Below are 237,759 nucleotides of genomic sequence, written 5' to 3'. Positions count from 1 at the left end.
CTATTCTTAGGTCTTTCCAGAGATGTTCGATTGGGTTCAAGTCCAAGCTCTGACTGGGCCACTCAAGGACATTCAGAGACTTGTCCAGAAGCCACTCCTGCGTTGTCTTGGCTGTGTGCTTAGGGTCGTTGTCCAGTTGGAAGATGATCCTTTGCCACAGTCTGAGGTCCTGAGCGCTCTGCAGCAGATTTTCATCAAGGATCTCTCTATACTTTGCTCCGTTCATCTTTCACTCGATCCAGACTAGTCTCCCAGTCCCTGCCGCTGAAAAACATCCCCACAGATGATGCTGCCACCATAGGGATACCAGGTTTCCTCCAGACGTGACGCTTGGCATTCAGGCCAAAGAGTTCAATATTGGTTTCATCAGACTAGAGAATCTTGTTTCTCATGGTCTGAGAGCCTTCAGGTGCCTTTTCGGCAAACTCCAAGCGGGCTGTTATGTGCCTTTTTCTGAGGACTGACTTCCATCTGGCCACTCTACCATAAAAGGCCTGATTGGTGGAGTGCTGCAGAGATGGTTGTCCTTCTGGAAGGTTCTCCCATCTCCACAGAGGAACTCTAGAGCTCTGTCAGAGTAACCATCGGGTTCTTGGTCACCTCCCTGACCAAGGCTCTTCTCTCCGGATTGTTCAGTTTGGCCGGGTTGCCAGCTCTAGGAAGAGTCTTGGTGGTTTCAAACTTCTTCCATTTAAGAACGATGGAGGCCGCTGTGTTCTTGGGGACCTTCAATGCTGCAGACATTTTTTGGTACCCTTCCCCAGATCTGTGCCTTGACACAATCTTGTCTGAGTTCTACGTACAATTCCTTCGACCTCATGGCTTGGTTTTTGCTCTGACATGCACTGTCAACTGTGGGACCTTATTTAGACAGGTGTGTGCCTTTCCAAATCATGTCCAATCAGTTTAATTTATCACAGGTGGACTCCAATCAAGTTGTAGAAACATCTCAAGGATGATCAATGGAAACAGGATGCACCTGAGCTCAATTTTGAGTCTTATGGCAAAGGGTCTTATGTAAATAAGATTTTTCAGATTTTTATACATGTCTAAAAACCTGTTTTCACTTTGTCATCATGGGGTATTGTGTGTAGATTGCTGTGGTTTTGTATTCATGTAATCAATTTTAGAATACAGCTGAAATGTAACAAAATGTGGCAAAAGTCAAGGGGTCTTAATACTTTCGGAAGGCACTGTAGGACAAATCAGTTTGTTAAATATGCACATAAACAGAACATACCGAGAAATAGCCCTTCTTGAACCTTCTTCATGTTGGCCGAGGACATTCTTACGGATGGACATTCAGTATACGCCAATAGAAATAGCCCTTCTTGAACCAGCTTCATGTTGGCCGAGGACATTCTTACGGATGGACATTCAGTATGCGCCAATGGAAATAGCTGATGTTTCCCCAACATTATCATGTCTTTGCAGATTACTCAAGGCCATATCTCTCTCACTCAATGTATAATTTCATTTTCAGAACATTTATTGTTCAAGGCGGTTTTTATACTCTTTCGAAAGAGAAAAATAATATTGACATGATAGAACTCTAGGAAAGGCAATATTAGCCCCTGATTTAGTCAGCATCATATAAAATAATTTCTGTGAGGATTGGTAAAGCACAAGTCATTAATTCATATTACACTAATGAGTCAGTGTATGATGTACTCCTCATCACCAGTGTGTGTGTGAGCAGTTCAGATTATTTTTAATGAATGGGACAACCAAGTTGCTGTTTACATTTCTCTCTGTACACTTGAGTGGAGAACGTCAGAGACTAATAGATATGCAAATAACCCAGGGATCTCCTGTTAATTGCAAAAAAATCTGTTCATGCTGATTTTGGGGGGGGGGGGGGGGAGCAGGCAGCCCTGCATCCAAATCCTCTCATGATTAAATCATTTTGAGACTATTTTACCGTTTGTAAGCAGCAGAGCCATAGTTGGATATGAGTAGGTCTAGATAAGCCTTAATTCCACACCTCTGCCCCCACAATAGCTTGCTTTGTGTCTACACAAAGAGAGTGTTATATTTTCTGACCCGTTTGTTCTAAAACACCTGCACTCTGAAATTCTATCTAATCGTTTATTTGACATTTTGCCTCTTGACGTCTCATACTCCGTCTTCTACATTTAGAGAACTTGTGTCATCAGGTGTTTGGAATGTGACTGCTTATTTAACAGCTCTAGCTCATACACACTGACATTCCAAGACCACACACACATGTAACCACTCCAATTTAGAGTACATAGTCAGTTTGAAAAGAGCCTTTTCATTAAACATCCTAATAACACAGTGCAGTGTATACTAGGTAGTTCTCCTATACCCTCTACTGCAGTCTTCTCTCTCCTTCAGTATGACCCCAGTTAAATATATACTGTGTTAGCCCTCAGGGGCTCATATAGGATAGCATCCATGGAAAACATAGGTGTTTTCCTGGGAAACACATTTAAAGTTCTGTTAACCTTAGTTACGCTGCAAGGTGAGTTCCCCCTACTTACCCTGAGGCCTACAGCAAGGCAATGATGTCTGCAATGGTACCCTATATAGGGCCCTATAGGGCTCTGGGCAAAAGTAGTGCACTTTGTTGGGAATAATGCACCATCTGAGAAAGAAGCAGTCAAAGACAAGCTCTCCATCCGTCAGGCGTAACAGTGACTTCTAGTGGAGAGACAGTGAAGAACCCCCCCATTCCTCATTCAATTGAGTTGGTGTCAGCAGTGAGGTTGACAAGAGGGCAGCCAGCCAAGGATCCTTCTTTGAGCTTTACACAAAAGGTCCTGCAACAGATGGCCAAGATATCACCTGCATCTTCCAGGCTACTTTCCATCAACTTCATTCACATAACTTTTTGACGAGTATTTCTGAAATCATATGCAGTTTCTTTACAATTGTTGGTGCTGACATCTTCAGGACAGGAATACCGGTTTACTTAACGGAGGAATAAACACACATGTTCATCATTGGTGTCTTAACCAGAACGGGGGAAAATGCACTTTATTTATTTTCGCACATGCGCAGTCATACATCTCTCATATGGCATGACTGTACCAGTGTAAGAACACAACTCAACAACATATTAGTCCACATGCCAACACCCCCACTTGCTCTTATACTGTACAAGTCGTATTCAACCTAACTTTATCAACACATTTAGCTTACAGTTATTCATCTCACAAATGTCAGTTTATATTCCAAACATGTAACCCAAGAATTTTTCATTTTTGAACTTCGTTACAGGTTTAGTCAAAACATCTGCAGCCATGTCTGCCGTTGGACAATATTCAATACTTATTTTACCATCACTGAGTGCAGATCGAATGAAATGATATCTGATGTCGACATGTTTACATCTCTGACGACACACTGGGTTCTTTGACAGAGCAATTGCACCTTGGTTATCTTCAAAGATTGTTACTGGTGTATATTGGCACTCACTATCCATCTCGCCCAATAACTGTACAAGGTACAAACTTTCTTGTGTAGTAGCAGCCAGTGCCATGTACTCTGCTTCACATGTAGATAAAGCTACTGTTGGCTGCTTCTTAGACCTCCATGAAATGACAGGTCCACATTTAGTTAAACTAAAACAATACCCTGTTATGCTTCGTCTGTCACTTTGATCTGCTGCCCAATCAGCATCACTATATGCTACGAGGTTGAGTTTTTCCACCCCCTTTTTGTAACACAACTCCTGATTCATTGTTCCCTTCAAGTACCTCAACACATGTTTAGCTGCTATCCAGTGTTGCTCTTTTGGTTCTGATAGGTATTGTGACAGCTTGCTGACAATCCAACTGATATCCGGTCTTGTACATGTCATCACATATATCAAGCTGCCTATCACTTCACGATACCTTTTTGAATCAATAAGTTCACCATCACCATCAAAGTTTAGTTTTTGTTCACATGGTGTTGACCTTGTTTTACAGTCTGACATACCAAACCTTTCCAGTATCTTGGTTATGTACCTTGTTTGGTTCATCGTTATTTTCCCTTCACTTTGTGTAAAATCAATGCCTAGGAAAATGTCCAAGCCTCCCAAGATCTTTCATCTTAAATTTTTCACTTAACATTTCTTTTACACTTGTGAGTGAGTCACTATCACTAGCAGCGATAATTAGATCATCGACCCAAATTATCAAAATGATCCTTTCTGTTGCAGTTTGTTTGTTATAAACACAGTGATCAGCTGGGTTCTGTGTAAAACCATTTTCACTAAGGTGATCATGCAACATTTTGTTCCAGTTCCTTCCTGACTGTTTCAGGCCGTACAGTGACTTGTTCAGTTTGCAGACTAGTTGCTCACCTGTATCTGACCTGACTTCAAAACCCTCTGGTTGCTCCATGTACACTTCACAGTCAATAGGAGCATGTAGATATGCTGTTTTGACATCCATCTGATGTAACTCTAAGTCATACTGAGCTGCTAGCTGCATCAAACAGCGTACTGATGTCATATTTGCAGTTGGAGAAAAAGTCTCCTTATAGTCTATTCCTGCCACTTGACTATACCCCTTTGCAACATATCTTGCCTTGTATGTCTCAGTCTCATCTGAATTGTTTTTGACCGCATAGACCCACCTGCCCCCCACTGCATTTTTACCCTCTGGCAGTGTGGTTAATGTGAATGTATCATTTTCCCTAAGGGAATCCATCTCCTCCTTCATAGCAGTAGCCCAAATCTCTGATTTTGGTGAAATCATTGCTTCTTTGAAGGTTTGTGGTGCATTGCACATTACTCTGTAGCAGTAGTCAACACTAGGTGGTATCTGGTCATCACATTTCACTTTACACTCATAGTCTTTTAAGTACTGGGGTTTCTTCCTTGCTCTGTCTGGATAGCGTGGACTCTGACCATCTGAAGTCTCAATTTGCACATCTTGTGTCTCTTCTGAGTTTTGATCTGCCATCTTGGCTTTCGGCATGGGGTTTTCAAATCTCTCCCCATGAAGATCATCACTGATTTCCAAATCTGTCTGAGTTTGGTGTTCGATTACACCTTTTGTAACACACTTGACTAATCTGTTTTTAAGAACTTTCCCAGTGTCTGGGTAGTAGACTAGGTATGCTGGACTATTTTTATCATACCCGACAAAAATACCCTTTTCACATCTTGAGTCGAACTTTTTCTTGTTCTGTCTATATGCATAGCAAACAGATCCAAATTCTTTCATCTTTGAAAGATCAGGCTTTCTCCCAGTAAACATGTAGTGTGGAGTCTGTCCTACACGCTTATTGTAACACCTATTGCGAATTACTGCAGCAGTCATTACAGCATATGTCCACAAGTTCTTTGGTAGGTTGCTTTCAAGTAGCATGCATCTTGCCATTTCGAACAGTGTTCTCCAATTTCTCTCAGCCGTCCCATTTTGATGGGGTGAGTAAGGGGCTGAAGTTTCATGTCTTATGGCGTTCTTACTGAGCAGTGACTGGAACTCTTTGGCTGTGAATTCTGTGCCATTATCTGACCTGACACACTTTATTTTCCCATAAGGGGCCACATCAGCAATAAACTTCTCAGTAGCTTTTACAGTATCACTCTTTGCTTTTAGGAAATACACAAAAACTGCCCCTGAATAATCATCCGTAAATGCTGGAGTATATCTGAACCCATCTTTCGCCTCTGGCTCAATAGGGCCAGCCAAATCAGTGTGCACAAGCTCAAGAGCCGCTTTTGCTTTTTCATCAGGCTCTCTGTTTCTGCTCTGAACAAATTTTCCCTGAGTGCAGATTTCACAGTTGAGGGTAGATTTGTCAATCTTACCTGTGATTTTCATTCCCTCTGTCACATTTTCTAACTTTGACACATCCTCAAAATTACAGTGGCCAAGAATTTTGTGCCATGTGTGAATATCATAGCACCCATGACATCCATCATCATATTCATCACTTACAGTGTTAAGATAGTAAAGTCTATCGTACTCCTCGATGTCAAAAGTGGTACCGTTCTTGTGGATGAGCTTGTTACACCCCTGTCGAAAGTTGACTGAAGCTCCGTTGGCTGTCGCTGCTTTAACAGAGAAAATGTCCTGTGGAAACGACGGCACGTACAGCGCCTTCGTCAGCGTTGTTTTTACCCGACGACCCGTGTTGTCTCTCAGGTAAACCTCCGCTGCACCTCTCCTCTCCACGACACCATTCGTTCTTGTTCTGTCAGTCAGCTCCACGGAATGTTTTTCCGGTTTGAAAGTCTCGTCAAACTCCTTAAACTTCCCGATGTCCGTGACTATATGTGACGTTGCTCCCGTATCAACCATCAGCCCTTTCTGTTTCAGTCCACTAACCTGACAGTCACTTATCCTGAATGCAAATGTGTGGCTTTCAGCATCTGTTGCTTGTTTCACATTGTCTCTTCTTTTTCGTCTGCAATTTGCGTCAGTATGAGTGGAGCTCTTGCAAAAACTACACCACTTTCTCCGTTCTTTGCGCTCTCCAGTAACGGTACATTCCCGGGCCTTGTGCCCTTTCTGGCCACAGTTGAAGCAGGTTATCTCGGTCCCTTTATCTCTCCCTCTTGGCCAGCTAACTTTAATGTTACTTGCCTTCATCACGTTGTCGTCAGTGGAAATGGCGCTAAACTTCTCGGTGCTTTCATAGCTCCTCAACTTGGTTTTGAACTCGCCAAAAGTTGTCGGCTCGTCACTCTGCGTTATGTGGATGGCAAACGGCTTAAATGATTCGGGCAAACCTTTCAGAATCATTGCAATCAACAGCCCGTCACTTAAAGTCTCTTCAGCATTTCTCAGTGCTGTGATAGCCGTCTCAGCACGAATGATATAGTCCGTAACACTTTCGTCAGCGGCTTTCTGAAGAGAAGTTAGTTCAGTGTAGAGGCTAATCACACGTGGCTTCCCTTTACCTGCATAATGTTCCCTCAATATCTTCAACGCTTTTCTCCCATCATCTGCTGCTTCTCTCATTATCAGGGAAAGGCTTTTATCATCCAAAACCTGTATCAATTCGGCGTAGGCTTCTTCATTTTTCTCTCTGTCTTCTTCATCTTCATCCACGCTCAATATGGCGGCCTTTAGCCCAAGCAAACGCAAGTGCCCCAAAAACTTTGTCTCCCATAACTCGTAGTTTTTTTCATCTCTGTCGAAATATAATCTATTCCATCGGCTTCTATGTTCCCTCCTGGGCCCATAACCTGTTGGTGCTGACATCTTCAGGACAGGAATACCGGTTTACTTAACGGAGGAATAAACACACATGTTCATCATTGGTGTCTTAACCAGAACGGGGGAAAATGCACTTTATTTATTTTCGCACATGCGCAGTCATACATCTCTCATATGGCATGACTGTACCAGTGTAAGAACACAACTCAACAACATATTAGTCCACATGCCAACAACAATACTTTGACCTTTTCATTGCCACTGCAGATGTCGTGCTTAATACTAATTTCAATGTGTGAATGCTGCTGTACAGAAATACCAGCAGGTTCAATGCGTGCCATCAGTAGCCTATTTGGAGCCATGTGGCCTACCGATAATAAGTCAATACGACATTAGGCTTTGACTTAGCAAAAAGCTCTGACTTTATTTGTTTAGCATATTCTTGTTAAATTGATACATGTAAACAGTACAAGTTCGTTCCACAAAACCATACACAATGTACAAGATATTTACAAAGTTTGAATGATAAAATATATTAAAATATTAAAAACATAATTCAGTCAATGCTGATTTACTTATGACAGGAAACGTTATTTAGACAGACTGTACTTAGGCCAGACTCAGTGATGTGAAACTAATTGAACAAGGTGTGTACCTAGAACAACCTTCCCTAATATCAGTGTTACAAACAATGGTGACTAGAACAATAGTAGAACACCCAACCCGTACCCAGTGATATGATACATGACCCTGTGATTTAGCAAACACATTTCTAAAGGAATGCAAAATGTCCCATTAGAATTGCGGTTCCCTTTAAAAGAGGGACCATCTTGTTCCCAAAATCCCTAAGTGGCACTATACTGCACATGTCATAAAAGAAAATGTGATTAAAATACTAAGAAACATGGATAACCATTCATACAAGAAAGCATAGGAATATCCACAGCACATTTTCAGGAATATTCTCGATAAAATAAGGAATACAATGCTGTTGTTTTTTTGTTTATGGGCATGCCTGGGCTCCTACTCATAAAGTATCTCAGAGTAGTGCCTGGGCTCTTACTCATAAAGTATCTCAGAGTACTGCCTGGGCTACTCATAAAGTATCTCAGAGTAGTGCCTGGGCTCTTACTCATAAAGTATCTCAGTGTACTGCCTGGGCTACTCATAAAGTATCTCAGAGTAGTGCCTGGGCTCCTACTCATAAAGTATCTCAGAGTAGTGCTGATCTAAAATCAGTTTAGCCTTAAGGGGGGGGGCTGATCTTAGATCAACACTCCTAAACTGAGCCGCTTTATAAATACGGGCCGTGAAGAATCGTATCCGATGCCTCTATGCCTATCATTGTTCTGTCTTGGTCACACACTGGTTTCAGCGGTGCAGTGGGTCCGTGGAGCTTCGAGGGGGAAAGACTGCTCTCTGCTGCCACCTGGTGGGCCCTTTTTGTGACGAGTAATCTCCTGCAGTAGCACCACATTCCCAGCCCTCCATTGACGATACCTCTGTGCAGTAAGAATGGGATCTGCCAGCACGTGTTCTATAGCCAACAGGTCGGCTTCTTTTGCCTATTCAAATATATAAATCAGACTGTTGAAAAGACATGTACAGCTGTTCACATTTCAACAGGAATTAATGTAGGTGCATCTAAGGGTATTGTAGCCAAGGAATATTAGCAAACTTAAAACGTCCATGTTCATGGGTTTGATTGACAAACTATGAGAGATCAGGGTTGTGGGGAGCTACTACCTGAAACTAGTCCAGCAGAAATGCTCATTTACACTCTGTTTGAAAAAGATATAACGGCATGCCCTACTGAACATGACCCTGTTCTAGTAAGCAGAGATCTCATCGACCCAGAATGAAGTGACTCACCTTTAAAGTGCTGTTGAGGGTCCTAACCAGATGCAGCTTCTCATTGACTCTGTCATTTTTGCAGCGTTGAATGAATGACGCTCTGAAGTCCCTCTTCAGTTCTCCAGTTGGAGAAAGTCTGGCATGCTTTAGATGGATGTACAGTGCCTCCATTTCATCAGATGTTCCCTCTAAAAATCATCAGAATAATACATTAAGAATTAGCATACAAATATGCCATAATTTACATGTTATCATTCAAAATAATTTCATAAGAACAAACAGGCAGTATAGAGGTGTGGGTGTTAACTAGGCTACTCTGCCATCTTTTGTGTCAATCCAGGATAATGAGATGATGTGGTGTCGATACAGGATAATGAGATGATGTGGTGTCAATCCAGGATAATGAGATGATGTGGTGTCAATCCAGGATAATGAGATGATGTGGTGTCAATCCAGGATAATGAGATGATGTGGTGTCAATCCAGGATAATGAGATGATGTGGTGTCAATCCAGGATAATGAGATGATGTGGTGTCAATCCAGGATAATGAGATGATGTGGTGTCAATCCAGGATAATGAGATGATGTGGTGTCGATCCAGGATAATGAGATGATGTGGTGTCGATACAGGATAATGAGATGATGTGGTGTCGATACAGGATAATGAGATGATGTGGTGTCAATCCAGGATAATGAGATGATGTGGTGTCGATACAGGATAATGAGATGATGTGGTGTCGATACAGGATAATGAGATGATGTGGTGTCGATACAGAGAAGCTAACAGTTTACCCTCCTTTCCTCCCTGGGCCTCAGCCCCCGGTCCATCCTCCTCTTCCAGTCTGAAGGGGTGGAAGGGAGTGCCCTGTCCCACTGCCCTCTCTGGAGAAGGGACATCCAGCCAGGACCCCATGCTCTCTGAAGTCACAATGCTGTCAGGGGCAGACATGGGGACAGTGGAGTGACAGGGGGACGAGGTGGAGCAAGATGGGGGGACATCTCCCTGGGCAGAGAGAGAACAGAGAACAACATTCACACTGGGTTAACATGAGGCTTATTGTCTTATCTACAGCAACAGACAGAGTCTGAGTCGACACTGAGTCTAAACACTAGCACAAAGTAGCATCAACGCTGAACAATCTTCATACATACAAAGCAGTAGAATGGGACAGAGCACTCACATTAACAGAGTCTATGGTCAGCTGCTCAGAGTGGAACACGGCAGATGTCTCCAGTGACTCAACTTCCTCTTGGTCACTCTCCTCACTGTAGCACTCTAGACGATGGATTGATGCAAATAATCATCATATCCTTCTGACAGGTAGACATAGGCTACTTTGTAGCTAGTTGCCATTTAATAGAGGTTTTTGGGAAAGCCTTTTCATCTACCAGAAGATAGTTAGGCCAATCATTACCATCACGATATTGTTCCTGTTCCTTAATTGTTTGACACCTGGACGTTTTACTTAATATTGTGTCGTCTTCCCTTGCTTCAAAGTAGCCTATAACTAAAATCCGACCACAGAAACGTGGAGGCAATCATTTTTTTCTAAAGATTTACTCATATGCATTCTCCTGTTCTATTGGTTCTTTCAAAGTTATTTTATTGTCTATCAACCAAAGGAATTATCCTAGTCACAGTAGCAACTCATGAAAGTTGTTGCATCTTTAAATCCCGCCCTTTCCTAAATTTCTAACGGATATTTCGATTTCTGTCCATTAAACCGCTCACTTTGTGCGGTGCGCATTTTAGAAGGGCGTTTTCCCGCAATTGCATTTCGGAACTTTCACGCGTAGGCCTAGCGCCGTGTGTACACTGCTGCGCCTAAAATGTGAAGGAATAGTTGATCAACATTTGAAGCTAAACGTGATCTGTTCCATCAGCCCTAGTAATCGACATGACTTATACCTCCACTACACTACTTTGATACGCATCAGTGGAGATTAAAACATGTGTATACGCAATGCCCACTGTAAAATAAGTGGATATACCCTCCACTACACCAATGGTGTTCCCCTCTATCGTTCGCCTAGCTTATTTCTGGCTCTCCCCATCAAGAAAACAAACAAAACTATTTCATAAAAAAATATCCATGTAATGTCTTGAGTCCATTACCCCCAGTGTTCCTCTCTGACGACTCGTTCAGTGTAGCAGCCGCTGCTGCTGCCAGTTTAGACAGCCACCTGTAACATTGAGAAGCCATGACTTAAAAACACTAATACCTGACCAGTACGGCCAATGTTTTATGTACTTAGGAGGCAAATGTCCTCTTTGCACATGCTTCCTCAAATAGCTTGTAGCTTCCTGAAATAGCTTCAGGATGGGTAACTGTAATGGCATTTTAATATGGCCCCATGAGACCAAATGAAGCTGAGATAATATACAATAAGATTCAACTTTCACACCATTTAAACAGTACACAAAAAGCCGTTCACATAAATAGGCTATATTTTCATAGTGTCAGCCCACATCCTCTACCAGTAAGTGTTCCTTTTGACATCAGCGTTGCACAAACACAGATAGAACAATGATCCAGATATTTCACTGGATGTATAAATATGAAGCATCTGCTTGGCGTTTCCACTCACTACCAAATTTGGTAGTGAGAGGAAGCCCACTGGTGGGCAGTGGGAGAAGATAGATTTTGGCCTAGATTTTGGCCTAGATTTTGCAAATGTTGTCATCATTAAACATTTGATCTCAATACAGTTTTATGTCCCAAAATTAACATATGTTATGAACAGAGTGGACAAAGTTTTGCAGATGTTAGCCTTTGCCAAAGTTTTTTTAAATCACATTGTTTAGAAGGAGTGCAAAGTCGAATTCAGTTATTGCACACCGCATTTCACAGAGTAGGCGTTCCCTAACGGAAATATGCAGATGTATGCTAGAACCAGCCAATAGGATCTCGCTAGCTCGTGCTTGGCTCTGCAAACCTCCTTCCTTGTTCTGCCCACTATGTCTCATCTGTTCCCATTGGAAATGACAGGCTGTGGTCTATCTTGGTTTAGTTATAAAAAATATTTGGCACAAGTAGGCTACAACCTCCTGGCCTGCCTCCATTGCCCCCCTCTTTTACATACTCACTTGTTCATCTCTCTCAGACTCTCGGCGGCAAAGTAGAGTGTCACAACCTGTGGATGGCTGGCCTTCATAGCACTGAATGAGATCAGGCAAAACAACATAGCCGTCAGATCAACAAATACGACATTGAGTGTTTTGAGCGTATACATATGAAAAATGCTCTACAAATACAATTATTATCATTACTACGACAGGATAGGACACTAAAGGAGAGAGCAGAATACTGCTCTGTGTGTTAACTATGAGAGAGAGAGTTATTTTTGGAAGGAAGCAAAATTGAAACCACAAAATGGGGTCAACAGCAGACATCTTAAGCATGCGTTCATAACGTAAAGAACAAAAGAAACTTGGTTTAGGGTTGATGACTTACACAGAGGAAAGAAGGCTACATGTGATAATACAGACCACAGCTTAAAATATACTGTCAATGGACAGCAAGGAAGAGTTACCGTACAAAGACTACATATGAGCTCGACTTGCAAAAGCCCAGCAATTTCCTGTGACCGTTTGGTGTGTAGCCCACACTACTCGGGTTTCCAACAGGCCAAATGGAAACTTTAAATAAGAAAAACCTTACTGCTTTCTCTTGCACTCTGTTGCTTGGTCGACAGTGAAGTGTGTAAGGTCGATGTATCCTTCTGCTTTCTCAGCCTACACACCAAGAGGTGACAGAGAAACAACAATAACATGCATAATTGATTACGCTCATGTAACAAGACGATAGTTAATAAATATGGTTGGTTAGAGGAACATTGTCTGGGAGAGTAGTACACATTACTGTTTTAATATTTACAGTTGAAGGCGGAAGTTTACATACACTGAGGTTGGAGTCATTAAAACTCATTTTTCAACCACTCCACACATTTCTTGTTAACAAACTATAGTTTTGGCAAGTCGGTTAGGACATCTACTTTGTGCATGTTTACAGACAGATTATTTCACTTATAATTCACTGTATCACAATTCCAGTGGGTCAGAAGTTTACATACACTAAGTTGACTGTGCCTTTAAACAGCTTGGAAAATTCCAGAAAATGATGTCATGGCTTTAGAAGCTTCTGATAGGCTAATTGACATAATTTCAGTCAATTGGAGGTGTACCTGTGGATGTATTTCAAGGCCCACCTTCAAACTCAGTGCCTCTTTGCTTGACATCATGGGAAAATCAAAAGAAATCAGCCAAGACCTCAGAAAAGAAATTCTGGGTCATCCTTGGGAGCAATTTCCAAACACCTGAAGGTACCACGTTCATCTGTACAAGCAATAGTACACAAGTATAAACACCATGGGACCACACAGCCGTCATACCGCTCAGGAAGGAGACGCGTTCTGTCTCCTAGAGCTGAACATATTTTGGTGCGAAAAGTGCAAATCAATCCCAGAACAACAGCAAAGGACCTTGTGAAGATGCTGGAGGAAACAGGTACAAAAGTGTCTATATCCACAGTAAAACGAATCCTATATCGACTTAACCTGAAAGGCCGCTCAGCAAGGAAGAAGCCACTGTTCCAAAACCGCCATAAAAAAGCCAGACTACGGTTTGCAACTGCACATTGGGACAAAGATTGTACTTTTTGGAGAAATGTCCTCTGGTCTGATGAAACAAAAATAGAGCTGTTTGGCCATAATGACCATTGTTATGTTTGGAGGAAATAGGGGGATGCTTGCAAGCTGAAGAACACCATCCCAACCGTGGGGGGGGGGGGGGGGGGGGGGGGGGGGGGGGGGGGGGGGGGGGGGGGATAGGCGGCGGCAGCATCATGTTGTGGGGGTGCTTTGCTGCAGGAGGGACTGGTGCACTTCACAAAATAGATGGCATCATGAGGTAGGAATATTATGTGGATATATTGAAGCAACATCTCAAGACATCAGTCAGGAAGTTAAAGCTTGGTCGCAAATGGCCTTCCAAATGGACAATGACCCCAAGCATACTTCCAAAGTTGTGGCAAAATGGCTTAAGGACAACAAAGTCAAGGTATTGGACTGGCCATCAGAAAGCCCTGACCTCAATCCTATAGAAAATTTGTGGGCAGTACTGAAAATGCATGTGAGAGCAAGGAGGCCTACAAACCTGACTCAGTTACACCAGCTCTGTCAGGAGGAATGGGCCAAAATTCACCCAACTTATTGTGGGAAGCTTGTGGCTGGCTACACGAAACGTTTGACTCAGGTTAAACAATTTAAAGGCAATGCTACCAAATACTAATTGTGTATGTAAACTTCTGACCCATTGGGAATGTGATGAAAGAAATAAAAGCTGAAATAAATCATTTTCTCTACTATTATTCTGCCATTTCACATTAAAATAAAATGGTGATCCTAACTGACCTAAGACAGGGAATTCTTACTAGAATTAAATGCAAGGAATTGTAAAAAACAGAGTTTAAATGAATTTGGCTAAGGTGTATGTAAACTTTTGACTTCAACTGTACCAACACGTACGCTACGGTCACAATACGCAGGCCTCCTTATGGTCCCTAGAATTTCTAAGCAAACAGCTGGAGGCAGGGCTTTCTCCTATAGAGCTCCATTTGTTTTGGAATGGTCTGTCTATCTGTGAGAGACGCAGACTCGGTCTTGAACTTTAAATCTTTATTGAAGACTCATCTCTTCAATAGGTCATATGATCGACTATCTCTCTTTCTACCGTACCTGTTTTTTCGAACTCTGAATATTCGGCTATGAAAAGCCAACTGACATTTACTCCTGAGGTGCTGACCTGTTGCACTCTATGTTGCACCCTCGCCAACCACTGTGATTATTATTTTTTGACCCTGCTGGTCATCTATGAACGCTTTAACATCTTGGCCATGTACTGTTATAATCTCCACCCAGCACAACCAGAAGAGGACTGGCCACCCCTCAGAGCCTGGTTCTTCTCTAGGTTTTTTCCTAGATTCCTGACTTTCTAGGGAGTTTTTCCTAGCCACCGTGCTTCTACATTTGCATTGCTTGCTGTTTGGGGTTTTAGGCTGGGTTTCTGTATAGCACTTTGTGACATCGGCTGATGTAAAAAGGGCTTTAGAAATACATTTGATTGAATATGAGCATACATTTTTGTATACCCTAAACCAGAGATGGGCAACTTTGATGGGGCTGGGACAAAGAATGGAACTCATCATGAGGGGCCTCCGTACCTTGCGAGCAAAGCAGCCCCCCTCGTTACAGCAAAGTTTTAAAGTTAATTTCCTGCAATTCCTCACATGTTGCCATTGGGTGTAGAGAAAATGTTGCTGTATTAAAGCAAATTTGCTGCAATTCTACATATTTTACCATAAGGTGGAGGCAAAAGTTTGCAGTTTTTAATATGATAACTGATGATCAATGGGCCCCACCCCGGTCGGTAATTCGACCATGCTTACTACAAGTTTAGATAGCTGGACGCCAGACTAATTTAACAATCGAAAAATATTTAGCTGACCTGGAGTAACTGAGTGACTGCTGATGCACAACTAAATGTCTAAATAGCACCTTGAGTATTCTATTATTCTAACTGAACAGTAAGTTCGTTTTTATTTATTTATTTTTAAATTGGTCCGCAGGCCTACAAAATTGGGGCTGCCGCCAGTTCCCCATCCCTGCCCTAAACTAAAGCATTTTGAGATTTAGCTAATAAAATGTTTACAGACTCAGTCCCAACACAACAATAACACATATTAGAACACAACAACAGATTAGCAAAACGACATAGGTCACAGAGTTGTGCTAATCTAATCTAACACAACACAGATCAACAGATTAGATTAGCACAACTCAACAACATAGATTAGCACAATGGGATAACACAACACAACACTAGGACTCACCGTTTGACCAGTGTACCAGTACATGGAGATCTTTTTCAGAACAAACCAGTACTTCTTCCATTTTGTTCCCAGGAAGCCCTTGCCTTCCTTCTTCTTGTAGAGCCAGCCCTGGCAGTCCACCTGACCCAGCTCCTTCAAAGAAACCTTGCGACGGCTCATCACAGAATCACCTATGGTAGGCCTACCTATGGGACCTACAGACAGACACAGGCACTGCAACATTAGCTACAATACAGGCAGACAGACAGGACGACTATGTCCTTAAAGTATATTACTCTTTGTTATTTGTAACCAGGTCATCTAGACCTTTGGTTGAGGCAGTGAGGCAGGCAAGTATTGTTTTCTTCAACACTTTACCATAAAGTAGCCCTTTGTATTCCACATTTGGCTAACTAGGAAAAGCCCATGTTAAAATAATGGAATCTGTACATTGTAATGTAATCTAATAGGCTGAGAGGTGTTGATCCTACCCTTTCTAGAACGTCTAGCTATCTTACCTCCAACCACGGTCCTGAAGGTACTGTTCGGCACCAGGAGAGTTTGATCCAGAGAGAAGAGAGATCCTATTACAGCAGCATGTCACCAGCATGCTGGAGCCATCAATCACAACAGCTCATACAGACTCTCAGAATGACAAGAGGATGCACATGAAGAGCATACCCTTCCTTAACGTTGCCAAACCAAGTATAGCCTACATGTAGGGCATTGTACAGTCCAACAGTTACATACACCCCCCTCCCCCCTCCTCCCGCTGCTGTCACCACCAACCACTAACTCACAGATAAAACAGCATCCGGTTTCACATGGCAACAGCATGTCTGTCTTGCTCTCCAAAATGTAGTGACATGGGTTTACAAAATGATATACATGTTAAGCATTTATCACCCCAAATATGTTTTCGTGGTTTGATCAAACTACATGCAAGAGATCAAATGAAGACATTAGCCCACTAGTAAGCACAAATGGGAGTGAGAGGAGCTTTACTGCAAATGTTATTTGGGGTTATTACTGCACGAGGACACATTTCATCTTCAAATGCATCGCGGCAGGTTGGACAAACACCACTCTTATATTTTAGACACCGCGCTGTGTACTATCTACTTGTATTCGGCTACAGATTGAAAATACCTTTGCTCATATAAGAAAATCACAATCATGAACCTTCATTTTGCAGTCTAGATTTCACAGGTAGCATGTAATTTAATATGAAGGCAGTGTGTTAGATATCATTTAGAAAGTGTCTGACGAGGATAACAATGCCACGCATAAAAAAAAGGTTAAATGAAACACGGATACTTTAACGTCGGTACTTCTGAATAATGATTGGCTGAATGAATTAAATCAGACGAAAAACAACTTCTACACAACGCCTCCTCAACCTGTAACAAACTTTTGAAAAAATGCATTATCCAACCCATCAGACGAAGAAGTCTACTCTACAGATGCTTTGAAAGCATTGTGTTCTTCGTGAAGAGACAGCAATTGCATGAAAATACACAATTTTAGCATCAAGAAGCGTTCTCTGCTGTTGCCCTTGCTGCTGATGATGAACGATTTCCGGTCATTATTCTTAATCTTCTATTTGGTTCAACATTTCAACGTTTCCACTCGTGATCACAGCCACAAAGTCCAAATTGGCTTTAGCAACAAAAAAAATTGAAAACAAAAATGTGCTTTTTGGTCTTAATTTAACGTTAGGCATAATGTTAGCAGTATGGTTGGTTTAAGGTTAAGGTTTAAAATACATTTTTAAAACGAGGAATTGTACAAATGGGCGGAGTTTATGACTTTGTGGCTGTGGTAACTAGTGACGACCGTTTCCTCCGTGATATGCTTGATGTATGCTGTTCTGTCATCCGCCACTGAAAGTCGCCGTAGTTCTTAAAGTCTGCATACCTTAGGCTACTAGGGCATGATAATCAAATTAATGCAGGCTGAAAACAACTTGATAGTTCCTTCAGAACACCTGGGCCAGGGTACTCAAGTACTATTTGAGAAGGTCCGGTTGCACACATTTTCTAGGTGGCAAAAGTCCGGATGGATAATGTAATTTTTCAGCATAGTAACAAACCCCCACTTCGCAACCCATGCCCCTCTTGTTTGTGGAGAGAATATGTTGCAGTTTTAAAACTAATTTCCTGCAATTCTACACATTTTGCATGGGGCAGATATTTTTGTTGTTTTTGCTGTTTTTAAGGTAATTTCCTACAATTCTATGCATTCTTCCATGTCTTACATGTGTTTATATGATACCAACAATAATAATAAATAATAATAAAAAAAATGTTTTTATTATTCTTATTTTTTGGGGACCGCTGATACGCTAGTTGAGTATGGAGGACCTGAGCCTTAATCTTTAGGCATATGATCATATTACATCACATGCATTACTCTCATAAAATACTTTATCTGGGATTTGTTCTCCAATTCACAACTAAACCTCTTTCCAGACATGGGCTGCCTGTCTGATCTGCGTAGTGTGTACCAGTGAATTAGAACGCCTAAATCCTAGATTCCCATCTGATTGTGAAATACCATGTAGGGCTGGCTATAGACCTTTCTGTGATCAAACAGTAACAGAGCTTTAACCAACTGGGCACACACTGGTTGAATCAACATTGTTTCCACGTCATTTCAATGAAATTACGTTGAACCTGCGTTGAATTGACACCTGTACCTAATGGGAAGCTATGTCAAACTCTGCCTCATGATCTGTCTGCATTAAACAACTTCTTCAAGTTCTGCAATATGTTATAATTATGTTTTGAAATGGCAATCAGATCATTATTTCTAAGTAATTATTGTTGTGATAAGAAAGAACAAACAAGAAAGAAGCAACCAAAAGTGAAATTGCACCTTTTTATTATAGTTTAGAAAATGTTGAAACTATCATAGAGGTATTCATATTGCAAAGCACTTGAAAAATATTGTGAGTTGCGACAACGAGACAGCCTATAGCGAGGAGGTCAGAGACCTGGCCGTGCGGTGCCAGGACAACAACCTCTCCCTCAATGTGATCAAGACAAAGGAGATGATTGTGGACTACAGGAAAAAGAGAACTGAGCACGCCCCCATTCTCATCGACGGGGCTGCAGTGGAGCAGGTTGAGAGCTTCAAGTTCCTTGGGGTCTACATCAACAACAAACTAACAGGGTCCAAGCACACCATGACAGTCGTGAAGAGGGCACGACAAAACCTATTCCCCCTCAGGAGACTGAAAATATTTGGCATGGGTCCTCAGATCCACAAAAGGTTCTACAGCTGCACCATCTAGAGCATCCAGACTGGTTGCATCACTGCCTGGTATGGCAACTGCTCAGCCTCCGACTGCAAGGCACTACAGAGGGTAGTGCGAACGGCACAGTACATCACTGGAGCCAAGCTTCCTGCCATCCAGGACCTCTATACCAGGCGGTGTCAGAGGAAGGCCCTAAAAATTGTCAAAGACACCAGCCACCCTAGTCATAGACTGTTCTCCCTGCTACCGCACGTCAAGCGGTACTGGAGCGCCGAGTCTAGGTCCAAGAGGCTTCTAAACAGCTTCTACCTGCAAGCCATAAGACTCCTGAACACCTAATCAAATGGCTACCCAGACTACTTGCATTGCCCCCCTCCCCTCTTCACACCACTGCAACTCTCTGTTGTCATCTATGCATAGTCACTTTAATTAACTCTACCTACATGTACATACTACCTCAACTAACCGGTGCCCCCGCACATTGACTCTGTACTGGCACCCCCCTGTATATATTGTTATTTTTTACTGCTGCTCTTTAATTACTTGTTACTTTTATCTCTTATCCATATTTTTTGAAACTGCACTGTTGGTTAGGGGCTTGTAAGTAAGCATTTCACTGTAAGGTCTACACCTGTTGTATTCGGCGCATGTGACTAATACAATTTGATTTGAGTTGCTAGACATTTCTGCGTAAAACTTTTTTCTATTTTATTATTGGAATGAAGACACTGATTATCCTCCTTTAAGACAAGTTTCACAGCTCTTGCATATGTTTAGTATGTATGGTTAGTGTTGCTAAGGCACTATCTGTGTCTCAGTGTCTTCCTGGTCATGACATCATGTTATAGTTTCACATTGAATCATACCTGTTTTATTGAAGACCATTTAATGAGATGAAGTAGTTACACTTTTTTGAAATGTTACCTGAACTTCACAAAAATATGCACACTCACTCACACACACACAAACACACACACTATTTGTAACAGCAGTGGATCAAGGGTTTTCATACGGTAGCTTTAAGAAAGGCCAACTGGCAGTTATGTCCATCGCATAGTAACATGAAACACTATGAAGAGAAGCACATTATCTCAAATAAAAATGATAGGCTTTAATTATATCTATATATCAACTCATGAAACGAAATACAAAATAAACCGGTACAAAAATCAAATCAACTTCTTAAAATGATTAAACATACGTACAAGAAATCTGTACAGACACGAACTAAATAACTTAACAATTTACACATAGGACAGTTCACCTACAGAAGCAAGGCTAATGTTCCCTAAACCTGAATGATAGTCCTTCTCTTGATTAGGAAAATTAGCAGAAACAGAAAGTTTCTATAATACTTCTTCATCCTTGTCATTTTCTCCAGTCCCTCCACGAAACATTCTGAATCTGTCAGCATATTGAATCTAAACCAACAGTCTGTCACGCCAAGGAGTTGAAATGTAGCAAGAGATCCAACCAAATGGTCTACCCCTAGGCTATGTGGGGTTGAAATGAAGCAAGAGATCCAACCAAATGGTCTACCCCTAGGCTATGTGGGGTTGAAATGAAGCAAGAGATCCAACCAAATGGTCTACCCCTAGGCTATGTGGCGTTGAAATGAAGCAAAGCTTCCAAAGGCTGTTTTAGTGTTCCAAGTTCCAACAGAACGTTCCAGGTATGGTAAGTGTTAGTCAGAATACTGAGTGGAGAAACCATACCACTGTTAGATTAGAGCAAGGTAAAGGCAGTGGGGGCGACACACGGTCCACTGTCCATAAGGTCGAGGCACTCGTCAATGACTCAACAGCCTGAGGCGGGCTAGCCAGCCTCCCAGGATCGAAGAGGGTTCAGACGGAGGGCGTTTGGGAGTAGCAGCAGCAGCACTAGGGGTCATAGTCGTAGCCGGGGCCTTTTTAGACGATGCCTCCTGGTAGGGGATGGTGGCGCTGTTGTGCAGGTCAGCATTGATGAAGCACTGGGAGCCCCGGATGTGGTCGACACCACGGACCAGCTGGCCAGATCGCCCCTCCAGAGGTCTGTAGGGTAGGGGGAAGAACGAGGCCTCCTCAGAGATGGAGGCGATGCGCTCGTTACTCAGGTATCTGTGCAGGATGTCCTCTCCTGCAAGAGTAGGATAGAATAGGACTTCATTGTCCATCCAAGAACATCATCACCATGCAAGAACCATATATAAGACAGGAATCTCAGCATGGGGCTGGCATATACTGTAGATGCATAACTAGAGCTAGAAACTAGTTTTTCCTGACTGATCTGACCAGTAAAACCTTTGGGCCTACTTACACTGGTACATGTATATATACTCATCGAACACACATGATATACTCATAGACATACACAAATGAACACACTTGTCTCACAACATCCGCCAAACCATCGCTGTTTAAGAATAAGTGAGTCTAAGAAGTAGTTGCGGCCAAAGTCAACACTGGTTATGCTGGGGCTTACCCCAAAGTTAATGAACAACGACTTAAGAATTCAAGGCATGCAATCTGAGTCTGCCTCAGTGTGTTCTGCAGTGTAAATGAGCTTGTGAAATGGTCATTCTGATAACAGTGGATTAGCCTCAGTTAGGTTTCGTCCCAAATGGCACCCTATTCCTTATATAGTGCACTACTTTTGATCGGGGCCTCAATCAAAAGTAGTGCACTATATAGGGTGCCATTTGGGATGCATTTGGCACCCAGTGCTATAGATGTAGCAGGCGTACCTTTTCTCCCTTGGGGCCAGGGTCTGGAGGACGAATCAGACATGCCCAAACACGACTCTACAGGCATGGACAGGGGCCGTGATTTACCTGTAAAGAGTTCAAATATCAATCTTTTCAATGGTAAAGAATCAATAAAAGTCAGTGAAATGGAAGCAGAATGCTACTTTGATTAATCTGGGTAAAAGTGTGTTTGTGTGTGTGTGTGTATGTTAGGGTACTGACCCCGTGTGGATGTCCGTTGTCTCAGGCGGGCTACTGGGGCTGGTTGGAGGTTGGGCTCAAGAGGGGGGCAGACTCTGATCTTGTTGTCATAGTCTGCGATGGTGAAGCACCGTCTGCCCTCATCCAGGAAGGAGTTTGGAGACTGTGAACCCTTTGGTCTCAGTTTGACACTGACTTTAGGCTTCTCATCTCTGTGATGAGAGGAAAAGAAGAAACAACATCAATGTCAGCTAACAGAGCAGTATCCAGCTAACAGAGCAGTATCCAGCTAACAGAGCAGTACCCAGCTAACAGAGCAGTATCCAGCTAACAGAGCAGTATCCAGCTAACAGAGCAGTATCCAGCTAACAGAGCAGTACCCAGCTAACAGAGCAGTATCCAGCTAACAGAGCAGTATCCAGCTAACAGAGCAGTATCCAGCTAACAGAGCAGTATCCAGCTAACAGAGCAGTATCCAGCTAACAGAGCAGTACCCAGCTAACAGAGCAGTATCCAGCTAACAGACCAGTACCCAGCTAACAGAGCAGTACCCAGCTAACAGAGCAGTATCCAGCTAACAGAGCAGTATCCAGCTAACAGAGCAGTACCCAGCTAACAGAGCAGTATCCAGCTAACAGACCAGTACCCAGCTAACAGAGCAGTACCCAGCTAACAGAGCAGTATCCAGCTAAATGAGCAGTATCCAGCTAACAGAGCAGTATCCAGCTAACAGAGCAGTACCCAGCTAACAGAGCAGTATCCAGCTAACAGAGCAGTATCCAGCTAACAGAGCAGTACCCAGCTAACAGAGCAGTACCCAGCTAACAGACCAGTATCCAGCTAACAGAGCAGTATCCAGCTAACAGACCAGTACCCAGCTAACAGAGCAGTATCCAGCTAACAGACCAGTACCTAGCTAACAGAGAAGTATCCAGCTAACAGAGCAGTATCCAGCTAACATACCAGTTTCCAGCTAACAGAGCAGTATCCAGCTAACAGACCAGTATCCAGCTAACAGAGCAGTACCCAGCTAACAGAGCAGTATCCAGCTAACAGACCAGTTTCCAGCTAACAGAGCAGTATCCAGCTAACAGACCAGTATCCAGCTAACAGAGCAGTACCCAGCTAACAGAGCAGTATCCAACTAACAGAGCAGTATCCAGCTAACAGACCAGTTTCCAGCTAACAGAGCAGTATCCAGCTAACAGAGCAGTATCCAGCTAACAGACCAGTTTCCAGCTAACAGACCAGTTTCCAGCTAACAGAGCAGTATCCAGCTAACAGAGCAGTACCCAGCTAACAGAGCAGTACCCAGCTAACAGAGCAGTATCCAGCTAACAGAGCAGTACCCAGCTAACAGAGCAGTATCCAGCTAAAAGAGCAGTATCCAGCTAACAGACCAGTATCCAGCTAACAGACCAGTTTCCAGCTAACAGAGCAGTATCCAGCTAACAGACCAGTATCCAGCTAACAGAGCAGTATCCAGCTAACCAACCAGTTTCCAGCTAACAGAGCAGTATCCAGCTAACAGACCAGTACCCAGCTAACAGAGGAGTACCCAGCTAACAGAGCAGTATCCAGCTAACAGAGCAGTACCCAGCTAACAGAGCAGTATCCAGCTAACAGAGCAGTACCCAGCTAACAGAGCAGTATCCAGCTAACAGAGCAGTATCCAGCTAAAATAGCAGTATCCAGCTAACAGAGCAGTATCCAGCTAAAATAGCAGTATCCAGCTAACAGAGCAGTTTCCAGCTAACAGAGCAGTTTCCAGCTAACAGAGCAGCATCCAGCTGACAGAGCAGTATCCAGCTAAAATAGCAGTATCCAGCTAACAGAGCAGTATCCAGCTAAAATAGCAGTATCCAGCTAACACCTAAAAACCTACACTCGATCCCTCCGATGTCAACAACTACAGACCAGTATCCCTTCTTTCTTTTCTCTCCAAAACTCTTGAACGTGCCGTCCTTGGCCAGCTCTCCTGCTATCTCTCTCAGAATGACCTTCTTGATCCTAATCAGTCAGGTTTCAAGACTGGGCATTCAACTGAGACTGCTCTTCTCTGTGTCACGGAGGCTCTCCGCACTGCTAAAGCTAACTCTCTCTCCTCTGCTCTCATCCTTCTAGACCTATCTGCTGCCTTTGATACTGTGAACCATCAGATCCTCCTCTCCACCCTCTCCGAGCTGGGCATCTCCGGCGCGGCCCACGCTTGGATTGCGTCCTACCTGACAGGTCGCTCCTACCAGGTGGCGTGGCGAGAAGCTGTCTCCGCACCACGTGCTCTCACCACTGGTGTCCCCCAGGGCTCTGTTCTAGGCCCTCTCCTATTCTCGCTATACACCAAGTCACTTGGCTCTGTCATATCCTCACACGGTCTCTCCTATCATTGCTATGCAGACGACACACAATTAATCTTCTCCTTTCCCCCTTCTGACAACCAGGTGGCGAATCGCATCTCTGCATGTCTGGCAGACATATCAGTGTGGATGACGGATCACCACCTCAAGCTGAACCTCGGCAAGACGGAGCTGCTCTTCCTCCCGGGGAAGGACTGCCCGTTCCATGATCTCGCCATCACGGTTGACAACTCCCTTGTGTCCTCCTCCCAGAGTGCTAAGAACCTTGGCGTGATCCTGGACAACACCCTGTCGTTCTCCACTAACATCAAGGCGGTGACCCGATCCTGTAGGTTCATGCTCTACAACATTCGCAGAGTACGACCCTGCCTCACACAGGAAGCGGCGCAGGTCCTAATCCAGGCACTTGTCATCTCCCGTCTGGATTACTGCAACTCGCTGTTGGCTGGGCTCCCTGCCTTTGCCATCAAACCCCTACAACTCATCCAGAACGCCGCAGCCCGTCTGGTGTTCAACCTTCCCAAGTTCTCTCACGTCACCCCGCTCCTCCGCTCTCTCCACTGGCTTCCAGTTGAAGCTCGCATCCGCTACAAGACCATGGTGCTTGCCTACGGAGCTGTGAGGGGAACGGCACCTCCGTACCTTCAGGCTCTGATCAGGCCCTACACCCAAACAAGGGCACTGCGTTCATCCACCTCTGGCCTGCTCGCCTCCCTACCTCTGAGGAAGCACAGTTCCCGCTCAGCCCAGTCAAAACTGTTCGCCGCTCTGGCACCCCAATGGTGGAACAATCTCCCTCACGATGCCAGGACAGCGGAGTCAATCACCACCTTCCGGAGACACCTGAAACCCCACCTCTTTAAGGAATACCTGGGATAGGATAAAGTAATCCTTCTAACCCCCCCCCCCCCCCCTTTAAAGGATTTAGATGCACTATTGTAAAGTGTTTGTTCTACTGGATATTATAGGTGAATGCACCAATTTGTAAGTCGCTCTGGATAAGAGCGTCTGCTAAATGACTTAAATGTAAATGTAAACAGAGCAGTTTCCAGCTAACAGAGCAGTATCCAGCTAACAGAGCAGTATCCAGCTAAAATAGCAGTATCCAGCTAACAGAGCAGTATCCAGCTAACAGAGCAGTACCCAGCTAACAGAGCAGTATCCAGCTAACAGAGCAGTATCCAGCTAAAATAGCAGTATCCAGCTAACAGAGCAGTATCCAGCTAAAATAGCAGTATCCAGCTAACAGAGCAGTTTCCAGCTAACAGAGCAGTTTCCAGCTAACAGAGCAGTACCCAGCTGACAGAGCAGTTTCCAGCTAACAGAGCAGTACCCAGCTGACAGAGCAGTTTCCAGCTAACAGAGCAGTATCCAGCTGACAGAGCAGTTTCCAGCTAACAGAGCAGTTTCCAGCTAACAGAGCAGTATCCAGCTGACAGAGCAGTATCCAGCTGACAGAGCAGTATCCAGCATTGTAGGGGTACAAATATTTTTTTCTTCCCAAACAGTAATTTCAACAGAAGTTCTAAGTACATGTTTGGGACTTAATGGACTAAACAAGAGTTGGTGTTATCCCAAACCTAAAGCCTGAGGAGGACAGAGATACAGACAGAAAGGCAGACAGACAGACGGACAGTCAAACCAACCGACAGACAGACGGACAGACGGACGGACGGACGGACAGTCAAACCGACCGACAGATTGACAGACAGTCAAACCGACCGACCGACCGACCGACAGACAGACAGATACTCACCGTGGGGTATAGGGTACAGTGGGGGGAGGAGGGATAAATAGGTCCAGAATGGCTGGCTTCTTTTTTTTCATGCGGGCTTCACAGGCATGTTTTGGAGACTGGATCTTAGGCATACTCAGGGCGCTCTAACACACAAAACAACAAAATAGTTGTTATAATAATCAAATGAAATACATTTTTATTTGTGACATACACGTGTTTAGCAGATGTTATTGATGTTATTGCGGGTGTAGCGGAAGATTCCCAGATATTTCCAAATGTTGTCAAATAAAAACACTAAAATGACAGAAATCTGTGTTAAATGATTGGCTTGAGGTAGCTTAGCTGCTAAAATTAGACAACTTCACCATAACGATCAGCAACATAATCAGCAAAATACTAATGCGTTACATGGCGTTATTTCGAATTAAGCAAATTTCCCTTTGGTAAAATCCAGACCTGGCGAGATTACAGTGTAGTCGGGGCACACTGACTCAGCCCACTTCTGACATTTGAAGGACTATGCAATCTATTTAAAACACACATCCTAAACGGGTTCTGAAACACAAAGCCTATTCAGTCACACTAGACCCATGATCTGTGAACATGAGTCACCTTCAAAAGACGTCTGACATCAATTCATGGTTGGACTTTGTGCTATTCTTTTTTTGAGGAAAAAATAGGAAGAAGGGATGAATTGTTAGTTACAACCCATCCACTGAAAGACGCAGCCCGGGTGGCTGAATAACTGAGGAACTTGTCCTATCTTGTCAAACCCCATCAAAAACAAACAGCTCTGGGATACCAAACACAAAAATGTCACACCTATAATGACAGATGAAAATAAATCCAGAATTGATTCAACACTATGATATCAACGGGGATAAGGGGGCTGGGTCTACCTGTTCTACGGTTGTTCTTCAATCAAGCTGTGTGTGTGTGTGTGTGTGTGTGTGTGTGTGTATGTATTACGGCTCTACCTGCACCAGAAGGGGCCTCCAGCGCATGTTCTTCAGGGGGGCCGGGGTGAAGCTAAAGGTACCCGAGGGCCTCTTCTTCACCACCAGAGTAACGCCTGCTGGGTCCGCCTTCAGCTTACCCACCAGGTTCTCCAGCTGCCAGCCCACCTGGAGGCACCACAGACAGACAGATAGGACACCTCGTCAGACCCATCCAGCATCACAACCCTCATCATCACATCCATCATCATCACTCCCATCATCACTACTCCCATCAGTAGACCTTTCATCACATCCATCATCACATCCATCATCATCACCCCCATCATCACATCCATCATCATCACTGACATCATCACATCATCATCATCACTCCCATCATCATCATCACTCCCATCATCATCATCACTCCCATCATCACATCCATCATCATCACTGACATCATCACATCCATCATCATCACTCCCATCATCATCATCACTCCCATCATCATCATCACTCCCATCATCATCATCACATCTACCATCATCACTCCCATCATCATCATCACTCCCATCATCACATCCATCATCATCACTCCCATCATCATCATCACTCCCATCATCATCATCACATCTACCATCATCACTCCCATCATCATCATCACTCCCATCATCACATCCATCATCATCACTCCCATCATCATCATCACTCCCATCATCATCATCATCACATCCACCATCATCACTCCCATCATCATCACTCCCATCATCATCACTCCCATCATCATCATCACTCACACCATCATCACTCCCACCATCATCACATCCACCATCATCACTCCCATCATCATCATCACTCCCATCATCATCACTCCCATCATCATCATCATCACTCACACCATCATCACTCCCACCATCATCAGTCCCATCAGCAGACCCTTCATCATCAACACTTTCTGTCTATCCCTGTGCTCCTATCATTATTGAGTAAGAGCTTGTTGTTGATTTAACAAAGATGTTTGGTCTCTCTCAGCCCTGGGTTAGGCTGAGAGATAATGGACAGATGAGAGAAGCCCTATGAGGTAGCTACCACTGTCTGCTTGTTGACCTGGACGACCTCGTCTCCTGCGTGGATCCTGTGTGTTCTGTCTGCTGGAGACTGGAGTGCAGAGGACAACAGAAAGACAGACGATGAGCAAGGAGACATCACAGTACTGTACATTAACTCTGACTGGATCACTGCAGACCATCTTGGACTACTACTATCGGGATAGACGGGATACTCACATGTTCTGTGGTTCCAGTGATGATGTGAAGTCCGTCGTAGGTGGATTTGATATACAACCCCTGAGATGATACAGGACAGCATAATGTAAGGAAGAAGCAATCAATCTCAGAGACTGAGAAATCAAGCAGTACATCTAGCTCGGGCTGATCATGAAAGACTCTTCTCTAATTTCAAGTATAAGTCAGCTTCTTATATGCCACCCTATTTCCTACTTGGTCACTACTTTTTGACCTGACCCCAATGGGCCCTGGTCAAACGTTGTGCACTATACAGTATACGGTCAGCGGCGGAAAAAGTACTAAATTGTCATACTTGAGTAAAAGTAAAGATACCTTAATAGAAAATGACTAGTAAAAGTCAAAGTCAACCAGTAAAATATTACTTGAGTTAAAGTCTAAAAGTATTTGGTTTTAAGTATACTTAAGTATCAAAAATAAATATAATTGCTAAAATGTACTTAAGTATCAAAAGTAAAAGCATAAACCATTTCAAATTCCAACACTCAGACATAATTTACAAACACAGCGTTTGTGTTTAGTGAGGCCACCAGATCAGAGACAGTAGGGATGACCAGGGATGTTCTCTTGACAAGTGTGTGAATTGGACAATTTTCCTGTCAAAATGTACCAAGTACTTTTGGGTGTCAGTGAAAATTTATGGAGTAAAAATAATATTATTTTCTTTAGGAATGTAGTGAAGTAAAAGTATGCAAAAATATAAATAGTAAAGTAAAGTACAGATACCCCAAAAATCGAATTAAGTAGTACTTTAAAGTATTTACACCACTGTATACGGTATAGGGTGCCATTTGGGATGCAAGCTAACTCTTCTCACCAGTCCATCCCTAGGTCTGACGTTGGTGATATGGACCTCCTCCAGACAGGCCATCTGACTCTTCTGGGGGTCAGAGGTCGTCCTCATCGTCTGCTCACTGATCACGTTCAGAGCCACAGACTGGAATGGAACATTTTTATTTTATTTTTTATTTAACCTTTATTTAACCAGGAAGGGCTCATTGAGATTTAAAATCTCTTTTTCAAGAGCGTCCTGGCCAAGATAGGCAGCGCCAAGTCATTACAAAAATTACAGACAAACAACATGAAAAACTACAAGTAATCTAGTAAAAACCATAGAATTAAACATATAACTGAATACACTCAGCTACGTTGTCTCAGAACACCAATATACACTGAACAAAAATATTTGCTAAGTTGAAATAAAATATCCCAGAAATGTTCCATACGTACAAAAAGCTTATTTCTCTAAAATATTGTACACAAATGTATTTACATCCCTGTTAGTGAGCATTTATCCATTGCCAAGATAATCCATCCACCTGACAGATGTAGCATACTTGTGCTGGGGACAATAAATGGCCACTCTAAAATGTGCAGTTTTTTCACACAACACAATGCCATAAATGTCTCAAGTTGAGGGAGCATACAATTGGCATGCTGACTGCAGGAATGTCCACCAGAGCTGTTGACAGACAATTGATTATTCATTTCTCTACCATAAGCCGCCTCCAACATCGTTTTAGAGAATTTGGCAGTAGGTCCAACCGGCCTCACAACCGCAGACCATGTGTATGGCGTTGTGTGGGTGAGCGGTTTGCTCAGAGTGCCCCACTGTGGCGGTGGGGTTATGGCATAGGCAGGTATAAGCTACAGACAACAAACGCAATTGCATTTTATCGATTGACAATTTGAATATACAACAATACCCCAACGAGATCCTGAGGCCCAAGGTATCTGTAACCCTAAAATGCATATCTGTATTCCCAGTCATGTGAAATCCATAGATTAGGGCCTAATGAATTTATTTCAATGGACTTTTTTCCTCATATATTTATGTAACTGAGTAAAATCTTAGAAATTGTTGCATGTTGCGTTTTATATTTTTATTCAGTATACTGAACTTTGGAGAAATAACCATCATCATTGTAATCTTGTTAACAAGACACTGCCTCGTAATGTATGCACAATTAGCCTGGGGACGAGATTATGGTTGTTGTAAAGAGCTATTCTGGTGTGTTGGATCTCTGGTGTGTGATGCATGATGGAGCTAAACTTCAGGTGAAGGGAGGGAAAGACTGTAGTCACACGTTAGTGCTAATGACTGGATTGGTTAAATAAGCAATAAGGCCCGAAGGGGTGTGGTATATGGCCAATATACCATGGCTAAGAGCTGTTCTTATGCACGATGCAACACGGAGTGCCTGGATACAGCCCTTAGCCATGGTATATTGGCCATATACCACCCAGGGTGCCTTATTGCTTTTAGAAACTGGTTACCAACGTAATTAGAGAAGTAAAAATAAATATTTTGTCATTCCCGTGGTTTATGGTCTGATATACCACGGCTGTCAGCCAATCAGCACTCAGGGCTCGAATCACCCAGTTTATAATTAAGTGATAATGCCAGAGAAGCCTGTGTTTGGAGGTTGGAAGGAATGGATGTGGGGGATGGAAGATGGCGGAAACTGAGGTTTTGTTTGAAACTGCTAGTGAGTTGAGTGAAGCTAATAGACCAGAAAGTAAGAATGAGTGGGTTACAGTGGCGAAGAAAAAGGGAAACAAGTAAAGCTATGTTGGAAAATAGGAAACCACAAGAATCAATTTTTGGTCGGAGTCAGGGTTTTGGATCAATGCTACTTGAGAAATCCGTTTATTCTCCAGGAAAATCTGGAATGTGTCACAAGAAGTGGTCTTATTTCGATTTTTTGTGTGTCTGCGGAGCAGAAGAAGCGTGTGTTAAGACAAAAAATATCTGAGTGGAATGATTCCTGCATGGATTTTCGTAGCAGGGCACCTATCAAGGGGGATATTTCTGGGGTGGCGCAAGAAATAAAGGCAGAGGACATAACTGAAGACATCGATGGAGTGGTTGGTGCACGTCGACTGACCTGTATGGTGGACGGAGAAAAGAAGTTCACTTCATCCATGCTACTGTTCTTTGATGAAGGATTTCTCCCTTCTCTTACAGTGGTTGCTCCACTAAAAGTTTTGCGATTATGCTGCGGGACTTAGAGGTAATTTGTGGTTTAGTACGGTACCCTGCGTCACTACTTCATTGCACCAGACCAGCACAAGGGGGAGTTAGAGCACTGATTATGCTTTTGGGTCCCAAGGCGCTACTGTGTTTCTGTAGTAGTGTAGGCCACTCCCAAACAGTCACGTTGTACAGCGCCTGAGTGGTGCAGCGGTCTAAGACACTGAATCGCAGTGCAAGCTGTGTTGCTACCGATGCTGGTTCAATACCCACGCCGGCCTCGACTGGGAGACCCATGAGATGACTGTAGGTTTTTGGTTTCTCTCCCTCTAAAAACAATAAACAATTCTAAATGACAAACTGGCTTTATTTACAAATTAGTAACAATATCTCACCCCATGTTCAAGAAAGGCCTTTATCTCGCTCATTTTACGTTATTTGAAAATTAAATAATCTCCAAAATATTGTTATTTTTTAAACAAAGCGATTATTATTATTATTAATTTAGAATCATATAAAAGCCCCTTGGATATTCTCACAGATATATTATTATGAGCAGGACAATATATATTGGTCATATTGGTCATGGCTCCCGAGGGGCACACAATGGGACAGCCTTGCAGTTCTCCAGCTTTATCCACTGAAATAGCGATGTGCGCGCGAGGTTCAAAGCACGAGGGCAGGGGGCACAGGATGGGCCGCAGAGCTGCGCACAGAAGACGGACCTAGCCCATAGGGAAGGAAGGAGAATGAAGGGGGAGGGGGGGTGGACCCCTGTAGGCGACATGAGTCTCACTAGTGTTGAGTAATGTGCTGTTAAAAGTGTTGTAGGTCTTATTTATTTAAAGAGCATATTGAAGTTAGAAGCAATAGGATTTGAAGCAATAGCCTACAACTATTTTAGCACTGTTTCATGCTGCTTTGAGACAAGCATGGGGACTGGTTTGATAAATCAATGAGATTTTATTTTCACTGAATCACCATTTGGGTATTGGTTAGACTACAATTATACAATTAGGCTGTATAAATGTTATCCCCTTAGTGTAACCTTTATTTAACTAGGCAAGTCAGTTAAGAACAAATTCTTATTTACAAAGACAGCCTACTCCTTCCTCCCAGTCAGGGAAAGGAACCCTGGTCTCCCGCGTGCCCGCACGACACGGGAATTCTTTAGCTAAATAGCCCAGTACTGTAGCCTACTCCTGACCGTCATGTTGTACAGCGCCATATTTTCCGTTCCATCCTAATGGAAACCCAGAGGGTTTTTCGTTTTTCTTGGAATTGAAACACCATAATATCAATCAAATTAATTAAGCAAAATTTCTTAAAATCAGTCCCATAAGCTATGTTCTCTCAAAAAAAGGTTTTAAATTCTCTAGTACAGCCACTATTGAAGGCTATCAAATGCTTCTCAAGGATGCCCTCTGGTGGTCAAACTAGCACTAACTAGCTTTAATGGTTCCAATGGCTAACACTTAAATAATGTGTCATAGAATTCTGCGGTTCCATTCAAGCTGTGCTGCAGTATGCTGCAACTTTTAAAGGATGAACCACTGTATAAAGTTAGGATTCATGAGATACCCTGTAAGAGCTTTTGTGCACAAGCCCGTGTCAAAATGTAAAAGATTGGGTCATGTGTCAAGTGTGTGCACAAGGAAAGAATATCGTATGCCAGATGAAGGGAAATGCTGCAACTGTGGAGGTGAACAGGCGCCTGAATTCTTGGGGTGCCCTGTTAGGGTGAAGGAAAATGAGGTGTCAAGGGTAAGGAGTGTCCAGAGTGTCTCCTATCTGGAGGCGGTGAGAAAACTGAAAGGAACGAGTGGTGGGGAAGAACAAATGGTAGTAGAGCCACCACGACCAGGGAAGGTTTCTCATCAACTGAGGGATATTGAAATGCTACATGTTAAAAAGGTGAACTTTGTATTATTTATTGTAATGGTCATAAACTGTACAGCACAAGCTGAGAAGTCTAAGAAAATTGTAATAATTGTGAATGCTGCTGAACCTTTTTTGGGTCTTCGTGATTTCACAGCCGAGGCGGTGAATGTAGCCCTATCTAGGGATGTATTTTGGAGTGGACTGTGATTGAAGAAGTATGATGTTTTTTTAGTGTTTTATTTTGTACGATGTCTTTTCCCCCTTTCCTGGAATGTTTTTTGTTGTTGTTTCTTATTCAATACCCGTCCAGTTGGTGGCGGTAATGCACCATTAACATTGGATGCCAACAGCCGTTAAACCCTATCAAAGAAGAAGCGGGTGTTTGGAGGATATATTGGCACGGGTGTTGTCGTTGAGGGCCGGCAAACTGGGATGCGTCGTTCGTTCTATTGCCAGAGACGCGACCCAGTCGTTCAGTCTTTTTGTTCTGTATCTATGGACGCGACCCAGTCGTTCGTTGTAAAGCCACGTTCTTATCCCTTGCTTGCTAGCTAGCCAATTACGGCTAACTTACAGTCATGTCAAACAGTGCAGCCAGAATAACAACAATAGCTGCATTTGTTTAAGCTGTTTTCTGGTGACATTTATTTGGATACATTTATAACAATGAGCTAATGAGGCACAATTTCACCTAGTATAGAAAATGTGCCCTCTCGTTAGGACACTGTTGTTCAGAGGAGCTAGCCAACAACATAGCTAACACAATAACTTCAATCTGAAGCTGGAAAGGCTGCAAACTAGCTCCACTTCGTTTCAAAACATTTTCAATTGACATTTCTTTGTATATATCCATAAAAATGATGCCAGCTAATTCATGATTTCGACTGGCTGTGAAACGCTGCCTGCCTCTCTCTCTCCTCCCGACCCCTACACGTTCATTACTATGGGACAGTTGGAGATCGAATTTGAATATTGAAACAATGTTGCAAATGTCGGAGAGACAGACAACAAGGTTTATACAAATCTCCGCTGTTGAAAACTAAATGTTAGTCTAAAAGAAATGTGAGATAATGTCTAGATGCTTTTAATAGTGGAGATCAAGTTTATAACTTCCCCGCCTAGGTTGATGAGACTGTGGATTGCGCAGTCCGATGGAACAGAGTAAATTGATTTAGCCGGTGGTTACTTGTGGAATAGACACCAGCTGGAATGCACTTTTAACCAATCAGAATTCAGGATTAGACCCACCCGTTGTATAATGGCTCATAATGACTGGGGTTCCTTCAAGGGACATTTTACGCTGGGTGTTACTTTGCCTTGTAGCTCTGTACACTGCCACTCATTGAATTCGATTTCGTTGTTTTCCACACCCTTCTGTTTTGGATTTGTCTTCTGACAAACAAGTTACCATAGGAACTTCATTTGCACCACAAGGTGCCAATCATTCTAAGTCATAACATAGGGCAGATAGGTAGGGCCCTTTTACAATCCATGTTGTCATAGCTTTGTCATTACTTGGTGCTTGGGGCTGTAGTTAGGGGTCTTCAAGAATAAAGGGAGGTGTTAGTGTGTTCCTAGAGAACTCTACAGCAGTGGTTCTCAAAGTGGGGTCCATGGACGTCTGTCCCTCATTTTAAGGTCAACCCTGTAACGTGAACGTAACTGTTATATGGTGAAACTATTCCTTTTTAAATATTTTTTTTCTAAATTAAGATTGAACATTTAATATTCAAATCATAGTGTAAAAGCAGATGAGCTAGTTCTACTCTTTTTGGACATTTTCTGATGTTTTGTGGTGGAAAACTGAGCAGGTCGAGCATAACAAGTCAAACCTGTTACCCATAGATAGACAGGGTAGAAATATATAAAAATAAAAAAATAAAAAAGGTGTGAAGCTTGCATTCAATTGCCACTCCCTGTTGCACACAACAAGATTCCATTCCCCCTTTCACAAGGGATTGATTCATGGCTGATTTAAGAACAAATCATCAACCTCTTGAGATAGGAAAGTATGTTTTTTATGAAGTTGTGTGCTTTTTCTGACAGAATGTTGAAATTCAGTGAAATTAACTTTTTTTTTACCAAGTTACACTTCTTGAAGGAAAAAAGGAAACCGCACACTGCTCTTGATAGTATCACTGATATTTAATAAGCTTACGTGTCGGTTTTTCTAGCCCGGAAGCAACACAAGGCTCTAGGAAAGAAAAGAAACGATGTAGGAGAGGCAAGCGGTCGAAGAGGAGACCAGGATCACAGGCCGTGGACACGGAGCTACAGCAGGACGCGGTAATTAACCTCTCCAAAAAAGACCTTACTGACGCTCAAGTCTCAGTCTTATCTAAGGGCCTCTCTTTTGTACCTACATGTACAGATAAACCATTTGATACGAAAGTAGATCTGTTCAAATTCTTTCGCAAGATTAAACTTAAGTATGTGTTTTCACAAAACACTGTTTCGGGCCAAGAAACACATCAATGAACTGGCACACATTTTAAGCCCAAAAGCAAATTCTGTCCCATAGTTAACAACTCTTCGATTAACACCTATTGTAGGTTAGTCGAACAAGAAGCCATGTCAGTGTATACGAGACAAACAAACCACATTCAGAAAAATCTCACTAGAACAGAAGAAAAGGCACTTAATGAATTAATGAAAGATTCATCATTGGTTATTAAACCTGCAGACAAGGGGGGTGCTGTGGTTGTATTAGACTATGAAAAATATAAAGAAGAAATTCAGAGACAACTCAGTAATGAACGTTTCTATAGAAAACTGTTGATCCCACACAGGTGTTCCAAAGGGTTATATGCTCTAATTTGGAGCCCTATTAAACCACCTTATCTCAAAACCTGAATATGAATATCTTTGCTGTAAATGTGCCATACGTCCATGCCTGTACATTTTACCGAAATTACACAAACCTAAAACACAACAAGGCAATTATCCAGGCAGACCAGTGGTTGCAGGAATAGGCTCAATGCTAGAGCCATTGTCGAACTTTGTAGATGCTTTTATTAAAACTCATGTGCAAGCATTGCCATCTTATGTAAAAGACTATAGACTTCATAAACAAGATGTCACCAATAACGGGTTTAAAAGAAGACTGTATTCTGGTCATATTAGATGTGGAGAGTCTATATACCAGCATTCCCCATGTGGGGGGGCTGGCAGCACTAGCTCACTATTTGGGAGACAGTGATACTAATGAATATTCACCAACAAACTTTATTCTAGAGCTGGCAGAATATGTTTTGAAGTATAACTATTTTAGGTTTGATGATGAATACTACCTCCAAACGAATTGAACATCGATGGGCTCCACATTCTCTCCGAGCTATGCTAACCTCTATGTGGGTCTATTTGAAGAACGTTTTGTCAATAACAAAAACCCATTTTTGAATAAAATCCTGAAGTGGTATCGATATATTGACGACATTTTTTGCATATGGGAAGGAACTGAACAAGAGCTGTCAGATTTTATGGCACTACTCAATGACATTGATCCCAATCTCAAATTCACTATTGAAAGTGACACTCTGTGTGTCACTATTGAAAGTGACACACAGCGCGTTCATTACCTCGATATGTGGATTGAGAAATCAAATGGAACCCTGTTTACAACTCTGTATAGAAAAGAAACAGACAGAAATACTCTATTACAGGGGGACAGCTTCCATCCTGAGCCACTAAAAAGAGGACTTCCTAGAAGCCTGTTTTCCAGACTGCGTCGTATATGCTACTCCAAAGAGGATTATCTAGAAAAAGCAGTGGAGATGCGCACTAGGTTTCTAAGAAGAGGCTATTCGCCACAATGTGTGGATGAAGCTCTTCATTTGGCATTGGGAAAAACACGAGATGAATTGTTACAAAAAAGACCCGCTAAAGCAAAATAACACTCCGTTATGTTCACAACCACATATACTTTGAATTCGCGGAAAGTGGGAGGTGTGGTCAAGAAACACTGGCATATTTTATCATCGGATCCAGCTTTGCCGGCTGAATTTAAAAATCCACCACTCATTGTGTATTGGAGAGGTCGCAATTTACGCGATAAATTGGTTCATGCCAACTGCCAGCCACGAAAGAAAATCAGCCAGGCTCTTTTACGCCCTCTACCAAATGGTAGCTATAAATGCAGAGGATGCGCACAGTGCAACAATATGATGAAGTATGAATATTTCTGCCACCCCCACACAGGAAAACGGTTTCAAATAAACGATATCATTACGTGCACCACCACCCATGTTATTTACATTATTAAATGTCCATGTAGGCTCTGCTATGTCGGTAAAACCTCCGCTCTCTCAAACAGAGAATTAGTGAACATAAAAGTTCAATCAGGAGAAACGACAGGGATTATCCAGTCGCAGTACATTTTAATGACCTAAAACATGACATTTCTACCTTTAGATTTTGTGGCATAGAGAAAGTTAAGATATCAGACAGGGGAGGTGATATTAATAATACTCTGAGCAAAAGAGAATGTTTTAGGATTTTCACCCTCCAGACATTATTTCCCAAAGGACTTAATGATGAAATGCCTATGTATGTTATGTTGTGAATTTGAAATATGTCCCTATCTAAGATTACTCTGATGTTTTTCGTATGATGTACCCAATGATTAATGAAAACTTGCTATGTCCTCATTGTGATTTTATGGACGTATTCAATGCGTCTTATCTATACACTTTTGTAATATTTGTGAAATGCATATTGTTATGTTTGGTAGCACTTATTTATTTTTCCTTTGCCTCCATCCCCTTTCCATGCGTGGAACGGATGTGGGTGGGGCTAGGTCCACATAGAGGTGCTGTTTTCAGAAAATTCACAAAAGCTCTGATGAAGGCCCAACACGTAAGCTTATTAAATATAAGTGATACTATCAAGAGCAGTGTGCGGTTTCCTTTTTTCCTTCATCCTGTTTCAACTGTTGCCATGCACCTGCAACAAGATTGCTCAGATGTGCGAGTGCCTTTTGAATTTTGTAACCAAATTACACTTCTTAAAAGACACTCAATTGGTGGAAAGACTCTAATATTATTCATCTAACCTGGGCAACATGGGCCTGGGAGGCTTACAGGGATATTGGTATACACAACTCAATACTTTCTGTATTTTTTTTTTTACATAAATGCACTTTAATTTAAACTTTAAAACTGAAAAGTTTTCTCTCTGCCTCATGGCAAAATGGGTAGTATTGAGGGATATTAGCTTTAAAGCTGCAACAGCCTGACCCAGACTTACATAAGCATTGTACAACTTGGCTGTAAACAGCACAGCATTGGAGGCTGAGGTTATACAGTAGGTCAGCTTCTGAGGGAAGCTCCTGATCCAAACTAATATTATCACTTAGTTAATGAAGTTTTCAGCTGACTGTGTAGCCCAACGGCCCCCCAGGCAGGGCTATCTCACACAGGATGTGGAAGCAGGGCTTCTGTAGACCATCACAGCACTGGGATGTGTCCCAAATGGCACCCTATTCCCCATGTAGTGCATGACTTTTGACCATGTCCATAACGGTCTGGTCAATAATAGTACACTATATAGGGAATAGGGTGTCATTTGGAAAACAGCTCTGAACTGTATAAACAAAGCCCTGCACCCATACGGGAACACATCAGACATCACAAGAACCATGGCAGTCTCTACAGGAAAGGGAAGTGTGTGTGTGTGTGTGTGTGTGTACATGCTTTGCCTGTGTGTATCTGTGTGTATGTGTGTGTGTGCTTCCTGTGTGTATATCTGTATGCAGTGTGTTTATTTTGAAGCTCCAGGGCTGACTTGGTGAATAGACCAGACCAGAGGTAAAAAGAGGATGCACCACTTACCACTTCCAGAATCTTCTCCTCCATGTCATAAACTGTGCAGTCCTGCAATCAGAGACAGAAGTATATTTCACAAGATGCTACAGTAAAACACTTAAGCTGTGTCCCTCTGAGGCGTAGCAGGAAATAGTGAACGAAAACACAAATTAGCAGTGTGCGAAGGACAAATATTTGTGGAAATAAAAAACTTGGGAGTGAAATCAAACAGGAATGCAAAAAGCATCCCAAATATACAGGATGATGTGTCTTGTGGGCACTTAAATAACAACTCCCTGTAAACAGTGTGACAAGATGATTGCACGACAGATCTGTGGGACGTCACTTAACTATAGGGAGCAGTGAGGTGGAGAGGACACTGCTCCCACTCTGTATCCTTCACTATGACTGTGTCCTAAATAGCAACCTATTCCTTTTTAGTGCACTACTTTTGACCAGGACCCTATTGGCTAGTGCACTATATAGGGAACAGGGTGCCATTTGGGACACAACAGACTCTGTATACTTCACGTTTTGAGGGAGAGAGCAGAATTAGGCTGATCTTTCTTCCTCCCACGTGCTGCTGGTGGAGGTCTTCAGTGAGAACATCAGTACTTTTGTGAAGCATCACAGCACAGTTGATAAATATATGTCAAATAGAAATCCAAAATGGATGGTGTTAAGAGATAGATGGGAGGGGTTGAATGGAGCTGTTGGGTGGGACTGATACCAACACCATAACAAATGTAAAACATACGGGGTCTGTAAAATGAATATAGGTTCAGAACTTTTGTGAAATAGCACAGTTAAAAATATATGGCAAATATAAATCCAACTGGATGGACATCAGAAATAGATGAAGGCCAGGACTAAAAACAAACAAAATATAACTATTGTAAAATAGATTGTGTCTGTAAAATGTATATAGTATGTATAAGCTGGAAGTAGAAGCCTAAGTGTTGTTGTTCACTAATTTACTCCAATGGGGGAGCGGTGGTAGGGTTTGGGGAATAATAAAGGAAGGTATATTCAAAAAAAGTGTGTATGTATATACATTTGAAGTCTGAAGTTAAAACTTGTTTTTCAACCACTCCACAAATTTCTTGTTAACAAACTATAGTTTTGGCAAGTCGGTTAGGACATCTACTTTGTGCATGACACAAGTAATTTTTCCAACAACTGTTTACAGACAGATTATTTCACTTATAATTCACTGTATCACAATTCCAGTTGGTCAGAAGCATCTGATTTCACCACTTGATTTTAAAAATGTGAAATGTCCGAATAATAGTAGAGAGAATTATTTATTTCAGCTTTTATTTCTTTCATCACATTCCCGGTGGGTCAGAAGTTTACATACACACAATTAGTATTTGGTAGCATTGCCTTTAAATTGTTTAACTTGGGTCAAACGTTTCGGGTAGCCTTCCACAAGCTTTCCACAATAAGTTGGGTGAATTTTGGCCCATTCCTCCTGACAGAGCTGATGTAACTTGGTCGTGTTTGTAGGCCTCCTTGCTCGCACACGCTTTTTCAGTTCTGCCCACAATTTGTCCATGGGATTGAGGTCAGGGCTTTGTGATGGCCACTCCAATGCCTTGACTTTGTTGTCCTTAAGCCATTTTGCCACAACTTTGGAAGTATGCTTGGGGTCATTGTCCATTTGGAAGACCCATTTGCGACCAAGCTTTAACTTCCTGACTGATGTCTTGAGATGTTGCTTCAATATATCCACATCATTTTCCTCCTCATGATGCCATCTAGTTTGTGAAGTGCACCAGTCCCTCCTGCAGCAAAGCACCTCCACAACATGATACTGCCACCCCCGTGCTTCACGGTTGGGATGGTGTTCTTCGGCTTGCAAGCGTCCCCCTTTTTCCTCCAAACATAAAGATGGTCATTATGGCCAAACAGTTCTATTTTTGTTTCATCAGACCAGAGGACATTTCTCCAAAAAGTACGATCTTTGTCCCCATGTTCAGTTGCAAACTGTAGTCTGGCTTTTTTATGGCGGTTTTGGAGCAGTGGCTTCTTCCTTGCAGCGGCGTTTCAGGTTATGTCGATATAGGACTCGTTTTACTGTGGATATAGATACTTTTGTACCTGTTTCCTCCAGCATCTTCACAAGGTCCTTTGCTGTTGTTCTGGGATTGATTTGCACTTTTCGCACCAAAGTACGTTCATCTCTAGGAGACAGAATGCGCCTCCTTCCTGAGCAGTATTGTCAGAGTATGCCCAACTGGTCGAAGGAAGTCAGGTGCAGGAGAGCAGAGATGAGTGAACAGGCACACTATATTCAGGCAGAGGAAAAACAGCCGGACGCAACTGCGTCACAACACTCCGGCCCAAGGAACAAAGCGATAGTGCACAAATTACACAAAATGGTACAAATAACCAACCCACGGGTTATAACAATACCCGGCCCAAAACCAGCCTGAAGAGACACACACGTAACGAAAAAACATTACCACACACAGACATGGGGGGGAACAGAGGATAATATACACGTAGAGTAATGAGGGGATGTACACCAGGTGTGCGGGAAAACAAGACAAAACAAATGGAAAATGACAAGTGGAGCGGCGATGGCTAGAAGACCGATGACGTCGACCGCCGAACGCCGCCCAAACAAGGAGAGGGACCGACTTTGGCGGGAGTCGTGACAGGTATGACAGCTGCGTGGTCCCATGGTGTTTATACTTGCGTACTATTGTTTGTACAGATGAACTTGGTACCTTCAGGCATTTGGAAATTGCTCCCAAGAATGAACCAGACTTGTGGAGGTCTACAATTTCTTTCTGGGGTCTTGGCTGATTTCTTTTGATTTTCCCATGATGTCAAGCAAAGAGGCACTGAGTTTGAAGGTAGGCCTTGAAATACATCCACAGGTACACCTCCAATTGACTCAAATAATGTCAATTAGCCTATCAGAAACTTCTAAAGCCATGATATCATTTTCTGGAATTTTCCAAGCTGTTTAAAGGCACAGTCAACTTAGTGTATGTAAACTTCTGACCAACTGGAATTGTGATACAGTAAATTATAAGTGAAATAATCTGTCTATAAACAATTGTTGGAAAAATTACTTGTGTCATGCACAAAATAGATGTCCTAATCGACTTGCCAAAACTATAATTTGTTAACAAGAAATTTGTGGAGTGGTTGAAAAACGATTTTTAATGACTCCAACCTAAGTGTATGTAAACTTCTGACTTCAATTGTATATGTATACATGTATGTATGTGTATGTATGTGTGTGTGTATATATATATATATATATATATATATATATATATATATGTATATATATATATATATATATATATGTGTGTATGTGTATGAATGTTTATATATATGTGTGCATGTGCGTATGTGTATGTATGTATATATATAGATATATATATTTACCCCAAAAATATATGGGGGATTGGAAATGATGCAGACAATTACATTAATGAAAGCAACAATCTATCCACAATATTAAAGCTGATCCACCCTCTAAAAAATAATTTAAAAAATAAAATAAAAACGTGCTTTAACCATTCAGACGTCCTGTTCTTATTGCATCCTGTGGTGAGTGTCTGTGTGGGGCACACCTTCAGCTAACACTTCCTATTTGAACTCCACCTCAATGTGTAATAGATGAAAAGAAGTAGCCTCTCATGCCGGGTTTTTAAGGTCTCGTGTGACAGACGTTGTGAACCTAGAAGTTCATGTGAGATGGGCTACCTTTGAAACCACAGAGAATTTTCTCAGAGATGTTTTTGCTTTTTACATGCCTTTAAAAAAACGGACATTTTTGGTTCCCAGAATGTTCATGAGAGGGGCTCTATTTTAATTTGTGTGTTGACTACGAGCATGAAAGAAATATTCATGCATCATGCTAATTTAACAAACACACACAAGTAGTTTCCTTACAGGCAAAGTCATCCCAAAGTCCTATGAAACCTCATGAGAGTGAATAGTGATGATTAGAGAACAAACCTTCTGAACGGTGGAGGTGAGCTCCAGACACAGCTGAATGATCCTGTTCTTAGTGGAGGTGAAGTCACTGATCCCCGTCAGAGAAGTCCTGTTATATAGAGACCAGAGGAAGGACAGGAGTCGTTCCAATTACAACAACCCCAATAACACAGCAATAATCTATCTATTGCTGTGTGTACAATCATAACAATATCAGGTGCAATTATGAAGCTGAATGTGATGACAGTTCTGTATAATATAGCAATTATGAGTGTTGTTTTGTGACAGATGCATGAAGACAGCATCTAAATAAAAACAACCCAGGTATGTGAGAAATGTAATACCAATTATTGTTGTTGACTTGATGAGAAGTGCTTTGACTCGTCTTGTACGTAGGTTACAGTACACACCCTAACATGTTTTGAGGGGTTACTAACAGCATCTGCTGTTGTCTGTCAATACAGATGTTTCATTTTGCAGCGCAGACCTTCTGGAATGCGTCTCAAGCCGACACAAGCACAGGAATACAACCGGCTGCATTACTTCACTTGGAAAGACTTCACTGTGGCTGTTTTGACTCCCAGACAGTAAAACATTTCCTCAAGTCAGGACTTTAACAAGATAACATGTATGTTAATATGGGCATCACTTAAGACCCTAATAGAATGCATTCCTTCCAGATGAAATGTTAAGTGTGTGTGTGTGTGTGTGTGTGTGTGTGTGTGTGTATTTCTCTGTGTCTGTCTGTCTGTCTGTCTGTCTGTCTGTCTGTCTGTCTGTCTGTCTGTCTGTCTGTCTGTCTGTCTGTCTGTCTGTCTGTCTGTCTGTCTGTCTGTCTGTCTGTCTGTCTGTGTGTGTGTGTGTGTGTGTGTGTGTGTGTATTTCTCCGTGTCTGTCTGTCTGTGTGTGTCTGTGTGTGTGTGCGTGCCACTGCCTACGTGCATGTGTGTAAGTGTGTTTTGTATAGCCTACCTGTCCAGCCAGGCCAGTAGACTCTTGGCTGCTCCGATGAGCTCCACCACAGCAGTGAGGAAGTCATTGGGGGGTTTGTGGGACTTCTTGCCCTCGTACGACGGGTTCTTTCTGCGCTCCGACGCTGAGTTGTGGAGGTTGTTGGACGCCGCTCTCATACGACCAACCAGAGTCTTCAGGTTGTCTGTCTCCACCCCATAGTTCTAGAAGACAAAAGAGATAAAAAATGTACTTGCATTGACTGTGATTTTAGTTGTTTTAACCACCCTAGTTGAATGCACTGACTTGTAAGTCCGCTAAAATACCGAAATGTAAATTATAAACTGGGTGGTTCGAGCCCTGAATGCTGATTCGCTGACAGCCGTGGTATATTAGACCCTATACCATGGGTATGACAAAACATGTATTTTTACTGCTCTAATTACGTTGGTAGCCAGTTTATAATAGCAATAAAGCACCTTGGGGGTTTGTGGTATATGGCCAATATACCATGGCTAACGGCTGTATCCAGGCACTCCGCGTTGCGTTAAGAACAGCCCTTAGCCGTGGTGTATTGGCCATATATCACACCCCCTCGTGACTTATTGCTTAAATGTAAGGGCATATTCTCATAACACAACATTCAAAAATAAGAAAGAAATACACCCAGGTTATCTGACTCACTAAGTTTATCATAGTCACATACCATATATGTAGCTATCAGAGCTTTGATTAGTGTGATTAGCATGTGTGCTATAATCCAGGCTGCATCACATCCGGACGTGATTGGGAGTCCCATAGGGCGGGCGCACAATTGGCCCAGCGTCGTCCGGGTTTGGCCGGGGTAGGCCGTCATTGTAAATAAGAATTTGTTCTTAACTGACTTGCCTAGTTAAATAAAGGTTAAATAAATAAAATGTAAATAAAGTAATCAATTACATTCAAAACCAACTGGCTTCAGTTCAGCAAACATTTCCTATGTCCCAAATGGCACCCTATTCTATCTATAGTGCACTACCTTTGGCCAGTCTCATGGGCCCTCATAGGCTCTGGCCAAAAGTACTGCACTACAGAGTGAAAAGGGTGCCATTTCAGACACCACCATTACCTTTCTGTTGTAATGTAGAGTGACAGAGGATTAAGGACTCCAGGGTCTTTCTCATGACCAAGTCTCTCTGACCAAGTTCATGACCAAGTTCTCAATCCCCCTACACTCAGGACCAGTCACCATGGCAACCTGAATGGCCCATCATCTGACTAAAACATATTCCCCTCCACATCTACCTGAATTCCCTCAAATTCTAAGTGTGTGTGTGTGTGTTTGTTTGTGCTGAGTGTAAATGTAAGTGTGTGAACAAGGGAGGGAGGAAGATGGCAAGGGAGAACGATCAACCCTTTCATATCTACACAGCTCTAGGGGTTTAATAGCAGGCTAACACCTGTGGATCACTGGCCCTGTAACACCTGTGGATCCCTGGCCCTGTAACACCTGTGGATCTCTGGCCCTGTAACACCTGTGGATCACTGGCCCTGTAACACCTGTGGATCCCTGGCCCTGTAACACCTGCAGATCACTGGCCCTGTAACACCTGTGGATCACTGGCTCTGTAACACCTGTGGATCACTGGCTCTGTAACACCTGTGGATCACTGGCCCTGTAACACCTGTGGATCACTGGCTCTGTAACGCCTGTGGATCACTGGCTCTGTAACACCTGTGGATCACTGGCCCTGTAACACCTGCAGATCACTGGCCCTGTAACACCTGTGGATCCCTGGCCCTGTAACACCTGTGAATCTCTGGCCCTGTAACACCTGTGGATCACTGGCCCTGTAACACCTGTGGATCCCTGGCCCTGTAACACCTGCGGATCACTGGCCCTGTAACACATGTGGATCACTGGCTCTGTAACACCTGTGGATCACTGGCTCTGTAACACCTGTGGATCACTGGCCCTGTAACACCTGTGGATCACTGGCTCTGTAACACCTGTGGATCACTGGCTCTGTAACACCTGTGGATCACTGGCCCTGTAACACCTGCAGATCACTGGCCCTGTAACACCTGTGGATCACTGGCCCTGTAACACCTGCAGATCACTGGCCCTGTAACACCTGTGGATCACTGGCTCTGTAACACCTGTGGATCACTGGCTCTGTAACACCTGTGGATCACTGGCCCTGTAACACCTGCAGATCACTGGCCCTGTAACACCTGTGGATCATTGGCTCTGTAACACCTGTGGATCACTGGCCCTGTAACACCTGTGGATCCCTGGCCCTGTAACACCTGCAGATCACTGGCCCTGTAACACCTGTGGATCACTGGCCCTGTAACACCTGTGGATCACTGGCCCTGTAACACCTGTGGATCACTGGCCCTGTAACACCTGTGGATCACTGGCTCTGTAACACCTGTGGATCACTGGCCCTGTAACACCTGTGGATCACTGGCCCTGTAACACCTGTGGATCCCTGGCCCTGTAACACCTGTGGATCACTGGCCCTGTAACACCTGTGGATCCCTAGCCCTGTAACACCTGTGGATCCCTGGCCCTGTAACACCTGTGGATCCCTGGCCCTGTAACACCTGTGGATCCCTGGCCCTGTAACACCTGTGGATCACTGGCCCTGTAACACCTGTGGATCACTGGCCCTGTAACACCTGTGGATCCCTGGCCCTGTAAAACCTGTGGATCACTGGCTCTGTAACACCTGTGGATCCCTGGCCCTGTAACACCTGTGGATCACTGGCTCTGTAACACCTGTGGATCCCTGGCCCTGTAACACCTGTGGATCACTGGCCCTGTAACACCTGTGGATCACTGGCCCTGTAACCCCTGTGGATCACTGGCCCTGTAACACCTGTGGATCACTAGCCCTGTAGCACAGCTATGGTAGACGGAGGTAAAAAGGCCTTAATTAAGTGCAAAGGATGGTGGGATGAGAAAGTCCAACAAGGTCTGATTGAGATCAAATAAAATCTCTTTAATTATTACCTTGATCACTATGAACACAGATACACACGCACACAGACACACACACAGACACGCACACAGACATGCACACAGACACGCACGACAGCTGTTCAGCGCGATCGTTCCTATCCTGAAGCATAGAAGCAATGGAAACTTCTGAAGCCAATGGAATGCCTATTCCTGTTCAGAAGCTGAAGAGGGGAAAGGGAAAGTGAAGAAAGGGAGGAAGAGAGCATGTGACAGAGGGAGGAAAAGGAGAAAGTGTTGACTCTGAGATCTACAGCAGTTATGATGTATTGGGCACGGTCGGAGAGAGGAGAGGCAGGAGCAGAACCAATCACCAGACGGAAACCACAGGAACAATGGTGTAACGGCTTTTCCCGAGCGGGATGTGTGTATTACAGGTGGGGGGTGGGGTCACATCTGTTTCCTGATCACCAGGAGATATCCCCGAGAACATAAAGCTCTGCCCAGATTGCATCCCAAATGGCACCCAATTCCCTATACAGTGCACTACGTTTGACCAGGGCCTATAGGGAGTAGTGCACTATGTAGGGTATAGGATGCCATTTGTGATGCAGCCCTGCTAGTCACCCACAGCCAACACTCGACCCTCACTACTTTATATTGGCCAGATAATGTATATTCCCTCTCACGTAGGACATGGTCAAGATCCCAGTTAATTTCCTTCAACCACCAAAGCTCTCTTAAAAGATAACAAGGTCCGGTATACAACCACCAAAGCTCTCTTAACCTCACTAGGGTAGGGGGCACTATTTTCACCTCCGGATGAAAAGTGTGCCCAAAGTAAACTGCCTGCTACTCAGGCCCAGAAGCTAGGATAGTCACTCTGACAAAGCACCACAGTTCCTCTGTTGGGATGGGAGAACCTTCCAGAAGGACTACCATCTCTGCAGAACTCCACCGATCATGCCCTTATGGTAGAGTGGAACATTAGGCACCTAAAGAACCCTCAGACCATGAGAATCAAAATGCTCTGGTTTGATGAAACCAAGATTGAACTCTGGCCTGAATGCCAAGCGTCATGTCTGGAGGAAACCTAGCAACATCCCTACAGTGGAGCATGGTGGTGGCAGCATCATGCTGTGGGGATATTTTTCAGCAGCAGGGACTGGGAGACTAGTCAGGATCGAGGGAAAGATGAACAGAGCAAAGTACAGAGAGATCATTGATGAAAACCTGCTCCAGAGCACTCAGGACCTCAGACTGGGGTGAAGGTTCACCTTCCAACAGGACAACGACCCTAAGCACACAGCCAAGAAAACACAGGAGTGGCTTCGGGACAAATTTCTGAATGTCCTTGAGTGGCCCAGCCAGAGACCAAACTTGAACCCGATCTAAAATCTCTGGAGAGACCTGAAAATAGCTGGGAAGCGACGCTCCCCATCCAACCTGACAGAGCTTGAGAGGATCTGCATAGAAAAATGGGAGAAACTCCCCAAATACAGGTGTGCCAAGCTTGTAGCGTCATACCCAAGAAGACTTGAAGCTGTAATCGCTGCCAAAGGTGCTTCAACAAAGTAACGAGTAAAGGGTCTGAATACATATGTAAATGTGATATTTCAGTTTCAAATCTAAGAACCTGTTTTTGCAGAGAGAGAGAGAGAGAGGGAGAAGAGTGACTGAGACCGGGCAGTCTTCCCTATGCTAGCCTATCCCATCTGTGGGCTGCTTGGACACACAACCAGGGGTACAAATTTGGTTTTAGAAGTGGGGGGGAAATAACCTGGCGGGGATCTGGGGGTCTTCCCTCAGAAATGGTTGGGGCATCTAAAGCTAATTTCCTGCATTTATATGCAATCTAATATACCCCTTTTGGGGTCAATTTGAGGTCACTTATTGTAAATAAGAATAGAATATGTTTCTAAACACTACTACATGAATGTGGATGCTACCATGATTATCCTGAAGGAAAAGTTATATACCCCCAAAAATACTAACCTCCCCTGTTATTGTAAGGGTGAGAGGTTAGCATGTCTTGGGGGTATGATATTTGTGCGTCTAACCTTCTCACTCATCATTATTCACGATTCATTCAGGCCTATCCGTAGCATCCACATTAACGTTGAAGTCTTTAGAAACATATTATATTCTTATTTACAATAAAGGTGACTCCAAAATAACAATATACATTATTTACCATTCATTTCTATTGGCCACAAAATAATCTGAAACACAACAAAAACTAAAAGGAAATGCATCCAACAAATTTGTAGAGTCACAAAACTTTTAAAATGGGGGGACTATGTACAAAATGTGCTCTAATTTCAAAAACGGTTCACTTGATATGGATGAAAATACCCTCAAATTAAAGCGGACAGTCTACACTTTAACCTCATAGGCATTGTTTGATTGAGCCAAAAGAAAAAAAAATGCCTCAATGTCCCAGAGAAAACGCAAGGAAATGAAGATAGTGGCAGCTGTACAGATGACTCATCCAAAGGACTTCTCAAACACGCCAGAAAGCTAACACCATATGATGCCTATCACCTTATTAATTCAGCCACTTACTTAGATAACTAGCAAGTTACATTTAGGGGTCGGGTTAACCCAGAATATATATATATATATATATATATATATATATATATATATATACAGTGCATATATATATATATATATAAAACGCATAAGAAATATCTTCCTGCATTTTGTAAATGTAGATGTAAAATGCTTCTAATTGTAATTTCTGCTCGGCATCAGACTCATTTTGTGCTTCAGTTGCACTTCTCAACTCAGATGAGAATTCATGAATGGGCATTCTATCAGCAGACAGCGCTCTGACTGATGTGGAGCTACTGTTCTCCATCATTCTATCAGCAGACAGCGCTCTGACTGATGTGGAGCTACTGTTCTCCATCATTCTATCAGCAGACAGCGCTCTGACTGATGTGGAGCTACTGTTCTCCATCATTCTATCAGCAGACAGCACTCTGACTGATGTGTAGCTACTGTTCTCCATCATTCTATCAGCAGACAGCTCTCTGACTGATGTGTAGCTACTGTTCTCCATCATTCTATCAGCAGACAGCGCTCTGACTGATGTGGAGCTACTGTTCTCCATCATTCTATCAGCAGACAGCGCTCTGACTGATGTGGAGCTACTGTTCTCCATCATTCTATCAGCAGACAGCTCTCTGACTGATGTGGAGCTACTGTTCTCCATCATTCTATCAGCAGACAGCGCTCTGACTGATGTGGAGCTACTGTTCTCCATCATTCTATCAGCAGACAGCGCTCTGACTGATGTGGAGCTACTGTTCTCCATCATTCTATCAGCAGACAGCTCTCTGACTGATGTGGAGCTACTGTTCTCCATCATTCTATCAGCAGACAGCGCTCTGACTGATGTGGAGCTACTGTTCTCCATCATTCTATCAGCAGACAGCGCTCTGACTGATGTGGAGCTACTGTTCTCCATCATTCTATCAGCAGACAGCGCTCTGACTGATGTGGAGCTACTGTTCTCCATCATTCTATCAGCAGACAGCGCTCTGACTGATGTGGAGCTACTGTTCTCCATCATTCTATCAGCAGACAGCGCTCTGACTGATGTGGAGCTACTGTTCTCCATCATTCTATCAGCAGACAGCGCTCTGACTGATGTGGAGCTACTGTTCTCCATCATTCTATCAGCAGACAGCGCTCTGACTGATGTGGAGCTACTGTTCTCCATCATTCTATCAGCAGACAGCGCTCAGACTGATGTGGAGCTAGTCTTCTCCAGTACTTTTTTTCGGTGTAGCCAGACAACTTTTCTCCAGTAAAATGCAAGGTTAACTTTAAACAAAACATTAGGAAATGTAGCTGGCTACATTCTTTCTATGATAAACATCAGAAATATGATGGACATGCATCGTTTTTGCTTGTGTGGTCGCCAGCCAAATAGCGTTGCACTTCTGTTGCCATCTGATGAAAATGAAGCTATATTCTGCCGAATGTGTTGCAATAACGTATTTTCTGTGAAGGAAAACTATAGTTGCACGTCATATAAATTACTCTATTGAAGCAAAAAAAGCACTGTTCACTTTCATTATAAAACCCTGTCAATACACAGCTGGACTCCTGCTTTCTCCCATTGAGCTATTTACAAACAAACATGTGACTGGCTCAACTGTTATGGGGAACTATGATAAGCTACATAATGTAAAATAATGTGACAGATGAAATGAAGAACGCGATCTGCTTTATCTCCTAAAGTATTGCACAAGTTGACTGCAGGTACTTACATAAAAAGTAGCTACAAATATAAAAATATATAGTAAAACTTCAAAGAAATAGTTTCAACAGTATTGACGGTATCGAAAAGCCGCTTGGACACACTCATCCCTAACCCTGACCCTGACCCTAACACTTTCATGGGCTGCTTCGACACACTCATCCCTAACCCTGACCCTAACACTTTCATGGGCTGCTTCGACACACTCATCCCTAACCCTGACCCTAACACTTTCACGGGCCGCTTCGACACACTCATCCCTAACCCTAACCCATTAATGGGTCGCTTGGACACGCTTAGACTGAGGGAGAGAGAGATGGAGAAAGAGAGAGAGTTAGAGAGAGTGTGTGAAAGAGAGAGAGAGAGAGAGGCAGCTGACCGGACATTCTTCCCTAATCCCTGTGTCCTGACCAATGCCAGCCTCTCCCATCCATGGGCCGTTTGGACACGCTCAAGTTGGACTCGCTCTGGGCTCGTTCTGGGCTAAATAACAATCACTCTGCCGAATGCACAACAAGCTCTTGATGTTTACTCTTTTTACTGTTTATTCAAGAGGACGCTCAAAAACAAGATGGTAGTTCAAGATAAGATAAAAATGTCAAAGCCACTTGATACCAAGGCATTGGCACAATGCACTGACCAACTCACTGTTACAGCTTAACTAAAGTTATCAGAAGTAAAGCTAGTATCAGAAGCACCACCCAGACTCAGTAGGCCTACTACACACATCCAGCCCCATACACTATCAGTAGGCCTACTACACACATCCAGCCCCATACACTATCAGTAGGCCTACTACACACATCCAGCCCCATACACTATCAGTAGGACCTACTACACACATCCAGCCCCATACACTATCAGTAGGCCTACTACACACATCCAGCCCCATACACTATCACTTCACCAGGTTCATTGGAAATTACAGGGGCATGAATGTTATCATGCTGTAATGTGGCTTTTTGATCTAATTCCCACTTTTAGAGTGACCTAAAATGACATTGCCATTTGGGACATGGGAACGGGAAGTTGACACACGATCAAACCATGATCAAACTATAGTTATGCTATATTTGAATGGATGATTGGACATGACGTTGGTTGATAGTCTGACATCTGTAGATCATATATACGCCTAAGGGACTATTCAAATAAAGTGTGACCAAACCTTATGCTCTGATAGGATATGAAGGAAGGTGTGTGTGTGGGAGGTGTGGTGATTATTAGACTACTAACCAGAGCACAGAGCAGGTCGACAGCCTCCAGCACCAGTTCCTGCTGTCCAATCCTGGTCACACCCAGTTCTAGCAGGTCCTGGTGGGAGATCTTCAACAGCTGCTCCCCGTCAATCTTCTCACGCTCAAAGTACGGGACATACTGCTGCAGGCTGTCGTCCAGGCCTGGGAAAGATAGATAGAGAGAGATAGATAGAAAGAAAGAGAGAGGGGGAGGAGGTAGACAGGGAGAGAGAGAGGTAGAGAGCGAGAGAGCGATGTAGAGAGAAAGAGAGAAAGAGGTAGAGGGAGAGAGGTAGAGGGATAAAGAGAGAGGTAGAGAGAGAGCAAGAGGTAGAGGGGGAGAGAGAGAGACAGATGTAAGACAAAGAGCTTCTTTCAGAGTCCAAGACCTGTTATGATACCACACAAGTGTTGAAGAAAACACTGGTAGTGAGTCAATATAAGCTGTTTACCAGTCCATCACTCAGGCATTTCTCAGGATAGCACTGTCCAGCAATAACCAGAATCAAACTGATCTCTGACCACCAGTGACCACATATCTAGCCACCCAGAATCAAACTGATCTCTGACCACCAGTGACCACATATCTAGCCACCCAGAATCAAACTGATCTCTGACCACCAGTGACCACATATCTAGCCACCCAGAATCAAACTGATCTCTGACCACCAGTGACCACACATCTAACCACCCAAAATTCCACATCGTGCACATAGCAGCAGCAGTTATGACCATCACATACAGCATCTCATCTGTTGTTCAGACCTTCTGACCCAAACGGCATTAGCAACTGGTCCCCAAAACGGACATGTTTGTAAATAGTGAAGAAAAAAGCAACTGCCACCACATGGGACCATTAAAATCCCAGACAACCATTGCTCCGTTTGGCTTGGAATGCCGTGCTACGCCACAGATGACTCACTTTGAAACTGCGTCCCAAATGGCACCTTATTTCTTAAGGGGACATAGGGAATAGGGTGCCATAGTGCACTACTTTTGACCAGGGTACATAGGGAATAGGGTGCCATAGTGCACTACTTTTGTCCAGGGGACATAGGGAATAGGGTGCCATAGTGTACTACTTTTGACCAGGGGGCATAGGGAATAGGGTGCCATTTGGGACAGATCTCCAGAGTTTACGGAGCAGAGACGCCTCTTAACTAGCATGTAACAAGCTAATGACTGTGTTGTTACACTAAAGCACTCTGGTTAATCTTTACTCAACCAAAGTAATGTTTCTAAGTGTTTTGACCTTTCACGAGGATAGAACTGCTAAATATTAGATGAAATGCTCATTCTAAATGGTTGGGGAAAGACATTAGCCCTGTGCCATTGGGTGGAGATGTAGGTGGGCGGAAAGTAATGCATGGGTCAGCTGACAAGGCTTTATGTGTTGTCTATAAGGCTGTGATGAAGGGATAAGGTAACTAGCATGCAGGATCACGTTTCAGACACCTGAGGAGGGCAATAATCTCTCTCAACAGCAAGAGAGGACCAGCCAGTGTCACGCTACACAGCCCATCACCTGTTAATGATGACACACAACAGGTGAATCCCAAATGGCCAGAGCCCATCAAAAGTAATGCAAGATTCTCAAATTCATTTACAGTCATAAAACATTTGTATCATTCTTGAACTAGATTTAACCTCAACCTTCTTGGGGTTTGGCTCAGTCCAATGTTGGGACAAACTTCAAACCCCAACTAAACTCTGGCTTAGTGTGGATTACAATGATGAAATATTTCAAAACATCCCTGTCTTCCTGCTTTAGGAACGCTATTCAAAAAGAAAGACTTGACTATTCCAGCTAAGAGTTAATGACTTAACAGTCACTATGGTTACAGGCAAAGACGTCCCCACACACATTAAATATTTACATTGAGGGATCTGTGACCAGGGAAAGTATGTTGCTATCAGTTACAGTATACTGTACCTTCAAAAAGACACCAAACAACTGGTGCAGCTGGATGTCGATACAGACGTACATTAGGATCTTAATTTTACCCAGTTTGCTACAGCAGGAAAATAATCCTGCATCAAAAAGAAATGTGAATTATCATGTTGATTATAATTAATGGACATTTTTGTAGGGGTTGATACATTTTTCATTAGGGAAAATCAAGTCTGAAATTTCAGAAGCCTTTTAAAATCTCAAATACACTACAAGTTTTAAATGTACTGCATTGCAGGAAAGTTGTCCTGTAACAGGGTGATCAAATGAAGATCCTACATCTGTATATAGGCTGCTGTGGAAATGAGTGAAGCACAAATGGAGCTAATTCCGGTTATTTAAGTAGGCCTAGTGATGCAAAAAGGCAGAACTATTTAACTTCTGATAAGCTGCAAAATATCATTGTTTGTGTACTAGCTGTCCCTTAGCCGAATCAAATTGTACTTGTACAATTGTATAGTTTGTTTGTCATGCTTTCACATAATGTGCACAACCACCACCGCAACAATCTAATCTTCTCTCAATGGATACATGTAGCAGCAGCTCTTAGATCATTAACACATCCGCTCAGTGTGAAAGCCCCTTAACACATCCGCTCAGTGTGAAAGTCCCTTAACACATCCGCTCAGTGTGAAAGGCCCTTAACACATCCGCTCAGTATGAAAGGCCCTTAACACATCCGCTCAGTATGAATGCCCCTTAACACATCCGCTCAGTGTGAAAGGCCCTTAACACATCCGCACAGTATGAAAGCCCCTTAACACATCCGCTCAGTGTGAAAGCCCCTTAACACATCCGCTCAGTGTGAAAGTCCCTTAACACATCCGCTCAGTGTGAAAGGCCCTTAACACATCCGCTCAGTATGAAAGTCCCTTAACACATCCGCTCAGTGTGAAAGCCCCTTAACACATCCGCTCAGTGTGAAAGCCCCTTAACACACTGTACATTTCACATGTGAAAACACGCCAAAAAACAGTCAGCCAAATGAAAAGTCTTCTAATCTGGACACAGATCATGCCCGACCTACTCCCAAATCCTGTGGCTAACAAGTATATAGCAGAGTATTGGGGGGGGGGGTAGTTTCTCAAGGTTTTGTTACAACTGAGGGAATGGTGCAAGGCCTCTCTCTTTACCCCTCTCTCTCTTTACTATCCTTCTTCCCATGAAGTATTCACAGCTCTGGCCCTCTGGCCTCACAACCAACGAACTGACAGTGGGCTAGTCGTTTGTGTACAAAAGGCAGGAGCACTGTATGACTCTATTGCTTTTACACTGACCAACCTCTTTAACAGACAGAAGCATCTTAATTGTTTTCACTGCTCTATTGACAGTTGACAATAGCCCAAGATTCTACAAATGGCTCCAACTTGAGACAGAACTTGATAAGAACTTGATAAATTAGAACTCTGAATTCCCTCGTTGACCAGTAAAATCAATGATCATGTTTTATCTCTTCTCTATGCATGTTCACAAAAACAGTGTTATAAAGTAGTCTTGAACTGTTTATAATGAAGGAAATAACCCCATTACAGGATGAACCATGTAGTTCCTACACTCTTACAACAAAATGGATCTTCGGCTATCCCCATAGGAACCAAAAGGGATCTATCTACCTGTAACCAGAAAGAGCTCGTCAAAGAGTTCTCCTATGAAGAACCCTTATTGGTTCTAGAAAGAACATTTCTTTCTAAGAGTGTATGAATATTGACCTCCTCATCTGAGAAAATGGCTGAGGTCAGTAAACTATTGTGCATGACTCAGGCTGCAATCACATTCCACAGAAAAATCCAGTTAATCATTTATCAGAAACATCAAAACAAACAAAACCCAGACGCATCCAGAATTTGGTTGCTTTCCTCCTCAAGTGTTTCACTTTCTTTGCCTAGTAAACCATCTTTGATGTGTTTTGCTAGACTGTGTTGTGAGCGGTAACATTTAACCAACCAACTGTGATATGTGCGTTAACAAGCTAGCAGCATGCATCCTGTCTATATTTAATAGGTTTGATAGATTGGACATTGAACTGAAGTGAACGCTGCCTCTGGCTTGTTCATCCCATCACACAAAGGCACGTGTTGTGCCGTCTGGGGTAGATAGGCAATAAATGAGTGGAGTTTGGACCTGCAGAGCTGGGGTCAACAGAGGGAATATTTACTTCATCCTTCACAACAGAACAGAGGTGGTGGTGGTCGTCAATCGAAAGGAATTGACAGTGGTTCTAAAGCATTCAGACTATTTATAGACTCCACTAACCCACTCAGAAAGGAGAGGAAACACCCTATCTCAGGAAAACAGATTCATGAGGAAAAAGGATTTCCTTCACCGCACAAAACAATTGTGTGTGTGTGTGTGTGTTCTGGGAAAAATCCAGAATTAGCGTAATAGTAGCCTATCCTATTCAAAACAACCAGTGACAGACAGTGCCTACTCTTCACAGATCTCTCCAACATTTGGAGAGTAGCAAACAGGTTACAGGGTTGCCTTATGTACTGTAACAGGGTTAATTAATGGCATGTTTGTTCCCATGGAAACCCTTCTTCTGACTGATATAAACTGGATGGGGACACTGTGTCCCTAGTGGCATCCTATTCCCTATATATTGAACTACTTTTGAACAGAGACCGAGTGCACTTTAGCGTGCCATTTGAGACTCAGCCACTGAAGAGAAGTTTCCATGCCCTGCTATTTTGAGGAGTGATTGGACATAAAACTGAGTCATAATAATAATACTAAATGAATAACAGCCTCTCCTATCTACGTTCCTATGTACGTCAGAGAAACTAATGGTAACACGTAACCAGGATGTATGGTTCTGAGTGAGTCAGTTCAGGCCAACCATTAGTGCGTAGTGATAATGTGGTCAACCATTAGTGTGTCCTGCTTTGTGATAATGTGGTCAACCAAATCAAATCAAACTTTACTTGTCACATACGCCGAATACAAGCGTAGACCTTACCGTGAAATGCTTACTTACAAGCCCTTAACCAACAGTGCAGTTCAATAAGAATTAAGAAAATATTTACCAAATATAAAGTAAAAAATTAAAAATTATAAAAAGTAACACAATAACGAGGCTATATACAGAGGATACCGGTACCGAGTCAGTGTGCGGGGGTACAGGTTAGTTGAGGTAATTTATAAATGTAGGTAGGGGTGAAGTGAAGGGGTGAAGTGACTATGCATAGATAATAAACTGCGAGTAGCAGCAGTGTACAAAACAAATGGGGGGGGGGGGGGGGGTCAATGTAAATAGTTTGGTGGCCATTTGATTAATTGTTCAACAGTCTTATGGCTTGGGGTTAGAAGCTGTTAAGGGGCCTTTTGGACCTAGACTTGGCACTACGGTACCGCTTGCTGTGCAGTAGCAGAGAAAACAGTCTATGACTAGGGTGACTGGAGTCTCTGACAATTTTATGGGCTTTTTTCTGACACCGCCTATTATATAGGTCCTGTACGCACTACCGTCTGTAGCGCCTTACTGTCAGATGCCGAGCAGTTGCCATACCAGGCGGTGATGAAACTGGTCAGGATGCTCTCGATGGTGCAGCTGTAGAACGTTTTGAGGATCTGGGGACCCATACCAAATCTTTTCAGTCTACTGAGGGGGAAAAGGTTTTGTCGTGCCCTCATCACGACTGTCTTGGTGTGTTTGGACCATTCCTTGGTGATGTGGACACCAAGGAACTTGAAACTCTCAACCCGCTCTACTACAGCCCTGTCGATGTTAATGGGGGCCTGTTCGGCCCGCCTTTTCCTGTAGTCTACGATCAGCTCCTTTGTCTTGATCACATTGAGGGAGAGGTTGTCCTGGCACCACACTGCCAGTTCTCTGACCTCCTCCCTATAGGCTGTCTCATCGTTGTCGGTGATCAGGCACTGTTGTGCCGTCAGCAAACTTAATGATGATGTTGGAGTCGTGTTTGGCCACACAGTCATGGGTAAACAAGGAGTACAGGAGGTGACTAAGTACACACCCCTGAGGGGTCCCAGTGTTGAGGATCACCGTGGCAGACGTATTGTTGCCTACCCTTGCCACCTGGGGGCGGCCTGTCAGGAAGTCCAGGATCCAGTTGCAGAGGGAGGTGTTTAGGCACAGGGTCCTTAGCTTAGTGATGAACTTTGAGGGCACTATGGTGATGAACGCTGAGCTGTAGTCAATGAACAGCATTCTCACATAGGTGTTCCTTTTGTCCAGGTGGGAAAGGGCAGTGTGGAGTGTGATTGAGATTGCGTCATCTGTGGATCTGTTGATGCGGTATGCGATTCACCATTTACATTTACATTTAAGTCATTTAGCAGACGTGTACTGCATAGTGATAATGCGGTCAACCATTAGTGTGTACTGCGTAGTGATAATGTGGTCAACCATTAGTGTGCACTGCGTAGTGATAATGTGGTCAACCATTAGTGTGCACTGCGTAGTGATAATGTGGTCAACCATTAGTGTGCACTGCGTAGTGATAATGTGGTCAACCATTAGTGTGTACTGCGTAGTGATAATGTGGTCAACCATTAGTGTGTACTGCGTAGTGATAATGTGGTCAACCATTAGTGTGTACTGCGTAGTGATAATGTGGTCAACCATTAGTGTGTACTGCGTAGTGATAATGCGGTCAACCATTAGTGTGTACTGCGTAGTGATAATGCGGTCAACCATTAGTGTGTACTGCGTAGTGATAATGCGGTCAACCATTAGTGTGTACTGCGTAGTGATAATGCAGTCAACCATTAGTGTGTACTGCGTAGTGATAATGTGGTCAACCATTAGTGTGTACTGCGTAGTGATAATGTGGTCAACCATTAGTGTGTACTGCGTAGTGATAATGCGGTCAACCATTAGTGTGTACTGCGTAGTGATAATGCGGTCAACCATTAGTGTGTACTGCGTAGTGATAATGCGGTCAACCATTAGTGTGTACTGCATAGTGATAATGCGGTCAACCATTAGTGTGTACTGCGTAGTGATAATGCGGTCAACCATTAGTGTGTACTGCGTAGTGATAATGTGGTCAACCATTAGTATAGCATCATGCCAGTACATCTGTTACGTGTAAATGTAAATTACTATCTTACTTTATTCAATACAATTACTTTGAAGACGTTCTGGTGGTGTCATTAAGCTGTAATCAATTTAAACAACATGACCTTGTAGTTGTTAGTGACCAGTGGTCACACATAACTGCAACAGGTAGGTAAGTGTATGTGATGTGTCACCCTATGGACTGTGTTAGCAGGTGGGCCCCTAATAATAAGGAACAATTCAAAAAGAAACAGGAAGAGGAGGTTGATCTGTTTCCTCAGAGGCTTGTTTGGGTTCACTCCTGATAAGCTCAACTAATGGCAGAGGCTTGTTTGGGTTCACTCCTGATAAGCTCAACTAATGGCAGAGGCTTGTTTGGGTTCACTCCTGATAAGCTCAACTAATGGCAGAGGGTTGTGGTGGTAAGGTGAAAGAGTCTTATGACGCAGACTGAGGTGTCTCCAAGATGAAACTTGGGTTGCATCCTAAATGGAACCCTATTCCCTATAGTGCGCTACTTTTGACCCATGGGGCTAAAAGTTGTGCACTATATAGGGAATAGAGTGCCCTTTGGGACACACCCTTGGAGTCCTCCTCCTCCCTCTAAACAAGCACATAAACTGGATGCTCCTGTCCTGTGGGAAGAAGTGTCATGCATACAGTCTTTCTTATCCAAAAGATAACAGTGAGTGTGTTATGTCACGCCCAAATGAAAAATATCAAAAGGGCAAATCTATATTTATCTAATAGAATAATGATAACCGCTTGATAACAACCCTTATTTCAAAGTTATTCATGTAAGCCTTTCTTTTCTTCAGTAAATAACTCAACAGAATTGGGAGTTGCATGACCTAAATCTATAGTCTTGAATCTTGATTTTCAATCAATCACAATCATCCTCTATAATCGCACCTGCCAGAAGAGCACGGGAAAATGCAGACTTGCCTGAGCGTGTTTCTCACTAATGTTTACGTCTACTGTATCCGAGTTATGCATTTTCAAAGTCTCATATACAAGGGGCAGGATATATAAAACATTTACTTTTTTACTGTTCATTGTCAATTATTTCCCTGTTATTACTATTATTATGCTCTGGTTATTTATATGTTTATAAAAATCAAATCAAATCAAAATAAATTGTCACATGCGCCGAATAGAACAGGTGTAGACCTTAAAGTGAAATGCTTATTTACAAGCCCTTAACCAACAATGCTTTAAGAAGTTTTAAGAAAAATAATTGTTAAGTAAAAAATAGATAAGTAAAAAATATAAAATAAAAGTAACAAATAATTAAACAGGAGCAGTAAAATAACAATAGCGAGGCTATATACAGGGGGTACCGGTACAGAGTCAATGTGGAGGCTATATACAGGGGGTACCGGTACAGAGTCAATGTGCGGGGGCACCAGTTAGTCGAGGTAATTTAGGTAATATGTACATGTAGGTTGAGTTAAAGTGACTATGCATAGATAATAAACAGAGAGTAGCAGCAGCGTAAAAGAGGGGTCTGGGTAGCCCTTTGATTAGCTGTTCAGGAGTCTTATGGCTTGGGGGTAGAAGCTGTTAAGAAGCCTTTTGGACCTAGACTTGGTGCTCCGGTACCGCTTGCCGTGCTGCAGCAGACTGAACAGTCTATGACTAGGGTGGCTGGAGTCTTTGACAATTTTTAGGGCCTTCCTCTGACACCGCCTGGTACAGAGGTCCTGTATGGCAGGAAGCTTGGCCCCAGTGATGTACTGGGCCATACGCACTACCCTCTGCCGTGCCTTGCGGTCGGAGACTGAGCAGTTGCCATACCAGGCAGTGAAGCAAGCAGTAAGGATGCTTCCTAAATACCTGACAGACAGCTTCACTAAATTATGCCACTATATTTACACGCATTTGAAGGTATGCCAAGAAAGATCTGAGATATAGCTAACTGAATTATTGACGGCCCCCAAACTAGCAGCATATGGCATTCATAACATGCAACACATCAGCCCTCGATAGACGGCTTGGGTTCTTTCACTGGGACAACCCTCCTAGGACAATTAAAGGAAGACAGCAGTACCATCTGAATAAAGACAGCTTCCTTCATTGCCATCTCCTGGATGCAAATTCAAGGGGCTCTGATGCTCCACTCTTCTTAATGGGGTGAGCTGCTAACAGGTCAAGCGTATCATAATGGCATCAATCACAGCTTAACGACACTTCAACATGAACACATGCCGTAAATGCTGACACAATGGCCATGCAGGGGTTGTGTGTACTGTACTGTCAGATCCTCTACAGATGCTGTCTCATCTAGGGTTGCAAAGGGTCGGAAACTTTTCAGTAAATTTCCAGAATTTTCCCGGAAATTTTCCATGGGAAGTTAAGCCCGGGAATTTGAGGAATTTCGCTTAAATTCATCAAAAAAGTTAGCTTATAACAGTGAACCTTTTTTGTGGGATACACATAAAGCAATTCTAGGTCTTGTGGCATATTTTAGTTAAACTATCCCCAATTCAATGGAATTGCAACCCTCTGCATGCACTGTGCATTCTTCCATCACATGTACAGCTGATTCTCAAGATCTTGCACACTAATGAGACGCTATTGAGCCCACACTACTACACTGTCTGGGCCAAGGACTACATGCTTTCTGGTAAGTTTTGATTTTAACACAGGGCGGGGTGAATATATTTTATATGACATACATGATTTTTTGTTAACTAATAAATAGTAGCCTACAGCAAAGTGTGTTTAAATCATTTTTAACTTGTTTAGAATTTCTGCTAGTTAGTTTTTGCTACCATGTGGGTTTTAGCTTGCTTGAGCCTGATAACTGAGGAGTGTTAATTCACCTGTTTCCATACATGTTACATTTGAAAACATTTATCTTACAAAGGAGTTGTTTAATCCAACTGCTTAACTATTTATCTGTACATGGAATTGTATTTGTTTTTTTTTTATAAGTTTTTTCCTAATCTTTACAGGAAAATACACTGGCACTATCTGATGTGTGGAGACATTTCACTGCAGCTAAAGAAGAATGAAAAGATGTGTACATTTGCAAATATGCAACAAAGATGCAGAATCATCTGGCCAAGTGCATAAAGTGCATAAAGTTCCCTCAGCGCTCACAACAAGCAACCTCTGACAAAAGTCCCTCTACTTCTATTCGCGGTGTAAATGATGAGTCTGCTTTCTCTACCTTATCGATAGCAACAGCTCATGGTCCTCCTGGAATCAGAAGTTTTTTTTACTTAATGGAGGAACGTAGTCAGTGAAATGCTGATGAATGTCTTGCTCGAGCTGTGTATGCAACTGGTTCACCTCTGATGCTCACAGGCAATGTGTATTGGAAGAGATTTCTGAATGTTCTTCGCCCAGCATACACCCCTCCAACCAGACATGCTTTATCTACTCATTTGCTGGATGCAGAGTTCAACAGAGTTCAAGTGATGGTCAAGCAAATCATAGAGAAAGCAGACTGTATTGCAATCATTTCTGATGGGTGGTTGAATGTTCGTGGGCAAGGAATAATTAACTACATCATCTCCACCCCTCAACCAGTATTCTACAAGAGCACAGACACAAGGGACAACAGACACACCGGTCTCTACATTGCAGACGAGCTGAAGGCAGTCATCTGTGACCTTGGGCCACAGAAGATATTTACACTGGTGACAGACAATGCTGTGAACATGAAGGCTGCTTGGTCTAAAGTGGAGGAGTCCTACCCTCATGCATTGAACCTGCTCCCCAAGGACATCATGGCACTGAAAACAATGGATACACTCTACAAGAGAGCCAAGGAAATGGTTAGGTAGTTGAAGGGTCATCAAGTTATAGCAGCAATCTACCTCATTGAGCACAGTGAGAAGAATAAGAGCACCACATTGAAGCTGCCCAGCAACACCCATTGGGGTTGTGTTGTTATCATGTTTGACTGTCGCCTGGAGGGGAAGGAGTCTCTCCAAGAAATGGCAATATCACAGTCTGCCAATATGGACAGCCCCATCAAGAGGATCCTCCTGGATGATGTATTTTGGGAGAGAGTGGTAAGCAGCCTGAAACCTATAGCAATAGCCATTGCACGGATTGAGGGAGACAATGCCATCCTGTCTGATGTTCAGACTCTGCTCGCAGATGTAAGAGAAGAAATCCGTACTGCCCTGCCCACTTCACTGTTGCTCCAAGCAGAGGAAACTGCAGTTCTGAAATACATCAAAAAGCATGAAGACTTATGCCTGAAGCCCATACACGCTGCAGCATACATGTTGGACCCCAAGTATGTTGGGATGAGCATCCTGTCTGGTGCAGAGATCAACAAGGCCTACTGTATGGTGTCTTCACTACCGTGTCTCAACACCTTGGCCTGGATGAGGGCAAGGTTCTTGGCAGTCATTCAATATTCCCTTTCTTTTGTTGTTCAGTGAAATCATCCCATGTGAAGAGGCAACTCATTTAATTAAAGTTCAATTCGTAACTAAATTGTTTTTTAAATTTCTATTGGAAGGTTTTAATAATTTGCAATTATGTCTACTTATGATAAGGTAAAAGTTTGTTTCTATCATCATATGATATGGTAAATATATCCAATGCAAAAAACATCTACATTTAAATTGTATTCATATTAATTTGCATATATTCCCGTTCATTCCCACGGAAAGTTTCTACCTCTGAATAATCCACAAAATGTGCAACCCTAGTCTGATCTAAACAGAACTCATAATTTATAACTAATAATAAGGTAGGCATATATTGTAAGGGCATAAGCAAGGCTTTCCCTGGTTCAGTGTTGCTGGGACATCCCCTAAAGGCAGTTTCCCACACCATTCCATTGGAATCAACACAGTTGAATTCAAGGCATTAGAATAGATACATTCAGAGTTATATTGAAGGCAATAGAAGTTTGCCTCTGACTTTCACACTAAGATGTCACCCTGCCTCCATTAGTTTAGTGATCACCAACAGAAGGGAGAAGTGTGCAGCCAACAATAGAATCCACTCCGCATGGTGATGCATTAGGAATTTTAGGAATTTATTTTGTCATATGTGACTGGACAGGAGTAGGTTCATAATGCCTGAAATCCACTGCCATGGTTATTTATTCAATGGAGACAAGTGTGGACATGGATTTTGTAAAGCATAATAGGGAATGAAATGTGCTGATTTAGATGAAAGGGGCAATATGCAGTTGAAACAATAACAAAGTACCCTCCACCCCTGTTTCGGTAAAAAGCTGAGGGATGGGGCTAGAGAAACTAACCACTCTCAAATTCATAGACAGAGCTATGGATGCAAGGACTGGCCATCCATGATATCAAAATGATAGTTTTAGGCATGTGTTGCAGCTATACAGTGTTTGTTTACATTTACAATGTTTACAACCATTGGAGTAAAACAAGCTTATATGTTGGGTTCTGATGGGGTTGAACTAAGCTCATGATGCATTCATGAGTTATATTCTTCAACAATCAATGGGTACATATCATTCATTTCTAAGTTAAAAAAAAATTGGTGTAGAAACTGCAGATTGACCCTTTTAAGGTAGCCTACCAGTGGGTTCCTAGAAGGTGACAGTTGAGCTTTGGTTGTCAAAAGCACATAGTGAGCACAGGTACGTTAAAGTAAACATAAACCTTTCTCCCCGTTGGCACACAATTTCCTTTCATCATCAAATGTCATTTTAAAATGGCTTTAAAGATGAGACTTAATAGCTGCCCAAACAAGCAATAAAACACTATGTTACAAACTATTAATACGACACCTAGGCTGCTTCTAATAGATACCGACTGTCAAATGCAACTTTTATTGCTATTTGTAACACTGTTATTCACTCATTCTCACTCAACATTCTCAATAAGGGGCAATTTTAAATTGAACGTTGTTGTTTACTAAAACCAATGAAAATCAAATCAACTCAAATTGTATTTGTAACATCCTTCGTAAACAACAGGTGTAGACTAACATTGATACGCTTACTTACGGCCCTTCCCAACAATCCTGAGAAAAAAACATAATTAAAGCAGAAAGTTTGACAATTAATTAATGAACAGACAATTAACTATGCAATAGCCGAACAACGAATTATATAGTTAAAGTGAAACAAACATAGGCTATTAAAAAAATGTATTACACATTAGGCTAATATAATGGTAACAGTGTTTGTTAGAATTAGGAAGGCTAATCAACTCACCTCTTATCCAATCTACAACTTGTTTAGAAGTCCACTTTGTTATGGGATCCATCTTTGAAATGGTGCTCTCTAAAATTGAACCGGCTTTTTTTTCTTTGTCTTTTAGGTTAGCTTTAATGAAAAATCAGTAATTCCACATAGTAGGCATAATAGACATGTAACTACTACGAACATACATGGACATAGTCCTATCACGCACGCCTCTCCCGCTACAGCCCTGATGACAGACCGATCGCAAGTGGGGAAACAACAAGTTTACAGCGGAGCGGCGCAAACATGAGAAGGGGCGGGAGTGTCCGATTACAGTTCAGGTCATCAACCCGATTCAACTAAAACCGTTACATATATCAATTCTACTAGAGTCTATTGCAGGCAAATAGCGAAGTTTATTGTGAAACTTCATGAATGTACTAATCAACAGGTTTCTGTGACAATAATACAGTACACTAACCTAACCTAACCTACTATTATGAAAAACATGTGACGTGTTAGAAATGTATCTCAAACTTTCTCAGGACAGATTCTCACACAGCAGTTTGATCTAGTGGTCTCTAATTAGACTCCTCATATTTTCTAAGTCTTAAACCATCTATTCATGTGTTGGGTGTTTCCTGATGTGACTTTTTTAGGTCCCAAAAGTTTCCCATGGGAAGAGTGCAGGCAACATTGATGTGGGGGCAGTGATATCACACAAGACATGAGGGGACAGGACTTTTAAGGGTTTTATGGGGACTTTGGGTTACATGGGTTATGAGAATAATTTTTCGATGACAAGGGTGTAAACGAACAACAACACAATTTATTGTGGGTGGGTGTCATGTTTAATTGAATCAATAAGTTCATAATCATTTGTTGGGGGGACTGGATAAATGACAGGCTTTGCCACTATATCTAGAAACATCGTAGCATTCATTTGTCTGGCAATACAATCCACAACCTGTAAAACAGCTTGAGAAGTAAAAGTTTTATTTAAGGAAAGACTGCCCTCTTCTGACAACAGGAGGTTGGTTGTCTTCTGCTACTACTGTATGTAGACTAGCCTACTACCACTGGGCACACTTGGGTTGAATCAATGTTGTTTCCACGTCCTTTCAATGGAGTTACCTTGAACAAACCTGGAATAGACTTTGAATTGATCAACCCAGTTTCACAGATTATTGTGAAATAGACACAAAGTACATTTTTTCATGTGCAGTACAACATTTCCTATACACTGCATTTCAATCACAGATAAAGACAGTAGGTGACTGAATAAGACTGAAACAAGGGAGGTTCGTAGGGAGTATGGGTGGGTGTACAATGCGAACGTCTAGCAACCCAAAGGTTGTGTGTTTGAATCTCATCACGGATAACTAGTATTTTCGCTAATCAGCTACTTTGCAACTACTTAGCATGTTAGCTAACCCTTCCCCGATAACATAACTCCTAAACCTAACCATTTAACTTCTTAGCTAGTGTCACGTCCTGGCCAGTATAAAGGTTAATTGGTATTGTAGTTTGGTCAGGACGTGGCAGAGGGTATTTGTTTTATGTGGTTCTGGGTGTTGTATGAGTTAGGAGGGCATTTGATTTAGTATTCCGGGGTTTTGGGCACTGGGTGAGTTTCATGAATTCTATGTTGAGTCTAGTGTGTCTGTTTCTATGTTTGGATTCATTGGGGTTGGGACTCTCAATTGAAGGCAGGTGTTGTCTATTTGCCTTTGATTGAGAGTCCCATATATGTGGGTGTGTTTGTCTTTTGTGGGAGATTGTTCTGTGTTTAGCCTTGTGCCTTACCAGACTGTTGGTTGTTCGTTCATTTTCTTGTTTGGTTATTTTGGTATTCATTTTGATAGTTAATAAAAGTCAAAATGAGCATACACATACCTGCTGCGTTTTGGTCCTCCTTCACCGACGACAACCGTGACAGCTAGCATGTTAACTAGCCCTAACCTTAACCCCTAAACCTAACCCTAAACTTTACCCCAAACCTTAACCCCTAGCCTAGCTAACGTTAGTAACCTAGCTAGCCTTGCTAACGTTAGCCACAACAAATTGGAATTTGTGTAATGTACCAAAATGAGTTATGAAGAAATAAAATCATGTAATACACACAACATGCGTAATGATGAAAATCGTGTAATATACATGAAAAAGTGGACTTTTTCGGAGGAGTGTCAAAAATGTGTGTCTATTTCACAATAAACTGTCATAGTGTGTTGCAATTTATGTCTGTGCCCATTGGGTAGTAACAGCTGTAGGATTTTAATTTGAGCCGGTGTTACAAGGGCACGGAGCTCAGGTTGATCAATGCAGCAGTTTGTCCTTCAGTTGGTTTTGTTGTTAGGAGTGGAAAACCATGTCCTTTATGAGAGCTACACAGAGAGGAAAAATAGACATTGTCTGTAACAAGAGTGTGTGTGCACGCGTGCGTGTACAATTTATTGCATAAACAAACTGCTGAAGCCTTTTTAAACCTCAAATACACTACACGTTTTAAATGTACTGCATTGCAGGAAGGTTCTCCTTCATCAGGTGTACAATGCGAACATCTAGCAACCCAAAGGCTGTCATGTATACTTCCTCTCCGGTCTCTAGGTCATCAGGCTGCTGATTATCCTCCCTCTCCGGCCTCTAGGTCATCAGGCTGCTGATTATCCTCCCTCTCCGGCCTCTAGGTCATCAGGCTGCTGATTATCCTTCCTCTCCGGCCTCTAGGTCATCAGGCTGCTGATTATCCCGCAGACCTGTCACCATCGTCTCGCGCACCTGCGCCTCATGACACTCCAACACCTCCTTGATTATCTTCCCTATATCTGCCACTCCCCTTGGTTCTTTCCTCAGGTGTTATTGACTCTGTTTTCATGTCGGTGCGTTGTTTGTGTTTCAAGTTTCGTGTTTATTGTTTCTTTTATTTATTAAAACACTCCCTGAACTTGCTTCCCGACTCTCAGCGCACTCGTTACACATCTGTACTTGACTTTAGCAGTTGGAGAACACTTGACAGGGAAGTCAATACTAATTCCCCCAATATACATGTACCAACTGAAAAAATAAGTTGGTATTTACATTATCTCCATAGCTAACTTGCTCAGATTGGCTATTTGGAAGAAGCATTTTCTTTACGTGAATCTGTCGGTGAGTTTGTTCATTGAGGCTCAGAGTAATATAGTTACATACATACAGAATACAATATAATAGGATCGCTATGCACAGACTAATCCATGACTATAACATTAGGCTCGCAATACAGACTTGTACTGTATATGCAGGATTACTTGGGTATTCATTAATGAATGCAATGTAGAACTTGTTCAGACATTGACAAGTAAGCCCTCCTCTGCCGAAATATAAACTTGTTCTGAACAATATTTTCCTTTCTATGCTTGACACACTTGTGTTCCAAGGTTTTGCTATTCTGTAGTTTTCCACAGGCCAAGACTAATATAACAAAATAATGATTTGTTTGGAGGAAATTCACTGTGGGCCAGGAAAATGTATCGGTGTTACAAGGGCACGGCGCTCAGGTTGATCAATGCAGCAGTTTGTCCTTCAGTTGGTTTTGTTGTTAGGAGTGGAAAACCATGTCCTTTATGAGAGCTACACAGAGAGGAAAAATAGACATTCTCTTTAACAAGAATGTGTGTGTGTGTGCTTGCATGCACACGTGCGTGTACAATTTACTGCATAAACAATAATATGATATTTTGTACTGTATATGTGTGATATTGAATCGGCAATGTCACAAAAGGTTATCTTTTTGGTCCTTGACTTGGCGTGCCAATATACAGTACAATCTCCATCAGTGCCTTTGTAACACCTGTTTCTTTCAGTGCAGTACGCTTTTCGCTTGTAGTGTATCTCTAGACGTCCTGTGTTCAGATGAGACTTCCTGTGTGACTGATGCATTCTTGTTCTGCCTTGAGCATTGGTCATCGTTTGTGATTGCGAAATATCAAACTGTCGGGGCGACAAAACAAACCCAGGCAAGACATAATGTTTTAAAAAAAACAACAGGCAAGACATCACAACATGCTCTATCTGAGAGTTCTTTAGTGGCTGCTGGGCCAGCCACCCTTCGATCCAGCCTGGTCTCATAGACTAGACATAACATAGTAAATGTAAATCTGACACACTCAAATTAGTATGCTATGTTACGTTTACATAATACAGAAGGTTACTTAAGGCAAAAATGAAAAGAGAGCGGTTGGTTGGTATGGATGGATGGGTGGGTGAATAATGCAAATGTATAGCAACCCAAAGGTTGTGTGTTCAAATCTCATCAGGGACAACTTTAGCTAATTAGCAACTTTTCAACTACGTACTACTTTGCAACTACTTACCATGTTAGCTAAGCCTTCCCCTAACCTTAATCCTTCCCCTAACTCTAACCCTAACATTAACCATTTAACCTAACTCCTAAACTTAACCTTAACACCTAGCCTAGCTAACGTTAGCCACAACAAATTAGAATTCGGAACATATCATACATTTTGCAAATTCATTAACATATTGTACATTTTGCTAATTCGTAACATATCATACGAATTGTAACATAGTAACATATCATACGAAATGGATGATGACATCCACAAATTAATACATACCATACAAAACGTAACATATTATACTAAATTAAGTGTCTCGGATTTACATTCAGAATAATATGAAATGCTTTGAGACCAGGCAGCCAGCATCAGTCAGCATCTGACAGCTGGTGTTCTCATTTGATTGTAGCCTACAACTAGCATGAACTGTAGGTTACTTTACTGTATAAAAATGTACAAGTAGAGTCAGCTATGAATGCAGTAAAATGGAATTCTCACCTACATATAATTTACAAAGTTCAACATTATAGGCCGTCTAATGCGGTGCAACGGTAGAGCCCCGTTTGATCTCTTGCAGTGCAAACATTCCAGGAAAAATAGACCCTTAGCAACTATAGGGTTGAATAAATTCGCCATCAAAAGGTTGCAATAGTAAACTCCACATCCAAGAGGAAAACAATTAGCCAGCTAGAAACTCCAGCAAAGTTTGCTAGCTAGCTTGCTTCACTCACCAGTAGACAGAGCTGGCTTTTGTGATTATTATCCATAGTTAGCATGTTGCTGGCACTGGTGGTGCTGAGAATTAAGAAATATGGTCAAACTAGCAAGTACTGCATTAGAAAAATATTCTCAATCGTTTGCTGAATGAAAATCGCCCACAATTCCAGTTTTCATTCATAGCTCACTCTAGCAACATCAAAGCAACCCTCTAATGACAGACCCAGCAGTGTTTTCAAATCAGATGGACTGACAGCCAGGAGCCAATACGACATGCATTTGTCAGCTAAATTACACATTTATTCTGTATCACTCAACTCTCATTTATGTGTCTCGTTTGTATTGAGAGGGATATAGCTAGATACACTACATGTCCAGAAGTATGTGGACACCCATTCAAATGAGTGGATTTGGCTATTTCAGCCACACCCATTGCTGATATGTGTATAAAATCGAGCACACAGCATGGCACCATCAACATGGCTCCATCATACTTTCAACATGGCACCATCATAGGATGCCACCTTTCCAACTAGTCACTTTGTCAAATTTCTGCCCTGCTAGAGCTTACCTGGTCAACTATAAGTGCTGTTATTGTGAAGTGGAAATGTCTAAGAGCAACAACTGCTCAGCCACACAAGCTCACAGAATGGGACTGCCGAGTACTGAAGCGCGTAACACGTCTGTCAGCGGTTGCAACACTCACTACCAAGTTCCAAACTGCGTCTGGAAGCATCATCAGCACAAAAACTGTTGGTCGGGAGCTTCATGAAATGTGTTTCTATGGCCGAGTAGCCGCACACAAGCCTAAGATCACAATGCGAAATGCCAAGCACACAAACCTAAGATCACCATGCACAATGCCAAGCGTCGGCTGGAGTGGTGTAAAGCTTGCCGCCATTGGACTCTAGAGCAGTGGAAATGCGTTCTCTGGAGTGATGAATCATGCTTCACCATCTGGCAGTCAGACAGACAAATCAGGGTTTGGCGGATGCCAGGAGAACGCTACCTGCCCCAATGCATAGTACCAACTGTAAAGTTTGGTGGAGGATGAATAATGGTCTGGGGTTGTTTTTCGTGGTTCGGGCTAGGCCCCTTAGTTCCAATGAAGAGACATTTTAGCACTACAGTATACAATGACATTGTACACAATTCTGTGCTTCCAACTTTGTGGCAACAGTTTGGGGAAGGCTCTTTCATTACAATGCCCCTATGCATAAAAGTGAGGTCCATACAGAAATGGTTTGTCAAGATCGGTGTGGAAGAACTTGTCTGGCTTGCACAGAGCCCTGACCTCAACCCAACTGAACACCTTTGGGATGAATTGGAACGCCGACTGCAAGCCAGGCCTAATCGCCCAACATCAGTGTCCGACCTCACTAATGCTCTTGTGGCTGAATGGAAGCAAGTCCCCGCAGCAATGTTTCAACATCTAGTGGAAAGCCTTTTTATTTTTATTTATTTCACCTTTATTTAACCACGTAGGCCAGTTGAGAACAAGTTCTCATTTACAACTGCGACCTGGCCAAGATAAAGCAAAGCAGTGCGACAAAAACAACACAGACTTACACATGGGATAAACAATCGTACAGTCAATAACACAATAGAAAAATCTGCATACAGTGTGTGCAAATGAAGTAAGGAGGTAAGGCAATAAATAGGCCAATAGTGGCGAAGTAATTACAATTTAGCAATTTACACTGGAGTGATATATATGCAGATGTGCAGGTAGAAATACCGGTGTACAAAAGAGCAGAAAAACAAAAAGCAAATATAGGGATGAGGTAGGTATTTGGTTGGATGGGCTATTTACAGATGGGCTGTGTATAGCTGCAGCAATCGGTAAGCTGCTCTGACAGCTGATGCTTACAGTTAGTGAGGGAAATATAAGTCTCCCAACTTCAGTGATTTTTGCAATTCGTTCCAGTCATTGGCAGCAGAGAACTGGAAGGAAAGGCGGCCAAAGTAGGTGTTGGCTTTGGGGATGACCAGTGAATATACCTGCTGGAGTGAGTGCTACGGATGGGTGTTGCTATGGTGACCAGTGAGCTGAGATAAGGTGGAGCTTTACCTCCCAAAGGAGTGGAGGCTGTTATTGCAGCAAAGGGGGGAGCAAATCCATATTAATGCCCATGATTTTGGAATAAGACGTTCGACAAGCAGGTGTCCACATACTTTTGGTCATGTAGTATAAGTACTGTTGATGTGTTGCTGTACTCTTGGAACGATCAGAGGGACAGATAGAATGTGCATGAGATAAATGATCAATAAGCGTAATTACCTTGAGAAATCCCACCTGCAATTTCTAAACAAAGCTGTTTTTCTTTTTCTTTAATTGAACCTTTATTTAACCTTTATTTAACTAGACAAGTCAGTTAAAGAACAAATTCTTATTTACAATGACAGCCTACCAAAATGTAAAATGCCTCCTACGGGGACGGGGGCTGGGATTACAAATAAAAATATAGGACAAGATACCACAACACTACATAAAGACTGTACTTATAACTTGTAAAACCTTCATTTGAATAATTTTGAAGTGATCCAAATGGCAAATTCCTCTTTCATCTATACATTTTGAGATACGTAAAACCAGAAAAAAGTTATATTTTATTTGGGAGTCTGGCTTTAAGGCTTGTTACTGTACATAACCTGGCTGAGACACTGGATGCATCCCAAATGGCACCCTATTCCCCGGCAAAGTGCACTACTTTTGACCAGATCCTTATAGGCCCTGGTCAAAAGTAGTGCACTATATAGGGAATAGGGTGCCATTTGATAAGCAGCCTCTCACACTGAGCCTGGAGCCGAAGTTTCAAAATACTTTGTTGAACTGGATGTCTGACACAGAGCTCTGTGTTTTGCTTTAGAAATGTGTGAATGACTCATACTAGAAAACGTTGGCATATCAAGACTTGCTGTTAAACATAACATTAATTAGTCTTGACAGTCAACTTATTTTTCTGCTGACGATGGAATTTAGGTCTAAAACACTATTTCTCCCTCTCCCTCTCTGTCAGCATGTTTGGATGAGTGTGCATAACCTGGGTAATCAATGTTACGTCCCAAATGGCACCCTATTCTCTACATAGTGCACTACTTTTGACCACTATACAGAGAATAGGGTGCCATTTGGGGATGAAAAAAATGCCTCTCAGAGGGTGGTCTGGGTCTGGCACCAAGGTGGAGGACAACTGGACTATAAGAGGAACATCCATGTAGATATGACCTTCCTTCATTTTCCAAATTAACCTGAGGTTTGGCGCCAATCTGTATTTTTCATTCTACATGCTGTCAGATCCAGTTTCATTATGTTGTACCACCTACTTGTCAGTCGTCTCTTTCCTTCATTTAATCTTTAACCTCTAACTACTGTGTTTCCTGTTAAAAGGTCTTTCCATTTCTACTCCATAAAACTCATGCACGCGAACACGCACACTCACACTCACCTATTAGGCCAATCCTTTAGGATCAGGATTACTGTAAAAGAGAATTATACCATGGCAACTAACTGCCAAGATTTACAATACATTGTGGCCAGGTCCAGTGGCTCTGCTGTATGTAGATGAAGATAGAGGAGGTGGAAGTCGGAACAATGATGTATTATACATGTAGCACAGGAAACGGTTCTACTGGAGAGTCGAAGCACAAATAATTACATAGGCTACTGTTTTTTTTTGTAGCATGAAAAGCACAGGTCCTGCAAAAGTCCATTTCCTACCAATGTCTAGTAGAAGAGTATTGATCTCTAAAGAATAGCATTAAACTGAAAGAAAATACGATTGTGAAAAGTGAAATAGTGAAAAACACTATTCAGGTTATTTTAGCTGCACTGATTATATGCAAGACTAAGGGCATGACCTATAAAGTAACAAAAAAAAGCATATTAATGCCATGCCTCCTATTGCCAAAACATTAACACATATATATCCCACCTAGCCACAGTCCAGTAGGCCTACATGAGTAAAAAAGTATAAAACAATCTATACTGAACAAAAATACACTATATATACAAAAGTATGTGGACACCCCTTCAAATTAGTGGATTCGGCTATTTCAGCCACACCCGTTGTTGACCGGTGTATAAAATCGAGCACACAGCCATGCAATCTCCATAGACAAACATTGGCATTAGAATGGCCTTACTGAAGAGCTCAGTGACTTTCAACGTGGCACCGTCATAGGATGCCACCTTTCCAAAAGTCAGTTTGTCAAATTTCTGCCTTGCTAGAGCTGCCGTCTAGGAGCAAAAACGGCTCAGCTGCGAAGTGATAGGCCACACAAGCTCACAGAACGGGACTGGCAAGTGCTGAAGCGTATAGCGCTTAAAGAAACGTCTGTCTTCGGTTGCAATGCTCACTACCGAGTTCCAAACTGCCTCTGGAAGCAACGTCAGCACAAAAACTGTTGGTCGGAAGCTTCATGAAATGGGTTTCCATGGCCGAGCAATCGCACTTCACCATCTGGCAGTCCAACAGACGAATCAGGGTTTGGTGGATGCAAGGAGAACGCTACCTGCCCCAATGCATAGTAACAACTGTAAAGTTTGGTGGAGGAGGAATAATGGTCTGAGGCTGTTTTTCATGTTTCGGTCTAGGCCACTTAGTTCCAGTGAAGGGAAATCTTAATGCTACAGCATACAATTACATTCTAGATGATTCTGTGCTTCAAACTTTGTGGCAACAGTTTGGGGAAGGCCCTATCCTGTTTCAGCATGACAATGCCCTTGTGCACCAAGCGAGGTCCACAAAGAAACGGTTTGTCAAGATCAGTGTGGATGAACTTGACTGTCCTGCACAGAGCCCTGACCTTAACCCCATTGAATACCTTTGGGATGAATTGGAATGCCGACTGCAAGCCAGGCCTAATCGCCCAACATCAGTGCCCGACCTCACTAATGCTCTTGTGGCAGAATGGAAGCAAGTCCCTGCAGCAATGTTCCAACATCTAGTGGAAAGCCTTCCCAGAAGAGTGGAGGCTGTTATAGCAGCAAAGGGGGTAGCAACTCCATATTAATGCCCATGATTTTGGAATAAGATGTTCGACGAGCAGGTATACACATTATTTTGGTCATGTAGTGTACAAACACAACATGCAACAATTTCTACGATTTTACTGAGTCACAGTTCTTATAAGGCAATCAGTCAATTTAAATAACTGAATTAAGCCCTAATCTATGGATTTCACATCTATTTGCCTTATGCAGTGCGATACATCTCCATGGCATAGAGTTGATCAGGCTGTTGATTGTGGCCTGTGGAATGTTGTCCCACTCCTCTTCAATGGCTGTGTGAAGTTTCTGGATATTAGCGGGAACTGGAACACACTGTCGAACATGTCGATGCAGAGCATCCCAAACATGCTCAATGGGTGACATGTCTGGTAAATATGCAGGTCAGGACATTTTCAGCATTCAGGAACTGTGTACAGATCCTTGTGACATGGGGCTGTGCATTATCATGCTGAAACATGAGGTGATGGCGGCGGATGAATGGCACGACAATGGGCCTCTGGCTTTCGTCATGGTATCTCTGTGCATTCAAATTGCCATCGATAATATACAATTGTGTTCATTGTCAGCAGCTTATGTCTGCCCATATCATAACCCCACCACCACCATGGGGCACTCTGTTCACAATGCTGACATCAGCAAACCGCTCGCCCACACGACGGCAGACATGTTGTCTGACATCTGCCCGGTACAGTTGAAACCAGTATTCATCCGTTAAGAACACACTTCTCCAACAGGCCAGTTGCCATTGAAGGTGAGCATTTGCCCACTGAAGTCGGTTATGATGCCAAACTGCAGTCAGGTCAAGACCCTAGTGAGGACGATGACCATACAGATGAGCTTCCCTGAGACGGTTTCTGACAGTTTGTGCAGAAATTCTTTGGTTGTCCAAACCCACAGTTTCATCAGCTGTCCGGGTGGCTGGTCTCAGAAGATCCTTGATGTGGAGGTCCTGGGCTGTCATGGTTACACGTGGTCTTCAGTTGTGAGGCCTGTTGGACGTACTGCCAAATTCTCTAAAACTACGTTGATGGCAGCTTACAGTTGAGAAATGAACATCAAATTCGCTGGCAACAGCTCTGGTGGACATTCCTGCAGCCAGCATGCCAATTGCACGCTCCCTCAATACTTGAGACATCTGTGGCATTGTGTTGTGTGACAAAACTGCACATTTTAGAGTGGCCTTTTATCCCCCAGCACAAGGTGCACCTGTGTAATGATCATGCTGTTTAATCACCTTCTTGATATGCCACACCTGTCAGGTGGATGGATTATCTTGGCAAAGGAGAAATGCTCACTAACAGGGATGTAAACAAATTTGTGCACAACAATATAGAGAAATAAGCTTTTTGTGCATATGGAACATTTCTGGGATCTTTTATTTCAGCTCATGAAACACTTTACATGTTGCTTTTATATTTTTGTTCAGTGTATGTAAAATCAAATAAGTGATCATCTATTGCACCACACATGCATTAGTAGCATGGTCCCTGGAGCTCAGCTGTGCTTCACATATAGCCTCCATCCATCCCTGCTGTTCTGCTATGGTGCCAGCCCGGAGGAAGAAGGTCCGCTTCCTGTCTTTAGGAGTAATAGTCCATTCGAATGATCCGTCGCCTCCTTCAACAACCTCTACCACTGCCCCAACCAGGTTGATGGGCTTCAGAAGCTTCTGGATGAAGGAGAAGTGATGTTGTTTTAGATGGCAGATATGCTGTGCTTCCCAATTGGCACCCTTATTCCCTATATATTGTGCGTCCCTATCGGCACCCTATTCCCTATACTGGCTGCAGAAAGCCTTTGTTGAACTGAAATTGGTACTTCATGGAAGTAAAACTAAGTATATGTTATTTTCCAAATCACGTAAAAATGTATCTGATGATTTATGCATGCATACTTTGGATGGTGACCTCATTGACCGTGTCACCGCTTATAAATATCTGGGCATCTGGATTGTCGAAAAGCTATCTTTCCAAAAGCATGTTGATGAGTTAGTTAACAAATTAAGAATAAAAATAGTCTTCTTCTATAGGAACAGGTCCTGTCTTTAGTTAAATTACAGAAAACAACTCATTCAGTCAGCGCAGCGTAGCCTAGCGGTTAGAGCGTTGGACTAGTAACCCAAAGGTTGCAAGATCAAATCCCAGAATCTGTCGTTCTGCCCCTGAACAAGGCAGTTAACCCACTGTTCCTAGGCTGTCATTGAAAATAAGAATTTGTTCATAATTTTATCCTGTTGGGGCTAGGGGGCAGTATTGACAATTTTGGAAAAAATATGTGCCCATATTAAACTGCCTCCTACTCAAACTCAGAAGCTAGGATATGCATATTATTAGTAGATTTGGATAGAAAACACTCTGAAGTTTCTAAAACCGTTTGGATGGTGTCTGTGAGTATAACAGAACTCATATGGCAGTCAAAACCCTGAAAGATATCCAAACAGGAAGTGGAAATCTGATGTGTGGAATCACTTTCAAGGCTTTGTCTATGAAACACACTGTAAATTAGGATTCATGTAGCACTTCCTACGGCTTCCACTAGATGTCAACAGTCTTTACAAAGTGGTTTGAGTCTTCTCCGGTAAAAACTGACCGAACGAGAGGCCTGGAAAGTTTGTCATAGGGGGAAGTCCATTTCTACTATGACACGCGTGCCCGTGGGTACTCTCTCGTTCCGAAACGTTTTGTAAGACAATGCAATCGTCCGCCTTGAATATTATTGAAGTTCTGATAGAAAAAGGCCCTAAAGATTTATGCTATATAACGTTTGACATGTTTGAACGAACGTAAATACTATTTTTTTGCATTTTCGTGACGACAAGTCCCGCGCACTTCGTACATTTTGAGTAGCCTTCTGTACGCGCTAACAAGAAGGAGCTATATGGACATAAATTATGAACTTTTTCGAACAAAACTACATTTGTTGTGGACCTGGGATTCCTGGAAGTGCCTTCTGATGAAGATAATCAAAGGTAAGTGAATTTGATATTTAGATGGTTCCAAGATGGCGCTAACCTATATCGCCTAGCCTATTTTTCTGAGCATAGTACCTAGTTTATTGCAAAGTGTGATTTCCCAGTAAAGTTATTTTGAACATTTTACCAATGTTTTTCGAATAGTAATTTTGTAAATTGTAGCGCTGATTCACCGGCAGTTTGGAGGCTAAATATTTTCTGAACATCACCGCCATTGTAAAATGCTGTTTTTGGATATAAATATGAACTTCATAGAACAGAAAATGCATGTATTGTCTAACATAATGTCTTAGGAGTGTCATCTGATGAAGATTGTCAAAGGTTAGTGCATAATTTTAGCTGGTTTTCTGCTTTTGGTGACGCCTGTCTTTGCATTGAAAATAGCTGTGTGTAATGTTTTGTCAATGTACTGTCCTAACATAATCTAACTTTATGCTTTTGCCGTAAAGCCTTTTTGAAATCGGACAACGTGGTTAGATTAAGGAGATGTTTATCTTTCAAAGGGTGTAAAATAGTTGATTGTTTGAGAAATTTAAATTATTAGATTTTTGCTGTTTTGAATTTCGCGCCATGTATCTTGTCAAGCAATCCCGTTACCGGGATCCGAATGGGAAGGGGTGGCCCCAACAGGTTTTAACTGACTTGCCTAGTTAAATAAAGGTGAAAATTCATTCTGGTTATTGACTATGGCAATATTGTTTATATGAATGCAGCCGCCACTGTATTGGATGCAGTTTATCATAGTGCATTGCGCTTTATTACGGGGGATAAGTTCTCTACACATCATTTCATATTGTATCAGAAAGTAGGCTGGCCCTCCTTGAAGTCTCATAGATCGATGCATTGTACTCGTTTAGCCAACAAAGCCCTCTTGCATAAACTTCTGCCATACCATACCTCATTGTTAACCTTCAGACATATAAGTTACCAGACCTGGACTCATGACTAACCCTGGAGACCCCTTCAATCACCACTGAGTAGGTACATCTGCTTTTTGTTTTTTTGGCCTCTCATGTTGAATGATCTCCAAAAGTCCTTAAAGTTGATGGAGTTGGTGCCTCTCGGGTAATTCAGGCGGATGTTAGAGGGCCTTTTTACTGAACAATGTGTATGATTGTGTTTTGCTTTTCATGTTTTGTTTGTTTTTCATGTATTGTGTAATTGATGTGTATATAGATATGTATAGTGTAATTGATGTGTATATACATATGTATAGTGTAATTGATGTATATATATGTGTGTATAGTGTAATTGATGTGTATATAGATATGTAGTGTAATTGATGTGTATATAGATATGTATAGTGTAATTGATGTGTATATAGATATGTAGTGTAATTGATGTGTATATAGATATGTATAGTGTAATTGATGTGTATATAGATATGTAGTGTAATTGATGTGTATATACATATGTATAGTGTAATTGATGTATATATATGTGTGTATAGTGTAATTGATGTGTATATAGATATGTAGTGTAATTGATGTGTATATAGATATGTATAGTGTAATTGATGTGTATATAGATATGTAGTGTAATTGATGTGTATATAGATATGTATAGTGTAATTGATGTGTATATAGATATGTAGTGTAATTGATGTGTATATACATATGTATAGTGTAATTGATGTATATATATGTGTGTATAGTGTAATTGATGTGTATATAGATATGTAGTGTAATTGATGTGTATATAGATATGTATAGTGTAATTGATGTGTATATTGATATGTAGTGTAATTGATGTATATATATACTACCAGTCAACTTTTTTTTTTACTATTTTCTACATTGTAGAATAATGAACTATGAAATAACACATATGGAATCATGTAGTAACAAAAAAGTGTTTAACAAATCAAAATCTATTTTATATTTGAGATTCTTCAAGTAGCCATCCTTTGCCTTGATGACAGCTTTACACACTCTTGGCATTCTCTCAACCAGCTTCACCTGAAATGCTTTTCCAGGTGTCTTGAAGGAGTTCCCACTCTGCAGTCCGACTCATCCCAAACGGGGGATTGTGGTCGGGGGATTGTGGAGGCCAGGTCATCTGTTGCAGCACTCCATCACTATCCTTCTTTGTAAAATAGCCCATACACAGCCTGGAGGTGTGTTGGGTCATTGTCCTGTTGAAAAACAAATGATAGTCCCACTAAACCCAAACCAGATGGGATGGCGTATCGCTGCAGAATGCTGTGGTAGCCATGCTGGTTAAGTGTGCCTTGAATTCTAAATAAATCACAGTGTCATAAATAAAGCAAAGCACCACATCACCATAACACCTCCTCCTCCATGCTTTACAGTGGGAAATACACATGCAGAGATCATCCGTTCACCCACACCGCGTCTCACAAAGACACAGCGATTGGAACCAAAAATGTCAAATTTGGACTCCAGACCAAAGGACAAACTTCCACCGGTCTAATGTCCATTGCTCGTGTTTCTTGGTCGAAGCAAGTCTCTTCTTCTTATTGATGTCCTTTAATAGTGGTTTCTTTGCAGCAATTCGACCATGAAGGCCTGAGATGATTGTGGACTAGAGGAAAAAGAGGGCCGAGCATGCCCCCATTCTCATCGACGGGGCTGCAGTGGAGCAGGTTGAGAGCTTCAAGTTCCTTGGTGTCCACATCACCAACAAACGAACATGGTCCAAGTACACAATGACAGTCGTGAAGAGGGCACAACAAAACCTATTCCCCCTCAGGAGACTGAAAAGGTTTGGCATGGGTCCTCAGATCCTCAAAAGGTTCTACAGCTGCACCATCGAGAGCATCCTGACTGGTTGCATCACTGCCTGGTATGGCAACTGCTCGGCCTCCGACCGCAAGGCACTACAGAGGGTAGTGCGAACAGCCCAGTGCATCACTGGGGCCAAGCTTCCTGCCATACAGGACCTCTATACCAGGCGGTGTCAGAGGAAGCCCCTAAAAATTGTCAAAGACTCCAGCCACCCTAGTCATAGACTGTTCTCTCTGCTACCACACGGCAAGCGGTACCGGAGCTCCAGGTCTAGGCCCAAGAGGCTTCTAAACAGCTTCTACCCCCAAGCCATAAGACTCCTGAACATCTAGTCAAATGGCTACCCAGGCTATTTGCATTGCCCCACTCCCCCCCACACCACTGCCACTCTCTGTTGTCATCTATGCATAATCACTTTAATTAACTCTACCTACATGTACATACTACCTCAACTAACCGGTGCCCCCGCACATTAACTCTGTACCGGCACCCCCCTGTATATATTGTTATTTTTTACTGCTGCACTTTAATTACTTGTTACTTTTATCTCTTATTATTATCCAGATTTTTTGAAGCTGCACTGTTGGTTAGGGGCTTGTAAGTAAGCATTTCACTGTAAGGTTGTATACCTGTTGTAATCAGAGTTCAAAGTTCTTGAAATTTTCCGTATTGACTGGCCTTCATGTCTTAAAGTAATAATGGACTGTCATTTATCTTTGCTTATTTGAGCTGTTCTTGCCATAATATGGATTTGGTCTTTTACCAAATAGGGCTATCTTCTGTATACCTGTCACGTTCGTCGTACAGATGGGACCAAGGCACAGCGGGAATGTGAATACTCATCCTCTTTATTAAGATGAAAATCAAAACAAACACGAAACAACGATGAGAAAACAGTCCTGTGAGACATACAGCTACACATGGAACAACTACCCACAAAAACCCATGAAAAAACACCCTTACTAAATAGGACCTTCAATTAGAGGCAACGAGCAACAGCTGCCTCCAATTGAAGGTCAAACCAATAAACTAAAGATAGAAATAGATAAACTAGACACAGGCATAGAAAAAGACTAACATAGAACATTGCCCAACAAACCCCGAAACACATTAAACAAACCCCCCCTGCCACGTCCTGACCAAACTACAATAACAAATAACCTCTTTACTGGTCAGGACGTGACAATACCCTCCTACCTTGTCACAACACAACTGACTGGCTCAAATGCATTAAGAAGGAAAGAAAGGCACACCTGTTAATTGAAATGCATTCCAGGAGACTATCTCATGAAACTGGTTGAGAGAATGCCAAGAATGTGCAAAGCTGTCATCAAGGCAAAAGGTGGCTATTTGAAGAATCTCAAATATAAAATATATTTTGATTTGTTTAACACTTTTTTGGTTACCACATGATTCTATGTGTGTAATTTCATAGTTTTGATGTCTTCACTATTATTCTACAATGTAGAAAATAGTAAAAATAAAGAAAAACCCTTGAATGAGTAGGTGTTCTAAAACTTTGGACCGGTATGTAGCTATGTATAGTGTAATTGATGTGTATATAAATATGTATAGTGTAATGTATGTGTATCGTATAATTGATGTTAATATAGATATGTATTGTGTAATTGATGTGTTCATGCAGGGCTCAACTGCAAAAAAGACCATGGTCTCAGCATGATTCCCTGGCTAAATAAAGGTTAAATAAAAATGTAATAAAAATATAGTGTACATCTTATGGGTCCTGGTCAAAAGTAGTACACTACAAAGGGAATAGGGTGCAATTTGAAACATATATATGACCTAGGCATAGTTTGCTGCCTTGTAATAAAATCCCAACGTAAATGCAATATAGCCTACTGCCTCGACATTTCAAGCATACATGTAGTCTAAATAACAATAGCCTACTTTTTATTGATTTTCTATTCCTTTAACAGTGTTCAAAACACCTAGTTAAGTGAGACCTTGCCACCTTGCTACGGTAGACGTCAGTAAACGGCCCGCTGCTATGGTAACAGGACAACACTGTAGGGGAACATGTTGCACTGACACCGCTGAAAGTTACAATGTAACGCTTGGTCGCATAGCTATATTATTTGCTGCTTTGTCATAAACATAGGGGCAAAAATGCTGTCTCCTAAATAATAATTTAGTCCTAGCTTGCGTGACAAGTTCCCTAGAAAACTAACTGTTGTCTTCTTACCTCTTCATTTTCACCATACAACAGTAGAGTTTCCTTCAACTGAAACCATGCGCGTTTCCACCGGTGCGTAAAATGAGTGCGCTTGGATAACCATCCTTTTTTGTCCTCTTTTATCTCACCGGGGTTTTCATCTGCGCCGTTAGAGGTCGCAGATACTACAGCCATCATAGAGCTTTGAGAATAACGGGATAAATAGCTGAGAAATTAGCCTATAATTCAAGAGCGTCACACACCCAAAGCCTAATGGGTAATGTCGTTCTTCTTGTCCAGCCGCACCATCAACTGATGGCGCGCAGAACAAAGACTAGAACTTCCAGTCCCAGAAAGCCCTGTGCTGTGTTGTTTCCGAATGAGTGGGGACGGGAGGGTTAATGCCGCGTTTTTACACAAGTCGGAAGTAGTAAACACGGACATTTACGACTTGGCGATATACACGTTCCGCGTTCAACCAGTTAGGTTCAACCGCGTTCAACCATTTCAGAGTGTCCTAGTTCCGACTAGTACATGAACGCGGCATATTACAGTGCGGTAATAGGATACTGATGAACTGGTTGCTATCTGGCTACATGAAGAAAGTTTGGAAAGGAAAGTAGTATAGTTGGCAAAATATTCAGGCTTTGCACTCATGCCAAAATAGGGAGTTTGGAGCCAAATCTAAACACTCACACCCGACCATCGTGATATCACAGTTCAAGCGTTCGAACTTCTTGGAAGATAAGAATTAACACACACATTTTTCATCTCCAGAGAGTGAAAACAGTCCTTTTCGAAAAGGTAAATGTATTTCAAAGATTTGATTCCTTATCAATTAGCACGTCTACGGACTTTGTGTGGGCATTTATAAGTGAAATAGATCAAGCATAGGCTATGTACAGTTAATCCTATTACAAGCAATTACATGAACATGTTTTACCTCTCCCAATCAAATGAGAGCACATATCCAGATGTGTCTTGGTTTCAGATGTGTTAGGCAAGTTTAAATTCATTATGCAAAGGAACAACAAGTGATGATGATAATAATACTGTTGTTATATTGTTGTTATTATTGATACCCTTTAAATGGTTATATTAAATGATTGTATACAGTACAAGCTGTTTTGCAGCCTATTCATTTACAGTAACTTTTGGCTAATCAATCAATCTGACTCATTGATCCGACAGGATAGTTTTTTCCCCTCAGAAATGTTCTCCATGACCTACTCTCATCTATAGTTTTATTTGTTACCAGATCATTTACGGGGAATTACAAACGTTCTACTACATGGAGTTGCAACTGAGAAGAACTGCTCTGTGACTGTTTCTTCTACTCACCATAAGAACTGGCTTCTGTTCCGCTGAGGCTGAACATTCTCCAATAGTTGGGGGCTTTTTGCAGAAGCACTTTGTCCTCGGAGTGGTGTAGAGCTGAGAATGGAGGAAGAATCAACATGCTTTCATTGAACATTATTTATTGTTATGTGCCTCGTGTGAGCTGTGAAGAGGAACTGTCACAATTTACACTTCAGAGTAATTGTTTATTTTTTATAGAGTTGATGTTCAGTAATACATCAAAGATGTCTTATTTGTAAAAGTAAGCTAAACAGTGGTGCTAGAATTCGTTTCCCACCCTGAATGATCTATCATTTATTCACCCGACTGGATATTCTAAACAAATGACCAAGATGCAACATAGCCGATGTTGTTGAATAGAACTTGAGAGCTGTTATTCGAAATAACACGTTCAATGTCGGTCAACTTTGCCTCTTTACCTCATCAAGAAGACACAAGACAGCCAATGTCTGCCTGCAGCAGTTCTTCCCCTCCACCCTTACCCAGACTGTGCCCCCTCTCTGTGGCTCCGAATCCAGTCACCCCACCGACTCCTTCGCCGTCTCCAAGCCCGCCGGCGACACTCTTCAGTCGACTGTCAAACGGGAGTCTCAGCGCCCCGAGCCCCACCAACTCCGGGTGCTCTTTCCATGGGGTGTCTTTTCTTCTCCAGATCGGACTCACCAGGGAAACGGTGAACCTGGATGCCAGCGATCTGTCCGGGCTATCTGCGGTGAAGGAGCTCGTATGTTCTGTAGTGGACCAAAAGGTAAGGTAACAATTTACATCACAGTGCTGTTATTACTGTGTAACTAACTACAATGTAATTACAGTGCAACAAATATTATAATGATTCATTATGACAATGTACTTACAGCAGTAACCCTAACCTTAGCCCTAACCTAACCTTAGCCCTAACCCTAACCTAACCCTAACCCTAACCTTAGCCCTAACCTAACCCTAAAGACAAACCATTTCTTGGCCATATAGTCCTCATGATGGGCATGCATGGAGACATGAGGTCGCATTAAAACCTGAACAAAAACTATACACTCTAAATTATTTTACAGTTGTCTGTGACTTGCTATATTCATCATATTTTATTGGGATTTTAGTTTAGTTTAGTTTATTAATTCGACCATCAAAAATGTTTTTTTTTAAAATATATATAATTTAATATGACACACAATCTCCTTTAGTGGTCTGTATAGCAAATTGTAATACACTTTATTTATTTGTAGGCTACAATCTTTAGACTGTTACAGAGGACATCGCTTTTTAAAGACCTTGTTGCTTTCTAAGAGTTAGAAAACTCATATTTGCACTGTTTTTTGTAGTTATTACTTTATATTGGCGTTATATTGTCAAGTAAGCATCAGTGTGATAAAAAAACAAGAGGTTGCATTTGAGAGAAATACAATTAAAACAGGGCAGATATATACTGTATAGTTGTGGTTTTCACAGGTGTAATATTCTGTTTTGGTTTCTGCTTATGAATGTTACACCTGTTTTTTGCACACAATAGATGCCCCAGGGGTTGATTAGATGAGAGGTGACGGTTTCTCCCTCCTACTTTGCAAAATATTGAAATACTGTGGTAGGCTGGAAAACACAGATAATATAGGATTCCCAGAGTAGTCTACATTACTCAACAACATATTCACTTGCTCTTGTAAGGTATATGGCCTTATCACACATACCACTCCCAGTTTCTCTTTGTGTGACAAATACACAGAGCAATGTATAACAAGTTGTTTCTTGTATGGTTCTTGAGTAAAAGTATGAAAACTACATTTTGTTATGATGATGGGTGATTGACACAACAGCGATGGCACAATATACTGTAGAGGCATGTTTTTACTGTCCGTGATAGATTTTATCAAAGAAAAGGGTGTAACAGTTTTCATTCTATGTGTGAGCCATAGTGCAACATCAGCTCTTTTCTATTCCTCAATTTAAACATATGGGGCCCATTGCAACGACCATTGGCCAGCGTACCAATGTAACCGATGTGAAATGGCTAGTTAGTTAACGGTGGTGCGCGCTAATAGTGTTTCAATCGGTGACGTCACTCGCTCTGAGACCTGAAGTGGTTGTTCCCCTTGCGTTGCAAGGGCCGCGGCTTTTGTGGCGCGATGGGTAACGATGCTTCGTGGGTGTCAGTTGTTGATGTGTGCAAGGGTCCCTGGTTCGAGCCCAGGTTGGGGCGAAGAGAGGGACGGAACCTACACTGTTACACTAACTCAAGGTCATCTCTGGTTAAAAAACATTGCGCTAAAATCACTCGCACAGCTGATCTCAATTGCAACCATCACTTGCCATCGATTTATGTCGAGGTTATCTTTTATTCCTGATTGCTGCCAAAAAATTTCAAGAATACTCCTCCCTCTGGTGGGTATTATCAATGGAACAAATTGATCCTGCTTTTTTAGTAGACTGACGACGAATTATCTATTTTGACAATCAGTCCGTACAACTGAAATAAAGTATTTCCTCGTTTACCACGATAAATCTAATGTGGCAATTTACCCGACACCTTGTATGAATGGAAAACTAATATGGTCTACCCTATTGTTACTATAATTTTTTCTCTCCAATTTATGTAATCCATTAATTACAACTTGTCTTTAAAAAGAAAATGTATTGCAGCGCTTGAGGCGACACTACAGACCTGGGATCGATCCAAGGCTGTGTCACAGCCAGCCGTGACCGGGAGACCCATGAGGCGGCGCACAATTGGCCCAGTGTCGTCCGGGTTAGGGGAGGGTTTGGCCGGCCGGGATGTCCTTGTTTCATCGCTCTCTAGCAACTCCTTGTGGCGGGCCGGGCACCTGCAAGCTGACTTCGGTTGCCAGTTGTATGGCGTTTCCTCCAACACATTGGTGCGGCTAGCTTCTGGGATAAGTGAGCAGTGTGTCAATAAGCAGTGTGGCTTGGAAGGCTAGTGTTTCGGAGGATGCATGGCTCTCGACCTTCACCTCTCCCAAGTCCGTACGGGAGTTGCAGCGATGGGACAAGACTGTAACTACCAATTGGGGAAGGAAAGTGGTAAAAGTACAAGGAAAAAAGTAAGTTGGCTTGAAAAAGTATGGTAATTTCTTATCAAGATCGGGGGGAAATATCCCTGGACTGCAGTGAAGGCTCCTCAGAGGAGGAAGAAGAGGACCATCCTCAGTGAATTTCATAGAAATAAAAATAGTGAAAAATTAAAGAAAGTTATCCTTTTTAGATGAAACTATACTAAATGTATTCATATGTCACCAAATAGTTGATTAAAACACACTTTTTCGTAATGAAGGTCTACGGTAGCCTCAGCAGCACTCTGTAGGGTAGCACCATGGTGTAGCCGGAGAACAGCTAGCTTCTGTCCTCCTCTGGGTACATTGACTTCAATACAGAATCTAGGAGGCTCATGGTTCTCAACCTCTTCCATAGACTTACATACAATGGTTCCTCCTTTAAAAGTTGCGAGCTTACACCGCGGGACTTAGAGGTACCCAGCGTCACGGCTTTATTGCTCCAGACCACCACAAGGGGGAGTTAGAGCACTCATTTTGCATTTGGGTCCCAAGGTATTTATATGACCAATCATATCGAGTGGTTCCAATGACGAATTTGACGCGAACCACCCGTCCCTGGTGGCTTTCTTCAACAAAGATGGCTGACAAAACATTACGGGGAAGCAAATGTAAGTAATTACAACATCATAACGAGTCAAGCTAAAAATGTACAATTGAGAGGAATATGTTAGTTAATGTAGAGACAAACGATTGTGCATATTTTTGTCATAAAGTCAATTTTTGGAAAATTGCGATTCAGCAAGTTAACTGACTAGCTAACATTAGCCAGCTAGCTAGCTGGTGTTATGACATGAGTACAGTATGACATTGTAATTCGTGTTGTTTAATGTTTTAGGGACTCTTGAGAAAACCAGCAAACCAGGCTGTCGTCTTGGGAAACAGTGGATGTAAAAATCTAGCTAGCTAAAGCATTTACTGCAAATTGAATGTAAGCTTGCCTTGCAATGCAGCTGAAGTAACATAGCTAGCTAACTTTTTACTTGCTTATTGTGTAGTGGAGGATAAAAATAACTGTATGCCTATGGATGTGTAGCTAGCTACATTATGTAGCCAATCTGTGTATGGACCCTAAAACGTTTGGTTCTGAACTAATATTCATACCAATCTATGAACCTCAGCTATCATAGTTGTTGTATCAACTTCAAGTCTGAATGGCATTAATGAAGCCTATGGATTGAGTAGAATATAATAACTTTATTGTGCCTAGGATGCAAGTCCTTTAAACATGTACTGTAGTTATTACCACACATGAGATCCTCACATTGTAGCCTGTACATTGAATATATTCACTGATCATGTACTCTTCCTTGGCAAATAAAGGTGTGGTTCAGGTATGAATCTCTGTGACATTATTTTTCAGTCATATCCAATACCAGGTGTATCAAACTTCATTCTTTGAATGATGCTGTGTCTGCATGTATGTATAACAATTATACACTTCAACAGTGTTTACCACTCCTGCTCCTGGGACATCAAAGATTACACATTGTAACTTGAAACATGATTTAAGTAAAGGCTGATTTGTAATTCATATATTCTGAAAAAACACTATGCATATCTAACTCCCTTCATTTGCATTAATCTGAGGACACAGGATAGTATTTCAATGAGATACTTAATTTCAGTTGATGTGAAACGCTTTATTGAAAGAAGTTCATTATCCAGGTGTTATAAATACATAATACATGCATTATAATTATGATAACTGTAATATTATATTATAAATACAAGTTCAATCTGTACTTCAATGCATATGGTGTGCATTATAAAACGAGGAAGAAAGACGAGGTGGGGAGAGAGGTGTAGAAGACAGAAAGGGAAAGAGGTAAGAACAGAGGCAGACAGCATATGATTTATGAATTACAGTGCTACCCTAATATTCTCTCAGTTCATCACAATTACAGTGTCTCTAGCGGTGTCTCCTAACTAGCCTTGGGCCCCCAGTTGGCCCAAAGGTTATCTTAAGAGCGGGTGAGGTGGCGATGACGGGACTGGCATCCTCTCTCACATCAAAACATACCTGCAGATTAGAGACAGATGGATAGAGAGAGAGCATGATTAAGCCTTGTTTTTTAAAAATTGTAACACGGTCAGTCATCATAATCATCAGGAGGTGAAATGCAAAACTGACCTTGGATCTAATTATGACAACTTCTGGATGATGTCCTCCAACCTATCAGAGCTCTTGCAGCTTGAAGTGATATGTTGTCCATCCAATCAAAAGATCAGAGAATTAATCTAGTTCTGAAAGTATCAGCTACAGCTAGCTAGTACTGCAGTGCATCAAATGTGGTGAGTAGTTGACTTAAAGAGAGAGAAAGACAATAGTTTAACAGTTTTGAACAAATTCATTTCTTCCAAAATTAAGGAGAAGCAAGAGAGCAAGAGCGAGAGAGAGATCTAGCTATATTTGGTTGTATTTTTTTAAACTTTCAGTTAGCTAATAATGCAGCTAGCTAGTTTAGCCTACTCAAATAGAGAGGTAGGCAATGTTAGCTAGCTACCTATGGCTATCCAACACTGGAAATCATCCAAGTCAAGGTAAGGTTTTGTGCCAACGGGGCCCACCGGTGTAACTGCTAAACTGCTTTCTGACTGTACACTGTACTACATGATTGCATTGGGTTTACTAACGCGTTCGTTTTAGTAGCTACACTACCGGTCCAAAGTTTTAGAACACCTACTCATTCAAGGGTTTTTCTTTATTTTCACTATTTTCTACATTGTAGAATAATATTGAAGACATCAAAACTATGAAATAACACATATGGAATCATGTAGTAACCCAAAAAAGTGTAAACAAATATTATTTTTCTTGATGACAGCTTTGCACACTATTAGCATTGTCTCAACCAGCTTCACCTGGAATGCTTTTCCAACGGTCTTGAAGGAGTTCCCACATATGCTGAGCACTTGTTGGCTGCTTTTCCTTCACTCTGCGGTCCGACATCCCATAACCATCTCAATTTGGTTGAGGTCGGGGGATTGTGGAGGCCAGGTTAACTGATGCAGCCCTCCATCACTCTCCTTCAAAATAGCCCTTACACAGCCTGGAGGTGTGTTGGGTCATTGTCCTGTTGAAAAACAAATTATAGTCTCGCTACGCCAAAACCAGATATGATGGCGTATCGCTGCAGAATGCTGTGGTAGCCATGCTGGTTAAGTGTGTCCTGAATTTTAAAACAATCACAAATAGTGTCACTAGCAAAGCACCCCCACACCATAACACCTCCTCCTCCATGCTTTATGGTGGGAAATACACATGCAAAGGTCATCCGTTCACCTACACCGCGTCTCACAAAGACACTGCTGTTGGAACCAAAAATCTCCAATTTGGACTCCAGACCAAAGGACAAATTTCCACCAGTCTAATGTCCATTGCTCGTGTTTCTTGGCCCAAGCAAGTCTCTTCTTCTTATTGGTGTCCTTTAGTAGTGGTTTCTTTGTAGCAATTCGACCATGAAAGTCTGATTCACACAGTCTCCTCTGAACGGTTGATGTTGAGATGTGTCTTTTACTTGAACTCTGTGAAGCATTTATTTGGGCTGCAATTTATGAGGCTGATAACTCTAATGAACTTATCCTCTGCAGAAGAGGTAACTGTGGGTCTTCCATTCCTGTGGCGGTCCTCATGAGAGACAGTTTCATCATAGCGCTTGATGGTTTTTGCAACTGCACTTGAAGAAACTTTCAAAGTTCTTGACATTTTCCAGATTGACTGACTTTCATGTCTTCAAGTAATGATGGAATGTCCTTTATCTTTGCTTATTTGAGCTGTTCTTGACATAATGTGGACTTGGTCTTTTACCAAATAAGGCTAGCTTCTGTATACCACCCCTACCTTGTCACAACACAACTGATTCTCTCAAACGCATTAAGAAGGAAAGAAATTCCACAAATGAACTTTTAAGAAGGCACACCTGTTAATAGAAATGCATTCCAGTTGACTACCTCATGAAGCTGGTTGAGAGAATGCCAAGAGTGTGCAAAGCTGTCATCAAGGCAAAGGGTGGCTATTTGAAGAATCTCAAATATAAAATATATTTTGGTTTGTTTAACACTTTTTTGTTTACTGCATGATTCCATATGTGTTATTTCATAGTTTTGATGTCTTCACTATTATTCTACAATGTAGAAAATAGTCAAAATAAAGTAAAACACTTGAATGAGTAGGTGTTCTAAAACTTTTGACAGGTAGTGTATGTAGACTATGAAGTGACAACGATGTAGGCTGTGTGTAGCAGTTAGCGGTCATGATATGAAGGTTTGGCTTGTAATGGTTTTTTCGTCTGGTCACAGAAAGGAGATGTGTTGTGCACTAAAGTCCACAAGCAAAGGGAAAAGGTGAGAGGATAGTTGTGAGAAGGAATAATATACAAAATGATCAAAGTGATCATGCTGTTTTTATGTGGCTGCCATGAAAGTGAACTGTGTTTGTGTGTGATCAGGGGTGTATTCATTCTGCCAATTCTGTTGAAAAACGCTTCTTAAACAGAAGCAAACAGAACGTAACGGGGATAAAAATACCTGAATTTGTCTAATAGAAACTCACATTTGCAACTTTTGGACTAATTATTACACCCTAGATCAGCTAGATGCAGGCAAGAGTGTGCAAGGCAGAATTGCATGTGTCACTGTCTGTCACTTTGATTACAAAAAAACTTCTCGACCTGTGCACCTACGTTTTAAACTTTCATTCATAGGCTAGGTTGTAGCAACCTCATGATGGGTAAAGGGAAAATTTTAGTATCATGTAGTAGCCTAAACCTATTGATGTTACATTGAGCTGGGTGATTGGAATATGAATGACAGTCATCCGATATGCTGTAATAGAAATAAGGCCATGCTCATAAAAAAGAAAATCATCCTACTTCACTTCAATGACACTGCCCACCACTGCTGGACTGTCCAGACTACAAATGTGTATTAAATCAATTCAGTCGCGATGACTTTGGCCTATGTCATATTTTTTATTTAAAATATATTAAAAACGTTTAAATGAAATATAGGCCTACTACTTCTATATTTTTATACTCTAATAAGTATTTTTTAAATTCATCAGCCTTACATTTTCTGATGCTCCTGATATGTTGATATTTCATTGGGGGCGAGAACGTACGCAGCTGTCTAGTATCATAATCACTTGACACAGTAACAGCGAGAGAACAACTGAACTGCTGGTTTGTTCTTGTGAGGTTTTGGTTTCAATCAAGTTTGTTTTAACACGCAGGTGCATATCATCTCCCGTTTGTAGAATTTTAAGAAATCCAGCATTAACCTGCGTTCGTTGCAATCGACCCATCTCGTTTAACCACATGGTTATGAGGCTGCTTGCTTGGCCTTCAATCTTGCACTAAGCATTATCCTTAGCCTTCTCTGGAAGCCATGAGTGTATCCAGTATCCACTATTCATACTATGTAGGTCAACAACAAAACTACATGTACATCACATTACTGATGGTGGTTCATACCATAAAGAGATGTTGATATGTCTTCCCACCACCTCACTTTCAAAAACTGTTCCAAATGGCTCCCTATTCCTTATGGGACCTAGTCAAAAGTAGTGCACTATATAGGGAATAGGATGCCATTTGAGACGTAATCCCCCCCTGGTGTGGGAGTATTGAAACTCCGAGCCCATATTTACGGTATGTTGGACCATGTAATATTTGTTCTCCTGTAGGAGGGGAACAGGAACAGTCCCCGGGGTGTCCAGGAAGACAGTGGGGAAGTTCCCCTCCCTTGCAGGCCGCCATACTGTCCCGGGCTGCACCAGCCTGCCCGGCTCAGCTCCATAGTCAGCCCCACCCTCCCTGTCCTGTCACATACCACGGTTGCAGGCTGCTGTAGGCAGCAGACAAAGAGGTGCTAGTGTGTGTAAAAAAAAAGGAGATTGGGGTTCTGATATGTGATGTGTGTATATTCTAGCTGGAAGAAACAGAGTTGAGGCTAAAACTGTTAAGTTAATTGATGCAATCCAAACAATTGCACTTTGCTCTAATTAACAGATCTGTCTGTATTGCAAACTCTTAACCCAGTGTTGGAACTACAGAACTAGAAGTTTTTATTCTATCACATCATTCTATTTTCTATGGTTGGAACACTCCAGCTGGTGAAGTTTCACAGAGATCATGATCATCATCATCAGTTCTGAAAATCACTAGGCGATGGGCTACTGAGATACAGTTGAGCTCCTTGCCATTGTAATAATATTAGTCACCACCCAGCTAGCACATAACGTTCTGAGAATCACATGTTTCTTAGAGCTTGGTCAGAACGTTGTTATCTCATGGTTATTTTGCAAACAACCTTCCCACAACTTTCTGGGAATGGTGCAGGATAGTTGCTTGGCTTCAGAACATTCTCAGCACGTTTAAGGAACTTGACAAAAAAACTTTATTTTCTTTGAATTTCATTACTTTAAGAGAAAGTTTCCTAAAAGTTCAAACATGGTTAGATTTAAATTTAAATGTTGGTAATGTTCTATGAACGTTCTCCAACTGGTTTTGCATTGGGAATGTTCTCAAATAGTTTAAAGAAAGTTAAGAAACAATGTCCTTCTGTGGGAATTTCAGTATTTCAGCATAACGTTTCCTCATGGTTGAATTTAAAGTAATGTTCTCAAATTAGGAGAAACAACATTCTGCCATGGGAATTTCAGCATAAGGTTTTCTGCAGGTTTCCTCATGGTTCATTTAAAGTAATGTTCTCAGAACCTTAAGAAAACCACAAGAAAACATTAGTAACGCTCAAAGAATGTTCTAAGAATTTTATTTAAAAACGTATACATTCCGTTCTCAGTGTCAACAAAACTCTCTCTATTCTCTATCTTGTTAAGTAAGTTGGCCGCATCCACTAATTGGCCACACCTGATATTAATGAGTGATTGTTTCCTTTGAAATGGGGTCTGTTTGAATAGACTAAAATGAACAGCTTTGTATTAGTTAAAAAAAGACAGTATGCTATCTCCATCCTGGTGGCGCAGTGGACTAATTCAATGGGTAGACAACAGAAGATCATGGGTTTGAATCTCACTGATACCATACTAAATAAAATAAAATGTGCTTGTGTGATTAATGCCTAAGCACATTTCAATTTCCATGTGTCCTATCTGTGCTCGCAGTTCAAAACAGTTAACCTAAGCTAGCAGTCTTATTGAAACATTCAGTTAGTTTTTAAAATTATTCAAAAACCTTCAAATAACCAATAATTTCAACCTTCAAATAACCAACCTTCAAATAACCAACTAATAATTTCCGTTCTCAGAACGTTAAAATCTCCCAAGAAAACTTTCAGGGAACCATAGTAAAACGTTCTCAGAACCTCCCTTCAAATTAACAGGCGACATTTTCACTTCCGTTCTCAGAACGTTTAAAAAAAAGTTACGTTTAAAAAATGTAATCTGTCACCTTTCACACAGATGCAGAAGTGCGACATCGGCGGATGAGGTGGATTGAGACGCATCCAATGAAAAAAAAAAGATCTCTAGCTTAAATGTACACATTTTTATGGGGATTTTTGTATTATGCTAATTTTATTTCCGTGGGGGCGTCAAGTCTAGGGAGTAGGTTAAGAAACTTCACTATTCCGCCATTGTTTTTATGGCCATTATTAGACTACACACATTGTGTGACATGAATGACATAGAACTGTGCTGATGGTGAGTGACTGACTGACCACCCACCCCTCCCACAGTACTGCATGTGGAGCTGTGCCATGTTGGTGGAGTGTATTTCCTGCTCTAAAGTGCCATAGGCTAACAATTAGTTTCAGCCAGTGCACAGGACAAGACTGGAACAGCAGAGAGAACAAAGGTTAACTATGTAGCCTAGAATCTGGTTTATACATTTTCTAATCCAATTTATCATTAGGCATCTGATGGTGTGGTGTTATAGTATGAAGAGGACTGAGGTCCTCCTCTCCCTTGCGAAGACTACCACCCTTTAAAAAAGCCCTGGTAAAAAGTACTGCATTATATATGGAATAGGGTGCAATTTGGGACGAACCCCTGGTATATGGAAGAGTAGAGATGAGAGAAAGTGCATGAGAGAGAGAGAAAGTGTGAGAGAGAGAAAGAGAGAAAATGTGAGAGAGAGAAAGAGAGGAAATGTGAGAGAGAGAAAGAGAGAGAGAGAGAGAGAGAGAGAGGGGTGAGATAGACTTTCCATCTTGCAAAACACACTTACAATACATTGCCTTTAGAAAGTATTCATACCCCTTGACTTATTCCACATTTTCTTGTGTTACAGCCCAAATTCAAAATGGATTAAATATTGGTTTTCTCGCCCAATACCCCATAATGACAAAGTGAAAACATGTTTGTAGAAAATGTTGCAAATGTATTGAAAATGAAATACAGAAATACCTAATTTACATACGTTTTCACACCTCTGAGTCAATACATGTTAGAATCACCTTTGGCAGTGATTACAGCTGTGAGTCTTTCTGGGTAAGTCTCTACGAGTTTTGCACACCTGGATTATTATTTTTAAATTCTTCAAGCTCTGTCAAGTTGGTTGTTGATCATTGCTAGACAGCCATTTTCAAGTCTTGCCATAGATTTTCAAGCAGATTTAAGTCAAAACTGTTACTAGTCCACCCAGGAACATTCAATGTCATCTTGCTAAGTAACTCCAGTGTATATTTGGACTTGTGTTTAAGGTTATTGTCCTGCTGAAAAGTACATTTGTCTCCCAGTATCTGTTGGAAAGCAGTCTGAACCCAGTTTTCCTCTAGGATTTTGCCTGTGCTTAGCTCAATTCCGTTTCTTTTTATCCTAAAAAGCTCCCTAGTCCTTGTCGATGACAAAAAAATATGAAGAGTGGTACTCAGTGATGTGTTGGATTTGCCCCAAACATAACACTTTGTATTCAGGATATAAAGTACATTTCTTTGCCACATTTGTTACAGTTTTACTTTAGTGCCTTATTGCAAACAGGATGCATGTTTTGGAATATTTTTATTCTGTACAGGCTTCCTTCTTTTTACTTTGTAATTTGGGTTAGTATTGTGGAGTAACTAACATTTTGTTGATCTATCCTCAGTTTTCTGCTATCACAACCTTTAAACTCTGTAACTGTTTTGAAGTCACCATTGACCTCATGGTGAAATCCCTGAGCGGTTTCCTTCCTCTCCAGCAACTGAGTTAGGAAGGATGCCTGTAATCTTTGTAGTGACTTGGTGTATTGATACACCATCTAAAGTGTAATTATTAACTTCACCATGCTCAAAGGGATATTCAATGTCTGCTTTTAATATTTTTACACAACAACCAATAGATGCCCTTCTTTGTAAGGCATTGGAAAACCTCCCTGGTCTTTGTGGTTTAATCTGTGTTTAAAATTCACTGCTTGACTTAGGGACCTTACAGATAATTGTATGTGTGGGGTATAGAGATGAGGTAGTCATTCAAAAAGTATTGCACACAAAGTGAATCCATGTAACTTATGTAATTTGTTCAGCACATTTTTACTCCTGATGTTATTTAGGCTTGCCATAACAAAGAGGTTGAATATATTTTGATTCAAGACATTTCAGCATTTAATTTTTTATTAATTTATTAACATTTCGAAAAACATAATTCCACTTTGACATTATGGGGTATAGTGTGCAGGCCAGTGATACAAAATCTAAATTGAATCCATTTTAAATTTAGGCTGTCAAGGGGTGTGCATACTTTCTGAAGGCACTGTAATAGAGGAATTCAGGGATAGCCCATAGGGAATAACAAGTGTCTTATAGGGCATGTTATCAACATTTGGTAAATGTACATGGTATCTGATTGTGATTTCTCTGGGTACAACTGAGCCCCTTTAATGCATTGGTGATGCTGCTGCTTGTGCGTTGGAGAATAATAATTCAGTTTCGCTGTGAGATACATACAATGGAATTGCCGTTGTTTCAGCATGTTGTCATCTGTGTACGCTACCAATAAACGTTGATTTGATTTGTTTAGTACCACGGCACGGTTCCTAAGGATTTATATAAACTTTTATGATTGCCCTTTTTGATTGATAAACCAGGCCAATTACTAGAGTTGAGGGAGGCACACTCATTTCATAATCTCCACAAATAATCTTATATAAGGCCCTGGTGGATTTGGGGAAATCACTTGAGCAGGTTTCGTTCAGTCTTTCTTTGCCTTGTTCCTCTTTCTTAAAACTCAGGATCACCAGAATGGATGACTGTGCTTGGTGGGACTCTATGTCTATTCTAGCTCTGGTCCAGGTCGTTAGTGCAGCTTGCTAATGTTTAGGAAGGCTCGGCATTAGCAAGCCACACTAACGGCCTGGAACAGAGCTACATCCGACACTGTTGGCATGTTACCTCTTTATTGGACAGGCGAGGGTCATTATCACATTCCTGTAGAATGTGTTCAGCTTTAAGGGCTTCGATCTCTGTAGGAGCCTTAGGCCTTGTATAACATCCCTGGCCTGTTGGCATCCCAAATGGCACCCTATTCCCTATATAGTGCACTGCTTTTGACCAGAGCACTGGTACTATGTAGTGAATGGAGTACTATTTGGAACGCACACTCTGTGAAATGTTTAATGTAGAAAAGATTGTGCTGCCGAGGGGCTTGAACTCATCTGAAATCCCATGGTTATTCAGACTATGTAATGTGAACCGTGTGTGATATGTTGGACCATGTAAGGGTGGCAGTGGGATCTCTGGTTTTGGAGTCTAGAGCGGCGTCCCAAATGACGACCTATTCCCTTTATTCCCCAATGGGTCCTGGTCAAAAGTAGTGCACTACAGTGCCTTGCGAAAGTACTCACCCCCCTTGGCATTTTTCCTATTTTGTTGCCTTACAACCTGGAATTAGATTTTTGGGGGGTTTGTATCTTTTGATTTACACAACATGCCTACCACTTTGAAGATGCAAAATATTTTTTATTGTGAAACAAACAAGATATAAGACAAAAAAACAGAAAACTTGAGCGTGCATAACTATTCACCCCCCCCAAAGTCAATACTTTGTAGAGACACCTTTTGCAGCAATTACAGCTGCAAGTCTCTTGGGGTATGTCTCTATAAGCTTGGCACATCTTGCCACTGGGATTTTTGCCCATTCTTCAAAGCAAAATTGCTCCAGCTCCTTCAAGTTGGATAGGTTCCGCTGGTGTACAGCAATGTTTAAGTCATACCACAGATTCTCAATTGGATTGAGGTCTGGGCTTTGACTAGGCCATTCTAAGACATTTCAATGTTTCCCCTTAAACCACTCGAGTATTTCTTTAGCAGTATGCTTAGGGTCATTGTCCTGGTGGAAGGTGAACCTCCCTCCCAGTCTCAAATCTCTGGAAGACAAACAGGTTTCCCTCAAGAATGTCCCTGTATTTAGCGCCATCCATCATTCCTTCAATTCTGACCAGTTTCCCAGTCCCTGCCGATGAAAAACATCCCCACAGCATGATGCTGCCACCACCATACTTCACTGTGGGGATGGTGTTCTCAGGGTGATGAGAGGTGTTGGGTTTGCGCCAGACATAGCGTTTTCCTTGATGGCCAAAAAGCAACATTTTAGTCTCATCTGAACAGAGTACCTTCTTCCATATGTTTGGGGAGTCCCCCACATGCCTTTTGGCGAACACCAAACGTGTTTGCTTATTTTTTTTCTTTAAGCAATGGCTTTTTTTATGACCACTCTTCCGTAAAGCCCAGCTCTGTGGAGTGTACAGCTTAAAGTGGTCCTATGGACAGATACTCCAATCTCCGCTGTGGAGATTTGCAGCTCCTTCAGAGCTATCATTTTTTAATAATGGATTTAATGGTGTTCCGTGGGATGTTCAAAGTTTCTGATCTTTTTTTATAACCCAACCCTGATCTGTACTTCTCCACAACTTTGTCCCTGACCTGTTTGGAGAGCTCCTTGGTCTTTATGGTGCCTCTTGCTTGTTGGTGCCCCTTGCTTAGTGGTGTTGTGGACTCTGGGGCCTTTCAGAACAGGTGTATATATACTGAGATCATATGACAGATCATGTGACACTTAGAGTGCACACAGGTGGACTTTATTTAACTAATTATGTGACTTCTGAAGGTAAGTGGTTGCACCAGATCCTATGTAGGGGGTTCATAGCAAAGGGGGTGAATACATATGCACGCAACACTTTACCGGTTTACATTTTTCATTTCACTTCACCAATTTGGAATATTTTGTGTATGTCCATTAAATGAAATCCAAATTAAAATCAACAGGTTGTAATGAAACAAAATAGGAGGGTGCCATTTGGGATGCACATTAAGTTAATTGTGAGGGTGACGGGTAAAGACATTTTGATGTTCCCTATAGAGCCCAATAAGAGTAATGATTCCAAAAAGCGGCCAATTATTTCAGGTCGAATCAAATCAAATGTATCTATAAAGCCCTTCTTAGATCAGTTGATATCTCAAAGTGCTGTACAGAAACCCAGCCTAAAACCCCAAACAGCAAGCAATGCAGGTGTAGAAGCACCCAACTATGGTCTGGTAACATAGTTGGGCTGCGGGTGTGAAAGATTCAGCAGGCTACTGGCATTACACACCTGGCTAAAATATTACTGTAGCTCTTTTGGAATCACTTTTATAGATAACTTTGACACCTTCTGGAAACAGAAGATGCTCTACTCTGTCTACGCATTCCATTGGCTTTGTTGAGACAATGACTTATCAATGATCCAAGCCCAGCTTAGATAAGCCCTACCATTGTGTTGCTGAGTAGTCGTAATGCTGCAGCAAATGTACATTATCCCAGGGGCATTGGCATTCACAATGTAAGTAACATAATAGATGTCCCTCTAACTCCCCTGAATGCCTCTGTCAATCCTACAGCTATTGTATACAGTATTCATGTGCCTATGAACCAGAGTTATATTGTTAGCACTGAGGCGGTGTGCCCTAGTCGGAAGTCCACTGTGTACAGCTCATCCTGCACTATCAGCTCAAATATAAATAACATTGTCATGTCTACTTCTGAAAAGCTTCCCAGTAAAGCAACACAAAAAAATCAAGCATCCCAGAAAAGTGCTAATAATAGCCCACATTAACATATGTAGCCTAAGAAACAAGGTTCATGAAATCAATAACTTGCTAGTAACAGATGACATTCATATCTCTGAAACTCACTTAGATAATACGTTTGATGATATTGTGGTAGCAATACATGGTTATAACATCTACAGAAAATATAGAAATGCCATTGAGGGCAGTGTTCTGGTCTATATTCAGAGCCACATTCTTGAAAAGCTTCAAAAGGATCTCATATTAAATACTGTTGAAGTAATATGGCCACAGGTTCACCTGCCTCACCTAAAGCCCATTATTGTGGGAAGCTGCTATAGACCACCAAGTGCTAACAGTCATTATCTGGATAATATGTGTGAAATGCTTGATAATGTATTGTATGTGATATCAACAGAGAGGTATATTTTCTGGCTTTCCACAAGCTGCTCACTCAAGAAAAAGCTTCAAACTGTAACCAGTGCCTGCAACCTGGTTCAGGTTATCAGTCAACCTACCAGGGTAGTTACAAACAGCACAGGAATGAAATCATCAACATGTATTGACCACATCTTTACTAATGCTGCAGAAATCTGCTTTAAAGCAGTATCCAAATCCATAGGATGTAGTTATCACAATATAGTAGCCATGTCTAGGAAAAACAAAGTTCCAAAGGCTGGGCCCAATATAGTGTATAAGAGGTCATACAGTACATTTTGCAATGATTTCTATGTTGATGTAAATAATATTTGCTGGTCTGTTGTGTGTAATGAGGAGCAACCAGATGCTGCACTTGACACATTTATGAAATTGCTTATTGAAGTTACTAATAATGACTGTACAAACGGTTAAATCCTTGTGGATTGAGTGGATTGATGAGGAATTGCAAAATGGTATGGTTGAGAGGGATGAGGCAAAAGGAATGGCAAATAAGTCTGGCTGCACAACCAATTGGCGAACATACTGCAAATTGAGAAATCATGTGACTAAACTGAATAAAAAGAAGAAGAAACTATGAAACAAAGATAAATTCTATAAAGAATGATAATAAAAAGCTTTGGAGCACCTTAAATGACATTTTTTGCAAAAAGGCAAACTCAGCTTCATCATTGAATCAGATGGCTCATTCATCACAAAACCCACTGAAATTGCCAACGACTTTAATTATTTTTTCATCTGCAAGATTAGCAATTTTAGGCATGACATTCCAGCAACAAACGTTGACACTACACATCCAAGTATAACTGACCAAATTATGAAAGACAAGAACTGTAATTTTGAATTCCGAAAAGAGGTGAAAAAAGTATTCTTGTCTATCAATGATAAGCCACCTGGGTCTCACAACTTGGATGGAAAATTACTGAGGATAATAGCGGACGATATTGCCATTCCTATTTGCCATGTCTTCAATCTAAGCCTACAAGAAAGTGTTTGTCCTCAGGCCTGGAGGGAAGCAAAAGTCAGTCCGCTACCCAAGAATAATAAAACCCCCTTTACTGGCTCAAATAGCCGACCAATCAGTCTATTACCAACCCTTAGTACATTTTTGGAAAAAATGGTCTTTGACCAGATACAATGCTATTTTACAGTAAATGAATTGAAAACAGACTTTCAGCAGGCTTATAGGGAAGGGCATTGAACATGCATGGCACTTACACAAATGACTGATGATTATCTGAGAGAAATTGCTGATAAAAGATTGTGGGAGCTGTTTTGTTAGACTTCAGTGTGGCTTTTGACATTATAGGTCATAGACTGCTGCTGGAAATATGTATATGTTATGGCTTTACACCCCCTGCTATATTGTGGATAAAGAGTTACCTGTCTAAAAGAACACATAGGATGTTCTTTAATGGAAGCCTCTCCAACATAATCCAGGTAGAATCAGGAATTCCCCAGGGCAGCTGTCTAGGCCCCTGACTTTTTTCAATCTTTACTAATGACATGCCACTGGCATTGAGTAAAGCCAGTGTGTCTATGTATGCAGATGACTCAACAGTTTACACGTCAGCTACTACAGTGAGTGAAATTACTGCACCACTTAACAAAGAGCTGGGTTCAGTTTCAGAATGGGTGACAATAAATATTTCAAAAACTAAAAGCATTGTATTTGGGACATATCATTCACTAAACCCTAAACCTCAATTAAAACTCTTGTAATGAATAATGTGAAAATTGAGCAAGTTGAGGTGAGTAAACTGCTTGGAGTAACCCTGGATAGTAAACTGTCATGGTCAAAACATGTTGATGCAACGGTAGCAAATAGATGCGGAAAAGTCTGTCCAGAATAAAGTGCTGCTCTGCCTTTTTAACAACACTATCAACAAGGCAGGTCCTACAGGCCCTAGTTTTGTCACACCTGGACTACTGTTAAGTCGTGTGGTCAGGTGCCATAAAGAGGGACAGAACAGGGCAGCACGGCTGGCCCTTAAATCTACACGGAGAGCTAACATGTCAATCTCTCATGACTCAAAGTAGAGGAGAGATTGACTATATCACTACTTGTTTTTGTAAGAAGTATTGACATGCTGAAATCACCAAGCTGTCTGTTTAAACTACTAGCACACAGCTCGGACATCCATGCCTACTCTACAAGACATGCCACCAGAGGTCTCTTCACAATCCCAAAGGCCAGAACAGACTATGGGAGGCGCACAGTAATACATAGAGCCATGACTAAATTGAACTCCATCCTACATCAGGTAACTGACGCAAGCTGACGCAATATTTAAAAAAAAATATATATATACCTTATGGAACAGCGGACTGTGAAGAGACATACACACACAGGCACAGACACACGCAGAAACATACATATGTTAATACACACACGTACACATGGATTTTGTATTGTAGATATGTGGTAGTAGAGTAGTGGCCAGAGATAACACACTTAATGGGCTGTGAAAAGTGTTATGAAATGTAATATTTTTATTCTGGGCAGCAGCTAATTGGGATCCATAATAAATACAAATGATGTGCGTGAAGCGTTTTCTAAAATGTCGAGTTTTTCAATAGAGGCATTTTCAGATGAAATACCGGTGATGTCCAAAGTGAATGGAATGGATTCAATGTAATTTATTACCAAAAAATAAAGCCATCTCTACTCTCAGAGTCTACATTGTGTAGGTCAAGGGTGTCAAACTCATTCCACGGAGGGCCAAGGGTCTGCTGGTTTTTCCTTTCTAATTAAGACCTAGACAACCAGGTGAGGGGAGTTCCTTACTAATTAGCGACCTTAATTCATCAATCAAGTAGGGGGTGGAGTAATCGGATACCCGGGGAATGAATTTGACACGTAATGTAGGTTCTTCCTCTTGACTGGTTTTGTTATTCGCTGGGAATTCCTCTTTCAGAGATAAACCAAAATAGAATGATAAGTTACATCACATTGATTGTTTCTTCAAGTGAACATTACATTTTCAGTTCCTGTCTACAAAGATTTCTTCCTTTTAATTGATCTCCTGTGACTGGTTCTCAGTAGTATTTCTAGAGAGTAGAGAAGTGACATCTACGGTATGTGTGGGTCTGTATTGTGGGGGTCTCTGCCTTCCAGGGTAGGGTGTAACATTTACAAGGTGTGGATGGTGTGGATTTGTCACGCTCACTCTTTGCTTAATGTGTTAAGCGACAGACAACGGCTGCATCCCAAATATCACCCTATTCTCCTTTCAGTGCAGTACTTTTGACCAGAGCCCATAGGAGAATACGGTGCCATTTGGGACGTAGACAAGCTCTAGGAATGGTGTTTTTGGAGACATAGGGACTGGATATAATTTGAATGGATATTCCCACTGCATTCCAGCCTGGTTAAATATTGCCAGTGAGTTCAGCCATGCAGACGACCATCTCCTGTAGTCTCTATTATCTGGCCAACTCTGCACTCCTTCCTAAGCCCAGAGCGCACTGACCTGCCTGTCTGACAGTCACGTTAATTATTGGATAGATTTGGAATTCATCTGTCTTAAGCAAAAACAGACCTAAAGTACTGCTATAGGCCTCCAGTGATGTATTGGGCCATCCACACCAAGTCACTACACCCTTTATATTAGTAAATATAATATATTATTACTATGCATACTACCTATTCTATTACTTGTTATTTTTTACTTGACTATTTTTATTGATATTGTTAATGCTATTGTACTGCATTGTTAAGGGAGCATTGTATAGGGAGCATTGTTGCTTGAGCATTGTTGAGGGAGTATTGTTAATGGGAGCTTTGTTGAGGTAGCATTGTTGAGGGAGTTTTGTTGAGGGAGCATTGTTGAGGGAGCATTGTTAAGGGAGGATTGTCGAGGGAGGATTGTTGAGGGAAGGATTGTTGAGGGAAGGATTGTTGAGGGGAGGATTGTTGAGGCTAGGATTGTTGAGGGGAGAATTGTTAAGGGGATAAATGTTAAGGGAGAATAGTTAAGGGAGAATTATTGAGGGAGCATTGTTGAGGCAGCATTGTTGAGGTAGTGGCTTGCGAAAGTACTCACCCCCCTTGGCATTTTTCCTATTTTGTTGCCTTATAACCTGGAATTAAAATGGATTTTGGAGGGGTTTGTATCATTTGATTTACACAACATGCACGCCTTCTGAGCCTTCTTGACCACCAAGAGTTCCCGGTCCAGGACGTCGTAATTCCTCTGGACGGGGCTCAGCTGCTTGGAGTAGAAGGTACATAGCCGCAGTTCTGGAGGGGTTCCAGTGCGCTGGGACAGCAGTGCCCCGACTCCTACTTTGGAGGCATCCACCTCGACGATGAAGGGAAGTGAGGGGTCAGGATGTGCCAGCACGGAAGCAGTGGTGAAGCGTGCCTTCAGTGTCTCAAATGCCCTCTCCACCTCCGCCGTCCAACGAAGCCGCTGGGGACCTCCTCTCAGCAGGGAGGTAAGAGGCGCCACCACCGTGCTGAAGCCCCGGATGAACTTCCGTAAAAAGTTGGCGAACCCCAGAAATCGCTGGACTGCTTTCACAGAGTTGGGGATGGGCCTTGACCTGACTGCGCTGATGCGTTGCTCCTCCATCTCCACTCCCTCCATGGATATGAGGTCGCCCAAAACGGACACGGACCACTGGAGAAAAAACAAATACTTATCTTGTTTAACATATAGATCATGCTTATTATACACATCCAACCTTTCTGTTTCTGTTCCTGCTGTCCTTGCCACTTTCACATCCTTCGGTCACTTATCAGGGTATAAACTGAAATTCAATAAAAGCGAATTGATGCTGCTTAACCTCTTACATCTAGACATTCCGCTAGCGGAACACCTTCTCCAATAGCCAATGATGGGCGTGGCGCGAATTACAAATTCCTCAAAAATACAAAAACTTCCACTTTTCAAAATATGACTATTTTACACCATTTTAAAGACAAGACTCTCCTTTATCTAACCACACTGTCCGATTTCAAAAAGGCTTTACAACGAAAGCAAAACATTAGATTATGTCAGCAGAGTACCCAGCCAGAAATAATCAGACACCCATTTTTCAAGCTAGCATATAATGTCACATAAATCCAAACCACAGCTAAATGCAGCACTAACCTTTAATGATCTTCATCAGATGACACCCCCTAGGGGTATAACATTATGTTATACAATACATGCATGTTTTGTTCAATCAAGTTCATATTTATATCAAAAACCAGCTTTTTACATTAGCATGTGACGTTCAGAACTAGCATACCCCCCTCAAACCTCCGGTGAATTTACTAAATTACTCACGATAAACGTTCACAAAAAACATAACAATTATTTTAAGAATTATAGATACAGAACTCCTCTATGCACTCGCTATGTCCGATTTTAAAATAGCTTTTCGGTGAAAGCACATTTTGCAATATTCTCAGTAGATAGCTATTTAGACACCCACCAAGTTTAGCACTCACCAAAGTCAGATTTACTATAAGATAAATGTTATTACCTTTGGTGTTCTTCGTCAGAATGCACTCCCAGGACTTCTACTTCAATAACAAATGTTGGTTTGGTCCCAAATAATCCATAGTTATATCCAAACAGCGGCGTTTTGTTCGTGCGTTCAAGACACTATCCGAAAGGGTAAATAAGGGTTACGCGCCCGACGCATTTCGTGACAAAAAATGTCTAAATATTCCATTACCGTACTTCGAAGCATGTCAACCGCTGTTTAAAATACATTTTTATGCAATTTTTCTCGTAAAAAAAGCAATAATATTCCGACCGGCAAAGCCTGTTTACGTTCAGAGAGAGAGAAAGTAAAAGCATGGGATCCCCTCGTGCACGAGCCTCAGTCTGATGGCCCTCTGATCGACCACCATCCAAACGCGCTAAAGTTTTTCAGCCAGCGGCTGGAATTACATCATTCAGCTTTTTCCCGGGTTCTGAGAGCCTATGGGAGCCGTAGGAAGTGTCACGTTACAGCAAAGATCCTACATTTTCTTTAAACAGAGCCAAGAAGCTCAAGGAATGGTAAGAGAGGGTACTTCCTGTTTGGAATCTTCTCAGGTTTTTGCCTGCCATATGAGTTCTGTTATACTCACAGACACCATTCAAACAGTTTTAGAAACTTTAGGGTGTTTTCTATCCAAAGCCAATAATTATATGCATATTCTAGTTTCTGGGCAGGAGTAATAATCAGATTAAATCGGGTACGTTTTTTATCCGGCCGTGAAAATACTGCCCCCTAGCCATAACAGGTTAATATGGCCGCAAAAAAATCCCCTTTACATAACTTGCCATTTAAAATTGCTCACAGTAGTTTTATTTATCTCGGGGTACATGTCACAATCAGATTTGAAAACATTTTTCAAGCGAACTTTGCTCCTCTTTTAACCCGTACTAAGGACGATTTGGAATGCTGGTCTTTGCTCCACCTCTCCTTAGTCGCAATAATTAATTCTATTAAAATGAATACTCTCCCTAAATTCTTATATCTCTATCAGTGCCTACTGATTTTTCTTCTCAATACGTTTTTCAAAAAGATCGACGGCCTAATTCTACCTTTTATATGGGACAAAAAGCCCCCAAGGATACGAAAACAGCTTTTGCAGAGGCCCAAACCAGATGGCGGTCTAGCGCTACCGGATTTCAGATTCTATTATTGGGCCACTAACCTTAGGATCATTCAGTACAGGTTGCAGAGCAGAGAGATATTCCCACCCCCAATTTGGCTAGAGATGGAGGCCGTCTAATTTATACCAGCATCATTGTCTTCCCTCGCTCACTCCTCCGTTACAGGCCCTTACTCCTCCACCAAAAATATATGTGTCAAAACAACATTGATGATCTGGAATCAATTTAGGCACCACTTTGGGTTTCAGACAACTTCTTCTTTTGCTCCGGTAGCCTCAAACCCAGCTTTTCCCCCATCTATGGTTGATGGTGCTTTCTCAACATGGTCTAGTCTCGGTATTCGCAACAAAGCATCCTTCTGTCACGCCCTGACCATAGAGAGCCCTTGGTTCTCTATGGTGTTGTAGGTCGGCGTGACTAGGGGGTGTTCTAGTCTTTTCATTTCTATGTTGGTGCTCTTGGTATGGTTCCCAATTAGAGGCAGCTGATGTTCGTTGTCTCTGATTGGGGATCATACTTAAGGGTTCCCTGTTCCCACCTGCTTTGTGGGATATTGTTTGTGTTAGTGTGTTTAGCACTATGGCTTTCACGTTCGTTTTATGTTTGTTTATTGTTTTGGTAGTTTCACTATATAATAAAGTATGTGGAACTCAACTCACGCTGCGCCTTGGTCCGCTCCTTTAAACGTTTGTGACACCTTCACTCATGCTGCCAAACATACCCTCATAAAACTGACCATCCTACCAATCCTCGACTTCGGCGATGTCATCTACAAAATAGCCTCCAACACTCTACTTAACAAATTGGATGCAGTCTATCACAGTGTCATCTGTTTTGTCACCAAAGCCCCGTATACTACCCACCACTGCGACCTGTACGCTCTCGTTGGCTGTCCCTCGCTTCATACTCGTCGCCAAACCCACTGGCTCCAGGTCATCTACAAGTCTTTGCTAGGTAAAGCCCCGCCGTATCTCAACTCACTGGTCACCATAGCAGCACCCACCCGTAGCATGCGCTCCAGCAGGTATATCTCACTGGTCACCCCCAAAGCCAATTTCTCCTTTGGCCGCCTTTCCTTCCAGTTCTCTGCTGCCAATGACTGGAACGAAGTGCAAAAATCACTGAAGCTGGAGACTTATCTCCCTCACTAGCTTTAAGCACCAGCTGTCAGAGCAGCTCACAGATCACTGCACCTGTACATAGCCCATCTGTAAATAGCCCATCCAACTACCACATCCCCATACTGTATTTATTTATTTATCTTGCTCCTTTGAACCCCAGTATCTCTACTTGCACATTCATCTTCTGCACATCTATCACTCCTGTGTTTAATTGGTATATTGTAATTACTTCGCCACCATGGCCTATTTATTGCCTTACCTCCTTTATCTTACCTCATTTGCACACACTGTATATAGACTTTTTCTACTGTATTATTGACTGTATGTTTGTTTATTCCATGCGTAACTCTGTGTTGTTGTATGTGTCGAACTGCTTTGCTTTATCTTGGCCAGGTCGCAGTTGTAAATGAGAACTTGTTCTCAACTAGCCTACCTGGTTAAATAAAGGTGAAATAAAAAAATGTAAAACTAAAAATTAAAAGATTCAGAGATCTCTATATTAACAATACATTTAGTATGTTTGAACAATTATCAGCTAAATTTGGTCTTCCCAGACATCATTTCTTTAGGTTCTTACAAGTCCGGAGTTACGTCCATAGCATAGATCCCCGATTCCCCACCCTTCCAGGTGAAACACAGTTTGACACGTTTCTTATCCCACTTCCTACTCTGAAAGGCACCTTGTCAATAATCTATAGTCAAATTTGCTCACATGGGAGGAGGAACTGGATGAGGAAATATCTGATGAACTATGGGAAGCGCACTCAAAAGGATACATACATCTTCTATTTGTGCTCAACACGGTCTCATTCAATGCAAACTCATTCATAGGGCCCACTGGACCAAAGCAAGATTATCCAAAATTTACAAGGATGTGAACCCTAATTGTGTATGATGTAACCAGTCTCTTGCTAATCATGTACACATGTTTTGGTGTTGCCCATCTTTTGTTGGTTTCTGGAAAGACATCTTTAACACACTCTCAGAATTAAGCGGCACACAGATCAAGCCAGACCCTTTTATTGCATTATTTGTGGTAGTCGCTCTGGATAAGAGCGTCTGCTAAATGACTTAAATGTAAATGTAAATGTGGTTTCCTTATCCACAATACAACTGACCAAAATGAATAAGGATATAATTTCCTTTGTCACTTTGTTAGCGAGACAATTCATTTTACTTAGATGAAAATCCTCTGCAACCCCTTCTCATGCTCTTTAGATTAAATACATTTTGAATTGCATAAAGTTGGAAAAAATTAAACACACACTCAATGGGTCTATAGACAAATTCTATGCAATGTGGGCTCCGTTCTTTTCTTATGTTAAATGACTACATTTCCCTGCAGTTCCAGAGTGATGTACAGTGAGGGAAAAAAGTATTTGATCCCCTGCTGATTTTGCACGTTTGCCCACTGACAAAGAAATGATCAGTCTATAATTTTAATGGTAGGTTTATTTAAACAGTGAGAGACAGAATAACAACAAAAAAATCCAGAAAAACACATGTCAAAAATGTTATAAATTGATTTGCATTTTAATGAGGCAAATAAGTATTTGAACCCCTCTCAATCAGAAAGATTTCTGGCTCCCAGGTGTCTTTTATACAGGTAACGAGTTGAGATTAGGAGCACACTCTTAAAGGGAGTGCTCCTAATCTCAGCTTGTTACCTGTATAAAAGACACCTGTCCACAGAAGCAATCAATCAATCAGATTCCAAATTCTCCACCATGGCCAAGACCAAAGAGCTCTCCAAGGATGTCAGGGACAAGATTGTAGACCTACACAAGGCTGGAATGGCCTACAAGACCATCGCCAAGCAGCTTGGTGAGAAGGTGACAACAGTTGGTGCGATTATTCAAATGGTAGAATCACAAAATAACTGTCACTCTCCCTCGGCCTGGGGCTCCATGCAAGATCTCACCTCGTGGAGTTGCAATGATCATGAGAACGGTGAGGAATCAGCCCAGAACTACACGGGAGGATCTTGTCAATGATCTCAAGGCAGCTGGGACCATAGTCACCAAGAAAACAATTGGTAACACACTACGCCGTGAAGGACTGAAATCCTGCAGCGCTCGCAAGGTCCCCCTGCTCAAGAAAGCACATATACATGCCCGTCTGAAGTTTGCCAATGAACATCTGAATGATTCAGAGGACAACTGGGTGAAAGTGTTGTGGTCAGCTGAGACCAAAATGGAGCTCTTTGGCATCAACTCAACTCACCATGTTTGGAGGAGGAGGAGGAATGCTGCCTATGACCCCAAGAACACCATCCCCACCGTCAAACATGGAGGTGGAAACATTATGCTTTGGGGGTGTTTTTCTGCTAAGGGGACAGGACAACTTCACCGCATCAAAGGGACGATGGACGGGGCCATGTACCGTCAAATCTTGGGTGAGTACCTCCTTCCCTCAGCCAGGGCATTGAAAATGGGTCGTGGATGGGTATTCCAGCATGACAATGACCCAAAACACACGGCCAAGGCAACAAAGGAGTGGCTCAAGAAGAAGCACATTAAGGTCCTGGAGTGGCCTAGCCAGTCTCCAGACCTTAATCCCATAGAAAATCTGTGAAGGGAGCTGTAGGTTCGAGTTGCCAAACGTCAGCCTCAAAACCTTAATGACTTGGAGAAGATCTGCAAAGAGGAGTGGGACAAAATCGCTCCTGAGATGTGTGCAACCTGGTGGCCAACTACAGAAACGTCTGACCTCTGTGATTGCCAACAAGGGTTTTGCCACCAAGTACTAAGTCATGTTTTGCAGAGGGGTCAAATACTTATTTCCTTCATTAAAATGCAAATCAATTTATAACATTTTTGACATGCGTTTTTCTGGATTTTTTTTGTTGTTATTCTGTCTCTCACTGTTCAAATAAACCTACCTTTAAAATTATAGACTGATAATTTCTTTGTCAGTGGGCAAAGGTACAAAATTGGTGCTTGCCTATGGAGCTGTGAGGGGAACAGCACCTCCATACCTTCAGGCTCTGATCAGGCCCTACACCCAAACAAGGGCACTGCGTTCATCCACCTCTGGCCTGCTGGCCCCCCTACCTCTGAGGAAGCACGGTTCCCGCTCAGCCCAGTCCAAACTGTTCGCTGCTCTGGCACCCCAATGGTGGAACAAGCTCCCTCACGACGCCAGGACAGCGGAGTCAATCACCACCTTCCGGAGACACCTGAAACCCCACCTCTTTAAGGAATACCTGGGATAGGATAAAGTAATCCTTCTAACCCCCCCCCCCTTAAAAGATTTAGATGCACTATTGTGAAGTGGTTGTTCCACTGGATATCATAAGGTGAATGCACCAATTTGTAAGTCGCTCTGGATAAGAGCGTCTGCTAAATGACTTAAATGTAATGTAATGTAAAAATCAGCAGGGGATCAAATACTTTTTTCCCCTCACTGTATATTTATATATTGGTGATGCAAGAGGCTTGGTATGTGTATACACGACATCTCAGATGTTAAGGACTGTACTATCTGTGCTAGTTGACTGGTAACAACTGTATCAAAATATATTTTTTCTTGTCTTTTTATTTTATTTAAAAAAATATATGTTTGTCCCTCTCTTTGTTTTGCTGTATTGTTGTCTTTGATGTGTTGTTTTGTATTACTACCAAATAACTTTATAGTGCAATTATTTTGTAAATGCAGGTGTTGAAAATTCATTAAACGAAGTAAAAAAATATATATATATAGATCATGCTCCAACAGTCTTCCCAGCACAGACCTGACTAACGAGACATGCTGGGTATGGGCAGCAGAATAGACCAAAATGTAGTCTATATAAACCACTGCGCCCCGTCCCAGCATGTCCCGAAACACTTTGTTAATAAAGGCCTGGAAAACTGAAGGAGCATTAGACAGGCATTACGAGATACTCGTAATGGCCCATGGTTATGGAAAAGGCTGTTTTCCATTCGTCGCCTGCACGAATGTGCACCAGATTGTAGGCTCTTCTCAAGTCCTGTTTCCTGAAGTACTGCGCCCTGTGCATTTGTTCGATGATGGTTGGGATGAGGGGTAAAGGGTAGCTGAACTTAATGGTGGCTTTATTCAGAGTTCGATAATCAATGCAGGGGCACAGTCCCCCATCTTTCTTTTTAACAAAAAATAAGCTTGAGGAGGCTGATGACGGGGGCGGATAAAACCCTGCTGGAGGCTCTCCTGTACGTAGGTCTCCATGGCAACGGTCTCCGCATAGGAGAGAGGATAGATGTGTCCTATCGGGAGGGCTGTGTCAGACAGCAGGTCAATGGCACAGTCCCAGGGGCGATGAGGAGGCAGGCGTGTAGCCTGGATTTTAGAGAAAAACTGATGCAGATCCTGGTATTCCTCCGGTAACTCCACTTAAGGGGCATGGTCCGGACTTTCCACCGTAGTGGTGTTGACAGACACAGCGAGACAAGTCCCCTGATACTCCTGCAACCAACCCAGCAGTCTCCCCTTGGACCAGGAAATAACAGGGTTATGCCAACTCAACCAGGAGAGACCTAACACAACGTGGTGTGTGGGGGTGTCGATAATCAAAAAGGTGATCTGTTCCAAATGAGTGTCATGTGTCAGCAGAGAAACGGGAACAGTGATGTGATGTATGAGCCCTGTCCCTATTGGACGATTATCCAGGGCTGGAACCGAAATGGGTGACTGTAGGGGAACCAAAGGAATGCGTAATGCAGTGGCCAGTCTAAAAGATTCCTGGCAGCTCCGGAATTAATCAGAGCTAATGGTAGTGAGGGGCTAGGTTATTCAGGGAATTTAATGGGAAAACACACTGGTTGAGTTGACAGAAAAGTAGGGGAGATTTTGCATCCTACCTGGGTTGGAGCAGGGGAATTCCCTGGCTTGTCACCTCCTCGCCTATTAGTGGATAGAGGGCAGGTTGTGGAGAAATGACCCCAATATCCACAATAGGAGCACAGGCCTATATTCCTCCTTCTCCTATGCTCTGCCTTGGGCAAACGTGCAGAGCCCACCTCCATCGGCTCTGGCTATGGAGCAGGTGTAGCCATGGGCTCCGGATTCCGCTCAGGTCTTCGTCGGGACCGCAGGAGGTTGTCCAAATGAATCGCCATGCTGATGAGCTGGTCAAGTGACAGGTTGTCATCACGGCAGGCTAACTCCATCTGTACCTCCTCCCGCAGTCCGCTGCGGAACACGGTGACCTGAGCCGACTCGTCCATCCGGTGGAGGTTGCGATGGTCCGGAACTCCAGAGCGAACACCGAGGTGGTCCTAGATCCCTGGCGTAGTCGGAGTAGGCGCTCACCCTCCTCTCGGCCCTCCACAGGATGATCAAACACTGAGCGGAAGATGAGGGTGAAGCGCTCGTAGGACTTGACCTTGGGTCCGCCTGTTTACCAGACCGCAGCACCCCAGTCCAGGGCCCGTCCGGTCAGTGGCGAGATGGTGGTTGCAACTCTGTCTCTCCCGGAGACAGCCTCGGCATAGCGAGCGAGGTACAGGTCGCATTGCAGAAGGAATCCCATGCATTTTGCTGGTGCGCCATCAAAGCGCTCCGGGAGGGACAGGTGTATTTCGTGAACCAGCTCAGATGGGACGGAGGCAGGTAGTAGTTATGGGGGCTGGCGCTGGAACCGGTGCTGGAGACTGGAGGGACTGCACATTCCTCTCCAAACGCAGGATGGTGCTGGACTGTCTCTACGACGGTCAACAGCTCGGTCTTTCCTGCTGTCTCTATTTAGTGGGTCGGTTATTCTATCACACTGTATAATGATAGGAGACAAGCGCAGGAATATGTAATAGGGGGTTTAATTTTCTCCACCCAAGCAAAAGAGTGAGGTGTAAACCTCTAAATAATACACGGGACAAGACCCGTAAAACAAGTGCACAACAACACGCAGCATGGAAGCTGATACAACAGTACAGGTGCTCACAAGACCAACGGACATGGTAACAATAACTGACAAGGACAATTGGGAACAGAGGGCACATATATAACATACTAATCAGGGGGAATGGGAACCAGATCTGTGTAATGAGACAAGACAGTCTGGGGTTGGTGGTAATGAATCCAGTTCAGTGATGCCTAGAAGGCCGGTGACGTAGACCTCCGGAGCTGGTGAACGGAATGAGCAGCAGTACCAGGGGGATCCGTGACAGGGAGTATTGTTGAGGGAGCATTGTTGAGGGAGTATTGTTGAGGGAGTTAGCGCAGAAGCATTTCTCTGCACCTTTTATACCTGCTGTAAACTGTGTATGTGATGAATAACATTTGATCAGATCTGAATTACAGGCTGTCCCTGTCAGACAGTGCTATTTGTTTCTACGTTGAAAGCCCTTTGTCCACTGCGAAAAGGAACAGGAATAGTACAATACAGAGTAAAAATAGCCAAGGATCTTTGGAGCTGTACAGAAGCGTGTTGATGAGTATTTGACTCAAACACTTGGAAATGAAATGACGTTATCTAAGTTGTCTCAGTAGTCAATGCCATGTAGTCAGTCTGATGTTCCCTAAGGTATAGCTGGCTATCAACATCATGTACTCCTTATCGTGAATCATACGGATACAGAGGGGTTAGGACTGATACAGGGGGGTTAGGACTGATACAGTGGGGTTAGGGTTAGGACTGATACAGGGGGGTTAGGGTTAGGACTGATACAGTGGGGTTAGGACTGATACAGTGGGGTTAGGGTTAGGACTGATACAGTGGGGTTAGGACTGATACAGTGGGGTTAGGACTGATACAGTGGGGTTAGGACTGATACAGGGGGGTTAGGGCTGATACAGTGGGGTTAGGGTTAGGACTGATACAGGGGGATTAGGACTGATACAGTGGGGTTAGGACTGATACAGTGGGGTTAGGACTGATACAGTGGGGTTAGGGTTAGGACTGATACAGTGAGGTTAGGACTGATACAGTGGGGTTAGGACTGATACAGTGGGGTTAGGACTGATACAGTGGGGTTAGGACTGATACAGGGGGGTTAGGACTGATACAGTGGGGTTAGGGTTAGGACTGATACAGGGGGATTAGGACTGATACAGTGGGGTTAGGACTGATACAGGGGGGTTAGGACTGATACAGTGGGGTTAGGGTTAGGACTGATACAGGGGGATTAGGACTGATACAGTGGGGTTAGGACTGATACAGTGGGGTTAGGACTGATACAGTGGGGTTAGGGTTAGGACTGATACAGTGAGGTTAGGACTGATACAGTGGGGTTAGGACTGATACAGTGGGGTTAGGACTGATACAGTGGGGTTAGGGTTAGGACTGATACAGTGAGGTTAGGACTGATACAGTGGGGTTGGGACTGATACAGTGGGGTTAGGACTGATACAGTGGGGTTGGGACTGATACAGGGGGGTTAGGACTGATACAGTGGGGTTAGGACTAATACAGTGGGATTAGGACTGATACAGTGGGGTTAGGACTGATACAGTGGGGTTAGGACTGATACAGGGGGGTTAGGACTGATACAGTGGGGTTAGGACTAATACAGTGGGATTAGGACTGATACAGTGGGGTTAGGACTGATACAGTGGGGTTAGGACTGATACAGTGGGGTTTGGACTGATACAGGGGGGTTAGGACTGATACAGTGGGGTTAGGACTGATACAGGGGGGTTAGGACTGATACAGTGGAGTTAGGACTAATACAGTGGGATTAGGACTGATACAGTGGGGTTAGGACTGATACAGTGGGGTTAGGACTGATACAGTGGGGTTGGGGCTGATACAGTGGGGTTAGGACTGATACAGTGGGGTTAGGGCTGATACAGTGGGGTTAGGACTGATACAGGGGGGTTAGGGCTGATACATTGGGGTTAGGACTGATAAAGTGGGATTAGGACTGATACAGTGGGGTTAGGGTTAGGACTGATACAGTGGGGTTAGGACTGATACAGTAAGGTTAGGACTGATACAGTGGGGTTAGGACTGATACAGTGGGGTTGGGGCTGATACAGTGGGGTTAGGACTGATACAATGGGGTTAGGACTGATACAGGGGGGTTAGGGTTAGGGCTGATACAGTGGGGTTAGGACTGATACAGTGGGATTAGGACTGATACAGTGGGGTTAGGGTTAGGGCTGATACAGTGGGGTTAGGACTGATACAGTGGGGTTAGGGTTAGGGCTGATACAGTGGGGTTAGGACTGATACAGTGGGATTAGGACTGATACAGTGGGGTTAGGGTTAGGACTGATACAGTGGGGTTAGGACTGATACAGTAAGGTTAGGACTGATACAGTGGGGTTAGGACTGATACAGTGGGTTAGGACTGATACAGTGGGGTTAGGACTGATATAGTGGGGTTAGGGCTGATACAGTGGGGTTAGGACTGATACAGTGGGGTTAGGGCTGATACAGTGGGGTTAGGACTGATACAGTGGGATTAGGACTGATACAGTGGGGTTAGGACTGATACAGTGGGATTAGGACTGATACAGTGGGGTTAGGGCTGATACAGTGGGGTTAGGACTGATACAGTGGGGTTAGGACTGATACAGTGGGGTTAGGGCTGATACAGAGGGTTTGGACTGATACAGAGGGTTTGGAATGATACAGTGGGATTAGGACTGATACAGTGGGGTTAGGGTTGGGACTGATACAGTGGGGTTAGGGCTGATACAGTGGGGTTAGGACTGATACAGAGGGTTTGGACTGATACAGAGGGTTTGGAATGATACAGTGGGGTTAGGACTGATACAGTGGGGTTAGGGTTGGGACTGATACAGTGGGGTTAGGACTGATACAGAGGGTTTGGACTGATACAGAGAGTTTGGAATGATACAGTGGGGTTAGGACTGATACAGTGGGGTTAGGGTTAGGACTGATACAGTGGGGTTAGGGCTGATACAGTGGGGTTAGGACTGAATCAGAGGGGTTAGGACTGATACAGGGGGGTTAGGGTTGGGACTGATACAGTGGGGCTAGGACTGATACAGGGGGGTTAGGGTTAGGACTGATACAGGGGGGTTAGGGTTAGGACTGATATAGGGGGATTAGGACTGATATAGTGGGGTTAGGACTGATACAGTGGGGTTTGGACTGATACAGTGGGGTTAGGACTGATACAGTGGGGTTAGGACTGATACAGTGGGGTTAGGGTTAGGACTGATACAGTGGGGTTAGAGTTGGGACTGATACAGTGGGGTTAGGGTTAGGGCTGATACAGTGGGGTTAGGACTGATACAGTGGGGTTAGGTTTAGGACAGATACAGTGGGGTTAGGGTTAGGACTGATACAGTGGGGTTAGAGTTGGGACTGATACAGTGGGGTTAGGACTATTACAGTGAGGTTAGGGCTGATACAGCAGGGTTAGGGTTAGGACTGATACAGTGGGGTTAGGTTTAGGACAAATACAGTGAGGTTAGGGTTAGGGCTGATACAGTGGGGTTATGACTGATGCAGTGGGGTTAGGGTTAGGACTGATACAGTGGGGTTAGGGTTAGGGCTGATACAGTGGGGTTATGACTGATAGAGTGGGGTTACGGTTAGGACTGATACAGGGGGGTTAGGACTGATACAGTGGGGTTGGGACTGATACAGTGGGGTTAGGGTTAGGACTGATACAGTGGGGTTAGGAATGATACAGGGGGTTAGGGTTAGGACTGATGCAGTGGGGTTAGGACTGATACAGTGGGGTTGGGACTGATACAGTGGGGCTAGGACTGATACAGTGGGGTTAGGTTTAGGACAGATACAGTGGGGTTAGGGTTAGGACTGATACAGTGGGGTTAGAGTTGGGACTGATACAGTGGGGTTAGGAATATTACAGTGAGGTTAGGGCTGATACAGCAGGGTTAGGGTTAGGACTGATACAGTGGGGTTAGGTTTAGGACAAATACAGTGAGGTTAGGGTTAGGGCTGATACAGTGGGGTTATGACTGATGCAGTGGGGTTAGGGTTAGGACTGATACAGTGGGGTTAGGGTTAGGGCTGATACAGTGGGGTTATGACTGATAGAGTGGGGTTACGGTTAGGACTGATACAGGGGGGTTAGGGTTAGGACTGATACAGTGGGGTTGGGACTGATACAGTGGGGCTAGGACTGACACAGTGGGGTTAGGAATGATACAGGGGGGTTAGGACTGATACAGTGGGGTTGGGACTGATACAGTGGGGCTAGGACTGATACAGTGGGGTTAGGGTTAGGACTGATACAGGGGGGTTAGGGTTAGGACTGATACAGTGGGGTTAGGACTGATACAGTGGGGTTAGGAATGATACAGGGGGGTTAGGGTTAGGACTGATACAGGGGGGTTAGGGTTAGGACTGATGCAGGGGGGTTAGGACTGATACAGTGGGGTTAGGACTGATACAGTGGGGTTAGGACTGATACAGGGGGGTTAGGGTTAGGGCTGATACAGTGGGTTAGGACTGATACAGGGGGGTTAGGGTTAGGACTGATACAGTGAGGTTAGGACTGATACAGTGGGGTTAGGACTGATACAGTGGGGTTAGGACTGATACAGTGGGGTTAGGACTGATACAGTGGGGTTTGGACTGATACAGTGGGGTTAGGACTGATACAGTGGGGTTAGGACTGATACAGTGGGGTTAGGACTGATACAGTGGGGTTAGGACTGATATAGTGGGGTTAGGACTGATACAGTGGGGTTAGGACTGATACAGTGGGTTTAGGACTGATACAGTGGGGTTAGGACGTATACAGTGGGGTTAGGACTGATACAGTGGGGTTAGGACTGATACAGTGGGGTTAGGACTGATACAGTGGGGTTAGGACTGATACAGTGGGGTTTGGACTGATACAGTGGGGTTAGGACTGATACAGTGGGGTTAGGACTGATACAGTGGGGTTAGGACTGGTACAGTGGGGTTAGGACTGATACAGTGGGGTTAGGACTGATACAGTGGGGTTAGGACTGATATAGTGGGGTTAGGACTGTTACAGTGGGGTTAGGACTGATACAGTGGGGTTAGGACTGATACAGTGGGGTTAGGGTTAGGACTGATACAGTGGGATTAGGACTGATATAGTGGGGTTAGGACTGATACAGTGGGGTTAGGACTGATACAGTGGGGTTAGGACTGATACAGTGGGGTTAGGACTGATACAGAGGGTTTGGACTGATACAGTGGGGTTAGGACTGATACAGTGGGGTTAGGACTGATACAGTGGGGTTAGGACTGATACAGTGGGGTTTGGACTGATACAGTGGGGTTAGGACTGATACAGGGAGGTTAGGACTGATACAGTGGGGTTAGGACTGATACAGTGGGGTTAGGGTTAGGACTGATACAGTGGGGTTAGGACTGATACAGAGGGTTTGGACTGATACAGTGGGGTTAGGACTGATACAGGGGGGTTAGGGTTAGGGCTGATACAGTGGGGTTAGGACTGATACAGTGGGATTAGGACTGATACAGTGGGGTTAGGGTTAGGGCTTGTACAGTGGGGTTAGGACTGATACAGTGGGGTTAGGACTGATACAGTGGGGTTAGGGTTAGGGCTGATACAGTGGGGTTAGGACTGATACAGTGGGATTAGGACTGATACAGTGGGGTTAGGGTTAGGACTGATACAGTGGGGTTAGGACTGATACAATAAGGTTAGGACTGATACAGTGGGGTTAGGACTGATACAGTGGGTTAGGACTGATACAGTGGGGTTAGGACTGATATAGTGGGGTTAGGGCTGATACAGTGGGGTTAGGACTGATACAGTGGGGTTAGGGCTGATACAGTGGGGTTAGGACTGATACAGTGGGATTAGGACTGATACAGTGGGGTTAGGACTGATACAGTGGGATTAGGACTGATACAGTGGGGTTAGGGCTGATACAGTGGGGTTAGGACTGATACAGTGGGGTTAGGACTGATACAGTGGGGTTAGGGCTGATAAAGAGGGTTTGGACTGATACAGAGGGTTTGGAATGATACAGTGGGATTAGGACTGATACAGTGGGGTTAGGGTTGGGACTGATACAGTGGGGTTAGGGCTGATACAGTGGGGTTAGGACTGATACAGAGGGTTTGGACTGATACAGAGGGTTTGGAATGATACAGTGGGGTTAGGACTGATACAGTGGGGTTAGGGTTGGGACTGATACAGTGGGGTTAGGACTGATACAGAGGGTTTGGACTGATACAGAGGGTTTGGAATGATACAGTGGGGTTAGGACTGATACAGTGGGGTTAGGGTTAGGACTGATACAGTGGGGTTAGGGCTGATACAGTGGGGTTAGGACTGAATCAGAGGGGTTAGGACTGATACAGGGGGGTTAGGGTTGGGACTGATACAGTGGGGCTAGGACTGATACAGGGGGGTTAGGGTTAGGACTGATACAGTGGGGTTAGGACTGATACAGTGGGGTTTGGACTGATACAGTGGGGTTAGGACTGATACAGTGGGGTTTGGACTGATACAGTGGGGTTAGGACTGATACAGTGGGGTTAGGACTGATACAGTGGGGTTAGGGTTAGGACTGATACAGTGGGGTTAGAGTTGGGACTGATACAGTGGGGTTAGGGTTAGGGCTGATACAGTGGGGTTAGGACTGATACAGTGGGGTTAGGTTTAGGACAGATACATTGGGGTTAGGGTTAGGACTGATACAGTGGGGTTAGAGTTGGGACTGATACAGTGGGGTTAGGACTATTACAGTGAGGTTAGGGCTGATACAGCAGGGTTAGGGTTAGGACTGATACAGTGGGGTTAGGTTTAGGACAAATACAGTGAGGTTAGGGTTAGGGCTGATACAGTGGGGTTATGACTGATGCAGTGGGGTTAGGGTTAGGACTGATACAGTGGGGTTAGGGTTAGGGCTGATACAGTGGGGTTATGACTGATACAGTGGGGTTGGGACTGATACAGTGGGGCTAGGACTGATACAGTGGGGTTAGGGTTAGGACTGATACAGGGGGTTAGGGTTAGGACTGATACAGGGGGGTTAGGGTTAGGACTGATGCAGTGGGGTTAGGACTGATACAGTGGGGTTGGGACTGATACAGTGGGGCTAGGACTGATACAGTGGGGTTAGGGTTAGGACTGATACAGTGGGGTTAGGACTGATACAGTGGGGTTAGGAATGATACAGGGGGGTTAGGGTTAGGACTGATACAGGGGGATAGGGTTAGGACTGATACAGGGGGGTTAGGACTGATACAGTGGGGTTAGGACTGATACAGTGGGGTTAGGGTTAGGACTGATACAGTGGGATTAGGACTGATATAGTGGGGTTAGGACTGATACAGTGGGGTTAGGACTGATACAGTGGGGTTTGGACTGATACAGTGGGGTTAGGACTGATACAGTGGGGTTAGGACTGATACAGGGGGGTTAGGGTTAGGGCTGATACAGTGGGTTAGGACTGATACAGGGGGGTTAGGGTTAGGACTGATACAGTGAGGTTAGGACTGATACAGTGGGGTTAGGACTGATACAGTGGGGTTAGGACTGATACAGTGGGGTTTGGACTGATACAGTGGGGTTAGGACTGATACAGTGGGGTTAGGACTGATACAGTGGGGTTAGGACTGATACAGTGGGTTTAGGACTGATACAGTGGGGTTTGGACTGATACAGTGGGGTTAGGACTGATACAGTGGGTTAGGACTGATACAGGGGGGTTAGGGTTAGGACTGATACAGTGAGGTTAGGACTGATACAGTGGGGTTAGGACTGATACAGTGGGGTTAGGACTGATACAGTGGGGTTTGGACTGATACAGTGGGGTTAGGACTGATACAGTGGGGTTAGGACTGATACAGTGGGGTTAGGACTGATACAGTGGGTTTAGGACTGATACAGTGGGGTTTGGACTGATACAGTGGGGTTAGGACTGATACAGTGGGGTTAGGACTGATACAGTGGGGTTAGGACTGGTACAGTGGGGTTAGGACTGATACAGTGGGGTTAGGACTGATACAGTGGGGTTAGGACTGATACAGTGGGGTTAGGACTGATACAGTGGGTTTAGGACTGATACAGTGGGGTTTGGACTGATACAGTGGGGTTAGGACTGATACAGTGGGGTTAGGACTGATACAGTGGGGTTAGGACTGGTACAGTGGGGTTAGGACTGATACAGTGGGGTTAGGACTGATACAGTGGGGTTAGGACTGATATAGTGGGGTTAGGACTGTTACAGTGGGGTTAGGACTGATACAGTGGGGTTAGGACTGATACAGTGGGGTTAGGGTTAGGACTGATACAGTGGGATTAGGACTGATATAGTGGGGTTAGGACTGATACAGTGGGGTTAGGACTGATACAGTGGGGTTAGGACTGATACAGTGGGGTTAGGACTGATACAGAGGGTTTGGACTGATACAGTGGGGTTAGGACTGATACAGTGGGGTTAGGACTGATACAGTGGGGTTAGGACTGATACAGTGGGGTTTGGACTGATACAGTGGGGTTAGGGTTAGGACTGATACAGTGGGGTTAGGACTGATACAGAGGGTTTGGACTGATACAGTGGGGTTAGGACTGATACAGTGGGGTTAGGACTGATACAGTGGGGTTTGGACTGATACAGTGGGGTTAGGACTGATACAGGGGGGTTAGGACTGATACAGTGGGGTTAGGACTGATACAGTGGGGTTAGGACTGATACAGTGGGGTTAGGACTGATACAGGGGGGTTAGGACTGATACAGTGGGGTTAGGACTGATACAGGGGGGTTAGGACTGATACAGTGGGGTTAGGACTAATACAGTGGGTTAAGGACTGATACAGTGGGGTTTGGACTGATACAGTGGGGTTAGGGTTAGGACTGATACAGTGGGGTTAGGGTTAGGACTGATACAGTGGGGTTAGGACTGATACAGTGGGGTTTGGACTGATACAGTGGGGTTAGGGTTAGGACTGATACAGAGGGTTTGGACTAATACAGAGGGTTAGAACTGATACAGTGGGGTTAGGACTGATACAGTGGGGTTAGGACTGATACAGTGGGGTTCAGACTGATACAGTGGGGTTAGGACTGATGTAACCGATGTGAAATGGCTAGTTAGTTAGCGGTGGTACGCGCTAATAGCGGTTCAATCGGGTGACGTCACTCGCTTTGAGACCTTGAAGTAGTTGTTCCCCTTGCTCTGCAAGGGCATGGCTTTTGTGGAGCGATGGGTAACGATGCTTCGAGGGTGACTGTTGTCGATGTGTGCAGAGGGTCCCTTGTTCGAGCCCAGGTAGGGGCGAGGAGAGGGACGGAAGCTAGACTGTTACACTGATACAGTGGGGTTAGGACTGATACAGATCTACATGAGAACACACGCAGTAGATCAGCTGCTGGTTGTTCTTGTCCACCAACGGTTTGATTCAACACATAGAATCATCTGAACATTATCAGAAAATGACTGCCGATGTTCTGTGGTCAGATGCGATAGGACAGCTGCACGCTGCTTTTAACCGTTAGTCAGTGCGGTCTGTTTAGTCCTTTAGATTTAAATGTAATGACCCTGCTGGTCATACCATCTCATGAGAAAATATCAGCCTGGCTTGCTGATAGCTTCCCATATGAGGAAATATCAGCCTGACAACTGCCCACACAAGGAATGAGAACATAGGATTTGACTGGCATCAATGTCAAGCCCATTAACTTGTTGTGAGGGCTGGAGGACAAGCATTGACCCAGCTGATGAGGAACAGAAAAGTGATGTGGTGTATCATGCAGATTCTGTTCATTGATAACAGTGCATCGCTTCTTATATGACCTGTTTTGCTTAAGTTTGCATACTTAATTCCAATAGGCTACGGCATGCCTGAATGCTTGGCGTGATTTGACCTACACTTATTGGAGTGTCAGTACGCTGTATCAGAACTGAATCAGTACTGTATCAGAACTGTATCAGTACGCTATCATAACTGTATCAGAACTGTATTAGAACTGTATCGGAACTGTATCAGAACTGTCATAACTGTCATAACTGTATCAGAACTGTATTAGAACTGTATTGGAACTGTATCAGAACTGTATCAGTATTGCATCAGAACTGTATCAGAACTGTATCATTACTGTATCGGAACTGTATCAGTACGGTATCATAACTGTATCAGAACTGTATTAGAACTGTATTGGAACTGTATCAGAACTGTATCAGAACTGTATCGGTACGGTATCATAACTGTATCAGAACCGTATTAGAACTGTATCGGAACTGTATCAGAACTGTATCAGTACTGCATCAGAACTGTATCAGAACTGTATTAGAACTGTATCGGAACTGTATCAGAACTGTATCAGTACTGCATCAGAACTGAATCAGAACTGTATCAGAACTGTATCATTACTGTATCGGAACTGTATCAGAACTGTATCAGTACGGTATCGAAACTGTATCAGAACTGTATTAGAACTGTATCAGAACTGTATCAGAACTGTATCAGTACTGCATCAGAACTGAATCAGAACTGTATCAGAACTGTATCATTACTGTATCGGAACTGTATCAGAACTGTATCAGTACGGTATCGAAACTGTATCAGAACTGTATTAGAACTGTATCGGAACTGTATCAGAACTGTATCAGTACTGCATCAGAACTGAATCAGTACTGTATCAGAACTGTATCATTACTGTATCAGAACTGTATCAGTACTGCATCAGAACTGTATCAGTACTGTATCAGAACTGTGTCAGAACTGTATCAGTACTGCATCAGAACTGTATCAGTACTGTATCAGAACTGTGTCAGAACTGTATTAGAGCTGTATCTTCCAAAGTAGAATAGCCTCACTATTTCAGACCCATAGTTTGACGGGCCTATTGTGTCATCAACCCCTCCCGGTCTGAAATAATATTATTTTAAATCAATTGCTTTATACATGATGAGCCAGACCTTTCCTTATCTCTCCCAGAAAAGAGAGAGAGAGATACAGAGAGAGAGAGAGAGAGAAAGCAAGAGAGAGCAAGAGTGAGAGGGAGTGAGAGAGAGAGCATGAGAGCAAACTAAATAAATAGAGAGGGAGTGAGTGAGACAGAGAACGCGAGAGAGAGAGAAAGCAAGAGAGGGAGAGCAGGACAGAGAGAGTGAGAGAGAGAGAGCGCGAGAGCAAGCAAGATAAATAGAGAGAGGGAGCGAGTGAGAGAGAGAATACGCGCAAGAGAGAGAGAAAGAGAGAGAGCGCTCTTCGTTGCTTATCTGAGTCTAATAAGGGTCTATATGGCTCCAGTTTACCACCCTCAGAGACCAGCACTCTTATCTGGTCAATAGAGTAGTCAATGTGTGATCAGTCTCTCGTGTATGGTTAGCCTGTTAAGGGAGAGTTATCCCTGTGCATGTGATAATGCTTAAAATAAGCTTCTGTCAATTGGAATCTTCCCTAAATGTTTAATGGCACCCTATTCCCTACATAGTGCAATACTTTTGACAAGAGCCCCCTGGTAAAAAAAATGGTCCACTATATAGGGAATAGGGTGCCATTTGGGAGGCAAACATGTACTGGTATGACATACTTGTCTCCTAAACCATAATACAAAAGACCATCTTTTCAGAGAGCAAACTAATTGAGATTTGATTATACTGTTTAACCTACCATTTACAAAGAGCTTCTAATTTGCACAGGGAGGGATATATGGGGTTTTTGGCTTACGAATAGGAAACACGGTCTCAAATTGCCCCTAAAGGCAGTTTAATGAATAGCTTTACCTCGCTTCAACTCCCTGGGATGTATATGTGTTACCTCTGTGGTTGGAAGGCCAGTGTTTGTTGATGTCTTATAGCAGGCAACAGTTTGAGTGTGTGGCTTCCTCTCCTCTCCTGGTTGGTGCACTGCACAGTGAGTGATGGTTACACAACTGTAGCCCTAATTCAATCAATTGGCCTTTGTGACTTTTTTACATTCTTCTGTTCTAATTCCTCTCAGCTTTTATGTTTGACTCCCCGTAACGGCTTTTAAGCATATGGGGAGCAAACAGGTAGTTCATTGTTTCCAATTCCATCAGTATGTGGTGAAAAGTAATGAAAAATGTCACAAGGTGTCTATCCATTTGTTATTATGCTGAATAGCTTGTTTACCTCTATCAAAGACTATAAAACATCACCAGAGAGAGAGAACCTCAACCACCCCACCCCATCCCAGTTCTCTATCAGTCTCCCACTCTTTACTCAAAAAGTCCTTGTCGGTCGGGTATCACTTTTAAGCGTGTTGAGCGTTGCCCCGGTAACAGAGACTAGGGGCAGCGTTGCCCCGGTAACAGAGATCCAGGGAGGTATCCAAGAAGAAAGCACACTGCTGCCATGTGGACAGGGGCGTGTGTACCAAATGGCATCCTTTACCTTATATGTCTTCACTATTATGCTCCAATGTAGAAAACAGTAAAAATAAAGAAAAACCCTTGAATGAGTAGGTGTGTCCAAACTTTTGACAGGTACTGTATGTGTGTGTGTGTGTATGTGTATGTGCACTGATTTTTGACCAGAGCCCTATGGGATTCCTTACGAGCCCTGGTCAGAAGTAGTGCACTACATAGTGAATATGGTGCCATTTGGAACACAAACAGGGACTGACCTCTCTTCATACCTACCAGGAAACATTCACTTTACCTCAAAACACTTTCTTCACATAGGTTACATCCCAAATGGCACCCTATTCCCTATATAGTGCACTACTTTTGACCAGGATCTGTAGGGAATAGGGTGCCATTTAGGATGCAAGCTCTTTTTAGTTTTTCACATAGTTTTCTCTGCTAAATGGAAGTTGTCATGGTGACCTTGACAAGCGATCTCATTCTGCTTTTCGTACTGTAAACAAGTTCTTGGAAAACCAAGTTCTTGGAAATGGATGTCATGAACTATACTTTGTAATTAAATTGTGTTAAAGGTTTTGTAGTGAATTGATTTGATACTGTAATCATACGACTATATCTTTGGCTCCAGTCTTCCATGGAGATCCAATTGAGAGTTGAGGAGATTTGCTATTTATAAGTATCTCTCACAATCTAATCTAACTCTGCATGAAATAACCAGTGTGTGTGTGTGTGTGTGTGTGTGTGTGTGTGTGTGTGTGTGTGTGTGTGTGTGTGTGTGTGTGTACAGTACCAGTCAAAAGTTTGGACATTCCTACTCATTCAAGGGTTTTTCTTTATTTTTACTATTTTCTACTTTGTAGAATAAGACATCAAAACTATGAAATAACACATCTGGAATCATGTCGTAACCAAAAAATATGTTCCTTCACTCTGCGGTCCAACTCATCCCAAACCATCTCAATTGGGTTGAGGTTGGGTGATTGTGGAGGCCAGGTCATCTGATGCAGCACTCCATAACTCTCCTTGGTCAAATAGCCCTTACACAGCCTGGAGGTGTGTTTTGGATCATTGTCCTGTTGAAAAATAAATGATTGTCCCACTAAGCGCAAACCAGATGGGATGGCGTATCACTGCAGAATGCTGTGGTAGCCATGCTGGTTAAGTGTGCCTTGAATTCTAAATAAACCACCGACAGTGTCACCAGCAATGCACCCCCACACCATCACACCTCCTCCTCCATGCTTCACGGTGGGAACCACACATGCGGAGATCATCCATTCACCTACTATTGATGTTGAGATGTCTCTGTTAAATGAAGCATTTATTTGGGCTGCAATCTGAGGTGCAGTTCATTCTAAAGAACATATCCTCTGCAGCAGAGGTAACTCTGGGTCTTCCTTTCCTGTGGCGGTCCTCATGAGAGCCAGTTTCATCATAGCGCTTGATGGTTTTTGCGACTGCACTTGAAGAGTTACTTAAAAAGTTCTTGAAATGTTACGGATTGAATGACCTTCATGTCTTAAAGTAATGATGGACTGTCGTTTCTCTTTGCTTATTTAAGTTGTTCTTGCCATAATATGGACTTGGTCTTTTACAAAATAAATAGGGCTATCTTCTGTATACCACTCCTACCATGTCACAACACAACTGATTGGCTAAAAAGCATTAAGAAGGAAAGAAATTCCACAAATTAACATTTAACAAGGCACACCTGTTAATTGAAATGCATTCAAGGTGACTACCTCATGAAGCTGGTTGAGAGAATGCCAAGAGTGTGCAAAGCTATCATAAAGGCAAAGGGGGGTTACTTTGAAGAATCTCAAATATAAAATATATTTTGATTTGTTTAACACTTGTTTGGTTACTACATGATTTCATGTGTTATTTCATAGTTATGATGTCTTCACTATTATTCTCCAATGTAGAAAATAGTAAAAATAAAGAAAAACCCTTGAATGAGTAGGCGTGTCCAAACTTTTGACCGGTACTGTATGTGTGTGTGTATGCGTATGTGTATGTGCATTAATGTGGTTATATGTACTGGGTTGTGTGTGTGTGTGTGTGTGGCAGTGGGGCAGGTTTATTTACACACACACACACACACACACACACACACACACACACACACACACACACACACACACACACACACACACACACACACTCACACACACACACACACACACAGAGGTGTGTTTATTCCCTGGAGGTCCAGGGATGAGTTCCAAGTGGGCCAGGCAAGGCCACGTGCCGTAACCCTGCAGCCCCACAGACCTGTTTCAAAGCTGGCTTTGTGCTACGGAAACATGGCCTGAGACTCAAATAACACCCTATTCCCTATATAGTGCACTACTACTTTTAACCAGAGCCCTATGGGCCTTGATTAAAAGTAGTGCACTATATAAGGAATAGGGTTCCATTTGGGACGCAACCATGGGCTTCAACACTGAGATGGGATTATCCCTCTGGCCAGGCAAGGGCACGATTATACAATCCCCATTAAGAGTAGCCGAGTTTCATCCACTAGGCTTTAAGTGATTATTATATCAAAGTGCCCTTCAGTCCATAGACAGGCATTCTGGTAATATTGGAGAGTGTAATTGTAATTTTGTAAATGGGGGGTTGATGATCTCTAGTCACCTCACACATTGTTCCTCACCTGCGTGTGTCTGCTGTGCTCTTAAAACACACCATAATGAATGTTGGCCATGCGCAGTAGACGCCTGCTGTCTGTCGACAAACGGTGGCGGTTCAACATGTAGAATCATCTGGAAATGAATAGAAAATGACGGCCGATGTTCTGTGGTCAGAGTCTACCTGCTGCGCTGCCACCGTTGGTCTGCCTTGTCCTCTAGGCGAAGAGGAGGAAGTGGATAGAGCTCTGTCTCTAATTATGTTATCCTATAACAGGACAAGAAGGAAATAAGTCACGATCATATACCTTACTTCATTGTTTATTCCATGCTGCTGGACGTGCTGAAACTGACAGGGACATCTGAAGCTTTCGAGGCTAATTTGCATCTCTAGCTATAGGTTTAACCTGCTTAAGTCCTGATGACATACTCTTTGGTGTAGGACTGGATGCATAAAGATTGAACCTCTCTGTCACTAGATGAGACATCCACAGCTCCTTGTACTACACTGGTGTTCACGGTGTTGAGGCTGTCCTAATATGGGCACTGTAGATATTGAGAGGTGTTTGTTTCCCTGAAACAGTGAGTGTATCTATAAACTCATTGCCCCCTCATCTACTCAACAATGCAGTACATCCACAGCAACCGTTAGTGGCAGTGATGTCACTGATATCACAGAAACAACAGTCCAGTCCTCCTCCCTCAGTTGCTGTGAAAATGTAGCATCATTTGCAGTGAATGTATTGCAATAAGCTGGTGGTGTGTTCAAATCTGAGATGACTTGTCCTCACGTACTGACCTGCTGGAGTCATTTCCTGGGACACTGCTTGTCTTTGCTTGTGTGTGTGTGTGTGTGCGCGTGTCTGCGTGTGTTTTCTTAGCACTGTTTACTAATCTATCCTTACAACCAGCTAGCAAGGAAGCATAAGGGATTGTGTAAACTAATTAAATCAAAGTGCATTTTTCAGTTTGATGTTTTAGTAAGAGTTTTAGACCATTTTAAAGGAACTTGGTCACTGGCTGTGACTCATACTAAACAAATCAAATCAACGAGCACGCCAGTGTGTTTTCTTCTTCTAAGCATTGACATGACACCATCACTCTCCTGGGTTACGGCCCAAATGGCACCCTATTCCCTACATAGTGCACTACTTTCGACTATTGTCCTATGGGTCCTACTCAAAAGTAGTACACTATGTAGGGAATAGGGTGCCATTTGGGAGGCTGCCTGTAGTTATGTTGTAAAAATACACTCCCTGGTGATGTCATGAAGGACTTGTTTCTCTTCCTCCTCTGGTCTGTGGAAAAGGGGGGATGAGAACTAACATCCGTTGAAGGAGGGTGAAGGGTTTCTATGGATGTGATGAGGCTGTGTGTACCCCTTCTCCCCTGGTCTGAAGTGGTGAGGCTGTGTGTACCCCTTCTCCTCTGGTCTGAAGTGATGAGGCTGTGTGTACCCCTTCTCCACTGGTCTGAAGTGATGAGGCTGTGTGTACCCCTTCTCCTCTGGTCTGAAGTGATGAGGCTGTGTGTACCCCTTCTCCTCTGGTCTGAAGTGATGAGGCTGTGTGTACCCCTTCTCCTCTGGTCTGAAGTGGTGAGGCTGTGTGTACCCCTTCTCCTCTGGTCTGATGTGATGAGGCTGTGTGTACCCCTTCTCCTCTGGTCTGATGTGACGAGGCTGTGTGTACCCCTTCTCCTCTGGTCTGATGTGATGAGGCTGTGTGTACCCCTTCTCCTCTGGTCTGAAGTGATGAGGCTGTGTGTACCCCTTCTCCACTGGTCTGATGTGACGAGGCTGTGTGTACCCCTTCTCCTCTGGTCTGAAGTGATGAGGCTGTGTGTACCCCTTCTCCTCTGGTCTGAAGTGATGAGGCTGTGTGTACCCCTTCTCCTCTGGTCTGATGTGACGAGGCTGTGTGTACCCCTTCTCCTCTGGTCTGAAGTGATGAGGCTGTGTGTACCCCTTCTCCTCTGGTCTGAAGTGATGAGGCTGTGTGTACCCCTTCTCCCCTGGTCTGATGTGATGAGGCTGTGTGTACCCCTTCTCCTCTGGTCTGAAGTGATGAGGCTGTGTGTACCCCTTCTCCTCTGGTCTGATGTGACGAGGCTGTGCGTACCCCTTCTCCTCTGGTCTGAAGTGATGAGGCTGTGTGTACCCCTTCTCCTCTGGTCTGATGTGACGAGGCTGTGTGTACCCCTTCTCCTCTGGTCTGATGTGATGAGGCTGTGTGTACCCCTTCTCCTCTGGTCTGAAGTGATGAGGCTGTGTGAACCCCTTCTCCTCTGGTCTGATGTGACGAGGCTGTGTGTACCCCTTCTCCTCTGGTCTGATGTGACGAGGCTGTGTGTACCCCTTCTCCTCTGGTCTGATGTGACGAGGCTGTGTGTACCCCTTCTCCTCCCCTAGTCTGAAGTGTGTATGGCTTGGTGTATGGTGGGTGTATTGCTTGGTGTATGGTGTGTGTATGGTGTGTGTATGGCTCGGTGTATGGTGTGTGTATGGCTCGGTGTATGGTGTTATGGCTTGGTGTATTATGTGTGTATGGCTTGGTGTATGGTGTGTGTATGGCTTGGTGTATGGTGTGTGTATGGCTCAGTGGGGTCAGCTGCCTGCCTTGCCTTGCTCTGACATAGCAGTGACTTCCTGAGTCACAAACAAACATGACGACTGATGGCTTAGAAAGAAGAGTGACAGAAGGGAACTGCTATTTGGAGTAGTTGCTAAGAACTGCATGTCTCAGAATCTGAGAAGAAGAAGAAGATGGAAGATGGCTGACTATTGGTGTCTTTTGAGCCTCAAATCACTCTTTTGAACATGAATTTAACCCATTGTAAATAAATGACATAGGAATAGCAAAGGTTCTGCAGTCACACACACTTGCACACACACATACTCACACAAATGTGCGTGTAAACACACACACACAAACACAATCCCATCCCTTATTAAGGGGGCAAGAGGGGCACAGGAAGAGGTCATGCATTAGAGGAAGAGGTCATGCATTACTAAAACACATAGTCAAATCACTGGTCTCATACGGACTCTCTTTATACACATTTAGTCCACCATGCAGTCTGAATTTATCAACAGCATGTTATTAAAACATGATATGTGTCTGGTATTTTTGTTGAGCACTGCATTTTCTCAATGCTACCTCTCAGACTCCTACATACTGTCACGTGCGTCGATGAACGGTGACCAAAATGCAGCGGGTATAGTGCTCATCTTTCTTCTTTATTTAGAAAAGAACACTCAAAACAAAATAAACAGACGACGAAACAGTTCCATAAGGCACACAGGCTACACAGAAAACAACCACCCACAAAAACACAGGAAAAAAAACAGGCTGCCTAAGTATGGCTTCCAATCAGAGACAACGAAAGACACCTGCCTCTGATTGGAAGCCATACCTGGCCACACATAGAAAAAGAAACATAGAAATAGAAAACTAGAACCAAAATCCCATAGAACCAAAAAAAATCCAAAACACACAAAACAAACACCCCCTGCCACGCCCTGACCATACTACAATAACAAATGACCCTTTTACTGGTCAGGACGTTACACATACACACAGTACGCGTCCCAAATGGCACCTTATTCCATACACAGTGCACTATATTTGACCCGAGCCTTATGGGCCCTGATCAAAAGTAGCGCACTAAACAGGGAATAGGATGCCATTTGGGACGGAGATACAGTCAGACTCTGCAGCAGTCAGAGTGTGTTTACATATTCTCCACATGTCCAGCTGTCTCTAAATGATTAGGTAAACTCTGTCTGTCTGTCTGTCTGTCTGTCTGTCTGTCTGTCTGTCTGTCTGTCTGTCTGTCTGTCTCTGTCTGTCTGTCTGTCTGTCTGTCTGTCTGTCTGTCTGTCTGTCTGTCTGTCTGTCTGGAGAACAGTGTGTCTCTGAGGGCTGGGTGATGGCGTTCTCACATAGCTGTTCTTTGTATGATTGTGATGTTGTGTGTGTGTGTGTGTGTGTTGATTGTTTCTAACTTTTCAGATCATCACAGACTATTATCTTCAATTTATACCCTGAGCCTTGTTCATGGCCCCATTTCAGAGCAGAAGAATGGAATGCACACATGGAATGCACTCTACCTCTGTTCCACAAAGAGCCACAAAATACACTTTTATCTCTCAGTTGTTGGGCTGTGAAGACTCAGAGCTATGTACCTTCTACAAACGACAGCACTTCCTCTGCGCAGGAACAAGCGGTTTGTAACTTGGCAACCATATACTCAGGCTATGGTATGCATGGCAAAAACACCATTTTCTCTACCTAGACAATTGGGAGTTTTTTATATATATATATTAATAGCTTGTTCTGTCATATAGGGCTGAATCCATGAGATCTTGAGGTCTGCATGCGTGACTCGATTTCTCTCACAAATATACTATTGACATGATTTATGCTTAAGTCAGAGTTGCGTGATCGAGAGAATTCAAGAGTTCTTTATGCTATCCACCAGGATCAGGCCTCTATTGCAAAGTTGATGATATCTGATGGAGACAGGTCATTAAAAGGGAATGAATGCAACAATGTGCTGTGGGCTGTATGTATGGTATATAGACTAGATGAGGGTAACTGATGGTGATACAGATGGGAATGCATAGCTGGCTGTTAAACTCCAGCTGTAATGGTATTCTGCCTGATTCCTGATGCTAACAGCATGGGTTATATACACTGTGTGCAAAAAAACATTAGGAACAGCTTCCTAATATTGAGTTGCACCCCCTTTTGCCCTCAGAACAGCCTCAATTCGTCGGGGCATAGGATGCTGTTAGAAAGCGTTCCACTGGGATGCTGGCCCATGTTGAGTCCAATGCTTCCCAAAGCCGTGTCAAGTTGGCTGGTAGTGGATCTCGACTCGGAATAGGTTGTTCCATCTCATCCCACAGATGCTCAATTGGATTGAGATCTGGTGACTGGGCAGGCCACTGCAGTAAGCTGAATTCACTGTCATGTTCGTGGAACCATTCCTGGACAATCCTAGCCTTGTGGCATGGGGCATTATCCTGCTGAAAAATCTATTCACAGATGGATACACTGCTGACATGAAGGGATGCACCTGATTGGCAATGATGTTCAGATATCCTGTGGCATTCAAACGTTGCTCCACTTTTATCAAGGGGCCCAATGTGTGTCATGAAAACACACCCCACTCCATCACACCACCACCAGCCTGCAATGAAGACATGCAGCATGATGGATGCATGTACTCGTGGTTCTCCATGCCCTAGTCCTCCCATCAGCCTGAAACAGCAGGAACCAGAATGCATCAGACCAGTCCATGTTTTTCCACTACTCCAGTGTCCAGTGTTTTTCGTCCTTAACCCACTGCAACCGTAGTTTCTTGGTTTTTGATGAAAGAAGTGGAACTCTGTAAGGACGTCGGCTGCCATACCCCATTTGTGTCAAGGTGTGACGAGTTGTGCATTCTTCTGTGGGTCTTTGGGCACCAATGTTGTACTGGACTGTCAGCCTCCTTTCTCCTCTTTCATCAATGACCTGTTTTCAACCACTGGCCTGCCGTTGGCTAGATGTCCTTTGGGTGGTGGACCAACCCAGCCGCGTTTCAATTCTTGACACACTCAAATCGGTGTGCTTGGCACCTACTACCATATCCCGTTCAAAGGCACTTAAATCTTTTGTCTTGCCCATTCACCCTCTGAATTGCAAACATACGCAATCCATGTCTCAATTGGCTTAAAAATCCTTATTTAACCTGTCTCCTCCCCTTCATCTACACTGATTGAAGTAGATTTAACAAGTGACATCAATAAGGGATCATAGCTTTAACGTGGTCAGTCTATATCATGGAAAAATATTTTGTACACTGACTGTAGATTGTTTAATGTAAGGCTCCAAATGCTTAAAAGCTCTGTGAGAACAACATCTAGTACATGCACACGTGCACTGGCTCACACACACACACACACACACACTGGCTCACACACACACACACTGGCTCACACACACACACACTGGCTCACACACACACACACACACTGGCTCACACACACAAACTGGCTCAAACACACACACACACACACTGGCTCACACACACACACACACACACACACACACACACGCACACACACACACCCACACCCACACACTCACACACATGTGCACTGGCTCACACACACACACACACACACACACACACACACACCGCTCAGCAGCAGATTATCACATGACATCACAGCCAGGAATGCACTCTTAAGGGTTAATGTCATGTTTGGTGCCCTGGTAAAAAGCTAGCTAAAGACACTATATGTTTTCGTGATGATAATGCATTATCTTAATTTAAGACAGTTTGCTACACCAGAAAATATTCCTGCAGCAACAGGAGATGGGAATTTCTATGTGGATTATAATTAATGAACATTTTTGTAGGGGTTGATCAATATTTCGTAAGGGAAAGTTGTGTACATTTGAACAGTATCTGTGTGGAGGCTTAAGGGTTGGCAATATTTATTTATATTTAACCTTTATTTAACTAGGCAAGTCAGTTAAAGAACAAATTCTTATTTACAATGACGGCCTACCCCGGCCAAACCCTAACCCGGACGACGCTGGGCTAATTGTGCGCCACCCTATGGGACTCCCAATCACGGCCAGTTGTGATACAGCCTAGAATCGAACCAGGGTCTGTATTGACGCCCATAGAATTGAGATGCAGTGCCTTAGACCGCTGCACCACTCAGGAGCCCTAGACAGATGATACTAGCCTAATGCTAACGCTGTTAATGCTCACAGGTAAATCCAAATGACACCCTATTCCCTATGTAGTGCACTACCTTTAACCAGGGCCCATAGTGCTCTGGTCAAAAGTAGTGCAATATGTAGAGAATAGGGTGCCATCTGGGATGCAGTCTCTGTGCGTTGGTGGGGGGTCCCTTTGAATGTGGCCATGTTTTGTACGAGTACATAGATTCGATTTGATCTGCCTCAAAACCTAACAGAATGTAATTACCTGGCTCAAAGCAAAATGGTAGGTTAGTCCTATATACAGTGCATTCGGAAAGTATTCAGACCCCAATTTAACTCAAGGTCTTGTTGTGCGTCAGTTGATAGCTTGATTTCGTGTTGAGGCTCGGGTTTTGTTTAACAGTCAAATATGTCCATACAGTGCAACAGCACACCTATTTCCTGGTCTGTTGCAACTTCAGCTGGTTCTGCATTTGCAGTATCTTCTGTGCGATATGCACACATAGCAGAAAATAGATCCCCCTGGCCCCTCACACACTCATCTTAAAGTTAATCATCACACAGCCTTGGCTTTGCAGTCTGGTAATCATCCTGACAAAGATGCAACATGAGCCAGTGTCTGTGAGAGAGGAGGACTCTGCTCCGGATGAACTGATATGGCCTGATCTCATTGAAATCAAATTTGATTTGTCACAGGTGCCAAATACAACAAGTGTAGACTACAGTGAAATGCTTACTTACAAGCCTTCCCAACGATGCAGAGTTCAAATAAGAAAAGAAAAACACAAGATAAATAAAACACACAAATGAAGCTAGAGTACATACAGGGAGTAGCAGGTCAAAGTGCAGGGTTACGAGGTATTTTTTTGACTTTTTTGGCCTTTATTTAACTAGGCAAGTCAGTTAAGAACAAATTCTTATTTTCAATGACGGCCTAGGAACAGTGGATTAACTGCCTTGTTCAGGGGCAGAACGACATAATTTTTGTACCTTGTCAGCTCAGGGATTTGATCTTCCAACCTTTCGGTTACTTGTCCAACGCTCTAACCACTAGGCTACCTTCCACCCCTAGAGGTATGTACATGTGGGCAGGCATCCATCCTAGTCTGATGTTGGTGTGTGGTTCACGTCAGAGTCGGATTATTTACCCTCGATAGAGACTTACTGAGTCAATGGTCTCAGATAATGGCATATGAGTACTGTAGAGATTAGAGGTAGTACGACAGGACAGGGAGGTGGGGCTCAGCTGTTTAGATGGACTTATGTACCAAAGGCATCCTGTAACGGAACCAGGCCACCGCTGATGCTCAGTCTGCTCTGCTGTGCTGCTCTGCTGTGGTTCCTGGGTAGTGAGCCAAGCAGGGACGGGGTGGAGGATGAGGATGAGGGTTCAGATATGACCCAGACCTCTCTCTCTCAGTCTCCTCAGTGATCTGATCATGTTTAACGTTTTACTAGTGTGGCAGACTGAGTCGTCAGAATCAGAAAATCCTCTTTAGGGTGTGATGAGAGTGTGATAATAGAGTAGAGATTGTGTGTCTGCCAGAGTTCAGCTTGGTTAATAGTGGTTTAACACAGAGGGGATCGGCTGTTCTTACATGAGTTCACATCGCTGCTGAGTTTTTCCCATTAAAGTCACACTCTGTAAGATGTGCTCACCCAATCAAAGACTAGGCCACCGGCAAAATTTTAAACGTTATGGGGTAGCAAAAGTATCCCATGACATTTTCACATGCAAATAGCACTTGATTTATATGATATATCTGTGGTGCTCATTCCTTATGTGAGTCGAAGAATCAAACAATTGTTTATCGTTGTGGCAAGTATGTGGATTACAGACAGTACTGCAGTACTACGAAGTTGGCTTTTTTTATGCCTCTAATATAAAACAGAATAATGTCATGCTGCATCATGTGACCAGGCAGCCCACTGGGTACACACTAGCTGAATCAACCTTGTCTCCACGTTGAACCAACGTGGAATAGACATTCAATTCAAATCAAATCACATTTTATTGGTCACATACACATGGCTAGCAGATGTTATTGCAAGTGTAGCAAAATGCTTGTGCTTCTAGTTCCGACAGTGCAGCAGTATCTAACAGGTAATCTAACAATTGACGTCTGTGCCCAGTGGGAGACCTCCACTCATGGGGCTGATTAGATATATCCTGACATTTCCATTTCCCTATCGCCCCAAGATCATAATTTTTCATTTTTATGATATTGAATCATGATGAGATTTACTTTATCCTTAAAGTATAACATGAGATGACCCTATGTCTGACATAAAATACTTGGGGACATATCACGTTGAGGGATCAACCATAAACAGTCATCCACCCTGTGGCACATCACATTTACATTATTCCATGCAGGCTCCATCCAATAGGAGACCTAAATACTTCATTCTGATAGGATAGACAGAGGACATCTCACTTCCTTGTTTGTCTTGCTCAGTTTAGTCTGATTTGCATGAACATTATCTCTATTACGGATTTCGGAGTCAGATTAACGTTCTGATTCTAACTCCTACAGATACAGTGTCCTGTCCCCTGGGTGGATGGCTGTCCGTTGCCGATGTGTCGATAAAGTTTTGACTGTAATATAAATGACACTGCCTTTTTACTATTAGCTGAGTTCAACAAGCAGTTGACCTCTATAGACACAAAGTATTGTCTCTTGACATACACAGGACTGTGTGGTTTTGTCTTCATGGGCTACTGCTTGACTGATGACTGCATATGCATATTTTATGGTGATGTGTTATTCGGGGTCACCGTGTCTTTTAGTAGTTCAGTGTGTCAAGTGGTGGGTTATTGCTTCTGGGGGGCGTCTGTATGCTGTTGGGTTGAACTGGGCTGGTTGGCTTGTGGTGTGGTGTATTTTAGTATGTCAGTCAATCAGTCAATATGGCACATTGTTATGGTCTTGTCAATTGGGTGTCATATTGTTTGGGCTGTACTGTATCTGTAGCAGGACAGACAGCTAAAGGCAGCAAGGTGTCAATGACAGGACCTCATCATAATTCATGACTAGAGGAGATTCATCTCTGCAGCTCCTAACGAGAGCTGTGCAGCTACCAGTCCGGAGCCTGTGGGTTCAATTTCCTGCTGTCACTCGCTCTGTGCTGTGCTGGTTGCTGCACACACACTCGATGCAAACTGCGCTTCACTCATTTCCTGCTTGTAGTGTAAGTCTACAAGGGCCCCATCCACAATCCCTTCTCAGAAAAAAACATTGCTCTATATGCCTTAACCGATTCCTGAACTAAAAATAACTTTTAATTGAGAATCCCAGGCCTGAGTTATACATACTATCAGTTATTGGAAGCACTGCACTGTGACATATTGTGTAAACTAAACATACCTGTAATACTTCTCATCCTCCTCCCAGTTCCCAGAGTGTGGATTCTTTGGCATGTACGACAAGATCCTTCTGTTCCGCCATGATCTGACCTCAGAGAACATCCTGCAGAGACTGACGTCAGCGGAGGACATCCATGAGGGAGACCTGATTGAGGTGGTCCTCTCCGGTGAGACCTGGAAAAGGGTTGGAGATACTCCATGTCACAAGAGATGAGGTTGATATCGAGAGATGAGGTTGATATCGAGAGATGAGGTTGATATCGAGAGATGAGGTTGATATTGAGAGATGAGGTTGATATTGAGAGATGAGGTTGATATTGAGAGATGAGGTTGATATTGAGAGATGAGGTTGATATTGAGAGATGAGGTTGATATTGAGAGATGAGGTTGATATCAAGAGATGAAGCAGATTAATGCAGGGTCGTAACATTATGAGTTGGGATTATGGTTCGTTGTTTAGCTAGCTAGCTACACGTCTAAACAAAAGACTCCACTATGCACGTATCCACTTAAATAGAATGTTCATGATGAACTGTTGATAGACGGAGATGATAAATTCGCTCTGGCTATCTACTCTTTCAGAGCACTCTCTTCTGATTGTGCCATAATAACAGAATTAATTTACGAACGCTCAACACCTGTTGAATATAGCCAGTGTCAGTAAACGTTGGCAAAAAAAGCGTAATTAAATTGTTGCCAGCAGCACAGTTACAGTCACCTACTTTCTGGATAACATGAAAACAGCCTAACCAGCTCTGCTACGGTGAGTAAAATGGTCAGAGTGGTCTCATTTGTGTCTGGACATAGCTAGCAAGCTACCCAACGTTAGCCAGTTAGCTTGGGTGCTTGATTGCTGTTGTTAGGTCAGAATGCTCGGATCAACCCTACTCCTTGGCCAGAGTGTCCAGTGTGCACTCTGAACGCTCTGAGATGGAAACGCTCTGAGTTTATGAACCGGTCAATCTGACAACGCTCTGAGCGCACTCTGGCACTCCAGATTTAATTTATGAACGCAAGCGTTGTATAAACCAGCCTTTAGTCTTGACATTTTTGGTTGTTCAGTACATGGCCTCACATGTGAATCCTCAAAGAGATGGGTGGGGCTAAGGCTTAAGAGGGTGTGAACGATGCTGAATGGGTGCAGACAAAGAAGAGCTCTCCAGTAGGTGTACCAAAACATTCAAGGGCCATTTTCTCAAACGTGATGTTACAAGTCTTTTAACTTTCAAAGCAGAATTACTTTCCCATTGTTCCTCAACTGTAGTGAATTATATACAGTTTTCTAGCTCTGAGTCTCTACTTTAAACCATTTTTAAACACTATTTAAAATGTTGCTACATAAGACTGAATCGAGCCAGGCTGTCACATTTAGGATGTGGCACATTATAGGTACAGGAATCTCTTTGTTTACCCTTTAACACCCCAGTGTTTCAGATCTCTCCAGATCTCTCCTGTGTAGCTACTATGTTGTCCATATGCCCCCACCCCCCACCCCCACCCTCCATGTCTCTCCGATGTATCCCCTTCAGTATTCATCCCCTATGTCAACCGATGATAACCCCATAACATTTTCGGTGGGCATATTCCCTTTCAATGGCAGTGCCTTGTGGTCTGTTGTTGATCATCCTAGGTGTGAAACTCAACCAACACCTGAACAGCAACACACCCCAGAGTAGTATTCATGTAGAATTCCAACACACAAGACGAAATGTATGAACTCACAGCCCAACCACACAAGACTCAACCCCAGACCACTTCCTGATCCTCTGTGCTTGTTTTTGGTGCAGCACGGCCCCACAGTCAGTGCAGATGTAGTGTTGATTAAGTTTTAGTCTGACTGTTCTCTACGTTTCTCCATCGCCTGCTACTCTGTGTGCTCAGGATAAAAGACCAAAATGTCATGTTTTTCCCTCTCTGGTTTTGCCCAGACAGGCCTGCTGAGTTCAGCTCCCTGTCACCTTATTTGATCTGCTCTGTTCTGCTCTATTCTGCCCTGTTCTGTTTTGCCTTATTCTGCCCTGTTCTGCTCTGTTCTGCCCTGTTCTGCCCTGTTCTGCTCGGTTCTATTCTGCTCTGTTCTGCTCTGTTCTGCCCTGTTCTTTTCTGCCCTGTTCTACTCGGTTCTGTTGTAATGTGTTCTGCTCTGTTCTACTCTGCTCTGCCCTATTCTGCCCTGTTCTGCTCTGTTCTGCCCTGTTCTGTTCTACTCTATTCTGTTCTGTTGTAATGTGTTCTGTTCTACTCTGCTCTGCTCTGTTCTGCTCTGTTCTGCCCTGTTCTGTTCTGTTCTACACTATTCTGTTCTGTTGTAATGTGTTCTGTTCTACTCTGCTCTGCTGTTCTGCTCTGTTGTGTTCGGCTCTGTTCTACCCTTTTCTAATGTGTTCTACTCTGTTCTGCCCTGTTCTACTCTGTTATGTTCTGCTCTGCTCTGCAAGGTCTAAGCTGGTGTCGCTCAGAGACCGTGGCAGATTACTCTTGACTCCCAATTTCAAAGCCATGCAATTTATATTTCTGCAGTTGCTGATTCTCCGTGATTGATAAGGACGTTGATTGTGACCTGATTAATGTTGCTTATGCACTTTCACATCTATCCCCACCTAGTAATTGTTAGATTAAGGATAGGATAAGACTATAATTATCATGTATAGTCTTATGAATACATTTTAGGTACCTAACCTGTATGTCATTTAGAAAACCAATAGCAGAGCAGTGTGTTTTTCTCTGAGTGCAGAATGCTCTCATCTCTCCTCTAAAGTGAATAATTGCTCTTTCAGAACGCTGTCTGGTTTGTTGTGTACTCACTGAGAATGCAGTTGCTATGGCGCTGTTTTTCATTTCAACCACTTGGCCTTCATGTTCGCCTATTGATAAAAAGACAGAGAGGGGTTTATGAACAGTAAATCTATTTTCTTTGAAAACGGACGTGAAATTAAGGGTTGGACTGAGCAAAGAGCAAAGGTGGCTAGACTTCAGAGAGAAAGAAGCCAATTTGTGCCCTCAGAGAAATGTCCAACAGGGAGAGAACAGGCATGTCACTCAACAGTTCTCAATGTAACTACATTAAAGTGACTCATGAATACCCCAATTAACTATGTCTACGTCCCAAATGGCACCCTATTCTCTATATAGTGCACTACTTTTGACCAGGGCCCATACTACAGTTGAAGTCGGAAGTTTGCATACACCTTAGCCAAATACTGGCAGTTCTTCACAATTCCTGACATTTAATCCTAGTAAAATACCCTGTCTTAGGTCAGTTAGGATCACCACTTTATTTTAAGAATGTGAAATGTCAGAATAATAGTAGAGAATGATTTATTTCAGCTTTTATTTCTTTCATCACATTCCCAGTAGGTCAGAAGTTTACATACACTCAATAAGTATTTGGTAGCATTGCCTTTAAATTGTTTAACTTGAGTCAAACGTTTCGGGTAGCCTTCCACAAGCTTCCCACAATAAGTTGGGTGAATTCTGACCTATTCCTTCTGACAGAGCTGGTGAAACTGAGTCAGGTTTGTAGGCCTCCTTTCTTGCACACGCTTTTTCAGTTCTGCCCATAAAATTTCTATAGGATTGAGGTCAGGGCTTTGTGATGGCCACTCCAATACCTTGACTTTGTTGTCCTTAAGCCATTTTGCCACAACTTTGGAAGTATGCTTGGGGTCATTGTCCATTTGGAAGACCCATTTGCAACCAAGTTTTAACTTCCTGACTGATGTTTGAGATGTTTCTTCAATATATCCACATAATGTTCCTCCCTCATGATGCCATCTATTTTGTGAAGTGCACCAGTCCCTCCTGCAGCAAAGCACCCGCACAACATGATGCTGCCACCCCCATGCTTCACGGTTGGGATGGTGTTCCCCCTTTTTCCTCCAAACATAATGATGGTCACTATGGCCAAACAGTTCTATTTTTGTTTCATCAGACCAGAGAACATTTCTTCAAAAAGTACGATCTTTGTCCCCATATGCAGTTGCAAACCGTAGTCTGGCTTTTTTATGGCGGTTTGGAGCAGTGGCTTCTTCCTTGCTGAGCGGCCTTTCAGGTTATGTTTATATAGGACTTGTTTTACTGTGGATATAGATACTTTTGTACCTGTTTCCTCCAGCATCTTCACAAGGTCCTTTGCTGTTGTTCTGGGATTGATTTGCACTTTTCGCACCAAAGTACGTTCATCTCTAGGAGACAGGACGCGTCTCCTTCCTGAGCGGTATGACGGCTGCGTGGTCCCATGGTATTTATACTTGCGTACTATTGTTTGTACAGATGAACGTGGTACCTTCAGGTGTTTGGAAATTGCTCCCAAGGATGAACCAGACTTGTGTAGGTCTACAATTTTTTTTCTGAGGTCTTGGCTGATTTATTTTGATTTTCCCATGATGTCAAGCAAAGGAGGTACTGAGTTTGAAGGTAGGCCTTGAAATACATCCACAGGTACACCTCCAATTGACTCAAATTATCTCAATTAGCCTATTAGAAGCTTCTAAAACCATGACATCATTTTCTGGAATTTTCCAAGCTGTTTAAAGGCACAGTCAACTTAGTGTATGTAAACTTTTGACCCACTCATGTGTCTGAATAGTAACACAACCACAAAGGCACAATGTTCAAGTCAACCATAATGAGCCGGCCGGGCAGTTGTAGGTTACATCCTGGATGTCGATAAATGGTGATTCAATATGTTGTTAGAATCGTCAGGAAAGTAACAGAAAATGACGGGGGAGATGTTTTGTGGTCGGAGGCGATAGGACGGCTACCCGTTCATCAGCGGGGTCTGTTTTGTACTTGACATGCATCTGAAAGGCATTAACACCACTCTGAATCAGAATGACAGTTGAAAAATAATAACATCATGACAGTCTTGTAGGATTGGGGCGATTTCTACTGGCTTTCTGCTAAAGGATTGGCCCACTTCATTTCAAACATTCTAATGGTTTGATCATGACTCATCACAATCCATTTCCTCTGGTATTCATGTCCATGCTTGTCTCACCTCTTTGTTAATGTTGTTTTTCTTGCAGTACACTAACCCAGTGTGTGTGTGTGTGTGTGTCTCAGCTCTAGCCACTGTCGAGGACTTCCAGATCCGGCCCCATGCCTTGTATGTGCACTCCTACAAGGCCCCGGCCTTCTGTGATGACTGTGGGGAGATGCTGTGGGGCCTGGTCCGACAGGGACTTAAATGTGAAGGTATGTTTGGACCCTGCCCCAGTACCCCCTCAGCCCAGAGCTACTGATCCCAGTCACGTCACTCTTGACCTAGGCTTCACCTCAAATCAAACTCCTGGCTCACATAGGCCAAAATCAAAGCCTGGGGAACTGTACAGAAGGATATCTTGATTGACGGTGTAGCTCCCTGCTTTCAAGTCCTGATCAGAACAGCCTTTGAGTGCTTCTCATTGTAGTGATGCCAAGCAGTGGATGAGCTCTCATAGTGCTTTGTGGAGCGGGATGATTGTCAGAGGAGACAGTTGAGGAGACAGTTGACAGAGAGCGAGAGGGGGAGGGAGAGAGAGAGAGAGAGAGAGTGAGAGAGAGCGAGAGAGAGCGAGAGAGAGGGAGAGAGTGAGAGTGAGGGAGAGAGTGAGAGAGAGAGAGAGAGAGAGGGAGAGGGAGACATGCATGTATGGTTTCTAAGTACTGTGCCTCCTCTATAGGATGTGGACTGAACTACCACAAGCGCTGCGCCTTTAAGATCCCTAACAACTGCAGCGGGGTGAGAAAGAGACGGCTGTCCAACGTGTCCCTGCCTGGAGCCGTGCTGTCCGTCCCCCGCCCAGCCCCCATCGAACATGTCCCTGTTTCCCAGGAAGAGGTAGGGGGACACTCTCTGTCCTTGTCCCAAATAGGACTCTGTTCCCTATTTAGTGCCCATAGGGCTCTGGTCAAAAGCAGTGCACTATGTAGTGAGTAGGGTGTCATTTGGGACAAAGCTCTCTGTGCTGTTGTTACTGCTGCTCCACTTTACATGACTGCTTTTTGTAATACTGTGTACAGCTTCCATTTCTTCAACACACACACACACACACACACACACACACACACACACGCGTTGACAAAGACACACGCACACACCCATGCACGCAAACACACACACGTGAACGAACACACACATACACACACGCACACATACATTCCGTATGCAGACAGGCACTCAGTCAGGCTGGCCAATTAGTGGTTGGGAGCCTAAAGAGAGTGTTTATGTCAAAACGCTGTGTATACATACCAAAACCCAGGAACCATTTTACTGAAGAAACAAGGCTCTTCATAGTAACCACTTTCATAAAGTCATTTCAATCCCTCCTCATGCAGCATTGTACCGTCTAAACAAACAAAGGATTATTTGTAATATTATTAACTTAATCCACTCACTCATTCAATATATAACATTATATATTGAATAATATAATGCTAAAAACAAATACTCTTGATTATTTTCCTTCCCACGCAATTCGAGTCTCAAAATATTTATGTAATGTGCACTTTTCGTTCTGGTCAGCTAAGTTGACGTTGTGATGTTTAAAATGACCACCAAGATGTGAAATAGCTTTTTAACAAATGTGCCTACAGGGTTGGGGAAGCTAATAATAGTGTGTAGATCCAGTAGTTAGCTACACCACCACATGTCAAAAAGTAATGAAGTACTGAAAACACTACCAAGATCTGAATTTAGTTCAACTACCACCAAGCTACTGCAAAACCTAATTAAATTACTAGTCAAAATACATTTAGTTCACTACTCCCCAACACTGTGTACCTAGCTATGTATGAACTTGTGATTAAACAATTATTACCAATAAGATACGGTAAAGGTGATACAGCTCTGCTGCCTCCCAGTCAAGGCTGATGAAACAAAGCCTTTTCATAAGCTCTGTTCATCGTCGCCCAATGAAATCTCTTCCTTTTTGTTTTACACCGGCTACTTCTCTCCTGCCTGTGTGTCCAGTACCTTTCTAAAGAAGTGGTGACTGAAAATACTTTACAATAAAATCTGTGTGAGATGTTATTCAGAACATTACAGTCTGTAGAGATGATACAACATAAAATACACACTATAGTAATGTCTGGAATGATTTTCCTGTTTTTTAACAAATTTTCTCTTTCGCTATCTGTTATCTTTTCCTTCCCTTTCCCCGTTGTGCTACCTCCCCCTATCCCCTACCCTCTCTCTTCTCTCTCTCGGGCTGTCTCTCCTCTTCTCTTCTTTCTCTGTCTCTCTCTCTCTCTCTCTCTCATCCCCTCAGCAGCGCCCTCTCCAGGGGGCAGGGAAGGGTAACAGCCTGTTGAGCGGCAGGCCTATCTGGATGGAGAAGATGGTGCTGGGAAGGGTCAAGGTGCCTCACACCTTCTCAGTGCACACCTATACCAGACCAACCATCTGCCAGTTCTGTAAACGCCTGCTGAAAGGCCTGTTCCGCCAGGGCATGCAGTGCAAAGGTGAGGCACTCTAAACACTGGAATTATGTTGTGTAGATAGAGGGATCCTGAGTGGCACAGCGGTCTAAGGCACTGCATCGCAGTGCTAGAGGTGTCACTACAGACCCGGGTTCGATCCCGGGCTGTATCACAACCGGCTGTGATTGGGAGTCCCATAGGGCGGCACACAATTGGCCCAGCATTGTCTGGGTTACAGGAGGGTTTGGCCATCATTGTAAATAAGAATTTGATCTTAACTGACTCAACTAGTTAAAGGTTCAATAAAATATATTATCTAATTCAAATGATTAACAGTAGATGTAAGATCTTAATGTGACTAGATGTGCATAGATATGTCCATATGGCATCTTCGTACAGTCGGTTGAGTGAACGTGATGTTGAATGTTCATGTTTTCAGATTGTAAATTTAACTGCCATAAGAGATGTGCAGCCAAGATACCAAGAGACTGCCTTGGTGAGGTTTCCTTTAATGGAGGTAAGTTTGTCTCAAGCATATAGCTACCTAAAATTGCCTCCATAACTTGTCCCCACTATTTAGTCAAAAGCATTTCTGCCCCCAGTGTATTGAATGTATTGATGGATATGTGGAAGAATGCCTCCCCCATGTAGTAAGTAGTTAGCCAGGTCCCATACGCTATGTACTGTAGCCAACTCTTCACATGTACAGTTCATACAGTAGGGACCCAGGCTAGTAAGCAGTACATACCTTTACCACATGTACAGTTCATACAGTAGGGACCCAGGCTAGTAAGCAGTACATACCTTTACCACATGTACAGTTCATACAGTAGGATACCAGGCTAGTAAGCAGTACATACCTTTACCACATGTACAGTTCATACAGTAGGATACCAAGCTAGTAAGCAGTACATACCTTTACCACATGAGGACCACAGTGGAAATAAGTGTATTTAATGTGTCATCCTCTGGGATTTGTTGTACTTAATTGTTTCAAATCAATCAATCCATTCATGAATCAATATCACGCCCCTCTTACTGTGTCTCCTGCCTCAGAACCAGCCAGTCCTGGCCCCGACTCTGAGACCACCATGGAGGTGGACAACAGTGATGTGAACAGTGAGGGCAGCCAGAGCATGGAAGACTCGGAGGAGCCCTCCACCCCAGACGATAAGTTCTACATTGAAGGGCCCTGTCTGGATGGGGACAAGGACGAGGACACAGTGAAGGCTATCAGGTACTTACTTAGGGCCATATTCAATCTGTATCACTGAAGTGTTACAGATTGTGCAATAGAAACTTAAAGGTAATTTCCGGTTGTAGCCGACATATGCAGCATTTACCATGAATGCATTCTCTGCTAACGCAGGAACATTGCCTTTAAATTTCAATCGCGCTGTAAAGCTGAACTTCTGCGATACAGATTGAATAGAGCCCTTAGTCCTCTTCTTCCCGGGTGGGACATAAAGCTGTAACATTCTTCTGGCACTAGAGTTGGTCTTTGGCTACATTTATGTCATGTCCCGTGAGAGTCTCATCTCTACCAACTCAGCCACCACAGGCTATCACTGGACTGGAAGGAATATGATGTTTAATGAAATCAATACGTATAATGTGTGCAGATGCGTTCAATTGTGGAGTTCCTTGTGTTCTGTTGCGTTTCGTATATGAAATTAGTTTGTGAGTTTGTTGTTACATCACATAAGCTTTATAAATGTATGTCAATGATTTGGCAATTGGCATTACCCACCGGGCAAAAATGGGTAGAACCAACGTTGTTTCCACGTCATCTCAACCCCCTAAAAAAAGTGAATCAATGTGGACAACTCATTGGAGTTGCAAAAAGTCATCAACTTAAGGGCATTTCCTGTTTTTTTAACCTAAATCCAATGACATGGTGACACGTCTCAACCAAATGTAAATCAAAACTGATGTCTGTGCCCAGTGGGTAGGCATACATTTGTTCATACGTGCTCTTGTCATTTTGTGTAGCCCCATGACAAGCAGTTTCATCCCCCTAATGCGGGTGGTTCAGTCCATAAAACAAACCAAGCGGAAGAGCTCAACCATGGTTCGGGAGGGATGGATGGTCCACTACACCAGCCGAGACAACCTGGTAAGAAACCTCTTGGATCATCAAAAAAAAAAGAGAGAGAGAGAGCGAGAGTGAGAGAGAGTCAATAGTATTTTTCAGAGATGCTATTTGAGGTTTTGATGATAACTCACTGCTTTGATCTGTTTTTGTTTTCAGAGGAAGAGGCATTACTGGAGGCTGGACAGCAAGTGTCTGACCCTGCTGCAGAACGAAACAGGAACCAAGTATTACAAGGTACAAGACCGATCATCACATCTCTTATTAGACGTCTCTGTCCAATTATAGAAGTTACACAGACAACAAAAAGACATTGACAGATCAAAAGTGACAGGTCTAAAGTGTAGTGTGAAGCTTGGAGACAAGCTAGAAAAGGTCCTGTCATTCCAGTTATTGCTTTCTATTTATGTAGTGAACATTTTAGTAACGCTTGTGGTGTTATTTGAAGAAAGTAAGGTGTTGCCCTCATCCTCCCACAGACAGACAGGCAAGGCTGTCTTTTCCCTCTCTATTCTCTCCTCCTTTCATGTTCTTTTTGCATGAGAGAGAGACAGAGAGAGACAGAGAGAGAGAGAGAGAGACAGAGTAGAGAGAGAGAGACAGAGTAGAGAGAGAGAGAGAGAGAGAGAGCCCTGTGGCTGAATCTCTGAGCATGCTCCTCCTGTGGCAGACCGACCGTCAGTGCCAGGATTGGACTGGGGGGCTTCCCTGTGGTGTCTCTGGCCGTTCCTCCCTCCCTGCCTGCCTGGCAGGCTGCCAGCATGCCTCGTGCCCAGAATGGGGAGGCACGTCCTGCCTTTTAATCAGGGGAGCGCTTTGCTTCCCCCCTGACCCGGCGGAGCACCCTGTCATGTGGCACGCTCGGCAAACCACAAGCAGTTAATCTTATACTGGCGACAGAGGCCCGGATGGGCGCAGCAGACTGGGCTGACTGAGAGACGATTGGCTGGCCAGCAATTCTCTCTCTCACTCTCTCTCTTTCTCTTTCTCTCTCTCTCTCCTTGTGGGTGTGTTGGTTCGCTCGGCTACAGCAGCGGAATGTTAAAATGGACTTGAAAAGCCCCACACACTTCATTCCTCAAAGGCTGTCAGAGAGTGAGGAGAAGAGAGTAAAGACCATAGCTGAGAAGAGGAGAGAGGGGACCTGGTAGAGCTGAGAGTGTAGTTATTCCTGGGACAGTTAGACGTTAGGACGCTATAGGTGTACTCTTTAGCAGCTGATTGGAGTACCTCAGCCTCACGGGTCGTTTGATTGGCTGACAATCCATTGTGAACTTTGGTGACCTTTGACCCTGCTCCTTTGACTCCGTCCTCAGGAGATCCCCCTGTCAGAGATCCTGCAGGTGGAGCAGGCGCAGGACTTCCACAGCCTGGCCCAGGGCAGCAACCCTCACTGCTTCGAGATCATCACCGCCACTATGGTCTACTACGTGGGGGAGAATAACAGTGGTCACTTCCATAACCCTACCCTGGCTGCCACGGGTGTGGGGCTGGAGGTGGCCCAGGGCTGGGAGAAGGCCATCCGGCAGGCCCTGATGCCCGTCACTCCGCAACCCAGTGTCGGCACTGGCCCCGGACAGGGCAAGGATCACAGTGAGTAGAATAGTACCCTGGCCTGCTGCTAATGTGATTGAGATCTGCTGAGGAGATCAGGCAAATGTAATGTCACGCAATTTGTATGTTTTTATGGGCGTGTGTGTGCGCGCAGCTGTGACCTCCCGCTGCCTGCTCAAAGTGTATTACTGGAAAATTAAATGGTGGCATTTTAAGACGATTTAAGAGATTTTAGGGGATTTTCAAGCTTTTTTTGATTTCTCTCTGGCTGTGATTAGTGATAGAAAAATTCCTCCCGTCATTTAATTAATGGAGAGTGATATAACATCATTAAACTCAAACAATCTGTAGTCACACAAAGGAGTATAACGCCAGTGAGCGATGTTTGGTTATTTGATGGTTAACTACTGTCACACAAAGAACGCGTCTCACATGCTCAAACTAGTTGCCTATTTACTGCAAGACCAATTAAAAAGAAGAAGGCCGTATTGGTCGAGGTCTTTGGGTTCAGTTTGCATCGAGATTGTCTGCATCCCAAATGGCACCTATTCCTTATGTAATGATTATTGTCAAAAGTAGTGAACTACATAGCCATTTGGGATACAGACTTTGTTCCACTGGCCTGTGCATACAATACAGGCAGTATTATATATTTCTCTATGGATTGTGTTACATAAACCCAGCCTTTGGTTGACCCAGCTGATTGGCATTTGGTGGCCCACTACTGGGACAGAGTGCTTGTATAGAACACTGGATATGACCTTAACCACCATGGCTGGGCCTGGGTTCAGAATCAATGGAAACCCCAATGGAAACGTAGTGAACGTACAGACTGGGCTTTCGCCTTGCGGGTTTCTACTACTGAACAGTGTCTCTAGCCTGGTCCCAGATCTGTGTGCTCTTGCCAACTCCATTGCTGTAAAGCCATAGCATGACAACGAGTTGGCATTAAAGCACAAACAGACTGCCACTCAGGCCAGTTAGGATTTAGTTGTTATTAAAATATATATCAAAATATACTTAACTAAGAACATTACCATGTGTCCTTGGTGTGTCCTGCTTCAAATAATGCTGGATCATTTACTATTTTCGAAGCCTCACATAATCTGTTTCTTGTCTCTTCAGAGGACATTTCTATCAGCATATCAGTGTCTAACTCACAGATCACAGAGAATGTGGTAAGTGTCTATCCAATACAGCATATTAGCTGTGTATAGCTACAGCTCCACAAGCTTTCCTGATAACTAAGGAATTTAGGAATATAAAAAATATTAGATATCTGCAAAATGTTAGATGGATGTCCGTTTAGTGAAATAAAGTGCATTCGGAAAGTATTCAAATACCTTGACTTTTTCCACATTTTGTTACTTGACAGCCTTATTCTAAAATTGATTGAATACATGTTTTTCCTCATCAATCTACATACAATACCGCATAATGACAAAGCGAAAACAGGTTTTTAGAAATGTTAGCAATTTTATAAAACATTTAAAACAGAAATACCTTATTTACATAAGTATTCAGACCCTTTGCTATGAGACTTGAAATTGTGCGCAGGTGCATCCTGTTTCCATTATTCATCCTTGAGATGTTTCTACAACTTGATTGGTGTCCACCTGTGGTAAATGAAATTGATTGGATATGATTTGGAAAGGCACACACCTGTCTAAATAAGGTCCCACAGTTGACAGTGCATGTCAGAGCAAAAACCAAGCCATGAGGTCGAAGGTATTGTCCGTAGAGCTCCGAGACAGGATTGTGTCGAGGCACAGATCTGGGGAAGGGTATCAAAAAATGTCTGCAGCATTGAAGGTCCTCAAGAACACAGTGGCCTCCATCATTCTTAAATGGAAGAAGTTTGGAACCACCAAGACTCTTCCTAGAGCTGGCCGCAAGGCCAAACTGAGCAATCGGGGGAGAAGTGCCTTGGTCAGGGAGGTGACCAAGGATACAATGGTCACTCTGACAGAGCTCCAGAGTTCCTCTGTGGAGATGGGAGAACCTTCCAGAAGGACAACCATCTCTGCATCACTCCACCAATCAGGCCTTTATGGTAGAGTGGCCAGACGGAAGCCACTCCTCAGTAAAAGGCACATGACAGCCTGCTTGGAACTGGCCAAAAGGCACCTAAAGGATTCTCAGACCATGAGAAACAAGATTCTCTAGTCTGATGAAACCCAGATTGAACTCTTTGGCCTGAATGCCAAGTGTCACGTCTGGAGGAAACCTGGCATCATCCCTACGGTGAAGCATGGTGGTGGCAGCATCATGCTGTGGGGAGGTTTTTCAGCGGCAGGTACTGGGAGACTAGTCAGGATTGAGGGAAAGATGAACAGAGAGATCCTTGATGAAAACCTGCTCCAGAGCGCTCAGGACCTCAGACTGGGGCGAAGGTTCACCTTCCAACAGGACAACGCAGGAGTGGCTTCGGGACAAGTCGCTGAATGTCCTTGAGTGGTCCAGCCAGTGCCCGGACTTGAACCTGATCGAACATCTCTGGAGAGACCTGAAAATAGCTGTGCAGCGATGCTCCCCTTCCAACCTGACAGAGCTTGAGAGGATCTGCAGAGAAGAATGGGAGAAACTCCCCAAATACATGTGTGCCAAGCTTGTAGCACCATACCGAAGAAGACTCGAGGCTCTAATCGCTGACAAAGGTGCTTCCGCAAAGTACTCAGTAAAGGGTCTGAATACTTATGTAAATGTGATAAAAAAATAAAAAAATAAAAAATTGTCAAACATTTCTAAAAACTTGTTTTTGCTTTGTCATTACGGGGTATTGTGTGCAGATTGATGGGGGGGGGGACAATTTTATCAATTTTAGAATAAGACTGAATACTTTCCGAGGACACTATGTCTTTTCTCTTTTTCAGGATATCAGTTCAGTCTACCAGATCTTTGCTGATGAGGTCCTTGGGTCGGGCCAGTTTGGGATTGTGTATGGAGGTAAGTCAGACTGACTCTACAGTATTTCTGTTGGCTTCATGTACATGGTGAAGTGGAGATGAAATTCAGCCCCGATGAAGGCTAAAGGGCCGAAATGGTTTGGTTTTACTTTCACCAATAACAAAGCACTTTTATCAACTTCCACTGTCCTCCAAGAGTTCAGTTTGCTCCTCATTTCATGCACCTTGGTTGGAGAGCGAGGTAGAGGAAGTGTTCCCTTCCGTTTGGCTTCATGTACATCCATCCATCCACGTTTCCTCTCTTTATAGTTTCAATCACTGGGAGGGGAAGACTACTTCTTTTTCTTTCTATGTTATGCAAATCAACTTTTATTAGTAGAATTCCTTTCTCTGTCTGTTCTATAGTTCGAGACAAAGGTGAAATACAGACAGTTCATTTGCTACAGTCTGCAGCAAGTAGCCTGTGATTTATCTTGTTCATTCTCATGTGTAGGTAAACACAGAAAGACTGGGAGAGACGTGGCCATCAAAATCATCGACAAGATGAGGTTCCCTACCAAGCAGGAGAGCCAGCTGAGGAACGAGGTGGCCATTCTCCAGGTAGATAAGACAGAGAAGCCTGGCTCTTTTACAGCCAGTCTAGACCCTGATAGCCTGGGAATCTAAAGTAGCTACGTTTCACTATTGTTTCACTTCACAACAGTAGTGAAACATAGAGATTCGGTTTTGTGGTCTCATGCTAGATCTGTGAAAGACTGTTGTGAAGAAATGTTTGACTTTTTCAGATTTCAGAGTGAGCCTGTGGACCCTGGTACATACACATCATATCCACTATGTGGAGTGGGGTGTTAGTTGATGAAAACAAATCCTGTAGTAAATCATGTTTTATATAAATTGATATATATATATATATATATATATACACACTACCATTCAAAAGTTTGGGGTCACTTAGAAATGTCCTTGTTTCTGAAATATATATATATTTTTTGTCCATTAAAAAACATCAAATTGATCAGAAAGACAGTGTAGACATTGTTAATGTTGTGAATGACTATTGGAAACTGGAAACTGCTGATTTTTTATGGAATATCTACATAGGTGTACAGAGGCCCATTATCAGCAACCATCACTCCTGTGTTCCAATGGCATGTTGTGCTAGCTAATCCAAGTCTATCATTTTAAAAGGCTAATTGATCATTAGAAAACCCTTTTGCAATTATGTTAGCACAGCTGAAAACTGTTGTGCTGATTAAAGAAGCAATACAACTGGCCTTCTTTAGACTAGTTGAGTGTCTGGAGCGTCAGCATTTGTGGGTTCGATTACAGGCTCAAAATGGCCAGAAACAAAGAACTTTCTTCTGAAACTCGTCAGACTATTCTTGTTCTGAGAAATTAAGGCAATTCCAAGCGAGAAATTGCCAAGAAACTGAAGATCTCGTACAATGCTGTGAACCCTAGAGCTCTATCAAACATTAAGGACACCTTCTTAATATTGAGTTGCACTCCCCTTTTTGCCCTCAGAACAGCCTCAATTTGTCGGGGAATAGACTCTACACAGTGTCGAAAGCGTTGGTGGACCATTCTTGATACACATGAAAAACCCAGCAGCGTTGCAGTTCTTGACACAAACCGGTGCTCCTTAACACCTACTACCATACCCCGTTCAAAGGCACTGAAATCTTTTGTCTTGCCAATTCACCCTCTGAATGGCACACGTACACAATCCATGTCTCAATTGTCTCAAGGCTTAAAGATCATCCTTTAACCGGTCTCCTCCCCTTCATCTACAATGATTGAAGTGGTGACATCAATAAGGGATCATAGTTTTCACCTGGATTCACTTGGTCAGTCTATGTTATGGAAAGAGCAGGTGTTCCTAATGTTTTCTGCACTCAGTGTGTGTGTATATATATATATATATATATATATATATAAAAAAAATGTAATTACTGTGTGCGTGCATCACTTTGCTCATCATTGAGGTCATCTGTCACCCAGCCCATAGTGTATTTATCTCTCAGGTCTTCTCCCTCTAATTGCACATCAGGGATAAATGATCTTTTAAACATATTTAATTTAATCCCTGTCTCCCTGCCTGTCAGAACCTTCACCATCCTGGCATCGTCAACCTGGAGTGCATGTTCGAGACCCCCGAGAGGGTCTTTGTTGTCATGGAGAAGCTCCATGGAGACATGCTGGAGATGATCCTGTCCAGTGAGAAGAGCAAGCTCCCTGAGCGTCTCACCAAGTTCCTGGTCACACAGGTCACTACTCAGTACTATCTGTGATCTACCTCGTAATGACCAACATGGTAACACTTTGCATACAGTGTTTTTGTTACTTTATAATTGTTCCTGTAAGTACAATGTAATAACTATTGTAATTAATCATTATTACACTGTATCTATAACAGTTACCCAAATCCTTACCCTAGGCCATTGGTTCTCAACCAGGGGTACAAGGACGCCTGGGGGTACTTGGCCAATCAACAGAGGGTACTTGGCCAATCAACAGGGGGTACTTGGCCAATCAACAGGGGGTACTTGGCCAATCAACAGGGGGTACTTAAGAAGACTCATGAGACCATAGGTCTACTGTTAAAATGCACATGAAGGGGTACTTCAGGGTTACTCTAGGCAGAGCAAAATTCAGTTGGTGGAACCACTGCCCTAGGAGTGCCTTTTAGAGGTAGTTACACAATTACAGCCCAGCCAGTGTACAGCCACTGTAATGACAAGTACCATAGCTCAGCCAGAAGTAAGTCACCCCATGTGCTTCCTGACCCACAGATCCTAGTGGCTCTGAGGCATCTCCATTTTAAGAACATCGTCCACTGTGACCTGAAGCCTGAGAATGTGCTGCTGGCCTCCGCGGAGCCCTTCCCTCAGGTGAGTGCATGAGCTGTCCACCACAACATAACGCAATGCAATACTGATTCTGTTACTATGTTCTATTTACGTAAATCTGTGGTCCACCACAACAAGCTAACTGAAGTTCTGACTCATTATGCTATTGCTTTATTTAACCAGGTTGTTATTGTAAAAGAGAATTTGTTATCAATCACTTATAATTACTTTGCTAACTAAATAATAGAAAATGGAAGTTACCTATAAGGAATGACAGCTCAGTGATGGCCCTGGTTCCAACGTGTGTTCCTAAAGGTGAAGCTATGTGACTTTGGCTTCGCTCGCATCATTGGCGAGAAGTCGTTCAGGCGCTCTGTGGTCGGCACACCCGCCTACCTGGCACCCGAGGTCCTACGCAGTAAAGGTTACAACCGTTCCCTGGACATGTGGTCGGTAGGTGTGATCGTTTACGTCAGCCTCAGTGGGACCTTCCCCTTCAATGAGGACGAGGACATCAACGACCAGATCCAGAACGCTGCCTTCATGTACCCTTCCAACCCCTGGAAGGACATCTCTGGAGAGGGTAAGAGAAGTGCATGCACCCCAAATGGCACCCTATATTTTGATCAGGGCCCATATGTATAGTAGGGAATAGGGTGCCATTTGGGATGTAGCCTGTGTGGGTCGACCAGTAGACCATCTATCTACCTATCTCCCGAGTGGTGCAGCGGTATAAGGCACTGCATCTCAGTGCAAGAGGTGTCACTACAGTCCCTGGTTTGAATCCAAGCTGTATCACATCCGGCCGTGATTGGGAGTCCCATAGGGTGGCGCATAATTGGCCCAGTGTTGTCCGGGTTTGGCCGGGGTAGGCCGTCATTGTAAATCAGAATTAGTTCTTAACTGACTTGTCTAGTAAAATACATATAACATTTGCTGTGGTTTTAACAGGTGGTCTTCACCTCTCAGGGTGTGTCCTCTTTCAATCTCCCACCTCAGGAAAAAGAGGCCTACTGCTCATCTCTTTAAAATGTCTTTGGACCTTTGAGACTGAGAACAGCAGAATAGTTTTGTAGTCCTAATTGACTCAACCTAGAGGTAGCCATGCATTTCATTCTAGTCTGGAGTGGCCAGAGTAGAGGGAGATTGTGCTGGATGGAAATGTAGATATCACTTGTTTCTGATGTCAATGTTGTCCATGTTGGTCCATCCATACCCACAGCCACAGACCTGATCAACAACCTCCTCCAGGTGAAGATGAGGAAGCGTTACAGTGTGGACAAGTCTCTCAGTCACCCCTGGCTTCAGGTAACGCACCTGCACAGTGACTACTTTGTCACACTACGTTCATCACATCATTAAATGCAACACATGTCTATGATGTTCAGTTCACTCTGCTATGGAAATAGAACTTACTCCATCTAAGGATGTATGAAAGTCCTCCTGTACTTCTCCTTGCAGTTTATTAATGACAATACACTCCCCCTACACTTCCCTTCCCTCCTCCAGGACTATCAGACGTGGCTGGACCTGCGGGAGTTTGAGACACGCAGAGGGGAGCGCTACATCACCCACGAGAGCGACGACGCCCGCTGGGAGGAGCACGCTGACGAGCAGAGTCTGCATTATCCCAAGCACTTCATCATGGCGCCCAACCTGGACGACATGGAGGAGGACCCCTAGTGGCTGGGAGGACTGCCTGCAGGCTGCACGTTTCAGGAGGAGTTCACAGGGCATCCTGGGACTCGGAGACCCATGGCTGGTGCTTGGGTCCCTGGAACCTGCTACTGCTGGCTGAGACTGTAAGATTAAACAGGGGGAGATGCATGTACCCTATATGTATTTGCATAAAGGTGTCATTGTGCATTACCACATGGAACAGGCAGGAGGCGCTGCAACGGACAGGCAGCTGTGTGGTGGTACAGTAGCATGACATGGGAACACATTCGTGGTGTTGTGAGGAAAGGCGTGACGATCGAGTATCTTCAGGTTGTTTGGTTTTCATCACATTCCAGAGACCTTAGGTATGTGGATTCTCTCTCCACTGACTGTGTTCTCTACAAGCCATAATATACAGCCTTCATATTCAACTCTGGACCTAGATGCCATTTCCACTGCATTTTTTCATTCTTCCCCTCTAATCAGGGACTGATTTAGACCTGGGACACCAGGTGGGTGCAATTCATTATCAGGTAGAACAGTGAACCAGCAGGCTCTGGACCTCGTAGGGTTAGAGTTGAATACCCTGATATACAGTCTGTCTCATGAGCCTGAAAGATGAACCCTAAGTGGTTGGTTAGTTGGGGAATCCCTCAGCTACAGTAATAAACATTTGCACTGCCATTCAACCCAGAAAAATGGCTACAATAAAAGATGGTTTGGACCAAATCCAAGAGACATTTCAGCTTTTCAGCTTCTATAGCATATTTTTCTAATGTTGTTAGTTTATCATGTGTATTTGAAATCTCACGACTACATTGAATTGTAAATTTACCATGTGCTATTTTTTGAAAACATTTATTTCCAATGGTTTCATGTAAGGCTGTTGAACTCGAAAACATACAAAATATGCTAATGTTTTGAATATATATTGAATATATTTAGCTTATTTGATGGGATGTTTTTGCACTATTTGTTAATGCCTGTAATCTCTGGCTCCATTATTGGATGCTTTGAATGAAGTTGTGAACCAATCAGCAGCTGCTACACACGGTCTTAACCCCCCCCCCCCCCCCCTTAGAAAAAGCCTGAGAAAAAGAATCCTGCAAAAATGATACCGGTCTAACCAAAGCCTGAGAAATCTTCCCATAGAAATAATTACATTTTCTATGATTCTACCTTTATTTTTATATGGAATTCTGGATGTTAATTGAATGGAGTAGAGTGCTAAGTGTCACAAAAACATTGATAGGACCAAGCCTAGGGAATTTTAGATGTTCATTCTATGCTCTCAGCCATAGCTTACAAATGTTTTTTTTTTCTTTCAATGAAGTAAAGATAGTTGAGAAAAAAAAAATGGTTCAAGAACTGATGTGACCTTCTCAGAGCTCTGCCTTATTTATTTTCCTTCTCATTTCATTACATGTGTGGTATTGTGTTTTTACGGATGATTGACTGGATCCTCAATGCCAGAACTGCTGCTGTACCCCGGTGAGGGAGCTGCAAGGCCAAGCAGTCCGGCAGATTCACAAAGGATTTATCCCAAATGGCACCCTATTCCCTATATAGAGCACTACTTCTGACCAAAGCTGTGGTCAAAACCCGTGCACTATATAGGGAATAGGGTGCCATTTGGGATGCTGTCAAAGTCTGATCAGTGACAAAGCATGGTAGGATAAAAAGACAGCAACAGATAAATGGACTGAGTACTCTGTAATATGTCAAACAAGCCAGCATGTAATATGTCAAACAAGCCAACAGTGGATAAGTGGACTGAGTACTCTGTACTATGTCAAACAAGCCAACAGTGGATAAGTGGACTGAGTACTCTGTACTATGTCAAACAAGCCAACAGTGGATAAGTGGACTGAGTACTCTGTACTATGTCAAACAAGCCAACAGTGGATAAGTGGACTGAGTACTCTGTACTATGTCAAACAAGCCAACAGTGGATAAGTGGACTGAGTACTCTATACTATGTCAAACAAGCCAACAGTGGATAAGTGGACTGAGTACTCTGTACTATGTCAAACAAGCCAACAGTGGATAAGTGGACTGAGTACTCTGTACTATGTCAAACAAGCCAACAGCAGGCACGTCATGGGCACGTCCGTTTGAATGATGACCGTACAGCTTGTCCATGCTAATAGCGGTTGATGACATACGAAGACATTCTAAATAAAATAACACGTTTGACACCACTGGAACCAAGTGCAGTCATATGCAAGATACTAACCCAGTTACATATTCATGACAATACAGAATACAATGAATGCATTCATTTCATTTATAGTATCAGATGACTGAAATGTTGTGTGCAGGGACAAAACTTATGATTGTTGTTTTATGAAAACACCAAATGGCTCAATTGAAACTCCAATATGTTGTCTTCACACTCCCTATTTTGGTATTAGTCTATTTTCAGTCTCAACCCCCCCCCCCCCCCCCCTTTGGATTGTGAAACAATGTTGTGGTATGATGTTTGCCATACTGTATGTTCAGTACAAAGCACACGTAGAAGGGTGATGACTTAAACCTGAGATGAATTTAGCCTGTGTTGCCACTGGATTGGCAGATGTCAATGTTTTCTATATTTCAATATTCACATATCTAATAATAAATAAATGCCTCGGACAGTACCGAAGAGAATTTACTACTTATTTCATATCTAATAATAAATAAATGCCTCGGACAGTACCGAAGAGAATTGACTACTTATTTCATTTGCAGCTTGTGTCCCCTTGGTCTTATTTATCAGGTTATAGCGGTGTTCCAGACAAAGGAACATATTCTACCTTTATGTAAGAGAACTCATGGAAACTACAGCGAATCGTTATCTGCGTAAGATAGGCCATACAACATAACACACAAATGCATCCTATTTTAGTGACATTTTGAAAACGAGCAAGTATTCTTGATCATTTAATTGGTCGAGGGACTGAGGGAACTATGGGACGTCTGCATCCCTAATGGGACCCTATTCCCTATGTAGTGCACGACTTTTGATCATGGCCCTACATAGGGAATAGGGTACCATTTGGGAGACAACCAACAGAGTCAGAAGAACTGGGGTAAAGAGCTCTCTTTATGTCTCTAATCTGTGTAGTTAAATCCAACTGTCACAGTGCCAGTGTAGCCTGCCACATTTCATTGTGCAATAGGTTAGATGAACAGAGCCGTTTGTGGCTGGGGAAGAAAAGAAATGGCTAACTACTGCTGTGTAACGATGGAACCTTATGTTAAGGCCTATAGATGGCCCCAGAAAACGCTTCCTACCGCTCTACAAGTTTGAGCAGGAAAACATTTCTGTTGCCTTTCTAAGAAATCTTCTAAGATTTCTTTCAAAATGTAAATATGCTGATACACTGGATTAATACCAGAATATTTTCAGTCTTAATCGTATGAAAATACTTAGCGCAGTATGTGGTTCCAAGACAAAGACATCGATAATATACACCGGAAAATGTTTTGTAATGACTTTTAATCATTCAGTCTTTAATATGATATGACTCATTAAGTCTTTAATATGATAGCTTCATGTTAGGGGCGCTCAGTTTTTTGGGCTGGTTATTATGGCTTCGGTAATCGGCCTGTGTAATAGTATCCTTTAATTGCTACTGGGGCAGTGAGGGAGAGCCTGTCAGAGCAAAGCACAGCATGCTGTGAGTGGCTGACTGTGTCCCAAATGACACCCTATGGCCTATGTAGTGCACAACTTTTGACCCGGGCCCATAGGGCTCTGTTCAAAAGTAGTGCACTATATAGGGAATAGGATGCCATTTGGGATGCATATACGCTATCTACTAACTCCACGTTCACCAGATTGCTTCAAGATGTGGAGACAGCCAGGCACCATGTGGCCAAGGGCCATTAATGGCGTCCTATAGCTTCAAACACTGTGACCTTGAGTGACGTTCTTCTGACTGATCAAAGTTACATTGTCTACCACTTGGAATTATATGTTGGTCTAATGAACATGTAGATGATAGAGAAAGATGGCAGCCACCATCTTCCCTCAGTGAGGCAAGGTGCATAATTCTTAGGATTTTATCAGCAGTTCAAAAAGTTAAACTTTTCAAACCAAACTCACACCACAGTCAGACCAAACCCTATTGCTTCCGAAGGTCTTGGTAGAGCATGGCGCTTGCAATGCCAGGTTTGTGGGTTCGATTCCCGAAGGGGCCAGTAAGAAAAAAAGTATGAAAATGTATGAACTTAAGTTGCTTTGGATAAGAACGTCAGCTAAATGACAAAAATGTAAATGTAGAATCAAGGTATAGTGCAACTTTTAAGTGAGTTGACACACAGCCTCCGCAGTGCAGAGGAACCCATGGTGAGTCTCTGTGTCTATTCTTTACGAAAGGCCAAGCTCACTGAAGCCAGCCACAGGCAGGGGCGCTGGGCCCTTCTTGGGCACTGGGGCCATCTTCTTCCCCCCCTTGGACTGCTCAGGCTCGGGCCTGGTGAGGCGACTGTGGTTGAGCATGGTGAAGAACTGGAACCTCTCGCCCATCTTCAGGGGGTTGGTCAGCATGTCATAGCCCTGGATCAACTGGGCCCTTGTGGACGGGTCTGCACAGTTCCTCAGCAGCACCTGAAGACACAACATTGCAATTAGACAAAGATAATTGAGTGGAGGGCAAAGTAAAAGTAAAATCCCAAGTTATCTTGAAAGCCCCGATTGGCAGTTGAAAACCATGAGCGTCCACTTAACTTAATGCTTTGACAGAAAGTGATACAAGCGGATTGTTGTGATTGTTTATATAGTGGTCACCTAGGGCCCCATGTATAAAGAAGTGGAAGAGGGAAGTGTGCACACAGTGTTCCTACTCACCTGTAAGCGTGTATCGATTCCCATGTTTTTCAGGAAGTCTTTCTGAGAGACAGGGCCCATGCAGGCCACCGTAGCTCCAGCCATCCTCCTCAGGTAACTGTAGTCCACGTCAGCAGTCAGGTCAGCAGAGCCGGGCGAGGCTAGGACATCATGGAGCTTATGACCTTTAAAACCCTGGGGGTGGGGGACAGGTGGTGTTCTGGTGTTATGACACAAATGGTAGACATGACTACTACTAGCTACTACAGTTTATTATCTGTGTATCGTTACATTTTCATTTGATTTAAATCATTAGTTAAAAAATTACATTCATCTGAAATAATTCCCTTTTTTTATACCAAATCAGGTCTCTCCTCTCATGAGCAACGATTGATAACATCTTCATCTAGTTACATAAATGTGAGCCTGCCTGAAACCTTTCTGCCTTGTTAACAGATGGAATTCTGTGATTCCCTGTCTTTTGAAGGAGGGGGTCGCTTGCTTGAACCTCTCCCCCCCTTTTCATCACACACATGAGTGAGTCCCAGAGTCAGGGAGCCAGGCAGGGAGAGCCCACCCCTCTTAATAGGAGCCAGATGGGGCTGGGTTAGGGTGTAGCCCCAGGAACAGGACTGGAGGGCAGATGACCCTGATTTCCGTGTGCCACCAGCAAAGGGCAAGAGAGGCATGTCGGCTTCCTGCATCTGTTTCCTTGTAGCTGAGGCTCACTTGGCTAATCACTTTACCATACACACAGACCGTATTAAAACCTGCTGATAAACGGGCCACGTTGGAGACATGATGACACTCACTCTGAACGTGTCCGTCTTGGTCCCGTCGTGCCCGTAGTCAGCAATCAGTGCAGCACCCCCATCCTCGGCAATCCGATTGGCTAGGAGCTGGACGATGACCCCTCCCTCCGGGCAGACCTCCACGTGCCGCCTCTTTTCATCTGCCTAGGAGGTGAGGGGTTTCAGAACAAAAACAAGAGCGGCTCTGCTTACCTGTCTGGGTGAAGCAGGGGCCTGAGCACACGCATCAGCAATCATATATGACTTTGCTTCCAATTCATCGCCACTTAGCAGCACTGGCTCTAAGCCCCAAGGCATCACAAAACCAGGAGGGGATAGCTTTGGTGGGTTAGGATAGGTCCCAAATGGCACCCTATTCCCTATATAGTTCACTACTTTTGATCAGAGCCCCAATGGGCCTGGTCAAAAGTAGTGCACTATAAAGGGAATAGGGTGCGATTTGGGAAATACTCTTAGACTATCAGGGAACACATGTTGGGACATCTATGGGGGAAAAAAGAAACTAAAGTGGAGTATTAAAACCTATAGGCTTGTCTACTTGTAACTGAAAACCCCATTAGACCACAGAGATGGCAGAGCAACAGATAAGATTATGTAGGGCTTTTAACTGGCGAGCGCAGAGAGAACAGCGTTAAGGTTAAACTCTACTACAGTATGTGGGACCTGGGATACACAGACAGTCAGGCAGGGGCAGCAGCCATTAGCCAGGATTTAAAACCAGTAAGGGGGTTTCACCCAAGTTCACTCATGATGTAAGGCTTTGGCAGGCTGTTCAAAGCCCCTGCACTCTTCCAGTGAGGCCAGATCAAATAGGTTGGTACTGTATATACTGCAGAAACACTGGTAATAAAAACCAGATGCTATACAGACGTTCAGACTTTTAAGGAAAAAGGAGTTTGTCGGGCAATTTGACTGTGTTTGTGTCAATGTAGGCTTTAGCAAAGAGATAACTGTTTTCAATCTAGGAGACATCCATTCACATTGAACATCAGCGATAGCTACATTTTGATGAATCCGATAAAATGCTTACAATCATTTTTATTTGAATCTTTCAACTGATACATACATACAAACTAAACGTGATAAGATTTTTTTCTTTGTTTTTAAAGATGGTCTGAGTTAAGCATCAACACGCAGCACTCACCTGTATGAGTTGAGTAGAGGCCAGAGTGGGAGCTGGCACTATGACAAGCCTCAGCTTGCCTGGCTCATCTGGGTCAATATCCACCATCACCTCCCTCCAGCCCTTCTCTGTTCCCTGGGCCCACATCACAATCAATGCACAACACAATGCAATGGATCAAATGGTAATTACAATACATTTTTCTCAATTCTTTGTGATCTGCTATCAAGATCTATATGTATAATCAAAACAGCTGGTGAAGTAAATGTACCTGGAATTTGTGGATGGGTAAGGCATCAAAGAACTCATGAGCGAGGTAGATGCTGAAACCTGTTTGAAAAAAAAAGACATTAAATAGGACTAATAGTAGATAGAATAAAAACTGTACCAGAGGCAAAGAATAAGTTAGAGGAAAAACAAACAAAAAAATGGAGGAACTTATTCAAGAAAGACCAAGTGTAACATATTATAAAAATAAAGCAAACTGGATGGAACATGGGGAAAAATGCACCAAAAATATTTTTTGAATCTTCAACATAAAAATGCTACCAAAAATAATTTACTGAAACTTGTGACAAATGATGGAGTCACCCATGATTCAAAAGATGTTTTGAAAGAGGAAGCACAGTATTTTAAGCACATGTTTTCATTTCAGTCTCCTCCATCTTCACTAACCGATGTTAACTGTAAGGATTTCTTTCCTATTAATAATGTAAAATTAACATCTGTACAGAAAGACTCATGTGAATGCCAAATTACAGAGGAGGAACTTCTTAATGCAATTAAAGCCTTTAAGTCTGGGGAAAACTCCAGGGCTGGATGGCATATGAGTGGAGGTATACCAAATCTTTTTTGATATATCAGAGGACCGTTGTTAGCATGTTTTAACCACTCCTACAGAAATGGTAGATTATCAGATACTCAACAAGAAGGTGTTTTCATTATTACTGAAACAGGATCCAAGTGGTAAATAAAAATAACCGGTCCATTTAAAAAATTGGAGGCCCTTTACACTTTAGTGTGGTAATGCAACATTTCTAGCAAAATGCATAGCGCATAGAATTAAAAAGGTATTGTCAAATATTTTTAATCCTAATCAAACAGGTCTTTTACATGGACGATACATTGGAGATAATATAAGACAAGTACTGGAAACAATAGAATACTATGAAATATCTGGGAAACCAGGCCTGGTATTCATAGCTGACTTTGAAAAGGCTTTTGATAAAGTACGACTGGAATTTATATCTAAATGCCTGGAATATTTCTCTTATATCTCTTATAAAATAGGTTAGAATTATGTATAGTAACCCTAGGCGTAAAATAGTAAAGAACAGCTACTTCTCTGAAAGTATTAGACTGTCAAGATGAGTAAAACAAGGTTGTCCACTATCGGCATATCTACCTATTATGGCCATCGAAATGTTAGCTATTAAAATCAGATCCAACAATCTCAAGGGGTTAGAAATCAAGGGCTTAAAAACAAAAGGTGTCATTGTACGCTGATTCATGCTTTCTTTTAAATCCATTATTTGGATCCCTCCATAGCCTCATAGAGGATCTAGATACTTTTCCTAACCTCTCTGGATTACAACCAAATTATGATAAGTGTCACGACTTCCACTGAAATTGTGATTTTCCATTTGTTTTGTCTTTGTTTTCTACACACCTGGTTTCTATTCCCCAATTACATGTTCATTATTTAACCCTCTGTTTCCCCCATGTTTGTGTTTGTATATAATGTTCAGGTCGTTACTTGTTGTCTGGTATTGTTTGCCGGGTTCGTTATTACGCCGTTATTTACGAGTGACCGGTAATTTCATGCACCTTTAGTATTTGTTTTATACTGGTGCTGTTCGTGGAATAAATTACCTTGTACACTCATCTCTGTTCTCCTGCGCCTGATTCCATGCACCAGTTACCCACAGCCAGACAATAAGTGTACTATATTATGTATTGGCTCACAAAAAAAAAAATAGTACTTTTATATTACCGTGTAGTTTACCAATAAAATGGTCTGTCGGTGATGTGGACATAATCGGTAAACATATCCCAAAAGAAAGAAATTATCTTACTACAATACATTTTAATAGAATATAATATTTTGCTACCATGGAAAGGAAAATACCTGTCTATTTGTGGAAAAATCCCCCTGATTAACTCTTAAGTCATATCCCAGTTTACTAATTTACTTATGGTTTTGCCTACACCTAGTGACCTGTTTTCTAAATTATATGAGCAAAAGATATATTTTATTTGTAACGGCAAGCCAGACAAATTTAAAATGGGCCTATTTATATAATGAATATGAATTCGGAGGACAGAAATTATTAAATATTAAAGCATTAGACATTTTACTAGTTGTCAGTCATACAAGTTATATTTCAATCCAAACTGCTTCTCTAGCAGGTTCAAGAATGGCCTTTTCCCTTTATTCAGATTACAACCTCTCACTTTCAGTTATTTGAAAATGAAATAATCTCCAAAATATCGCTATTTTTAAAACAAGCCATAGAAAATTGGTTGCAATTTTAGTTTAATCCACCAGAAAAGATAAAACAAATATTACAACAAATATTGCGGTTAAACTCAAATACATGAATTGATTTAAAAAAATATATATTTCCCCCCCCCAAAATAAATAAACAGGTATAATCTTTGTAAAGGATATAAATAGGACTGGTGGAGTTATGTCAAATCTAACAAAAATACAGTTGAAGTCGGAAGTTTACATACACCTTAGCCAAATACATTTAAACTCCGTTTTTCACAATTCCTGACATTTAATCCTAGTAAAAATTCCCTGTCTTACGTCAGTTAGGATCACCACTTTATTTTAAGAATGTGAAATGCCAGAATAATAGTAGAGAGAAAGATTTATTTCAGCTTTTATTTCTTTCATCACATTCCCAGTGGGTCAGAAGTTTACATACAGCCAATTAGTATTTGGTAGCATTGCCTTTAAATTGTTTAACTTGGGTCAGACGTTTCGGGTAGCCTTCCACAAGCTTCCGCAATAAGTTTGGAGAATTTTGGCCCATTCCTCCTGACAGAGGTGGTGTAACTGAGTCAGGTTTGTAGGCCTCCTTGCTCCCACATGCTTTTTCAGTTCTCCCCACAAATGTTCTATAGGATTGAAGTCAGGGCTTTGTGATGGCCACTCCATTACCTTGACGTTGAACCAGACTTGGAGGATGAAGGATGAACCAGACTTGTGGAGGTCTACAATTTTTTTTCTGAGGTCTTGGCTGATTTCTTTTGATTTTCCCATGATGTCAAGCAAAGAGGCACTGAGTTTGAAGGTAGGCCTTGAAATACATCCACAGGTACACCTAGAATTGACTCAAATGATGTCAATTAGCCTATCAGAAGCTTCTAAAGCCATGACATCATTTTCTGGAATTTTCCAAGCTGTTTAAAGGCACCATCAACTTAGTGTATGCAAACTTCTGACCCACTGGAATTGTGATACAGTGAATTAAAAGTGAAATAATCTGTTTGTAAACAATTGTTGGAAAAATTACTTGTGTCATGCACAAAGTAGATGTCCTAACCGACTTGCCAAAACTATAGTTTGTTAACAAGAAATTTGTGGAGTGGTTGAAAAACGAGTTTTAATGACTCCAAGATAAGTGTATATAAACTTCCGACTTCAACTGTATATGGAAATGTCTGCTCTACCCAAAATTACAACCAACTAATTGCAGCATTACTGCAAAAATGGAAAAGGCAAGTAGAAGGGGGGAAAAAGTAAGGAACTTGTCTGTTGGCCCTGCATTGAAGACCAAAATTGGTTAAAGAAATTTGTAATAAATAAACAAGTACACCAGTTTAATTTAAGGACCAAAGAAATTGACAGCTGTGCCATATAAATTGCAAAATAGTTGGGAAGAGATTTCCGATGTACCAATTCCATGGCACATTGTTTATGAACTGATATGCAAAACAATGCGGAATTCAAAACTCATAATTTTTCTACTTAAATTATTATTCAGAATTATTGCAACCATTAGAATGTTATATATTGTGGGGATACAACCATCCCAGTTCTGCAGATTTTCTTGCGAAGAGCCAAAATCATTAGATCATTTGTTTAACTTGGACACTATAGAGTGTCCATATGTAGCTTGTTATTGGTTGCAGGTCTAGGAATGGCTGAAGAAGTGGCGCTAACTCTGCAGATAGCACTACTGGGTGATTTAAAAAGTCATAGTCAATTGATCAATAATAAAATAATACTTTTAGCAAAAAAGTTTATAATTTACAATCTGTAGAAACTATGAGAATAGAAAGGTTCTGAACGTTTGTGAAACATCACAGCACATTGGAAAAATATATAGCAAATAGAAATAAAAAAAACTGGATGGTGTTCAGAGATTGATGGGAGGGGTTGAGTGGAGCTGAAGGGTGGGATTAAAAACAACAAGATGTCAAATCTGCTGTGTCCGTAAAATGTATATGGGTTCAGGAACTTGTGTGAAACAGCACAGTTAAAAATATATGGCAAAGTAGAAATCATACTGGATGGGATTCGGAGATGGTAGCTGAAGGATGGGATTAAAAACCAACAAAAGATAACTGTTGCATTGTTTCCGTAAAATGTATATAGTATGTATAAACTGGAAGTAGAAGCCTCAGTGTTGTTGTCCATTAGTTTACTCCAATTAGGAGAGGGGTGGTAGGGTTAGAGAAAATAATAAAGGAAAATATATATTTTTAAATATACGGAGTAACAGTCAAAAGTTTGGACACACCTACTCATTCAAGGGTTTTTTTTTTTTTTTTTTACTATTTCGTACATTGTAGAATAATAGTGAAGACATCCAAACTATGAAATAACACATATGGAATCATGTAGTAACCAAACAAGTGTTAAACAAAACAAAATATTTGAGATTTGAGATTCTTAAAAGTAGCCACCCTTTGCCTTGATGACAGCTTTGCATACTCTTGGCATTCTCTCAACCAGCTTCATGAGGTAGTCACCTGGAATGCATTTAAATTAACAGGTGTGCCTTGTTAAGTTAGTTTGTGGAACTTCTTTCCTTCTTAATGCTTTGAGCCAATCAGTTGTGTTGTGACATGGTAGGGGTGGTATACAGAAGATAGCCCTATTTGGTAAAATACCAAGTCCACATTATGGCAAGAACAGCTCAAATATGCAAAGAGAAATGACAGTCCATTACTTTAAGACATGAAGGTCAGTCAATGCGGAAAATCTCAAGAACTTTGAAAGTTTCTTCAAGTGCATAGAATTACAAAAATATATATGGGGGATTGGAAATGATACAGAGAATTACATTGATGGAATCTACAATCTATCTGCACTATTAAAGCTAATCTACCCCCTTAAACAAATTCTAGATTATTACCTCTGGGGACATCATCCAGGTTGCGGTACCAGGAGATGGGGAGGCCTGTGGTGGTGGTCCCCTGGCGGTACACAGGCTCATCCTCGCTGGCCGACACCTGGCTTTGGTCTCCTGTTAGACACTGGGCCTGGACCTGGCTCAGCTTAGGACTCACCTCCACCAGGTGCACTGAGACTGCAGCCCCACCCAGGGCCCCACGCAGCTGACTGAAAACCTGAACAACACAGACACAGAGAGACAGACAAACAGAGAGAGACAAACAGACAGGGTGTAGTTTAGTTCATTAGATGCTGGATTCTGAGTCACTGGTCTGAGTTTAAATGTCCTGATAAAACCCATCCATGATGAGGTTCAGGACAGGTTGTGACTGTCCAAAATCACAAAAAATGTTTTGATGAAACATTTTTAAAATTCAATATATAGCAGGCAAAATGTGGAAATGGCTCCCTCCACTGATCATAGATTGAACTGACATGTATACTGTGTACACATGCAACATTTTTGCCATTTACTAAGATTTAGCATCACTGGACATACATACTCTGAGAATGTCATTGGCTAAGGAGCCTCTTCCTGGTCCAAACTCCACTAACTGGAAGCGACTGGGCTTCCCTGCTCCCATCCACTCACTCAAACACCAGATCCCCAGCAACTACAGGCAGAGAAGGGAGGAGCTCAAACCATTATCGTTACTCAGGGCATTGGAACAACATCAAGAGACTAGAACATTAAGAGACTGTTGATTGTGTATATGCATACCTATCTACTACACAACAATACATACATGTATTAAAATGTTGTTCTGGATAAATGCTTACCTCCCCAAAGATCTGACTAATTTCTGGTGATGTGATGAAATCTCCATCTGGCCCAAGCATATCATTCTGCACATAATAGCCCTGGAACATGAAATAGACCACTTCATCTCTGAAGCAAACATTTCTATAGAGTAAAAGCATAATCTGACGGGTTTCTTTACTACAGTTGAAGTCGGAAGTTTACATACACCTTAGCCAAATACATTTAAACTCAGTTTTTCACAATTACTGACATTTAATCATAGTAAAAGTTCCCTGTCTTAGGTCAGCTAGGATCACCACTTTATTTTAAGAATGTGAAATGTGAGAATAATAGTAGAGAAAATGATATATTTCAGCTTTTATTTCTTTCATCAAATTCCCACTGGGTCAGAAGTTTACATACAGCCAATTAGTATTTGGTAGCGTTGCCTTTAAATTGATTAACTTGGGTCAAACGTTTCGGGTAGCCTTCCACAAGGTTCCCACAATAAGTTGGGTGAATGTTGGCCCATTCCTCCTGACAGAGCTGGTGTAACTGAATCAGGTTTGTAGACCTCCTTGCTCACACATGCCTTTTCAGTTCTGCCCACACATTTTCTACAGGATTGAGGTCAGGGCTTTGTGATGGCCACTCCAATACCTTGACTTTGTTGTCCTTAAGCCATTTTGCCACAACTTTGGAAGTATGCTTGGGGTCATTGTTCATTTGGAAGACCCATTTGCGACCAAGCTTTAACTTCCTGACTGATGTCTTGAGATGTTGCTTCAATATATACACATAATTTTCCTCCTCATGATGCCATCGATTTTGTGAAGTGCACCAGTCCCTCCTGCAGCAAAGCACCCGCACAACATGATGCTGCCACCCCCGTGCTTCATAGTTGGGCTGGTGTTCTTCGGCTTGCAAGCTTCCCCCTTTTCCCTCCAAACATAACGATGGTCATTATGGCAAACAGTTCTATTTTTGTTTCATCAAACTAGAGGACATTTCTCCAAAAAGTACGATCTTTGTCCCCATGTGCAGTTGCAAACCGTAGTCTGGCTTTTTTATGGCGGTTTTGGAGCAGTGGCTTCTTCCTTGCTGAGCGGCCTTTCAGGTTATGTCGATATAGGACTTGTTTTACTGTGGATATAGATACTTTTGAACCTGTTTCCTCCAGCATCTTCACAAGGTCCTTTGCTGTTGTTCTGGGATTGATTTGCACTTTTCACACCAAAGTACGTTCATCTCTAGGAGACAGAATGCCTCTCCTTCCTGAGCGGTATGACAGCTGTGTGGTCCCATGGTGTTTATATTTGCGTACTATTGTTTGTACAGATGAACGTGGTACCTTCAGGCGTTTGGAAATTGCTCCCAAGGATGAACCAGACTTGTGGAGTTCTGCAAAAAAGAGGCATTGGCTGATTTCCCATGATGTCAAGCAAAGAGGCACTGAGTTTGAAGGTAGGCCTTGAAATACATTCACAGTTACACCTCCAATTGACTCAAATTATGTAAATTAGTCTATCAGAAGCTTCTAAAGCCATGACATCATTTTCTGGAATTTTCCAAGCTGTTTAAAGGCACAGTCAACTTAGTGTATGTAAACTTCTGACCCACTAGAATTGTGATAGATTATTTCACTTATAATTCACTTTGTGTGTAAACAATTGTTGGAAAAATTACTTGTGTCACGCACATAGTAAATGTCCTAACCGACTTGCCAAAACTATAATTTGTTAACAAATGTGTGGAGTGGTTGAAAAACGAGTTTTAATGAATCCAACCTAAGTGTATGTAAACTTCCGACTTCACCTGTATGTGTGTGTGTAACTAGTAGTTACCATGACTGGGTTGGTAAGAACCTCTCTCATGTACTCTGCCACTGAGATAGGACCTGTGGCTTTGATCTTGGAAGTTAGGTGTCCGAGCATCGAGTTTCCTGGCATTGGTTTCTCTGCTGAACCGCTTGAGAAACTTTGTCTCTGTGCCACGCTCCATGATCTAACTATAGAGTAGAAGACGTAAACAATAGAGCATATTAAATATCATTCGCTTAACTATCTGACGGCCAGACATAGATAAAATAAAGAAATTGCCCTTACCAAATAATGGTGGTGGACAAGGGCAGACAAGGACTCTGCTTAATCTCTGCAGTGCTCGAACAGTCCTCATTGAGACAGCAAGCTAGCTACAATAGTCAAACAATTCCCTACTGTAACTGTACTTCGCCAGAAATTGTCATCAAGTCTGACTTTCACAGCAGGTGCTCGTGTTATGAAGTTAGCTAGCTATCTAACGTAGATCGATAGCTGCACATGTAGCATGAGAGAGGCAACTAAAAGCACAATCTCGAGGATCAGCTAAAGTGAACTCGTTTCATAAATACAATAACATGTCAAACTCTAGTTCATCTTTATATGACTGACTTAGGCAGATAATGTATTAATTACTCAAAGAACTCATTGGACATCTACAACAAGCTAGGTACCTACATTTGTGTGCAATTACATCCGCCTTCTTACGGCAACAACAATTATGATTGGACAATTAATTAGTCATGTGGTTGTAACAAAGCTTTTGATTGGATCATATTGACTTGTGAACTTTAGTGCAAACTGTCCTCTTCGATACATACAAATCCAAATAAAAACCGGACATTTCTTACGAATATAAGTGTGCCCTTTTAGAATAAAATAGCTAATATTGTTCTGTAGTTTTACTGAGTATAGACATCACAAAGATTTTCTTTCAACAGACAGTAGTAAGGCAGTTACCGTACATTGTTCTTCCAGGTCCTGTCGTTTTTCTACATGCTGCTGTCAGCATGGCTCCGAAAGCAAAAGAACGTAAGGCAGTAGCCAAAACAAATTATGTTAATATGAAGGACGAGTTTGAAAATGACAACGATGCAGGAGATGATGATGAAGAAAAAAATAATGGTGATGGTCCTCAACCGGACGACGAATTTAATTTGGACGAGGTTTTGCGCTTGGGTGGAACCCGAGTAAGTATCTGAGGCTAGCAGGCCAACTAACGTTACCAAATGAACCTCCTGCTAACCTTCGCAGTTAACCACAACTGCGACTTCTAAATCAAATCACATTTGGTTGGTCACATACACATGGTTAGCAGATGTTATTGCGAGTGTAGCGAAATGCTTATGCTTCTAAATCCGACAGTGCAGTAGTATCTAAAAGCTAATATCTAACAAATTCCACAACAAAACGTAATACACACAATCTAGTAAAGGTATGGGATGAGAATTTATAACAATACAATAAGGATGTGCAGTGACAGAGCAGCTAAGATGCAATAGATAGTAAAGAATAGATAGTGAAGGATACAGTATACATTATATACATATGAGATGAGTAATGTGAGATATGTAAACATTCTTAAAGTGGCATTATTAAAGTGTACTAGTGTTCCATTTATTAAAGTGGCCAATGACATCAAGTAGTGGCTTGGGTGGTTATTGTCCTTGATTATCTTTTTTGCCTTCCTGTCACATCGGGTGTTGTAGGTGTCCCTGGAGGGCAGGTAGTTTGCCCCCGGTGATGCGTTGCGCAGACCTCTACCCTCTGGAGAGCCCTGCGATTGTGGGCAGTGCAGTTGTCGTACCAGGCGGTGAAACAGCCCGACAGGATGCTCTCAATTGTGCACCTGTAAAAGTTAGTGAGGGTTTTCGGTGACAAGCCAAATTTTTTCCGCCTCCTGAGGTTGAAGAGGCGCTGTTGCACCTTCTTCACCCCACTCTGTGTGCGTGGACCATTTCAGTTTGTCGGTGATATGTACACCGAGGAACCTAAAACTTTCCAACTTCTCCACTGCGGTCCCATGGATGTGGATAGGGGGGTGCTCCCTCTGCTGTTTCCTGAAGTCCACAATCGTCTCTTTTGTTTTGCTGACATTGAGTGAGAGGTTATTTTCCTGACACCACACTCCAAGGGCCCTCACCTCCTCCCTGTAGGCCGTCTCGCCGTTGTTGGTAATCAAGCCTACTACTATTGTGTCATCTGCAAACTTGATGATTGAGTTGGAGGTGTGCATGGCCACGCAGTCGTGGGTGAACAGGGAGTATAGGAGAGGGCTGAGAACGCACCCTTGTGGGGCCCCGGTGTTGAGGATCAGCGGAGTGAAGATGTTGTTTCTTACCTTCACCACCTGGGGGCGGCCTGTCAGGAAGTCCAGGACCCAGTTGCACAGGGCGGGGTCGAGACCCAGGGTCTCAAACTTAATGATGATTTTGGAGGGTACTATGGTGTTCTATGTAGACACATGGCTTTTGCTCCAAACGTTAGCTACTTAACCACAGACAGAAGAGATTAGTTATAAATATCTTTGACGTTACTAAATTATAGGTGCTAGCAAGTAGCTAGCTAGTTGTACTTAGTCATGTTCACAGCCAAGTCATGGCTGTAAAATCACCTGTTTCCTCATGGCTTTTTTCTTGTCCTGATGTAGACTGACTTTGTTCTGCTTGCCGGCATCAACGACGAGAACGAGCTAATCGATGGTGGAAAGAAAGGAGCCATAGATTACCTGGCACCTGGCGAGTTGGAGACATTCATCGCCAAGTTAAGCATCCGCTCATACAAAGAACAGATACAACAGATTCTCCAAGATGAGCCTACAGAGGAAGAGAAGGCCGAGTCCAGCCAAAAGGAAAGCAAACAGGCTGATGCCAAGAAAGTTAAGTCGGATGAACAGAAACCCAAGCCAGAGCATAAAGGCAAGGACCTGCCTGGCACATCTACAGTGGAGACGAAGAAAAATAAAGAGACAGCAAAAACCAGTGTCCCAGCCACTGCAAAGAAAGCTAAACTAAATGCCAACGCGTTTGAGTTTCAGCTGAGGCAGCTGCTGCTGATCAAACCAGGTGGCAAGTGGTTTGACCTGGAGTACACTGCAGAAGGTACCTCTGACCCACAGGATGAGTCTCTGGTCTCCCAGTACAAAGCCCTGGCTATCAAGCTATTTGAGGCTGAGACTGGGCTCTACAAGAGCAAGAAGAACATGCAGAAGGGGGCCAACTCAGCCTGGATGAAGAATGTGGTCTCTGCAGGGACGCTGGCTGACAGGATGGCAGCCATGACGGTTCTGATCCAGGATGCCCCAGTACAGAGCATCGAGCACGTGGAGAACTTGGTCTCCATGGTGAAGAAGAAGGGCAGCCGCAGACAGGGTCTGATGGCTCTGGTAACCCTCAGAGAGCTCTTCATGTCCAACCTGCTGAGAACCGCAAGCTCAAGACCTTCGCCCAGCATCCTTTTGACAAGCTGGAGCAGAAGGCGAGCGGGAATAAAGGTGCGCACGACCGCCGCCTCATTCTGTGGTACTTTGAGCACCTTCTGAAGCACCATGTGGCCGAGTTCGTGGTGGCCCTGGACGAGCTGGCTCACGACACGGTGGCGTCCACCAAGGCCAAGTCTCTGTCCACGGCCCACAAGCTGCTGCTCAACCGGCCCGAGCAGGAGAGGGCCCTGCTCATCCAGGTGGTCAACAAGCTGGGAGACCCAGAGTACAAGACTGCAGCCAAGGCCTCCTACCTGCTGGAGACTCTGCTGAACAAGCATCCCAACATGAAGGCGGTGGTGTGCAGCGAGGTGGAGCGCCTCATGTTCAGGCCCAACATCAACCTGAAGGCCCAGTACTATGCTGAAGGCCCAGTAGTGTGCTTCCTCAACCAGGTGCTGCTGAGCCACGACGAGCTGGCCAGCAAACTCATATCCATCTGCTTCTCCTTCTTCCGAGCATGCATCAAGAAGAAGGACGTGGAGTCCAAGATGCTGAGCGCCCTGCTGTCGGGCGTGAACAGGGCCTATCCCTATGCCAAGGCCGGGGACGAGAAGGTGAACAGCTGGACACGCTGTTTAAAGTAGTTCACCTGACCCAGTTCAACACGGCCGTCCAGGCTCTCATGCTGCTCTTCCAGGTGATGGATTCTCAGCAGATCGTCTCCGACCGCTACTATGTGGCTCTCTACAGGTGAACTGGACTGGTTGACGGCTATATGTTGCTCCCTTGTTTCTACAGTTGTCTAATTTCTCCCCTGACTTATAATCATGCTTTGGTTGTTACTCCTGCCTATTCAGTAGTGACCTTTCCCCCTCTTCATGCATACTCGTTCTTCTGTTACCAGGTGGGAAGAATATGGAGAATATATATGACCCGTTACACAGAAACCCCCTGTTCTGTGCGGCTGACCTCACCACCTTATGGGAGCTTCAAAGGGTGAGCCTCACGACAATATTAGATGCATCCCCCGAATGGCACCCTTTTCCATATATAGTGCACTACTTTTAACCAGGGCCCCTAAGGCTCTGGTCAAAAGTAGTGCACTATGTAAGGAATAGGGTGCCATTTGGGATGCGATAAAGGTGTTATGGGCTTGCTTAAAATGGTACTGATACTTGTCGTTTCTATTCTTCTTACACACATCTTTCCCCCTCAGCTCTCCGCACATTTCCACCGCTCAGTGTCACTGTTTGCCAAAACAATCTTACAGGTAAGATGAATTTGTTTTTTTGTTTATTTGCATTGAAAAACTTTGCTTATTACCAAAACATTTATACAAAGAAGTTGCTAGTATAACAATGGGCCCGGGTGGATGTCAGGGTTGCCTGTATAACAATGTGCCCGGGTGGGTGTCAGGGCTGCCTGTATAACAATGGGCCCGGGTGGGTATCAGGGCTGCCTGTATAACAATGGGCCCGGGTGGGTATCAGGGCTGCCTGTATAACAATGGGCCCGGGTGGGTGTCAGGGCTAGCCCTCATACTACCGCTTGAGTCTCTCCGTGTTCATTCATCCTTTTCTCCCTGCATCATGTCCTCAGGGAGAGTTCATCAACTACACAGGAGACCCTCTCCAGGACTTAACTCTCAGCAAGTTCTTGGATCGCTTCGTCTTCAGGAATCCCAAACAACTGAAGGGCAAACGTAATACATCCAACATGATCATATACCTTTCTATCAGTACATAATGTGTGTTCCAAAAGGCACCCTATTCCCTATATAGCGCACTACTTTTGACCATGACCCATAGGGGGTTCCTGGTCAAAAGCCAAGTACTAAATCGGGAGCCTTTTGGAACTCAGCCAAACACTTTCTCAAACGTCAAGTTCTTAAGGCTGCGACAACCGTCTACAGACATGTTGATAGATCGACATCATGAACAATCTATTGTCGTCTGACATCAGACTTATTGTTATAAGAAGTATAAACAGAAAACGACAGCCTCTGCATGACATCAGCAGCCCAGCACTCCAAATTGCATACTTGATCTATTTGAACACCAATAAACCCATCCAGTTTAAAAATGAATTTAGTTAATGTCAAGCAAACAATATTTTGGTTTGTTGCTAACTTGTTAGCTAGCTGGCTAGCCAGTTCAAATAATGACCAGAGTATAGCTGAAGGTCTTAACTTTAGATACTTTTTATTGATTATTACAGAAAAAGAAACCCACCACATAATTTTACAAGCTGACAGAAAACAGCTTACAGCTGGCTGTGAGTGAGGAAATAAAAGCAGACCATTCTATCAGAGAATTCTAGAACTCCTGCATCGTCTTGTCACAGATGGATTTGGTCTTGTTGCTGCCCAGTAACCAAGACCACGAACGTTGCCACAGCCGCAGAGATTCACTTTTTTATCATGTATGTGCAGCAAGGAAACAGATAAATTAAATGTTGTTTTGACCAGCGACACTTGTTGCATTCTAATTGTCTACAGACATGTTGTTAGACCAAGTATAAACCGCCCTTTAGTCGACTGGTCTCAGTTCCCTAATCAATTATCCATACTGCCGGTCTTTCATCTTTGTTGAAACTTTATCTCAATCCTTCAGAAATGCAGCCCAAACAGAAGCTGGCCATGAACAACATCCACAATTTACCTGGTGAGTGTGTCTTTTGAGTCATTCTGAAGAATGATAAAGGGGTCCCTTTATTGAGCAGACATAAGGAAAGTATTTTTTTTCCCATCTCTCAGCGAACTGTGGGGAATTCCTGTCCAATGAAGAGAGTCAGATTCCTGTGGCTGAGGTCTTCTATCTGTGAGTAACAATGGTGTTATAGACGGTCCACCTCCCGAGTAACAATGGTTTTATAGACGGTCCTCCTCCCGAGTAACAATGGTTTTATAGACGGTCCTCCTCCCGAGTAACAATGGTTTTATAGACGGTCCCCCTCCCGAGTAACAATGGTTTTATAGACGGTCCCCCTCCCGAGTAACAATGGTTTTATAGACGGTCCTCCTCCCGAGTAACAATGGAGTTATAGACGGTCCTCCTCCCGAGTAACAATGGTGTTATAGACGGTCCTCCTCCCGAGTAACAATGGTGTTATAGACGGTCCTCCTCCCGAGTAACAATGGTGTTATAGACGGTCCTCCTCCCGAGTAACAATGGTGTTATAGACGGTCCTCCTCCCGAGTAACAATGGTGTTATAGACGGTCCTCCTCCCGAGTAACAATGGTGTTAGACGGCCCTCCTCCCGAGTAACAATGGTGTTATAGACGGTCCTCCTCCCGAGTAACAATGGTTTTATAGACGGTCCTCCTCCCGAGTAACAATGGTTTTATAGACGGTCCTCCTCCCGAGTAACAATGGTTTTATAGACGGTCCTCCTCCCGAGTAACAATGGTTTTATAGACGGTCCTCCTCCCGAGTAACAATGGTTTTATAGACGGTCCTCCTCCCGAGTAACAATGGTTTTATAGACGGTCCTCCTCCCGAGTAACAATGGTTTTATAGACGGTCCTCCTCCCGAGTAACAATGGTTTTATAGACGGTCCTCCTCCCGAGTAACAATGGTTTTATAGACGGTCTCCTCCCGAGTAACAATGGTTTTATAGACGGTCCTCCTCCCGAGTAACAATGGTTTTATAGACGGTCCTCCTCCCGAGTAACAATGGTTTTATAGACGGTCCTCCTCCCGAGTAACAATGGTTTTATAGACGGTCCTCCTCCCGAGTAACAATGGTTTTATAGACGGTCCTCCTCCCGAGTAACAATGGTTTTATAGACGGTCCTCCTCCCGAGTAACAATGGTTTTATAGACGGTCCTCCTCCCGAGTAACAATGGTTTTATAGACGGTCCTCCTCCCGAGTAACAATGGTTTTATAGACGGTCCTCCTCAAGAGTAACAATGGTTTTATAGACGGTCCTCCTCAAGAGTAACAATGGTTTTATAGACGGTCCTCCTCCCGAGTAACAATGGTTTTATAGACGGTCCTCCTCCAGAGTAACAATGGTTTTATAGACGGTCCTCCTCCCGAGTAACAATGGTTTTATAGACGGTCCTCCTCCCGAGTAACAATGGTTTTATAGACGGTCCTCCTCCCGAGTAACAATGGTTTTATAGACGGTCCTCCTCCTGAGTAACACATTGTCAGATGTTTTATTTTTACGAATAAGGCAGCAAAGAAAATGATGCCCCTTGAATATGAAGTTTGAGTGATTCAAGTTCTGGACTGTAATCAAATACCCTATTTTTCCCTGTGTGTTTCCCACGCTAGGTTCTTCAAGAAACGACAGGCGGAAAAGGCACTGCGTCGGCCACGAGGTGACGGCGATAACGAGAGTGGGGAGGATGTGGATGATGAGCTTGAGAAGCTGCTCGGTAAGCTCAAGGACTCTGCCCACAGTCACCAATAGAACATGTATTTTTATTGGTTGAAATGCAGGAAATGGGCCACTGTCAGACTAGAGGCTCAGACTCTGCTCCTGGTTGCTTTTCACCCTCAGCTCAAGGACTCTGAAATGTTATTGGTCAATGTATATCATACTTCAGACTCATCTTTGGTTTTCTTCTCACCCTATCCAGATACATATGAGGGAGACAGTTATTTCAGACTTGCCAGTTGATGAAACAGACCTGGACTTTGCAAGGTAAGCACAAGTTTAATATAGCTTTGCATTGATAACTCCAAGTGATTCATTTGTACACCTATGTGGTACCGTGTGGCTCAGTTGGTTGAGCATGGCGCTTGAAACGCCAGGGTTGTGGGTTTGATTCCCACAGGGGACCAGTACTTTTTGTTTGTTTATGCACTCAAGTTGCTCTGGATAAGTGTGTCTGCTAAATGACTAAAATGTATCAAACATTGCATTGAAATGGTTTCCAATGATATATCTACCAGTTTGTGTGTGTGTGGTGCAGCAATATCAAGATGAAATCTAAGAAGGGGAAGAAGGGTGGAGAGGATGACTCTGATTCAGACCTGGATGATGACTTGGATGGTGATCTGGATGAGGAGGAGTCCCTAGGCAGTTTGGATGAGGAGGACCTTGGAGATGAACTGGAGGGGCCTTCATGGACAGCATTGGGGAGGATGATGAGGAAGGTATTATGTCACAATTTCTCTCCTTCCTCCCGAAGTGTGCACTTGTTCACTTCCCTTCACTATTTTGAAATGAAATGACTGGTTTAATAATATGGCAGAAACTCCCACTAGCCTTTACCTCCACTACAGGTTCACACTTGACTCTAATTTGCCTTTCAGTTCCAGCACTTGATGATGATAACACTGGTAAGCAGATTGACTTAAATTAACTTCAAAATTCATTTCAAAAGGGCATCCTTAATTGTGAATTATTAATGTATAAAAAGGTTGATTCTTATCAAATATATTGGCTTCCCTTCAAGATTCAGATGAGATTGAGGTTCCACACACAAGGCCAGGTTCTAAAAAGAAGGCATCAGAGGATCTTGACTTCAGTGGTTCTTTAGGTCAGTAGCTGGGTCTCTGTTTACTGTTCAACTGCTCCGAATCTCATTCAGGAGTGTAGAATCTTATCTGACATGTTCATTCTTTCACTGTAGGTTCCAAACCAGGGAAGAAAAGAAAAATGAGGACACAGCCATGTTTGCCTCTGCTGAACAGGTGAGATGGTCACGCCTGTCATATCTCACAATGTTAAGTTGGTGTGCTGATGTCTATCCTGTCTATCCGTTTGTTGAAGGGTTAGTTTATTGTATGAAACTAAATGTTATTTTTTTATGTTGGATGAAAATGTTGGTTCTAAGTTTGACAACATTGGCATGAATGCTATGGCCAACAAAGACAACGCAGGTAAACCTTGGCTTCAATACAGTCAATCAACCTATTGAATATATCCTTGTCCTATTGTGTACCACAGTTAGTGCCACCTAACAGAAAAAAACCAGACACGGGCCAATTCATATAAATGACTTTACTCAGTTGGCTAGATACTAGCGAAAACCACAGTATATTCCCCATGGAGAGAGTCAGTATCTACACAGCAGTTTAGAGAACACTAGGGATGCACATTTCGAGCAATTTTGTTGCCGATTAACCAACCCTCATTAACTGGTCAACAAACTGTTCATTTTTTTTCTAGACAGTAAAATGACGTGACCAATAGAAAATACTATGCATGCATACAAGAAACTGACATTTCATTAAGCGCTTAATGAAAACATGCAACAATAGCAAGTCTATCGTCTTAGTCAAAAATGCTATAGCCTATTATTAACCATGCACCTGTTGTAATGGAGCAGATAATTAAAATGTGATTTTCAGACATTTGTCAAAATGCAATTTGTCAGAAAATACTGCTCTAAAACAGCACACCTCTAATGCAAGGGGTTTCATATGAAACTCTCCTTTAAGAAACTTAAAGGGGGAATCTAATAGCAACAACTAGGATGGGCTGCTAATACAGTATGACTAGGATGGGTTGTTACTATGACTAGGATGGGCTGCTAATACATTATGACTAGGATGGGTTGTTACTATGACTAGGATGGGCTGCTAATACATTATGACTAGGATGGGTTGTTACTATGACTAGGATGGGCTGCTAATACAGTATGACTAGGATGGGTTGTTACTATGACTAGGATGGGCTGCTAATACAGTATGACTAGGATGGGTTGTTAATATGACTAGGATGGGTTGTTAATATGACTAGGATGGGTTGTTAATATGACTAGTTAATATGACTAGGATGGGTTGTTAATATGACTAGGATGGGTTGTTAATATGACTAGGATGGGCTGTTAATATGACTCGGATGGGCTGTTAATATGACTCGGATGGGCTGCTAATATGACTCGGATGGGCTGCTAATATGACTCGGATGGGCTGCTAATATGACTCGGATGGGCTGCTAATATGACTCGGATGGGCTGCTAATATGACTCGGATGGGCTGCTAATATGACTCGGATGGGCTGCTAATATGACTCGGATGGGCTGCTAATATGACTCGGATGGGCTGCTAATATGACTCGGATGGGCTGCTAATATGACTCGGATGGGCTGCTAATATGACTAGGATGGGTTGTTAATATGACTCGGATGGGCTGCTAATATGACTAGGATGGGTTGTTAATATGACTAGGATTAACAATCCAGGCTTCTGGACAACGTAAGAAAGTTGATATAAAACCAATAGAACAGAAATAGTTGTGGATTTCAAACAATTACTGCCTCAAGCTCACATGTAAAGTAATGAGTGACATGATAGCCTATGCGCTTTAATAAGAAATAAGCTCTTTTTAATCGTGGCTATCAAAACCATTAACATACGATTGCATTTAGAATTATTCGTTACACAATGACTGGGTGATGTCTGACAGGTGATAGGCCATTCCACTCCTCAAACTAGGGGGTGTGCGCGTGATAAATAAGATGCATGACGACTAATGAAAATACACACGTGCCAATTTAATTCCACCAAATAATGCAGGTTAACCTATAGATTGATGAACATGACCGGTCATATGTATTTTCAGTGGCTAACCGATTAACCTCAACCCCCTATAGCACACCCAGTCATACTCTAGTAGTCCTTTTAAAGTTGTACAGAATAGACTATTCTCTCAATCATGATGGCTCTAAAGCAGTGGTTCTCCATCCTGGTCCTGGGGACCCAAAGGGGTGCACATTTTAGTTTTTGCCTTAGCGCTACACACCTGATTCAAATCGTAAACTCATCAGGCTTTGATTCCGGTGTGTAGTGCTAGGGCAAAAACAAATGTGCACCCCTTTGGGTCCCTAGGACCAGGATGGAGAACCACTGATCTGAAGGTAACCCTAAGACAAACACCACCGGGCACATTTCATATGGAGCAGGTTGTTGAATACAGATGATGACCTAACTTTAGTAGAGGACGCAGTCTGGTTTTTGCTCTTTGCACTTCTGTCTTCTCTTCCTCCAGGTGTCAGGCAGCTCAAGTGGGAAGCACAGAGAGACGACTGGGTCCGAGGCAGAGACGTCAAGACCCTACGGAAGAAGAAGGCCATGTTTAAAAGCCCCAGTTTGTCAAACCAAGGGCTGGCAAAAATACTTTCAAGAAGAAGTAATACTTTCTGGACCTTAGATTACTTATGTTTGTGTTCACACACCTCTATGCCTTCTTGGACCAATCTTCAAGGTCTTTCTCTCGAATCCCATAAACCCCAGCATATTCGTTGGACTTGTAATAAACTGGAAAGAGAGTGATAGTGTCTCTCAGCATTCAACACATTTAATCACATGATGTTTTGCAACTGTTTCCACTAATGAATACACCGGTGTATTGCCTCAATCTAACCCTGTTGCCAGTTCCAGGTTGTACTGCCAATCATTGGAGAAACGACTAAATGCCTGTGAAATTATGTATTCTCTGTATAGCTATTTTAACTCTGTATAAGTTTATACAAGAAATACAAAATGAAAACAGTATACTAGGAGATGTCTGGTTTGCAGTAATTGTAACTGGGGGGGGGGGGGAGTGTAATAATTGGGGCTGATTTCATTGCTGTGCAGTTTGGAATTGAGGATCAATTCCTCCAGGTTGTGTATGTTGTGAACTGTCTACAGCCCTTACCTTCCAGGACAGAAGGAAGCATGTTGTTCATACTGTTTCTGAAATCTAAAAAAAAACAGAACATTTTGTTACAAAGGTGTACATAGCCCAAGGTAGAGTCCATGACGTCCTTTCTATATAAAATGTAAATAATACCTTGACTTGTGTTCATCTTGTAAAAAAGACCATAAGCACCTAGCACACCTGCCACTTCAAGTAGTAATACTCCTTTGAACAGTCTCTTTGCTAACGGTGCTAATGGTTTGGGGGCCATCTAGGAAAGACGGAGTCTTGGGTAAGGTTCACTTTCAATGGAGTCCGCAATGCATTCAATCTAATTTCGCAGACAGCTATTCATTTCAGCAGAGAAGGCGAGTACGCACTGACAACTCAGACCTTTCAGTACAAATATCATAAAACATTAAATGCACGTTGTATTACAAATGAACTAGGTTATATTGGTATATGATACCAACCTACCTTACATGCCCTTGTATAATTTTACTTCCTGAGTGCAGTACGGAAACCCAGGTGAGACATTCAGGGCGGTATGAATAGCATTTCTCTTAGCACTGAGCCCTGCTACTGCGAGAACTCACCACAAGGGGTCACTGTACTCAAGATAACAGGTAGGGATAATACATCTATTTAATTTAATTCCTAAAATGAACGAATGATTGGGGGGTTCAATTCAATATACACAGAAAATACTGATGTAATATTTAGTCCATTCCCATATCACCATCTTATTAAGTAAAAGGCTAATTTAAGTGTGGGTGAGGGGGGGGGGTGAAACGGGAGCATGAGTGAAAAAGTTTAGGAAGCACTGAAGAAAAAAAGACATCTCCATGTACATTTCTCAGGAGAGAGGATCTTACTTTCACCGCAGATCTTCTTTCACAAGAAAGGTGAGAGACGACCTACAGGCAGCTGCACTCACAGATAGATTAATCAATATGCTTCTAAATGTGAATGCCTTATGTGTTTATTATATGTCTGTTTAGTATTATGCAGTATTAAATTAAATGTTAGTTCCACTTTAAACAAAGTACAACTTATAAAGAAAGGCTTTATATAGCATACATGAAGGCTTTATTAGCACTACATAAATGCTTCACAAATCATCTGTAAGCTTATGTCAGACTCTATAAATGGTGAATAAAGAGTGACATTACATTTCCACTGTAGGGTGAATTGCCAAATGTGACATAATGCAATATGTACATGTAACTGCCAAAATAAAGGAAACACTTCAGTAAATTAGGTATATAAAGTGTATTGAAAGCAGGTACTTCCACACAGGTGTGGTTTCTAATTAAGCAATTAACATCCCATCATGCTTAGAGTCATGTATAAAAATGCCCAGTTACCCATTATTTTGGCTACCATGCATGGCTAGAAGAAGAGATTTCAGTAACTTATTGAAAGAGTGGTCTCAAAGGAGCATAAGGGGTTTAAAGGGTGTGTGTGTCTCAGTCACTGGATCTCAACCCAATTGAACACTTACTGGTGATTCTGGAGCGGCGCGTGAGACAGTGTTTTCCACCACCATAAACAAAACACCAAATTAAAGAATTTCTCATGGAAGAATGGTTTCGCATCCCTCCGATAGAGTTCCAGATGCTTGTAGAATTTATGCCAAGGTGCATTGAAGCAGTTCTGGCTTGTGGTGGCCCAATGCCCTATTAAGACACTTTATGTTGGTGTTTCCTGTATTTTGGCAGTTATCTGTACATAGTGCATTATGTCACATTTGGCAATAACATACGTTTATAGATGATTTGTGAAGCATTTCTGTAGTGTTTATGAAGCCTTTATGTATGCTATATAAAGCCTTTATATGTTGTACTTTGTTTAAAGTGGGACCAAAATGTTTAGAAGGCAATCTATAATCATACGGTCAAAGAATGCTTTGGTCTTGCTCATGTAGACAATATCAACATATAGACTGGTTGACCGCCATTGAATAAGGCAGGTGTTAGTTATAAGTATCTTTGACTTGACTTAGTCTGCAGGTGAATCCTCCTCAGGACAAAAATGCATCCTGTTTTATAGACCAGTGGTCATGGGAATTGTATTTACAATACACACCCAAAATGTGATTAAATAGTTTGCTAAATGTACGCTATTTAGTGTCATTTTTTGTTGCAGTGATCATAACTTTTTTTTTACATAATGTTTCCGCCATTGTTTCCTTTGGCCGAAAAGAGCTTCTGGACATCAGAACAGCTGTCACTAACTTAAATTTGGACGAGTACTTCTACTTCAATGAGTCAGAGGAGAACAACATATTAATTATCGCGGACCAGTCCCAAATCCTGACAATCGAAAAAGGAGGAGACGGTGCTATAGAGGCCGGAGCGCGGGATACCTGACGAAACTATGTCGGAGTGGATAAAATCACCTCTACACTCTGTTCAATCACTGGAGAATAAACTGGATGAGCTCTGTTCGAGACTATCCTATCAAAGTGATCTGAATAACTGTTATGTCCTATGAGTCGTGGCTGGACAATGACATTGTCACGGCTGTTTAAATGATCTGACCAAAATGCAGCGTCTGTTTTGTTACACATATTTATTAGACTGTGAAACTTAATGCAATACCAAAATAAACTGAAGGACAAAACAACAAACCGTGATGCAGGAGGAACAAACACTACTCACAAAATATAATCACCCACAAAAACAGGTGGGACAAACATCAACTTAAATATGACCTCCAATTAGAGACAACGACAACCGGCTGCCTCTAATTGGAGGTCATGCCAAACAAAAACCAACATAGAAATACCAAAACTAGAAACTGAACATAGAAATACAAAAACAGACAAACACCCCCTGTCACGCCCTACCATAGAAAATAACAACTTACTATGGTCAGGACGTGACAGACATAGTAAATATAAATCTAGATATTTTTTCTATACATCGGCAGGACAGAACGGCTGCGTCAGGGAAGCTCAGAGGAGGGTGTGTGTGCCTCTTTGTTAACAAAAACTGGTGAGTAGATCTCTAATATTAAGAAAGTCTCAAGGTTCTGCTCACCTGAGTTAGAATACAGAACCACACTATTTACCAAGTGTTTTCATCTATATTTTTAGTATCTGTCTATTTACCACCACAAATCGATGCTAGCACTAAGACCACACTCAACGAGCTGTATAGGGCCATAAACAAACAAGAAAATGCTCACCCAGAGGCGGTGCTACTAGTGGCCAGTGATTTTAATGCAGCAAAACTGAAATCAGTTTTACTTAACTTCTACCAGCATGTCACCTGTGCAACTAGAGGCGAAAAAATGTAACCTTTATTTAACTAGGCAAGTCAGTTATGAACAAATTCTTATTTGCAATGACAGCCTAGGAACAGTGGGTTAACTGCCTTGTCCAGGGGCAAAACGACAGATTTTTACCTTGTCAGCTCGGGGATTCAATCTAGCAATCTTTCAGTTACTGGCCCAAAGCTCTAACCACTAGGCTACCTGCCGCTCCAAGATCACCTTTACTCCACACAGAGACGCATACAAAGCGCTCCCTCGCCCTCCCTCACCCTCCCTCACCCTCCATTTGGCAAATCTGACCATAACTATATCCTCCTGATTCCTGCTTAAAAGCAAAAACTCAAACAGAAAGTTTCAATATGGAAGTGGTCCGATGAAGCAGATGCTAAGCTACAGGACTGTTTCGGTAACACGGACTGGAACATGTTCCAGGATTCATCCGATGGCATTGAGGAGTACCACATCAGTCACTGGCTTCATTATTAAGTGCATCAATGATGTCGTGCCCACAAAGACCATACGTACGTACGTACATATCTCAACCAGAAGCCATGGATTACAGGCAACATCCACACTGAACTAAAGGCTAGAGCAGACGCTTTCAAGGAACGGGACACTAATCCGGACGCTTATATGAAATCACGCTACACTGAACCATCAAACAGGCAAAGCATCAATACAGGACCAAGATCGAATCCTACTACCTGACGCTCATTCGATGTGGCAGGGCATGCAAACTATCACTGATTACAAAGAGAAACCCAGCCGCGAGCTGTCCAGTGACGTGAGCCTACCAGACGAGCTAAATACCTTCTAAGTGCGCTTCAAGTCTAGCAACACTGAACCTATGCATGAGAGTACCAGCTGTTCCGGATGACTGTGTGATCACTTTCTCCGTTGCCGATGTGAGAACATTCACAAGGATTACCAGGACGTGTACTCAGAGCATGTGCTGACCAGCTGGCAAGTGTCTTCACTGATATTTTCAACCTTACCCTGACCCGGTCTGTAATATCTTCATCAGGGATCATCAACTAGATTCAGCCGCGGGCCGATTTCTGGAACACGGAGGTCCGGAACATGATTACAAATCTTTTGTAGACTGCAAATTGACCGCAAGAAGCCCAAACAGATATAATGTTTGACTAAAACATAATCATTTCAAACCTTGCTTAGATTTGTACATGATCAAGTGTCTATCTATTATGCATAGGAATACTTGGGAAGAGATTTCTTAAATAAAAATCACTTGGGGATCATTTCCTGGTGTTTTTACAGTCCTTTATGAAAAACAAAATTAATAATAAAATTATATGTTTATTTTTATTTTGCCAAAAGAAAAAACACCCGCAGGCCAAATTAGGCCCACGGACCGCCAGTTGGGGAACCCTGACCTACATGTTTCAAGCAGATCACCATAGCCCCTGTGCCCAAGAACACCAAGATAACCTGTCAAAATGACTACCGCCCCACAGCACTCACATCTGTAGCTTTGAAAGGCTTGTCATGGCTTACATCAATACCCTCATCCCAGACACCCTGGACGCACTCCAACTCGCATACCGCCCCAACAGCTCCACAAATTATGCAATCTCTACTGCACTCCACACTGCCCTTTCCCACCTGGACAAAAGGAACACCTATGTGAGAATGCTGTTTATTGACTACAGCTCAGCGTTCAACACCATTGTGCCCTCCAAGCTCATCACTAAACTAAGGACCCTGGGACTAAACACCTCACTCTGCAATTGGATCCTGGACTTCCTGACAGGCCGCCCCCAGGTGGTGAGGGTAGGCAACAACACATCTGTCACGCTGACCCTCAACACGGGGGCCCCTCAGGCATGCTTAGTCCTCTCCTGTACTCCCTGTTCACCCACAACTGCGTGGCCACGCACGACTCCAACACCATCATTACGTTTGCAAACAGGACCTCTATACCAGGCGATGTCAGAGGAAGGCCCTAAAACGTGTCAAAGACTCCAGCCACCCAAGTCATAGACTGTTCTCTCTGCTACCACCTGCAAGTGGTATCGATGCACGAAGTCTGGAACCAAAAGGACCCTGAACAGCTTCTACCCCAAAGCTATAAGACTGCTAAATAGTTAGTTAAGTCGTTAACCAATAGCTAAGCAGAATATCTGAATTGATCCTTTTTGCAGTAACTCTTGACTCATCACATACGCTGCTGTTACTGTTTATTATCTATCCCGTTGCCTAGTCACTTTCTCCCTACATATATCTACATATCTACTTAAATTACCTCGTAACCCTGCATATCGACTCGATACTGGTACCCTTTGTATATAGCCAAGTTATCCTTACTCATTGTGTTTTTATTCCTTGTGTTATTATTTTTCTACTATTGCCAAAATGTCTCTCTGCATTGTTTGGAATGGCCTGTGAGTATTTCACTGTTAGTCTACACCTGTTATTTACAAAGCATGGGACAAACCAAATTTGATTTGAGAATGATCCTGGCTGTGGTGATCAGGAATTGTGAGGATGAAGAATTAAATTAGCTTGGAAAGAGATTGTTGGTGCATATGAAATGAAACTCTGTTCCATATAGTTAGTGCACTACCATTGTTTAGAGCCATATGGGCCTTAGTTAGTGTACTAATTAGTGCACTATTTAGAGAACAGGGTGCCATTTGGGACATATGCTGTCGTTAACTATCGCACCCAGTTAACTATCGCACCCAGTTAACTATCGCACCCAGTTAACTATCGTATTCAGTTAACTATCGCATCCCAGTTAACTATCGTACCCAGTTAACTATCGCACCCAGTTAACTATCGTACCCAGTTAACTATCGTATTCAGTTAACTATCGCACCCAGTTAACTATCGCACCCAGTTAACTATCGTACCCAGTTAACTATCGTAATCAATTAACTATCGTAATCAGTTAACTATCGAACCCAGTTAACTATCGAACCCAGTTAACTATCGCACCCAGTTAACTATCGTACCCAGTTAACTATCGCACCCAGTTAACTATCGTAATCAGTTAACTATCGTAATCAGTTAACTATCGTACCCAGTTAACTATCGCACCCAGTTAACTATCGCACCCAGTTAACTATCGTAATCAGTTAACTATCGTATTCAGTTAACTATCGCACCCAGTTAACTATCGTAATCAATTAACTATCGTAATCAGTTAACTATCGAACCCAGTTAACTATCGAACCCAGTTAACTATCGCACCCAGTTAACTATCGTACCCAGTTAACTATCGTATTCAGTTAACTATCGTATTCAGTTAACTATCGTAATCAGTTAACTATCGAACCCAGTTAACTATCGAACCCAGTTAACTATCGCACCCAGTTAACTATCGAACCCAGTTAACTATCGTACCCAGTTAACTATCGTATTCAGTTAACTATCGAACCCAGTTAACTATCGAACCCAGTTAACTATCGCACCCAGTTAACTATCGCACCCAGTTAACTATCGCACCCAGTTAACTATCGTAATCAATTAACTATCGTAATCAGTTAACTATCGAACCCAGTTAACTATCGAACCCAGTTAACTATCGCACCCAGTTAACTATCGTACCCAGTTAACTATCGTATTCAGTTAACTATCGCACCCAGTTAACTATCGTAATCAGTTAACTATCGTAATCAGTTAACTATCGTAATCAGTTAACTATCGTAATCAGTTAACTATCGTATTCAGTTAACTATCGCACCCAGTTAACTATCGCACCCAGTTAACTATCGTAACCAGTTAACTATCGCACCCAGTTAACTATCGTATTCAGTTAACTATCGCACCCAGTTAACTATCGCACCCAGTTAACTATCGTATTCAGTTAACTATCGTATTCAGTTAACTATCGCACCCAGTTAACTATCGCACCCAGTTAACTATCGTATTCAGTTAACTATCGTATTCAGTTAACTATCGCACCCAGTTAACTATCGCACCCAGTTAACTATCGTACCCAGTTAACTATCGTACCCAGTTAACTATCGCACCCAGTTAACTATCGTACCCAGTTAACTATCGCACCCAGTTAACTATTGCACCCAGTTAACTATCGCACCCAGTTAACTATCGTACCCAGTTAACTATCGCACCCAGTTAACTATTGCACCCAGTTAACTATCGTATTCAGTTAACTATCGCACCCAGTTAACTATCGCACCCAGTTAACTATCGTATTCAGTTAACTATCGCACCCAGTTAACTATCGCACCCAGTTAACTATCGCACCCAGTTAACTATCGTACCCAGTTAACTATCGTACCCAGTTAACTATCACACCCAGTTAACTATCGCACCCAGTTAACTATCGTAATCAATTAACTATCGTAATCAGTTAACTATCGAACCCAGTTAACTATCGAACCCAGTTAACTATCGCACCCAGTTAACTATCGCACCCAGTTAACTATCGTACCCAGTTAACTATCACACCCAGTTAACTATCGCACCCAGTTAACTATCGTACCCAGTTAACTATCACACCCAGTTAACTATCGTATTCAGTTAACTATCGTAATCAATTAACTATCGCACCCAGTTAACTATCGCACCCAGTTAACTATCGTACCCAGTTAACTATCGTAATCAGTTAACTATCGTAATCAGTTAACTATCGTACCCAGTTAACTATCGCACCCAGTTAACTATCGCACCCAGTTAACTATCGTACCCAGTTAACTATCGTAATCAGTTAACTATCGTAATCAATTAACTATCGTACCCAGTTAACTATCGCACCCAGTTAACTATCGTACCCAGTTAACTATCGTAATCAGTTAACTATCGTAATCAATTAACTATCGTACATGGTTAACGATAGAGGGTTGAGGTGGGCATCCCTTAGGTTAATTAGCTAACCCCCCCCCCCCACACTGTGCATCTTCTAACTTCTCATTCCAGGGAACTTCACAGTGCTACTTGCACTTCCTGCAGCCCCTAGGAATACACAGCAGCCTCTGTAGGAGGGGAACACAGAAGTCTTAACTAAGTGACAATATTTGCTCACCTGAGATACACACATCTGGCTGGCTGTTAGGGTGGCCTGCCTAGCCAGGAAGGCAGCTGGCTGCTACTGCTGAGGGGAAGGCCCAGACGGGTCGGCCCAGGAAATTCTGGGAAGGAGTGGTGGCTCCCCCGCCGAGCGGCTGTTTCTCACCCTGCCTACCTCATTGTGCTTCATATGGAGAAGGGCCATGTTTGTCCAGAACGGCAGGAGGCTGAGGAGGTGCTAATCTGAGGATGTGTCCCAAATGGCAACCTATTCCCTACATTGTGCACTACTTTTGACCAGAATCGTAGGGTGCCTAGTCCAAATTAGTGGACTATATAAGGAATAGGGAGCCATTTGGGACGCAACCTGAGGAGTGGCCATGCCATTGGCCTCCACTGTGGTTAGCCTGTTAGCTGTCAGAGCCTGAAAAGGAGAAGGTTTATTAGGATCTGGAAGGGGCATTCTCTGGTTGACAAACACAGATTGGACACTTATGTTGTTTGCCGGCAGGGAGCTTTGTCATGGAGCTGAGAATGACATCAGTAATGTTCTCACTGGTTCTTCTGAAGAAGGCCCCACACTGTTTCTCAGTTAACACCACCAATTGTATCATGAAAATCAGAGGACAATGGGAGGTAGCTTGATGTCTCTGGGATGGATGGAAGTGTCTTTGTGCTGTCATGTTTTGTATTTCCCTTATTCACATGAGGGGATACAACAAATCGCTGTAATGTCCAAGCCAAGAGCCATCAGGCTGATGGGAAAAGGCGCACAAATCCGTCAGCTATAATAGGTTTCAGAAGAAAGATTTACTGTAATGAAAAATGATCAACTACTATCATAGTATACAGTAGAATACAGTAGAATACACATACATGCATATCTCAACTGTTGAAATAAAACCATGTTCATTCAACTCATCCACACCAAAAGAAGAGAAAAAAAAGTTATTTCTATAGGTTAATGAATCATTTATTCCTTAAAGGAGGCTTTTTGCATGACAGGGACCTGGAATGCTGAATTACATGCTAATGGATTCTGTGAAATCTAAATTGTCTTCCATTTCAACCCACAATATGCTTTCAATATGAAAAGGAGTGTATTGGTTGAGATACTGCACTCTTCCGGGTCTCGGGCCCTGTGTGTGTGCGCAGAGTGCATGATGGTCCAGCCAGCTAGAGCAAAACTGCTCTCCTCAGATCTGAAACAGCCGTCTCTTGTTCCCTTTCACCTTGGTTGTGTGTCCTCCCTGTCCCGCTGCCTTTCAGATTCATCTCCAGGTAAACACACGGTGGTAAGCCGCAAACCTGCAGCCAACAGCCGTTGTCACAGCTGCACAGGATAAAGGCCCAGACTCAAGACTCACTCACTCTGGTATATTTGCTGTCACTATAGGCAATTGGCAGCGAGCATTTTGTGGTTTCATCTCACACTGAATAGACTCGTTATGAATTTTGCTTTGATGAATCACAAGCTTAACCTCTTGTCTTTGTATTTCTTGAAAAGTTGTTTGGGCGGACGAGGGTAACTGGTAGAACAACTAATTAAAGGGATTTTAACTCCCTATGAAACTGTGGAAAACATAATGAAACTGGCACATTCCTGTCCACTCTCTCTGAATATGTAAATGCATGTCAGAGTTTTGTGTTGCTGTTTTTTCTTCTTCTTTCTGTCATTTTCTTTGAGAGCTACACACATCCACAGTCATGCCTGTCTTTTTTTTGAGAATGCCACACATCCACAGTCATGCCTGTCATTTTCGTTGAGAACGCCACACATCCACAGTCATGCCTGTCCTTTTCTTTGCGAATGCCACACATCCACAATCATGCCTGTCCTTTTCTTTGAGAACGCCAAACATCCACAGCCATGCCTGTCCTTATCTTTGGGAATGCCACACATCCACAATCCCGCCGGTCCTTATCTTTGAGAACGCCAAACATAACAGTCATGCCTGTCCTTTGCTTCGCGAATGCCACACATCCACAATCATGCCTGTCCTTATCTTTGAGAACGCCACACATCCACAATCATGCCTGTCCTTTTCTTTGAGAACGCCAAACATCCACAGCCATGCCTGTCCTTATCTTTGAGAATGCCACACATCCACAGTCATGCCTGTCCTTATCTTTGAGAACGCCACACATCACAGTCATGCCTGTCCTTTTCTTTGAGATCAACACACATCCACAGTCATGCCTGTCCTTATCTTTGAGAACACCAAACACAGTCACGCCAGTCCTTATCTTTGAGAATGCCACACATCCACAATCATGCCTGTCCTTATCTTTGAGAATGCCACATATCCACAGTCATGCCTGTCCTTTTCTTTGGGAAGCCACACATCCAAAGTCATGCCTGTCCTTATCTTTGAGATCGCCAAACATCCACAGTCATGCCTGTCCTTATCTTTGAGATCGCTAAACATCCACAGTCATGCCTGTCCTTATCTTTGAGAACACCAAACATCCACAATCATGCCTGTTCTTATCTTTGAGATCGCCAAACATCCATAATCATGCCTGTCCTTATCTTTGAGATTGCCAAACATCCACAGTCATGCCTGTCCTTATCTTTGAGAACACCAAACATCCACAATCATGCCTGTTCTTATCTTTGAGATCGCCAAACATCCATAATCATGCCTGTCCTTATCTTTGAGAACGCCACACATCCACAGTCATGCCTGTCCTTATCTTTGAGATCGCCAAACATCCATAGTCATGCCTGTCCTTATCTTTGAGATCGCCAAAAATCCACAGTCATGCCTGTCCTTATCTTTCAGAACACCAAACATCCACAATCATGCCTGTTCTTATCTTTGAGAACACCACACATCCACAGTCACGCCTGTCCTTATCTTTGAGATCGCCAAACATCCATAGTCATGCCTGTCCTTATCTTTGAGATCGGCAAAAATCCACAGCCATGCCTGTCCTTATCTTTGAGAACGCCGCACATCAACAGTCATGCCTGTCCTTATCTTTGAGAACACCAAACATCCACAATCATGCCTGTCCTTATCTTTGAGATCGCCACACATTCACTGTCATGCCTGTCCTTTTCTTTGAGATCGCCACACATCCACAGTCATGCCTGTTCTTTGCTTTGTGAATGCCACACATCCACAGTCATGCCTGTCCTTATCTTTGAGAACGCCACACATCCACAATCATGCATGTCCTTATCTTTGAGAACACCACACATCCACAGTCATGCCTGTCCTTTTCTTTGAGATCGCCAAACATCCACAGTCATACCTGTCCTTTTCTTTGCGAATGCCACACATCCACAATCATGCCTGTCCTTATCTTTGAGATCGCCAAACATCCACAGCCATGCCTGTCCTTATCTTTGAGAACGCCACACATCCACAATCATGCCTGTCCTTTTCTTTGAGATCGCCACACATCCACAGTCATGCCTGTCCTTTGCTTTGCGAATGCCACACATCCACAGTCATGCCTGTCCTTATCTTTGAGAACGCCAAACATCCACAGTCATGCCTGTCCTCATCTTTGAGATCGCCAAACATCCACAGTCATGCCTGTCCTTTTCTTTGAGATCGCCAAACATCCACAGCCATGCCTGTCCTTATCTTTGAGAATGCCACACATCCACAGTCATGCCTGTCCTTATCTTTGAGAACGCCACACATCCACAATCATGCCTGTCCTTATCTTTGAGAACACCACACACCCACAGTCATGCCTGTCCTTATCTTTGAGATCGACACACATCCACAGTCATGCCTGTCCTTTTCTTTGCGAATGCTACACATCCACAGTCATGCCTGCCTGTTCCCTATTCTACATGAGTGCATTCTCTTCGAACACATCATTCACAGAATCAAAGAGATGATAGGTATCTTGTTCTGAGGGTAAGGCTATGTTTTACTCTACTTCTAATGTCATTCTTGATTTTAAGGCCATTGTGGTGCCTTTGTTGACACCCTTTGTGATTGATCAGCCTCAGCACATTTGGCAAGAGCAATAGGCCACTATAGTACTGTATTTCACTGCTTGTGAGAAGACCCTGATTGACCCAATAGTGCAGCTATCAAGTGGCCCATAAGAATGTGAGGCCACACAAGGTGATCTGACATGAACATTCATCTGTCTTCCCTGTGGCTCAGTTGGTAGAGCATGGTGTTTGCAACGCCAGCATGGTGTGTGCAACGCCAGGGTTGTGGACTCGATTCCCACGGGGGGCCAGTACAGAAAATAAATGAAATGTATACATTCACTACTGTAAGTCACTCTGGATAAGAGCGTCTGCTAAAGTGTAAAATCTGTAAACTATCTAAATGTATACATTCACTACTGTAAGTCACTCTGGATAAGAGTGTCTGCTAAAGTGTAAAATCTGTAAACTATCTAAATGTATGCATTCACTACTGTAAGTCACTCTGGATAAGAGCGTCTGCTAAAGTGTAAAATCTGTAAACTATCTATGTGGCAGCAGAAACCCATTATCACAAGTTGCCATTGAATTTAGTCTACACAGTAGCCTTAATAAAATGGCACATAATTACTTCATAACATATCCATAAGCTACATATATTTATAACAGCATTAATAATTTGTTGACATAAGCGTTTCGTAAATGCGTGTATGGTTCTCGTGTTATGTATATAGCATATGGCTTAAGTTTTCGTTGCATTATTCTCATAGTCATTAGGAATAGTTGTTATGAAAGTTATCACAATTAAATATCAGACGTTCTTCAAACACCATGATCTAAAGATTCCATCGTGATGTAGGCTGGCCTGTGCGCGTGCACTCGTGTGTATTCGGCAAATACAATACCAGTTAAACTGCTCCAATAATATCACCTCAATAGTATCCTTGTTTTCCGAAGCTGGTTTTATCAGCAATTGCTGTGGACATCCATTCCATCTCTAGTGATCAAACACTTTAGATAAACTTCTCTTGTAACCGTCATATCAAACATAGTGCAGCAAGGCCCTCACAAAAGTCAATAGAATGATGGTCAAAGACAGAGAGAATAGACAGTGCTATGCTATGTTTGAATAATCTCTATTCTCCAAACTGCCACTACGAAATCAGGGGTAATTAAAATAGGCCTAGGAAAAACATTTTTTTCGATATTGCCTGAAATGTAATATAGTTTAGAGCTCAATCATTTGTAACCGACTGATGTATTTTCTATTACACAATGGACGTATAATAAAATAAATACAATTACATTACATTAGTTGCAGTAAGAATTATAATTCAAGAGGCAATTATGCACAATATTCGGCATATAAATGAATGATGACTATCCAAGATGTAATGAAGTCCCTCGAGTTGGACCCCAAAATGTTTGCAATGTTTCGAAATTCAAATAGGTGGAACACAACGTTCTACGAATTTGTGCTTTGATGTCAACACCACTGTGTACCTTATTGCTCCCTCGCAGCAGAATTGAATCGATGCATGGACCCCTGTACTTATTGCTGATATATAAACATTACCATGTTATAGTCCAAATCGGTATTCAATGTGGCCTAAATACGTATTTAAAGTGGTGGTTTATACCCATAATGTCTCAGTATCAATTTACCTATTTCTTACATCGGTGTATTATTGTGGTTTTGTGAAAATAACTGGTTAGGAAATGCCTTGTTTATTTTGACCCCCAAAAAATGTATTACATTTTTTATTAAAACAGTAAAATGTGAAACGCATATAAATTACGTGAGGTGAAGTCCACACTCCTTGATAGAAACACTAATATTCGGTTGGTCAAAAGATGCCAAATCACATTATTAAGGCTAACACAGAGAAAGGGAATAGCATTAATATAAAGCCCTTAATATAAAGCCCTCTTATAATTTTAAATTCCTTGTCGTTTTTTTATGGAGGAAAACAATCACACTTGATGTTTTGGATCATTTTAAATGGGTCTGGCCTTTTCAGCCAGCGCAGGTGTAAGCTACAATAGACGGTCAACGGAAGAGTCTCGTGTCTAGGTGTGAGCAGATTATTCAAATAGGGCACTGAAGGAGTGAGGATTGGAGGGTTGAACGCTCAGCAAAACGCAGTGCTGTTATACCACGGCAAGGCGAGGAGCCAACGTCTTTAACTCCTGTCATCGTCAGTCGCTTTACAGTGTCTGAAGGCACTCAGGGCAGAAAGATACCCATGAACCAGTCAATAGGCAGCAAGCAGAATAAACGACCTGGGTAGCCTGTGGTCCCAAATCGGTTTTAGGGCCGTTTTTCACTTCATTTTCTGCTGAGACTGAGGCTTTTGAAGGAAATTTGTTTTGGACTGTCCACAATGCTAAGCGCTGTTAAAATGGAAGGACACGAGCATTCAGACTGGAGTGCTTACTACGGAGAGCCCGAGGTGGGTAGAGTTTATATATGTATTTTGCTGTCTATACAACTCAATACTAGCCTTGAGATAATATTAACTTTGTGATCAAATATTGACTTGGGGCACCTACAAATTCTCCCGGATCTCTCCCCCATTGGGCACAGACGTCAATTCAACGTCTATTCCAAGTTGATTCAACGTAGCCTAATATCATTTAAATGTAAAAAAACGTTGATTCAACCAGTGTGTGACCAGTGGGTCTTTTTCGATATCCTGACCAATTTCTAGGGAGAATGGAAAGGACATTTATGAAATATATGACCTGAATAGGCTATTTAATATTTTGAAAATCGAATTGAATCTGAAATGTATTTCTAATTATTGAAGTTTATAGGCACATTTCTATTTTGACTATGGAATTATTACGGAGAACACAGTGATCAGTTCGCCTCATTGGGTTATTCGTTGATCCATTTCTTCCCTTTTCAATCGTTATCGTTTTGCCGTGTAATCAGACTTGGAATAAAATATCTTTACAATATTCTTTAGGATGTATATGCACTTCACTGTTTGAACGTAAATGTGGCGTTACAATTTATAGCCTAAGATTGGATATTTAACCGACTGAAAAATACATGTTTATATAAGTGACAACGAATTTATGTAGGCCTAATTATTTCGTTGTCATTTTACTAGAAGTCTTTATTTCACATTGTTAAAGCTATTATTGACGTTGTGCACTCTTTTCAGTGCTACACCTCAGCTGGAAACATGACGCAACACACCGCGCTGGGAATGAACTCGATGAGCAGCTATATGAGCATGCCTGGAATGACTTCAACCAGCAACATGACAGGCAGCCCCATGAACATGTCATACGTCAACACGGGTGTGAACCACTCCATGGCCGGGATGTCACCGGGCTCCGGGGCCATGCACGGTATGGGAGCAGGGATGGCGTGCATGAGCGCGACGCTGAATCCAAATATGAGCCCCATAAGCAGCCAGTCTCCCTCGATGAATGCCCTGACCTCCTATAGCAATATGAGCGTTATGAGCCCCATGTATGGACAGTCCAACATAAGGTCAAGGGACCCCAAAACATACAGGAGAAGCTATACGCACGCCAAGCCCCCATATTCCTACATTTCTCTCATCACCATGGCCTTACAGCAGTCTACCACAAAGATGCTGACGTTGAATGAGCTATACCAGTGGATCCAGGACCTCTTCCCCTTCTACAGACAGAACCAGCAGCGCTGGCAAAACTCTATCCGACACTCTCTATCCTTCAACGACTGCTTCCTCAAAGTGCCCAGGTCCCCGGATAAACCAGGCAAAGGATCTTTCTGGACTCTTCACCCGGACTCAGGGAATATGTTTGAGAACGGCTGCTATCTCCGAAGGCAAAAGCGGTTCAGGTGCGAGAAAGACGTCGGCAGGGAAACCGGGAGGAAAACTTCCGAGGGAGGCCCTAACAGCAGCCCAGAGAGCTGTAACGGTAACGAATCACCCCATCATACCCTGTCCGTTAAAGACGTCAAACGGCCCGTATCTGCCCCGAAACCCCGGCAGCAGGTAATGAGCCCCGCCGAGCACGCGCCCACTCCTGTCCCACAGACACACCATCTTCCGTCTCAGCATCACTCGGTGCTCGTGCACGAAGCGCACCTGAAACCCGAGCACCACTATTCATTCAACCACCCTTTCTCCATCAACAATCTCATGTCGTCGGAGCAGCAGCAGCATCACCACAAAATGGACCTAAAAACGTATGAACAGATGATGCAGTATCACGGCTATGGTTCACCGATGACAGGGGCACTGTCCATGGGCTCAATGTCGACTAAAACGGGCTTAGATGTTGCTTCGACACCCACAGACACTTCCTACTACCAAGGTGTGTATTCGAGGCCAATCATGAACTCTTCTTGATTTTTATCTGCATTCAATTAACTTTTTCTAGCAATTACCATTTGTACATTTGTAAATTGGTAGTTTTTTTGTTTTTATCCGTCACATTTTATGTACATTGGACATGGAAGGGACTGTCTCAGTGTTAAATTCGTTCAAATTATGTTGATACGGGAAGAAATGATTTCATACAGCCATTTTTACATGAATTTGAAGGCGTAACTGTGTTACAAATTGTGAGACATTCTCTATGCCAATATCGTTTGTGTATCCCTTATAACTTATACGTTGTTCATGTGTATTCATGTAGCTACTGAAAATCTATATTAAAGTATTATTTGATGTTTTTTTATATGACCTTTATGTGTGCGTTACTATAAGGAAACATAGGAATACAGGCTAATTATGCAATAGGCTAACTGCATGATTCAAAATGTTAAAAACATCGAACAATTTTATTTAAGAAAGGCTAGCAATTATGGCAAATATAAAACAATGAAAGTAAGGGTTCTGTATTTATAGGCCTACGTGTGTATACACACACACACACACACACACACACACACACACACACACACACACACACACACACACACACACACACACACACACAACACTACATATAACCCTATATATACCAGGGATGGGAAACTCCAGTCCTCGGGGGTCTGATTGGTGTCACACTTTTCCCCCAGCCCCAGCCCCAGCCCTAGCCCCAGCCGCAGCCCCAGCCCCAGCCCCAGCCCCAACCCCATCCCCAACCCCAGCCCCAACCCCATCCCCAGCCCCAACCCCATCCCCAGCCCCAACCCCAGCCCCAACCCCAGCCCCAGCCCTAGCCCCAGCCCCAGCCCCATCCCTAGCCCCAGCCCCAACCCCAGCCCCAGCCCCAACCCCAGCTCCAGCCCCAACCCCAGCCCCTGCCCTAGCCCCAGCCCCAGCCCCAGCCCCAACCCCAACCCCATCCCTAGCCCCAGCCCCAGCCCCAGCCCCAACCCCAGCCCCAACCCCATCCCTAGCCCCAGTCCCAGCTAACACACCTGACTCCAACAATCAACTACATGATCTTCAGTTTAGAATGCAATTAGTTTGATCAGCTGTGTTTGCTATGGATGGGGCAAAGGTGTGACACCACTCCGGCCCCCGAGGACTGGAATTGCCCATCTCTGATATATAATATTAAATACTATTCAATAAGACAATATAGCCTATCCAATTGCCCACATTTAGGAAAAAGGTTTACATTTTCGCCAAGAAACGAAACGAAAAGCACCACACCAAAAATAATGTATAATAATGCATTATTCATATTATTAAACGTAACTTAACCACATGATTTATTATTTATAAAACGAGTTTGGTTAGCCTATTATTAATATGACATGATTTCCCGTTATATGTCCCACACCAGTCCTTCCCTGAACCCCACCGAGCACCAACATATTTTGCATATGATGCATGACATTTGTGTCATTATCACACAATAGCTCCTGTAAAATAGACAAGTGCACGGGAGGGAGACAGAGCAGTACACAATGAAAGTGTTGGTGATGTTAGTCCCACATGGAGTCCCTGTTAAACCACTTAACGTGTGACTCACCACTGATCCTAACTGATCAACTGTCCGCATGTCAGAGCCCTTCTGATTACATCAACTACTTCGGGATGGAATGGCAGCCCATGTTTCTTTCACCGAGAAAACGTGAACATAAGCCATGTTCACAAAGAACGAACTACAGCGTATTAACCTTTTATTTAAAAACGTTTACTCCCCCCAAAATAAAGTGAAGCCCTATGTGTGAAAAGGACTATAATCTCATCCACATTTTGCCACACTTTCGGCCAACAGTATCCCCTAACGCAGGGCTGCCCAATTTCTGCCCCTGTTGGGCCGAAACACTTCAGGTTTTCATCCTCTTCTTCTAATAAGGGACTGATTCAGACCTGGAACACCAGTTGAGTGGAATTCACTACCCAGGTAGATACAAAAAACAGAAGTATTTCGAGTTTAGGCCGTCCAGAACCGGAATTGGGTCGCCCTGCCCTAATGTGACCGACTCATGATCATCATTGATCAGTGCAAAATGCGTCGGATAATAACCTGCAAACAACATACACTTACAGTAAACACCTCAAAGTCACATATGTAATCTTTACATTAGGCTATATGCTTATTAGTCTAGATAGCTACATTTACACAAATATTTCAAATGTCTCTGTTATGCAAAGTTTATTTAAAAAATCGATATCATCAGTATAAAACAATATTGTTTTATTCTAAACTAGCAAGGCGTTGTGGCTAAATAAACGGACAGAGAAAACTTTCAAATAAATGCTGCGATGACTTCCGTCCTCGGGAGCAGTTTGCTGTCTTCCAAGATCTCGTCGCTTTCAATGTCCAACGGCAAGAAACCTATCCAGAAGTAGGCTTTCAAAAATGTCAATGGACAATTTCTCTTGAGCCTTGTTCATGCCTGTGGTCTTTCTGTGGATAGATTTGTATGTTTTTATTTTCATTAAATGTAGATTCGTTTCGGGGTATAGTTTTGCATGGAGAAGAAAATGTATCTCTTGTAAAGGGATGGAGAGCATCTCTGATTTATGCATTTTGGCAAGAGAGTGCATTGTGCTTTATCGGCAATTACTTGCCAGATTGTAATTTCTTTCTAGTGTTGAATTAGTATTCATTTTTCTTCGAATATAAATTTATACCGTAAGTGAAATATGAACATTATGTGTAGGCCTATAAGCAATGTTTATACAGACACAATATCGATAATGATAAAAAATATATATACAATAATAATATTAATAATGATAATATTAGTAATAATATTAATACTTCATTATTATTATTTTGTGTTATAAATTGCATTATCGTTATAGGCAAATGTTTGTTTAAAGCAGTCTAGAAATAACCAATGCAGGGACACGTTTTAGGTGTGTTGATGGAGGTGACCCTTCTGCTATCTGGCATGGTTTCTCTGGTAGAGTTCTTCAGCAGGAGATGTGATCAGTACCTGACACTGGCAGACAGCTTTTGTCTTTAAATAATTGATTCACTCCAATTCCACTGGTAATGCAGGTCCCGGATTTGTCAATTAGCCTACTAAACATTAAATGAGTGTATGCTCACAAAGTTAATTTCAGAGCCTCGGTTCAAATAACGGACTAGCTGCAATATAGCCCTTCGGCGGTTTGAAAAGGGTCAGAACAAGACATAACTGGTCTTCGAGATGAAATAAACTACGTCCATAACGTTCACAATAGCCTGCCTATTTTGCATCTTGCTCAACGAATAAAAGTCATGATTTTAGTATCTTATTTTTTATTAAGGATAATACTTTTATTTTGAAATTAATCTAATCCCATTTAGATGCTCGAAAATGTTAGCTTCACATTGTACCCATTGGCACAGTATATTGCCCATTGATTCCATAGAGGGCACTAGTACCCAACTATGATGCCCTCATGAGCCATTTTGGCTGGACCTAGTCCTGGAACACCCAAGTAGAGTGGTCTCCAAGGTGATTTGTGATACCAGTTTTACAAGCTGTAGCCTAATACTGCTTTAAGCTATTGGAGGGTGTGGCTGTTAACTCCACTCTGGTTTTAGGCCTAAATCTCATTTTGGTTACTGGCCCAACGCTGTAACCACTATAGGCTACCTGCCGCCAAAACCTGCCCCCATTACACGGGGAGAAATAGACAAATTGGAAACATGTAGCTGTATTTTTTGTGTGTACTGTATAAACAAGAGGAGTTTTAGATGGAGGGCTCAGGTTTGGGACATCCTCTCTCCATTAGGTGTGTGATACCGAACCTGATTCCTATCAGACTGCAAGGGGTGAACCATGTTCTATCCACAATGACAACAATCTTAGGAGCAACTGTGCCTTTTATCACATAGCATTTTGGACATAGCATTTTGGACATCACTGAAAAGTGCCAAACCACGACAGGAGAAGCTCGATAAGGGAAGGCACTTGGTCCGTAGGGTGAGAATGTGTGTGACAGAGGAGGACTCTGCTTGCCAGAGTTGATCGCTTGATCTTTTATGGCAGCCTGGTGCGAAATTCCTGCCGTGGGGGAGCCTTTCATAGGCGGTCGGCACAGTGGCGTTGACGCTCGGGGATGGAGGGACGGAGCCCTCTCTCACACACAGCTCTGTGTCAACACTGTCCCATTGACTGGGCTGAGAGTCCTGCCAGCAGTCTGAACCGGCCCTGACCTCCTCACTGGCTCCCCTTCACGTCCTCCTCAAGGCTCTCACACTGAGGAAAAAGTCAATCCATCAATAAATCCATCCATCTATCCATCATGGGAGGAGGGGATCTCTAGTCTGCATGGTCTGCACTGCAAGCTGATGACAGAGTGCTCCTGTCAACTCAAGAGGCCTGTGTGCAATAACAACCTGGGAACCGTATGGTTTAGCAAAGGAGTGTGGGAAAACATATGTCAGCTGGTAGTGTTACACTTTGGTTATAAATGAAGCCGCAGGTCATTGAGGTATATTGAGATGGCAATGTAATAAAAAATTGATTTCTGATATTGTGAAAAAAAATCTAACATTTCAAAAAGCTACAAGAAAACTAGCAATTTCACTGCATTTTATAGCCTAGAAAAAAAACCACTTCTCATTTCACACATTATCATGTATCATCATCGCATATACCCCTGACAACAGGAAAGTATAGTATAGGTGGGTGCTTTAAGAAAGACATCATTTTCAACTCTGTGGGTTGTGTATTGGGCTCTATGGGAGAGAAAGGCCACAGGCTCTCTGCAGACAACTCGCCTGATGCCCACACAGTGTTCCAGAGGTTGACAATTAAATGGATCCATTTTAATTATCTGCCAGATTAAATGAATGGTCCATTGTCATGCCAATGCCCCCACTGCACCCAAAACCTGATTTATCTAATGTGATTGGAGCTTGTTTTACCATTAGCAACAGAAAGACCTGTCATCAGTGGGAGATTTAACATGGAGATTTTGCAATAGTGTTCCCCACTGCAGACAGGCTCAGTTCCCCACTGTATGGATGTTCCCACTGGGAAGCCTGCTGAGTGGCATGAAAGAGACTGTGCCAATACACAAAATAATGACCTTGGCTGGATCTACACTGTAGACAGAGATGCTGAGGACAACAGAGAGGAGATGTTATGTTGGGGCCCGCTAAATCTAACCCTTCAGAGGTAGTACTATGTAACAAAAAATAAATGAGTGATTTGAGTAGTGAGACTCTAGCCACAGCAAGAACGTAAATGCAGTGTGTCTAAAATGTGAACGTATCACCGCTGGAACGGTTATGAATAAAGGAAGTTACAGCATAGGCTACACTCTCTCACATATCTGGATCGACGGGTATCCGTCTATCAGAGAGCCCTATGGGCCCTGGTCAAAAGTAGTGCACTATATAGGGAATAGGGTGCCATTTGGGACGCAATCATTGTAGATGCAGTTGGAAGACTGCAGAGAGAGCAGAGGACAGATTTGGACCTGCCTGGCTGGGAGAATGGTCAGTTAAGGGTGGGTCGTGGTACAGACACGGTGAGTTACTCAATAATCCCGGTCTTCTTTGGACCTCAGACAGGATCGATGGGTTTTCCCATGCATGTACGTAGGCCATGGTTGCGTCCTAAATGCTCTCTCCTAATTAGTGCACTAATTTTGACCAGGGCCCATAGGGCAAAATAGGAAATAGGGCACCATTTGGGACGCGACCTACGAGGCAAGGCAAGGTTATTGGATGCCTGATGCATTAGTAATTACTCTGTCTTCAGATTCAAGAAATACCATATTCAGCACAGGACAGAATTCCAAACACTTTGAGATCTATCAAAATGAAATCAATGTGCTAGTTTAGAGTTCAATGAAAATCACAAAAAATCTTACACCAGAAAATAAGAAAAACAACGAAGGATCAAAACAATTATTTGCCATTGAAACCCATGACAACCAGCCACACTGAAATGACTGTTCTCGCAATGGAGGCAACTGTGAAATTAACCTCTATGGGGCAATGGAGGCAACTGTGAAATGAACCTCTATGGGGCAATGGAGGCAACTGTGAAATTAACCTCTATGGGGCAATGGAGGCAACTGTGAAATGAACCTCTATGGGGCAATGGAGGAAACTGTGAAATTAACCTCTATGGGACAATGGAGGCAACTGTGAAATTAACCTCTATGGGACAATGGAGGCAACTGTGAAATTAACCTCTATGGGGCAATGGAGGCAACTATGACATTTTTATCCAAACATTTGTAAATGTTTTAATATTCCGTGCAGTGGTTAGACGATAGAGTGGAGGAGCGGAGGCATATAATAATCTGTAGGAAACATTTAACGGAGCATTTGCTGATAAAAGTGGCGGTGGCCAGCCCCCCCAGCTTAAAGCAATTCATTCAGCATCCTGACATAAACTCTTGGCTCCTTTGACAGCTTGGAGCTGAAATAAAAATGCTAGTTCTCCTGGGAACAGAGGAAGATGGCAAGCTCCTTTCTCCACTGTTTGCTCAGTGGCTCTGAGAGCAATCTTCCCCAGTCAAAATGAAATGCAAGGACACAAACAATGTGCCGGGAGAGAGAATGGGAGACGGCCAATGAACAGTTTGGACTATTTGCACAGCAGAAGGGCAGCCACAAAGGCAGGCCGATGGCTTTCCCATGAATCAAGGATGGTGTCCTAGGCTCCTTTTGTTGGGGCCGGTTTGCATCCCCATCGGTTAGATAAGACTATAGATGTCTTATGCTTTTAAAAGCCTTTTCTCTGCAAAACTCTAGCGTCATGTGACCACATCTGTCCTATCTGCCCTGATTATGCTCCATTTGACTCCATGACAAACTGTGCTCATTGTTTTATTGGCTTAGATCAGCCTTGCACGTGCCATGGTTTAGCATGGGCTATAGTATGCTTCGGCGGTGCCAAGTGTGGTGAATGATATTGGATTCCCTATGATCCAGCCCCTTCATGAAGCAGACACGTTACAAGCCTACATTGGTGCATCAATGGAATTCTCATAATAGTAGCTATGTCATCAGTTACAGGGGTAGGTTACTATAATTGTGGACCTAAACTGACTTTAATACAGTGGATTTAGTACCCCCCTAACTACCCTGTCATTCCCACCGAAGCCCCCCAGCCCAGATCACTCTGGGTGGCCAGACCTGTGGTCTGAAAGGCAAACAGATAGGCGCTTAAGCTCTTTTTGCCTTAAAAAAGCGACATTGTACATCCCAATGAATGGCAAACAGCTGTTTATCTAGAGTGAACTAGATAGGTTTAGAATAGTTTGGGGATATGTCTGGCACAAAAAGGTTTTGGTAGCACCATTAATGTTTCTGCATCTTTTCTGTCCAAAACACCTTTGCCCTTTACAAGCCACTCTATAGTTTCTGCCTACACACAGGTTTCTGGACAGTAGCCTATGGTTTCTGGACAGTAGCCTATGGTTTCTGGACAGTAGCCTATGGTTTCTGGACAGTAGCCTGTGGTTTCTGGACAGTAGCCTATGGTTTCTGGACAGTAGCCTATGGTTTCTGGACAGTAGCCTATGGTTTCTGGACAGTAACCTATGGTTTCTGGACAGTAACCTATGGTTTCTGGACAGTAGCCTATGGTTTCTGGACAGTTGTCACGTCCTGACCAGCAGAGGGCGTATTGCTTAGTCTAGGTCAGGATGTGGCAGGTGGTTTGTGCTTGTTTAATGTTGGTGATTGGGACTTCCAATTGAAGGCAGGTGTGTATAGTTGCCTTTGATTGGAAGTCCTATATAGGTGTGTGTGTTTGTCCTTGGGTTTGTGGGGAATTGTTTTTGCACTGCGTTTGTGAGCCTGCAAACTGTTGTAAATCGTGAGTACCGTTCATTGTTTTGGTTTTCCCTGTGTATGCTTTTTTTCATTTACCAATTAAAAGAATGAGTGTCCACACTTCCGCTGCGCCTTGGTCCTTCTCTCTCCTGTATGACATTTTCAACGACGAGTACGACTTATTTTGTGACAGAATTCCCCACCACCAAACCAGGACCAAGCAGCGGAGGAAGGCTGGCGAGGACTGGGAGACACGACGGGTAAGGGAGACCGAGAGGCACCCCCAAGATTTTTTTAGGGGGGGGCACAAGGGCTGGTTGACGGCGCCAGAGCTGCCCGCCAGTCAACAGTCACCAGAGCTGCCCGCCAGTCAACAGTCACCAGAGCTGCCCGCCAGTCAACAGTCACCAGAGCTGCCCGCCAGTCAACAGTCACCAGAGCTGCCCGCCAGTCAGTCACCAGAGCTGCCCGCCAGTCAGTCACCAGAGCTGCCCGCCAGTCAGTCACCAGAGCCGCCCGCCAGTCAGTCACCAGAGCCGCCCGCCAGTCGTACGTCGCCAGAGCCGCCCGCCAGTCGTACGTCGCCAGAGCCGCCCGCCAGTCGTACGTCGCCAGAGCCGCCCGCCAGTCGTACGTCGCCAGAGCCGCCCGCCAGTCGTACGTCGCCAGAGCCGCCCGCCAGTCGTACGTCGCCAGAGCCACCCGCCAGTCAGGAGCCGCCAGAGCCGCCCGCCAGTCAGAAGCCGCCAGAGCGGCCCGACTGCCAGGAGATGCCAGAGCGGCCCGACTGCCCGGAGCTGCCAGAGCGGCCAGACTGCCCGGAGCTGCCAGAGCGGCCCGACTGCCCGGAGCTGCCAGAGCGGCCCGACTGCCCGGAGCTGCCAGAGCGGCCCGACTGCCCGGAGCTGCCAGAGCGGCCCGACTGCCCGGAGTTGCCAGAACGGCCCGACTGCCCGGAGCTGCCAGAACCGGAGCCACCTCCAGATATAGGTGGGTTGGGGAGGGGGGGTGTAGCACAGTGCCGTCGGTGACGGCAGCCACCCTCCCTTCCCTCCCTTTTTGTTTAGGGGTTATTGTTTGTTGGGTTTTGTTTTTCTTTTTTAGGTGCAACCTGGAGTCTGCACCTTGAGGGGGGGGGGGGGGGTACTGTCACGTCCTGACCAGCAGAGGGCGTATTGCTTAGTCTAGGTCAGGATGTGGCAGGTGGTTTGTGCTTGTTTAATGTTGGTGATTGGGACTTCCAATTGAAGGCAGGTGTGTATAGTTGCCTTTGATTGGAAGTCCTATATAGGTGTGTGTGTTTGTCCTTGGGTTTGTGGGGAATTGTTTTTGCACTGCGTTTGTGAGCCTGCAAACTGTTGTAAATCGTGAGTACCGTTCATTGTTTTGGTTTTCCCTGTGGATGCTTTTTTTCATTTACCAATTAAACGAATGAGAGTCCACACTTCCGCTGCGCCTTGGTCCTTCTCTCTCCTGTATGACATTTTCAACGACGAGTACGACTTATTTTGTGACAACAGTAACCTATGGTTTCTGGACAGTAGCCTATGGTTTCTGGACAGTAGCCTATGGTTTCTGGACAGTAGCCTATGGTTTCTGGACAGTAGCCTGTGGTTTCTGGACAGTAACCTGTGGTTTCTGGACAGTAACCTATGGTTTCTGGACAGTAACCTATACAAAGGTTGATGTGTGATGTCTTCAAGGTCCGAGCAATATTTAAGTGGAAAACCAGCTAAATGCTTTCCTGATATCTGTGTAGCTGATTCCGCATCTTCTGTGATGCTGTAACATTGAATGTTATACAGCATTGTCTGCGTTCCAAATGGCACCCTATTTCCTATATACAGTAGTGTGCTACTTTTGACTTGAGCCCATAGGGCAAAAGTAGCGCACTATATAGGGTGCCATTTAGGACGCACACACTGGTTTGTCCCATTGCATTTTTGGCTGTTTTAATTAACTGTCTGGATGGCTTTGTAATAAGGAGTTATTAGAGATCTACAACTTAACAGTTTAATCGCCGTATATGCTGTTGTATAGCAGAAAATATCTCATAGTACGCAGGCCTATAGTACGTCTGTGTGATGACGTTTTGAAAAGGCCCATTGATAATTCTGGGATGGGTGTGTGCCGATGGTGTAACCCTTCTTATAGGGAGAGACACTTAGGTATGCATTTTCTCAGTGTGTGAGTGTGTGTGCTTCGCTACTGGGTGGTGCAGAACCCCTCCTTCACGACTCGCTGGTGCTGAAACACAGCACTGTTACAGGGTTGTTGTCCCAAATAGCACCTTATTCCCTATATAGAGCACTACATTAGGTGCTCTACATAGGGAATAAGTAGTGCACTTGTAGGAAATAGGGTGCCATTTGGGACACAGCCAGGATCTCACCACCCACTCATAGTCCTGTTCACAGTCCTCAGTGCCATGAATTGAAATTATTTGGGAGTGAGTGCTTGGAGCTTGGCGGTGCTCAAGAACCAAACAACATTCACTGAAAACCTGTGCTGAGCTTGACCATTACCAACAAGTAGCTTATGACCCCTTATGTGACACTGAATCCCATCTATGGAGTCCTGGGATGTAATATATTTTCCTTACATTACAGATATAGGACTGAAGAGGCCATTTCGAATCACAATTCACTGTTATGGCTTTTTCCACTGAGTTGGTTGTGAGGTCTCTGTAAACAGACTTTGGAGCACAATGTCTTGGACGTGATGAGCAGATGACTCCAACATTCCTCTCCGGGTTATTCTCTGGATGTTTTCACCTTCGGACTGACTAATGAATGACCATCGAAGGTTATCTGCAGGGACCATAATACACGTCCTCTTTAGGACGAAATAACAAGTGCATTATTACAATGTCACAATTATTGTAATAAAAATGAAGTCAGGGAGGCAAGAATTCTGGTGGTCTGTGTATTTTATTACATGTTAACAAAGGTGGATATAGCACATTTCAGCCAAGAGGCCTTTCTTCACAATTAATGTGATCCCAGGAAGAAATGGTCTCACAGCTCGGTATTTAATGCAGATACTGAGGAAATTTACTCTAGAGACGCATGTCAAACAATAGGACGTAATGCTTTTTAAAGAGGCCAAACACCACATCTCTGTTTACACTTATCTGTGCCTCAAGTCTGTGTGAATGTTATTGTGACGTGTACTCTCTGAGGATAGTGAGAGACGGGACGGGTTTATGAAAGATTTAACACCAGCCCTTAAGAAGCTCAAGCTCTCTCTTTCTCCCAAAGCAGGTTTCATCTCAGCACACCCAGGAGGGGTGATGCAGTCTGACAGAATGCCAGAGGAAGATAAGATGGGGAGCGAAATAGAGAATGAGAAAAAGAGAGAGAGAGAGTATGAAAGAAGCCTATTGTATCGACCAGTGGTTCTTAATCCTGGTCCTGGGGACCCAAAGTTTTTACCTTAGCACTACACACCGGATTCAAATCATGGGGACTGCTTAACTGTAATATTGTACACTACATCTCATATTTATTTTATTTTATTTACTTACGTAGGCCTATGTATGCTGCAATTCATCATTTAGCTGCAAATCTGTACAACTCGAAATAAACCTTAAAAATATACTGAACAAAAATATAAACGCAACATGTAAAGTATTGGTCCAATGTTTCATGAGCTGAAATAGAAGATCCCAGAAATGTTCCATATGCACAAAAGCTTATTTCGCTCCAATTTTGTGCATTTCTCCTTTGCCAAGATAATCCTTCCACCTGACAGGTGTGGCATATCAATAAACTGATTAAACAGCATGATCATTACACAGGTATACCTTGTGCTGGGGACAATAAAAGGCCACTAAAATGTGCAGTTTTGTCACACAACACAATGCCACAGATGTGCATTAAAGCTGGGACTGAGACTGAAAAATAGCTTCTATCTCAAGGCCATCAGACTGTTAAACAGCCATCACTAACACAGAGGCTGCTGCCTACATACAGACTTGAAATCATTGGTCACTTTAATAAATGGATCATTAGTCACTTTAATAACACCACTTTAATAATGTTTACATAGCTTGCATTACTCATCCCATATGTATATACATACTGTATTTTACACCATCTATTGCATCTTGCCTATGCCACTCGGTCACTGCTCATCCATATATTTATATGTATATATTCTTATTCCATCCCTTCACGTATATTTGTGTGTATTAGATAGAATTGTTAGATTACTTGTTCGATATTGCTGCACTGTCGGAACTAGAAGCACAAGCATTTCGCTACACTCGCAATAACATCTGCTAACCATGTGTATGTGATCAATCACTGTGTTAACTAACCTCCAGACATGCTTTAATGCCATACAACTCTCCTTCCGTGGCCTCCAACTGCTCTTAAATGCAAGTAAAACTAAATGCATGCTCTTCAACCGATGGCTGCCCGCACCTGCCTGCCCGTCTAGCATCACTACCCTGGACGGTTCTGACTTAGAATATGTGGACAACTACAAATACCTAGGTGTCTGGTTAGACTGTAAACTCTCCTTCCAGACTCACATTAAGCATCTCCAATCCAAAATTAAATCTAGAATCGGCTTCCTATTTCGCAACAAAGCATCCTTCACTCATGCTGCCAAACATACCCTTGTAAAACTGACCATCCTACTGATCCTCGACTTCGGCGATGTCATTTACAAAATAGACTCCAACACTCTACTCAACAAACTGGATGCAGTCTATCACAGTGCCATCCGTTTTGTCACCAAAGCCCCATATACTACCCACCACTGCGACCTGCATGCTCTCATTGGCTGGCCCTCGCTTCATACTCGTCGCCAAACCCACTGGCTCCAGGTCATCTACAAGTATCTGCTAGGTAAAGCCCCGCCTTATCTCAGCTCACTGGTCACCATAGCAGCACCCACACGTAGCACGTGTTCCAGCAGGTATATTTCACTGGTCATCCCGAAAGCCAATTATTTTTTGGCCGCCTCTCCTTCCAGTTCTCTGCTACCAATGACTGGAACGAACTGCAAAAATCACTAAAGCTGGAGAGACTCTTACCTCCCTCACTAGCTTTAATCACCAGCTGTCAGAGCAGCTCACAGATCACTGCACCTGTATAGCCCATCCAATCTACCTCATCCCCATACTGAATTTATTTATTTATCTTGCTCTTTTGCACCCCAGTATCTCTTCTTGCACATTCATCTTCTGCAAATTCTACCATTCCAGTGTTTAATTGCTATATTGTAAATTACTTCGCCACCATGGCCTATTTATTGCCTTACCTCCCTTATCCTACCTCATTTGCACATGCTGTATATAGACTTTTCTACTGTATTATTGATTGTATGTTTGTTTATTCCATGTGTAACTCTTTGTTGTTGTATGTGTCGAACTGCTTTGCTTTATCTTGGCCAGGTCGCAGTTGCAAATGAGAACTTGTTCTCAATTAGCCTACTTGGTAAATAAAGGTGAAATAAAAATGTAAAAAATTAGAAATACAATTTGATGTCTCAGGTTTTGCAGGAGCGTGCAGTTGGCATGCTGACTGCAGTAATGTCCACCAGAGCTGTAGCCAGATGATTTAATGTTCATTTCTCTACCATAAGCCGTCTCCAACGTTGTTTTAGAGTATTTGTCCAACCCTCCTCACAACCGCAGACCACTTGTAACCACGCCAGCCAAGGACCTCCACATCTGGCTTCTTCACATGCGGGATCGTCTGAGACCAGCCACCCGGACAGCTGATGAAACTGAAGAGTAATTCTGTCTGTAATAAAGCCCTTTTGTGGGGAAAACATAATTCTGATTGGCTGGGCCTAGTGGGTGGGCATGGCTCCCAAGTGGGTGGGCCTATGCCCTCCCAGGCCCACCCATGGCTGTGCCCCTGTCAATCAAGTGAAATTCATAGAATTGGGTCGAATGAGTTGATTTAAATTGACTGATTTCCTTATATGAACTGTAACTCAGTAAACTCGTTGAAATTGTTGCATTTATATTTTTCTAGTATACACACTACCGTTCAAAAGTTTGGGGTCACTTAGAAGTGTCCTTGTTTTTGAAAGAAAATTTAAAAAAATTGTCCATTAAAATAACATCAAATTGATCCGAAATACAGTGTAGACATTGTTAATGCTGTAAATGACTATTGGAGCTGGAAACGGCTGATTCTTTATGGAATATCTACATATGCGTACAGAGGCCCGTTATCAGCAACCATCACTCCTGTGTTCCAATGGCACGTTGTGTTAGCTAATCCAAGTTTATCATTTTAAAAGGCTAATTGATCATTAGAAAACCCTTTTGCAATTATGTTAGCACAGCTGAAAACTGTTGTGCTGATTAAGGAAGCAATAAAACTGGCCTTCTTTAGACTAGTTGAGTATCTGGAGCATCAGCATTTGTGGGTTCGATTACAGGCTCAAAATGGCTAGAAACAAAGAATTTTCTTCTGAAACTCATCAGTCTATTCTTGTTCTGAGAAATGACGGCTATTCCATGCGAGAAATTGCCAACAGCACAAACTGTCTCTAACCAGAATAGAAGAGGAGTGGGGGGCCCCGGTGCTCAACTGAGCAAGAGGACAAGTACATTAGAGTGTCTAGTTTGAGAAACAGACACCTCACAAGTCCTCAACTGGCAGCTTCATTTAATAGTACCTGCAAAACACTAGTCTCAACATCAACAGTGAAGAGGCAACTCTGGGATGCTGGCCTTCTAGGCAGAGTTGCAAAGAAAAAGCCATATCTCAGACTGGCCAATAAAAATAAAATATTAAGATGGGCAAAAGAACACAGACACTGGACAGAGGAACTCTACCTAGAAGGCCAGCATCCTGGAGTCCCTTCTTAAACTGTTTGTTGAAGCACCTTTGGCAGCAATTACAGCCTAGAGTCTTCTTGGGTATGACGCTACAAGCTTAGCACACGTGTATTTGGGGAGTTTCTCCCATTCTTCTCTGCAGATCCTCTCAAGCTCTGCCAGGTTAGATGGGGAGCGTCGCTGCACAGCTATTTTCAGGTCTCTCCAGAGATGTTCGATCAGGTTCAAGTGTGGGCTCTGGCTGGGCCAGTCAAGGAAATTCAGAGACTTTGTCGCGAAGCCACTCCTGCATTGTCTTGGCTGTCTGCTTAGGGTCGTTGTTCTGTCGGAAGGTGAACCTACGCCCCAAGTCTGAGTTCCTGAGCGCTCTGGAGCAGGTTTTCATCAAGGATCTCACTGTACTTTGCTCTGTTCGTCTTTCCCTCAAGCCTTACTAGTCACCCAGCCCCTGCTGCTGAAAAACCTCCCCACAGCTTGATGCTGCCACCCCCATGCTTTACCATGGGGATGGTTCCAGGTTTCCTCCAGGCCAAAGAGTTCAATTCATTTCATCAGATCAGAGAATGTTGTTTCTCATGATCTGACAGTCTTTTAGGTGCCTTTTGGCAAACTCCAAGCAGGCTGTCATGTGCCTTTTACTGAGGAGTGGCTTCCGTCTGGCTTTATGTAGACAGGTGTGTGCCTTTCCAAATCATGTCCAATCAATTGAATTTACCACAGGTGGACTTCAATCAAGTTGTAGAAACATCTCAAGGATGATCAATGGAAACAGGAGCTCAATTTCCAGTCTGATAGCAAAGGGGCTGAATACTTATGTAAATAAGGTATTTACATTTTTTTATGTTTAATACATATGCAAACATAAAAAAAAAAAATGTTTTTCGATTTGTCATTATGGGGTATTGTGTGTAGACTGAAGAGGACAATAGTTATTTAATCCATTTTAGAATAAGGCTGTAATGTATCAAAATGTGAAAAAGTCAAGGGGTCTGCATAGTTTCAGTAGTTGCTGTTACATTTCCATATTAAGTAGTTGTATAGTTCACCTTAAGATCAGAGGAAAACAGGAGAGGCTTCCCATAAAGAGAATAAACTTGACTAAACACAAATGACTTCTCAGTTCCATCATTTATTTCTCCAGCCGCTCCATACTCCTCAGTATCAACCTACTGTGCTCATACTGCCATGGTACTCTGTCCTAAACCCCTTGAGAGCAGGCCACTCAGATCACTGTGGTAAATGATTGACCTGACACTCCCAAACACTAGAGTCCTCCAGTGTTTGGCCCGCTCTATTGATTCAGTGGAGTTTCACCTTGTTTTTAACTTCTCCCTCTCATCTCTTCCAGTTCAACAACATACCACTAAAACAGCCTATGCTGGGAAAACATAAATAAACAAACATTATGATCGAGCCGGGACATAAGAAAGGATGATTGGCTGCCACAGCGACAAAGATGCACAGAAACTGAGAATGAGGGTCTTGGTGTGGACTCTCGTCTGAAGATTAATGTGGTCTTTTTCTGAGAGCTTAATTTCCTCCATCCAGTAAAAGCACTTGACAACGAGGAAATGAGCATCAGAGTTCTCACTCACAGCATGAATTAAGACAGAAACACAAGGGCCCCATTTAATTAACACACAGTGTAGAATGAATTAACTATCACTCATTTCAATCATGGCACACATGAAGTGAGGGGCTGGACCAACTATGACTATGTCTCAAATAGCACCCTTTCCCCAATATAATGCACTAATTCTGACCAGGGCCCATGGTAAAAAAAACACTATATAGGGAGTAGGGTACAATTTGGGATGCTGGCTAAGACTGTCATTGTAAATTGCCCGAATTTTATGAAACTAGTAAATGTTATTGTGGTTTAATATTTGTATTCAAGTGTATTCCTACTTATACCTTGCGGCCAAGGTGTTTTGATAGGTGGGCTGGCAGAACCACCTCTACCTGTCTATTGTCTCACAGGTTTCTGTGCTGATCTGGCTGCACAGTGGAGAAGGTTGTAACTGTTCACACTAGCAGAAAGTCAACGCCGGCCCTGGATTCACCCTGCATCACTGATACATTTGAACAGTGTTATCAACTCCAACACTGAAACAGACATTTCTATTGCACCATGAATGTTCCTGCCTATATGTGGAACATGCAAGGGAAAACATGTGAAGGCTGCAATATTAACTGCGCTGCTTGGATATGACGACATCTTAGTCCTAAAGCTAATATGAAATATCAGCACTCTCGTCAGAGAGGCTGAACGGGACAAAGCAAAAGGAAAGGTGTCCATTAATCATTAACTGTACTAAAAGCCTGGCCCTTTGTATTCCCTTGGTGCCTGTGTTATCTGGCTACCATGTGACATGCCGGGGCATTTTCCTAGTAGATTGGGGAAAGCCAGTGAGCAAACACAGGTGTTTTGGAGTCAGTGGCGCTTGCTGTCAGGGACAACCGCAAACACAAGCAGTAATGCCTGATCCAATGAGACACAGTGTTTGCCTGCAGCTTCCTGGTGATCCAACATTTCAAGTCCAACTGCTTCTGCCGACTGCACCCTCCCCCATTCGTAACTATTCAAACACTGCATGTTCGAAAGTGTGATGAAAAAAAATAGAGAAAATTGGGAAAGATCAGGGGACAGGCACAGGCATGCTAAGTATTTTGAAACATGAGCGCTGGATGGCCAAATGATGGGGTTGAGCAAACAAATGTATTGTGCAAAATCCCTCACTTTGGAAAACAAAACACATTTATTCTTCTCAAGTGGTCTATATCCATGACCCCTTGTGGTAAATGAATGAAGCAGTCCAGCGTTCCAGTCACCAGAGCCACCCACATGGTTTGGAAGGCTGGATAGGGAAACACAAAATTGTTCACAGGTCAAAACACATACATAAACACTATTCAATACACATCATGCAATACATTTAGCATGCCACACATTCACATCAAATTTGTATTATTAGATTTAATGACACTTCAAAGTGTAACTATATGCATTACCAGTCAAAATGTTGGACACACCTACTCATTCCAGGGTTTTTCTTTATTTTGACTATTTTCTACATTGTAGAATAATAGTGAAGACATCAAAACTATGAAATAACATATATGGAATCATGTAGTAACCAAAAAAATGCTAAATCTAAATATACTTTATATTTGAGATTCTTCAAAGTAGGCACCCTTTGCCTTGATGACAGCTTTGCACACTCTTGGCATTTGCTCAACCAGCTTCACCTGGAATGCTTTTCCAACAGTCTTGAAGTAGTTCTCACATATGCTGAGCAATTGTTGGCTGCTTTTCCTTCACTCTGCGGTCCAACTCATCCCAAACCATCTCAATTGGGTTGAGGTTGGGTGATTGTGGAGGCCAGGTCATCTGATGCAACATTCCATCACTCTCCCTCTTGGTCAAATATCCCTTACACAGCCTGGAGGTGTGTTGGGTCATTGTCCTGTTGAAAAACAAATTATAGTCCCAATAAGCTCAAACCAGATGGGATGGCGTATCGTTTCAGAATGCTGTGGTAGCCATGCTGGTTAAGTGTGCCTTGAGTTCCAAATAAATCACTGACAGTGTCACCAGCAAAGCACCCCCAGACCATCACACATCCTCTTCCATGCTTCACTGTGGGAACCACACACGCAGAGCTCATCCGTTAACCTGTCACACAGAACATGGCGGTTGGAACCAAAAATTTCCAATTTGGACTCATCAGACCAAAGGACAGATTTCCACCGGTCTAATGTCCATTGCTCGTGTTTCTTGGGCCAAACAAGTCTCTTCTTATTATTGGTGTCCTTTAGTAGTGGTTTCTTTGTAGCAATTCGACCATGAAGGCCTGATTCACGCAGTCTGCTCTGAACAGTTGATGTTGAGATGTGTCTGTTACTCTGTGAAGCATTTAACCTGTTTAGGATAGGGGGCAGTATTTTCACGGTCGGATAAAAACGAGAGAATGCCAAGAGTGTGCAAAGCTGTCATCAAGGCAAAGGGTGGCTACTTTGAAGAATCTAAAATCTAAAATATATTTAGATTTGTTTAACACTTTTTTGGTTACTGCATGATTCCTGTAACGGTTGTCGTCGGATTGAGACCAAAACGCAGCGGGTATATGTGTACTCATCTTCTTTTATTAGGGAAAGAAGGAAAAAACCAAAATAAACACGTACACCAAATGAAATACAATGACGAATAAACAGTCCTGTAAGGCCCTCTTGAAGTTCGCCTAGGATAGGTGGCGCTACAGCGATTTCTGAAAAAAATATGTGCCCATTTTAAACGGCCTCCTACTCAAACTCAGAAGCTAGGATATGCATATAATTAATAGATGTGGATAGAAAACACCCTAAAGTTTCTAAAACTGTTTGAATGGTGTCTGTGAGTATAACAGAACTCATATGGCAGTCAAAACCCCGAGACAGATCGTAACAGGATGTGGAATTCTGAATTGCGGACTCAACTTCAGCACTTTGCCTATAAATCACACCGTGAGCTATGGTTCATTGAGCACTTCCTATGGCTTCCATGAGATGTCCCCAGTCTTTACAAAGTGGTTTGAGTCTTTTACTGTGAAAACTGACTGAATGAGAGGCTGTTGATCTTGGTCACATGGGGAGGGCCATCACCATTGTGACGCGGGCGCCCCTGGCTACCCTCCCCTTTCGAAACGTTTTGAAAAACAATGCAACCGTCCCCCTTGAATATTATTGAAGCTCTGGTTGAAAAAGCCCCTAAAGATTTATGTTATACAACGTTTGACATGTTTGAACGAACTTAAATGTAAAAAAATTGCATTTTGGTGAGAGAGAAGTCCCGCGCACGACGGTACATTTGGAGCAGCCTTCAGAACGCGCTAACAACAAGAAGCTATTGGGACATAAATGATTAACTTTTTCGAACAAAAATACATTTGTTGTGCACCTGGGATGCCTGGAAGTGCCTTCTGATGAAGATAATCAAAGGTAAGGGATTATTTACAATAGTATACAAGAGTAGATTTGATATTCGATTGTTCCAAGATGGCGCTGACCTGTAACGGTAGCCTATTTTTCTGAGTATCGCATCCCCTTTTATTGCAAAGTGTGATTACCCAGTAAAGTTTTTTAAAATCTGGCATTGCGGGTGCTTTCACAAGATGTTAATCTATAATTCTTAGAATGACAATATTACATTTAAAAAATGTTTTCGAATAGTAATTTAGTAAATTGTAGCGCTGTTTCACCGGATGCATTTGAGGGAAAATAGTTAGTCAACGTCACGCGCCGATGTAAAATGCTGTTTTTATATATAAATATGAACTTTATCGAACAAAAGAATGCATGTATTGTGTAACATGATGTCCTAGGAGTGTCATCTGATGAAGATTGTCAAAGGTTAGTGCTGCATTTAGCTATTTTTTGGTTATTTGTGATGCATGTGGTTGGTCGGAAAATGGCTATGTGAATACTTTGACGATATACTCTAACAATATCTAATGTTTTGCTTTTGCTGTAAAGCCTTTTTGAAATCGGACAACGTGGTTCGATTCAGGAGAGGTGTATCTATAAAACGATATAAAATAGTCCTATATTTGAAAAAATATATATATTACATTTTTCTATTGTTCGGTTATGAACATGGCGAAATGATTTTACGCTGGATGTTGATCCCGCATGCGGGACGGAGAACATCTTATAAGCTATACACGGAACAATCTCCCACAAACACTAAACCAAACACATACCCATATATAGGACTCTCAATCAGAGGCAACGAGAAAACACCTGCCTCCAATTGAGAGTCCAACCCCAATAAACTAGACATAGAAATACAAAAGACTAGAGACCACATAGAAATACAAACATAGAACATTACCGCAAAACCTGGAAATAATAAATCAAACACCCTACTAAAAAACCACCACCCCAAACCACATAAAACAAATACCCTCTGCCACGTCCTGACCAAACTACAATACCAAATAACCCTTATACTGGTCAGGACGTGACAGTACCCCCCCCCCCCCCTAAAGGTGCAGACCCCGGATGCACCTCATAAAAAAAAAACAGCAACAACAAAAAATCCCCCTAAACTAAAGGGAGAGAAGGGAGGGTGGCTGCCGTTACCGACGGCACTTGTGCTACACCCCCCCTCCCCAACCCACCCATACAGGAGGTGGTTCTGGCTCCGGCCTACTGTCCTCCAGAATGCAGACAGACTTGATCAGTTTCGGGCCGTAGGCAGACTCCCCTCGTTCCGGATCGTAGGTAGATCTCTTCCGTTCCACACTGTAGGCAGACTCATTTGATACACAGTTACTCATATTTAGTTCCGGATCGTCAACAGACTTACTTAGTTCCGGGTTGCTGATAAGACTCCCTTGGTTCCGGGTCACAGGCAGACCCCTTCGGTTCCGGGTCGCAGGCAGGCTCCTTCGGTTCCGGGTCGCAGGCAGACTCCCTCGGTTCCGGGTCGCAGGCAGACTCCCTCGGTTCCGGGTCGCAGGCAGTCTCCCTCGGTTCCGGATCACAGGCAGTCTCCCTCGGTTCCGGATCGCAGGCAGTCTCCCTCGGTTCCGGACTAGACACTGGTGCCGGATACTCTGGACTGCACACTGGTGCCGGATACTCTGGACTGCACACTGGTGCCGGATACTCTGGACTGCACACTGGTGCCGGATACTCTGGACTGCACACTGGTGCCGGATACTCTGGACTGCACACTGGTGCCGGATACTCTGGACTGCACACTGGTGCCGGATACTCTGGACTGCACACTGTTGCCGGATACTCTGGACTGCACACTATTGCCGAACTCTCGAGGCTGGGCTGACGCACTGGAAGCCTGATGCGTGCTACTGGTACTGGGTGTGCCAGTCTGGGGACACGCACCTCAGGGCTAGTGCGGGGAGCGGGAACAGGCCGAGTCGGACTGGGTTGACGCACTGGAATCCTGATGCGTGGTGCTGGTACTGGAGGTATCAGCCTGGGAACACGCACCTCAGGCCTAGTGCGGGGAGCGGGAACAGGCCGAGTCGGACTGGGTTGACGCACTGAAAGCCTGATGCGTGGTGATGGTACTGGAGGTATCAGCCTGGGAACACGCACCTCAGGGCTAGTGCGGGGAGCGGGACCAGGACGAGTCGGACAGGGCTGATGCACTGGACCGTAGAGGCGTACTGGCGGTCTCGAGCGCAGAACTGGCATCACTCTTACTGGCTGGATGCCCACTTCCCCCTGGCAAATGCGGGGCGCTGGTATTGTGCGTACCGGCCTAAAAATACTTGGCCTCGCCACAGTATCCATTACCCCGAAGCACTTTTCCCGACAGTCCATATCATATTCCCATCGCTCCCTTCTCCGCTGCTTGGTCCTGTTGTGGTGGGAGATTCTGTAACAGTTGTCATCGGATTGAGACCAAAACGCAGCGGGTATGTGTACTCATCTTCTTTTATTAGGGAAAGAAGGAAAAACCCCAAAATAAACACGTACACCAAATAAAACACAACGACGAATAAACAGTCCTGTAAGGCCATAAGCTATACACGGAACAATCTCCCACAAACACTAAACCAAACACATACCCATATATAGGACTCTCAATCAGAGGCAAGGAGAAAACACCTGACTCCAATTGAGAGTCCAACCCCAATAAACTAGACATAGAAATACAAAAGACTAGAGACCACATAGAAATACAAACATAGAACATTACCCAAAAACCCGGAAATAATAAATCAAACACCCAACTAAAAAACCACCACCCCAAACCACATAAAACAAATACCCTCTGCCACGTCCTGACCAAACTACAATACCAAATAACCCTTATACTGGTCAGGACGTGACAATTCCATATGTGTTATTTCATAGTTCTGATGTCTTCACTATTATTCTACAATGAAGAAATTAGTAAAGATAAAGAAAAACCCTTGAATGAGTAGGTGTGTCAAAACGTTTGACTGGTACTGAATGAATTTACAGAGTGGCTCCACAACTGGTGTTTCACACTTCAAATCACTTCAAATCTTTGGCCGTCCAGCACACGTCAGGCTAGCTATCTGTTTTTGTTCAAATATTTATATGTTTGTGCTTCATCCATCCAATTTCAAATTCACAGCTATCACAGTTGCTGTAAATCTGTGAATTATCAGTAAAAAGATAAAGGTGTTTGATGCAAACAGACAAAACCAACAGAAGAGAAGGTGTAAAGTTGTAAAGTAAGGGATGAGAGGAAATGAGCATGGCTACTGGGAATCTCACGGCTCGGCTAGAATGAGGACACAATATATATTCCACATTCACTATTACACTATTATCATCCAACTCCTACAAGGCACGAATGACTGTAGTTATCACATATTGTATACTATTTGTACAAATGTGAGAAATGTGTGTATTTATGACAACTGTCATTTTTAAAGAAGATAAATCAAACAGCAATTGTGACCAATAAGAAAAATTGGCTAATTTGTAAGTCTATATTTTTTGGGAAAAGCATGAGTCATTTTCAAATTTGAAAAAAAAAACTCTAATTACAGTGGGGGAAAAAAGTATTTAGTCAGCCACCAATTGTGCAAGTTCTCCCACTTAAAAAGATGAGAGAGGCCTGTAATTTTCATCATAGGTACACGTCAGCTATGACAGACAAAATGAGAAGAAAAAAAATCCAGAAAATCACATTGTAGGGTTTTTAATGAATTTATTTGCAAATTATGATGGAAAATAAGTATTTGGTCACCTACAAACAAGCAAGATTTCTGGCTCTCACAGACCTGTAACTTCTTCTTTAAGAGGCTCCTCTGCTCTCCACTCGTTACCTGTATTAATGGCACCTGTTTGAACTTGTTATCAGTATAAAAGACACCTGTCCACAACCTCAAACAGTCACACTCCAAACTCCACTATGGCCAAGACCAAAGAGCTGTCAAAGGACACCAGAAACAAAATTGTAGACCTGCACCAGGCTGGGAAGACTGAATCTGCAATAGGTAAGCAGCTTGGTTTGAAGAAATCAACTGTGGGAGCAATTATTAGGAAATGGAAGACATACAAGACCACTGATAATCTCCCTCGATCTGGGGCTCCACGCAAGATCTCACCCCATGGGGTCAAAATTATCACAAGAACGGTGAGCAAAAATCCCAGAACCACACGGGGGGACCTAGTGAATGACCTGCAGAGAGCTGGGACCAAAGTAACAAAGCCTACCATCAGTAACACACTACGCCGCCAGGGACTCAAATCCTGCAGTGCCAGACGTGTCCCCCTGCTTAAGCCAGTACATGTCCAGGCCCGTCTGAAGTTTGCTAGAGAGCATTTGGATGATCCAGAAGAGGATTGGGAGAATGTCATATGGTCAGATGAAACCAAAATAGAACTTTTTGGTAAAAACTAAACTCGTCGTGTTTGGAGGACAAAGAATGCTGAGTTGCATCCAAAGAACACCATACCTACTGTGAAGCATGGGGGTGGAAACATCATGCTTTGTGGCTGTTTTTCTGCAAAGGGACCAGGGTGACTGATCCGTGTAAAGGAAAGAATGAATGGGGCCATGTATCGTGAGATTTTGAGTGAAAACCTCCTTCCATCAGCAAGGGCATTGAAGATGAAACATGGCTGGGTCTTTCAGCATGACAATGATCCCAAACACACCGCCCGGGCAACGAAGGAGTGGCTTCGTAAGAAGCATTTCAAGGTCCTGGAGTGGCCTAGCCAGTCTCCAGATCTCAACCCCATAGAAAATCTTTGGAGGGAGTTGAAAGTCAGTGTTGCCCAGCAACAGCCCCAAAACATCACTGCTCTAGAGGAGATCTGCATGGCGGAATGGGCCAAAATACCAGCAACAGTGTGTGAACCTTGTGAAGACTTACAGAAAACGTTTGACCTGTGTCATTGCCAACAAAGGGTATTTAACAAAGTATTGAGATAGACTTTTGTTATTGACCAAATACTTATTTTCCACCATAATTTGCAAATAAATTCATAAAAAATCCTACAATGTGATTTTCTGGATTTTTTTTCTCATTTTGTCTGTCATCGTTGAAGTGTACCTATGATGAAAATTACAGGCCTCTCTCATCTTTTTAAGTGGGAGAACTTGCACAATTGGTGGCTGACTAAATACTTTTTTCCCCACTGTACTTATTTTAGGTAAGGTGAGGACTCTGCCATGAACTGACCTAAAGGCCAGTTTTTGAGACTTTTTTTGCTTCACTGTGGTGAGAGCTTGGAGTGACCAGTGGATTGACAGCCATTTGCAGGGTGGGGACCGACCGAGGCGTATAGATAACAGGTTTGCTATTAACTCATTGCGTCGCTAGCAAAAATAGAACTGACTTTAAAAGGGAGTGACTCGAGAGAGCAATCAAAGTGGGCTTCCAGTAAGGATAAGAGTAAACAGCAGTTGATTGAACATTTATTTTTGATGTATTAAAAGTATTCAAAATGCAGGTTGATACAGTTTGTACAAAGCTTATAAATAATTATATAATATACTGTATAATTGAAATAAATAAATAAATATTTATGTTAAAAAACAAGTTTATTTACAAATGGGAAAACAATTTGCAGGCAATTTTCTTGTACTTTATCATTATTATCCTAATCAAAGACTTCCAAGACCTCAAGACTTCCAACTAGTAACAAAAGACTTCCAAGACTTCAAGACTTCCAACTAGTTCACTACCTTATCGGCTCACAAAAATAGAAGCAAGGTGTCTTGATTTGAAACATTGAATATGGACAGAGAAGATGGATACTTTGCTATTGCATTGGTGAGCCTGTTCACATTCCTCTCACCTGTGTGGTCTTCCCCTCTTAGTCTGCATTAACCTCTAACAAGACCTCTCCATGTTCTCAGTGCATTAGTGCAGGGTCAGCCAGTGTGTCTGTCCCCAAGGGTCACTGCAACCAGGACACAGGGATAAAGTGTTCTCCACTAGAGGGATTACCACTGTGTCTGCCTCCCAAATGATACCCTATTCCCTATATAGGGCACTACTTTTCCCTATATAGTGCATTACTCAAAAGCAGTGCACAATATAGGGAATAGGGGGTCATTTGGGACGCATGCTGTATCTTAGCAGTCCACAGCCAGCCACAGAGTTGGTTTGTAATGCATTTGCACAGAAACAAAGAGAGAACGTTAGGAGCCTGGGCTTCGGTCGACGTGACAGATGTGACGGTCATGCTCGAACTCTAAACAACAACTGACTGGTGCTCAGCGCAGAGATGCCCCCCAGGCAGAACATAACACAAAAACACGTTTGGCCTCAACTTATGATGACCTGCCTCATTATCAGCAATAAGAATATATGGAGGCAGCATAAAGTATGTGCTCTCCCAATATACAGATGCACAGTTAACACCATTTAAACACATAGCTGTAGCAGAGCTGTGAAGCGACAGGGAAACAGCTGGTCCAGGGATGGAAGGGGTGTGCTGTGTGTAGGCAGACTGAGGCTGCTTTCCAAATGGCACCCTATTCCTTACATAGTGCACTATGGGCCCTGGTCAAAAGCAATGTACCTTAAAGAGAATAGGGTGCAGTTTTGGAAGCACACTGAAGCAGCTGCTGAGGATCACCTGTCTGCCAGGTAAACATGGCCTGTCCTTCCCCTTCTTCTCCAGGGGCAGCTGCAGTGCTGGGGAGCTCTGGGATGCATCCCAAATAGCACCCCACCCCCTTAATAGTGCACTACTTTTGACCAGAGCCCTATGGGACCTGATCAAAAGTAGAGCACTATATAGCTAATAGGGTGTTCATTTGGGGCGCTGTCCTTGGCCTGGAGCGGAGTGAAGCAGGAACAAAGGGGGAAACACTAATTCCCAGGTGACCTGTCTGGGATCCAGCCGTCTGTGTGTGTGACACAATAGGGCCTGATGATGTAAGACAAACACACCATCCATCGCGTGTCGTGTCCTCAGGAATCAGAAAAGGTGCAGTATCACAGCGGCCAGGTGACAGTCAACTCCAGATGATTCATTGGGTTTAAAAATGATACGGTGAGATGAAAGCAGAAGACATAGATTTAGCAGGGAAGAATTGAACCAAAGGTGAGAATGTGCTTCAGTGTGGGGATGAGGAGAGATAATAGATGTATCTGGTTCCCTCTAGGGAGAGGAGAGAGAAACCCAACATCACTGATTAACCAGGAGGAGCATGGGGTCAGGACCCAGACTGTGAGATAACGATGGAGATAAGATAAGACAGGCCTGTGACACATGCAAACAGCATGGCTGCTAGGTCCAAACTGGCCCAGATAATATGTCTCTATGAAAGGCCTCAATAGTCAAAAAACAAGTAATGGGTTAACAGTTTTTCCGGGGTCATTGTGAAGGTGATTGACTATCACCTGAGCAACAACATGGACAACATGAGTGGCTGTAAAAATAACTCTGACAAGACCGCAGCACAATGAGAGAATAAACTCACGAGTGAGAAGAAGTTGAGCCTTGCTGGTCCATTCACAACAGGAGGGCTATTTGGAAGGGCTTGTATCAGCCATTAACTAGCACACAGTGGCTCGATCAGACAGTGTGATGATGATCGAGCATGTCCCAGATTCACCACAGTCCAATTTACAGTTCCTAAAACACTTTTGGTCATAGTATTTGTTTTATGCAAATGCTATGGGTCCATCAACTGTCAGTGAGATACATTGACAAATACAAACCACTGCAACAATGTTTATTACACAATGCCTCTTACATTTTATATACAAACAATCTTCAAAGGTGAAAGAGAAACTCTGATCTAATCTGGCAGTAATGACTCGATCAGGACGGTCATCGGATTCATCTTAACCTCTATGGGGGCACGGATGGATGAATTCCTCTCACTTTAAAGAGAAGCCTTAGTAAAACAGTCCATGTAAATACCTCGTACTGGTGACAAGCTGTGTCTGTTGGCTTACACCCTGTCCGCAATGTTGTCATTTCCTAAAGTTTGTCCTGGAAACCAATCAGCGCTTGATAAAAGCCCACTGCAAATATGAGCAAGATTGCCATCCACATGTCAAGGTTTACTCAGTGTGAGCGAGTGTATATGCTCTGAAGGCAGAAGAGGAGAGGGATGAGCTTGGCGAGAGATCTAGAGAGATGGAGTGATAATCAAAACAAAAACAATCTTCAGAGACTCTTAGGTACAAAACTATGTTCATTGATGACATGGACACAGTGATGGAGCGTAAGGATTTTGGGCACTGGCCAGCCAGGCTAGTTGACTGCATTTTCCAAAATCTGCATCTCAAATCAAATCAAACTTTATTTGCCACATGCGCCAAATACAACAAGTGTAGACTTTACCATCAAATGCTTACTTACAAGCCCTTAACCAACAGTGCAGTTCAATAAGAAAATATTTACCAAGTAGGCTAAAGTAAAAAGTAATAATAAAAAGTAACACAATAAGAATAACGAGGCTTTATACAGGGGGCACCGGTACCGAGTCAGTGTGGAGGCTATATACAAGGGGCACCGGTACCGAGTCAGTGTGCAGGGGTACAGGCTAGTTGAGGTAATCTGTACATGTAGGTGGGGGCGAAGTGACTATGCATAGGTAACAAACAAACATCGAGTAGCAGCAGTGCACAAGAGGGGGTAGTCAATGTCAATTGTCCGGTGGCGATTTTTATGAATTGTTCAGCAGTCTAATGGCTTGGGGGTAGAAGCTGTTGAGGAGCCTTTTGGTCCTAGACTTGGCACTCTGGTATCGCTTGCTGTGGTAGCAGAGAAAACAGTCTATAACTTGGGTGACTGGAGTCTCTGACAATTTTATGGGCTTTCCTCTGACACGCCTATTATATAGGTCCTGGATGGCAGGAAGCTTGGCCCCAGCAATGTAATGGGCCGTTCACACTACCCTCTGTAGTGCCTTACAGTCAGATGCCGAGCAGTTGCCATACCAGGCGGTGATGCAACCGATCAGGATGCTCTCGGTAGTGCAGCTGTGGAACCTTTTGAGGATCTGAGGGCCCATGCCAAATTTTTTCAGTCTCCTGAGGGGGAAATGGTTTTGTCGTGCCCTCTTCACAACTGTCTTGGTATGTTTGGACCATGATAGTTCGTTGGTGATCTGAGGAACTTGAAACTCTCGACCCGCTCCACTACAGCCCCGTCTTTGTTAATGGGGGCCTGATCGGCCCGCCTTTTCCTGTAGTCCACGATCAGCTCCTTTGTCCTTTGAACATCTCGGGCTAGTTTGACACATTTTCTCCTAACCCGGTCTTAAAAGTACCTCTGGATAGCGGGCTAGCTTAATTTACATCTCTGTATGGCACAGGAGGTTGGTGGCACCTTAATTGGGGAGAACGGGCTCGTGGTGATGACTGGAGTGGCATTCGTGGAATGGTATCAAATACATCAAACAATTGGTTTCCATGTGTCTGATGCCATTCCATTCACTCCGTTCCAGAGATTATTATGAGCCGTCCTCCCCTCAGCAGCCACCGCTGCTGTATGGACACCCCCTGATTAGAAGGGCTGACTGTATGTGTACCTGAATGTATGATTACACAGTGGGGTCAATACATGTAAAAGACAGCCCAAACGACCTCTCTCACTGTTGTTCCTAAACTAAATAAGAAACAATATTACTCAGCATGCAATGACCCAGCGTCTTTACGTGTAGCGTCAGCTTGACTGAGATGACTGTTAGCACAACCAGGCATACATCCAGATGATCATTCCCCCCTGCACACAGATATCTGCAGTGTGTGTTTGTGAGTGCATGCGTGTGTGAGAGTGTGTGTATGCATGCGTACGTGCAGCCCTTGATCAATGAAGGTAAACGCTGCTTGTCCAAACAGTGCATTGCTGGCTCTCCTGCAAAGCTTCCCCTTCACCTAAGAAGCATGCAGCAGTTCCATTAGTCTTGGTCAGAGAGGACCATTATTATTCATAAATAAGTGATCGTTCCTTAAACCAAATGTGTCTTCCAACGCACACATACACACGCACACACAAGCACACACATGCACACAAACACAATTTCTCTCCCTCACAGGAGGGGCCGTGTGGGGGGACGGTGGGGGGACTTCAGGTCCAGGGCTAAGTAGAATCCTTGGAGATAAAGCCCCTTTCTGCATACAAAGAGCCCCTGACGGGAGAACACACAGCCCCCCAAAAGACACACCATCACAACCCTGCCAAGCTGCACTAAACGAGCCAGCACCAGATAACACGCCATTCTATGTAAAATTCAGATGAAGGAGTGATGTATCTCATCGATATCTTATCATCTGATAAATGGCACAATTGTAATGGATGGAGGACACAATGATCGGTACTTCAGCTGTCATGAGAAAAACAATGCATGGGATATAAATAGATGTCCTGCATCCTTTTCATGGCTAATGAGAGATATCCAGTTTTACGTTGAGATTTTAGTCATTTAGCGGACGCTCTTAGCCGGAGTGGCTTACAGTTAGCGCATTTATCTTAACCTAACATGTGTTGCCCTGCAGGCAAAGATATGTGTGTGTGTGTGCGTGTCTGTGCATGGGTGTGTGTGTGCATGGGTGTGTGTGTGTATGTGTTTAGAGCAGGGGTATCCAACCCTGGTCCTGGAGGGCCGTAGGCACTTCCTGTTTTTCATTTAATCGACCTGGAAGACCAGGTGTGTTGGCCAATCACTGAACTGATCAATAAGCTCAGTTGGTCAGGTTGGTGCCCAACTTCAAAGACTGCTTTGAACCGTTCTGAAAAAATCTGAGGCAGAATCAAATGTAAAAGAGTCTGTGCTAACGCAAAAAACGAATCATAATAACAGTCCTACGCAGTGACAGGAAACTCCATAGACAGCTGTTTGGCCAACGCTAAGACTTGAACCATTTCACGAATCCGTTGATCAAACACGACCAAGTTATGTCAGTGTCTGTTGTCTCCAGTGTTGCCATGTGGCTGCCATGCAAGCCATTCATTTAAATATGCCTGTTAAATTAGCCATTTGGCATGAATGGTTACCATTCTATCCAGGTAGCTCATGAGTTCAGGGCTTCAAAAAGCCACATCTCTAGCAGACCATGAGGTCTCATTTGCAGCCTCGCGCATGTGGCAGACAGTCACCACAATCCAAAAGAACCTGGGTGGCCGCCGCTGTCTAAGCCCCCTCCTACTAACACTATAAAGCCTTCATTTAGTGAGCTAAGTCTACTATGACAGGGATCCTAGCTACAGTTAATCCCATCGAAATGGACCATCTTACACACAGGACACAATGAAAGCAGTGGGAGCACAATGACAGTGATTTATTGTAAGCAGAACTCGGGTGGCAGGATTCTACAGCGTGATGACACAATGCCTACTACCGTGGAATCAGAAAGCCTCCCCACCTGTGTCTAAAAATAACAAGTACATCTTTGCATTCATCAACGATTTAGTTGCCTCCTAGATACCAACATATGAGGAAACCAAAATGCTGCACTCAATCAGCATGTAGCAGCCTGCTATTCCTTCTGCAGTGACTGTTTCACTGTAAACAGCAACTACATAGACAACTATTTGTGTTATTTGACATACAATCGCTCTTCAATCCCTTCCTTTATCCCGTCTATGTACAACTAACAGTCGAGGAAGGCCTATAGTTAAATATGGTGTAATAAAGTAGTAAGAAAAAAAACACAATTCTTCTTCAAACATCACATGTTGATTATACATTTTGAATATGGAGGAAATTCATTCATTTCTGGTCAAATAAGACAAGTTATCAGTGTCTCGGGAGTCAGTGAAAGAAGACACAAGGTGACTGCCTGGACACTTCAGGAGCAGTAGCAGTGTGTGGGTAAAATCAACCTGGAAGCCAAGCCAAGCCAGTAAAAAAGCCATATTACAACCTATGTTGTGATAATTGCGTTGTTTGCTCTATGACCCATTCGTTCATAATATACAATAAAGCAGAGACAACAAAAAGACAACAGTCACACAGTGGTGGAAGAAATTCAACTACACATACGTTTGTTTCATCACACAGCTGGAGAGAAATATCTGTCCAGTGAAGTCCACAAAGCAAATATTGTATGTAACAAACAGTTAGGCCTACATGACCTACAGCATGGTCTCAACTGTTAACTTAACAACTACTGATTTACAACCACAGAGTTACCGCAAGTCAGCACCAAGACAACAGGAGCACCGCTATTCCAGCACCATTTACACTTAAACATCATCAAATCAACAAGTCAGCACCAAGACAACAGGAGCACAGCTATTCCAGCACCATTTGTCAAGTCAGCACCAAGACAACAGGAGCACCGCTATTCCAGCACCATTTGTCAAGTCAGCACCAAGACAACAGGAGCACCGCTATTCCAGCACCATTTACACTTAAACATCATCAAATCAACAAGTCAGCAACAAGACAACAGGAGCACAGCTATTCCAGCACCATTTGTCAAGTCAGCACCAAGACAACAGGAGCACCGCTATTCCAGCACCATTTGTCAAGTCAGCAACAAGACAACAGGAGCACCGCTATTCCAGCACCATTTACACTTAAACATTTAAACATCATCAAATCAACAAGGCTATATATGCTTAGTTTAAATCAGTGAAAACAAGCTTAAAGATACCAAAAACTATTTAGTCCAATGTTGCTAAATACAACGTGTCTGTCCATAGTGGTGCTTTCTGTCTCTGTGTGTGTGTGTGTGTGTGTGTGTGTGTGTGTGTGTGTGTGTGTGCGTGCGTGCGTGCATAAGTAAAAAGTTGAATCACCCTACTTGTAGATGCCATTCTCCTCTCTTTCATGTTGGCGAAACTATCTATGGTTCTGTCAAAAAGTATGCTTTCAGTTTTTGTTCTCATAGGCTACCTAGCTAAAACACTTAGTAGCCTAAGTTCCTAGCATGGGCAACAATGAACCAGTTAAGTTAGCTAGCTAGTTAACGTGAGCCTACTAGGCTACATAGGCTACATACTGAACGTCAATCGTCTCAGGCCACTGACACAGCATATTAATTTATGGTTAGATCAGTATCGCCGTCATAATCATTGTACTGTACAGAGTATTAAGACAAAACCACAAGTCCAAATCCCCATCTCCATCTATGGCTTAAGAAAGGGCTGATTTAACAAGCTAGCTACTGCAGGACATCAACACAGACAGACCAGAAACAGACACCTTTTTCTGACAATGACGTTTTGCTTTGGATGTGATTTGATTGGTGTGAAGCCAAATCCAAACTGGCATCCCTTCGGGGGCGTTTTGCTGCACTAGGACAACCCACAGTTGTGCTCAGCTCAACGTTGATTGGATAATTGTTTTAGATTTTGTTTTATCAAGGGAGGCCAAGCGATTGCTGGCATCAATCAAATGCTACGGCTGCAACATGTCATACTCTTTTGGTCCAGACAGCATCAGATACATGGGCTACATACAGAGACAGAGGGGCGCTGTTTCCCTCGCTCTGATGATTCCTGAGATTCAGCTTGCAGATTGGAATTCATATTTTAAAAATATTTTAAATAGAAAAATAAAAAATTGTTTCTCTTTCGTCTCTCTGTGTTTTCATATTGGTTAAATATTTGGGGAAGCCGGGCTTCCCTTGGCATCCATGAATACACACCACTGTTCAGGTCTTCCAAGTTGTCCTTAGTACCTGCCTGAAGTCCACGCCAATACTTTTTAGTTTCCATGGCAACAGCAAAGCAGTCAGTCAACCAAGTGATTGCCTCCAATGAGTTTGAGATAAGGCCAGGAATGGAAGTGGGCCTGATGTGATTTTAATTCAGAGGAAGGTCCACTCTCTCATATTTGAATAAAGCAAACAGGGCCAGACGAGAAGGGCTGACAGCTGTAAATGACAATGTCAGTGCAAAAATGATCAGCCAGTTTACAATCTGTTTGCTCATGGAGAACAAACATTATATGCAGCATGGCGCAGGGAGGGAGCTCTCTGAATGGCAGGAGGAACCTTTGCCGGGAAGACGGAAGAAAGAAGGGGGGAGAAAGAATAGCGGATTCCCTCTCCCTCCATGCATCCCTGCAACCATTCCATTCAGGAGCCACTTCACAGAAAATACAGAAATATTTGAAAGCAAAAAATATATATAGCATGAGCTTTGGCATTAAAAACCAAGGCCTGTGAATTAGAGAGAGAGACCAAGGAGAAGATGGAGAGGTGAGAAACATTACATTCCAGTAACCATCTGTCACCCTCTGAGGACCAAAATCTCCCTCAGGCTCTAGTATAGCCAGTGTAGTCAATGTCTCCTGTCCTTCACCTCTTTCTCTACACTCTCTCTGCTCTCTTGTCCTCTGGCTTTTCAGACTACAGCTCCTGTCTGCCTTCACCTCTTTCTCTACACTCTCTCTGCTCTCTTGTCCTCTGGCTTTTCAGACTACAGCTCCTGTCTGCCTTCACCTCTTTCTCTACACTCTCTCTGCTCTCTTGTCCTCTGGCTTTTCAGACTACAGCTCCTGTCTGCCTTCACCTCTTTCTCTACACTCTCTCTGCTCTCTTGTCCTCTGGCTTTTCAGACTACAGCTCCTGTCTGCCTTCACCTCTTTCTCTACACTCTCTCTGCTCTCTTGTCCTCTGGCTTTTCAGACTACAGCTCCTGTCTGCCTCCAATGAGTTTCACAGTCACTTGTGAGATGTCAATATTAGCAGATTATGTATCAGACGCCAGGGTGGTTTTTATAATGCTCAAATCACTCATAAACTAAACACTACGGGCATGGACACAGTGTTAATAAGTTAACCTATTAGGCCTGTATACTTAAGGCCCGCATTGTATTAGCTGAGCTCTTATGAAGCACTCAGACACTCTTGATGATAAGCTCACATTGTTGATGCATTTCAAGGAGACAGGAAATACATTTTGCCAGTTGGTGAAGTGCTGTACTACTTGTATGGTTGGTCTCAACAATGAAAGAACACTGTGCTGAGTGCTGAGGATTACTGACAGGTAGAACAATGCCCTTCTATGGTAACAGGCATGAAAGAGGACTTAAAGATATCATAAAATTCATCTCCATTTAATTAATATTACAACATTGTTTTTATTTCAACAAACCTTATCAAATCAAATGAGAAGAAAGCCATCAGTGTTGTGATAAACAATATCTATAATAGTAAAAAAAAAAATGAATGTGTGGATTAATAGATTTAATCTGTCAAATTTCAGACAGGAATAGAAATGTACTTTCAAGCTAGCCGTCTGACCCAGACGCAGCACACAGCGGAGATTCCATATAGGGCTACAAAGATGCTGGCCTCTCGTTATTAAACTTGTTTGGGAAAGCAAGACCTGCAACAGCAGCCATATGCACTGCAGTCAGGGCAAGGGCTGGCGGCGGCAGATAAAAAGACAATGATAAATAGTGGAAAGCTGTGCAATCGCACGTCAGCCACTGACGCGTCACAACACTGGCCTTTCAGACAGAAAAAAAATGTAATACTTGATGCAATTATTGTTAACAGTGCTGCGACAATAGGTTTCGTTATTCCTTCCTTTTGATCCCCATTTCATTTTCTCCTCCCCTTTCCACCGCCATAGCGGTCGATCATAAAGAGGTGACCATCATTCAAGTTGTTTGGATTGGAGCCCCATGGTGTTTGGTTAACAGGGTGAATGTAAACGTAAGACTAGATTTACATATCAGCTTCAGCTCACACTGGCAGAGTAAACATTCTGTTTATCTCGAGTGTCACTTTATAATTTCAGTGGAATATAAAACCGGCCTTAATACCGTTTTCTACATAGAATTTGCACAAGTACAACTTGTAAACAAATCCTATGTAACTTGGCAAACAGGTTTCATCTGCACCTTTTGCAGGGATGAAACTATATGTACCACTGAAGCACAATACAGTGGACCTTTTGGTTGTTTTATCAGTAGTTAAATGTTTTTATTTGAGAAATGATCACATAATGATATTATTGGACCATTATCATCATTGTATGATAATTAGAATTACATAAATTCTATTTCAAGTAAATACAAAACGATGAGGATATTGTTTCTATATTGCTTCAGCCTGTTCTTATAACCTGATATAAATCTACGCTTGCATCAGTAGACTACACTATTGCCTCCAAAGTAAATTCAAAATGTAAAAACATGGAGTAAAACAAAGGCCTTGTGGTGGAGGCACATTTTGAATTTGACTGTATTCTATTTGAGTGAGAAATGTGTCGTAGACTATTGGAGAATGTCTCTTGAATATCTGAACATTGAATATTTCTGTAATAATTTACTTTAATTTATCTAAGACATTTCATCAATAATAAAGAGATGGATGTGTTAGTTTTTAACATGATTAGATATTAGAACATTGGGATCAAAGTTGGTGAATAATAACAGTAGTGCAGTAGGGTTGAGTTGAGAGTAAACTGGTGCTGCCATCTATAGGCCAGTATAAAGCATCACAGAAATGCTGTTGGGAATATACATTGTCAATTTGTCAGTATTTAAGTACAATAACAAGGCAGTTGGTCAACAGCCAAAGTAAACATATCATTTTACAGTAAGAGAACACTGCGTAGCTGAAAAT

General features: G+C 43.0%; 6 protein-coding genes, 1 long non-coding RNA gene and 1 pseudogene across 9 annotated transcripts; 3 read left to right on the top strand and 5 right to left on the bottom strand.

Moving 5' to 3' along the window:
• Positions 1-7,522: 7,522 nt before the first annotated feature.
• ipcef1 (interaction protein for cytohesin exchange factors 1) lies at positions 7,523-18,039 on the bottom strand. 2 transcript variants are annotated; one of them, XM_029734044.1, is made up of 10 exons: positions 16,648-18,039; positions 16,366-16,388; positions 15,869-16,062; positions 12,641-12,714; positions 12,067-12,138; positions 11,095-11,162; positions 10,160-10,254; positions 9,771-9,981; positions 8,997-9,166; positions 7,523-8,689 (listed from the first exon to the last, which is right to left on the bottom strand). In XM_029734044.1, exons 1-10 carry the CDS (start codon positions 16,659-16,661, stop codon positions 8,483-8,485), a joined length of 1,128 nt encoding a protein of 375 aa, XP_029589904.1. In that variant the 5' UTR covers positions 16,662-18,039; the 3' UTR covers positions 7,523-8,482. The 2 variants fall into 2 exon arrangements, with proteins under 2 accessions (XP_029589904.1, XP_029589905.1); XM_029734045.1 differs by having other exon boundaries at positions 17,283-18,035.
• Positions 18,040-19,961: 1,922 nt separating this feature from the next.
• On the bottom strand, positions 19,962-65,833 carry LOC115174968 (connector enhancer of kinase suppressor of ras 3). Its single transcript, XM_029734043.1, has 13 exons — positions 65,532-65,833; positions 52,393-52,556; positions 43,961-44,163; positions 43,010-43,097; positions 39,053-39,094; positions 29,187-29,306; positions 28,352-28,411; positions 28,155-28,223; positions 27,105-27,251; positions 26,146-26,270; positions 22,054-22,244; positions 21,832-21,918; positions 19,962-21,224 (listed from the first exon to the last, which is right to left on the bottom strand). Exons 1-13 carry the CDS (start codon positions 65,581-65,583, stop codon positions 20,896-20,898), a joined length of 1,677 nt encoding a protein of 558 aa, XP_029589903.1. The 5' UTR covers positions 65,584-65,833; the 3' UTR covers positions 19,962-20,895.
• An 11,079-nt stretch (positions 65,834-76,912) lies between these two features.
• On the bottom strand, positions 76,913-83,941 carry LOC115174967 (uncharacterized). The gene is made up of 2 exons (XR_003871888.1): positions 83,491-83,941; positions 76,913-77,238 (listed from the first exon to the last, which is right to left on the bottom strand). It is a non-coding gene; the product is annotated as an uncharacterized LOC115174967 (long non-coding RNA).
• Positions 83,925-161,035, top strand: LOC115174962 (serine/threonine-protein kinase D3). Of its 2 annotated transcripts, none has more exons than XM_029734039.1 (19): positions 83,925-84,264; positions 84,719-85,567; positions 139,966-140,104; positions 145,002-145,133; positions 145,601-145,758; positions 147,191-147,380; positions 147,778-147,855; positions 148,395-148,575; positions 149,331-149,454; positions 149,590-149,667; positions 150,747-151,023; positions 152,110-152,162; positions 153,858-153,930; positions 154,384-154,490; positions 155,996-156,157; positions 156,683-156,781; positions 157,055-157,322; positions 157,962-158,047; positions 158,249-161,035. In XM_029734039.1, exons 2-19 carry the CDS (start codon positions 85,214-85,216, stop codon positions 158,420-158,422), a joined length of 2,733 nt encoding a protein of 910 aa, XP_029589899.1. In that variant the 5' UTR covers positions 83,925-84,264; positions 84,719-85,213; the 3' UTR covers positions 158,423-161,035. The 2 variants fall into 2 exon arrangements, with proteins under 2 accessions (XP_029589899.1, XP_029589898.1); XM_029734038.1 differs by having other exon boundaries at positions 147,188-147,380.
• Positions 161,036-161,862: 827 nt separating this feature from the next.
• On the bottom strand, positions 161,863-173,794 carry LOC115174965 (protein arginine methyltransferase NDUFAF7, mitochondrial). The gene is made up of 10 exons (XM_029734040.1): positions 173,404-173,794; positions 173,143-173,306; positions 171,337-171,417; positions 171,060-171,170; positions 170,519-170,732; positions 165,418-165,476; positions 165,168-165,281; positions 164,024-164,167; positions 163,233-163,406; positions 161,863-162,992 (listed from the first exon to the last, which is right to left on the bottom strand). Exons 1-10 carry the CDS (start codon positions 173,471-173,473, stop codon positions 162,753-162,755), a joined length of 1,371 nt encoding a protein of 456 aa, XP_029589900.1. The 5' UTR covers positions 173,474-173,794; the 3' UTR covers positions 161,863-162,752.
• Positions 173,795-173,915: 121 nt separating this feature from the next.
• LOC115174964 (CCAAT/enhancer-binding protein zeta-like) lies at positions 173,916-177,435 on the top strand (annotated as a pseudogene).
• A 6,368-nt stretch (positions 177,436-183,803) lies between these two features.
• Positions 183,804-185,677, bottom strand: LOC115174966 (protein CEBPZOS). The gene is made up of 5 exons (XM_029734042.1): positions 185,604-185,677; positions 185,280-185,397; positions 185,145-185,189; positions 184,681-184,762; positions 183,804-184,558 (listed from the first exon to the last, which is right to left on the bottom strand). Exons 2-4 carry the CDS (start codon positions 185,395-185,397, stop codon positions 184,683-184,685), a joined length of 243 nt encoding a protein of 80 aa, XP_029589902.1. The 5' UTR covers positions 185,604-185,677; the 3' UTR covers positions 183,804-184,558; positions 184,681-184,682.
• A 13,691-nt stretch (positions 185,678-199,368) lies between these two features.
• Positions 199,369-201,993, top strand: LOC115174961 (forkhead box protein A2). The gene is made up of 2 exons (XM_029734037.1): positions 199,369-199,757; positions 200,478-201,993. The coding sequence occupies exons 1-2, from the start codon at positions 199,689-199,691 to the stop codon at positions 201,660-201,662; spliced, it is 1,254 nt and encodes a 417-aa protein (XP_029589897.1). The 5' UTR covers positions 199,369-199,688; the 3' UTR covers positions 201,663-201,993.
• The last annotated feature ends 35,766 nt before the right edge of the window (positions 201,994-237,759 follow it).

Source organism: Salmo trutta, chromosome 35 (genome assembly GCF_901001165.1).
Source record: "Salmo trutta chromosome 35, fSalTru1.1, whole genome shotgun sequence".
Classification (NCBI taxonomy): Eukaryota; Metazoa; Chordata; class Actinopteri; order Salmoniformes; family Salmonidae; genus Salmo; species Salmo trutta.
The sequence above is the reverse complement of the archived record's forward strand: the minus strand, read 5'-3'. Positions and strand labels throughout refer to the sequence as shown.

What these genes read in the sequence shown, in the direction of transcription:
- ipcef1 (XM_029734044.1), bottom strand. An exon ending in ACTGGTACACTGGTCAAACG is followed by an intron (nt 12,715 to 15,868) that starts GTGAGTCCTAGT and finishes CTTGGTGTGTAG; the next exon opens with GCTGAGAAAGCAGAAGGATA. An exon ending in GTCAGAGAGGAACACTGGGG is followed by an intron (nt 10,255 to 11,094) that starts GTAATGGACTCA and finishes TCCATCGTCTAG; the next exon opens with AGTGCTACAGTGAGGAGAGT.
- LOC115174968 (XM_029734043.1), bottom strand. Translation starts at nt 65,583, where the DNA reads ATGGATCCCATAACAAAGTGGACTTCTAAACAAGTTGTAGATTGGATA. An exon ending in TCACTGGAACCACAGAACAT is followed by an intron (nt 28,224 to 28,351) that starts GTGAGTATCCCG and finishes TCTGCACTCCAG; the next exon opens with TCTCCAGCAGACAGAACACA. An exon ending in AGGTCAACAAGCAGACAGTG is followed by an intron (nt 27,252 to 28,154) that starts GTAGCTACCTCA and finishes TGGTGCCTCCAG; the next exon opens with GTGGGCTGGCAGCTGGAGAA.
- LOC115174962 (XM_029734038.1), top strand. Translation starts at nt 85,214, where the DNA reads ATGTCGGTCAACTTTGCCTCTTTACCTCATCAAGAAGACACAAGACAG. An exon ending in GATTGAGGTGGTCCTCTCCG is followed by an intron (nt 140,105 to 145,001) that starts GTGAGACCTGGA and finishes TGTGTGTCTCAG; the next exon opens with CTCTAGCCACTGTCGAGGAC. An exon ending in GAAGGACATCTCTGGAGAGG is followed by an intron (nt 157,323 to 157,961) that starts GTAAGAGAAGTG and finishes CCATACCCACAG; the next exon opens with CCACAGACCTGATCAACAAC.
- LOC115174965 (XM_029734040.1), bottom strand. Translation starts at nt 173,473, where the DNA reads ATGAGGACTGTTCGAGCACTGCAGAGATTAAGCAGAGTCCTTGTCTGC. An exon ending in TTAGTCAGATCTTTGGGGAG is followed by an intron (nt 171,171 to 171,336) that starts GTAAGCATTTAT and finishes CTCTGCCTGTAG; the next exon opens with TTGCTGGGGATCTGGTGTTT. An exon ending in TAGCCAATGACATTCTCAGA is followed by an intron (nt 170,733 to 171,059) that starts GTATGTATGTCC and finishes TGTGTTGTTCAG; the next exon opens with GTTTTCAGTCAGCTGCGTGG.
- LOC115174966 (XM_029734042.1), bottom strand. Translation starts at nt 185,397, where the DNA reads ATGGCCCCCAAACCATTAGCACCGTTAGCAAAGAGACTGTTCAAAGGA. An exon ending in CAAGATGAACACAAGTCAAG is followed by an intron (nt 185,190 to 185,279) that starts GTATTATTTACA and finishes GTTTTTTTTTAG; the next exon opens with ATTTCAGAAACAGTATGAAC. An exon ending in GCTTCCTTCTGTCCTGGAAG is followed by an intron (nt 184,763 to 185,144) that starts GTAAGGGCTGTA and finishes CTCTCTTTCCAG; the next exon opens with TTTATTACAAGTCCAACGAA.
- LOC115174961 (XM_029734037.1), top strand. Translation starts at nt 199,689, where the DNA reads ATGCTAAGCGCTGTTAAAATGGAAGGACACGAGCATTCAGACTGGAGT. An exon ending in CTTACTACGGAGAGCCCGAG is followed by an intron (nt 199,758 to 200,477) that starts GTGGGTAGAGTT and finishes CACTCTTTTCAG; the next exon opens with TGCTACACCTCAGCTGGAAA.